At 44.3% G+C, this 288,358-nt stretch overlaps 4 protein-coding genes and 1 long non-coding RNA gene across 9 annotated transcripts in view; 2 read left to right on the top strand and 3 right to left on the bottom strand.

The window, feature by feature from the left end:
* The window catches only part of LOC149869552 (uncharacterized), a 14,744-nt gene extending 5,587 nt beyond the window's left edge, over positions 1-9,157 (bottom strand). The window contains exons 1-2 of the long non-coding RNA XR_016441490.1: positions 8,649-9,157; positions 8,445-8,550 (exon numbers count right to left, since the gene is read on the bottom strand). This is a non-coding gene — a long non-coding RNA (uncharacterized LOC149869552). The remainder of the gene's footprint in view (positions 1-8,444; positions 8,551-8,648) is intronic.
* The window catches only part of SYBU (syntabulin), a 59,874-nt gene extending 7,127 nt beyond the window's left edge, over positions 1-52,747 (top strand). The window contains exons 3-7 of one of the 2 annotated variants that reach the window (XM_090040518.1): positions 13,052-13,249; positions 42,888-42,990; positions 47,050-47,154; positions 48,014-48,163; positions 50,958-52,747. In XM_090040518.1, coding sequence (XP_089896644.1) covers positions 13,052-13,249; positions 42,888-42,990; positions 47,050-47,154; positions 48,014-48,163; positions 50,958-52,077 — 1,676 coding nt within the window. In that variant the 3' untranslated portion in view covers positions 52,078-52,747. Of the gene's footprint in view, positions 1-13,051; positions 13,250-42,887; positions 42,991-47,049; positions 47,254-48,013; positions 48,164-50,957 lie in introns of both variants that reach the window. The other variant, XM_090040517.1, reaches the window with a different exon arrangement.
* A 4,575-nt stretch (positions 52,748-57,322) lies between these two features.
* EBAG9 (estrogen receptor binding site associated antigen 9) lies at positions 57,323-112,953 on the bottom strand. 2 transcript variants are annotated; one of them, XM_090040520.1, is made up of 8 exons: positions 112,795-112,953; positions 84,770-84,867; positions 75,127-75,202; positions 74,839-74,997; positions 69,025-69,132; positions 66,953-67,044; positions 63,721-63,781; positions 57,751-57,884 (listed from the first exon to the last, which is right to left on the bottom strand). In XM_090040520.1, exons 2-7 carry the CDS (start codon positions 84,850-84,852, stop codon positions 63,754-63,756), a joined length of 546 nt encoding a protein of 181 aa, XP_089896646.1. In that variant the 5' UTR covers positions 84,853-84,867; positions 112,795-112,953; the 3' UTR covers positions 57,751-57,884; positions 63,721-63,753. The 2 variants fall into 2 exon arrangements, with proteins under 2 accessions (XP_089896645.1, XP_089896646.1); XM_090040519.1 differs by lacking the exon at positions 63,721-63,781 and having other exon boundaries at positions 57,323-57,884; positions 112,795-112,951.
* Positions 112,954-126,596: 13,643 nt separating this feature from the next.
* ENY2 (ENY2 transcription and export complex 2 subunit) lies at positions 126,597-131,638 on the bottom strand. Of its 3 annotated transcripts, none has more exons than XM_090040513.1 (5): positions 131,498-131,638; positions 130,746-130,841; positions 129,449-129,519; positions 127,775-127,849; positions 126,597-126,858 (listed from the first exon to the last, which is right to left on the bottom strand). In XM_090040513.1, the coding sequence occupies exons 2-5, from the start codon at positions 130,811-130,813 to the stop codon at positions 126,782-126,784; spliced, it is 291 nt and encodes a 96-aa protein (XP_089896639.1). In that variant the 5' UTR covers positions 130,814-130,841; positions 131,498-131,638; the 3' UTR covers positions 126,597-126,781. The 3 variants fall into 3 exon arrangements, with proteins under 3 accessions (XP_089896639.1, XP_089896640.1, XP_089896641.1); XM_090040514.1 differs by lacking the exon at positions 131,498-131,638 and adding an exon at positions 131,331-131,468; XM_090040515.1 differs by lacking the exon at positions 131,498-131,638 and adding an exon at positions 131,334-131,453.
* A 46-nt stretch (positions 131,639-131,684) lies between these two features.
* On the top strand, positions 131,685-271,666 carry NUDCD1 (NudC domain containing 1). Its single transcript, XM_090040512.1, has 10 exons — positions 131,685-131,904; positions 154,072-154,226; positions 167,056-167,241; positions 182,394-182,577; positions 193,418-193,603; positions 197,279-197,489; positions 213,430-213,574; positions 223,232-223,357; positions 248,651-248,810; positions 263,386-271,666. Exons 1-10 carry the CDS (start codon positions 131,787-131,789, stop codon positions 263,676-263,678), a joined length of 1,764 nt encoding a protein of 587 aa, XP_089896638.1. The 5' UTR covers positions 131,685-131,786; the 3' UTR covers positions 263,679-271,666.
* Positions 271,667-288,358: the final 16,692 nt, after the last annotated feature.

Genomic DNA, 288,358 nt, shown 5'->3' with positions numbered 1-288,358 from the left:
TGAGAGGGTCCAGAGGAGGGCCACCTGCATGATCTGGGGTCAACAGGGCAGACCCTACAATGAGAGACTGCGGGACCTGAACTTGTTCAGCCTTCACAAGAGAAGGCTGAGGGGGGACCTGGTGACCATCTATAAACTCACTAGGGGGGAACCAGAAGGGTTTGGGAGAGACCTTGTTTCCCCTAGCGCTCCCTGGCATAACAAGGAATAACAGCCACAAGTTGCTGGAGAGTAGGTTTAGATTAGACATCCATAAGAACTGCTTCACAGTCAGGGCGGCTAGGATCTGGAACCAACTTCCAAGGGAAGTGGTGCTGGCTCCTACCCTGGGGGTCTTTAAGGAGAGGCTTGATGCCTACCTGGCTGGAGTCATTTGAGCCCAGTTTTTCTCCTGCCCAGGCGGGAGGTCGGACTTGAAGATCGACAAGGTCCCTTCTGACCCTACTTCTATGATTCTATGAGTTTATAACTGCACAGACGTCCCAGAAATTCGGGCACATGCCTGCAATGGCTCAGGCTAGTAGTTGGGGGGTGCTAGAATTGCCCTCCTTTCACATCCACGGTGTTGAGCTCAGGGGGGCATGGCCAAGATGCTCTGATTAGGAAGGGGTCCTCCACCCCCGATCAGCCCAGCAGGGAATTGAGAACACAGTGTTTATCCCTTCATTAAGAAAACAACAGAGGGACATTACTGGCTACTTGTTGATTCTGCCTTTGTCCTGTCTGCCACAGCATGGACCGTAGCCAGCATATGGTCTGCTAGCTAATGCTGAGAGGTGTCTTTGTAAGGCAGAAGGGACCAGGAAATCCCTGCTTAGCAGGGAATGGGGAGGGGAGAGGGAGAAGCTAGGCAGATGCCTGCAGTCTCTGCAGAGCTCCAGCTGGGGAGCAGAGAGGAGGGGCCAGCCCTGCTGTGGAGTAGAGAGCCCCACCCAGCCCAGAGAGCATGCCGGGATGCTGGGGGAGTCTGGTTTAACTTAAATGAGCAAGGGGTCTGGGACAGACATTGTATAAACCAGTTTGACCCAAATTGGTTAAGTCTCATACTACATTCAATCAGATTTCTCTCCAGCTGGTTTCAGCCATTTTCAAACTGGTTTATGTGCACTGAACATCTGTTCTGTTACAGGTTGAAATCAGTTTCTGATCAGTTAAACCGGTTTATTCATAATGTTTGTCCCTAGCCAGAGAGGTTAAGTTAAGGGAGTATTAAGCTGTGAGAAAACCAAACATGCTGTGGATCTGTATTTATTAAAATATATTTGAATATGCCTTGTTTATAGCTAGTTACAGATCACTGAGTCTGGGGATCTGTCCATGTGCACAAAAGATATATTTTCAATAACCTGAAGCAGTTAATGTGCTGTACTTTCTATCATGGTACAGTACATAATTTCATGCTGGAAAAGGGAGATAAAAATAGTTGTTTATTATGCATGCTTTAAGTACATGTTTCTGAGGTGGAGGAAGGCTAGAAAAAGAAAATTGCACTAACTGTATCAGTGAGGCTGTAATGCAGAGATTAAATGTAAGCGTCCTTAATTAGTTTGATATGTTGTTGGGCAAATGGTAAAGTACCCTACTTCAAATATCACATTTTATAGGAAGAAATGTTTTGTTAGAAGGGTCTTTTATTGCTGATTCATTCATGTATTCTTTTATTGTCATTTACTGCATCAGAGAAACATGCTTGAAATTGCTGTCAAAGGCAAATTTCCCATTTTAATAATCATTCTTTATACCATTTGTTTGATCTCTAACATCTAAAGTAGAGTCCTTCTCAAGCTGTCCATATGTATTCCTGAAATATATTGCACTCTATGCCCCCATGCAGTGTAGTTAATACCATAACCTTCATTTTTTCTGTATCTAGAGCCAAATTTTGTTTTTAGCTGTGCTTGTGGCTTTTATGCCAAGACAGCACTTGGCCCAACATTTCTGTTTTTCAGTGCTGCTTTCTTGGAGATTTCCCTGCTAGAGCATTCTTGTATGCATTACTTGTAAACAACTAGCCTACTTTTTCTGTATTGTTTAAGGAAGTGGTGTTTAAACGTGATGGTTAGAAAACTCCCTAAATATTAAGTGCAGTCTCCTGTTTGCCTCTCATTTTTGATGATTTCTTTTTAATTCCACTGTTCCATCATACTAAGTGAATGTCTTTGTACCCTGTACCATACAACAGCTTGGAAGCTAAGACATTTGACCTTTTTCATGTCTGTGTCACCTGTTATATTTATCACTCAGCACTGTGAGCCTTGAGAGCTTGATCCAGAGTTTACCCAAGTCAGTGGAAAGACTCCCATTGATGTTACTGGGGTTTGGATCATATCCTAAGAGAGGAGCAGCTGGCACCTTGTCCATGAGAGAGCACTGTTTGTTACCTCTAAATACATATGATGATAACAATAATGACTTAAAATTCAAATCTAAGTGCTGTATTTGTATCTTTCCATAAAAATACCAAATCTAAGACATTTGTTTTTTGAAATCTTTAATTTGATTTTTTTATGGAGCTGAACCTTGTCAGGCCTTAGGACAAACATGGCAAGACTTAACAGAATGAGAAAAACCTCTTCCTTAATTAGAAGATCTCTGTGCTGCTGAATGAAAAGTGATGAAGAGAAGCGTGGCAATACTGTGATATTTTAAAAGCAAATTTTGCTCTCAAGCCCAGTATCATGTCTTGATACTGATAAATTGACATCCAATGCAATTTCACACTCCTGGTGGCAAAGCTGTGTTGTCCCATATGTCTTAAAGTACAACTTTGTCTTTACCATCCACTTCCACTCCCAGAAACATCTTATGAATGTATGCAGTGATTGATAGTCTTGCACAGGGATATTTAATGTGCCCCAAAGCCAGTATACAAATAGGCATAAAAACAATTTTGAAGCAGTATCATAGACAAATAGGCCCAGAAAGCATCTCATGAGATCATCTATCCCAGTGGTTTTCAAATATTGTCACTGAGATTCTGCAAAGAGATTAAGGGTAATGGTGGAGCAGGCCAGGAGGTGGTGGGCTGCCATTGCCAGTCCAGGCTGCCTGGTTCTGTGTTAGCTCGCATGGCTTGCAGAGCCATGGGTAGGGGCTCTACAGCAACAGAAGTGATATGAAAGGGTTCCATGTCTAGACAACTCCATGCTCAAGAAAGGATCAACCCTATCTGAACCAAAAGACTAGACGGGAAAGTACAGCCTTTCTGGGAGTTTTCTGCTCCACGTTAGGGGAGTGCGATGCAGGCTCTATTCAGTTCGGATTTGGATTCAGCCCAAATCAAAGACAGTGATTCAATTTGTTGATTCAGATCACTGTCCCCAATGCGATTTGGGTGAATCCAAATCTGAAGATTCAATGCTGGTTCGGAGAATTGGTGATTTGGACATAGAAAAAACAGCTAAAGCTGTGTCTATATACCTTGAGGTACCAGTGCAGCCTATGAACGCTGCGATGCTGGAGCAGATGGAGCATCCCACAGGAGCATGGTGGAGGGCTGGGGGGTGGGCCAGGTGCTTGGTGGTAAACCTGGAAGTGGACCGGATGTACTTCTGGTCCACTTCTGGGTCCACCAGGGAGTATGCTGGGGACCCCCCCTGTACCTTCCTGGCTCGGCAGTCAACTACAGGGAGAACCCAGGTGTTCCCCCCAAACCTAGGGGGCACCAGTTGGTGAGCCAGGGGGGCACGAGGGAGCCCCCCAGCATGCTCTCCAGCAGACCCAGAAGTAGATCGGAAGTGCTTCTGGTCCACTTGCGGGTCTGCTGCTGAGTGTGCTGGACAGCCCCCTGCGCTTCTGTGGGACACTCCATCTGCCCCAGCATCGCAGCACTCGTGAGCCACCTGGTACCTTGAGGTATGTAGAAAAAACATTTAAAGCTGTGACCATGTCTGAATTTTTCCGAATCTTTTCAAATCAATTCTTAGGGTTTCAATTCAGATTTGAGATTCGGCCACTGAATCAGGGACTGAAGCTTCACACAGCCCTAGTCCACATGGGTTCCTGAGCACTCTCCATGCTTAAGTGTAGTCATGCTGCCAGGGAATCCACAAATGGCTGCCTCTTTGAAATCCTGTTTATGGGAACTTCCCCAGGCAACCTTTTGTTGTATTTCTTGCAAGATTTGGAAGTAGAGAAGGTGGAATGCAACCTTCTCATTCCAAGCCTTCGAGACACATCCAGGTGCAGGCTGGATTGACTCAGTTTGGGTGGGGAGGTAGGCTCTAGGACCTAGCTGTTGTTGCCATTACTTTTCCTAGCAGTGGGACAGAAAAAATGCCCACTACCAATATTTTTCCCTGCAGCAGCAGGGGAAAGCAACTGCTGCTGAAGCCCTCCACCACTGAATGTCACTGAAGCCCTATGTCCACAGGCCAGATCAAATGGTTTCATAGCCCAGATGTGGCTCAGGTGCTGTAGGTTGTCAACTCCTGCCTTAGAGTAGTGGTCCTAAGTTTTTTTAGTATCATTGTGCTTCAAGACACATCTCAGATAATGCCAGCTCCTAACTTTCACTCATTTCTTGGCCATGGAAAAATAACAGAGCAATTGTCTGCTGCAAAGAATTCAGAAATACCACAGCAGATCAGAACTGTTGTGATACTACCAACTCCTTTTCTGAAATCTTGTGAATTGTGTGTAGGCATTTGCACACCTAATGGTGCTGCTGTTGTACAGCACCCTTAAAAGAATCTCAAGGCAGCTCAGGACATTAGTTTCATGCTCTTTTCCCCCTTTTGCAGATCATTTACATCCTGATCAAACATTATATATAATTGACCAGGATGTGTATATGTTTCATAACATTATATTGAGACCTCTGGGATGTATGTTATTTTAGATGCACCATTTTCTTATAGTATCACATTAGTATTTTTCATTGATATTTTTACTACTACTGCCTGGATCCTTTTCATGGATCCTTTTCATGTTGCAATATTAATACTGCTACTTATGTTTTAAGTATAATGACAGAGCCAGTAGACCACAATTATATAGTCTTTATCCATATGGTTTCCTAGAACTACTTTAACCAGGCTTGCAGGACAAACATTCAAATAGGGTAAAGGAAGACTTCCTGCCAAACAGCATTAAATACTGCTGCTCTAGTGGAACCAAGTGGTAGCTAGGCTTTTATAATACAAATATCAGGAGCTAAGGTCCTAAAGATATCATGCTGCATACTCATTTTGATTTATTTTGGTGCAGCACCATGAATTACACATGCTCCCGGAGGCTGGTGGGGCATGGTGACCACCCACAGGCAGTGGCAGTGAGGGCAGCAGCCGGGGCATGGCGGCAGCAAGCAGGGACCTCCCACAGGTGGCCGTGGTGGTGTCAGCAGCAAGGGGTGGGGGTGGCAAGCGGCTACCACCCACAGGCACTGCTGGCAGCGTCAATGGCACTTCTGTCAGGGGGTGCACTGCCAACTTCAACTTCAACTTTTCTATTATTTGTGATTCTGAACTAGTTATGCTGAATGTTACCGGATACTATTAATGCATCTCAATCTTGATATAATTTTTTGTTGGAGAATGCTATTTTTGGTTAGCAGATGACCTAGGCTATTCACAGTCAATCAGTAATTTGTGCTGTATTGTGGAGTGTGGGAATAGGTGTGGCTGGCTGCTTTGCTCTGGAATTCTGGAGCATTGTATAGGGGTTTTGAACCTTTTTGGGTCAGTGTACCCCTGGTGGCCAGACGAGCCTGCCAGCAGCCAGGCAAGGGGGAGATCCCCCACAGTGGCTGATTGGCAACCGGGGTGGGGGCAGTCCCCAAGCAGCCAGCTGGGGAACGGGGAGTGGGAGACTGGTGGAAGTGCCGGCAGTGGCAGCACCCACTGCCGTGTCCCCCCTGAGGCCATCTCAAGTACCTCCAGGATAACATACTCATTTAATAAAAAAATAATAATATAGTGTAAAGTATCCATCAATTGTTAGCCACTTTGTTGCCCTTCTTTCTTATGGGAATTACTATAATTGTATTGATAGCGTCTTTGTCACTATCTTATGTCGTAGAAGTAATAGTCATATATCTATATTGGCTACAACCAGCACCTGATGCTTTAGAAGGCAGCTGTCCCCTTCCTTTCCTAATAAGCCTAATCTTAGTGTACAGTTAGGTTTGCAGTGCTGTAGATAGTGCATATGTGTGAGAGAAAATTCCTTCCTGTACTCCACTGATCATTTTGTAGCCTGAAGCAAGAAGGCTCTTTGTTAAAAAGAAGATGGGAAAGCCGTGATGGAATATTTTAAAAATCCATATAAAGGGAATAGAAAAAAGTAGAAGTTAATGGCAGTGATTTTAAGTTACAAATTTAAAGATTTAGACAACTGAGTAGGGAGGCTAAATCAATCAATGAAATGCCAACAAGAAAAAATGGTTAAAGACCGTAAAAAACCTTTAAAGATATTAGCAACAAAAAAGTCAGGCACAAGTCCATTGCTAAATGCAGATGGGAAAATTATAGCAGTATTGAAAAGGAAATAATGTTCAATGGATACATCTGTTCTGTTTTGTTTTGTTTTTTTAGATGAACGAATGAATGAATGAAGCATGAGGGTATATAGATATAAAATGCTCCCATGTGATGTTATGCATAGCATCTGTTCTATAGGAGGATGTAAGGTAGCATCTGCAAAAATACAAACATTTTCAAAGCAACAGGTCTGGATAACTTGGAAGTTAGCTGAGGAGGTTTTTGAACCTCTGATATAGACTTTTAACAAATATTGGAAAACTGGGGAAGTCCAAAGGACTGGAAAACTGTCAGTGGAATTCCAAGATTTAAAACTTGCTGAGGGGAAGAACTGGAAGCTATAGACCTGTTATTCTGATGTCACTCTTAGGCAAAATAGTTAAATGGTCAGTTTGAGCTACACATAATTCAGGCAGTGAACATGATACTATGGAAAGTAAGTCTTGTCAAACAGACCTGTCACCTCTTAGTGACAGCATTACAAATCTGGTTTATAATGGCTGTATTAATACAATATACTTGGATGTTTGCAAGGTATTTGACACAGGCATCTGACTTCTTGATTAGAAAACTTAGATTATATATATGTAATTAGGAGAGCACATACTTGACAGATCTTACTAAGAGAAAAACTATCTCACCAAGAAGTCTCAAACTGTTGAAACATCAGTGAGTGGGACTGTTAACTGGGAAAATTAATCTAGGGGTTGGAAAATACATCTGATAGTGTGATGCTTAAGGAGCTCAAACTATTTAGCTTATTGAAATGCTGTGGAGTACCTCCACCTGATAAAACTTCTGATAGATGAAGGCTTTTTGAACTTTTAAAGGTATAATAAGATCATAGGGCTGGATGCTGAAGCTGGACAAATTCAGCCTTGAAATAGGACACAGTTTAGTAGTTGTGAGGGAATTTAAGCTTTGAAGTAGCTTTCTAATGTAGGAGTATTGCAGATTGAAAATCACTTGAACTTTAAGATAAAATTGGATAACCAAGACTTGCTTTGATTCAGCTTCTGGGAGAATTCTTCACCTGTGGATATGGGATAGCCCCTTCTGGCCCTACAATCTGCAGTATCTTTACCCTCCCTTCAACCTATCTTCTCTTAGAAGCCTAGAAACAAAGCGATGAGGATGCTGTTGGGGTGTCCCAGACCATGCCTTTTGAGCACACAGGCCTGGGGTATGGTGCTAGGGGGATCACTAGGGTGTCCTCAGGCCTCATTTCTGGGGTTAATGTGCAAAGCAGGCACAGGTGGATAGGGCTTATAGCCAGGGCAGAGAGACCTTTCTCTGCCCAAGGTGGGGGATACCCTGCAAATTTATTACCCATGACTTTTATCAGTTACTGTTTTCTCAACAGTTGTATGATTATTCAAACTAAGTCTCTGCTTATGCATAGATTTTTTTCAATATTTGAACTTGAGCCAAAACATCCTGAATAATTGTCTTGCCTCTCTCCCTTGTCATTGTATTGGATGTGACGCTATCCCTGTAGGTGGCTTTGGAAAGTGGAACTGGCAGGAACCCCGGTCAGAGGGGCAGTGGCTGGAGACAGGATGCCAGCAGCAGAATGCAGCTGATGTTCAAAGTGAAGATTTATTTACAAAACATTATTGGAAGAGGCCTTTGAAAACTGAGAATATAAGTCCAGCTAAGAAAGCCAGGAAAGCGATACATTATATTTTATATTATATTTGCCTATGCAAAGTAAACATCAGTGCAAGGTCAGCAGTGGTGCTCTCCAAAGTGGGGTTTTCAGGCTTTGTCTTTGCTGGAGCACATGCCTAAACAAGATTTGTGTATGAAATATGTCCTATGGTCCAAAAGCTTTTATTTTTCTTTCTGCAGGCAAAATTCTCCCTGAGTTATAAGACCAGTCCTTATCTGACTAGATAACACATACACATTTTCTCTCCAGTAATTGAAGATAAATCCTCTTTCGGATGTATATACATCAGTTACCTGATTGAAACTCCCTAGAATGGGCCTCCTGTCCTCTTCTATTTCTGTGTAGTTCAGATATTTCACTTCTCCTTGCCAACGAATGGCCAGGAAGGTTAAGAGAAACCTGTATACAAAGAAATACACGTTCTTGGTCAGAGTTACCTTTAAAAAAAAAAAAAATGTTCTTAAGAAACACTGCATTGGCAGTGAGTACTTCCGTACCTTTTGAACAGCCTGGTCATCTGAGCATATGTATGAGATGAAAGTTGGCTCTACCAGTGTGATGTGCAGCCAAGTTTCAGTCTTCCTAGTGCACCAAACATTCCACTGAGGTTTCCTAATGCTGTTTTGCAGGGAATTCAGCTTCATTTTAAAATTCAGACTTCAGTTATGCATGTGGAGGAGGCATGAAGATAGGTAGTGGGTAGGTGATTTGGAAAGTGCAGTTGAGCAACACTTTTTCCAGTGTGTGTTGCTTTGCCTTTCATTCTTCTGACGGGATGATCAGCTGCAAGCCAATTGGCAGAAAGATACCGTAACACAGCTGAGGTTATCTAGCCCCTGATGATGGACAGTGTTGTTACATGTACAGCTGTTCCTTTCAGTGTTAGTGTACATTTTGATCCTTCAAAAGACAGCAGCCAAAGGTACATTTGATACTTGCATGCATGGAAAAGGATCTCTGGCAGCACAGACTAGGTTCAGAAAATGCATAGAGGTAAATGTTTCCACACTAATGGGTAGACTGTAAATTAGCACACAAGTTTTAGGTGTATACCTGGTTAAAAATAACAAAACAGTTGCAGGAAGAAAGGGTACAATAAAACCATTCACTTCCTGCAGCTGAGCTAAAACTCTGACTTGATTATTATTGGTATATCTGAAGTTCACAAATGACGTGACTAGAGAAGACTTATTGTTCTTACTGCCAAGTTCACTTTGTTCTCTTGATAAATGTCATGTCACAATGCAAACTGTAGTGCTTAAACAAATTAATTTAATAAGGATATGAATGTAGGAGCTGTCTGGTAATCAAAGCATTCATTTTCTCCAGATTTTCCTATGCTAATCTCTATTCTTATGTCTTAGGTTTGTTGTTGGTGTTACACATATAAGGTTTGTTTAATGCTTTAATTCTTAAAGTTGAAACGTGTGTGTTTGAAACTAAAATCTTCACACATTTTCATCAACCCTGAACTATTGAACAGTAGGTTTTCTTTACTAAACTATTTTTGCATATACTTTATTCTAAAAAAAGGCAGGTTAAGGTTTACAGAACCTGTACAGTGACTGAAATTTGGCACTGTTTGGGAGGGGAGCAGTAAATAGCATCTACCTTCTTAACACACCCAGAGGGAGAGAACATTTCTGGAAAGAGCTAAAGGAATTGATGAAATAAGGATTCTTTCTGCAGAACAGAGTCAGGGTCTGGTAGATAACTTATGTATGATCATTGGGTTTTCACTAGGAAAAGAACACTGGTGAGACCTGCGGACTAATTAACAGAGTAAAACCGGTATTGATCTTGGAGGAAATCACCTTCATTCATCTTGTATTAAATTATGATGTTTATATGCATAGGAATAAAAAGCAAGATAATGTACTGTCGGGCAGAATCCTGAATTAGCAGAGGGTAGACCTATCAAACTGAATTAGGTCTTTTCCTTGTTTCTTTATCTTAGAATGGACTGACTTGAGCTGGGAAACGGCAAGATTGTCAAAGGGACAGACGCATCCAAAATAAAACTTGTTTTCTCTGTAGCAGTCCAAGATATTTGACTGGAATAGGCCATTTGCAAACACTGTAGCCCTTGAAGCTAAATCCCGAGGTAGATTTGTCTCTGTTTCTGCCTCACTGCTGTTGCTTGAAGCTGGCAAAAGTCCCACAGAACTAAGCTGAGCTGTTGGCTGTTACTTACAAGCTAGAATTAAGGCTCTTATTCAGCTGTCCAGGGAGTACTACATCTTCCTAGTTTTAGACGTCTTCTTAGTTTCCTAAGTAAGGTGTCTTCTTAGTTTCCTGTTCAGCCAAGTAAGGCTGCTGAGGCTAGTTCTGCCTACAGTGCAGAGGGGATGGTGACTCTTGCAATACTCACTTATTTATGAGGGTGAGTAAAGAGGCATTAGAAGATGCATTCATAAGGTTTATAAGGAAAAGAAGTAGCTTTGTAAAAAAGGATAAAATATCTTTCTTCTTAGGGAAGAAATTGTGACCAAAATTCTCTGATCTGCCTCTGGGGTGGTACCTGCCACCCTTTGCTCAAGTAGATTTACCATGCCTTTACTATCCCTTTTTATTTTCTTTCTGTCTTTCTTCTCTGGCCCATCCTTGCTACAGGATCAGACTAGGCTGTAGAAAGAACAATGAATTGGATGCAGGTGGACAGCAGTTACATAAATTTAATTGTCCAGTTACTCAGTTGGGTACAAGCACATCTTTGTGTGCCTTGTTATAGCATGTGATACGGAGTTTTATTCTAGAAGATAATGTAAAGGTGCAAATGAATGCTGAGCTTTTATTCACCCATGGGAAAGAACAAACAAATGACTCAGTTCCCTGGGTCAGGTGGGTATTTCAGTGAGATAGTGGTTCAGGACTTTTTATGTAATATAGTCTTCAAAAGTCACTTCTTATGGATATCACAGTACATGAGAGTATTCAAGATGGATTTAAATTACCATGTATGAAGTTTGTCTTACCTGTATCCCATTTTATTTTGTGTTCTATTGTTAGGAGGTTTATAGTGTTTGTATGGCTTGGAATATAATAAGATGTCTGAATCTCTGAGAGATTAATGTTAATGAAAAATGACAAGAGTGAGCTAATGCAAGCTAATATCTCCAGGCTGATGTGGTTTAAACACAAAGACTGTTCAAATGAGGCAAAAGTTTTAGAGCCAGGTGCTACACAGCCACTTGCTGGAAATGAGTGACCACCTGTACAATTTTGATTGCTTTAAAAGAACAATCATTTGTCTTGAAGCATGTTTATTAGTTTTCAGTAAAGAGGAAAAAAAGTTGAATTTCATAGATAAGGGAGTGTATGTAGTTTCAGAGAACCTAGTGAATCAATATTCTAGACCAGTTCTTGTCTCATGTTACAGATATTTATAGATAGAGAACAGACTGGAGGTACTCAGCAAAATAACAGGGAAAAATATAACACAAAGGATTTCAATCTTACCCTTCTCCATCACAGAGTCAAAAACACCCTGCCAAAATCCTTTGGCAACTGTAGATCCAATGTATAATATAACAAATATTTACATTTAACGATATTTGTAGTATTATTAAACATGAATAATGTTTGTCTACATTGATGCTCTCTTATCTAGATAAATGTAAACACCACGCTACAAATGACTCATCCTAACTATCTGGCATGTGCACTGAATTGCACAATATCAAAGTGTACTCAGGCCATCCTCTAATAAAGAGAGTAAGTATTAGTTTGGACAAAGAATAATGGCCGAAACAGGGACATATCAATCAAACATTCTCTTTCTGGTCAGCTGTGGCCAAAGAGTTCATGCTCTTTGTCTTGAAGGCCCATCCATTATTTTGGTATGGATAATTTGCAATAACAGGATAGGAACCTGCCTACTAATTCTTACACTTGATCAGGATTATATTTATACAGACAGTAGATGAACAGGCAAAGTTTGTATAGATTGTGACTATCTATCTATATATGATTATAGAATCATAGAATCAAATGGGTGTTTTTACACATGCTCCAGGGTGGAGGCAGGGGTGCTTTAATTCAATCAGCTCACAGAGCTCTAATTAAAGTACATGCAGCGCCTGCAGCATCACATGTATTCAGCATCCTACACTTCAAAATGGTGACAGAGGTGCTTTAGCTAAAGCTTGTTTGATGTTTAAGTCTGCTCTGATGTGCTAATTATTATACATCAGAGCAGATGTCTAGCACGTATATAGATGCCCCAAAAATGATGGTTGGAAGGGACCTCCGGAGGTCATATAGTCCAACCCCCTGCTCAAAGCAGGACCAGACCCAGCTAGATCATTCCATCCAGGTCTTTGTCAAGCTGGGCTTTAAAAATCCCCAAGGATGGAGATTCTACCACCTCTCTCGGTAACCCATTCCAGGGCTTCACCACCCTCCTAGCAAGAGAGTTTTTCCTAATATCCGACCTAAACTTTCCTTGCTGCAACTTGAGACCATTGCTCCTTGTTCTGTCAGCTGCCATCACTGAGAACAGATAATAAGTTTATAAGTTTATGGTTATATAGATAAGCCACTTCTTATTTTAATATAATTCACATTTTTTGTTACAATATTCCTTCACATTCCAAATAAAAGAGTTTTCAGCAGTTGTCTATAAACTGTCAAAGAACTACAGAAACTGCTATCTGCAATGGCATTTGATAGCCCTAGGGTATCCAGTTATCAGCTTGCATCCACAAAATGGTGCTCCTGTTGGGTGTATGGGAGACTCTGTAGAGAACAAGCACCTTATCAAGTGTCAGTGGAAAGCCTGCATATTTCTGACAACACTGTTGATTGGGTTTAGTGGAATCCAAAGGCTGGGGTTTTCTGCTATGTTCATTTTCCTTATTATCTAGCGATTCTTGTGTTTCATTTTTTGTCTTGTTTTCAGATGACACTGGATGTCCTAGTAGCCAATCAGTATCCCCAGTTAAGACTCCTTCTGATGCTGGAAACAGTCCAGTTGTTTTTTGTACTGGCAGTGATGGAGACTACAACAGAAAGAAATTTAATGCTGTGACTATGAGTGAAGGAAACCCACAATTAGCTCGATATAAGAAAGAAACGAAGGCAAGCCTTGTAAAGCCAGGTAAGTACATTTTCAACTATTTAATTTTGTTAACCTCTGTATTTAGTGTATAAAAGATCAAAAAAAAGTGTATTTACCTGGGGTCACACTTTAGTTAATGAACAAGAATAACCTCATCCTTTCCATGTGATCAGCTGTGGGATTTAAAGACTAGTGGCTTCATAATGCAGATACAATAATCTGATATCTTTATATAATTTTTTAGCCTAGATGGATTGAAATGGATTTTTTTCCTTGTAGTGGAAATCTCAACTATTTTGTCATTTTTCCCTGTTACATATTCAATAAATGAGGGATGCATGCTGTTTTTGATAGATGAAGTCATTTGGAGTAGACTTTCTATGGCATGTATGTGCCTGTTTACATCTCTGTTTTCATAACTCAGCCTTTTACTGTGTGGATCTGAGTGCATGGAACATTAGTGAGAATTTCAGGCATAAATCCAACAGGACAATTTGGCTATTTTTTTGTTTTTAGACACTGATGTTATAAAACCCAAAATGTGAGTTTCATTAAATGTGAACTGTTTGGACTACATGGTCCTTGGTGCAAAGATTATGTAAGGTACATAAGTGAAATTGGTGTTGGGAAGTGTTCCAGCCTCCTTTCTTAATTGATTTTATCCAGTTGCTTTTTTTAAAGTTGTTTTTAATTTTCTCCAGTTGTTCTAATCAGTATTGTGTGAAATAGGCAGAGTTCAGTATAATTGCTGGTATGATCAGCTGAAATGTTTTCTCAATAATGTTACACAGTAATGAGTAGTACTGCTGAGTCAGTAGAGTGGGACTGTGCTTTCTGAATGACTAGCATAGTTTTAGAGATCACACTGTTAACTAAGGGTACATCACTCATATGAGGAGTAAAACTGATGTCTCTTACCATTTGGTCATTAAAGTTTTTTTCAGAGTTCCTGACCCTGTATGCTCAGAGCCAATTAGAGCTTTGACATTAATTTCTATAAGCATAGGATCAAGCCCTAGCATTGGGGAGTTTGCTGAACATACTGCTCAAGTTCCAGTTTGGGTAGCTCTACTCTGTTTTAAATTCTACCACCAAATTCTAGTTTGAGTAGTCCAGGGGAAGTTTTCCTTCTTAAGCCATTGCACTGATGTGCTGTTAAATAGATAGAATGCTACAATCTGGAAGTGGATTTTAGTAGTAGTAGTAGTAGTGTGGGTTGAGTTAAATCACAACAGTGGGCATTACAGCCACCTGTCCATTCAGGCTAAATAAGGAGGCAGTAAATGTCCATTTGTCTAGTAACAGTTGTAATAATAGAGACCACTACCCCAAAACATGCACCTGCAGAATTTGCCATGTAGATTGAATGGTTCCTGGGGGACTGACATCAAATGGAAGGGGTAATGCAGGGGTGGTGAACATGTGTGTGTCTGTGGTTTTGAGGGGAATGGAAGTAAACATCAGAACGCTGGACAGGAAAGCTAGGGACACGAGCTGGGACCTTGGCCCTCAGAAAAGCAAGTGTGTACTGGGAAAAGGACATGGCACTGTGAGCAGTGCTACTGTCTTTTGTTGCCTTGTTTCTGTTATGGTTATAGAAATAGCATTTTGAACTTTCTTTGCCAATGAGGAAAGATGTATCAAAATCTTTGATCAGATTCTGGAACAACCTGTAAGTTCCTGATTTTTTTACTAGGTGTTTGAGTTAAAAAGGGTAATAATATAATCAATATACAGCATAAGTGATTTGGACTAGTCATCTCAAACAGGTCATTGGAGTCTAGTGTTAGGTCTTTTATTTTGTTTATGCACAATTATTAACATAAAATATTGTGGGAATGATTTTAATGAGTTTAAAGAAAAGGCTGTTTTGGGTTTTTTTATATGTCAACCAGTGACCTTAAAATCTTGAGTTAAATAGTATATGTCTATAAAAGAGAGGAAATTTAGACCTCTAAAACTGCTTTCCTGTTCTTTTAAGGTCCTCTGCCTTGTGATCTACTAGAGCTGGAGACAACTGCATATTCCTGTTTTAAAAGGGAATGTCTGCATGTGTAATGCTTTAAGGTTTCTGTTTTTAGGTCTTGGCTCAGGAAATATTGGACCTTAAACTATACATTTTTCCAAGACTAAACACTATCTCTACCGTATCTTCATGGACCAATGTACCTTTTGGAAAATAATTTAAATACAAAGCATATATTTGTTTGAGGCAGAGGCATAACAACACAACCAAGTATGTGGGGCAGTTACAACCTCCAGCTGCTGCCAGGTCATTGGCCCAAGTCACCCTGTCTTAGTTACATTATTGGTTTGAGAGGTGTTTCTATATAAAGTGACCAAATAGGATGGCTGGAGTGAAGTCTAGTGAGTACAGCATGGAAGTCAATCAGAGCCGACTGATAAATGTGCTGTATAGCATGGATATCACCACCTATTTATATGCAGGTAGGGATGAACTGTGCGGTATTTGTAAAGCACTCTGGTATTCTTTTTTTGATAAATAATCCTATGTACATGAAAGAGACTATTATCATTTTTGTCACATTAAAAGATGTCGTTGTTTTAAATTATTCCATTTAAATAATTCTGTGACAAGATGATAGTAACCTCATATTAAAGATTAGAAAGTGAATTCTTTTAGGTTGCTGGAATTATGTCAAGTCTATGTGGATTGGTTTTCTTTGGATTTTTAAAAGACCCACACTTTCTTTTTAATAGAATTATTATTTTGGATAACTGAGTGTCACAGGCCAGCTGGACATTGTGAGTGTATCAATTCTATCACAGGCCAACTGGGCTGTTAGGTTCAGTTTTGGATCGAGGAGGTAAAGTAGGGAGTGAAGTAAAGGCAAATTTATTATAGCTTACACACACACAACAGTTAACAGAAAGATAAATGCGATAAGCAGATAATGCAGTATTAAAAAGCTAATAGTAAATAATAACAACAGATAGCTCAATTCTGTTGCAGGCCAACTGGACACTGTGAGGGTATTAGCCACTGGGCTGTTCAAAACAACAGATAGATAGACATGGGTTGGCAACTTATCGATAGTTCCTCAATGCCAGGTACGCGTCAAGTGATTCCAGCGAAGTCACAAGCGTCCCCGATCCATGCTGTCAGAGGGATTACTGGGGAAGGTCCCTTGATCAGGATCTGATCCTCACTCACACCAGGAGTCTGGGGTGCGGGCATGGAACAGAAAAAACCGTTCTGTTCCCTTCTTCCTGCTGGTCACCTGATGCACGTGCTTTTTATACCTAGTCTTATGCTAATCTGTTGGCTTTAGAGCCACTCACAGTCATGCTCTATAGCTATTACCCTGTGGGACTGAAAGGTGTTAAAAATTATCATAAAAGGTTACTACCTAGACTCGGGGTTATCCAATAAGCAAATTAGAAAGCAGCACCTTTAGGTTTGAAATTAACATTGCTCCGCCTAAGCCCCAACCCCTTTTAAGTTTTTTTTTTGAGTCTGCTTTCTTGGGATGTGCTTTCTTGGAATGTGTTGGGTGTGCCAGGCAGTTGGATCCAGTTTTTTTATCATTAAAGCTGGACCCTGAGCAGAAACTGTTGGGTCAGCTAATCTCACAGCTACAGCTTTGCCTACAGCTGAGCCCAGTCAGCTCCATGAATAGTTAATTTTATCATTTTGGTTAAACTTACAACAGACAAGTTACATTTGTGGTTTACAAACTTACAAGCTTTATATTAACTAATATTACCTGTTTAGGCAAAATACCAAATGCTTCTAAGAAGCACATATTTATTGCTTATTAATCCTTCTGGTTCTGGCTATCACAACCAAAGCACAAGTTCTGTCAACATTCACATACTCACCCACTCGTTCTAGGAAACGCATGTTGCCATTGTTTATAAATGCCTCTTAACTTTTCCTGTTCTGATTGCCGATATCAGCCAGAGATCAGTCAGCAACAGATATTCTTTAATTAAAGTCAGTAAACTTTTTCTATCAAGCTCAAGCACATCAGCTGTTGTGATGTGTGAGAGGTACTTACAGACGTATTTGCTTCTTAACAAAAGTGTGTCAAAGATCCTCCTGCCAACCATCACACCCTTCCTGGTGCAATAATAAAAATCAGTTCCTGGTTGGCAAGAAAGGATAGCCTTGAAATGGAAAGAGTGATGGGGAATAGCTGGGTGTTATCCTCTTCCTTCTGGCAGTGTGGTCTTACAGGATGCTTTTTTTAAACTCCTCTCTCCTGGTGAGATCCACTTATTTTTTTAAGACCTGTATGGGCAAGAGTTTCTGGTAACTCTCACATGCTAGGTCCCTGTACTTTTGGCCTGATTTAACAAAACATATTTTAAGAAACAGTGGGAGGAAAGTGGGAGTAAGTACAAGGGTAACAGCTCTAAATCTATTCCAGTATTTAAGATATTTATAAGTACAGTTTATACAACTTAACCTGTCATTTATTTTTATTTATTTATATGAAGCAATTAATGTGCCCCAATAATAAAAACTACTGGTTTTATGTAGGATTTCATAGGATTTCTACAGAGGTAGCCCTAAAACTGACTGCTTACCAGGGGCTACAAATAAAGAGCTAAAACTATCCTGCACACTGCCTCAGTTTACAGATCACGCGTGCAGCGCTTCTCTGTAATTATATATCAATGTATCCCTTCTGAATGCTACTTTATTGGCAATTTGTCCCTTTCAGCATTGTTTGCTTGGAACATACTGTATCCCAGAAGCAACACTCACACAAATATTTAGATAATTTTGGAAATATCAGTGTAGGATAGCTTTAGACTAAGCCTTTGGGACTTTCTCAGCTTGTTCCCAGGCTGCTGTCCAATACTTTTTTGTTATACTGCTATCTGTTCATCTCATCTGTATTTTCTGCCTTTTAAAAGAATTAGCATTTCCTTCCCCTTGCAGCATAAGATGTGAGCATATTATATTAAGCCATCTCTGGCTCTTGAAGTAATAAAAAATGCAAGCTGTAAGAGTTGTTCATAATGCATGTTGTCTGCCTAGTGAACCACACTTAATTTTGCAAGACATTATTGCTGTCTCTTGATAAACCCGTGACTGGAAGTTTTATAAACTTAGAAATGTTACTCGTTCATTGTATTTTAATGTATTGATCATGCATTCAATTTGAAACACAGTTGTGTTTTTACAGATGTCTTTCAAAGCCAGTTTAAAAAGAGGCCATCAACAGCAGCTCATACACAAAAGAAAGCAGGCAACATGCAGCCCAGGGCTGGACCTAGCATGCAACATCAGATTTGGCCTTCAGGAGCTGCCCACAGGCCCCACGTGGCAGTGGGACTGGCAGCAGGCTTAGCTCCCTAGAAGCTGCTACTTGGCTTCTGCAACAAATATTTTTTTCCATCACGTCTCTTAAAAGCAAGGTGGATGTCATATATAGGATTGTGGTGTGTATGACAGAACTTGCTAATTGTTCTTAGTAGTAAAAACAGTAGAAAATGTGTTGCAGGGCACCGTTTTGGCAGAAGAATGGTGTACAAGGCACATGATAACAGTGGTGTAACTAGTGTGGGGTGACGGGGGCAGCAGTCCTGGACACTGACTGGAGGCAGTGGGGCAGGGAAAAATAGCAACTGCTACCACATCTGCGCAATCATGCTAGCAGCGTGGTGTCACTGATGCCCCCATGCATCCTGCTACCCCAGCTAACCTGTTACACCTCTTCCTAATAAGTCTCATCTCTGATTCCCTGAGTCCCATTTAGAAAAGTGGCACCTAGTCTGTTTCCTTTCAAGAACTGTTTCTTTGAGGTCCCTTCTGTGAGTTCTGTGGGAAGGGCCCTGTGAATAAGAGTTTACCAGGCTGATGTTCACAGTTCAGCCAAAGTTTGAAATGTATAAGCACATTTCTAGAGACATGAGATTGGGGGAAGAATCATGGAGATTTATTATGTAGCTGAATTGCAGATGCCTTTTAAAGGACATCTAATATTTGCCCAATAAAGTTGCCCAAGCCTGTATTCACTTTTCATTGACTACATGAAACTATGGGCTGCCTTCCTGTGCTGGAGACGCATCTCCATGTTCTTGCTTTTACATTGTCATGCCCATCTTCCCATGAGGGTGAGCTGAGGCCCTGTTTGGAATAGCTGTATTGGGATGCATGAAAAATTTTAAAGGGTTTGTGTTGAGCAACATGAGGCATAGCTCCCCATTTTCTCCCAATAGGCTTCTTCACTTCCTCCTCAGTAGTTACCTCATCATCCAGGTGAGGGCTACAGTGGGAAATTCATTCTATTAATTGGCTGTAGTTGAATCTACTTAAACTGGAGACATTTTGAGCACTGCCACTGTAACATTTAATTTCAGTAATAATGATCAGTTAGAATCAAGCTGTTAAAATGGTTTATTCTGTTTTGCTGGATACTATTGGAAATATTTGCAAAGCACTTTTACTGCATAAACCATCCAGCTTTGTAAGAGATGGGGAGGCTGGATGGGATGCTTTAAATAAGCATGGCTAGCATCACACTAGACCAATCGGTCTGTAGTTGCAGCTTGTGTTTGTCCTGCTCCTGTCCAGCTTCCAGTACCTATGTTCTGTCATTTTAGTCCTGAGGCATATGAGTGGATAAAAAAGCTTAATGATTGCTAACCATTTTAAAATACAGTTCAATTTGTAATTGCACTGAATAATGTTACACTTGTTATAATCATCTATTCTGGTTGTATTGGTATGGATATTTGTCAAGTAACAACTGGAATTAATAAGAAAGGTATAAGTCTTCCAAGATGTGACTGATAAAGTCCATGGTGGCAGATTTGTGAAATCTAAGGGATATTAATTTTCTTTTTTTACGCCAATTTTTAATGTGGTAAATTTCTCATGAGTGACTACTGTCTTGGTGTCCACTGGTCTGGGCATTCAGAAGCTGTGGGCATCTCCTTGCAGCCAGCACTGAAAGGAGCTAAGTGGCTGAGAAAGCTGAACAGTGTTTCCTGAGCTGGAAAACCAGACAGACAGTTTCCCTAGGGCATCTTCTTCTCCAGTTCCTGTTGTAACAGTCAAAAGGAAGCCAGACAGGAGACCAGGAAATGTAAGCCAGGTTATTAGTATTTAATTGCCCTGCCAATTTTGTCTGGTATCTCATCATTGGGAGCCCAGGACTGTGTTCTTGGATTTATGCTATTCAAAGCTAAGTTAGCAGTGGTAATAAGTTAACGAGAGTCCAAGATATAATCATGGGTAAGCACTCTGATTTAGCTTATATTACTGTGACATGGCTGGATAGCTCGACTGATCCAGTGTCAGCTCAGCTCCCTATGCTCAGTATGATAAGGCAGAAATATTATCTCTGTCTCCAGATAGTGGGTGCTCCATTCCAAAACCAGGTTAGTGTACATGTAAACTTTAGGCGTAGATTATGCTAGGAACAAGTGTGTTTTCCCACTTACCCTACAGAACTGAATGTTGCCCAAAATTGCCGAGGGATAAAATGACAGGTTTAGAGGTTTGCGGGGGGCATGTTTTGTTAATGTCTTTCTGTACAACATTTGTCTCTTACATTTGGGTGGCTTTGGCTTGTGCTTTGTTTGTTCCGAATTGCTGCAGACAATGGAAAAAGTAATATAACTATTTGCTGTTCAGGCAAAGATACTGAATGTACTAACTTCAGTAGTTGCTATGTCATGGGAAGGGCTTCATTGTTCTTAAATAACAAGTTGTACTTTCACCTATCATGCTGAAATTCATTGTAAAATGGTGGTAGTGTAATTTTTATGTAACTATATTCTAAAAGTGGACTCACCTGTTCTATTGTCAAAGAGCTGTACTTGGTTGTGGTCTGACAGTCCCTCCTAATACAATCCCTAAAATAAATTATGATGCTTGATGTTTTTAATTTACAGGTTCCTGAAGAGGAGGTAGGACTGAGGGGAGAGACTATGTGCCTGTAATATAAGTAGATAGATCTCTTTCTGTTGTCCTTTTTTAGTGTTTCAGTTACCCAAGAGTCATGTCACCCAAAGGAGGTACAACTGGAACAGTGGGATTGCAAAGAACGTAGTATCTGGTCATAAATGTGGGCTTTAATAGGGGAATTGTCTTCCACCAGTGCTGCAGTCCTTTCTGTATGTGCTTAAGTTTACTTGTAGAAAAGGCATAAGGATTAATTTCTAATTCTTGGAAGCATTCAAAGAAGTCAAATATTTGGATGGTGTAGAATGGGTATGTTCATTTCATGCTAATTTGTTCCCTGGAATTGCAAATAGATGCATTAAAGCTAAGTCCCAAGCTTATTTAAATATTGATGTTCTGGGCTGCAGGCCGGATGACTGGTGTTGGATTCGTCTGTGGGTCAGTTCTGGTGCATGGGATTAGTCCGTGAGCCTGGCCCAGCATGAGGTAAACCCACAGTCACCATCCAGCACCTGGCTGCAGCCCCATGCCCCAGATTGGGCCCTATGTCCACTGCTCCAGCCCTACGTGCAAACCTGGTCTGGCACACAAGGCCATATCATCCGGCCCGTAGAACTTGGAAATTTGGTGGTAGGGAAATGGTGCCAGTGTTAATTGCCACTATTTCCTGCTGCCGATTTTCAGACCTTTGGAAAGCCCCGTGGGCCAGATGACATGGTTCAGCTGGCTGGATCTGGCCTGCCAATCAGGGGTTAAGCATCACTGCATTAGACAATAGGTCGTGGTTTTCAAGAGCTTCCTACCTACTTTTTAGAATGTCCCTTTTGCATAAAAAGAAAGGGGACGGCTGCATGTGCCACACTTGTTCAACGTGAGCATGTGTTATGCTTGTTAAATATACCAACTAATGCTGGGTGCAAACAGGACATAGGAAATGGCCCTTGATTCAAATGCAGTGGTACCCACAGTGTGCACCCTACAGACTGTCCTCTTGTTGATATCCTTTCTGATTCATATGTGGACTTCAAAACCAGATCCAGAAAGCTGATGTTTGTCAGATCCTTTCTTATGTAGTATCTAACAAATTCCAGTTATTTTTGACAATACTCTTGATCTTGTTTGCTTTGCTTTACTATGTTTTTTCCTTTGCTATTGACCTTCTTCGAGTGGATGGTGCCTACAGATGAAGCCAATCAGTGTTTTCAGATAGCGTGCAGCCTGTGCAGAGTTCTGCTGCATATTTCACTGATAGGCTGCGTTTTACTTCTATGTCTGTTGCTATGGAGCTGTGTAGATTTGCTTACTTGACCCACTAACACAAGGAGTTATTAAAGGCTCTGTCTCCATGGATACACCGGTATGAAAGTATACTTCACAGAGATTAAAATACACATATCTTTCTTTAAAAGAAAAAGATGCACCATGTTGATATAAGGCTGCACTCATGACTGTTCCCAAAGCTTGCTTCCTAGAGATGATCATGGATAATATCACAGTTGAAGGGATATGGGATACATAACTTTGTATACTGCAGTCACTGCTATATATTCAGTTGTATCAAGATAAGTAGGGGACCTGAACCCCAACATATCTGAAATACTCTTGCCACCAGGGTATTAGGAATTACAGGTTGGGCTCTCTCCATTGCTCCTGCTCCGTTTTGTGTAAATACTGAAATACATACCAGAGGAAGGACTGCAGTCTACGACTCACTTAGCTGAGGTGAGTACCCTAGCCACAGAGCTGTAGAGTCAGCTCTGTCTCTTATTCTGCCCCAATGAATATTTAATTATTTATACAAAGTGGTACAGATACAGCAGGGCAGGCTGAGAGAGCCCCTCCCAGCATACCCAATTCCTGATGATTAGAGCATACCCAGAAGGAATGGGAGATATGGACTCAAGTCAGCAGAGCAGGGATGAAACCAGATCTCCTACCTCCCAGGCTCTCATTCTCCTTTTTAGAATAGAGGAAACCCTGGCTTAGACACCTGGCTCCAGGAGGGGTTCATGGCTGAGGGCCATATCGCTGAGTGAGATAGCTCCCTCTCCAGAGACAGGCACCGACATCTGTTTAGGTCAGCTGTTGAGGTGCCTGAGTTGCATTCCTTCATCTGTATTTCATTCCTGTTTGGTTTAGGTAGCACCTTCTTAGGTGGTTTCTGAGGATCCTTTCCTTAGGTGTCTAACTGCCTCATAAATTGTCTGCGGAGCCTGGGCATCTAACTTAGGGTTGAGAATACATGCTTCAAACCGAGAACTATTATAAAATTGAGCGGGTCAGAAAATGATTAGATTTATCACAGTCCTTATTGTGTGTATATATGCACACACACACACACACACACACACACACACACACACACACACACACACACACACACACACACACACACACACACACACACACACACACACAATATACTTCATTCAACTTTGATTGTAGTTTATACATCAACACCAGGCAGCGCGCCCACACACACACACACACACACACACACACACTATATATATATATACTTCATTCAACTTTGATTGTAGTTTATACATCAACACCAGGCAGTTGGTAGCAGCACACTGGGGTTGGTAGCTTATTGTTATCATCAAGAAGCATTCTCTTCAATCATGCAATTTGAAGTAATACTAAAGATCATTACGTTTTGAAGTTCTATATTTCTGGACCAAAGTCTGCAGATCTCTATTTCACTAGTTAAAGCACAGATAAACAAAAGTTTAATTCTGTACAACAGTTAGAAAACACTATACAGTACACTGTAAAACAGATGAGAATATAATTATCCTGGATCAAAAGAACTCATAACACGATTCATCTGCCATTGAGACAGTGATGTTCAAGTCATAGGTTTTAGCCTCTATTGCCCTCCAAAAAACAGGAATTTTATATATGGCTCTGTATACAGTAGCAGAATGGGCTATAATCACAAAGGAACTTACTTAGTGCTCCAGTCCACAACACGTAGGCCATATCCACATGAGCGTGGATGTCTGGTTCCCAGGGAACAATTAGCAGGGGGTCACCTTGTGCCACCCCAACATAAGAAGCAGCCCTGCAGATCCAGGGTGGGAAACCTTGTGCTGTTACTAGTTGCCCCATGGGGAATACCAGTGCCATGCACCCTCTGGCCTGCAGCAGGTTACCCCAGGTGGAGTAGGGGAGGTTGGGACCAGCACTGGGCTGGCCCCAGCAGCCTTACCTGGGTCCTGGGGGCCTCCTGAAACTCCTGGGGCCTCCAGCAGCAATCCTGGATCCTGGCCAGCAGCCAGAACATGGCTTCAGCTGGCCAGGTGCTGGTTTTGAGCAATACACATTGCCATCAGAAGAGCTACCCCCCTGCTTTTATTTGCATGGGTTTTGTTGATCCTTGGATATCCAGGGGTCAAAAAAACCCCCCCCACGCTGCTCCCTTGCAGTGCAGAGAATAGCTGAATGCAGTAAGTGGCACCACAGACATATCTATGATGCCACATACCGCACAACTGTGCTCATCTGGATAGGGCCCTATTGTCTGCATGCCTTGCTGTCCAGTGCAGTCCTTAGCTCCCTGTTAAGCTGCCAGTACTATGCATGGAGAGAATTAAGCATCAGACAAGAAGATTCTCAAAAGCCAGCAAGTAGGAAAGTAGGAAAAGCAAGTAGGAAAGCAGGAAAAACATAAGAGGGGAGAAAGGACTGAGTCCCATCACTAAAAGATAGCTAAGGCACTGCACTCTGGGCTGGAGATGAGCAAATATCTGTGCTCAAGATTTTCACCCATGAATTCCCTCTTCAAATTATGCAGAGGCAGGGCAGAATGGCTGGTTGAGAGGCATAAGTTTCATTGGCGATGTCTGATGAAGTAGGCTCTTTCCAACAGAAGCTTATGCCTTTCCAGGTAGTCTCCAAGGTGCTACCCTGCCCTGCCTTCTGCTTAACTGCAGCCTAACACAGCTAACTACCTCTCTCTCTTCAAGTTAGCTACCTAAGCCAGGCCAGCCCTTTCTTTAAAAAAAAAAAAAAAGAGAGAGGGGACCTGAACAGACAACACATTTATACTAGTGTGATCAGCCTGATCTGGGGTAAAATTACCCTTGCAAGGATCAGTGGTTGAGCCTATTCATAGAAGTGGCCCCAGTTGAGCACTTTTTTGCCTGCACCAGTGGTTCTCAACCAACATGCTGCAGTAGTCCAGGCTTCATCAGACCCTGCAGGGGTGCCGGCGTCCGGGTGCTACCACCACTGCAGCCCATGTGCCTCATGCAGAGGAAGATCAGGAAGGAACTGCAAAAGCTGTGGGTGCCCTGCCTTCATCAGGTTTTGTCACATCAGCCTTATGCAGGTAGGGGCACCCACTTCTGCTGCAGCCCTTACGGGTCTGACTCCAAATACTTCTTCTGGAAATCAAGGCATACAGGGCAGTTCCACCGAGTAGTGGCAGTGGTGCAGTATCCCAGGGAAACATGCGGGCTGCTGCACCACCATTGGCATGAGGTGGAACTTTTTCCTGCTTATCTGTGTTAGATTCATGTAAGCAGGAGCACTGGTTCTTGTAACATCCCCTTCCCAATCTGGTGCTGCAAAAGGCACATGAGGCAGTTCACCTAGCAGTAGTGGCAGCCCCGATTGAAGATCACTAAGGTAAGCTGAGGCAGTGCAACAGCTGTTCTCAATCAGGGTGCTGCTAAATTCAGACAAGTTAAGGGGGAGCGTCCTGAATCTAAACATATTGAGAACCACTGGCTTATATCCATCCTTTACCTACTATTGAGGTAGCCATTTACTCAGTGCTAATAGTGCTACTCCTTTTCTCTTAGTTGTGAGGCACAGTGACTGAATGTGGCTACGCTGGTTTAGTTACATATCTCTCTGTTTCCATTCCCAGATTAATTCACACATGTATACACAATCAGTGTAAACAACACCAGGCAGTATTATCCCATAGGCCAGTGGTGCAGGGGGTGGGAGACCTTTCTTCAGTTTCCTGTCTTGCCTGATTGAGGGACTTCAGCTTAGTTCTGCTACATCTTAAAGTGTCCCTATCACCAAGCTATTATGGTCTGGACTGGGGCTCTCTAGCTCTCTCCTAGACATTTCACATGAAGGTTTGTATCAGGGACTTAAAGCAGTTTCTGTGTAATCTAATTACCCCTTTTTTCTCTCTGACCCAAGGAATAATGATATAGTTATACAAAGTGGGACAGGGTTAAGAAGAACAGAACAACCCTGGAATGATTGGTAGTTTGGTTGTGAGGGTTCAAGTTCCTATTTAAAATCTAGTCACATGGAGATTCAGATCTGGGTCTTCTGTGGGTGCATCTACACATGCATCCAGCTGCACAGTTGTTATTAGCAAGTAGTAAATGACTGCGCAGTAACTGCCATTACAGTCCTGTATGGTGCACATCATTCCCTACCCTATTGTGCAGTAGCAATGAGCTTATTGCTCCAGCACAGTAGCATCAGCACCACAGTTCATGCACACTGATGATACGTCACCGTAGCAATGAGCTATGGCAACGTAGCATCTCATGTAGCCACGCTCTGTGTCTCAGGAAAGTACCCTGACCACACAGGGCTGCTGAATATGAGACAGCCCCTTAGGCTGGCCAGCCCTGAAAGCTTGCATCTTTAACCATTATTGGTTGGAGGCCTGATCCAGTAGTCATTGTCAAAATATGCCTATTGGATGAAATCACAGAGGTGAAATAGAGAGCAGAAAGTCGAATGTGTGAATCTCATAGAACTTAATTATGAACGGGGGGGGCATGGGGTGAGGGTGGATATAGGCTGGCTGTTGCAGGATCAGGGCTCTCTGCCCTGCTGCCCTTCCCGCAGGGCCCTCCACAGCCCAGCAGTTGGGATCTGACAGAGCAAGGCAGGAAGGCTTGTTGCCACTGCTGGAAGCCCTATGCTGCCATGGTGAGGTACTCCCTGCTTGCCTGGTAACAGCAGGGTGGTAACATGGAGCTGTGCTCCCTGCTGCTGCCGGTTAGGTAGGGAGCACCTTGTTATGGTGGTGAAGGGGTCCTGGCAGCAGCACCAAACCTCCCCATCCTGCTCTGTCCTGCTGTGCTAGGTCTCACCTACTGCACTGTGGAGACCCCTGGGGGAAGGGCAGCAGGGCAGGGAGCCCTGAGCCCACAGCCGCCAGCCCACATCTGTCCCCCCCACCCACCGGCTCTGCTTCAGCCATGCCGACCATAGGGGAGAGGGAGCTGGGCTCTGCGGTCCACTTGTACTACAGCAGTTGCTTCCTCCCATGGGCGGCAGTCAGGACTTGGATGCTGCTGGAGGGGGCAAAGGGCTGCAGACCAGGTCTCTGACTCTGTAGTCCTGGTAGTTGGGGGCCCCCTCCAGCAGGGCTGGGGGAGGAGAGAGCTGCAAGTCACTAGTGAGGGGCACTGGCAGAGGGCTGCAGGTTGGAGATATGGGGTACAAGTAGGACTGGGGAGATGGGGGGAAGGGGAGTGGGTGGGGAGTGAATGGCACCAGTAGGGCCGGGGGGTGTGAGTGGGGAGTGAGGGGCACCGGTAGGGCCAGGGGTCAGGAATGAAGGGCAATGACAGGGCCCAAAGGACTGTAGGCCTGGAGTTAGGGGCACCACCAGCAGGGCCAAGAGTGAGAGGCACCAGCAAGGATGGGGGTGTTGTGGCTTGGGAGTGAGGGGCAATGGAATGGGCAGGGCACCAGCATATCATGGCTACTCAGTGTCAACTCAAAATCAAATGCCAAAATGTATAGGAATTTAGAATTCATTTTATTATAGTTATTGAGGCAGTGTTAAGCTTCCAAATTGCTTTAAAATTGTAAATATATCAATACAACATTGTCTTCAACTGATGCCTATATATTAGGGGTGCACCAATAGAGATTTTGGTGGCCAATACTGATAGCTGATTTTTAAGGAAGCATATCAGCTAATATTGATCCGATTTCTGATACAGATGCATCCAGCTGTGACAGCAGGGGAGGGGGGAGGGAAGGGGCATGGAGTGGGGGGTAGATCAAGGCCCTCTCGCTGAGGGAAGGAGTGGGGCTGGGGCAGGGGTATGTGCTGACAGCTGGGGCAGGACAGGTGTGGGATGGAGCTGCAGTTCATGTGAGAGGGTGCAGGAGAGGGAGCAGCTCCCGCCACTGTGCACACCTCAGGAGGGCACAGGAGGTGTGTGTGCCCCCCGGATCTGTGCAGTGTGGGCTAGGCTGGGCTCTTCCCAGTGGGGGAGAGGGAGGAGGTGGGGCACGGTGCTTGGGGCAGGTGGTGACAGCACTGGGAGAGGGCTACTGGGGGGGTGTAGCCACCCCAAATTTCACTGTAGCCCCCTCCCTTAGACCTCCTCCCAGTGCGACCGCCACCCACCCTGAGCACAGTGTGGCCCAGCCCTCCCCCCCGTGCTGGGCAGAGCCCACAGCTGCAGTCTGCCACACTACACCCCACCATGCTCTGCACAGATCTGGGGGCACATGCCCCCCCCCCCATGCCCTTTTGGGGTAACATGCAGCAGTGAGAGCTGTTTCCCCTCCCTGTGCCCTCCAGACAAGCCATGGCTCCCTCTTGTGCCATGCCTCACCCCAGCTGGGCAGTGCCTACCCTAGCCCAGCCCCACTCCCTCCCTCATTGTGGGGGTTGTTGATCTACCCCCTTCCACTCTTCCCTTGCTCCCTTCCCTTGCACCACAACATACTTACCAGCTGGATGCAGCTCTCCAAGCTGCTGGGCTGTGCTCCTCGCTGCCTGCAAGATGAGCTGTAGCTGCATGCATGCAGGGGCATTTATTGGCCAAATTATCGGCCACGTCAGGCTGATTTGTGCCATGGTCAATTTTCTTTACGTCAGTGCTGATCTGGTATTGGACTGATGTATCGGTGGGCCTGTACTGTATATTGGTAGTGTTTCATATTAAGTGTGGAATTATAGAGATTTGGGGGGTTTTAATCAGACAATTTACATTTTTATCGGAGAAGCTGCGATTTTTAAACAGAGAAAACCAGGATCCTGGATCAGGAGCAAAGCCTGGAGTAGCTGGGAGGCACTGAATAGCCTTGAGGCATCCATGGTTTAGGCAGCTTTGTACATGCCCAGCAGCAGAAACTGGTGAACTTCAGGCACCTTCAGGGTTAGGGAGCAGCTGAACAGTAATTTGGAGGCATCTGAATGTTGGGCTTAGATACCTAAAATGGCAGTTAGGCATCCATGTCCTCTTGTGGATTTAGCTTAATATATACTGCTGAACACTGGAAAGATAACCATTGCATAATACAAGCTTTGAAAAACTGGGGCAGGTGGAGGATGGGTAAAAGCTGTAATTTTTTGGCCAGATATACTGCTTTAATATACAGCAAAATCTTTTTTTTTTTTTAATCCCCTGCACTAATCCAATATCATAACTAAGCCCCCCCAACAAAAAACACTGATGCCATCCTCACTGCACGCAGCCTCCATTTATTTTAAAATATGCAAAAGTTCAGCTTGGAATGTGCTTTGCAGTTTGTATATTTATTATATTGAATCTTTTTGTGATCAACTTCTGCTGGCAGGTTTCTGTGCTCTTAAGTTTACTTGGCCTTCACAGAAGAAATATTATGCATACCAAAGAGGCCATAATGAATCATCCCTTTAGGGGAATCTTTTTTTTTTTTTTTGCTAAATGTGCTGTGCTTTTCAGGTACAATCTCAGTTTTTGATGTCAATGTTTAAAGTAGCTTGCTGAATCCCTAATTATATTGCAAGCATTCTGGACCTGATCCAGCAAGTTTTTACCATTTGCAGTTCCCACTGACCTCAATTTTCCTTCTTTTTTATATTAGGTCATTACTTGTGCAATACCATCTATAACATCTTGACTCCCTCACTAATTTTCTGTTTCTTTTCAGTGTTATCCCCACCACTAATCACGTTTCTTTTTATCTTAGAATGAACAAATTACACCGTAATCTCACTTCATAAACTAATGAACTAATGCCCTCTAATCCTGTTGTAGTAATTGTTGACCTTCTTTGGATTTTTTTCCAAGTTACCAATGCCTTTTTAATGAACAATGTGGGATTTGCCCTGTATTCTGAGCAAAGCTTAAGCAAGAGTTGATTGATGACTGCCCTTTGTGTTTACATGCAATACTAATTTATATTGCCTATTACTTAGCACCTGCACATCTTAGCATTTTGCTCCTGATAATTCGGTTCCAGGCATGTGAAAGTCTCTTCCCTAAAGCATTCTTCTCAGAGCTCCATGGATGAAGATAAAACCAGCAGCATGGTGGTCTTCCTTGGAAAAAATACTTGGATCCAAAGCATTTATATTTGTGATCCATTTGAAAGTATGTGTACCATCATCTACTTCAGTAGAAACAAATTTTCATATTTTAGTTTTACTAAATAACTAATTTATTTACTGAAAAGAACTAAAAAAAGGTTAGGAGTTGAAAAAGTGAGCAAGTTTGTCATGTGCTATAAAATGTTTAGTGCAAAAGTAGGTGAAAAAGGGCCAGATTCTGAATCAAATATCGAAGAACACAGTAAAGTGTAAAGGACATTGATTTTTCCTTGTTTACTTTTCAGAGGTTAACTATTATTTAGGAATATAGTGAGCAGGCTTTCTTTTCTTTCAAGATTAAAATTTATATTTTAAAAATGTTCCTTCAGCTTTCACTTTTCATTAAATGTTGTATTTCACTTTTTAGTGCTTTGATTTGAGTGTGTGTAGACTATGATATTAATCAGTAATTAGTAAATCTGCTCATTAGTTCAATAAATACCATTTTTTAAACATAAGAAATGGGTTTTTTTAATCATGCCTAGTATCTATAAAGAATTTTATCTCCTCTCAACAGTTTTTTGTGTTCCTACATAGACCTGATTTATCCACATTTCAAAATGTCATTTATGTAGCTGGAATGTGTGGAAACATACATTTTCCTAAGTAGGCCCATGCTGGACAAAATATTTTTTTAAATAAGCCAGAAAGCCAGTGGTCAAAATTTAATTCCAATCAGAATTTCATAGATTTCATAGACATCAGGGCTGGAAGGGACCTCGAGAGATCATCGAGTCCAGCCCCCTGCCCAAAGGGCAGGAAGTCAGCTGGGGTCATAGGATCCCAGCAAGATAAGCATCCAATTTACTCTTGAAGGTGTTCAATGTAGGTGCTTGAACCACCTCCCCTGGCAGACTGTTCCAGACCTTGGGGGCTCGGACAGTAAAGAAATTCTTTCTTATGTCCAGCCTGAAGCGGTCTTGCAGGAGTTTATGACCGTTTGACCTCGTCATCCCTTGGGGCGCTCTGGTGAACAAACGTTCCCCCAGATCCTGGTGGTCACCCCTGATAAACTTATAGGTGGCCATCAGATCACCCCTGAGCCTACGCTTTTCCAGGCTAAAGAGTCCCATGGCTCTCAGCCTATCATCGTAAGATCTGTTTTCCTGACCTCTGATCATGCGCGTGGCTCTCCTCTGCACTCTCTCAAGCTTCTCCACATCCTTTTTGAATTGTGGAGCCCAAAACTGGACGCAGTACTCCAGCTGTGGCCTCACCAAGGCCGAGTACAAGGGGAGAATGACGTCCCGGGATTTGCTTGAGAAGCATCTATGGATGCAAGCCAGTGTTTTGGTTGTTTTACTAGCCGCAGAATCGCATTGCAGGCTCATGTTCATCTTGTGGTCAATGATGACCCCCAAGTCTCTTTCTTCTGTAGTGCATCCAACGTAGCACTGCTGAGCCTATAAGGATGCTGCAGGTTTTTCCTCCCAAGGTGGAGAACCTTGCATTTTTCGGTGTTAAACACCATGAGGTTCTCATCTGCCCATTTGCTGAGCTTGTCCAGGTCAGCCTGGATCACCCGCCTATCTTCTGGCGTGGATGCTTTGCCCCAAAGTTTGGTGTCATCGGTGAACTCCGCCAGTCCACTCCTGACTCCAATGTCCACATCGTTAATGAAGATGTTGAACAGGATGGGTCCCAGGACAGAGCCTTGAGGGACCCCACTGCTCACAGGGCACCACGATGAGTGACTGCCATCAATTACAACCCTCTGGGTCTGACCACGAAGCCAATTTCCCAGCCAGCGGATCGTGGTGGAGCCAAGGCCACAACTGGGCAGTTTGGCCAAGAGGTGATCGTGGGATACCAGATCAAAAGGATGGTTTAGACTAATTCTTAGATGCTCAATGGTTAAAGTTGTCCAGTCCTGCTTATGTTGGCCACTTCCACACTTGGTAGCTGTGGCATTTCAGAATCACAGGTTTGGAATTAGGTGACTAAAGTTGGGTTAGGCAGGAATTAGGTATTTAAATCCTTCTCTAGATCTAGCCCCTTGGCCTTAACTAATGGGCCATACTTTTTTCAGGTGCATGTTGTATAGTTACATGTGTCTCTTCTGTGATGTATCATAAAATCATAGGAGCTATTTTTTAAATGCATCTTATTTATAGTGTTGCAAGAATTTTTACTGGATTTTATTTTTAAAATATCAAAATTCTGAAGACTGGGAGCATGTCTACATGTTTCAGGAGAGCACTGCTGAGCCGCATAGCTCACCCAGCTGGTTTGTCTCAGAACACCAAACCCAGAGACATGACAATGAAGCCACCTTGAACGCATGCCTTGCTGCCACTTTCAAGCATGCCAGGGTGGACATCTTAAAAGCTGTACCAGGAGCAGCCTCAGGGTGCTTCATCTCGTTTCTGGGTTTGATGCCGAGGGGTATGCTTCGCTTTGGCTCTCTGGGAGGAAGTTAGATGCAGTATAACTATGACCTTGTTTCACATTTTATGAAAATTTAAACTCTCATTCTTAGGAGTGAGTCATTTCGTTATAGTTCTTATTGGCCTAATTTTTGGAACTCAGTCAATAAAAAGCTATTAACTCCCTGAATCTAGAAAAGAAATTGGCTTTCTGGAATTGACAAAAAGATATAAACCATAAAGGATTAATAGGCTGAAAAGCACAGTCTTGGTGTCTTTGTAATTAGTGCTCATTAGTGCTGTGCTACTGAGCAAAATTAAGAAGCAATGGCAGGAGCAGCCTATGTTCTATTGGCCTTTACCTAGAAATTGCCTTGATTTCATTAGACTGAAAATAAAATGTAGTTAACTGATCACTGCTTTTTGTTTTTTTTCTTTTCTATAAATGACATTTGAATGAAGAACTAAATTAGCTTCCTTAATGGTTTCAGTATGTGGACTGATAGTCAGGAAATACTTGATTATGAAAAATGTTGCTCTGTTGTCCTTGGACCTTTTGATTTGTTTAGTTTAGTTGCTTCCTAGATATCTTTCTCATTCCAGTGTTTTCTGCTCATTGGAAAAAAACATGGCAAACTGATTTAACATGTTTTATATATATTGTAATTAAAAACACATTACTCATATTAAAGGTGATTGAACACTTTTAACATAGGAAAGTTTGCATGTGTTTTTATACATTGTGTGTGTACTAGACAGATGTACTCTGCATTTAATCGACATAAATTGGACCTTAGCCTCTCTGGTCTTTTCTTATCGGAAGTAGATTGAGGGATGTGTCAGAAGAGCTCCTGGAAACACTCCAATAAAATTCTGCCCCCAAACTGAACAGAAAGTTGGAATGTTTTCCTAGTCTCTGAAAAAGAGTTCATTTCTCTGCTGTGTGTTGCTAAATCATCTTTGCCAGAGGTAATACTGCTGAGATCGTAAAAATATTTCTGACAAGCCTATCAGTTTCCTTTGAAATACTTTATAGTCACTAAATAACAGGTATACTCCCAAACGTTCTTAGGTTACACACCAACTTACAAAGGACGTAGGCATGTGTGTGCACATGTATGCTTTTACTCTCACATGCACACTCTCTAAACTACAGCTTGAGTATTCATTACATTTATATCAACACTGCCAATAAATTTTCCTAACTGAGCCTCAGTATTTCTTCTGGAGACCAGTTAAAATACTTGTTGGCCAAGAGGCTGCTTCCTATCTCCTTTATGCCAATGAGAACATTTTTATTTAAATGGGCCAACCAACAGATTTTTCGGATTCTGTCTTTCTGCTGTGTGAACATATTCATGTAGGACAAGGATGGGGTTATTATAGTGTGAGACAGAAAATTTCATGGGAGCCTCTTGTTAAACTATTGTGAGCACAGTTGAAGTTACATATAGTAGTGCAAAATATTTAGGTCGTGTAGACTTCTACAAAGGGAACCTGTTTAACCTGTATTAAAATGAAGAGAAAAAAATGACTGACTTTAAATCTTGGTCTGGTCTGACATTGCTTGTAGGAACTCTGGATTGGCAGAGTAAAACCATGCTTGAAAAAAACACAAACTCATGCTATAACTCATTGTAGAGAATATATTACACAATGAAAATACCCAAATTCAGTTCTAGCAACCAATGATTGCAGGAAAGACTATGATTGGTTAATATTACAGAATTTTATGGTGTACATAGGTAGTATTTTGTATTCAGTCTTAGATCCTCAGGGTAGCAAATCATCCAGTGCTTCCATAAAGTGCACTCATGTATTTCAAAATATAATCACAGCATCAAGAAAAAGATGCCAGCAAGATGGTCCTGTATAAGTTTGCTTAATGAGAGGGATTTTGGTTGTATTATAAGGAGATGACATACCTACTTTTTCCAAAACAAGGAAAGGAGATAAGCAGAATGAACAAAGATCAAAGCAAAAAAAAAAAGTTGAGTTTAGATCACATATCCCATAGTCAGGATTGAGGCGATCCTGTAAAATAAATGTAGATAAAACATATAAGATAAATGAAGGATCTCAATGGGAAAAGCTGTGCTGTGGCATAGTCCCAGAGCTCTGCTGCCTATTCCTAACACAGCTTGTACTCCACGTCTTACCTAAACTTAGCATTAGAACTTAAGTGGTGGCACTGAAGTCATGAAAATGGCCTCAACAAGAACAATCCATTCTCTGAAGAGAGAGGTTATGTAAAGCAGCAACAGAAACTTTGCATAAGTCTTATGTAGTCCCTAGGACAGTGTCGTTCTGCAGCCAGGCATTCAGAAGTTTTTCTGGGGTTTGCAGTTCTTCTTGGTAGGGGTTTGGAGATGGAGGGCCACAGTTCTCATTGTTGCTTGCTCTTTTATGGGTGATCTGCACCCTTTTCCCCCCCTTGGTTGCCTCATCAATGGCAAGTCTTTTGCCCCTCTCAGGATATTTATCTGTAGTGGTTCTATAGTGTCCCTGGTTTTCATAGTTTTAATTGTGTTTATGGTATGGGTGGCACTGTTTGAAAAGTGCCTACTGTTCACTTTGAAGTCTAATCTGTATTTTTCTGCTTTCTTAGATCACATAGGTTATCTACTGCCCATTTAAGCAGTCTGGTTCCCCTGCTTTGTCAGGTCACAGAGGTTATCTACTCAAGATGTTTTCCATTGGCTACAGAATTAGTGAAGGGCAAGAAACTGTAGCAAGTATGCCATGCATTTGCCAACTCACTCAAGTTTCAGAGCCACTCACCCCATAGTACTCAACAGCTTGGTGACTAGAGCAGTCTGGAAACCTGTGTTTGAGTCCCTGCTCCAAATCAGGTGGAGTGGATGTTTGGAATAGGTCTCCATCTCCCGGGAAAGTGCTTTGAAGACAGGACTATCAGCAGTACTTACCCTTCTTCCTCTGTGAGAAAGGGCTGGCCTAGGTGCTTAACTGTAGAGGACAGGCAAGGTTCTTTGGGTAAATCTGATATCTTTTATTATTAACTGTACAGGAGAGTTTCTGATTGAAAATCCTGGACAGAGGTGGCACTTGGGGCCAGATCCATAAAAAATTGAGGCAGTGTTTAGGACCCCAAATCCAAAACTGATCCAGAAAACCTCCATTCAATACCCAGCTAATCCTAGAAGTATGTGCAGTTCTGCTTCTGGATATGTCCAGTGGTACCCTGATCTGAGCAGGGATGGGACCCATGCTGACAATGGATCTGTGATGAGCCTCACCACACCTAACTCCTAGTTGCCTGGCTCTAGGATTGGATTTCATAAAACTGAAATTCACAGCCTAGAGCCTCTTGGATTTTGACACCTACACCATCATCTTGGGTACAGGCACCTGACTCAGATTTGTCGTTTAGACACAGCTGGTGGTAGTGAGGCCAATGCGGCCATCCTCCATTTATATAATAGTTTTGTGACTCGAGCGCTTGTCCAGGAAGGAGGACAGCAACATCAGTGTCCTTAGCCTGAGGAAAGTCAAACCCACATTTCTTACATTCTGAAAAGGCGTCCTGACTACGAGACTAGATGTTGGGGCACAGTCTGCATTGCCCATCTTGAACTGGGCCTTTTTGCAGCTAAGAATTCAGGATTAATGGGACCAGAAAGAGGAGAAGGCTTGTTGCCTAGCAGGCAGGGCACTGACCAGGAGGAGACAATGTAAAACGCAAAAGCAGTCTTGACAGCAGGGAGTGGAACCTCAGATGCCTCTCTCCCATGGCAAGAGAGTCCATTGTGGGGCACTATCTTACAAGCCCATATTTTGGGGCAGGCTATCTAAGATTGCACAGTGGGGGAAGGGGGGGGGGGGGCTTCACCCAGCTGTTGTTCATCACCTGTGTTAATGATGTAGCTCCTTACTTTGTGAACTGCTTGATTTCTAAATAAATTCTGTAGCATCTTCAAAAATCCTTCCAAACAGCATCCACAGTAATTATACTCTCTTCACTGCTCCAGCTGCTTCTAATGGCTTCACTGGACCTTCGTATATAATCAGGTCCTATCTCTTCCCTTGGGGGCTTTAAATAAAACTATCTACAGAGACAGAGTTTCATTTAATTACTTTTTATTTGCTGTATGGGACTGGCTGAGAACCTGTGTACATTTGGAGTAATTTTATTGATACTAGAGCTGGGCATTTTTTCAATCCAGGTAAGCTTCAAAGAATTTAAGTACTTTCAGTCTTAAAGCTAATGTGCCTCTTGTATCAGTGCTGTTATTTATAGCACGTCAGCTATACACATACACCCATTGGATATAAAATATATAAAATGAGCATAGGCCAAACCTAATATCAAAGTTGCTCTTTAGAATGGATTCACCACATAAGCAAGATCTCTGTCTTATGCACAGTCACAGCTGCATGCCAGTTTTGAAAGAGCTGTAAGAATAACATACAAAAGATGGTTACATAATAACAGGGTCACAGGATAACACTGAGTCAGAGCAATTGTATCCCATAGCTCATCTGTCTGTGTTGTTGAAAAAAATTCTGGTTTTATCTTTTCCCTTTTAGAATCATAGAAAATAAGGGTTGGAAGAGATGTCAGGAGGTTGGTCATCTAGTCCAACCCCCTGCTCAAAGCAGGACCGTCCCCAGCTAGATCATGCCAGCCAAGGCTTTGTCTAGCCCAGTCTTAAAAACCTCCAAGGATCAAGATTCCACAACCTCTGTTCCAGTGTTTTACTACCCTCCTAGTGAGAAAGCTTTTCCTAATATCTAACATACACCTCCTTTGCTGCAACTTGAGACCATTGCTCCATCAAGATTCTTAATATTGGCATATAGATAAGGAAATAAAACACCTCATGGAGCTTCAGGCTTTTCATCCAGATTTACAAAAGCAAAAAGATTAATAGCTAAAGCTTCAATTACAGTTTTAACAACATGAATGTGCTTAAGGTAATGAATACATATAAAATCATACAGTGGGTGGATACCTAGGTTGAATAAACGTCTGTACCTTCTGTGTATGCATGTATATTTTTTTCTACATAATACCTACACATTTTTATGGCTATAGGTATTATTTCCAATACATAGCTGTAATAATACACTGTATGGTAATACAGTGTTTATATATTTCTGTGCTTGGGTATGATAGTGATGAATCCTATAGAGAAACCTATTCCCGCTGTAAGAAAGTTCCAAATACTATTTGCATGTTCTGTTGATAGCATGATGTGAGCTGGATTGGGCTCACAGGATGGCACAGAACCCAATCCTGTCATGCATGGCCAGTGAGGGGGCTAGCCGAGGCTGAACGGGCCCTGTTCAGGCATGTGGGGATGAGCAGAGGCAGCGTGGGGTCCAATCCTGGTGCCTGGGACTTACTTGCTTTGGTCCATGGGACCAAAAACTTGAGCACCACTGGTGTAGATGACTTCACATGTTCTCATATGAGCATCTCATATATTCATTCAAAACATGAAAGTAGTATTGTTTGTTTGGTTTAAAAGCAAGCTGGAAGTCAGTGACCTGTTGGCCATCACTAAGCAGCGCCACTGCAGCGTTCCACCTGTCCCGAGTCCTGTGCTGCTCCTGAGCATAGCGCTGTGCTTTTTCCACATGCTGTGTGTCTGCACAGCTATGTGGGGGCCTGTTGCTAGGCAATCAGAATCCAGAGCAGTGCTCCTTCCAGCATCAAATGATGTGCATGTGGCTCAAGCCTTTATATAGCAGCACGCTCAGCAGTGGGAGCCAGTATGCCTGCAGTCGTCAGATTCCCAAGTGTCTGATGCATGCAAAAAAGTGTGCAAATGCATTTCAAAGAAACATACATGTCTGCAGCCTTGAGTTTGTTTTATACCGTAGAACAGCTGGTATGATCCTGCCAATTGAAATAAAGAAACCTCTGAACCTATGAGAGCTCATGCTCCTCTGAGCCAGTTAGTCTCCAAGGTGCCACCATGCCCTATCTTCTGCCTGACATTAGACTAACACTGCTAACCACCTCTGTGTTCTCAACTTCAGCAATTTTTTTAGTCAGGTGTATTGGAGTGATTTAGGGCAGCTTTTTAGGCTCTTCTGCCATTTAGACTTGTGAGCATTTGGATTCAGTATTTGTGGCTGCATTCAACATATCTCTTTGACACATCTAAGCTACTGGAGTCTGGAGAGCAGTCACTGGCTGAATCAGAAACCCCTGGGTTTGAAGGGTTGCTGTGTGGCAAGGGGCAAGCTGCTTCATCTCTCTGTTACCAAGTCTGTCAGACAGAGATAACACTTGCCTACGGGAGTGAGTTAATGTCTGTACTAGAACATGTAATTGCCTTGTTGCCTTAATCAGAGATATCTTATGTATGGAGGGGAGGGCTTTTTAAAGTCTCATCATAACATTATACGCAAGCTTGCTTTACACGCAGCACTAGCCTGAACGCTGAGCCTGCCTTTCTTAGTTATTTGGTGCCTTTGACATGTATGAAGCTCTTAAACATAAAGGTGCACATGCTTAATATTAAGCATGAATCACTGTATGTGCTCAAAGTTAAGCACGCATTTGTGGAATTGGGTCCAGAAAGATTAACCCTTGCTCAGTGGAAACAGCTGCCAGCTCCAGAAGCACAAGTCTTCCAGAAATCTCAGAATTGGAGATGCTTGGTTTTCAAGCCCTGCTAAATCTAATCTGCAATACCTAGTTTGGCAGCCCTTCAAGGCCCTTCACTCCAAGTAAAATGGGTTAGGCAGGGGGTATTATTAAGACATGCTTCCTTGAAACACTCTCAGTAGCAAGTTCGGATTTTGATGTGGTCCACTTAATCAGAGACTACACTTGTGAAACACTCACCATGAGTAGAAGCCAAGACTGCTCTTGAAAGCCTGTGACATCTTGTGAGCACAGCAGTGGTTTGGGGGGGTGTGAGAGGTAGGCAATGTTCCTGATTTGTTTTCCTGCCCTAGCCTGTTGGTAAAATAATTATATCCCTAATTATTTGCACACATAAGAGGTATCCTCTACAGTTACAAAATACCTATGTCGAGGACATTAGGAAATAGGAATGTGGAGGGTGTTTTGTCACTAAGGGAGCTCTGTTGTGGCTTTCACATTCTGTCCTATTTCCATTTCTGTCCCATTTCTGCTAGGAGGGGATCAGTAACTCCTGCCTTTGTGTCCAGTGCAACAAACAGTTTTGTTTCCTCTCCCTTCTACCCTACCTTTGTTTCTGGCTGGCTGGGCATGTAGCCAAGTGGATAGCCAGGAGCCTCGTTTGTTTGCAGACGTGGCAGTCAGAGAGGTAGTCCACTAACATGCAGACCACATGTGTTTACTATGGAGTCAGGTGGAGACAATAAAACTGGAGCCTGCAATTCCATTTGCAGGAGTTGCTTTTCAAGAATTAGGCTGTACACTACTCTTCCTTGAACTCAGCCAAGTGCCCTCACGACACTGTTGCACGTGGAGGGGAAGGTTCTGTGCTGTGCCTAATCAGAAGCCCAGCCCAGAGGGATGGGACTTGTAATAGTTTTAAGTTTCCTTTGCCTCTTCCAAATCCTGGGCTGGGTGTGGGCAAGGCACCTGATGGACATTTCTAAGCAGCAACACTCTGGGCTGTGGTGTTGCCTATTCTGGCATCTCTTCCTCCTAGTCAGGCTATGGCACACGCTGCAGCAAGACTTGCAGAGAACAGCCTCTGCCTCCACACTTATAATGTAGGATGTCCTCCCCAGGCTGGAACTGGGGCTTTCAGATCCCTTTTATCTCCGGCCTTTTTAGCTGGTACAGAAGAGCTGTACAGGGTGGATGCACTCATGCTGACTGTTGGTTAGAGAAATGGCATCTGTCCATTATTCCCCTGGATTCAAATTATTAGCTTTAGCAAGGGGCTAGTGGGAAAACAGAAAGGAGGCCAAGCACTAAAAGCCCATAAACAATCCCTCCCTTAATTCCCATAAAATGGGCCCCTCCCTGAATTGTCCTCTTCACAAGCAGCAATGAAAACTGCTGGGCTTGTGTGTAAGGTTTTTGTTTTTCTGTGAATTCCTTTGTGTGGCAAACTGACCCCTGTCACAGCATATAGGTCTGTAACTTAAAAAAAAAAAGGAAATGAAACACCGCCCCATTCTGCTGAACCCAGCAGCGTTAGAGGTTCCCAGGACAGGAAGCGAATGAGCCTGGTCAGTGTTCTTTGTGCCAACTGGCCTTGCGTCTGAAGGATGGAGGGAGATCCTATCCAACTCTAGGAGCCTTGTGTACACTGGAAAATTACACCACGTCAGAGCATGCATGAAAGTCCATTTTAACCATATGCAGCTGAAATGCTGTGAAACACAGCAGTCCTTGGCTAGCCTAGTGCTGCTTCATGTTTAATGTCACATCAGTTAACACATGTTCTAACAATGTAATTTTCCAGGATAGAGCACTTGGGAGCATAGGAAAATATCATGAGCTGCCACCCTGTTCTATGAAGATTTAACAACCTGAGAAACCCTGAAGTCTTTCAATCTACACTATATTGACAAGGCCCCTTGCCCCAGGACCTCCCTCTCCCCTTGTGTGGAGATGCAGTCTGTAGCAGTTAGAGTTCTTCTGGTGGTATAAAGGAAGCCTGCAAGCTGATAAGGACGTTTTGGTGGTATAATCATATCCACATTATGGATGTTACTGTGTCTGTTGGGGGTGTGATTTTTTTTCCCCCTGCTCCTAACCAGTACATGATATCTAGCAAATCTTTTGTATATCTATGAACCCTTGGACTTGTGGGGAGGCAGGGAAGTACCTCAAGTACCTTGAGAATAGACGCTTCAGCAAGCAGCGCAGTGTGCCCGTGACCCTCACACTGGGAGATGGGGCAGCAATCAACAGAACTGGATGCTGCAGCTAGAGAACAGGGACCAGAGGGTAAATCATTCAGTGGGCTTTACCATCATGTTTCCTATGGTGTTTAGGTCTCAGTGCAAAGCCTCACTTTCTGTTGGGCAAACATTGTGGAACAGTGTGCAAGGCACCTACTTGTTTTATCCTCCCCAGAGAGATGAATTCATCTACCAACAAAGAACTGGCATAGGCAGGTACAAATTCATCCTTTCTACCTCTGCCAATGCCTTGCTCCATGACACTAAATAAATCACCACTCCCAGCTTAGTCTATCAGCATATAATTTGGGTGTTCCAGGGCTCAGGGAATAGCTATAAAGTGCTTTAGGATCTGTAGAAGAAAGATGCTCCACCTGTAGGAGTCGTTCCTCTGGATGACAGGCCATTATTAAAGCAAGTTGGAAAATTATTTCCACTACCTTCCATAGAACTAGAATGTGGATGACATCTTTTTTCAGCAAATGGCTTTCCTCAGTAAGCTACATGGCTATGTCACTTGAGTGATAAACTGAAAATAATCCTCAAAACAATTTTTTTTCTATTTTTTCCCCCCAAAATTTTGAAGCAACTTTCTACAGTCAGTTTTCCTTTTGCTGAGCTAAGCAAAATGAGCACAGTTTTCTTTTAGAGAACAGGGGCTGGAAAATAAAAACTATAAGCCATGGAAAGTCAGTAATCAGATACCATGGCTTAACACCAAAACAGTAAGCTAGAGACAAGCATCGTTACTGGATTTCTTTAGAAGCAATTAGAATCGTTTTACTAGTTCTCTCTGCCAGATTAAGTCCTACACCCACACATGGTCTTATAGTTTACAAACATTTCAAAATCCAGGAATAGAAGAGCTGATTTGTGTTTCTTCCTCTCACCATAAATGTATTTTTATATTGTGTCAAGTGAGAAAAGAAAAAAACCCAAAACACCCAGCTGTTTGTTTGAGTAACTGCGCTTGAAAGCATAATGACCCATTCAGATGTCCCTGTTCGAAGCCAGATATGTTTCTGTAGTAAATATTTGCAGCCTTGTTCTCAAACATCCTTTGCAGAATGGAAGTTGTGTCCTGTATCTTCCTATTATTGAGGAAATGTTGAAATTCTTGAATATGTCACAATTTCTCTTTGTGGGTGTATGAAAAACCAGGCTAACTTAAAAACTTCATATGGGACCTGCAAAGGAAGGATGACTATGATTCACTGTGACTTTGAAAAACAGCACAACAATCTTTGAGTTATAATTTCCATCATGATTTTACTGTTTCCTTTTCATTTTTAGGGAGCGAAGCTGATTTTAGCTCTTCAAGCAGCACAGGCAGTATTTCAGCTCCTGAGGTCCATATGTCTGCTGCTGGGAGCAAAAGATCCTCATTCACTCGCAAGTAAGCAAGGCAGTTAATCCTATACATTGAGCGTTGCTTAGGATAGAGAGAGGCTTTACTTTTCTTTTCTTTGTTTTTTTTTTAAAATAAACTTACCCTTTCTTTCCTGTATCTTTAAGAACAGTTTGCAACAGAGGCAAGATTTTGGCAGCAGTGACACTGACTTAACTTGTGATTGAGAGAACAAAAGAGAACAAAAATACTGTATTTAGAGAATCCAGTAGGATCATCTGACCGACAGAAACATTTATTCATACAATCCCTTTTTGATTATGACAAATGGATAAAAACGCTTAGACGGGAAAGACAGGGAAACAGCTGGATATTCGCTTAGTTAACTGCAGCCATTCTAGCCAATTAATCTTAACTTTCTGGTCCTATCACTTGTTTTCTTGCTGTGACAAATTGTCAGCTCCACATGTACCTTGCATAATCACGATATTATTTGTTGAAACATAAAAGTTGATACTTGTGTCTTTAGGACTCATTTCTAACCATCTAGTTCCATCTCTTTGCATAAATATTTATAAAACTGGAGATTGCATTAAAGGTGTATAATGAAACCTGCCTTTCAGGAACTATTGCTGGACGTTACCTCCGCATCATGTGTAAGATGCAAACCCCAGCAGCTTGTGGGTGCTGAGTTCTTTTGAATAGCCGTGTGCACATTCTGTTCTGCCCACGCAGCACCTGATGGTTTCAGGCTTTTTAAGTGGGCAGGGAGGCCTGCACTTGACAGGGCTAGTTTCCTGCTTGTTATGGAATTACAAGGCTGGAGCTGACAAGCAGAGCAGAGGGACAGCACGATACCCATATGCTCAGGTCATGCGTGATCATCTGTGATTGGGAAAAACAGAGAGGTTCTAATCTCTCTGAGGTTACAAATAAACAGCATCTTAGGTTTGTTAATACTTTATCTAAGGAGCAATTGAAACAGAAGAGTTTTACTTTAAATCTAACAATGTAGTCCTAAAACTACTTTATTTCTTATTATTATGTAATTTTAAATATTGTTAGGAAAACAACCAGTCTGATCCTCTCTCAAGGTTCATAGATTCATACATTGTTAGGGGCTGGAAGGGACCTTGTAGATCATTGGGTCCAGTCCCCCTGCACTAGGCAGGAAAAGACAACTGGGGTCAAGTGACTCCAGCGAGGTGACTGTCCAGTCTCCTTTGGAAGATTTCCAGGGTAGGTGACTGCACCACAGCTAGAGGAAGTTTATTCCACAGTCTGGACACCCTGACTGGGAAGGAGTTTTTCTGGAATTGAGCCTGAAGTGGCTTTCCAGGAGTTTGTAACCATTGCTCCTGGTCTTCCTCAGGGGTGCCCTGGTGAACAGCTGTTCACCAAGTTCTTTATCTACTCCACTAATGCGTTTAATGGTAAGCCGCTACCAAGTCCCCTCTCCGCCTTCTCTTCTGTAGACTGAAGAGGCCCAAGTCTCCCAGCATCTCCTTGTATGGCTTGTCTTGCAAGTCCCTGATCATACAGGTGACTCTTCTTTGGACCCTCTCAAGTTCTTCCATGTTCATGTTGAAGTGCGGTGCCCAGAACTGGATGCAGTACTCCAGCTGCGGTCTCACCAGTGCCGGTATTTTGTTTGCCCTGCTGGTCACAGCATTGCACTGCCAGCTCACGTTCATATGATGGTTGATCCTAGGTCCCTTGCAGCCGTGGTGCAAGTTAAATTATCACCACCAAGTCTGTAGGTACATTGGGGATTGTTTTCCCCCAGATGGAGCACCTTACACTTCTGAGTGTTGAACTTCATCCGGTTCCGGTCCGCCCAGCTCTCCAGCCTGTCCAGGTCTGCCTGTATCTGCAGCCTATCTTCTGGCATGACCGTGTTCCCCCATAACTTGGTGTGGTCCACAAACTTGGCCAGCAAGCTTTTCACACCCACATCCAAATCATTGATATAGATGTTGAAAAGCACTGGTCCAAGCACAGACCGCCAAGGGACACCACTGGCCACTTCTCACCAGGACGACAGATCCATTCATGAGAACTCTCTGGGTCCTACCATGCAGCCGTTTTCTACCCACTGAACTGTTGAGCAGTTAAGTCCACAGTCTTCCAATTTTTCCACAACTATATCAAGGGATACTAGATCAAAAGGTGACCAGAAGTCTTGTACAGTGTTCCTACAGATACATCTTTATTTAAAATTTTAGCATTTAAAATGCTCCTACCAATTTTTAAAAAGCCATTGGATGCAATCATGTCACTTAATTCTGTAACGTTGCAGTGATATCATAACTCTCAGTCAGGCACTTCAGTGTAAGCGCTGAATAAAGCCACCCAAACCACAGCACTGGGATGCTGGCTTGCAGTGCAGCAATTCAACCATCTGTTCCTTATAAAGTGTTCCATTTTCAGCAGAGGGAGGAAACCAGTTCAGACAATTTTTAGAAGAGATGTTGGCATTAGAATTTGTGATGTTTTCATTTATACATTACATATTGCTCTACTGCTGCCTGCTTTTGTTCTTTTTTCCTTTAAAGCATAAAGTGATTTCACTTCTTATTACAGTTTAGAAAAACAACTTGCAGGAGCAAGAGTGGGAGTGCTGAGGATTTGTGAAAGTGAACAGAAAAGTATACAAATCAAAGAGTAACTTTAAAAGGTGTTTTTGGAGTGCCACACTTCCTTGGAAGTCAAGAGCAGTGACCAGAATTGCATATGTGTTCTCTCTCCCTCACATGCACACAGGCAGAAAAAATGAATTTGTTTTTAAGACTGGAGAAGGAAGGATTTGTAGGTTTGAAAGGGTCTGGGAGAAAGCAGAAGCTCTCCAAGTACTACGCCCTTTTAAAATAAACAAAAAGTAATATAAATGTAGCATTCCTCAGCCCCATTCAGACAACTTCTAAGTAGGTAACGACTGGCAGTGGCTGCATCTACATGAGACATTTACTGTGCAGTTCACTAACTAGCTCCACAGTAAATGTCTTAGCATCTACATGTGCAGGCCTATTAGGCTGCAGGAAACTAATCAACTCCACAGCAGGATAGAACTTATAAATACAAGTAACCTGTTGTGGAATGTTTTCATGCACAGCAACGCATGTGTAGATGCTGACCCGGCTGGCTGGGGCATGAGGGTGTTTCAATGCAGAAGTTGCCTGCCAGCTAGCCCCCGCACTGAAGCACCCTTTGTGCCCCAGCCAGGTCCTCTGCAGCACGTAGAGCCAGGCTGGAGCAGCCCCAATCTGGCAGGGTGACTCCCCCGGATCCATTGCCAGCTGCAGTCCTGGGCACGTGTGTAAATGCAGCACCTGGGAGCAAACACTGGTGTGGTATGTGCTGGCATTTATTGCAATACATACATACGCATGTGTAGATGCACCCACTGACAGCCAAACCATTCAGTCTGGCAGGAGACAAAGTAATTCAAGCAAAATCTCTCTTCACTGTGCATTACGATTTCTCATGACACCTGCTAAAAGCCATGACAAGTTCTGCTACACACCTTAATTGCCTGGGCTTCACAGACAGGTATCCTGCCACAAACCTGACTGAAGAAACTCAAATCTGAGTCTTTTAGACCTGGTAAATAGCAAAATGGACTGCAGCCTCTAATCACCTAGATTGAATATATACTGGGTAACTGAAAAGCGTAGTTCACTAATATAGGAGTGCAATGGGATTGTGACAGCAGGGCAGAAGCAACAGAAATCATAAGCAAAAAAGAATGAGAACGCTGTAGTTGTCCCTGTCTCAGTAGCATAAAGATACAACTGGGCACCCAGGGCACAGGGGCAGCAGCAATTTCAGTCTGTCAGACTATCGCGAAGCTGCCAGCAGCAGCCACTTTATGTCCCTGCCCCAACCAGTTGGTGCCTCTTTTGCCTAGCCCGAGTTAAGAATCATGTGAGGCAGCAATGGCTTATGTCTTCAAGGGCAATGAAAGAGGTATGGTACCTGGAAACACTTGAGACTTCTTTCTCCCAACTGCTCTTGCATACCTAATTTGGTAGAATGTGGGAAAACAAGAAATGCTTTTGAGTCGTGCAAAGCGATGTAACCCAGCAAATCATTTCTGTTCCCCTTTAGTCGTGGCCCTTATGGACGGAACAATGGAACTTCTTCCTACAAGACAGGAGGCAGCCTGCCCACTTCTCGTGAGAAGGACCTTTTGTCAATGCTGGGCAGAAATCAGTTGAGTCCTGTTAACATCCATCAGAATTGTGGGGCTTCCTCAGCCAGCAGCAGTAATTCAGGTTCATACAAAGGAAGTGACAGCAGTCCTGTTATGAGGCAAGTGCTCATTCTGTCAATGCAGTTGTAGTTCTGTTAATTTATCCTTCCTAACCTGTACTGCATGACTGTTACCCAGATTACAGAACAAAACATTTTGTGCCCATCTTGGGTGTAGACTGTGATATTGGCCAAAGGGCAATTGAAATCAATGTCCTCCATTCTATGTTTATGTTACCATAAAGCTTTGTCACTTCACCACCAGAAAAAAGATGGTTCTAGGAGCCTAGGGTTTATTTTAGTCAGACTTCATTTCCAAGCCAACAACTTTCAAGTGGCAGCATGTAGTTCATCACAGTTTGTCATTGTTTTGACTGTATAGTGATGTCACATGCAGACCATTAACTGAAGGAGAGGATGTGTGTAATTTTTAAACTCAGCATGCATGTACACACACACAACCCTGTGCGACCCAAGTAGCTTTCTCAGTCACTCATAGGCTGTAGCCATCATATGCATCTGTCAGTGACCATATGATATCCTTCTAGAAAACTCCACCCTATGAGATAGTGTCTATATTTAGAAATCAGATATGTGATCTTCTATTATTGAGCCAAAATCAAGTAAAGAACAAAATTATTAATGTACCCACAAACTGGCAGATACTCAATTTACCAGATTACATGACTAATCCTACCATGAACTACCCCCAAATTGAGTCAAGTGTAAACTCAACTTTGTCCTAGTCAGCATTTGGGCAGAATACTTCTTTTATTAAGAAGGAAGAGTTGCAAAATATTTTTTTTTCTTTTTTTTCCAGACGATCACCGAGATACACATCTTGTGGTGAGAATCATGGCGTGAAGGCACCAAATCCCGAACAGTATTTGACTCCCCTGCAACAGAAAGAAGTTACAGTGAGACACCTAAAAACAAAACTGAAGGAATCAGAGAGCAAGCTTCAAGAAAGGTACATCTCCTTTCAGGAAAACACATTTGCGCAAAGATGAGATATGTATATATCAGTACCTGCTAGATCAGGGGTGGGCAAAATGTGGCCCAGGGGCTGGATGCAGCCCACTAGGCCATTCTATCTGGCCCGTGGGGCCCCTAAAAAAATTTAGAAAATTATATATTAATCTGCCCTGGGCTGCCTGTCATGCGGCCCTTGATGACTTGCTGAAACTCAGTAAGCGGCCTTCTGCCCAAAATAATTGCCTGCTCCTGTGCTAGATGCTGGCCTCGAATAGAGTCTAACCCCTAGGGTCCCTTTTGACCCTAAAAATCTATGAAATCTATGACTCTAATGAAGTAGGTTGTAACCTATGAGAGCTTATGCTCCTCTGAACCAGTTAGTTTCCAAGGTGCCACCATGCCCTATCTTCTGCCTGACATTAGACTAACACTGCTAACCACCTCTGTGTTCTCAACTTCAGCAATTTTTTTAGTCAGGAACTCAGAGCTTGGTACAAGCTGATGTAAGTTGTTTACTACTGCTGCAGGCTCCATAAGCTATTCATTCAATGAACATACGCTATCCAGTTAAATTATGGAAAGGAGCCAGTGGTCTGCTTTCTGGTGTTGCTTTAAAAAAAAAAAATTAAAAGGACAAATGTATGAGTCATTGTGATATTGTTCCAATGTCTCTTACACGTGAAACCGTTTGTGCTAATGAATATGTAGCTGTACTTACAGAGGTTGTCAGCTTTGTGAGCGTTTCAGGCTAGTCTTTCTGCAATCATGTCCCAAGGAGAAGACTTCTAGTAGCACAAGAAGTTGCAGCAAAACAGCCCATTCTAAATTGCCTTTTAAACAAGCAAACAACATTTCATATTTTCCCATTGAACAAAGTTCTTTTATGACACAGTGGGCCTGCCTGCATTTGTGTTTTCTGTGTGGATGTTCTCACAATAGTCATTTGTCTCTAATTAAAGAAGCAGCAAGCATTGTTGTGTGATGTAGGATGTCAGTCTCCTGCATAATAAAGGGAGGCTTAAGATTTAGTACCAAAGCAGGTCCCTATAGATAATGTGTACAGAAGCAAAGGGAAGGATACCTCACCCCCAGGCAAAGGGTGAGGCACAGATTATTGTACAGCCCCGCAAGACTTCTTTGTAGTCCCCATGCACATGGAGCAGCATTAGTGAATGCATCTGCCACTGCTATCCTCCCAAAGCTACACCTGAGTGGTGTACAGGGGCCACTGCCCAGAGGGATAACAAGCTCCTTCAGTGTCTGGGGTGAAGGCACGTGCACAGTATAGCAGCACCAATTTGGATGGCAGCAGCCCCATGGTGTAGGCGCCACGGGAGGTGCCCCAGTGCCACGTTGGCTCCCTGCCTCCCCATATATGCTCTTGGACACAGGGCTGTGCCTGTTGTAGCAAAGACTCCCCAGTGGTTGTGGGTGAAGCACCATTCTGCTTGTCCCCAGATACACTTAGTGCAGGGCTGCATCTGCCTAGCTCCCATGGCTAGGCATGGAAGGCTGCCCCTGCAGTGGCAAAGACTTCCAGGGGGGTGCCTTCTGGCATTCCCTCAATAGTCGGTGCCCACGGCTGGTGCCCCACTTCCTCTCCCCTAGTTATGCTACTGTTTGTGCCCCAACCTCTTTCCTGCCTGCTACCATCTCTGTGCAATAGACTCTCCCTCTGAATACTTCCATTGATCAAATAAAATCACAGAAAATGAGGGTTGGAAGGGACCTCAGGAGGTCATCAAGTCCAACCCCCTGCTCAAAGCAGGACCATCCCCAAGCAGATCATTCCAGCTAGGGCTTTGTTGAGCCAGGCCTTAAAAATCTCCAAGGTTGATTCGACCACCGCTCTAGGTAACCCGTTCCAGTGCTTCACCACCCTCCTAGTGAGAGTTTTTCCTAGCATCCAACCTAAACATCCCTTGCTGCAACTTGAGACTGTTGCTCCTTGCTCTGTCATCTGCCATCGCTGAGAACAGTCTAGCTCCAGAATAGCAGAAGCATTATAAATACTGCCAATTTGATTATTTCCCTTTTATTTTTAATGAAGTATTTACACTGCTGCTATCTTGGAATTGGCTGAGATGTAATCATTAATTTTTTGGAAACTGAAAGACTAAATGAGCGGCGATGTTGATATTTAAAGCCTCTCAGAAAAACTTCTTAAACAATTTCTAACCCTAAATTAGGGTAGGCTCTGTGGTTTTAATGAAATCAAATGAGCAATACATTGTAAGAAGCAGTTCAGGACTTTGCGAAGCACAGCTGATCAGGCAGTTGCAGGAGTGCTAAGAGTAGAAACTTATAGAGCCTCAGGACATACTTCAAGGATGTCAGAGGATGCACTTCTATCCTTGTTACTTAAACCGTCACAAATTCATAGATGCTAGGGTCAGAAGGGACCTCAACAGATTGAGTCCAACCCCCTGCCTAGGCAGAAAAGAGTGCTGGGGTCAGATGACCCCAGCCAGATGCCTATCACAAAGTCTGTGTCAAATGTATTAAAAAGAAAAAAGAAATGGAAAAAAACTAAACACACTCCTTGTCCCTGGAGTTGAAAAAACTTTATGCTGAAGACACTTCAGCTGCAGTTTTGAGATTTATTATTTGTCAAGGACACCCCTAATTCTAAACTTTTCAGCATCTCAAAATCCTAATTCTTTTGCTTATACAATTCCAAGCTTAGCTCAGCTGTCACGTAAGCTAACTCTTGAGCTCCACTAAAAGCTAGAAATCATTTAATTCTTAAAACTTTCTTGGGCAACAAAATGATTTTGCTTTTGCTCCAGGGAAACAGAAATAGAGGAGCTCAAGTCTCAGCTGGCACGCATGCGGGAAGACTGGATTGAAGAAGAGTGCCATCGTGTGGAAGCACAGTTGGCTTTGAAGGAGGCAAGAAAAGAGATCAAGCAACTCAAGCAGGTTATTGAGACTATGAAAAATAGCTTAGCTGAGAAGGACAAAGGGATTCAAAAATATTTCATAGATATAAATATCCAAAACAAGAAACTTGAATCCTTGCTTCATAGCATGGAGATGGCTCAGAATGGTTCTTTGAGGGATGAGCAGGGTCTAGAGTACATGTGCGGGTCACCCAGTAAGTCTTTAACAGCATATTCCAAAATGGCAGACAGCCTAGTAATGGAGGACCAAGCCACAGAGGAGATGGCAGACAGTGGAGTGTTGCTCGATGACATGTCCACTGGGACTGATTTATTTGAAGAAATTATGACCACGACTGCACATGAATCTGGTGATCAGGACCGCTACAGCTATGCTGCCAGACCTTCTACCATAAGCCAAAATGCATTTGAAAGTGTTCCTGATGAAGTAGTGTTCTCCCAGGAAGAGGAAAGCGATGACACTGTGGTGATGGAACAGGCCATTCAGACTGATGTGGTACCATACAGCCCAGATATGGAGCAGCTCATTCAAAACATACTTAGATCACAAGACATCAGTCCTGTGAGTCCATCTTCTCCTCTTAAGGACTGGGATGGATTTCCTGCTGCATGTTTCAGTGACTCCAGTCTGGTAGTGGACTTAACTCCAAGCGATCCAAATTCTGCCATCCTTTTGTCTCCCACAGAGTCTTTGTTCTGTAAGGTGGATTATGGAGTTAATGAAAACCATTTCATGAAGGAACTTGATTTTAGAGCCTATCACGATGAGGCATTCAGATATGTCAGTACTGTCCCTCAGGCAGGCATTATGAAGAGGTACTGGAGCACCAGTTTCCTCATAGATCTTTTGGCTGTAGCAGCCCCTGTTGTACCAACTGTAATGTGGGTGTTCAGTACTCAGAGAGGAGGAACAGATCCCATCTACAATATTGGAGCTTTGCTTCGTGGCTGTTGCCTGATGGCACTACACACCCTTCGTCGTACGCCCTTCACTATCAAAACATAAATTTCACTGTCCATTATGGGGTGCCAATTAGTTGGGTTGGTGGATGGAAGAGAATCATAATATACCAGAAGAGATATTGTATGTAAAAGGCAAAGTCTGTCATTTTGCTCTTGCCTCTTTGATTTGCACTATACTTAGTTAAAAACATGTTCATAAAGGTTGTTTGAAAGTGAAGGATGACTAGATGGCATTGAGACTTGTTTCCACTAAGTGTATCACACATGTATTTTACAAAGCATGCTAACGCTTTCCACGTAGTCTGAAGCATCAATTCTTATAAAGAAAAAACCAATCATACTTCCAAGGCAGCTTCTGGCATGTATTGTATTGCTCGTCTTGCATAGCGCTCTCTTAAAATACGTAACTGCCCAAGCATTCCACTGGTCTTGTGTATAAGGGACTGTAACCAAAAATGTGTTGTGTAGGTTGAGAGTCTCGGATCTTGTTACGTGTGATAAACATGGGTGTGGATACACTTTATGAATATTGTTGTTTTAAAGTCTTAAGCAAATTCTTATTGGAACGTGCTAGTCATCAAGCCCTGTGAAATACTGTTTATAATGTATTGTGTATTAACTTATTTTTTTGTTTGTGTTTTATTGGAAATAACCTTTATAATCACAATTACAGTAAAGCATGTTGAAAATATGAATTAGTGTTTTCTTTTAGTGATAGATATTTAAACAAAACTAAACTCAAGGATGAGCTTTCACATGGTAACTCTGGACTCTTATTGCTTAGAAAGCCGTGAACACTTAGATACACCTCCCACAGCAACCACTAACCCAGAGGTGAAAGGCTCTGTAGTTGATGTATTGCATGAGCAGGGACCTGCTTAAATTGCAGTGCAGTGAGACAAAGGGATTTTGCAGCTTGCAGAACTTATTTAACACGCATTTTGCCACTCTCTGCCAAGGGGTGGGACTACTGCAGAGAGGCCCGGGGCGGAGGGATGAGCATGGTTGCACATGTTCCTGCAGTGAGACCAGAAGTCATTTAACATAATTGTTTTCCAGCTTTTTTTCCCCCAATGTAGAATGGGTAGAAAATATTTCCAAATGCCACTTGCTTCAAAGTGTTGTGAAGTCAGACCAATCACTGATCATAAACTGCTTAAGTATTAAATAACTGTGGGAAGAGGAATAACTGGTCAACACATAGGGAATATCCAAAGGTGTCAAATGACTGATCTAAACCAAGAGATGCTTGCATAGAAGTGTTATTGGACTATGATACCTCCCTGCAGAACCACCACTGTGGACACGCACTATGCTCCACTAGTTGGTTTGCATCTTTAATTAAACTCTTCAATAGTTCTCAAGTCATTAATTCTTATTGAGGATTACAGGCGACATTCACTAATGATTTATGTAAATCTAAAGAGTAAATTGGATGCTTATCTTGCTGGGATCCTATGACCCCAGCTGACTTCCTGCCCTTTGGGCAGGGGGCTGGACTCGATGATCTCCCGAGGTCCCTTCCAGCCCTAATGTCTATGAAATCTATGAAAGGAGGCAAGCTGATGTTTATTTAGTCAAAGTCCTGTCAGACAGAAACTAAAGTCCATTTCTTCTCTTATTACAAATCCCAGATGCTTTCTGTGGCACACCATTCCTGTAGCCCCTCCCTGTCCAAACCTGCAGCATGTCATAAGATGCACAGGCAGCTTTGGTGTGTGACAGCAGCCTGGAGAAGGGAACACAGTCACAGATAAGAGTTGAAGGAACCCAAAAGCAGAGCAATAGATCAGGCAGGGGCCACAGGGCAAGGCGCTGAAAGCAGAGCAAGAGTTTGGGCAGGGTAAGGCAATCAGAGTGGCACCCAGGAAAGCCACCTGCCAGAGTTCGGCCCTCACCATCTTATTCCCACCAACTGTCCTGGTATTTGCCTTTACTTTAGATTTAGAGCCCAGTTTGGTTTTTAGAAACAGTCTGAGATATGTAGGAACTGGGGCAAAAGTAGATCACAAAAAAAAAAAAATGTAGGCCTCATGTTCATCAAATCTCAGCTAGCAAGGAGATTCTTAACAAACTGAAACATTTCACCTCAAGGTTGAGAAGCAGCGTGGGGAACTCACGGATGATTTCTTTAAAGTGGGTGGAAGTACCTCTTCAGGAGCCAAGTCAAAGATACTTTTTATCCTTCTTTTACCATCACTAGTGCAATCTGCATGTCCTCTGGGCAGTGGTAAAGTAGAAAGCACCTTAAGAACAATATATTTCCTAGCAGAACAGTCCAACATGTAAATTTGAGATGGGTGCAATGCAAAGCTGAGAGGAAAGCAACAATACTGACTCCAAGCACAGTTACAATTTAGGTACATAAATGTATTAAGCGCAGCTTCGGTTGGTATTTGCATTAGGTTCCATTTTGAGACATGAATACACCTGCCCAGGATACACAGGTAACAGACAGACACATAACTAGACCTTTAACTGAACCCAGTGTGGGCTTACCAGACACCTACCATATAACTCATAATGCAGGAGTTTCCCTTACTGCACCCACCACCCATAACAGCTTCCTTCAGAGATTTTTAACTCTTTCCCCACCTATGAGATAGTAATACAGGGACATTGGTCTACAATTTAAGACAACAAGCCTCTTCTTCCAGACACCAAGATCCCTGCTTGTTTACCTCTGGGACCTGTCTCTTTCAGCTTTCATCTGCACTGGGCAAAACTTCCACCTGCCATTTGCTTCTAATAATGAACTTCTGAATCCTGCTTTTCCTTATTCAAATCATGTCTCCACAATGCCGATGGGAAGGCAAAAAAAACTCACTGTCAATTTGACTCAATAAGAAGAGTTCCTGTTAGTTCTTCAGAATAAAGAAATGGGTCAGAGCCCATTTACAGAACACAGCTCCATGACTACAGGGATGGAAGCCAGGATACAAAATAGTGAGAAGGAAGATTCATATTATCAGAAAGTCAGGGGAGCCAATTATCACTCTCTTGCCCACCCCACCCCCACAGCTGGCCAATGGGACACAGCAAACCCAAAAGAAAGAACATCCTCATGCAATCTTAACCCCCACCCATCATCTTTGCTAAATGCATGATGCAACATCTCTCTCCTTATTTTTGGCAGAGTCTGCAATCAGATCTGCCTCATTGCTTAATTTTTTTAGGCACAGGCTCTCCTTCCTTCCTTTCCCTGTCCCCTAGTATTGGCCCTCCTCAGTATTATTTTTTAGTCAGACAGGCTGAGGCTGTCAAACTTCATCTGATTCCTTTTGCCATGGACCATTTCCCTACGTATGTAAAAAAGCAAAATACTTCCCAATCCAGTTAGCTCATCATTTGGTCCTTCTATTCTAAGTAAGGACCGAACAGCAAAGGCTGGGGCGTAGCAATGTGAGACCAACCCCCAGCCAAGATATTGAAGTGGTGGGGTCATAACATCAAATACCACCTCAAATACCAGTGCATAAGTCAGAACAAAAACTACCACCTTGCTTCTCAGTTACATGGACTTACCCTGTATTCAACAAACTGACAAAGAGGATTGACACGTCCATGGTATTTTACACTGCTTCAGAAGAGCCTGTTGGTTTGGCTTTAAAATGTTATTAAAAAATGATCCACTAGAAGGAAGTAGAGCTCAAACTTTCCCCGCAGGATGGACTAGTACATGGCCTTGGTTGTCTTAAGTGACACTCACAAATCCTTCATGGCATGCAAGAGCCAATTATAATATCAAAAGGAAGAAAAACATGCATTATATTTGAAGCCTCAGTTCCGTGCCACGTCCTGGGTTACAAAAGGTGACTTATGGGCAATGATGCAGGTATGAAGTGATACCTTAATTCACTAAGAAGTTTCACATTAATAAGCAGTTCTAGGAATGTTAAACATAAGGAAGGACAAATACAGTGTTCTTTCTCTCTAATCTCACTCTCAAAGCCAGTCAATTAATCCCCCATTGTTCTGTCAATTAGATGATGAACATGTTTGCTCTCAACTGCTTTATTTACTAGAGTAAGTTCAGGTGCTGCACAGGTTCCAGTCATTTCTGCAGTGGGATAATCAGGTGATTATCCAATGGGATAATCCGTCTGTTCAGAACAAGCTTGGGTTAGGGTAGCCAGTTACAACCTCCCTGTTCTTGTGGCACATCTACCCTGCCTCTAGAAGCAGGCAAGAGCCACCCTCACCCTGATCTAACTGTTGGCAGATGACAAGCCCCAAGGGCAAGCCCTCACCTATCTTGATATTTGAGACCTGTCAATCTACTGTTCAAGGCACCTATCAAGTGTTGGTGCCAGATATAAAATAGATGAGCAAACACAAAGGGGAGAATTACTCAATTTTTAGGCTGAAAAACCCCTCAATTTGTTTCTTAGCCTCTGAGGAGCAGCAGCAGAGGCTGGGTTCACAAATTAGAAGCTGTTATTGTTTTCTTTTTAAAGATCCTCCCTGCCATCAGCACAGCATATTTTTGATCAGTGGGAGTTTGGGCTTTTCGGGATATCGGAAAGGTTGCAGCCAGCCAAAAAGCCCATCAACAGATTGTGCAGGACAGACAAAGAATTGGCAACTGTACATATGCCATGTTTGGTTTATCTTACATGTATCTTTTACAGAGCTCCTTTTCAGAAGAATGTCAGGGTACAATATGGAATGTAAAGTTTCTCCTCTTCCTGCTCGTGAAATTTGGCCACTGCAGGCAGGAATCCAGCAACTTTCTGTAAAGATGAATTACCAACCCCCCCCCCACCCCCAAGAGACTTACTGGGGAAATCTTGGCAAAGCCCTGTTAATATCCCAGTATACTTAACAGTGAATCTGAAACAACACACCAAAGAAAAAGGTAATTAAATTAAAACAATTAATTAAAAACAAATATATTACATAAGCCCATATACTCCTGTAATGGTGGACAGCATCTACTACGAAAACAGTTATTAGAAGCGTACAGGTTGGACTGATACTATTTTGACATCATTCTCAAGACCAGGAACATCACTGCCTACCATGGTTACATGGCATTTCAATCCTGGAACGCAAATAAGGCAAACTTTCATTCCCTTAATTTCCAGCCTTCACTTGACCCCAACCACAGAAATCCCGTTTGCAATTATTCAAAAATTGGATGTGTGGTAATGAATTCAGCAGAAGCATCAATTTTTTCTCCTGAGAGAGGACAGTGACCTGCAGAAAAGACCATATATTTAATTTTTAAAACAGTAATAAAGTGTTGGCATGAATTTTATGAAACAAAGCACAGGGGGAAAAACAGATTCTTTAAAACTGTTTAATTACACGCGTTTCAGGTAAGCATAATAGATGATACAGATTTCCCACCACTGAATTATATACACCCGTTTCTCTTTAAGCTTGAACTGAACTGTTTGTTAAAAGAGTTTGTATCTCCACCATCATACTGTTACCGCAGCAATCAGTGTTCTTGCATAAGGAGGGTGATGGCTAGGGCTATTGCAGGAAACATTGTTCCATCAAGGTATTTGTTGGGTTGATACTTTATTTTAGTTTTAAAGATCCATATACTAACATAGTTCAAGATAATTTATGGGAGAATTCTGGCTTCCAAGATGGCCCAAAGAATGCATTAAAATGAAGCAGTGTGTTGGAGTTCTAGAAATACTTAATATGAATGATGCATGTGTTGTAGGACTGGAATCCCCCTTCTGCTGACACTGTCATCCATTGAACAGCCTGTGTTAGGATAGTTTGACACCAATTTTGTTCTGTTCTTTCTTCATGAGCCTTTGTGCTTCTTTCTCCATTTTCTTCCTTTGTTGTTCTGCTGCCCTCTTTTCCCTTTCTGCAATCTTCTGCTGTCTGCAGTTGGAGAAGAGCACATGGGATTCCCACCATTAGAAAACAGTACAAGATCCTGAGAAAGAATAAAGTCTTTTGCGTTAGCCGACCCGGATTCCATGTTTATTTTAATGGTTTACAGATAGTAGCAGCCTCTTACATGAATGAAGTTTGGAACTTACAGAAAAAATAGGTTTCGACAATTATGAAAATGGTCTGAAATGCTGACTCTGTAACACAACAGTTATTCTCGTGTTCCTAAAACAGCAGAACTTGCCTCTTGTTTGTGTGCGGATTACTTGAAGCTTCAACAGGAAGAGCAGATTTCACATTTTTGCTAAGTGCATTGCTAAGGTCAAACTCATTTGTGTTCAGTATTTTTGGCCATGTCCTATGAATGTTTTTCACGCAGTGAAATCAAGTCAACTAATGGCAAGGTAAAATCCTCAGGAAAATGAAACTGTGGTTTTTGCACAGGGTAAGAGGCAGGTTATGAAACAGGCTTCCTACTGCTTGTAGCTCACCCTGCTAATGTGTGTGAAACCTGCCAGCTGTTTCATCTCCCCTAGGATTTTGCTGTGAATTAGCAAACATGACTTAAAAATATCTTCCCTCGTCCCAAGTGAGGACAAAGGGTATTTATCTTATCTGTTGGTATCACCATATAAGAATCCAGCAATTGCTGTGCTTTACATGTTAGCTGCATAATACTTTAACTTCTTAAACCTTTTAAAAACCAGTGCAATTTCTGCCAAGAAATACTAGTCATAGCCTCAACCCAAAAGGACTACTGCAGTCAGTAGTAAGGCTCTCACTGATTTTGCTGGTCTTCTAGTCCAATATGAATGTGTTATTAAATAAAGTTAGAGATTTCCATGACAGGTAGGAAGAATGATCCAGGAGATGGTTAGAGATATTTAAAAGTGCAGTGCAGAAGGCCAGATCATTTTTTTATATGTAATTTTGTGTCATTTAAAGATAAAACACACGTATGTCTCTACCATGAGCAGGGCCAAGATTTGGAATGGGGGTGAGGGAGGAAGCACATGCCACTAGCACTACCCTTCAAAACCATTTGTGTGGGGGGTGGGGGTTAAGGCACGGCTGGATCTCCTGGGCCAGTGGGGGAAGCGAGGGGGGGAGGGGTGTCAAGGCACGGCTGGATCTCCTGGGCCAGTGGGGGACACGAGGCAGAGCAGGAAGCAGGGTCTTGACCATGACCACTGCGCTGTTGCTCTCCCCAGTTGAGCCCAGCACTCACTCATATTTCCTGCAAGGCCAGGTCAGCAGGGTATAGTGGCAGATAGGTTCCTTCTTCCTCCATCTGGTCCCTGGGGGGCTTGTGTGTCCTGTGCTGGCCCAGGGGTAGGAAGTGGCTGCATGGGGTACTGGCTCAACAGGTAACAGAAGCAACAGCAGGAGGCAGGCTCTTCTTTCTGCCCCTGCCAGCCCTCTTCCACATTTCCACCCAACAGCTGAGAGGAGGGGCAGGAAAAAGAAACCTGTCTGCTCTTGCCACTGATCCAGCTGAACTCAGCACCCTGCCTAGCTGCTGCCTGTAGCTCCTGACTGGAGAGTGGCAGAAGCAGCCCTGGGGCTCCCCCCACTCCAGGTCAGCTTGCTACAGTAGCAGCAGCAAGTCAGTTCACCCTTCCTGTGCTTGTTCCCTGTCTGGTCCCATGCGTGTCCCCCTTGCCCAGGGGCTCCAGCAGTATCTTGATGGTCTGACTTCAGTAGCTGTATTGCCTGATATGGCTTGGGCTCCCTGCACTCAAGCTGCTAGTGCTGTTGTGTGGGGGTGGGCTCCAGCTGCTGTGGCTGGGGCACAGGATTCTTGTACCCTGCTTGCAGAACCCTCCTACCCCCAGCCCATACAGGAGCTCTGGGCCTCTTAGGCTGGTGCCCCCTCCAAACTTGGGTTTCCCCAAGTTCATGCCCCATTTACCACCCCCGTTTCACTAGCATTCCCCAACAGGAACCCCTGCCTATGTCCATGCCCCAGTAACTGGCATGCAGGGAGCCCAAGATGTGTTAGAGGTAATGCTGCAACCACAGCTGTCATGTGGTCTGAGCAATATTCCACTGCAACTGTCATCCCAACCTTGCTTTTTCCAGAGTGGAAATAGCTCTTTGCAAGCCTGTGCTGAGTCAGAGAGAGACAGGGAAGTTGTTCTAGTTCCCTCACAGCCACCACCCATCACTGTGCTATAAGGAGCCGAACGCCTCCTTTCTACACCAGCAGGAGGAAGCAAATGGGGGTGTGGCTGCGCCATTGCATCCCCTGCGGATCTACCCCGATACCTATTGAAATCTCCTATGGTAGTGTCTCTTGAATGCATTGTTATACTATAGCCATCACCGTCTCAAGATTTCAGGTCACCCATAATCCATGGATAGAATTACAGTTAATTAAAACAGTTATAAGAAAAGTGAAGCTACATAAGAATTTGTCCGAAACAGATTCCCCAACAAAAACCACCAGAGACTTAGAGACCAAAGAATTCATCCTGCTAAAAAGTTCCCTCTCTTTTTTTCCAGCAAGTCTTGTTGCCTTTTCTACTCCCCAGTGCAAAAGCTGGAGAGTCTTTTCTTCTGATACCATCCCCAAGCAAACTGATTCTCCTGTGCCTCCCTTCCCTACCCTTTCACTAATCAGTCAAGCTCTCACACATTGCCTAAAATACTTTCAAACTCCAGCTGGTGATGCAACAACTAGTGTTAGAATCTGTCCTGCTTCCCCAAACAAGGAACTTCTATTCCCTTCCTCCCACTCCCTCAAATGTGTATATTAAACATCTTAATCATCTAAGGACTAATCTAATCTATCTTTTGAAATTCTATCTGTGTCCTTAAATCTAAAAGGAAAAATAAGACAATACCTAATTGTTTCTGATAAATGGGGTTGTGATTTGAATATTACAAGGCTACTGCACATATGGCGCTAGCTTGACAAAAATATAAAATTGACAGAAATATTTATGGAACATCCATGGTTGTATAAAACCTTGCCATTTTAAATTTGTGTGTAGTAGTCTACAAGTTTTGTTATTAAAAAAGAAACGAGATAGAAAGTATTTATACAGGCCAGTTTGATTCTCTACCTTTTACTGAATTACATAGAATTTGTAGTCAGCCATTTGTGTACACAACAAAAGTGTAGCTTAATAGTCCAGATTTCCAGGATATTTGGGGCCCAATTCTGCTAAGTGCTACGCAGGTAGCTTCTTAGTGACGACAGTGGTCAAACCATTACTCATTTAAAACAAGGTTTAAACACTAGAAACTGATCTAAAATAATATACAAGTACTGAGAACTCAAATTTTGGTTACTTTGTACAAGAACATCACTGCTCAGTCCATCTCTAATTTCAACAGTACAGAAGTACAGCAGTTGGGGGCAAAAATTTAAGAAAAAGGAAAAAGCACAGATTCTCCAATGCAGTCTTTTCCTGCTGATGCTCTCAATACCCAGCCTGTCATTACTTAAGACACTCCAAGGACCTGCTCAGCATCACCACTCTCATTGCCATGAGAACACAAATACGTGTAGTTCATGAGAAAAAGACAAGATAGAATTTGTTCATTTTATTTTTTCCCCAAGAGTAAAAGCTGAGTGGCACAAGGGCAATGACTGCCACCAAGGAGTGACAAATCAAAGCCATCTTCTGTAGCTCTGCATTTGATAAGCAGTAAAACACAGTAAAGTAAAGAAGTGACTGCAATCCTAGATCAAAATATGCTGAACATTTGAGGCATGGATTTTTAGGGCATTATTTTTATTTCACCAACTATGTAGCTTCAAAAAGACATTAGAAGACAGAGACCCAAAGAAGAATGAATGCCTTGCATTTGAAAGCTGACCTAACTCTGCGTATATATTGCCATAAGAAATTCTTGCCTCTCGCACAGTTTCTGGATCATCACGGCTACAACCAGGGTGGATAAAAATTAACAATAAAAAAAATGACAAAGATCAGACTTTTATTTAAATCTGATGTTTTTATTTAATCGTATTTATCTTTTTGTTAAGATGCTTTTTTAAAAACAAAAAACCTATATAAAGATAGTTTTAATTTATGGTATGTTAAAGCTCAAAGATAACATCATGGAATAGGGTTTATAATGTTAAAGCATCTCTGTGATGCTTAGATTCAGTTCTCAAACTGAGAATGCGTCTCCAGAGGACAATTAGGCTTTGTCACTGCTCCACATAACTATAACTCTGGAAAAATCTTTTTTTTTCTCCTTATTCTGCCTTCCCAAAAAACAGGATGTATTTCTTATTTGGAGTTCTGTGGTATATAATAAAATAAGGTTTCAGAGCATAACAAAGAGGATAAGGATAGAAATTCTTCTTCAGAGTGCCCTACGCTTGCAAGATTGTCCAAGTCTCTGCCAACCACGTTAGTCCAATAAAAGATATCACCCCCAAAAATCCTTGCCTCTCACATCACAGCTACAACATCACTCCAGTGTAACCAATAGGATAAAATGTCAAGGAAAACCAGAGATATTCATTTGAACTTTTGCCCTAGGACCCTGGGCACAAATGCCCAAACCTTTTGTGGGTCTCAGCCCACTCAACCCAGCCATCTACCCTCAGCCCACATAAGAAAGGTTTTGTTTTGCAACCTGCAAATTTCCACAAACCTCGCAAGCTGAAAGGCAGACAGACTACCATGCATTTCACAGTAGCAGCCTAACAGTGTTTGCCAGTGACTTGGGCAGGGGAAAGGGAAAGAGCTGAGAGAGAAAATAGCACATTTATAAACAGCTTAAATGCACAAAGAATGGGGTTTCAAAAAACACAGAGCTAAATACACAGCATTACCAGAAAGTAACAGCAGCCCCGAGATTGAAGAGTTAGAACCACCAGCATCAGATCATATACATATATACATACATACATGCATACATTTTAAAACTGAAAACTGTGCAGAAAATTCTCATTTGCAGTAAAACTTCTAAGAAGCTTATTGCACCCTCTGCTGGCTATCCAAGACATTTTTATTGTAGATACACAATCAAAAAAAGCAGGCATGTCTGATAAAAAGGAGATTTCAAAGGCAGTCACAAATAACATCTCCTGTGATGTGAGAAATGCATCAACAGCAGGTCCAATGGCCAATGTTCATATGGTCTTGATATAACAGTATATCACTTCTTGCTGCCAGTTTGAACATAACTGGTCAATACCCAGACTTCTGAATATAGACAATGATATGGGGGGGGGGGGAAATCAAGGTAATATAAAATTGGAGAAGTTCAGCTTATGAAAGAACCAGTTTTTTGGGGTTTTTTTGTTTTTTACAGTTATTCTGCTCTCTTGCAAGTGACCATGTTGGGGCAGAGGGTAAAAACACCCACAATGAAGGACAGTAAAAATAACTTTAGGCCACTTGACCCTCTTCTTCCACTACCCACATCCTTAATATCACTGTAAGTAGGGTAACCATAAGTCCTAGGAAAACTGGGACAGTCCTGGCTTCTCTAGTTTGGGCCCCACTGGCTGACACTACTGCTGCTACGTGGGAGGGAGGTGGGTGAACTGTAGCAGATCACCTTTTCCTTGAGAAAAGTTCCAGTGCCACATGCTTTGGAACAAAAAGACAAACTTGAAATTTAGGCAGAGGATCTGCTTTGCAATCCCTTTGAAAATGCACCTAGATTTGGCCTGTGAAAACCTCTGCAAAACAAAACAAAATCCCACATAGCTGCTGTCCAGACATACCCACACAGTACAGACTTTGGTTTTAGTGATTAAAAACTCAGACTCCATCACTGACAAGCATGAATTTGAGTACTTGACATTGCAACCTTAATCATGCTTTTAACATGGTTCCTCTGTGCAAGATACCTGCATCTAGAGTGAGGAATCCTTCTGCAACTGTTATAGCCCATAGAGAAATATGTTAAATCTGCAAAAGATGTAGGTAGTTGCAGCTTAATATTTTTTAGTGAAAAGATACAGGAGTATGCATCATCTTCCCCCTCAGTTTTCCCTTCTGCCCTCAAATGGGCAATATATTATCTGCTATGTCATGCATCAGTCACAGATATCATCTTACAGGCACATTGATTTTCCTAAAAGGGGTCATGGACACTTCAAGAACATAGGCGGACATGTAGACTATACTGACAAAACTTGGAGTTTAGACCATATGGCTCATAGATATTTCACGAGAGCAGAGGCCATTAACAAGACACCTCAGAGAAAGGCAGGGCCTGAGAAATTACTAGTTCAATACTGAAGTCAAGAAGTCAAGAATGATATAATTTTAAGTTATTTTAATTGTACTTGAGTGGACCCTCTAAATAAAAAATGACCAACAAAACAATCTTGGTTTTATATGCTCAAATTTAGAAGCGTGCCAGTGTTTCCAGACTTGGCCTCAAGCTAAATTAAGTTCCAAAATAGGTGAATAAAACAGCTTCAACTACTTGAGTTGCCACAGAGTAAGAATATAAATAAGCTTTATCCTGACTCAATTAGGAACAAATTAAATATTTTTCACACAGGGTTACAGCAAAATGAAGCTGAGTTCATAGTAGCATTTTTTTCAGTAAGCCTAAAAAAATTTTAAAAAAAGATTAATTTTCTAAAGATTTTCATATTAGAAATAAAGCATTTTACTAAAAGCTCTATTTTCCTGTAGTGTCAAAATATGATGCCTCTTTGCTTGGTTTCTGCAGAAAGTTTAAGTAGGTAAACAGACTACTGCTGGAAGTTTGGGTGATTAATATATTCAAGGGTTCACTGGTACAAACTGAAACACAACTTTTTTATATTGTATTTAAAAAAACCAGCCTAATTCTAGTATCTCTCACTAAACAGATCCTATACTTACTGTCATATAAAAGAGTCCTTTTCTTATGAGAGAATCATTGTTAAAATGAAATAGGTGTGATGCTCCTTTTACAAAAAGCAATCTTCTGCCAGTGAAGAAGCAAAAATGAGAATGCTCCTCTTATTCAATGCAAGACAACAGTGAAAACTTAATTATTACTTTCTTCCTCCGTTACTCTTTCTTTCCTTAAAGCAAACTTATGAAACAGCAAAAGCAACCTTAAAATACTGACAAAATTCCTCAGTTTATAATTGTGGATAATCAGAAAATCTAAGAAGTTGCCTGTTAACATAAAAATGTTTTAATAGTGATAATAACTTTGATAAACTGCATATGCTCAACATTTCATAGATTTCTAGAGTTGGAAGGGACCTGGTAGATCATTGGGTCTGACCACCTGCTCCAGGCAGGAAAGAGTGCTGGGGTCAGGTAACCCTAACCAGATGCCTACTCTTGAACACCTCCAGGGTAAGGGAAAGCACCACCTCCTTTGGAAGCCCATTCCATATTTTGGCAACTCTCACCGTAAAAAATTTCTTCTTTATGTCCAATCTAAATCTGTTCTCCTTTAGTTTGTGGCCATTATTCCTGGTAACCCCAAGGGGTGCCCTGGTAAACAGAGTGTCCCCTATTCCCTGCTGTGCCCCACAATGAGTTTGCAGGCATCCACAAGGTTGCCTCTCAGCCTTCTTTTGCGAAGGCTGAAGAGATTCAGATCCCACAGTCTGTCTTCATGAGGTTTTACCTGCAGGCCCTCAACCATATGAGTAGCCCTCCTCTGAACCCTCTCAAGGTTATCCACATTCCTCTTGAAGTGCAGCACCCAAAACTGGACGCTACTCCATCCGCGGCCTCACCAATGCTGCATAGAAGGGAATTATCACTTCCCTAGAACTACCTGTGATACTCCTGCTGATGCAAGAAAGAGTGCGCGGTTAGCCTTACTATTACCTTGTCACACTGGCAACTCATGTTCATTTTTGTGTCAACCAGGACTCTGAGATCTTTTTCCACTGTTGTGGTGCTCAGAATGGTACCCCCCCCCGTCTATAGTTTAGTGTCGTCTGCGAATGTGGACAAGGTGTTTTTAACACCTTTGTCCAAATCGCCAATGAAGATATTAAACAGTACTGGTCCAAGGAGAGAGCCTTGGGGCACTGCCACTGTCCTTTCTGGCAAAGTGTTACTCAGCATTTCACATTATAAAAAACACCATAAAAAAAAAATTGGTCTAAGTTACAGATGACTGTTACTGTTCCCCAGCTTTGACTAACTGCATAGCCATAATAATGTATTAAGCCAGGGGTTGTCAACCGGGGGTACACATACTCCCAGGGATACTTGAGAAGGCCCTAGGAGTACACACAGGTGGGCAAGGATAGAGCACCGTCTGGCCGCCGGGGGTACACTAGTCCAAAAAGATTGAAAACCCCTACATTAAGCTGTATTTTTACATTTCATATGTCTTACAGTACAGCATCTTAATTGCTATGCTAAGCCAGTATGGTAAGTATTTTCCACATACTGAATTATGGGAGGGGAAAAAAATTCCAAATTCAATACTAGTATTGTACAAAAAAAGTTGGCTTAACCCTTTGTGCATGTCCTTAAACAAGAGATTATAGAACAGATAGTATGCTTGCCTCAACAGTATAAAAATCTATACAGAATAGCTTTTCTGCAGTACTATACACTGACACCCTTTCAAGAAGTTTCCATTAGTTTAGGATATTTATGTTATTCTGTAAAATTCTGATATAGGTAAAGAATAAATCTTAGGAGTAAAGTGCCTCAGCAACAGACAAACTGACAGTGTTTTAGACTGCAATTGTTGTTTCTAGACTCTAGCTGTTTTCATAATTTCCCCACTTATGTACACAACTTAAATTTAGTTGTCATACTGTCCTATACCAAGCATACTTCATTTTCATTTGATCCAAGATGTAAAGCAATTCATGTTAATGCTCCAAATTCTTGGCACACATGACTAATGTCTTAATAGTAAGAACTCATTGCATATAACACTATATTCAAGGAGCTATTGCCCTGAATTATTTACAAGACAATTTACACAAAGTATACGTTTATACAAATGGAGGAGGGAGGGGGGAATGAAAGTCCTTTTTATAACCATATGTTGCAAATCATTTTACATTGTACACTTGGCTAAAATGGTGTTGTCCCTAAAACATTGCTCAGTTACCTCCTGAGCCGGGTCAGGTACAAAATATTTCAAGTTACCTAAGAACTTCTTCTGCCTGCCAGGCAGCATCTTCCCCTTCTTCCCAGGCATTAGAGTTTTCCTGCCAGGTCTCCAAATCTCCCAATTCAGGCTGAAACAAACCATGGAAGAAAAATACTGTATTTACTACAACCTTAATAATAAGATAATCCCCCAGTAATCAGATTCTATAGATGGCAAATGTATAAATTCTTTATAATTTTCCAGGTATAGAAGCTAATTATTGGAGGTTTGCCTTGAATTTAACCCCCTTCCCACTCTACAAGCAGGGAAAACAAATCTGGGGGTTTCAGGCAGGCCTTTTCTTTCTGCTTCCCCCCAACTTTTTCCCCTGACAGTCCTTTCCCCCTCCCCTTACTGTCAGACCTGAAGTGAGGAGCAAATCTGAAAACAATAAGCTTGAAATTAAACATAGCTTTAGCAATTTTCATATAGTACTTATAGACTTAGTTTATCCAGAAGTTATGTATTTTACCTTTTTTTTTTTTTTTGGTTGCTGCAAGTTTTTAGCACAGGTGTTTCATAAACACAATTTTGAGCCTTTTTTGGGGCAATCAGTATAAACTATTTTTTTTTAATATATTTTGTTTCAAAGGCCAAATCAGTTTCAGATTCAATTGGACAAAGCCCAATACTCAAGTTCCAAAATTCAACTGAGGAGAGCTTAGGTGTCAAGTCTGTGTGGCTTTACCATCAGGCAATCATCCTCCCTCCCAGCCCCATCAGTCTGGGGCTTCAGATATTCCCCAAATCCTGGCAGGTATCCTATGTGCTAGCCCCAGGCTTGGACGCCTTGGGGTTCAGATGCCCCCAGTCTTGTTTGATCTTAGCCAAAAGTCTGAGATCAGGATATCTTGTATTTACTCAATTCTAAGATGAGTTCCCTCTCCCATATTCAACATGGGGAAAACCAAGCCTCAACTTAGAATCGAGTATCATACTGCTTCACCTGGCTCAGCTGAGACAACAGTAACAGTGCACAAATTCCTCCTTCTCTGGAAGCAGATGCTGGAAGGAGGAATCTGTATGCTGCTGATGCTACCCCCACCACCTGCTGCTTCCCCACTGCCTGCCCCCAATACCTAGATTCTAAACTTAGAAAATTATAACAAATTTATAATTTTCCATGTCTATGATTTAATGGGGGGGGGGAGATGGAAGGGGGTGGCATCATATTAAATTCAGAGTAATCTTGGATACAGATAGATACACTAATTAAGACACCTCAATCAACAAGTCTGCAAGAGAACTGAACACATGCAGAACTTGGATAGTCATGTTATATATCCCTTGAGAGAACTTTAGTAGTTGAGACTGGGATGGTACTCCTGCCTTTAGCGTTGTACAGTACAGATGATGCTGTAACTGTTTAAAATAAATTTTTACCTGGCAAGAATCTATAGACCATAGTAGTTTTTAAATTTAATTACCAGGATAAAAAGCAGCAGACTTCAAATTAGAATAAACTTTAAAGTCTTATAAATATTCTAATTTTAAGTACAGACAACTTAAAGTGCAACTAGTAGCTTTAGAGGGTTTGCAAAATCCAATTAACCCTAACTAAACATTGCAAATTAGGCAAGCATCATCATACGTTATATGTATAGCCCACAAGGTCTTGTACTGCACACATTTCCTCTGTAGTTAAGGAAAACATTTCCCTTCGTGTGTGCTGAATCATATATTTGGATGTACATGCAGCTTCATGGACTGGTCACTACAAATGCAGGTCATTCCTCTGTTCCTTCACTGAAGGCTTAACATGTAATATCCAGAAACATTAGAGCCAATTGGTTTGAGAGATAGGTGAATACCCAGGGTGTCTCTCATCCTTGCTAGCTTGCAGTGCATTCCTTTCTCATTTCTTTTTTTCATTAGCTAAAAATGAAATGTCATCTCATTTTCAAATGTCATGTTAGTGACATGAGTGATTCACCTAAGTCCTCAATTTAAATTCAGCAACACTTGCTCAAACAGCTCTAATGCTTTTTCAGCAATTCCATTCTAGAAAGAATTTGCCTTCTACCAATAAGCAGCACGTATCTGACAAATAAAGGATCACCATACTTACAGACTGATTAATAAAAGGAGTATCTTGGGTAGCTGCTAATCTACTAGAAAATCCTGTACTTCCATCTGGGACCCCAAAATTTAAGGGTTCTCGTTTTTTAATAACTATCTGAAAAACAGCAAAAAACAGGAAGGGAAAAGTCACACATTTTTATACCACTGAGAGATAAGCACAAGATTAGGACATTTACTTCAGTACTTCAAAACCCTACATCTCTAAGATATAGCAACATGACACAATGCAGTGCTGTACAAAGGAGGTAATAGAGCTAGCTCAGGCACTATTAGTTTTACTGAGAAGCTGAACATATTTGCCTGGCCAGAGTCAGGCAATGGTGATTCTGCTCCCTGATCTGGCTTAGATACCTTTGCACAGTACTACCTCTTGCCAAGCTTTAAAACACAAAAATGTCAAAATGTTTGCTTACCAGCTAGTAATACCACTACATAGGCTAGATATAGTAGCTGCTTCTCTCTTTCAAAAGCAGGATCAAGCAATGTACCATGGTGACTAAGTTCACCATGTATCCCTTTAGCAATTTGGCCACACAGAACTTAAAAGTACAAAATCTCAAGCAGTGATCAACGGGTCAGTTTTGCAATAACCACCTGTGTTTGTCAGCTGGGATTCAATCCAGGGTGGGGAAATAAGCACCAGACAACAAGTCCCCATAACAGCAAGCAATTATTTTAGCATAAATGCTGGAGGTCTATGCTTTTGCCGTGAAATTCCCAGGTTCAACTTATTTTGTTTTGCTTTGAGTTTTATTTGGGGGGGAGGAAAGGAGGAGGGAGGGGAAGAGCTATTCTTAGTTAATAACTCCTTAGGGAGAAGGGTTAAAATCTCAAATTTTACCCTCACGGTTTTCTCTCTGTCAGGGATGGGCAATTATTTAGGCTGGGAGGACACCTAGGGAGTTTTGGAGAGCTGTGTGGGCTGGGTCAACATTCCCCTCCCCTCCTCTCCTCTTCCCAGGACTGCAACAGCTCACCAATACTTCTTATGCAGTAGATTACTAGACCACTTTGGGGGCATTGGATGGAGTGAGTAGGAAGGGGTCTCCATGGAGATTGGCCCAGGACTCCCATGGGTAGGGAGTGCTCAGCTGGGTGGAGGGGACGGGGACGAGCAGGGCTAGGATTGCAGGGCAGTGACAGTGTGGTGCTGGGGCCCAAGGCTGAGCTGCACAGCTCTCTGCTGTCACCCCCACGTGATCCCACCCTGCACCCAGATACCGCTCCTTGCCCACCTGTGGCCCCATCCCATACACCCAGGCTGCCCACAGGAGTCCTGGACTGATCTCCATGGATACCCTTGCCTGATCTGTCCCGCACGCCCAGCAGTGGGTGCGGGGCAGACAGGCCAGGGTACCAGGGCAGCAGGGCCAGGTCCAGCAGTGGTGGTGACACTGTCAGCAGCAGCCAGAAGGAGCTGCCGCCACTGGGGCTGCCAGGAAGCAGAGTTCAGCTGCTGTGCTGTCCCAGCCCTGCTACGTGTCCGGGGCAACAGGAACAGCCACACACACCACAGCCTGGGCTGCACCCAGCACCTGGGATGGACGGGGCCAAAAATACGCCACAGGCCTGATAAAATCCTTTGGTTGGTTAGATCCAGCCGGCAGGCCATATTTTGTCCGCCACTGCTCTATGGGCCTGGTGACCGTCTATAAACTCACTAGGGAGGGTGCAGAAGGGTTTGGGAGAGACCTTGTTTCCCCTAGCGCCCCCTGGCATAACAAGGAATAACGGCCACAAGTTGCTGGAGAGTAGGTTTAGATTAAACATCCATAAGAACTACTTCACTGTCAGGGTGGCTAGGATCTGGAACCAACTTCCAAGGGAAGTGGTGCTGGCTCCTACCCTGGGGGTCTTTAAGAGGAGGCTTGATGCCTACCTGGCTGGAGTCATCTGAGCTCAGTTTTTCTCCTGCCCAGGCAGGGGGTCGGACGTGAAGATGTACAAGGTCCCTTCTGACCCTACTTCTATGATTCTATGTCCTTGCTGTTTCTTTATCCTGAAACTAAGTATAGTATTTAACAACTACACTCACTTGGGTCATTCCATATTTGTAAATACCACAACCACAAACTAGTTTGAGGACACAAAGATAAAGAAGAGAGATTTCTCATTAGTAATTATTTCTGAATCCCTAGTTACATATAGGATCCAGAGACCTATGAGAGAAGAGATAGACAGGCTAGTCCAGATCCAAAGATATTGATTCCATCACCAAATAAAGTATCTGACAATGGAGGCTGCTGCATACGAAGCCTTATGCCTCTGAACCAGTCATTCTCCAAGGGTATCACAAATGTACATTTAGAGTAGTTTCAAAAGAGGAACTGCTGACAAGGAGTATGAAGCAGGTGTTACAGTCCAGCAAGTATGTGGACAAGCTAGGCACAATATAGATGAAGCAGTGTCAACACTTGTATCACTCCCAGCTTGTCCACCTATAACTGTTAAAGCGTAACACCAGCTGCACAGTTTAGAGCAAGAGCTTTTTCATCCCCTTTTGGACAAATGTTCATTTGGAACTATTTCGTCCTGCCCTACTTTTTGCCTGACTTTGGTTTAATATTGCCTACCACCCTCTGATTACCAAATAAAGAGAACTAAGAGCAAAAGGAGTGCTTTTAATGGTTCTTTGAGAAGATGAAACAGAGGAAACTTACCAAGGTATGGTGAACTTCCCATATGCTACTGAAAGCAAACTGAAACAAAAGTACTTTGAGAGCCAATGTGAGCATTAAGTGCAGCTCCATGCAGTTAATCCACTGAAACATCTTCCTTAGCCAAAGAGACTGAAGAGGAACTAGTCATATGAAGAGGAACTAGTCATATGGGCTATTATGGTAACAAAGATAGACTGTACCACCTGGTTCTATCCTACGAATAAATTTAAGTGCTTTTCACCCTCAAGGAGGGTTAATAAAGGTTTTAATTTAACTCAAGCAAACTAGTTTCAAGAGCACAGCTCCTCCTTTTCTGCTTTGTAATTACACTAAGCACTGGAAAAAGGCTCTCTCCCTATTGCAGTTAGTTTTGCAAAAGGAATCAAAATTTCTACAGCCCCCTATAATTTTCATTCACACTTTACTAGCTTCCCCTGCTACGTAGGAAGAACCACCTCCTTCTGCTTTGTCTCCTTCCTGCTTTCTCTCAGAGTGGTTTAGTTTGAAACAGCAAGGAGCTGGATGGAGTCTGCCTGCTCTTCCTTGAAATACCAAGACTAGGGTCTTCCAGCCAGTCACTGAGACCCAAGGAAGCTGGGCTTTTTCCCCAAGTGAATCAGAGTAGTATAAACTGGTCTCTCTTGCACCAGGGCTTGTTTCTCCAGACGGGGGGGAAGATGCATATGAAGCTTGGTATGCTCAGCCTCCCAAACTGACCACTGATTAGCAGCAAATCTGGGAGTTAATTCCTTTTTATCTTCAAAAAATTGTCACTACCTTCTCTGTTTAAACTATGCTTTAAAAAGAGCTACTCAGGAAAGTGGCCTTTCTTTGGAAACATTCTTGAAAAACGACTATTTAGGAAAGATAGTAACTATAATAAAACAGAGTTTGATTCCTGAAGCGGAATTGTTAGAATGAGTTTTTAATAACAAAAATTTATTTTGTTTCATTTCCTTTTAATTAAAAATATTAATTTGCAGAGGTTATATTATGACTTTTTTTAAAGGAAAAGCAGACATGCATTTATAAATAAAGCTGAAACAAAGCTTGACCGTCTCTCTGTACAAAGTGGTATGTGACAGAGAAGAAAGAGATGCCATCTCTCATATACTATCAAGCTAATATTTTATATTTAAAAAGAACTCTGAAGATTTATGTGCCAGTGTTTAAATATGTAAACTAATTTATTATTCTGCAATCCTTTTCACCACAACATATGCAATTTTTCTTTAAAAACAAGAAAGTTCCTGTGTGCTTTGTTAAAATCAAAGTAGGGCTGAAAGGCACCTTAGAAGGACATTTACTTTGACACCTTCTGGCTACAGGCAGGATCACTCCTAGACAAGGGTTGCCCAACCTGTTCTTAAAAATCTGAGAAGCAACTCTCATACACAGCTACAAAGCATAATTCCCCAAAACAGCAAACATTTTTTTTTAATCAAGGTGTTGAAAAAGTTCAATAAAGCAAGATTCCCTGGATTTCTGGTGCAAGTGTAAGCAAAATGGACTGCATACAAAAGTTGGCTTTTTACAGAATTATCAGTACGCATCCATACCCACTTAAGATATTCTAACTAGCCTTTTTTAAACTTTATTCCAAAGAAACTTATACCTGGCTTTCCCTACTGTTTTCTCACCAAGCAATACCTTATCTTCTTTGCACCTATGTTTTTATAGAACACACCCTGCCTGTGCTCTCTTCCCGTGTCCACTAACACCCCAAAATAAGTCAATAAGGCTGCCTTAAAATAGCCCCAAGAGTGCTCCAAGCACTGCTCTTGGGCACTGTGTTTTAGACATGCTTACTGACACATGTTCAGGGATGCCATAGAGTGACTACATTGCCTTAAATTTCAGCAGGCGGTACATGCAGAGGAGCAGTGCATACTTCGCAGCAGCATTCCTGGCGGCTAATTTAGAAAACAGGGTCAATGTAGACATGCCGCTAGGGGTTACTATGCTGGTAGCAGCCATTCTGGTAGCAAAATAGTAGTTTAAACAAAAGAGTATTACTAAGAACCTAAACTGAGCAAACCTTTAACTCTGCCTGAAAAGGACAGAGGGAATGAATTCACATAGAAAAAATGTGATGTATTTTTCCTAGCTGGCTTTTAGCCTATGCTACCAGGTGGCAGTATATGAGCAAGTGAAGCAATCTGATTCTCATGGAAAGACCATGTCTTGCTTCCTTTAGATCACACCGACTGATGCAAAATCTGTTGCATAATGAAGGTCTGCATTGTTTTACTAGAACTAGTAAACTTGTTGTTTCTCTCCACCTTGAATAGTGGAGAAAAGCCTCTTTTACCCCTGCTATTTGTTTTGTAAGAACTTACAAAAGCTCCACTGAAGCATCGAAAGCAACATCAGCTCATCTTCCTCCCTTCTCTTGTGGCTGAAGGAGACGTGATACAATCCAAATGACCAGAACTAGATTTTCTCCTTGGTTGTGTCTTGACAGACAAGAGACCAAGGGATAGCTGCTCATTTGTCCTGTGATGATGACACCCAGAACATGGAAAGCTTTGTCCTTAATACAATAAGTTGATTTATTCTGTGGCAGTCTTCCCAGAATACCCTCCTCTCATTCAGCTTTTATTCTAGTTAAAAAACAAACGACTATACACACAGAATTTGTATAGTCCTATATTCTAAGTAATATACTCCTATTGCAACAATGTTTGCATATTTGCATACAAAAGAGTATTTATGAAATAGACTAAAGTAGACAGTGATAGTGCAGCCCTTTTCTCCTTTATATGATACACAATTAATTTCTGATACTGAGAAATAGTACTTCCCCCCATACACAAGTCTCAGGATACAGAAATAAATAAGGATGCTGAAGTAATTGCTTTAACTTAGAAAAACGGGGAAGGTACACACCTGGATTTTTTGACAAGAACAAGATTAGCACATTTTCCTAATTGTCCTCAGTGCCACATGCGGAAAGAGAACAAAACAGATAAGGGGAGGCATGACAGAAACACATTAGTTGGCTAAAAAAAAAAAATCAGACATCAGAAGCAGGGCTGGTGATTTTTGCATGAAAACCCTTACTTACTTTTAAATCACTGTTACGGGTGGTTAATATACGAGGCAAATCTCACACATACATTTGTATGCCTGAAACCTACTTTCTGCGCTTTCCTTATAGTGGGCATCATGTCTTTAAAATAGTCAGGCTCCATTTGTTCCAAAGCATTCTGTTGCATGGCTACATTTCCATTGCCACCTTCAATCTTCACACTAGTAGGTGCATCTTCATCCCATGAAGTCCAGTCTTCTACTTCTGACTAAATACAATTGAATAGGGGTTTATCATTAGATTTGCAAGTGGAAGATCATCACATTTATTGTTATTTTGTTAATGGGATTGGCAGAATGTATTTACTCAAAGTCACCCAACCCTTTAAAGCTTTTACCTTAGGAACAGATGAATAATCCACTGTAGTTGGCAACGTTATTTGGTCTCCACTTAACTTTCGTCCCCTTCCAGACCTGAAAGAGAAATGCAGGATTCCTCCAAGCTCTGAAAACATGAACACTACATTAAAAAGAAAGTTGAGGGCCAATCAAGATACTGAAAAGAAAGAATGTGATGAGAATTATAGCCAAATCACTAATGAATTGTAATAAACAACCCCAACATTTACTTATTTATCAAACGACAGACAGAACTAAAAAGGGGACCCAGGAAATGCATACTGTGCATTAAAAACTACTCTGTTTTGTTTACAAGAAAGGCTGTTAGAAAGTTTTAAAATCTTGATATGCTTTTCATCATTTCTTTTCTTTGCACATTTTGCTTTTTCTGTTTGGACAATGATAATTAGCTTCAGTTTTGTTTATTGTCAATTTCATTTTGAAATTCTTACTGCTTTAATATTTAAGTTGCAAACACCATAGTGTTCTGTTTGTTCCATCAGGTACTTCTTTAAAGTTCACTGAAAATTAGGGGTATACTGATAAAGATTTTCTTGACTGATACTGATAGGCAATTATGAACCAGGCATATCGGCTGATACCAATCTGGTAACTGATTTACAGGAATGCAGCCGGGCAGCTTGGAGAGCAGCTCCCTGCAAGTAAGTCTGTGGAGGGGAAGGAGTATGGTGGGGAGGGAGATCAAGGCCCCCATGGTGAGGGAGGGAGGAGGGCAGGGGGCACTGCCCAGCCAGGGCAGTGAATCTGACCTGAGGCTGGGGTGAGGAGCCACAGGTGCCTCATCCAGGGTATCAGTGGCCCGGCGCTTAAAAATGGCAGTGGGGGTGCTTGAATTAAAACCTCATTTGTCCAGCTTTAGTTCAAGCAGCCCTGCTGCCATTTTTAAGTGCAGGGACACTTAACTGGAGCAGAGCTGAGCTGCTCACTGCAGGCTCGGGGCTCTCCACCCTGCTACCTTTGCCCCAGGGACCCCGTGATACATGGGCATTCCCTACCTGCTTAGGGGACAACTCGCTGCCCCAATAGCAGCCAGGTGGGCATAGGATACATGGCCAGCAGAGGGCTCCCAAGGGAAAGGCACCAGGACAAAGACCCCTGAGCCTGTAGCTCACATCTGCCCTGTGCACAAATATGGGGGCACATGCTCCACCATGCCAGCCCCCACGCCCCATGGATGAGCTGCCTTTGGCTTCATCCGACTTCCTGCCCCAGGTCCCATTCACCACCTTGGCTGGGTAGTGCCCCCAACCCCCACCCCTCCCTCACCATGGAGGCCTTGATTTGCCCCCGCTGTGCCCCTTCCCTCCCCCACATCCTTTCTCCTCCACAAACTTGCCTGCAGGCTGCTGTTCTCCATGCTGCCTGGCTTCATTCCTGGTGCTCATGCATGTGGCACCCAGGGGACCTCACCAGAAGGCATATTATATTTATCAGTTAACGTTATCGGTTATGCCGGCCAAAAAAGGCAAATTGCCAGTAATGTTAATTTTCCTTTTATTGGTGCCGATCCAACATGGCACTGATATATTGGTATAACTCTACTGAAAATATTTCTGTTACTTTTAGCTTGAAAAAAAGCAAACCTTATTATGATAAGTTAGATCAAAATATACACTTGTACTGAGATTCCTTTTAATGATTCTTAAAGATTACTTGAATTTTTTGGGACTGAAGTTTGCACAATATTCACAGCTTCTCTTCACTATAGGCCACTATTTTCTTAGTAAGCGTTAACATTTCCCTGTACGTACAGATAAAATTTTGAGACAAAAGGAGCTAGTAGTTTACAGAAACATAGTAGGAAACTAAACATATTTTAATTCCAATTCTGGATTCCAGAGTACATCACCAAGTATCGAGTAATGAGACCAATCAACATTAGGCTTCCTACAATATGATGCAACCACTGCTGCAATTCTATCAATGGAAGATGTGGTTTAGACAAAACCCTAAGTTTTATTTTCATTTACTATAACTAACTCAGTGGCAAAAAGCATTCATCATAATGTATATTAAAGACTGTGGGGTAAGAAGTAGAAAATTAAAGGATTACCGAAAACTTGATTTAGTTATCTATTCAGCCATTTATCCATTAAAAATATTCAAGCTGGCAGTATCCCTTTAAGTATAACCATTAACAGAGCACGGAAAAAGTCTGAACTCTCTCAAACATTATAGCTAAAGTGAACAAGCTAATTTATGAAACATACGCAAGGATCTATATGATTTACAAATAAAGCATCTCCTTCAAAGCTTTACCCTCTTCTAGAAAAACAACATTATGGCTTTGCTAACCGATTCCCAGTTTAATACACACCAAGTATCACTGCAAACTAATTTAAACACATATAAGTCTGTGCAAGTGCATCTGCTGCAGTCCTGCCCATGTGCACTAGATTCCTGCAACTCTTCCTACAAGCCCATTTCCTGAGGTATTTCAGACTGAACTCCAAATCTTAGACTACACTACAGCACTACATTTGAACAGGCATTAATTTTGCAGGGGTGAAACATTTTGAGAAATTTCCACCACTAGAAATCTTTCCAGGAAAGAAAGCAGTACAGGTGTTCAGTCTAAAGCAGCTCCTCTTCCCCTGTTCTCTGTGTCTTTCCAGACCAAAGCAATGCCAACCTATGGAAAGTATGTGGAGTAGTGACTGCTCCAGTCCCTTCCCAGACTGGGGATTTACCCTGCTGCTCCAGTTCCCTGCATACTCCCCAGACCACGGGCACCCAGTTACCTTGAAAAGCAGACGGGTCTACAAGGAGCCTTCTCTGCTCCCATTTGTTGGGAACAAAGGGCAAACACGCTATCTGCTCCTCAAGGGGACTGGAGAGGGGAGGGATTAAGGCACAAGAGCCTCTTCCCTGTTGACTCCTCCCAAGACTGGGAGAAGGCACACAGCAATTACTCCACATGCCCTCCCCAGACTACGGTGACCCCACAGTCTGGGGAAGGCACTGGAAGGATTATCCCACTGCTCAACTCCCGCAATCCTCTGGAGTTGAGTGGGGAAGGCTACAGTTGTTCTTTACTGTGGGAGGAACTCTCCCACACAAAGGAGCTTCCACATTGAAAGAGGAAGATGTTTCTCCCACACTTTTTCTTTATTCTCCTACAGGTATTTTTCCTGCAAGAGAACCTTAATGAATTCCTGTACACTGTGGTTTAATCGGGGGAGCAGTAACTGTCCTGGTAGACAGTCTCTCTCTGCTGAGCAGATAACAAGGAACAAGAGCACTTCAAACATATGCTTTTACCAACTTCTAAACTGACAAACTCTGAACTTTATAGATGCATGCATTCTGTTTAAATTGTGTTAACATTTCTGTAGACATTAATAGTTTAAGGATGTGGAGATTTTCTTAATACCCACACTGGTCATCTCTGAAACTAATTCTAGGATGACAATATTTTGGGGAAATGGTACAAGTGGCTAATCAGACACTTCATATAATTATACTTTGCTAATACACATGCGCGCGCACATGAGAAAGTGCAGTATTTATGCAAAAAGTCCCTTAATCTCAACAATGCTATTTGAGGATCCATTCCTGCAAGGTAATGGAAGAGGTCTCTGCAGAGGTGTAGGGGTCCACCCAGATTTCTCTTTGCAGAATCAAGGCCTTTCAGTTTAAACCATTTTCACTGGAACTTGTACAAGTAGTTGCTCCCTACCATTCACAGCAGATGGGTGCCTATGACATGGGAAAATCCAGTAGCTTTCACATTCTTTGGGAAAAGAACCCAACCCAATGGTGAAGATCAGTGTGCATGAACTGACAGAGAAAGCAACAGACGTTTCACCTGTGATAGAGATTTCAAAAAAGCCTAATACAGTTAAGGCTGCAAACAGACATCTCTCAATAGCAAATAGTAGAAATGCTACTTTTTGTTAAATTAAGGCTTGGAACATTAGGAAATTAGGACCAAGGCTGGGATAAGAGTAAATAATTTCCATACGTTCTGATATTTAGGTGGTTTGAATCAGCAGTACCACTTTTAGTTCTACCATTTTTTAAAATAATTGATGGGCATCCTATGGTTTTAAAGTAGCCAGATATCTATTTACAGTCTTCAACAACTTATATAGACATTATAGACTTCGGACTCCCACCTACAAAACACATACATATATCTGACTTTCAGCTATGAAAAAGAAAATCACTGAAATGAAAAGGAAAATATTGGTAAATAACATTAAAGTATGTTGTTTCAGTATCAGGGTGTTGAAAACAAAACTTCTGTCTGAAAGTAGAGCATCCTACTGCTGTTATAATTAACATTCAATATTATAAACAGAAATAAATTAAAGATGATATTTTCCTTTATTTTTTCCAATGCAGTATCCGAAATTTATTTCAATAATTTCATTATATTTCACTTACAAAAGTCCTAGCTGTGGGATACTTTCAAACCAACTCGTAGAACTACTTACCTCCTTTTTAAAAACTGACTAGATTTTAAGTTGAATGAAAGCTTTATGCTGGAAATTTCCTTACTTCAAATTGCATATATTATTTTCTTCTAAACGTTTTTTAAATTACAGCTTATTTTCCTATACAAATTAAGCCGCATATAATCTGGATACGAAAGTTGTGACTCAATGCAACTGACCTTGATTTAAAAACTAGAAGGAAGGAAATTTTTTTATTAAAATAATCAAATTTTATTTTGATTTGCATTCATGCTATCAGTGATTTTCCATAAAATGTTGGTTTTCATTAGTTGATAATCATTAAAACTACTAAACAACTAAAAGTATCAAGTTAAGCAGAAAGGCTACTAGGAAGAAACACTACTCTCCACACATTTACTAAAGCAGTTGTATATAGTTGTATAAAGTATTTACTTTGTGTTAAAATAGAAACAACACTTCCTTTTTAACTTGTGGTTTGGAATAAGTTTAATGGAAATGCAATTAAAAGGCATAACACAGAAACATTGATTTTATATATAATAAAGACAAAGCTGCCTTAATTTGGTGGATGAGTAATGAAATAAACATTTTAACTAAAATGTTCTGCATATGAAACTAACCAGTTTAATAAATCAAAATATTATCAATAGCCAATTAACTGAACTCATTGCTTTTGGTCCCCAGGTCCTTCAGAATTTTAGAACTCATCCTCACAACTTGTGATTAATCATGGATTGGAAGAGAAAAAAAATGGGAAAGCTGGTTTAACTCCCAATGAATTTCTCTCTTTAAATCTATCCTGGATGTCATAGGCATTCTTTTACTGAATGCTATTCAATCCTGCACTCAATGAAAAGACAAAGAAATGCTAACTGTGCGTGGTGTGAAAACATTTCCCAAATCAGTTTTAAATTTGCACTAAAACAATTCATTGGAATGCTTCCCTCTTCTTGTACGATTGTGGGGGGGATGGAGGAGGGAGATAAAATAATTTCCAATTTATCTTCTCTACACCATTTCTTGTCTTCACATCTTTATCTCGTCCTCTGATAGCAATCATTGGGATAGCTATTCCAGTGCAACAGAAGAACAGGAAGCACCACAGAAGACTGGCCTGCCTAGAGAACAATCTCTTTGCTGAGTTGCAACTTAAAAAGAAATACACAAGTGGAACCTTGGTCTGGTCAAAATACTGAGGAAGAATGTAAGAATACTAAACAGGCATGCAGGAAGAAAATCAGAAAGACCAAGTCACAATTTGAGATGAAACAGCCAAGGTACCTAAAGGGCTTCTACAAGCATCCCATAAGAGAAAGACAATAGAAAGTATGGGTCCCTTACTAAATGCAGAGGGCAACCAAGTTACAAATGATGAAGAAATGGCTAGTTTCAAGAAGGCTAGCAGGTGACATGTACAGCTGGCAACAACAACAGGGAAGAAGAGAAACTGCCTAGATTAGAACAGGTTAGGAATTGGTTAGAGAAGCTAGATGTTTTCAAGTTAGCAGGGCTGGGTGGGATACACCATAGAGTACAGGTTTCCCTTGCCAACAATGGTTTTGGGTATCCATGGTTTTGCTCTCCCAACCCTGCCGGAGGGGGCCCCCAGCTGCCAGGGCTATGGACCCAGGTCCGCAGCCCCCTGCCCCCGCTCCCTGCTGCAGGCTTGGGCAACGCAGCTCCCTGCCACCGCAAGCACTCCTAGGGGGCAGGGGGGGCCTGCACCCCCCAGATCTGTATGCAGGGCACGTGCAGGCCCCCATGTTGCTTCACTCCTCTGCCACCTGGCAGGCACAACCTGGTGCAGCTAGGGACAATGGGGCCGCATGGGGATCTCGCCGCTGCCCTGGCGATGTGTCCCCTGCACCTGCCACTGCTTTGAGGGGTGCAGCCCTGTGCTGCTGCCCTCGCTGCAGCCCCACGCGCAGGAGGTGTGTTGCCAAGGCAGCGCAGGGCAAGCAGTGGTGGGCGAGGAGATCCCTGAACGGCTCTTCTGCTCCCTGATGCACCGGGGTGGGAAGCAAGCCGCCTGGGAACAGTGGAGAGAAACTACTTTATTTACCCTATTAAAGGTAAATAAAAATGATTTTTATACACTGTATATTCCTTTATTATTCATATTCAAGTCCTTAACCCCATTTTTCCCATAAGCCTTCTGTCTTACCAACCACAGTTTTCCCAATCATGGGAACTTTCAGGAACCTAACCCCCATGGTTAGCGAGGGACACCTGTAATGTATATTTGCAAGTCCTTTCGTCTCAGAGTCACTGGCTATCCTCTGAGGAATTATGGAAGTCAAGTGAGATCCCAACTCATTGGAAAAAGGCAAATATAGAAGATCCAAGGAATCACTAACCTAGAATACATGGTGCAGGTCCTCGTGGAATTTATTGTGAAGCAAGGAGGAGAAAAGAACAAGGCGAAAGGAACTGCCAGCATGGATTCACCAAGAACAAGTAATGCCTGACCAACCTGATTTCCCTCCCTTCGTTGACAAAGTGGACACGGTCATAAGTTCTATGGATGCGGCAGAGGAAGAGATGGGGAGTAAAGCAATGTATGTGATATATTTTTATCAAAGTTTTTGACTCTGGTCTGCTATGTAATTCTTGCTAGTAAGCTATGGAAGTGGAAATGAAATGAAAGTACTGTAAGCTGGATACGTAACTAGTTGGATAATGATGCTCAACAAGTTATCACTGTCTGAATGACTAGTGGGAAGGAGCTATTCAGTGGGGCTCTCCAGATGTCTATCCTACATCCAGTACTATTTTCTTATAACACCAAGTTACATGGAGTTGCATATACTGTGAAATGCAGGGCTATGATCCAGAATGACCTGGATAGACTGAAAAATGTTCCCACCCCTGCCCCAACAAAAAAATATCAGCTAAGATTTGAGAAGGACAAGTGCAAAATCATACAGCTGGAAAGCAATAATTGCAGGTACAAATACAGACTGGGTCATGACTGACTAGCCTGCAGTACTGCAGGGAAGGACATGGGGCACTGGTTCTCAACCTTTTTACACCCAAGGCACCCCACTGAAAATACCAGGTTCTATTTTTCACTCATTTTTTGACTACAGAAAAACAACAGAGTAACTTTTCTGTTCCAAAGAACTCAGAAAGAACACAACAGGTCAGAATGTTTTTAATACTATGGATTCCCATTTGAAATCTCAGGAGTTATTTTGTGAATCAAGTTTGCACGCCTAACAGTGCTGTCATTGTATGGCACCCTAAAGTACTTTGAAAGGATCTCTATATACCATAGGTTGCCCTGGCATCCTGGTTGAGAAACACCAACCTGAGAGTCACAGTGGATTGTAAACTGAATGGCCCAAAAGTGTAACCTTGTTGCAAAATGAAAAGCAAAAAGACAGCATTTTGAGTTTTATTAACAGAATAAAATTCTCTTGCAAATCAAGAGAAACGATTCTTCTGCTCTATTCAAACATAAGTAAGATCTCATCTGGAATACTGTATCTAGTTTTTGGGCCATACTTCAAAAAGGATGTGGAGAGATGGAGAAAACTCCAGCAGAGAGCAACAAAAATGCTTATTAAAGGGCTGGGAAGCAAAACCTATGAGGAAAGGCTGAAGAACAAGGATTACATAGTCTGGAGAAGAGAAGACAGAGGGGGAATTTGATAACAATCTTCTGACACCTGAAGAGTGATTATAAAGAGGATGGAGATGAATTTCTCTGTGGCTGTAGGCAGAGCCAACTCTAGGGCTGTTGGGGGCTGGCATATCAGCCTGTGCAGGGGGGGCGGGGAGTTTGGCACCGAGCAGCCAGAGCGCGAAGCAGGTGGCACGCAGTAGGCATGTGGTGTGGTGCTCTCAGCATGTGCCAATGGCACTGTGTGCAGGGCCTGTACAGCACGGTCTGTGGGGCCCCCTCAAAGTTTGGGACCCAAGGCAGTTGCCTCAATTTGCCCCCACAAGGAACGGCTCTGGCTGTAGGGGACATGACTATGAGTAATAGCCCCAAGATGCAGCGGAGGACATTTAGGCTGGAAATTAGGAAGACCTTTCTGACTATGACAGCGGTCATGTATTAGAATTAGCTTTCTAGGTAAATTGTGGAACCTCTGTCTTTGGAAATTTTCTAGAGCAAATTAGACTCTTGGCTGGGATGGTTTAATCAGGAATGATCCTACCTTGAATAGGGGGCTGGACTTCATGAGCTCTGTTCCAGCCTTACTTTCCTATAACTAGTGGGAATTCATTTCTTGTTTTAACAGGTTGAGCGTTCTCTCTCCAATTCAAATGAACTTTTTCCATTCTTCTAGTAATTTTTTTAGACTCTGAACCTACTTTTTCTCTCCTTTTCAGTGAGGTTAGTTGGATATTCCTAATGAAGGTTTACTTACTAGGTATTTTCAGTTTTATTTTTCATCCCACTGTTGGGGAGTAGCTCCAAAACTTCTTATGCTTAGAGTTATTTTATTCTAAGCAGATGTCCTTCACTAAGCTGTTTGCAATAACACACACACAAGCCTACATGGCACAAAATCACCAATATACACCAATATTTAAGTTTCTACATGAAGATTTTTGTAATTACACTGCACAAAGAAAAAGCCTATAAAGAATTTTAATTTCTAATTAAAGATGTAGAGTCATCTTCTATGAGTTGCACATTCATCCCCAGGATTTCAAGTGTTTCAGAAGTAGAAAGCCCCTTCAAGGTTAAGGCTGAATTGTGCCCTTTTTGACAACTAATAGGAGGAGGGGCACAATTAGGTCACACAATGGAAAGCTGGGGACTGACAAATGTGGAGTTGCTATTGTAATTTAAAAAACCAAGATCTGATAAGAGAAACACTTTACTTCTAGGTTTTTAAAGACTAACTTCTCAGGAGATAAATACGAGACCAGACTTTCACATGTTTTTCAGGGACTTCCTTGACAAAAGAAGTTAAAGATAGCTATAAGAGCTGCTACTCTGTTGTAAACTATACTGTGTACCACTGCAGAACCCATGAATTGTTTAAATTACACTGTTATATCATTTTGAATACCGAATGAATACAAAGATTAAAGATGAGCTTAGTAACTAAGATCTGCATAGGCTTTGGTCCATAATTATATAAAGCAAGAACTTTGCAAGAAGCAGGAAAGATAAGAATAAAAGCAACCTGAATTAAAAAAGAAGAGAATACAGTCATAATAAATGAAATATGTCATTTACCTGCATATTAGCCTCTTAATGAAGGAAAGCACTGTCGCTAGGCAGGTACAAATTTTAAAGAGACGGAACTGCGTGATGGCCATAGTGAGAAACTCTTCCTGAGGGGGGGAATAAAAACAGTTTTAAACACAGCTCAAACATACAGAACATCTTTACACAAATTTCAGATTCAGTTACGTTTTCACCTACATGTAAAGAAAGTGTAAGTAAATGAAGGTACAACAATAGTATAAAAAGTGGAAAAGGAGACCCAACGTAATGATATACACATAATATACGTTACTGATCATCCATTACTGACACAAGTCTACATAAATATTAAAAGGCAAACAAAAACAAAAGAACGCTATATCAAGTAAGAGTGAATATGTGAAGGCAAGAGGACTTTATATAGCTCATTTATTTCTGATATTCTTATCAGTAATGAAGTAACAGTGACGAAGCTGCAAACAGAGTTCTAAACAGTAAAGACTATAAATTTGCTTAGATGTACAGAGATTTGCTCAAAAAGGACTTGACTCATATTGAACAATTACCAGACAGGTAAAATAAACCACTAGTTGTTCTAAATGCCCATGGAAGTTAACAGGAATTGTTCAATTCAGATGACAATGTTACTTTAATGTATTGAAAGGATGGCCCCATTAGCTCCATTTACATTAAGACATGGATAACATTTCACCCTCATAAGCATGATCACTGAGATTTCTATTGTGCACATGATCAAATCATGTGTTAACTAAAGCTGTAGACAGACATTACATTTGTAATGCTTCAAATACCTCTGTAGCACCACAGAAGTCAAGGGAACAGATGTACATATCCATGTAGCACTGCAGAAACATTCCTGTTTGAAATGGGAACTTATCTATGGTGCTATATTTTGAGGCACCACGTTAAGTTGCATGTAGTGCTACTGTGCTCTAGTCTCCCCCAGCCCCTCGAAGGGGAGGAGGGAGGGAATGTCACTGGCTCCATGACAGCCTGGCAGAGACCAGAGCTTCAACCCAAGCTAGGACTAGGGGCTGCAGCTCTGCTCAGTGGTGAGCTGTACAAGTCTGGGGTGGGCAATTATTTCGGGCAGAGGGCCACTTACTGAGTTTTGGCAAGCCATCGAGGGCCGCCTGACAGGCAGCCAGGGGTAGATAAATATTAACTTTCTAAACTTTTGGGGGGCCTGTCAGACGGACAACGTGACCTGGCAGGCTGCATGTGGTCCACAGGAAGCATTTTGCCCACCCCTGTGTTAGATAGTGTGCAGCTAGGCTGGTCTTAGGAGACCAGCAGGTCTTCTTGCTAGGGCAGTGGTGCTGTCATGGTGGTGGCAACAGCAGACACTGGTACCTATCAATCACTATCAGCGATTCCAGTGAATCACTGAACATTGATAGGCTCTCCTGGGGAGAGGGAGGGAAGAGCAAAGGAGCAACCTGTGGCTGGAGAGCATGCCTTTGTCCCAACTTTGTAGCTCTCCAGCCAAGGGGCTGCAAATGTATGTATGCTCTTCATAAAGCTGTATTTTGCAGTATTACAAATGAACATTTGTTCAAAACTAAATTACATGGTAAGTGGGCCAAATACCAAATAAACACCAAAGACGTTTTGAGACAGAAACATACTTGCTCTAAATGTATTCCTCAAACAGAAAATAGTGCACAAATTTGTCCACAATAAAAAAAGTTTACAATTCTGTGCAACAGTAATAGAGTCTCTGATCTACTAACCACTTAGGCCAAAACTTTCTAAAAGCAGGGAGCTCACTGAATATTTACTACATAGTAGAGATGTAAATATTGTTTTAAAAATGTTTCATTTAACCTCCTCGAATTATATTGGTTAACTGATGATGCAGCAGATCAGACACAGCTGCTGCTGGGAGCTCCTCCCTGGCCCTTTGATTGGAGTGGGAGGGGGCAGTTGCAGATCCAGCACTTGAAGCCCTGTGCTGGGAGAGAGGAAGCACCTGTGAACCAGCAAGTAATGGCTTAACTGACAAGTTGTTAGGTTGTGTGCTGTTTTCCTTTTTAACCTCATACGTTATGGGTACCAGTCCCTCTTGCCCCTCCCCCCCTACCCTTGCTCCTCCCTCACTCCTGCTCCTTCTGCCTGCCTAACTTCTGATTCCTGCTAGGGCACTGAAGGGCTTCCCTTTTCCCCCTCACCTTCCCTGCTGGACTGTGCCTGCAAAGCTAAATGATAACCGGCAAACTAATTGGTTATCACTGAGCTTATCGGCTAAATGAATAATTGTTTAGCCTTTGGCATCCCTACTCTGTAGTTAAGGAGCAGAACAGCCCTGCTACACCACTCATGGATCTGTCCCTGGCCATACAGACTGGATCTTTAATCTCTAACTGATGCCCCCTATAACAGTTTCACTTCATTATTATTTTCATCTTGCTCTGCTATATTTAAAATCTCTGTACAGTCTCCCTTACTTCTGAGGGAAACTCTTATGTTTCTCCCCACACTTTGAGCCTCTTAAACATGGCTTCCTTGACCAATAAGTCCCCCCATTCCCTGAGCATCATTGTAGTTATTTGCAATAGAGTGTCAATCATCTGATTTGTAGGAAAGGGCTTCAGAAAAGTTCCAGCCTCCTTGGACACTAATGTAAGAAAGCAATAGTGCCTTTGATTTCAAGAAATCCCAAGTCTCTGAGGCTAGAAATAGATGTTGCCAAGTAAAGCAGATCAGTTGTGCCATGATGTGTCATGGTACAGCTGATCTGCTTCACTGGGCAAAATGCACATTGCCTCTTGTCCCACTTTTGAAGGTGCAGAAAAAGGAGCAGTGTGATCTTGCTGCTTTCCCCACTTGAGCAGATCTAGGATACGGGTCTGGCTGAGCAGGTAGTGCCAGTGAGGTAACAAATGTCTGTTATAAAGCAGCAGTCTTGTGCCTTTCATGTGGTGCAACAAAGGGTATTGACATCTATTTGCTCAGCATTTGTGCTGTCATAAAAAGAGACTACAAATCACATCCATTTCCACCCTGAATTTCTCCATCCAACTTATTTTGTTAGCTAGCTCCTATCAAAGCTGGTCCTTTTGAAATTGAGTAAGCTGGATTTTTTGTTTTCCCTTCCATTTACGTTTAGGTCTTTTAATATTTATGGTCTCTCTTCTGCAGCAGTCCTAACGGTTCAAATCTAAATCTGTCTGGAATTCTGAAGGTGATTTTGCATGAAGCAAAAAAAGCAACTGTTTTTGTTATGTTGAGTTCCTCTGTCCCCCCCGTAAAATTTGTAACTGATCTCTCATTTCCTACTTGTCAAAGACAGTTTGCTCCTAAATGAATGAATTTAATGAAGGCTAAAGTCAAGGCCACATTTAAATAAATGATTGTGATGCCAAGAATGTCTTATTTCCAGAATTTAATCCTATATTCCACTCATCTATTCCAATAGACAAAGTTCGACAAAAAAAGAAGCATTCAACCTTCAAATCCAAATAAATTAGTTTTCTGCAGTTTAAGATGAGCATAAATGCATGACATCACTGCCCTGCAATCCTTGGCAAAGTTTTAGTATGTTAAATTAGAAAAAGCTTTTTAAATATTGGTCTAGCCAACTGTTTGTTGCCTACTGCTCCTATCAGTTTTAAGCATACAGAATATAAAGTTAGATCTGTATCATGAATATACTTTAAATCTACCCCTCAAAGGACAGAAGATGCAATATGCCACACTCATATCCTGGAAAGATGCAAAAAAGGGAAGCTTTTGCTAGACACAAGGATGGTTCCCCTCTGCAGCATTTTTAGTTCTCCTCATGATCTGTACCTATACAGAACAACCCTCTGCTAGGGGTATTCAGGGTAAAAGCATTCAGGACTACTTAAAGCAGTGTCATAGCTTAGGTACTAATACACGTTGGAATTTTCATTTTGAAATCAGTGAAGTATGCCACTGACAATGATTGCAATACATTTTGTGTAAAAATAAACAAAAACTGGGCATAAAATGCACTATGTGGCCTCTATAGTTAGATGAAAAAAATGTTTTTGGTATATTCTTAAACTAGTCAGCCTCCCCTTACTGCTGGTGGACAGCGGGAATCTACAGAAGCCAGGAGTCATAAATTAAATTAAGGAAATAGGCATATTGCTGAGGGGATGATCTGGAAAGTATAACTTGCTAAAACACAGGCATTGCAGCATGCACAAATACACAAACAAATGCTTCCAAAATACTACAGTTTTGAGACAGAAGAGGGTGTGAAGGAAAAAGGTTCTTTAATAGTGGCCTACAAAACTTAGATTGCTGTGTGTCAATTAAATAGTTGAAAGCATCACCAACAACAGCTGTGTTCTACAAGCTCTCAAACATTTACAAATAATCCTTTGGGAAGTTTATTTTCTAAACAAGCCAAAACGAAACTTCTTTGGACAAAGAGGTTTTGCACTTTTTTCTCTCTGTCTCCCCACTTCAGTGATTCAAGATATTCATTTTGATTTTAAACCTACATATAGTCTCTGTTTCAAAACACACAAGTATAGTTATACCTCCAACAGTTTTTGCTGTAAATAAATAAAATTAACATTGTTGGTAAGAAAAAAAAAAAATCTCCAAAGGTTTAAAGAGAGTGAAGAACAGTTTAAATTCAATTATGTGTTGCAATAAGCAAGACTGTTTTGCATTAGTCCAAAGAGAAGAGTCTAAACTGAAAGTGAAAGTAAGATGTTTTATAAAATGGGAATCAAGAACTATGTATTTTGAGACTCTTTGGATTTAGCACTTGTCCTTATTGAAGCTCATCTGACTGATCGTGGACTACCGTATCTGGTTCATTTTGGATCCTAGCCCTACCATCCACAATATCTGCAACTCCACCCAACTTGATGTCACCTTTGTGTGAATTAGCTAAACGTGCACTCAATCCCACAGTCCAATTCATTAATGAAGATGCTAAACAATACCAAACCCCGACGGACCCCTGGGGAACTGCACTTGATACCTTCTTCCAATTAGACATGGAACCATTAATGACTACTCATTAAGTATGATCAGCAGCCAGTTAAGTATCCATCTGACAATACTTTCCCGTAGTCTGTATTCCCTTAGCTTGTTAATGAGAACGTCATGGGAAACAGTATTGCAAGCTTGGGAAAGTCAAGGTTTACCACATCTATTTTTCCACTCCCATCTACAGAGCCTGTTCACTTTGTCATAGAAAGGAAGGAAATCAGGTTGGTCAGGCAAGACTTGCTCTTGATGTTCCTGGTCACCTTGCTCTCCCCACTACAGATTCCTTGAGGACCTGCTCCATAATCTTTCCAGCTATGGAAGTCAGGTTGCCTGGTCTATAGTTCCCCCAATCCTCCTCCTTCCCTTTCATAAAGACAGGTGCTATATTTGCCCTTTTCCAGTCATCCAGGACCTCACCCAACCTCTATGAGTTCTCTTTATTTGTGGACAGTTACTTCCTCCTAACTTCTCCCATTTCAAAAACTCATTGTCCATGTGCAGAGGCTAAAATTGGCTTTTATGTATTATATTTGTACATCATTCTTCCCAAAAAAGACCTGGGACTTTAAAAGCTTGAAATAAAGAGAAAAAATGTAAAATAGAATAAAACATTACAATAAGACAGAATAAAAAAAACCAACCCTTGAACTCATACTACTTGGCCCTGCTACTCCCTGCCTCTATTTTACAGAGCATGTCCCCCTCTATGCCCAACCCAACCACTCTTCCCAACCCATAATCATTACCTCCATAAAAGACAAATCTCTCCCCAGCCCTATCCACTGCCACTTCTCTGCCTCATGTCAAGAGGGTACACCCCCACCTCCTACTATTCCACCCAAGTTCATACCTACCTTTCATAGAACATCCACAGCCCCCTCAAAAACCCACTGATCCTTCTCTTTCCCCCAAGGACACATTATTCAATTAGAAGAATTATAACAACAAAACTCCCCTTTCCCAGCGTCTGTCCCCTCTAAAGGGCAACTCCAAAGGCATCCTGGCATTTCACCCTTTGGCAACCCCTGCCCCAGGTCAGCCACAAACCTTACAATGCAGGGGCAGGCAATTACGTGGAAGGCTGCTTACCAAGTTTTGGCAAGGCATTGAGGGCTGCATGAGTAGCCCCACTCCTTGACAGGTGCCCCACCCCCAGGTCGCCATCTTGTGACCGAAAGTCCCACCCCCTAACCCCTGATCTCTGCTGCCAGAAGTCCCTTCGAAGTACTCCTTTCAGCAAGGGGTTTTGCCATAGTTTCATAGTTTCATAGTAGCTAGAGTCGGAAGGGACCTAGGTAGATCATCTAGTCCGACCCCCTGCCTTGGCAGGAAAGAGCACCGGGGTCAGATGACCCCGGCAAGGTGCTCATCTAACTTCCTTTTAAAAATCCCCAGGCTAGGAGCCTGCACCACTTCCCCTGGAAGCTGGTTCCAGGCCCTAGCCGCCCTGACTGTGAAGTAGCGCCTCCTAATATCTAATCTAAACTTACCCTCCGCCAGCTTGTGACCGTTATTCCTGGTCACTCCTGGCAGCGCACGGGGGAACAGGGACTCCCCCAATACCTGCTGATCCCCCCTGACCAGTTTGTAGCAGGCCACAAGGTCCCCCCTTAACCTTCTCTTGTGGAGGCTAAACAGGTTCAGGTCCCGTAGCCTCTCCTCATAAGGCCTGCCCTGCTGACCCTTGATCATACGAGTGGCCCTCCTCTGAACTCTTTCCATATCGTCCACGTCCCTCTTGAAGTGTGGCGCCCAGAACTGGACGCAGTACTCCAGCTGCGGCCTGACCAGTGCCGCATAGAGGGGGAGGATCACCTCCCTGGACCTGCTCGAGATGCATCTGTGGATGCATGACAGGGTACGGTTGGCCTTCTTGACTGCCTCCCCACACTGCCGGCCCATGTTCATCGTGGAGTCAATGACGACTCCAAGATCCTTTTCCGTCTCCGTGCTGGCAAGAGGGGAGTTCCCCAACCTGTAAGTGTGGTGCCGGTTCTTCCTCCCCATGTGCAACACCTTGCACTTATCAGTGTTAAACCCCATCCTATTCTCATCCGCCCACCCTTGCAACCTGTCAAGGTCAGCTTGTAGCCTATTGCACCCTTCTAGTGCACCCACATCCCCCCACATCTTAGTGTCATCAGCAAACTTGAACAGGGTGCTTTCTACCCCGTCATCCAAGTCACTGATGAAGATGTTGAACAGTGCGGGCCCGAGGACCGAGCCCTGCGGAACCCCACTGCCCACGTCCTTCCAGGTCGAGAAGAACCCATCCACTACCACCCTCTGGGTGCGGCCCTCCAACCAGTTGGCGATCCATTTGACCGTGTGGGCATCGACACCACAGTCTCCCAGCTTTTTGATGAGGACAGGGTGAGAGACAGTGTCGAAAGCCTTCCGGAAGTCCAGAAAGACTACATCCACAGCAACCCCTGCGTCTAATGATTTGGTGACCTGATCGTAAAAGGCCACCAGGTTGGTCTGACAAGACCTGCCACTGATGAACCCATGTTGGTTGCCCCTGAGCATGCATTCCCCCGCAAGGCCCTCCTGGATGTGTGCCAGGGTAATTTTTTCAAAGAGCTTACCTGGGATTGAGGTAAGACTAACTGGCCTGTAATTTCCCGGGTCCTCTTTTTTTCCCTTTTTGAAGATAGGGACCACATTGGCCCTCTTCCAGTCCTCCGGCACCTCGCCAGAGCACCCTTCTAATCCAAGTGGCTACGCAGCGCTGAGCAGTGTTCCAACCTCCTCCAGGCGGCACCTGCAATATTCTAATACCTTAATAGTCTTTTGTTTTATTTTTTTTACCGATCCATTCTCACTCCCATTCTTGAATAGCTGAATGATCCTAAAGCTATACAGCAGGGGTGACGCGTAGGGGGTGCACACACACCCTCAGAGCATGGCAGTACACCCCCTACAAAAAGGTGCTACTGACACTGCTGGCAGTGCATGCGGGTTGGTCACTGCTCACTACCAGCAGTATCTGCAGGCGATCCACAATCCCTGCTGGCTGCTGCTGCCAGCAGCACCTGCAGGTGGTCACCAACCCCTGGTCAGCACTTGCCACCTGTCTCCCGCCCCCTTACCCCCAACAGTGCTGGTGGTGTCTGCAGGAGCTCTGTGCTTACCACCGCCAGTGCAGCCGTGCCCCCCAGAGCCGCCAGGCAGGGCACGTCATTCATGCTATACAGAACACTCTGACAATGGAAACAACCGTCATCCAATTCTCTCCTGCAAAATGACTGTTAACTTGTTAAAAATAAAGATGTAATTTAGAGAGCAATATGTGATCTTTAAACTAACAATCAGATCACTCGTAGTCACCAGGAACTGACTTTAGAAATATACATTGTAAAGCTTTAAACAGGGAACCTTGACTTGTATTGGATTAGTAAAGGCTAGTGCCTGAGTAAGGCATCCTACTCAGCTAGTTAGTCTGCAAGAACATATGTTACTGAAATGTTTATTTTGTATTCTTAGCAGGAAAATTGCATGCCAGTAAGGTTGCGTGGATGGTAAACTCTTTCATTTTAAAGCTAAGGGTTACTTACAGCAACTCTTTTTAGAGTTAATTATTTGATACATTTCCTTGCAATATAACAATGGAAATCCTGTCCCTTTGAAAATGCTCCATGGATTTAAATGGACAAGTAACTTTAAGGTTGCCTGACTTTCGTGAAAACTTAATGGTATTCATCAGGTGCACTGGGGGAAAGAAACTGCATGCCCTTTTAACAGCTAGGGTACAGAGCCCAAGTAAATAGAGCACTTTATTTAAACAGGAGTTTTTGAAAAGCTAAAACAGGAGAAAGGAAAAAGCATCCTAACATACTGTAGGAACTATGGAGAAAAGTTATCTATCCATCCCTCCTCAGAACTTGCATACTTAAGGATGTTGGTAACTACTATAAAACAAGAAAAACAAACCAATTAGCCAAGAGGATTCTAAACTGGACTCATTTTATGGCTAAAAATTAAGGAAATGTGGATCCAGTTTCCATTTGCCAGGCTTCTTGTCTGACCGTTGTGGCCAAATCACTCATCCTTTCTGTGCCTCAACCTGTCATCTGCATAAAATGAGATATTTTCCTTTTTTCCATACTTTGTCTTGTCTGCTTAGATTACAAGTTTTCTGAGGCAGAGGCTGTCTCTTGCTATATGCATATACAGCAACTAGCACAATAAAGCCCAATCTGTTACAATGCCAATAATAGATCTCATCTGGACAACAGCTCCTACATATTTCATAATGGCTAACAGCTAGTGCAGGGATTCAAATACATTTTGAAAGGGTGGTTTAGAGAACTTGTTCTCCTGCTAAATGCAAATAACTATGATGTCACTGGGATAATGGAGACTTGGTTGGACACCACCCAAGACTGGACCACGGGAATAGACAGCTATACTGTACAGGAGGGATCGAGTGGACAAAAGGGGCGGGGGCGTAGCTCTCTATGTCAAGGAAAGCTACATGTCCTTGCAAGCTGACATTGGCACCCACGGTGAGCGACCTGAGACCCTCTGGGTTAAAATCTGTGGGGAACACGGGGCAGGGGATACTATGGTGGGGGTCTACTACAGACCCCCTACCCAGAGTCAAGACCTTGACCCGCAGTTCACCAGGGAATTGGCTGAGGCTGCACAATCCCAGTGTATGGTTGTCATGGGAGACTTTAACTACCCAGACATCTTGTGGGAGGAGCACTCAGCCAAATTTGAGTGGTCGCAAAGCTTTCTCTCATGTGCGGATGACCTCTGACGCAGGAACTCTACCGGCTGACAAGAGGTAAAGCGCTGCTCAACCTTGTACTGGCAACCGGGAATGACCTAATCAGCAACCTAATGACTGAAGGGAAGCTGGGTGACACTGATCATGAACTGATCACCTTCACCATCTGCCGCAAAGCTGGCAAGTCAGTCAGTAATACAGAGTTCCTTGACTTCAGGAAAGCTGACTTTGACAAGCTAAGGAGGCGTCAGAGAGGCCCTAAAAGGCCACAACCCAATGGAGAGGGGAGTTCAGGATGCGTGATTGCTCCTCAAGGGAGCAATCCTGGATGTGCAAGCAAAGTCCATCCTGTCTCGGAGGAAAGGCAGCACAAGGGCACAACAGCCCCCTTGGCTCTCTAGGGAACTGGCAGACCTCCTGCAACTTAAAAGGGAGACCTACAAAGGATGGAAGACTGGAACCACCACCAAGGAGGAATACTCTGCTTTAGTCCAGTCTTGCAGAGAGCAAATCAGGAAAGCCAAGGCTGTGACAGAACTCCAGCTAGCTACAAATATCAAAAAATGAAAAGTCCTTTTTTAGCTATGTGGGGAGCCAGAGGAAAAGCAAGGTAACATTGGACCCCTGCTAAACCAGATGGGGCAACTGACAACTGATGCCCAGGAAAAAGCAAGCTTGCTAAATGGGTACTTTGTGTCAGTTTTTCACCAGTCCCATGGGATGCCCCTGCTCACTGTGGGTCAGGGAGGCCCGGAGAAGGGAGATTCCTTGCCCCCCATTGAAGCTGACTTCGTGAAGAAACACCTTGAGAGGCTGGATACCTTCAAGTCAGCCAGACCTGATGGGTTACACCCAAGGGTACTCAGGGAGCTGGTGAGCATCACAGCTCAGCCTCTGGCACGGATCTTTGAGAGCTCTTGGCACTCTGGCGAAGTGCCCGATGATTGGAAGAGGGCCAATGTCGTGCCTATCTTCAAGAAAGGGAAGAAAGTAGATCCAGCAAACTACAGGCCCATCAGCCTGACCTCTATCTTGGGGAAGGTCTTGGAAAAGATTATCAAGGAGGAAATCCTTAACAGAATAGCTGAAGGCAATATCCTGAGGGATACCCAGTATGGGTTTGTTGTGGGTAGGTCTTGCTTGACAAATCTTATTTCCTTTATGACCAGGTGACTTATCACCTGGACAAGGGGAAAGAGATTGACACTGTATACCTCAACTTTAAAAAAAGCCTTCGATCTGGTATCCCACAATCACCTCTTGGCTAAACTGGCTAACTGTGGCCTTGATGTCACCACGATCCACTGGCTAGAGAATTGGCTCCACAGTAGTACCCAGAGGGTGGTTGGTGGTCGATGGCAGCCAATTGTCTTGGTGCGCTGTGACCAGTGGGGTCCCACAAGGCTCTGCCCTAGGGCCTATACTGTTTAACATCTTCAACAATGATGTGAACATTAGTGTTAAAAGCAGACTGGCCAAGTTCGCCAACAACACCAAACTCTGGGATAAAGCATCCACACCTGAGGATAGGAGGGTGATCCAGGCAGAACTGGATAGACTCGTGAAATGGGCGGATGAGAACCTGATGGTGTTCAACACAGAAAAATGCAAGGTTCTCCAACTTTGGAGGAAAAACCTGCACCATGCTTATAGGCTCAGTAGTGCTACGCTGGTTAGCACTACAGATGAAAGGGACTTGGGGGTCATGGTTGATCACAAGATGAACATGAGCCTTAAGTGTGATGCTATAGCTAGTAAAGCAAGCAAAACACTGGCTTGCATCCATAGATGTTTCACAAGCAGATCCCAGGACGTCATTCTCCCGCTGTACTTGGCCTTGGTGAGGCCACAGCTGTAGTACTGCATCCAGTTTTGCTTCTCCACAATTCAAAAGGGATGTGGAGAAGCTTGAGGGGGTACAGAGGAGAGCCATGCACATGATCAGAAGTCAGGAAAACAGACCTTATGATGAGAGGCTGAAAGCAATGGAGCTATTCAGCCTGGAAAAGGGCAGGCAGATACAAGCAGGTACAAGCCTTTTGATAAATCAACAAAGTGGTAACTCCATCAATTGTCACCCGCCTCAAAGCTAGCTAGATATATTTAGGCCTTTTTCTACAGAGAAATTAAGAAGAGTTTGGGTACATGAAAACTCAGAAGGCTTGTGAGATAAACAGATTCTCACTGGATTTGCTGATACATTTATGAATGGAAACACCCCCCGCCCCAAATGGGCCTCATATTTTATGACCCATATTGTCCAAAAAACTAGATACTAAAGATGTGACAGAAAGGAAGAAAAGAGAAAAAAAAAATGATAGTTATTTTTTTGCCATGGAAGACCACTCTCAACCAGAAAGTTATTGCTCTAAAGCAGTAGTGTTGAATGTTCTGGTGCCACAGGCAAGTGAACAGGCTGGACTGCGGTCCCGCTCCACCTCCACTCAGACCCACACTGCCAGGCCTAGATCAGGCCCCAGACCACCTCCATGAGCCGCTCTAGTGCGCCATCTGGCCCCTGGGGCTCCCCACAAATCTGGAAATTTGGCAGCAGTGGAACAGAAATTGCTGCCACTGCTCTTCTGCTGCCAAATTTTTGGATCTGTGGGGACCAGATTTCCCCATGGACCAGAAGTTGACCACCCCAGCTCTAGTCTCCTAGGCTACAGTTACAAAGTTCCTTGAATATCTCATCCCTCAGAGAACTGCATTCAGAGAGGACCAGCTGAAACCCACACACACAGCCCTGACCCATCTCCCCCAAGCCTACTCCAGACTTGCTTTCTCACGCTGAGCAGCAGCAGCGGCTGGGCAGAAGCTGTTGTCTGGCAAAGGGGAAAAGCAGCCCTTCCCCCTCACTGCTGCCAAGCCTTTCTTGCTGCAGCCACCTAGGGCCCATACCAAGGCTGCCCTGTGGCTCCTCTCCACCACCATCACTGCTGCCCCTGGGCCGCTCAGCGGGACAGCAGTGGCACTGTAGGTGAGCTGCCGGGCAGCCAGGTGCCTGCAACAAGAAGGGCCCAGCAGCAGCGAAGGGAAGGAGCTGTTTCCCCCCCACACCAAGCAGCAGCTGCCGCTGCATGGGAAAGTGAGTCTGGAGTAGTCATGGGGGAGGCTGGGGTTGGGGCTGTGTGCATGGGTTCAGAGATGCTCCCCTCCACTGGGCCATGTCCAGAGCAGGGTCGAGGGGGAGGGAGGTAGCTGGGGTCAGGACTGTGCATGCACTCCGGCTGGTCTGGAGCTTGTCCACTCCACTAAGCCAAGTCCAGAGCGGGTGGGCTGGGGTTGTATATATGGGTCCCCACTAGTACCACGGGGCTGGGGCCAGTGGAGGCAGCAACTGGAAGGTGCTGACACCTCCTGGGCTGCCTAGAGAGGCAGTCCAGATGTGGAGCCACCCAGCTGTGCCCAGAGGGTGGGCTGCGCCACAGGCTGGGATGCACCTGGGTCAGGTGGGCCCAAGGGACCTGCTGCAGGCCGTACAAGTCCCTCTGCAGGCTGGACCGACTTGTGGACCATATTTTGCCCACCCCTGTAATAGATTCATGTGTAATCAAGTGGCATCATGCATAACAGTTTGCAAAACGGTGAGAAAAATCAGGACTGTATTTACCAAATTCACAGTAACTTCCTGAACTATGCAGATAGTATCTGCTTAGTGACAAAGCATAAAAGTTTTAAACAGATCAAAGGGACACACCAATACTGTAAAAGGCTACACACCAATACTGTAAAAACTGAATACTTAAGATGAACATGATTTAAACAGTGAATCTGTGTTTCCAAATTAATCATGCTGAAGCTCTAAAGGGAATGACTTACTCTTTGCTTAAATGGAAGGAGACTAATGTTTAGCCTAAAGCCAGTCTACCACGGCACACCGGATCAGATCCTCACCTACAAAGACGGCCTCATGAAAACTGTTCAAGTTCAAAAGAAGGAACAGCTGGGTAAGTAAGCTTGCTAAAACCACTTGTGGTACAGATGCTATCACACTACCAACTTCAACATAAGCCCTACTATTCTGTTGACCATACCAGCGTGGTCAAATTCCTGCCACACTACATTAACTGATGTTCAGTTACATCAAATGACAAGTTCCATATGAAGTTGTGTGCAGCTTCCAAATATTAACTGTCTACTAGTCTCACAGAACACAATCTGATGTAGAGGAAAACCTGGAGAATATATTAAAACAGGGGTGGGAAATTATTTTGGGTGGAGGGCCGCTTACTAAGTTTTGGCAAGCCATCGAGGGCTGCATGACAGGCAGCCAGGGCAGCTAAATATTAATTTTCTAAATTTTTTAGGGGTCCTGTGGGCCAGATAGAATGGCTCGGTGGGCAGTATCCAGCCCGCAGGCTGCAATTTGCCCGCCCCGTACTAAAACATCCAAATAGGTCTGTTCAGTAGCATCTAGACTGATCCCCACAACTGTCTGACCAAAGGGAGGCCCATTCAAACCATGCTAACCACCACACCTCAAACAGATGATGTGAAGCTATGGACAGCAGATTCATAAAGCCTGCTTCTACAGTAAAGAATTCATTCACAGATTGTAAAGCTGGAAGGGACCTTGGAAGAGCAACAGGTCCAGCCCTCTGCACCACGCAGGAAAGACAGGTGGCATCAGGTGACTCCAGCAAGATGACTACCCTGTCTCCTTCAAGATTTCTAGGGTAGGCAATTGCACTACCTCTGGAGGGAGCTTATTCCACAGTCTAGAAGCTTATCTTAATTCCTCATCTCAATGCATGAGGAGGGACACCCTGCTTCTCATCTTGCAAACGTACTATGGGCCACACTGAATTGTTTATATGTAATATGAGGAAATACAAATTAAACAATACAAGCACTCCTGGGAACACTCAGTCAGTCAATGATTGTGAACCCTGTGAATAAGGACAAATTCAAGATGAATGACATAGAGGTTGTTCTTGTTATTAGGGCATCCCAATGAAGCCTTCCACCCCAGCCAGTGACCTAGATGCAGAGGGGTGGCTATATACGTGGCCAAAAAGTTTTCTTTATCCATGTAGTGGCGATGAAGTGACATCATAGCTGTGATGCTTCAGGAAATATGCCAGAGCCAAGGATTTGGGTGGATGATATCTTTTACTGGACCAGCTGCATAGCTGGGAGAAATTTTAGACAAGCTTTAAGGCACAAGATACTTTTCTTCAGGTTTGGAAAAGAAGCTGACAGCTTGAGCTAAGTAACTCCATATGAAAATAAACTCCATACGAGTGTGTAAAACTCTGTATGAAAGTAAACAGCCTGCTTAAAGGCATGGAGCAGAGAGAGATTTTCTGTGGACTTTCCTAACTTATACATTGACATTCTTCTGTACTTGGTTTTGCAACTGATTATTTATTTCTTTATATATTTGTTTTAAATTCCGCTTTGGCCAAAAAACTCAGAGGCTTACAATAAACAACGTACAGAGAGGATTCTCCAAATGACACCCCAAACCCTAAGAACTCTAACCCCCCCCACCCCCACAACCACCTTCTCTCTGCCCAAACCGCAGACAAGCAAACCTTCCTACCAATCCCAACCACACCTCCCAACTGCCACTCACCCAGGTACAAGTTCATCCCCTACTTCCTGCTGGCACACCACCACCACTACCGCTGCCCTGTCTCAGCCCCAGGGGAGATCCCTCACCCAACACTCCTCAAAGCTTACACCCACTCTCCTACACAGGTGCTGCAACTATCATGCCCTTCTCCAAAAAAAAGAAAGCCACTGCTAATCCCTCTGTCTCCTCCTCAACAAACATCTGAAAGAATCCTAGAATAAAAGAGGGAAAGACACCTGGTTCCAGGCAAAGGACACCCTTGAGAGCCCCCCCACGAGGATGGTATGGTGGCCTACAGTTCTTTAGGGGTCACAATGGTGCCTGGGCTGGGGTGGTAATGGAAGAGGGAGTAATTAGGAAAATTAAAATACTTTGAGAAAGAATGAGAGAAATGAAAACAAGGAAGATAGGATTTTAAAAAATTAGACAAAAAAAGTACAAATGTATATAAAAAAAGAGCAATTTCACTGAAAATGTATGAAATATATACAAAAGAGAAAAAGAAAGGTCAGATTCATTTCATCACTAAGTTGCAGGGTGAGTAGCAGCTTTGGCAGTGCACGTATTTTTCAACCTAGCTAACAGGTATTGAATAACATTTCTGAGCCCTGCCTAACCCAATAGCTTGCATCCAGGGCTTAGATTAATTGAAATGTAATCAGACTCTTGTCTAGCCAGCTATAACATATGAGGTAAATTAAAACAAACAAACCAATAGCTGGAGAAGTTACAGCATATTAAAAATGCTGTTACCCAGAACAAGTACCTAATTTTATACAATAACTTTTAAGTTTAGCATTATTTATGAATTATTTAAAAGATGAGACATAACAAAATTAAGTTAGTCATTTCACAATATAACTAAGATTTCTTACTGCCATTTCCAAAGTGTTTTAAAACGTTTACAAGCGTGTTTTTAAAACAAACTGATACAGCAGTTTCAGACTTTGAAAGGGTTTTCAGTAATGCCAACTGTCTTGAAAACATCACGAAACTCCAATGTCTAAGTCAAATAAGTCCCAACTTATGATCGCTGGATCAAATCTACAAATTTCCCCAGCTGGTAAGTCTGTGGAAGGGAAGGGGGGGCATAGATCAAGGCCCCCACGGTATGGGAGTGGAGCAGAGGCTGGGGTGAATGGGACCCTGGGGCCAGGGCAGGTCATCCGGAGGCTGGGGGGGCAGGTGGAGCGGAGCACGGTTTCCTGTAGCTGCACGCACCCCAGGGGGAGGCATGGGGGGCATTACTACAGACCAGACAACCAAGGGGAAGAGCTAGACCAGGAATTCTTAAGTCAGCTCACGGAGGTAGTTAGGTCAAAGGATGTCGTCATCATGGGTGACCTGAACTTTCCAGACATCTGTTGGGAAGAGCAGTCAGCCAGATCTGACCGATCACGTAGGTTCTTAGCCAGAGTGCAGGACCTCCATCTAACCCAGGAGGTGCACAACCCCACCAGGGGAGACACCTTGTTGGACCTAGTGCTGGACACCGGCAACGACCTGGTGAGTGGGCTGTGGGTGCTCGACCACCTGCACGACAGTGATCATCGCCTGCTGGAATTCACCATCCAGTGCAAGGTGGCAAAGGCATGCTGCAAGGCAGCAGCCCTGGACTTCAGGAGGGCAGACTTCAATGAGCTAAGGAGAATAGTTGGGGAAGCACTGAGGTCCTGGAGGGGAGGGGAGCCAGGTGTCCAAGAAGAGTGGTCGCTCCTTAAGGAGATGATCCTCCAAGCCCAAAGGGAGGTAATCCCAACACGGATCAAAGGGGGCAGGAGGGCGCAAAAGCCCCCAAGGCTCACCAAAAGCATCCGGGGGTGTCTCCTAGCTAAAAGGGAGGTGTACACCCAATGGAAGGGAGGGGCCGTCACCAGGGAGGACTATATTGCGGTTGCTCAGGAATGCAGGGGATAGGTAGTCAGGAAGGCCAAGGCAGAGATGGAACTGGGACTAGCTTCCCAGATCAAAGACAACAAGAAGTCCTTTTTTAAATACACAGGGGACAAAAAGAAGGTTCTGGGTAATGTGGGGCCCCTGCAGGACATACTAGGAAATTTGGTCGGCACACCAGATGACAAAGCCAACATATTTAACGGTTTCTTTGCCTCCATTTTCCTGAGCAGGGACCGGAACAGCCACCCCTCCCCCCCGAACCCTCCTCAACCCCCAGGGGAGGCACACCTAGGCCAAGGGTCAGGGTGGAACTAGTTAGGGAACTCCCGGAGGGACTGGATGTATTCAAATCAGCTGGTCTGGACGATCTCCACCCTAGAGTACTGAGGGAATTGGCTGAGGTCACTGCGGGACCCCTGGCAGGGCTTTACGAGCACTCGTGGTGCTCTGGTGTGGTGCTAGAGGACTGGAAGAGGGCCAATATGGTTCCCATCTTCAAAAAGGGGAGGAAGGAGGATCCGGGGAACTATAGGCCAGTCAGTCTTACCTCAATCCTGGGTAATCCACGAGGGGCCAGCAGGGGAGGTTATGCTTAGGGGCAACCAACACAGGTTCATTAGAGGCAGACCAACCTGGTGGCCTTCTATGACCAGTTCACCAAATCCTTAGATGCAGGGGTAGCAGTGGACATAGTCTTTCTGGCCTTCGACACTGTCTCTCACCCCATTCTCATTAAAAAACTGCGGGACTGTGGTGTCGACACCCACACAGTCAAATGGGTCGCCAACTGGCTGCAGGGCCGCACCCAGAGAGTGGTGATGGATGGGTCATTTTCGACCTGGAGGGATGTGGGCAGTGGGGTCCCCCAGGGCTTGGTCCTTGGGCCCGCACCGTTCAACATCTTCATCAGTGACTTGGACGAGGGGGTAAAAAGCACCCTGTTCAAATTTGCTGATGACACTAAGATGTGGGGGGATGTGGGCACCCTAGAAGGAAGGAATAGGCTGCAATCAGACCTATATTACAAGGTTACAAGGGTAGGAGGATAAGAACAGGATGGGATTCAACACTGACAAGTGCAAGGTGATACACCTGGAGAGGAAGAACCAGCAGCATACCTATAGGCTGGGGAACTCCCTTCTCAACAGTACAGAGGCAGAAAAGGACCTTGGAGTCATCATCGTCTCCATGATGAACATGGACTGGCAGTGTGGGGATGCAGTTAGGAAGGCCAACCGCACCTTGTCATGCACCTACAGATGCAACTCAAGAAGATCCAAGGAGGTGATCCTCCCCCTCTATGCAGCACTGGTCAGGCCGCAGCTGGAGTATTGCGTCCAATTCTGGGCACCGCACTTCAAGAGGGATGTGGACAACATGGAGAGGGTCCAGAGGAAGGCCACTCGCATGATCAGGGGGCAGCAGGGCAGGCCCTACGAGGAGAGGCTACGGGACCTGAACCTGTTCAGCCTCCAAAAGAGAAGGCTGAGGGGGGATTGAATGGCCTGTTACAAACTAGTCAGAGGGGACCAGCAGGCATTGGGGGAGTCCCTGCTCCCCCAAGCACTACCAGGAGTGACTAGGAATAACCATCACAAGCTGGCAGAGGGTAGATTTAGGCTAGATATCAGGAGGCGCTACTTCACTGTCAGGGCAGCTGAGATCTGGAACCAACTTCCAAGAGAAGTGGTGCTGGCTCCTAGCCTGGAGGTCTTTAAGAGGAGGCTAGATGAACACCCTGCTGGAGTTGTCTGATCTCAGTACTCTTTCCTGCCATGGCAGGGGGTCGGACTCGATGATCTGCTCAGGTCTCTTCCAAGCCTACAAACTATGAAACTATGTCCCCCACAGGGCAGAGATGGATTGCCTGCTGTGGGCTGGGGCTCTGTGCCTTGCTGTCTTTGCTGTGGGAGCTCAGTCACATGATGCCATGCCAGTGTGCTTCCTGGTACTGAGCGTGCAGCAATGGCATCATGTGGTTCCTAGGGCAAAGGCAGCAGGGCACAGACCCCAGCTCGCATGTGCCCCCCATGCCTTCCCTCAGGAATATGTACAGCTGCACCTGCCTCCCCCTACATCTGTGCCTCTGGATGACCATCCCCAGTTCCCAGGGCCCCATTTATCCCAGCCCTTGCTCCTGCCCCACTCCTGCCCACACCATGGGGGCTTCAATTGGCACCCCCACCCCTTCCTTTATCAGCTGGGTGCTGTTGTGTCCCTACCCCTCACTCCCAAGCCACAGCCCCCCCAGCCCTGCTGCTGGCCCTTACTCCTGACATACATTACCCTACATCCTGCCAGGATGTGCAGGGACCTGGCCTCCCCAGGCTTCAAACCCCCCACATACACCCACATATTCACAAATAACACCCCCCCACACACGCACTTCAAAAATAGCATCTCATTATTTACATTATCTACATTTTAGATTTTAAGAGTGCGTCTAATGATTTTTGACATGGTGAGGCTGGCAATACTGGGTTCTGTACTTAGGAGTTTTAATATGGGGGCAGGGAGGAAGAAGGAACAGAGGGTGAGGGAAGCACTTCCTTATTTTTCTTAAAAGGCTTCCATTATTTTCACCTAGCTTATCTGTGCTGTGTAATCATCTTCAGATAATGACAATGATGACAATGATAACAACTTGCAAAAACTGGGCTAACGACTCTCCCTTCCTTTAATGCTATAAGCCAGCAGTTCCCAATCTGTGGTATGAGTACCACCAGTGATACGCAGACAACCTGTGAGTGGTATGTGTTAATAGATTTATGATAATACTTTATATGACCAAAAATCACTGGTGGTACTTAAGGCTGTATCATTTTAAATTGGTGGTGCGCAATCTGTCAGAGGTGGGCACTCAGGTGTGAGGAAATAACAGATAAGAGCGGGCTCAGGCTCTCCCTACCTAGTTAATCCCTCACCCCCAACACAAGGAGGTGAGTACTGTAAAAAAATTGAAATGGAGTGTCATTCAATTGACAAACGTTATGAAGGGGTGCCTTGAGTCTAAAGAAGTTGAGAACCACTGTATACGACTAGGGACATACTGCAAAAACTAATGGTATCTAAGGTTGCCAGGAAATATTCCACTGGCTGCAATTTCCTGCAAAATCAACCCCCCAAAACCCCAAATAGTTTATTATATATATAGTATGCTGTTTCAGAATCTCCCAGTCCTTTCCATGATACTTAGACAATGCAGCAATCCCTGTAGCCACTCACATATGCCTGAGACTTACTGTCTGCAGTGAGGGGTGGGCACTCTCTACCAATCTGTGGCGAGGGGCAGGGCTGCCAGAAAATGCCCACAAAAATCAGCTCTTCATGCTATCAGCAAGCAGCAAAAATGGCTGAATCATGCCACAAGTTAAGTAGGTCCCTATATATAACCTCCAAAAGGACTTAGCTCAACTGGGGGCACACACCCACCCCAGCTACCTGCTTCAGGCAGTGAACCTGTTAGTCCAAAGAGAAGAGTCTAAATCAAAAGTGAAAGTAAGATGTTTTATAAAATGGGAATCAAGAACTACATATTTTGAGTTTTAACTCTACTACACTTGGCAATATAAAAAGGACTTACATTTGCACTGCCTGTGTAAAACACATTCATGCTAAAATACAAAAACATGAGAGGCAGGCCACATTCTTTGGGTAGATGTGATATCTGTTATTAGATCAACTGACTAGTTGGAAAAAAAGTTCTTTTTAAGCTTTTGGGTGCAATCATCCTTCTTCAGGCATAGTACATCTCAGTTGTTCTGGGGCTCCAAGGAATGAAAGAAGCTAAATGTGTGACAGGATGCCAGTGAGAATGTAAATAGGTGGAAATTAGGAAAATAAAAAGGTAGAGCAGGGAAGGGAGGGGAAAAAGGAGGGGGAAAAAAGCCAAAGGTGAGTAATTTACTCTACAGTAATAGATTTTCAAAGTAGAAAAGAGGCTGTCTGTTTAAAAGTAAATAGCTGGAAATTAGGAAGACAAAAGACAGAAAAGGAAGGGAGGAGAGAGGAGGAAGGGGGGAAAGAGAAATCTAAGAGGTCAGGTCTGGCAGGTACCTGGTCAATCAGATGTTAGGCAGGCTGTAATGTGTCATAAATTCAATGTCTATATTGAGTCCATGGTTTTTTGTATCCAGTAGATTTATGAAGTGAAGTTCATAGGGTCGCCTATGAAACAAGATGCCAGAAACAAAAAAAAAAGCCTTACTAAAAATAAAATGCTAGCTCCCTAGTGGGAGCCAGCGGCTGCTGCAGTCCAGCCTCGCAGCCCACTGGGGGAGAAGCGAAGCCGCCAACACGAAGGGGAGCAGAAAAAATTGTGGCCACCCCTTCCACCACTGCTTGACAGAGAAGGTTGCCTTTCATGTGATCCTGCCCCTCTCCACTAATCAACAGTGGAGGAGAGAGGTGGGGGGGGGGAGGAGTAGCCTTCTCCACCAATCAGCAGCAAAAGGTGGGGCTGCTGGGGCCCCTTGGCCAACCTGTTACAGGGTGGGCTCCTGCTACAATAAGCCCACAAAAGTGATGGCTGATGCCACAATCTGCCCATGAAATTGCCTGTCTCGGTTGGGCCCTAGTGATCAGTGCTGCATACATAATAAGAAAACTTATAGATATCAGTGAATAATTGTGAAATATTTCAAATCTCTCTCTCTTTCATAAAGCATCAGACATCAATTTCCAAATCTATGAGCCACTATCTAGTATTATTGATTACTGTGCAGATTTCATCTGCCCCATCTGGGCATTTGTAAAGATTGCAGCTTTCAGTTTCAAATGGAATTAAATTGTACTAATTATTTGAAAGGCAAAGAATTTTTAGGGTAACGCCATTTACTGGACCAACTGTATACTTGGAAAAGATCTTAGACAAACTTTGGGGCACAAGATTACCCTTCCTCAGGTCTGGGAAAGAAGCAGACACAGCTTGAACTAAGAAGCAGGCAGAATACATTCAAGTTACTCAATGTGCGTGATCTTGTATTTACAAACACTTAATTTAAATCTACCACAGTACTGCCCAGACACCTAGCTTTGCTGGTGTCATTTTCTTCTAAAGTAGAAAATAAATGACCACCTCAATTTCACAAACTGCAATTCAGTTTATCCAAGGAGGCCTTATGGTTCCTTCAGCATCTGCTGAAGGCTCAATTTTAAAATGGGGATATATCAGGGTAAAACTTACTTACCTGCTTATCAAGCACTTTATGTATTATTTATTGCTAGTTTAAAAACTACATACTCAAAATTCTATACCTCTCATTGCAGCTACTCAAAATGAAAACAGGTGAGTAAAGCATGACAAATTATTCTCAAAAAATTCACTAAACAATATCTCTTCTTACGTGAAAGGTGTTGTGTGTGTTAATGTAATACACCTGAGAAAAGTTAAACAGCTTTTGCACAGAACAATGTTGTCTTATATATACTATATCATGTTTTGGATTCTCAATACTTCACATTTGCATAGAACTTTACTAACAGCTAAGATAGATAAATAAGCAGCAAGATGATAAATACAACTCAGCGCTGACAAATGTACGACAATGTATAAGGGAAAAAATAATTTCAACATCTTTCCCTCTAGTTTCAGCTTTTAAACCCACTATAGTATCAGCTAGCTGGATCTTCCTTCTTCACTTGTTCTGATCCACCATCTCTTCTCTTTTTGCAAGTCCATTCATACCTTTTTGAAAGCATCTCTCCATCTCAGCTTTGACTTTCCTCTCTCTCATTTTAATCTTCACCATTCTCTCTCACTCTTATTTCCTTTTCTATTTTACAGCATATGCTCTAGCCATCTCTATTTAGCTACTGTGGTTTTTCCAATAACTTATTTCTACCTAATCACTTCCCAGTGTCAGTGTTTCTGTGTCTTTCACTCAGAAGCATGACCATTATCCACCTTTCTTCTCACACCCCAAATTTCTGCTACACATAGCAACACCATCCCTACAAGCAGTTGTTCTTTATCTTTAGCTTCCTTGGTATCTTTGTCACAAACAATACCCGGAAGCAGGGTAGACAACCCATGGTATGGGTGCCAGAGCATGGCACACAAAGGCAATTTGCTTGGCACACATGCCTCAGGGCAGGCAGCAAGGAAGCAGCCGGGGCTGTGCTGCCACAAGAAGGATCAGGTCCCTCACAGCTCCACCATCATCCATCCCCAGCACACTAACATCTTACAAATCAAGGCTGCAGGTGTGAGTAATTGTGAGCTATTTTGGCATTCTGCCCAAAAATGTTGATGACGACTGCCCTGGAGCCCTTTTCTCTTTCCTTCCATTCCATTTTAACCCTCTCATGTCCACTTCATAGTTGCTTTCATCATTCAGTGTATATCCCAACACTCGAATATCTATATCTCATTTAAGGTATTCCTTTTCCTGTCCTCCATTCTATGTCTTCTCATCCACCTCCACAACTCACATTACTTATTTTTCTAATGTTTATTCATAGACTACCTGCCTCTATACATTTCTACCAATCTGTACGTCTTTTCTACTTCTACCATCCCTGTTGTTGTAACAAGGTCACTGACAAATAGCAGCTCCTATAGCAAGCCTCAGTGCCTCTTCACATATCATATTTATTGTTTAAACAAACAGGACTAGGCTTATCACTGAAACTTGATGTCAAACCACTCTGTTACTAGCCATGCAGTTCTGACTATTGTTCCAACCACTCTAGAAACTTCACAATCTAATACTCCTTTCATATACAATTGTTAACATACTCTCTCTCAAGGTGGGCTGTCGCATGCCTTTTCAAAGAAAAAAAAAAAGAGCACATGATACTATTTATTCCCCCGTAGAACTTTCGTTGTATTTGTCCCATCATAAATACTCCATCTACAGTTCCCTTGACTTGTACAAGTCCAGAATACATTTTTATGCATTTTTATTCTCTCTCTCACTTGCTGATCCATGATCCTTTTAAAGACTTTCATCACTGAAAAAATAATCTGAAATACTTGGACATATTATTGCCACTTGGGATTGAAGACTCTGAACAGTTGTTTAACAATTGTACTGAGGCCCTAAATATACTATATATATACTATAGTATACTAAATATACTATATACTATAATATAAATATATCCAAAGACATACAATAATAGTACAGAAGTTAGGGCTAGAGATAGCTGGGAATTTTCTCAAAAAAAGTTCATCAAAATCAAAAATGTTTACAACTTCTGTTAGACCAACTAAATAGCTGGCAAATTTGTTCTTTGCAAGCTATTGGGCACAAACATCCCTCTTCAGGCATACTGGTTTTGAATAAGTTCTCATTAGAAAAAGTATTCACATCCAGAAAGGATGGACAAATTTGTTCCAGATACAGGCAACCCCCACTTAATGCTGCTTCACTTAGCACTATTTTGTTATAACAATCATTTTACATTCATACCTGATTCCACCTAGCACTCAGCAAGTTTTGTTGTAATGCTCTGGCACATGGTGCCAGATCAGCTGGTAGGCGGGCTGGAGAAGTGGCAGCAGCAGGCAGGAAAATGGAGAAATGGTGGCAGCAGGCGGGGAGGCAAGCGCGCGTGAGCATGGGGCCTGCATTGCTGCCCCAGGGCCGGGGCCGGCAGGGACCCAAGGCAAGGCAGCAGGAACACAGGGCCCAGGCTGGCAGGGGCTGGCTCTATGGAGCCAAGCTGAGCTGCACCAACAGGAAGAAGAGGGAGCCGGCCTGGAGTCACTATGATTGTGACCATGGCCAGCTGGCTGGCTGGCTGGCCGGCCACCCACCCCCCCGCCCCATGGAGGGGACCAAAAGCACCATCTCTGTGGCCCAGAAGGGTATCAACATCATGACTCTGGACAAGCTGGCCCTGAGCTACCAGATGCTCATGTTGCTGCTTCTCGGCACCCTGGTGATGAATTATGTTTATTTACATTAATTCCTATGGGAAAATGGGTTTTGCTTAATGCTGTTCTGCTTAATGCTTTGTTTTTCTGCAACCAATTAAAAGCGCTAAGCAGGGATATAGCAAACAACCTAAGTCAGAGCAGACTTTGACTTGGGCCTCCCACATCCCAGTAACCATCAAGCAGTAACCATCAAGCTATACAGTTCGTGTTCCTCCCTCTGGCACAAGAAGTATTTAATTATCCTGAAACACTGAGTCAGGACTGCAGACTAACTGAAGCTATTGCTTGGTAGTCAGGGCACCTGCTTTGGACTTGATTTCTCATGCTTCGAATCAGGCAAAGCACGGATGCAAGCCAGGACATCTCATGTCAGAGCTACTGAAAAATGCCAGGCTTCTGATTAGACTGAGATGAGATCATATTATATAATTAAAAAAACCAAACAAACCACATACACACAAATGAAAGATGTTATTTTTCCACCACCCCAAAACGGGACTCTTGTTATCTAGCTACCCCTTATGTGGATAGAATCCGAATACCCCACTCTAACCCACAGACAATAAAACTCTACTCTCTTCTGAAAAAAGTTGTCATGTAACTGTTATAATGCGCTATCACAACATTATTAACTTATACCTCCATACAAGCTCTGTAATCATCTAACGTAACACAGAGTCTCTCTCACTACAATATTCAGAAGGAACTCTTGAAGCACAGGAGGACTCAAGACACTGTGGATGTAAGCAAGCCTCAGTCAGACTCATCTTGGGCTACCAGTCACTTGAAACTCTTTCGATACAGAATCATAGAAAATGAAAGTTTGAAGGGACTTCAGGAGATAATTTAGTCTAGCCCCCTGGTCAAAGCAGGACCATCCTGAACTAGATCATTCTAGCCAGGGCTTTGTCAAGCCAGGCCTTAAAAACCTCCAAGGAGGGAGACGCCACTGCTGCTCCAGGCAAGCCCTTTCAGGGGCAGTGGAACTAGTCCTATCTTCTCCCCACTATCACTAAGGGCTGAACTTCGTCAACATGTTTGGTGCCGGGTCAAGCAATAAGAAAAGACAAGACAGGCAGAGCCATATCTCACGAGCAACCCGAGCCAGAGGTGTGGAAGTGTTCATGAGTGAGACCCCAGAGGAAGACAACTCCTGCTCGCAAAAGCTTTAACAGCCGCAACTATTCTGGCACATATCCACGAGGGGCCAGCAGGGGAGATTATGCTTACGGGCAACCAACATGGGTTCATTACAGGCAGGTCCTGTCAGACCAGCCTGGTGGCCTTCTACGACCAGATCACCAAATCCTTAGATGCAGGGGTAGCAGTAGACATAGTCTTTCTGGACTTTCAGAAGGCCTTTGACACTGTCTCTCACCCCGTTCTCATTAAGAAACTGGGGGACCGTGGTGTTGACACCTACACAGTCAAATGGGTCGCCAACTGGCTGCAGGGCCACACCCAGAGAGTGGTGGTGGACAGGTCATTTTCAACTTGGAGGGACTTGGGCAGCGGGGTTCCCCGCAAGGCCTCGGTCCTCGGGCCCGCACTGTTCAACATCTTCATCAGTGACTTGGACGAGGGGGTAAAAAGCACCCTGTTCAAATTTGCTGATGACACTAAGATGTGGGGGGATGTGGGCACACTAGAAGGAAGGAATAGGCTACAATCAGACCTAGACAGGTTACAGGGGTGGGCAGATGAGACTAGGATGGGATTCAACACTGACAAGTGCAAGGTGATGCACCTCGGGAGGAAGAACCAGCAGCATGCCTATAGGCTGGGGAACTCCCTTCTCATCAGTGCAGAGGCAAAAAAGGATCTTGGAGTCATGATTGATGCCCAGATGAACATGGGCCAGCAGTGTGGGGATGCAGTTAGGAAGGCCAACCGCACCTTGTCATGCATCCACAGATGCATCTCGAGCAGGTGCAAGGAGGTGATCCTCCCCCTCTATGCGGCACTGGTCAGGCCACAGCTGGAATACCGCGTTCAGTTCTGGGTGCCGCATTTAAAAAGGGATGTGGACAACATGAACAGAGTCCAGAGGAGGGTCACTTGCATGATCGGGGGCAGCACAGCAGGCCCTACGAGGAGAGGCTATGGGACCTGAACCTACTCAGCCTCCACAAGAGAAGGCTGTTACAAACTAGTCAGAGGGGACCAGCAGGCACTGGGGCAGTCCCTGTTCCCCCGAGCGCTACCAGGGGTGACTAGAAATAACAGTCACAAGCTGGCAGAGGGTAGGTTTAGGTTAGATATCAGGAGATGCTACTTCACTGTCAGGGTGGCTAGGATCTGGAACCAACTTCAAAGGGAAGTGGTGCTGGCTCCTACCCTGGGGGTCTTTAAGACAAGGCTAATCAATCACTTTACTGGGGTCGTTTGACCCCAGTACTCTTTCCTGCCATGGCAGGGGGTTGTACTCAATGATCTGCTCAGGTCCCTTCTAACCCTACCAACTATGAAACTATGGGCAGCACCATTGAGGAGAGGACCCTTGAAAGCAGTCCACTCGCCAACATTTCAGGCAGGCGAAGAAAAATGGCAGCTCTCCCATGTCCTTCCTGGTTTAGGGCTGCAGAACAACAGCACAGGCTTTACTGCTCCGAAGAGCTGGGCTGGGACAGCTGGGCACCTGGGATGCCCCCAAACCTCTGGGCTTAGTTTGTGAATCTCCCCCACACCCCAGGCAGGGCTGGCTCGTGAAAAGCCAGCCCCCAGCTACCAGGGTGCTCCGTGAGGGGCATCTGTGCCCACAGGGACCGGGCAGGACCCCTCTGCGGGCAGCTGAGGGACCCCCGCCCCCGTAGGAGAGCTCCAGCCTCAGGTCAGGCCGCATGGGGAGGCTCCGTAAGGGTTAACAGCGGCGGGAGGGGGAGGAGTTGGGGAAGGGGGAGGAAGCGACGCGGCGGCGGGGGCTGCGCGCGCAGCGGCCGCGGACTGACGGAGTGACTCACCCGCCCGGGGGTGGGGGGCGCGGGGGGGGGCCTGCCCGCTGCCGCTGCCGCCGCGCGCGAGCACCCCTCATTCAAAGCTGGGCGCCTGCTCCCGCGCCGCCGCCTTGGCCTCCTGCGCCGCCATCTCGGCCCGGTCACCTGGGAGACAACGCCACCCCTTCCGGCCCCGCCCCTTCCGGCCCCGGGAGCGCGTGGGGGAGGGGCAGGGTCAGAGCCTGCAGCCGTTGCCCAATGAGGATAGATGTTTCTTTGCTCAACGGGCGCAGCGTTCTCCGCAGGGCGGTTGGCGTTTCGGTAGCGTTGGGACCGTTTTGTCAGTAAAACGATTAGAGCCCGGAGGTTCCTGCTGCCGTGGCTGGGTTTCGTCTGTTTGGTAACGGAGTCTTTGTAGTTCCTTACCAGGGTCTTGTTGCGTGGGGAATGTAGGTGATTTCTGCAGCTCTGAAGCCTGGGTTGCCTGTACGTGAACGTTCAGCGGGTCATGTTCATGGCGCTCGTTGTTCGGCTTAAAGTTATGCCGCTCCAAGGTGGGAGTACCTTTAATCCGCCTAATGTTGCTCCTGTCCCATCACAGTAAGGCCAGCTCTTCCCCCCAGTACAGTGCTCTGGCATCCTGGGGTGCAGTGACCTCTCCGGGGTCAGGGTGAGTAGGGATGCTGGGGCATGATGACAGTGGGACAAGGCACGATGCCTTGACCCCGGAGATGTCGGGCCTCCACCCTGGAGCACCCAGTGGCTGCGCCACCACCCAGGCTGGATCACTGCTCCTGCCAGTGGTAGCACCGAGAGAGGGCCAAAGCTCTGGAGAAAAAAAGCATCTGTCCCCTCAGAGCTCATGTGGTGCCCAGCCCCACCAGCAGCTCGCCTCCCCCAGGCTGTCGTTGGCCAGGCTGCCGGCTGGTTGTGCCCCATCTGAGCTCCAAGGGGCCCAGTTCTTTTTTTCTCTGGAGCTTCCCCCACCCCCATGCCAGTGCTGGCTGGGCACCACCTGAGCTTCAAGGGACCTGACCGTAGCAGCTTGGGCAGGAGGGGCACTAAGAAAAAAGGGATTGGGCCCCTCAGTTCAAGCAGCGAGCCAATCCGGGTGGCAGCAGGAGGCCCAGCGGGAGGAGTGGATCAATCTTGCACCTAGCTCAGCCGTGGGCAAAATACGTCCTGTGGGCTGGATCTGGCCTGCGAGGTCACTCTATCCGGCCCATGGGGCCCCGAAAAAAAATGTAGAAAATTAATATTTCTCTGCCCTTGGTTCCTGTCAAAAATGACAGGAACCAAGGGCAGTAGTACTCAGGGGAAGCCTGGTGAGCTCCAACAATAGCGGGGCTGCCTGGCCCTACCCCCACAACCAGAAGCCCCAGCTGGGGCTTCTGGCCTGGGAGCGCGTGGCTGCCATGTGCACGAACCGCAGGTAAGGTGGGGGGAGAAGGGCAGGGGGACCCTTTGTGGGGAAGGAGCACAGGGGGAAGCTGCCCCTCCCCCACTCCATGGCTGGTGCCTTGTGCTGCAGCTGCTTGCATCCCGCGTGGGGCTGCCTGTGCCTGCACCTGCAGCAAGGAGCTCCTGCCATGGGCTGGGGGAGGGGGCTGCTTCCCCCCCCCGTGCTCAGCTTTTCCCTGGTCTCCTTCCCTGTGCAGAGAAAAGCGGACCCTCCCCCACCCCATAGCCGGAGCTCCCTGCTGCAGGTGATTGCAGGCCATGCAGGGCTGTCCAGAGCAGGCACAGGATGCCCCAGGCAAACTGCAAGTGGTTGCAGTGTGGGGCACCAGGCATGGGGTGGGCGAGAGGCTGCTTCCCTCCTACCCTGTCCCCCCCCCCCCGGCGTTCAGCAGCACCTTGTAACCCAGTCCCACTGCCAGGCTGGATGTGAGGCCAAGTTACAAGCTGCTGCCGAGTGTGCGGAAGAGCGGTCCCTCGCTCACCATGTGGCCGGTGCCCCGCACTGCAGCCATTCACAGCCTGCCTGGGGCTGCCTGTGCCTGCTCAGGACAGCCCCACGTGGGCTGCGAGTGCCTGCAGCAGGGAGCGCTGACCATGGAGTTGGGGCTGTGCGCTGCCCCCCACCTGTACTGTGGGGTTGGGGGGCACTGGGTGTGAGTGGGCGGGGAGCCAGTGTGAGCACAGTGCCCACACTGGTGTCCTGGGGCCAGTGCTGGCAGGGCCTAAAGCAGGGTGGCAGGAGCGCAGGGTCCCAGCTGGCAGGGGCTCTGAAGCTGGGCCAGCTCCCCCCTCTCCCTGCTGATGCACCCCAGTCCAGCTCCACGGACCTCTGCCAACCTGCATCCTGCTTTGGGCCCCACCAGTGCTGGCCCTGGGACATTGTTTCCAAGATGGTGACCAGGGAGCGGGGCACCTGTCAAGGGGTGGGGCTACCCATGCAGCCCTTGACAGCCTGCCAAAACTGGTTAAGTGGCCCTCTGCCCGAAATGATTGCCCGCCCCTGCCCTAGCTCCTAATTCTGTCCCTGCTCACCAAGCCTCTAGTGGCAAGTCACAGCTGTGCAAGTAAAGGACAGCCAGAGATGGTTTTTTGCCATAATATGTGACTGCTACACTAAGCTGATTAACATTTGTTCAGCTTCCGGTATAAGGTATAACAAGGCCCCTATAGTCTGTTAATGAATTTCCACTTGTCATAGCTTCGTTCTGTAGTTGGCAGATGCTAAATTCGGACCTTTTCTTCCATCATTTGTGAGCAATTTTTACTAGCAATCTTCACATTTGCTGGCTTGTTGGTTTTGGCAGGGAGACAAAGGCAGAAGATTAAGCAATAGATGTGATGGCAGACACGAGGGAGAGATTGGAAATGGGGTAGTTCATTGAGACAGGGTCAAGACATCAGTCAGCAAATATAAGATTGAAAAAAGATTAGGAGCATAGAAGTGAAAGCAGATGGTGCACTGGCTGAACATATTTGAATGAATTTAAAAACCTAGACATTTGAAAATCTCAAGAGCGATGGAATACATTTATAAATATGTTAAGCCAGTGGTTCCCTATCTTGGGGTTGTGACCCTGTTTAGGGGTGCAGCAATAAAAATGGGGTCACACTCCCAGGGAGGGAGGCATTGGGAGACGCATGCCCGCCAGATTTGTGGACGGGGCCAGGGGCGGTTGCAGGCTACCTGCTAACCTCCCCCCCGGGACCTCTGCAGCGGGGCGGGGAGACTTGGTGCTGCTGCTGGGAGCCCCACACTGGCTACGCTGTCATGGCAAGATGCCCCCTGCCTACCTAGTAGCATCCAGGGGCGCAACTCTGTGCCACTCTCACCACTACTACCAAGCAGGCAGGCAGGGATTGCCTTACCATGGCATTGGCATACCATGTGGGACTCCTGGCAGCAGCACCGAGTCTCCCCACCCTCCCATGCCAAGTCCCACTCACTGGCCTGGGGAGGCCCCAGGGTGAGGGCAGCAGGGTGGGGAGCCCTGAGGCTTCAGCCCACATCCTCCATCCATCCCCATGGGCTCCACTTTGGTTATGCTGCCTGCAGGGGAAGGGACAGCGGGTAGAGCCAGGCTCTGGACAGCTGGGGCTTGGGCACTGCTGTGGGAAGCAGGGATCTGCAAGCCCTAGCGCTGGCAGCTGGTGGCCCCCTTGGGTAATGGACTGCAAGTCATGAGTGAGGGGCACTAGCAAGGCTGGTGGGGTGGGGGGCTATGGTTGGGGAGTGAGGGGCACTGGTAGGGCCAGGGATTTGTGGGTGGAGAGTGAGGTCCACCTGGGGGGAGGAGGGGGCTGCAAGTTGGGAGTGAGAGGCCATGCTGACGAAATGGGGTCATGTTGAAGAACTTGGGTCATAAATGGGGTGGTGCTAGGGAAGAGTTTTAGAAGCATTGTGTTAAGCTGTTTGATAAAAGAAATTCCTTTAGTCTAACTTCCTTTCTAGGGAAAGATAGGAAAATAGATGATGACCTATGCAAGCCAGCACTTTGTATGACATACCTAATGAGAACCAAAATGCAAGTATAGCAAGCGAGACTTGGAGTGTAAATCACTATTAGCATTACTATCTGTGTATATACATGTAAAGAACAGTATACTGGGAATAACTTAACGTTTTAAACCCCCGCACTTTATATAAAAAAGAGGGAAAAAATGGCTTGTCCACACATTTTTTAAAGTATAGACTTCTCTGTGATTGCTGCATTCATAATAACAAAAAATCCAGACAGTTTTGTTAAGTCTGTAATGTACAATAATTACTTATAATATAATTATGCAGGTTCAAATTTAGAAGTACCACACCTATAACCAATTCCTTTCTGGAAGATAAGAATAGTCCATAAAATAAAACATTATAATTTTAGTATTATTTGTTCGAAGGCACTATTAACCATGCAGTTTTTAAACAGAGAAGAATCCCTTTGGATCCTTTGGTAAATTTTATATATATCTGATATGTCCAAAGCATTATTTTGTACATGACCATAATGATAGTACTAGAATTATTTATTTTATGTTCATCAGTGAACGAAGTTTCTTTAGCTTAGATTTGTAACTTCAGTATAAAAGAACATATGTTACTCTCAGTAAATGTTCTAATCTGGCCATGATTTTAACTATAGAACACTTTTAAAGGACAAAGATTCTCTAAAATGTTTCTGTGAGCTCCTATGCAGCATTCAGGGCCCAGGATCTGACCCATGGCACAGGGGTTGAGTGTCCTTGTTCTTGCCTGTAAAGTGACCCAGCTTCTTCACCAGGAGGGTTGGAAAATGCCTCCATTCCAGTTATTCTATATGATGGTGATTACAACACTCCTCTGAGAGGTAGGAAATGTGGCTTGAATTCCTTCAGACTGAGGAAGGTCTGGAACCCAGGAGACACCATTTCATGGCATTCACCCAGGAAAACAAGGGGGCGGACAGGACAGTGCTCTAGTTGTTCAGCCAAACTAAGGGCCATATCTTTCAGTGGAGTCACAACACTGATGTGCATGTTTGTGAACCCAGTGGAATTTCATTTGCAGTTTAGGGTCACAACTGGAGCACACTTGCCAACAGAAAAGTGTGAAAACTACTGCACTAAACTATTATACAAAAGATAGGTCCTACCTTCTTTAAAAGAAAAGACTGAGTCAATCACCTGTGCACAGAGGGGAAAAACAAAGAAGTCAATGTCCACACACAGGTTTGGGTTATGAATCCCAGTCTGACAAAAGCACTTAATTCAAGGTTTGTTGTGATATCTCTTATTGGACCAATGTCTGATCAGGAGAGAAGTTTTGCAAGATTTCAGTCACAAGGCACCCTTACCTGAAGAAGGTAGGATTTCAGACATTTCCTGTTAGTTGGTTTAAGTATCTCCTTTGCTTAGGCAGTTAAGTGTTGTGAATCCCAGATTTAGGCACCTAATTCCCCTTAAAACCTAGGGAAGTTAGGCACTTAACCTGGGTTTTTGCACTCCACTTCCAGGTCACTTGGTTCCCGTGCTTCTAGATGTAAAATTTTGCATTTGGCAGAATTAAAAAAACCTTTTTTTGAATGTGCCCAAATGATTGAGCAAAGCCAATTCAGTCTGCGTGTTTCTGTTTTCCTCATTTACTATTTATTTTTCTGTGTGTTATCTCCATATTTTATCATCAGTGACTAATATTTACCTCCAAATCACCAATGAAAATGTTGAACAGTAGTGGCCTTAGTACTGATTACTGGAGGATCCCACTGGACACATTCCAGTTCAGTGATAATTCTCTATTTCTAGCTTTTTTTGGAGCTCTGTAATTTCATCATTTCATAATTCATTTAAGGATGGCTCAATAGAAAATAATACTGTTTGGATAGAAAACAGTAATGTATACTTCATGTATTAAAAAGCAAGATAAAAATGATAATCTTCTTTGGAAGTAATATCAGAATTCCAAGCAAAAATTCTTATTAACCTATTTATTATACTGAATAAGTCAGACAAAAATTATTTATGAGAAAAAGAACTAAAGCAATTACTTTCCTTCACTTTGGGCTCTAGTCATTAACAATTTGGCTCTGCAACTACAGCTGCTTCTAACAGAAACAGAATAGCTGAAAATATATGCCAGGGAGGATAGACTACTAATTTCAATTGCAAATATCTGTCACTTGTTATTAATTACTTTCAGCAGTCAGCTGAACCTATTGAATGCTCTCCAATGCTTCAAAGCCATGTCAAGAATAAAAGCTGAAGCTCGTGTTACATGTGGGCACTGTTACTAAAATAGCTTCTAGTGAACCAAGTGAAAGACAAGATGAAGATGCATGGCCAGACAGCAAGATGTCACTCTAAAAGGAGCTTTGTTACAGGAGAGATGAAAATCAGTCAGCATTGTTGCTGTAATCCAATAAGAATACATTGCCAGTAAATACTTTTCATATAATACTAAAACCAAATGTGGCAAAAATCCATACTAGAGAGAAGGGAGCAAAAACAATAATGAAGAGGAAATAACAGTAGCAACAATGACAAGAAATATCTGATAACAGCACTTCATTGAAAAATCTATAGGAATAAAGTAGTTGGTTCTTTCTGAGCTATATGGCTACAGGTTTGAAATCTCAGCAATAATCTGTCAATAGCTATAAGGCAGACAAGGTTCTCTGGGAAAATCTGATACCTTCCATTAGACCAATAGTTGGAAAAATTCTTTTCAAGCTTTTGGGTACAAACACCCTTCTTCAGGAGGAGGCAGTATCTGCAGTTGTTATGCACTCTTGCTGGATGGGATACAATAGAAGCCAGAGGCTTCCAGTCAGTGAAAATGCAAATTGTAGCAGACAGTGGATGAGAAAGTTCATATCGGCCTCTGGCTTCTATTCTATTCCATCCAAGAAGAGCACGTACCAACTGCAGATGCATTCTCTGCCTGAAGAAGGGTGTTTGTATCCAAAAGCGTGCAAAGAATAATTTTCCCCTCACTTTTAGTTGGTCTAATAAAAGATATCAGATTTACCTAAAGAATGTTGTCTGCCTGTATCCATAGACCGACACAGCTATAACCAACATCACTAGCTATAATTCATTTATGATTTCCATGTTAAATGGAGCAGATAAACATTACAACAAAAATATTCCTGCAGAAATAACTAGAAAGCACATTAATGCTTAAAAAAATCCATTTGACTGTGCATCCCTCAATTTTTGGGATGCAGCTTGAGACCCTAGTGGATTGATTTACACAGAGATTGAGCAAACTGTTCTGTAAAGGTGTGAATCAGTGCAGATCCACTGACATCAGTGGGCGCGTCCAGGCGAGCCCATACATGCCTCCTACAGTGTCTCAAACCCCTTTGAGATGCTACAAGAGGCACATGCGGGAACAGGAAAAGGTCCCCCGCACTGCAAGTTTGCAGTGCAGGGGCAAAATTAGACCCCTGGATATCCAGGGGTCAAAAAAAATGGAGCAAAAAAAGCCCCATCTCCTGCCTTCCCCTCAAGGCCCCCCCCAATCCCTGCCCCACCTGGCTCCATTCTCCCCCAAGCCTCCTGATCCCTGCCTCCCCACTCCAGCATCCCTACCAACCGCAAACCCCACCCCCCCACCACCCCAGAACGATGCCCTGGTGCCTTGTCAACTGGGGGCCCAATCCTGGTGGGGCCAGGCCAGGCGGCAGTTCCAGGAGCCCAGGCAAAATTCCGGCTTCGTCCCGCTGACCTGCCCTGGAGCCGGGCAGGCCGGGGGTGGCTGCGAGGGTCCCAGTAGGCGTGTGAGGCCCCGGGGTCGGTGCCCAGCTAACCCGGGAAGGGGTGGCTGGCCCGGGCCGAGGCGGCAGGGTCCCGGGCAGCCCCCCACCCCAGCACTTGCAAGCAGTTCTAGCTGTCCGTCTAGGTCCCTGGGGCCCCACCTGCACAGGCCACCCCCAGGCCCTGCTGCCCTGTGCTGCCTGGGGAGCTCTGCCAGAAGGCCCCAGAGCCCTCACAACCCCTGCTTCTACAGTGAGGAGAGCCGGGGTGGGCAATTATTTCAGGAGGAGGGCTGCTTACCCAGTTCTGGCAAGTTGTTGAGGGCTGCATGGGTAGCCCCGCCCCTCGACACGGGCTCTGCCCCCTGGTCACCATCTTGAGACCAATGTCCCCATCTGTGCAGTCCCCATCTGGGTCTAGTAGGTGTGCAACAGGTCACAGCCAGGCAGCAGCCCCCACTGCCAGACCGCTGCAGTGGGTAGAGGGTACAGGGAACTCTCAGGGCTGCTTTAGTAGTCCAGCTGGCAGAAGGGGTAGTGTTTCCAGGTACCAATTTGCTGGGCCCCAGAAGCTCCTGAGAGCAAGTAGCCTTGAGCTACTTGCCAGGGCAGCTTTTTGTACTGCTGGGGACAGCACAGGTGCTGGCCCCAGGCTCTAGCTCCCCCTGGCTGCAGATCTGGGAGAAGCCAGGTAAGGTTATTTTGCCTCAAGTGGCACAATTTGCTCTACACCAAACTGCATGTCTGGGCACATGCGGTGAGGCAAAAAGCCCTGGCTCAGATTTGCACCGCTTCTATTTGAGCTGCTGCAAGCGCACATTCTTGCATGTGTGGATGTGCCCAGTGAGGCTGTCTGACTTACTCTGCCATATAAGTTGGTCCACTGTACACTCAAAGATATGCTTATTTATGGTACTCAAACTGACAACTAACCAATTACATCGGTACTTAAATGTTATTCTTGTTAAATTTCTGTTTCACAGGCAGGCCTATAAAATGATCAGATTGGATCTTTATTTGCAAGAGTACATGTGGCTTATTCCCCTAAGCTTTCCCACAGAGACTTCACTCCTAAATTTGTTCTGCTTATTTTAGTCCTGGGCCTTTTGTGTCAAATTATATGGTAAGGTAATAGGTTTCAATTCATAACTTTAAGAGTGTTCAGGTATTGAAGCAGAGCAAGAGATGTGTGTATTATGTATGGAGTTCATTTTAGCAGCATGAACTATTTTCTTCTTTTTCAGTATGATAATACAAATAGCTCAGGCAAATCATGCACATGAATATGTCTTCAGTGTGCAGAAATGAATGGAGATTGAGGGTGTTTAGCATCATGAAGAAGGGAATTTTCTGTTTGCTTCAGATAGAAGTTGAGATTTAGACTACATTACCTCGTTAGAAAAGCTATTTTATGAAATAGCACAAATACATCAACTATGCAGAAGTTTGGACAGTTCACAAACAGGGGCCCTGGATGTTGTTGCAGTTCTGTATCTTACTTCCACCTATGCTTCTCATTTAAAAGTCATACCTACTTCATGAGAACAGAAGCAGGAGGTCATTTCTAAAAAGCAAAAGGTGGTATCTGGCACTTGCTTCTGAGTCTTGCTAGTTTTCACTTTATCTTTTTTTTAGGAGGGGTATTGAGATGGCTGTGACAAGGTAACTAGTGTCATCTGAAACCCAGCAGTGCCCTCATACATTGAAGCTATCATCATTCTGATGGACTAGTCAGGTACTCAAAATAATTTGTTTACATCAGATAGCCCTGTTCAACTCCAGAAAAACTGTTTTTTCTCTATCCAAGAATTGTGGTATTTGGTAAACTGGTTGGAATCACATTTGAGTGGTTCCATGGTGCTTTTCAGGGAATTTGCAGAAAGCAGTTTCATACTGCTCATTTCTCAGTCTATAGGACTCTTAAATTGGGCAAGATTACAGTCTGTCATCCTAATTTGTAATCCTGACATCTGAGCAAGACCCAGGATGTCATCCTCCTTTGTAGTCGGCCTTGGTGAGGCTGTGGTTAGAGTACTGCATCCAGTTCTGGGCTCCGCATTTTAGGAAGCATGTGGAGAAGCTTGAAAGAGTCCAGAAGAGAGCACATGATCAGAGAGCAAGACAACAGGACTTATGAAGAGAGGCTGCGAGCTATGGGACTCTTCAGCTTAGAGAAGCACAGGCACTCAGCGGTGACTTGGTGGTAGTCTATAAGTGCATCAGGGGTGTGCATCAGGATTTGGGGGAACACCTGTTTACCAGAGCATGCCAAGGAATGACAAGGTCCAACAGTCACAATCTCCTTCACGACTGCTTTAGGCTGGACATAAGGAAAAACTTCTTTACTGTCTGAGCTCCCAAGGCCTGGAACAGACTCCCCCCAGAGGTGGTGCAAGCACCTACTCTGGACACTTTCAAGAAAGATTTGGATGCTTATCTTCCTGGGATCCTTTGACCCTAGCTGACTTCCTACCCCTTGGGCAGGTGGCTGGACCTGATGATCTCATGAGGTTCCTTCCAGCCCTAATGTCTATGAAATCTATTAAACTTGAATGTGTATGATTTTATTGGAGGAAAATTTGAGACTGTTTGTAAGATAACACAATGCTAGTAGATCAGAAGAACTATCTGAAGGAGACGGCAGGTATTTTTCTCGTATGAGGTGGAAACTATCTTTTCATTGTCTTGTAGTGTAATTCAAATTTAGTGTTCCTTCTGTACATTTACATACTTGATTTTTATTTTCTTAAACCTGCATGAATAATAGCTTACAAACTTTTCTCAGAGGCAGACCACATACAAATTATTTATACATTTAAATTGAGTTTTATAACGGGCTCTTAGGGGTATTACACATGAAAATTAATCAGCCTTCAACTTGCACTGAGCAGAGCAACCTGTTTACTCAGTAGCACTCTGTGTAGAGAATATATAATTGCACACAGTACACTGGTTTCCAAATGCAAATATAAACTTTATTCAAAAGGCCACTGTATCATTTAGGCTCTGTCTGCCCTAGAAGTGCCTCTCTCCTACTGCATACCTCAGGGATACTAGCTGGAATTTGGGAGTACTGTCATTGGATGATTGTCAGTCAAGAATCATTTCAATCACTGATCTAGCAAAGCTTTCATTTTTACCCTTTGGAGACTATGTTAAGAGTCTGACAAGCAAGGTCCCCTGTGAACAAAATGGTTTTGTCATATTTTTAAAGACATTCTCACCATTGTGCTTCGTGTGTGTGGAAGTAAAGAGAATATGTTCTGTAAAGTAAAGGAGGACTAAGTACTAGGATCTCTTAAGTAATGATTTAGAACGTGGACATGAAGTTTAGAAACGTGTGCAATACCACCACACAGGGCTGACTCATGCTAACTTTAAGAGAACCTCAATTATTTATTTTAAGAAACTTCTGAAGACATCAACCAGGAGAAATATTCTCCTTTGCTGTCCCTATAGCCACCTTTCTGGTATTTAATTTGCTTATCTAACAAATAAGATAATTTTCTAGTGGAAGACTAACATAAAAATCTGTTACAGGCAGGTCTGTTCTCTCTTTCACACACTTCTAGGATGAGACAACTAATCATTAAGTTACCTGTGCCTAAAGTTAATTATGCTTTTGCAAACTCCTTTATTAACAACTCTTAACTTTTAAACAATTATCTTGATTATGACTTTTGCTCAGTGTCTGCTTTATTATAAATGCTTTTTTATAGAGTTTTATAAATTCTTATTATCAATGTATCTTATTATAAATGCTTTTATTAGAAATGCTTTCTCTTATAAAACCTTGGGAAGTGAAGTCTAAACCTCGTCTTAGTTATATTACTGTATTTGTTTGATTCAAAGATGAGGCTTTTTCCCCTATTCATCATGTAGGACTTGGGGAAGGTGGGAGGACATGGAACAAGCGCAGAGCCACAGAGCAGCAAGATCCAGTACTGATTTCCTCACGGCTCTCTGGCTGTGTGCTGGGTCTTGTTGTTCTCTGACTACAGACAGATTCCCCCACTGCTCTCTGTTTAGCAGGAAGTCAGAGAGCAGCTAGGAAATCAGCATAGAGCCAGAGACCAGCAGGATCCAGCCCATAGCCAGAGAACAGTGAGAGAATTAGCACTGGGTTTCTCTGCTTTTCCTGGGTTTCTGTCTCTGGGCTGATTTTCCACACTGGCTCTGGACTAGACTGGATTCTGCACTGTGCCTTGGCTCCCTACTGAGCTGGAAGTGGGGGGGGCAAAGGATAGGCAGCAAGGGAGCGTCAAATAACTGGGGCAGGCAATGGGAGGTGGTGGGGAGGGACAATGTACAGGGGTGGGCAGGCCAGGATGAGGGAAAACAAGTGGCATGGGAGCAAAGTGCAGGAGGACAAAGATCCAGGGTCAGGTTGCCTGCCCTTCTCCTCACTGCTTCTTTCCCTGTGACAGCAGTGAGAGGAGGCACATGAGGGGAGGGGATTTAAAATGACCCTCCAATAATTACGTTCTTTGCATAATTTTTTTGTAATTTTTCATGTATAGAATCTGATTTTGAGGGGCTCATTTAAAATTCCAAGTCACTTTGGATTTTGGTAAATACATTATCTAGTAAAGTTAATTTATTTTTACTTTACATTTCATTAAGTTTTCAGTGTTTATTTCAGTTCATTCAGGTTTCAGCTGTATTATAAAGAAAATAGCCACAGTACAGCTAAGGGTTTAGGTGCCATCTCCTGGACTACTGAAGTAACAGCCTAAATTCAGTTAATGTCCGGGGGGGAGGGGAAAGGTAGCTTTTGAATACACACCCATTTACGTTGTCAGTCAAAAGTTACTCGGTCCACTGTACAAGAGACATTTGTGGTTGTACCTTTCATGAATAGGGCACTGACTCTTAAACCTACTCCATGCCTTTCCTGCAGCAGCTGCTGAATCACTGAAATCAAGGGTTGGCAGCATATGGCTTGCAGGCTGGATTCAGTCCTTGAAGAAAGGAGTTTGATCACACCAGGGTCAGATATCAGAAGTGGAGTCTGCATGTACAGCAGATGGGCAGCAGGTAGAGGCATTGTGCCACCTTGGACTCTAACCAGGTTAACCTGGTCTGTAGCCCCAAAATACCACCAACTGCTAAGATGATGGCTTTAGATTAGTCCTCTTTAGAATCCAGTCCTGTGTGTGTAAGTGGATGTTTCACTTGTCCAACAAGCACTCAGGCCCAGAAACATCCAGGACCCCAGGTGTTACAGATATGAGAACAAAGGCATACCAAATACTGCAAACTTACTTTTCAACTAAACCCAGTATCATCAGGTTAAAACACATGGAATAAATTATGTAGAAAAAACCCATAATACAGTTCTGCAATCATATTACAACAATTAACTCAGAAGCCAGATGGCACATAAACCACTTCTACTCTGCCTCTTTCTGCTACCTAGTCAGGCCGAACCAGAGGTACAATCACAAAGAAAGAGACACGTTCTCCTCTGTTTTGCAGAAATAGCCTCAATCAGGGGTAGCAAGCTAGGCAACGTATCCCTGCATTGCCAAAGCCCTGCTCACTTGTCTGAGATTGCATTGTGAGCTGGTAGCGAAACCCTCGCTCCCATCTGTCCTAAGAGCTGGCTGCTGGCTTTTATCAACTGGACTACCTGTGAGGGCTGGGGAGGTGGGAGACACTTTTACCTAAACTCTTTCCCCAGTTGTCTTAACTCCCCTCCCCAAGAGTCCTTCCTTCAACGATAGCCATAGCCTAACTTCTTTGTGATCCTCCCGCTAGACTTGCTGCAGCAACACCCAAATTAATTCTGGACATATTAGCTCTAGAAAGGAGCTGTCCTCATAATGCTGTACCTAGCATAATTAGCAAAACTTGTCAGCCAGAACTGGGCTGTACCAAATGAATGTGCTGCTAGCATGTGTAGAGCCAGCTTATCATATAGTCTTCAGCTTTTTGCATATCTATTATGGCTGAAGACGTGCGCTGAGAAAATTTGTCAGATTTGTTTGTCAAAGCAAATTTTGTTCTTACTGAGCTAATTATTGAATCATTAAAAAATTAAGTGGGGTTTAGCCAAAAGTAATAAAACAACCCAGTAGTTAGCATGCATCACAAGATTATAAAGTCTTGGTTACAGAACAAAAGTTAACAACCTTTAAAACACTAAAGTTCTGAAAAGATTTTTTATTAAAATAACAAGAAGTTTAAGAAATTAATACAATGTAATGAAATGATAACAAATCATACACAAATCATCGAACTTCAGTCCTAAAGTATGGAAAAATTCATTCAAATTGTGGCATGATTTATATAATACAGCAATGCAAATACTGTACTCAAAATTAATGTTCAAGTTAAAGACTGGCGTGCTGGGCAAGGAAGGTTCTTATTCTTTGTAAGAGTTCCTTCTTGACACTGTCTGGTACCAAGGCTGAAATTAAAAAAATAAAAATAAGAAATTCAAAAAACCCACAACATCTTACTGCATTGAGAATTTAAATCAGAATTTCCCCCCAGCAATTCTGTTAATTCCTAACAACAGAACCACCTATCTTTCCTATAGTATCATCAAACAAATGGAATTAACAGGTGACAAAGTAGACCAAAAGCTAACAAAGCTGCCACCATGAAGAAAAAACAACACTCAGTGACAGACATTACTCAGTAATAGATAGTGCACAGCAACCAAAAAATGATCTGGTTATCTGAATTATGTTTCCTCAGAGATTAAGGGCTATGGGTACTGCTTAGGATTTCTGCCATGCCAAGTAACCAGGACCAGGAAGTAAGAGTTGTTCAAGGACAGTGTTTTTATGAGTTCCTGAGTGTGCTAAATACACATACTTAAAAAAAAAAAAACAGAATTAATGAACCTGCATCTTGTATTGCTGTAGCTTTTACTATATAGCCAGCCAAGCTCTGAATGGTTTGTGTGTAAAAAAGAAATTGTAATGTCAACTCTACTTCTTGCAGCTGCTCTTTTGCTTCCCCCTACATGCCAGTCCTGTAGTAGCGCACTCTTACAGACCCCCAGCTTGAAAATAATAGGAAAGATGTAAAGCATTTCCCTTTACCACACTGAGGTTACACTAATTGTCTTGCTGCAACTAGACAGGTAAACAGATTTCTCATTTACTTAACCCTTTTAGAGTAAATTTACATACAAAACTATTTTTTTAAACACGGAAGTTGCAAAAAAAGGATCTCAGGACAGCATGTATTTACATATATATGTGGCCTGCTTTCAGTTACTAGTTATATTGTCAGCTGTTTCCCTGCTTGTGAGCTAGTACTGCTTTGAAAAATTTTCTAAAGCACATTTAAACATACAATGTTACTTTTCTTACCTCTGCCTTTAGGAGTGATTTCTGCCACCAGGTCATCAACAGTAACATGCTCTAACCCTTTTTCTTTGATTACCTCTAAAGAAAACGAAAGAAAGTTGTCTTGTTTAAAGTCTTAATTAGAACATGTTTGTCTAATGATTAAAGTATAAAAATCTGTGTGTATACATACACCCCCCCCCCCACACACAGCATATTGACCTTCTATTCATGCTATATTCAACCTAATCTCAAACTCGTGCAGTACTGCAATTTCTGAACTCTTACTCAGACCACATTACACAAAAAAGGAATAACCTTTCCAGGTGAGACGCATACTAGTAGTGAATCACCAATGACTCATTATGAAAATGCAAATTTGAATGTACCTCCTTTATGTACTTGCTAAAGATTACATACCTGACCTAACATCTAAATTGTCAGTATGTTAATGTTTTTGTGTGCATATTAGCATCTGCTTTTAAATAATAACTTAAAGTAGGTGAAATTGGAAAACAGAACCTAGTGCTGCAATAAAAATAATCCTGTGCTCTTGAAATGTGTTCTCTACCTTAATGAGTATTGTGATCAACAATATGCAAAGTTTCAATTGTGTATGAGACTAAAGAAACCTTGCATCCTGAAGTACTGATGATTATTGTGAACTGCCATCAAGTTAATCAGTTGTACAAAAATTAGGGAATTTTTCTTAGCTAAATTCCTTAATAAGGAGCAATCTACAAAATAATAACTATTAGATGTACAATTTACAAATGAAAGCTCAGTTTTCCTTTGGGCACAGGTCAGTGATTCACATTGACAGGCATTGTTTCCTCATATACAAATCTCTCTCCAAATTAGACTAACCAGGCTGCTGCTGCAGGTTGCTGCTCCCTTCCTGCTTTAACCTGCGCTCAGGCTTGCAACGCCACCCGTTATGGCAGTGGAGAGGGATGAATTTGGCGATGAGAGTGAACTACCCCTCACTCCATTGGGTGCATGTAGTGGTTGTGATTTGAAATGGATTCTGGCAGGGGAGATTGGCAGCACAGCATGAGGTGGAAATAAGGGGACATGACAGGCCAGCTGTGTGCCACCTATCCCTGTGCCACTGTGGGAAAGATCCAAGCTCTTTATGAGATAGATTCAGCCCTCAGGCCATAGGTTGCAGAGCCCTGCACTAAACAATTGCTATTTGCATATCAAGGAAACCTTTGTAGTTACTATCAGATGGTAAAACTAAACTCGGGACTGTTTACACAGAGTGGCACCTGTATCAAACTGCTTACCCTTGCCCCCCACCCCTCCCCGGGCAGATCCAGACCATAATCATACTAATTTCAGAAGCTTAAGTAGGGCATTGATCACTATAGCAAGGGGTTTGTTTGAAAATTTCAGGATCACCCAAAGAATTACAGAGGTATTTGGGGCAACTTGGGTGAAGTAGGAATCTGAGAACAGAGACAAATCCAAAACAAACCCAGTACTACGAACCACTGAGACAGGTCCACACTTGAGAAAATATTGATTAAGAAAGCTTTCAGAACCTCTCTTGTGCCCAACATCTTCCATATCTTGTCCAAAGATCTTCAGGCAGTAAAGTCCCCCTCTGGAATGCTTATTTGGCTAGAAGGGATTTACTAATCCCCCTAATTCAGGTAATAATTAAAGATACTGAAATTATTCAACTCCTGTTACCTTTACAGTGTGCCTTCAACTGATCCTTCCAGCCACATTCAATTAATTTGGCTCTCAGCAACTCTTTAAGGCTGTCAAAAGTAAAAGATTTCACATGAAAAAGAGTTGATAATATATACAATTGATTTTTTTTAATTACTCTTCTAAGAATTCTGGACCCACAAATTATTTTAGTTATATGCAACAGAGGCCTAACTGCACATTAACTCATGCTGGCAAGTAAAATAATATCATATCCAAAAAAATCCAGAATAGCCTCAGGTTAAAGTAAGCAGTTTTCACTTAAAGGGATGTGATTTTGAAAAAAATGCTTGAAAACTGTTTTCAGTGGAGGCTCGAAATAGGCAGTAAACATCCCTGTTATATTTTTACCATCAGATAGACTTTGCAAAAAGAGAGGGAAGTGCAGCATTCCACTTCAGCACAATCAGCCAGAGTGGCCCAAAACAGGCGATTCAAAACCAAACAGAGGACCTTGATTACTTTTTAAAAATCTGTTCAATAATATTTTATAATATGCTCATTTTTCCTGCCAAAGGCCCCTTTATTTTGATTTAAGAGCAATACTGTTTCCACGCAACACGCTTTCAAGGATCCCAGCAGAAAACACAAACTCTTTCAAAGCACTGACTACTCTAAAAACAGTCACAACTAGGAAGGAACTAATCAAACACGACTTGATTGTGATTCACAAAACAAGCATTAGGAAACAAGTGTCAATGACATGATAAGGATAGAGTTGGAGATCTAGTGATACATAGCATTATGAATATCACAGGAGAGAAAAGGGAAAAGATTGCAGATGTTAAGTACATGAGAAAACAACATGCTAATCCAGAGGAGTGAAAGGCCACAGTTCTTATTTCTCATCTAACTGCTAATTTGCTTTTAAGCAGTTCGCAGGAATAGTAAGAGACCATTCAGATTTCAATGTGGGAGAAGAAAGGTAAGTGCAGAACACTGCATCTGCCCTGAAAGAAGCAATATAGATCTGCAAACTCCTTGCTTAACAACATAATCAAGAGAACACTGGCAGAAGTTTTTATCTGGAGTTTAGAAACCGTATTTTCCACACACCTGATCATTTTACTTTTTTGTTCAATTAAACCTTGATAACAGGGGTTATTATAATTTTACTTTATTTCTGAATAATTTATTTTAATTAACTCTTCCAATATAACAAATAATCCTAATCAAGGGTTGAGAATCAAGAGTGATTTTTCTTTCCTCCTTTGAGGCATCATTCATGCAGTATTGATTGTACAAGCCATATGAAGAGGAAGAAAAGTCAACTTACCGCTCACGTTCTCCTGTTTCTATTAGTTTTTGGTTTATAGTTGCTCTCATCTGTGCATCTTTATTCATTTTGCAAATCTAAACTTCCACAACAAATCTGTAAAATATCAGATGAGATTTTAACAGCATTACTTACCAAGCATCTTTTGCAACAAAGAGAAAAAAACCTATCAAATTAAGTTATATTTTTTTCCTTTGGGTCTCTAGTTTTCCAAATACAATTCCACTTAGAACAAAGTAGCTCAGATGATTGAAGAGCTGTAGCAAGCAAGCACATATTTACTACAGAAAGGACAAATGCTGCTACGGTCAACAGGGTCATCATAGGAGTACATTCCCACTGACCCCAGAGAAATGCGGTGGAAATTACTGCCCACCACCAACACGCAGGGGAACCATGTTATTTGTGGGCTGGCCCTGGGATTAGGGACCCCACCCGCACCCCATACATCTCAGGGGTTTCTGAACTCCTTCCAGTAGCTTTTTCCTGATTGGAGGTATTTCGCTGTTCCTTTTCCCCTCCCTTCTTCCCTGGGCACAAGCAGGCCGTCTGCGAGGTACTGTAGGTAACTTAAAACGTGCAAACCACCAAGGCAGCTTTTGGCCTCGCACTCGGCTCCGAAGCTGCTCGTCCCCCTGCAAGACCGCGCGCAGAACCTCAGCTCTGCCCTCCCGCAATGCGCTAGCGGGGAGACCGCCTGCTGCTGCCCGAGCTCCCCTCCACCCCGGCCGGGGCGGTTGAACACCACCCACCCTCCGCGCGGCCCTGGTGCCCGAGCGCGGCGCTGCGCGCGGGGGACAACAGGAAATGGAGTCCTGGTCCCTGTCCGTTCCGTTTCGGCGGCCCCACGGGCCCTCCCAGCATGCCCTGCGCCCAGCGGCTACAACTACAACGCCCGGCAACACTTCGGCCGGAAATGGTCTCTCCCAGAATGCCTCGCGCTGAGCCGCGACTTCCGGCTTGTCGTAGCGCTGGCGGCCGTTCCGAACTTGTCCTAGTAGCTGTGTCTGCCGCCGCGGGCGGAGCTGGGCCCGGCCGGGGATGGAGGCAGCGGCGAACTGCTCCCTGCGACCCCAGCGCCTGCTGCTGGACCCCAAGTTCGAGGGCTACAAGTTGTCGCTGGAGCCGCTGCCCTGCTACCAGCTGCGGCTCGACGCGGGTGAGGGCAGAGGGGGCGGGAGGGGGTGGTGAGCACAGGGGCAGCGTCGATGTAGCCCTGCAATGCTGCAGCATTCCCGCACTGGCCTGGCTTCAGCGCCTCTCCCTGTGCTGCTTGTACTGTCCCCACAACCCTCCCCGCTCCCTTCTGCCTCTGCCTTTACCCCCATCTCGCGGCTTCAGGCCAGGTCTGGCCCTCACTTAGCTGGCGGTGGGCATGTGGTGAGGAGTAGAGGTGAGGTGGTAGGGGGACAGCTGGGGGTCAAGGCTGTGGCGGGGGACAGACATGGTCGGGACTGGCAGTGGCTCTGAGTCAGAGCCAAAGCAGTCCCCTGCCTTCCCCACTTGTACTGGATCCAGGATGAGGGATTTCCCTCCTGTGTTAAAAGGGGGAGGGAGGAGTGTAGCAGGAGAGCTGCCTTTTCTGTCCCTTGGAGGAAGGGAAGTGGAGTGGCAGAGTGGCTGCAACCTACAAGGAGCTCAGCTAAGGGGCTGCGGGGCTGAGCCTGCGGATTGCAGACAGATGAACACTTGCCAGTTAAACACAGGATGATTGGTGTGGTGGGCCAGTAGAGGGTGCTCCTGCGCTCAGCCACCCATCTCCCTGTGCTAATCAACTACCGTAGTCGCAACTTACACGAATTTGGCTTTACGCACTCAGCTGCTCGAGCTGGCCGCTGGGTACCAGCCAGGAAATGGCGCATAGTGCGGTGCTTCACAGCGCTGCTTGGTATTGTCTGCACGCGCCAGCGTGGCAGGGGGTTGGGGAGCTCACGCTCAGCTGGCTGCCTTGCCCGGGCCCGGTGGCAGTGGTTGCTGATTGGCACCAAGCTCAGCGATTTTGGCTATTAGCGATTTCAGCTACACGCGATGACCTGAGAACGTAACGCCCGTGTAAGTTGTGATTGTACTGTACCAAGCTTTGGATGCCTCCCCAGGGGCACCAACTTCTGGGCCAACCTCCTTCCTGGAGTGTCATAGGCCAGCTGGGCACTGTGAGTGTATCAGTTTTATCACAGGGTAACTGGGCTGTTTGATTCAGTTTTGGATTGAGGAGGCAAAGTTGGGAGGGAAGCAAAGGCAAATTTATTGTAGCTTACACGCACACAACAGTTAACAGAAAGATAAATGCAATAAGCAGATAATGCAGTATTAAATAGGTAATAGTAAATAATAATTACAGATAATAACGGACAGATAAATCAGTTCTGTCACAGGTCAACTGGGCACTGCGAGGGTATTGGCCACTGATAGACAGACATGGCTTGGCAACTTATCGATAGTCCCTCAATGCCAGGTGTGCATCAAGTGATTCCAGTGAAATGAGGTGTCCCTGATCAATGCTGTCAGAGGGTTACTGGGGAAGGTCCCTTGATCAGGATCCGATCCTCACTCACTTCGGGGGGATCTGGGGTCTGGGTGTGGTACAGAAAAGACCATTCTGTTCCCTCCTTCCTTCTAGTTATCTGATGCGTGTGCTTTTTATACCTAGTCTTATGTTAATCTGTTGGCCTCAGAGCCACTCACTATGTTGCTGTATAGGTGTTACCCTATGAGATTGAAAGGTGTTAAAAATTATCATAAAAGGTTACTACCCAAACTGGGGTTTATCCAATAAGCAGATTATGATGCAGCACCTTTAGGTTTGAAATTGACGTTGCCCCGCCTATGGCCCAACCCCTTTTAGGTTTCATTTGAATGTTTTCGTGGGATGTATTTTCCTGGAATGTGCTGGTTGTGCCAGGCAGTTGGATCCAGTTTTTTTTATTGCTAAAGCTGAACCCTGAGCAGAAACAGTTAGGTCAGCTAATCTCACAGCTACAGGTTTGCCTATGGGGCACAGTCAGTTCCACGAACAGTTAACTTTTATCATTTTGGTTAAACTTATGACAGACGAGTTACATTTGCAGTGTACAAGCTTTATATTAACTAATATTACCTGTTTAGGCAAAATACCAAATGCCTCCAAGAAGCACATATTTATTGCTTATTAATCCCTCTGGTTCTGGCTGTTACACTGGAGCACAGCTGCAAGCCTGGAGTAACTGTTGCCACCACCTGGGGTCTGGTCTTTGTGTGGGCTTTGCCCCCCAGGGTCTTGTAGATCTTGAGGGTGCTTGACCCACTGTGAAATCTTGGAGTCTTTCCTTTAACCCGAAGCACAGAAAATAGCCTCCCTTAGTCAGCCAAGCAAAGAGAGCATGAAGGCGTGCCCAGTCCCCCTCAAGCATGTACCACAAAACTTGCTATAGTCGATAGCTTTATTGAGTACAGAGGCTAGGCATGGGGAGGGGTACAAGTTAGAGAAGTAGCAACAGAATAACTCTGAGCAAACAGACCAAGCCTGATAGCCATTTGATCTACTTCTAGATTACTATAAACTACATTCTATTTAAGTTGCTGGTAATTCACTACTCATGGAGGGGCTGTTTTATACTGCTGTTGTGAACTCATCACTAAGTTCCCACCAGAAGCAGACCCATTGGCTGCTGACTGGTACTTCCCAATGACATCACCTTCCCAGGTGAGAGAACTAGTCACATGACCTGCAGTGGTGGGAACTCTTAAGCAAAGAAAGAGAGAGCTATGGAATTTACAAGCCTGTTACCAAGGAGACCAGGTGTATCCAACAGCCAGAGTTTGTAACCAGATGGGGAGGGTTTGGGCCGTTGCATTACAGCAGAGACACAGACTGGCGGGTGATTTCTCCACAAGTGGTCCCTGGACCCTATTAGTAACAAGCCAGGTCAGGTGACTGAAAGAGGGTGGACCAAGCATCATAGTATGGAGGGAAAAACCTCATTGTGGATTTGAGTAAAGATGGTAGATGGTTAGTGCTGTGGTATTAAGAGTCCTGAAACCAGTGGGCTGCTGTCATTTTTAAGGCTTCTACAGGCTATTTCCCTTTCACAGTGTTTGACTTGGCTGAATGGAATAAGTTACAAAGCAGAGGTGGTTGGTCGTGTCAGCTTGAAGTCAGGCGGAAGGCAGCATACAGGGCGCATCAGACCAGCTGGTGCTACAAGGAATTGGGCCTTGTAGGCATCAGCGTATTTAATCAGATGCTTATCTGTAAAATGTCTTATCCGGTTGACAGCTTTACTTATAATGAATGTTAAGTCTGTGCATCTTTCTGTAGCTCAGTATGGAAGAAGAATTGTTTTTTAACGCACAAAATTAGATTAGGTAAACATCCATGTAGTCTTAACTCTTGTTCCCCTTCTTTTTCTTCAAGGATGATAATAGCTAATGAAAAACACTCCTGCATTTATTGCATATGCTGTAGCTGTGTTGTACAGTAAATATTTCTCCCCAAAATCTTGATGGCTTCATTACTGTACCTATTATTTAAATTCAAGCATGTGAAGGAAGATTGGTCCATCCCTCTCAGCATCACTTCCAGCCCAAGCTCCCCTTCCCATCCTATTAAACTGAGACACACAAAGTTGTTCCTCATTTGCTGCTCTCATCTGCAGCATGCATGTATGAAGGGCAACAGCTTGCTGTTCGTAGGATAATAGGGCAGGAAGGTCATCTATTGTAGCCCCATCTCAAGGCAGGATCACCTCCGACTGAACCATCCCAGTCAAGTGTCTGTATAACTTGCTTTTGGAAATTTCCAGGGATGGAGATTCCACAGGTTCTCTAGGTAGCCTGTTCCAGTGCTTGTGCTCTCATAATCAAAAAGTTCTTCCTTGTTTCCAACCTTTGTTTCCCATGCTGCAGCTTGAGACCATGGCTCTTAGTCCTATATCCTACAGCTGTGATGAACCATCTATCTCCATTCTCTTTAGGTATTTGAAGACTGTTACCAAGCCCAGGTCGGTCTTCTCTATTCCAAATTCAGCTATTCCAAAAGTCTTTCATCCTTTGCTCATAAGTAGGAACCTACTGAAATTACAATTGTGTGATTTCCCCTCCCCCCCCCCGAAATCATGAATTTTGGTGGGATCTGTGATTTTTAGTAGGCTCTCTCAGGGGAAAAAAATAAAATCAAGCTGTAAGAAGACAAAAAGGTGGGAAACCCTGGAGTCCTAAGTGGCTGGGGGGAAGGAGGAAGCAAATCGGAGACTGAGCCTGTGAGGTAGGCTCAGTCCAGGGCCAGTCAGAGAAGTGGGAGTGTTTTGGTGCCAGTTCTTAAAGCACCCACAGGCATGCTGTAGCCTGAGGCGGAGCAGGGATGGTAAGAAATCTTCCAAGAAGGCCAAACACATTTCAGCACTGAGCTGTGTAAAATAGTATCATGCAGGGACCTTGCATGCAGATGGAGACAGACTTTTCTGTATCACCAGCAATGTAACTCTGGATGTGTTGAGGAAAAACCAACATAGATCAACACTCACAGTGTATGGCATATGTGAAGTAGAAGGCTGTTGCAGAAGCTGAAGGTCAGAGCAAGAAATAAGCGATAGAGTCCTCCCTGTTTTAAGGCCATAGAAAGCAGGTTGGCAAGGCGAGAGGTGGTATTTTCCCTCGTGGAGGCTTTCACAGTGGTGAACATCCTACTGGAGAAACTTGATCATCCAAAGCTTAAGGACTACCTGAACCAAAATGTGCCAAATGCTAGCAGTTTTCTGTGTCTCAACAAGCTTCACCAAGACTCTCTCTCTGCAGTGATTGCTTCATATGTACAGTCCACAAAAGCTGCCTTGGCAGAGTATGACTCTTCTTCTCTTGTGGCTGAAGCTACCAACCCTCAGGATAACTACGTGCTACACACTTTATTCGTCCTGGGGAGCTGGACAGCACAGAACCTGCCTGTGTTGTTAAATGGAGCTGGTCCACCTTGCATCTGTCTTTGTTTGTTTTCCCTACCATGTTGGAAGCTATCCTGAGAGTAACTGTCTGTTGTGGCGGGTACTTTAACAAGATAGCACTGTCAGACAGGAATACTGATATGTACATGTGCAAGGCTTTCTCTGATGTGCTGTAGGGAATGCTGCCCACAGAACCTGCACGCACAGTTTCCCTGATGTGGAAAGTTTGGTGTCTTCCTTCAAGCACTGTCCAGGCTGTAAGGTCTGGTACAGAGGGTCTGTTGCCAGTCAGAATAGGGACTCAAATGGCAGTGTGTGCTGCTGCCACTCAAGCCTATGATCACAAGGTGGAATTTGTGGTTTATGGTTTGTTACTGTGCCAAACATATGCAATATTACCAGCACTCTTGAGTGAGGAGCTGGAAATCGCACAGAGCACAAAGTGCATGAGATGCATGAGATTTGCAATCTTTTAGGGTAAGATGACGTTCAAGATCACTTTGATACCACATGGTTCATGGAGCTCCTAATGCAGGTTGAAGGCTGGCAGGTTGTCATCCACTATGTACACAAGCAAATGGATTTGATAAGCTAGGATGAAGACTGGGCATCGTAAGAACTGTCAAGCTGTTCTTGTGAAAAACGGTGGAGAAAGGACACCTGTTCTAGGCAATAGCTTTGAAGCTGAACCAGTACTACAGGTATGGCCCATCACTCTCATTGCAGTTCAGACAACTGGCTGCCTCCTTTCTTAGTGTTGTTTGCATTTTGGACACCAACGGTGCTTGTTCTGAGTTGTGACTCTCAGCTGCTGAAAGCAATCCTGGGATGGGGGGAAGGGCATGACAACAAATGTGCTGCTTGTGTGAATTTTACCAAAGAGTGCCAGATGCTTGTGCCTGTATTTTACGACTCTGTGACCAGTTTCCGCATCTTCATGCCCTGGCAAGACAGTGCCTCACCATTCCAGTGAACTCAGTAGACACTGAGCATGCTAACTCTGTATGAACAAGTGTTCCCTCACAGAGAGTGTGCAGAACTGCACCTGGATGCACTATGCTCACGTTTAATAGCTAGCATGAAGTGCCTGTCTCAAGGTTAACATTCCATTTCAGTAAACTCTTTTTATATAATGTCCTTTAATAAAGTATATATAGGTGGTGTTAGTTGCAATTCATTTTGTGTACACACCTATATTTTAATAAGATATTTCAGTTTAGAGTTTAATTACTTAGATTGCTTAATAATATGTCAGTTAATGGTTTTGTGTCCTGAATCCCATGGTTAAGCCCACAGAAGCCATTAAGGGAAACACAGTTAAGCAATTTAAGTGGTGGTTTGGGGGCATCTGGTAATCTCCAGCGAGGAGCAGAACTGCTGGATCTCCTCAGCCAGAAGCATGGGATGGGCCCACTGCACTCAGCCTGTGAAAATGGCTGGCCCTGGGATCTGCCTGTGAAATTGGCCAGCCTCTGTCTTGAGTTTGGTAGACTCCTACTCACTAGTTTTATTTTTGTCAGGCTCTTTCAAATCTGTCTACCACTTTCTTGAAGTGGGGGCCCCAAAACTGGACACAGTACTCCAGATGACAAATAGAGTGGAAGAATTGCTTCCCTTTATTTGCAAGTGGAATTGTTTTAATACAACGTAGTTTCTTATCTGAATAAAGCTGCTCTGAGCCTTTATGGGTAGGAGGGCTTAGGAATCTGAATAATAATAATATATTCTTGCCCTTTTTTGCAGCAAGAGCACACTTTTGACTCATTTAGCTCATGGTCCACTGTGACTCTCAAGTCCTTCTCTGAAGCACTGCAGTGCAGCTAATCATTCCCCATTATGTATTTGTGCTTATTATTATATTCCAAGTGTAGAACTTTGCACTTGTCCTCACTGAATTTAATCTGATTGACTTCTCACTGTTTCTTCAATTTATCCAGGTAATTGTAGATCCTAGCCTTACCCTTCAGAGTGTCTGCAACTCCACTCAACTTGGTGTCATGTACAGATTTGCTAATCATGGACTCAGTCCCATTGTCCAAATTATTAATGAAAATGTTAAGCAATACTGAACCCAGGCCAGAACCCTAGGTTCAACCCTATTTGATGCATTCTCTCAACTAGATAGTTAGCTATTCATAACTACTGATAGAACATGATGATTCAGCCAGTCTTGTATCCACCTTGCAGTACTTCTGTCTCATCCATTCTTGGTGAATTCATGTTGGCTGTTTGTGATCACCTCATACTCCTCCGAGTGCTTCACAATAGATTCATTGGTGGCCTGCCCCACAATCTGTGAAGTCAGATTGCCTGGTCTTTAATTTTCATGTTCCTTCTCCCTTATCTTGAATGTGGGCACTGAGTAGCAAACTTTTTGCAATATTTAGCCTGAGCAGTTCACTGAATTTGAATTTGACCCCACGTTCCCACCCATGCCCTAGCTCAGGGGCAGGCAGTTATTCTGGGCGGAGGGCTGTTTACTGAGGTTTTTTTAGCAAGCCATTGAGGGATGCATGACAGGCAACTGGGGACAGAGAAATACTTATTTTCTAAATTTTTAGGGGCCCCATGGGCTAGATAGAATGGCTTGGCCGGCTGCATCCGGCCCACAGGCTGCATTTTGCCCACCTCTGCAGCTGTTTCTCCCGCCTGCCTTCCCCCAACCTTTGTCAAATTTCCCTCTTCTCTGACATCACCATACACAGAAGTAGCATATACTTTAACTTCATATCTCCGTTGTTTTCTGAGACCTTCAGATATGCCTCACACGAGAGGAAGAGGAGGGACTTGTACAGGCTGGAAGGCAGAGACTGCTGTGTTTTGAGCATTACGTTCACATGTTTCCTTGTGGATCTAAATGATTTGATTCTAAAGTGGTATTTCCACATAATGGCAGTAAGTGCTGTGTGTAAGTTGGAATCAGTGTAAATTGGGGTATGATAGGAGGCACGTTCTGATTCCTAGGTCCACCCAAATAAAGCTGGTAGAATCTATCAAACTTGGAAAAGCAAGTTCTTTTTGGGGCCCTTTATTTTTAGGATCCATGCCTCAAGTGAACTTCAAATGTGGAACGCCTGTCCTAGACTGTTCCCTTACAAGGTACATCCATCTTCAAGAGTACCTAAGCAAGCACATGGTTTTTAGAGCAATTAACTAAAACTCATCTAGAATTAAAATCCATATAGTTTGTTATAATGCACTCTGTTTATGCAGTAGTGCATAACTCTAGGATAAAATATTAATCATGTTGTCATATGTAAGACATCTTATTGATAAGCTTTGTAAACAATAAATAATTGAGTCCATGCTTTGTAGATGTTTCATAAATAGGTTGTCTGAAGACCATAAAGTACTTTATAGATTACAATTTAATATTAAATACAAGGATTTCATATTCAGTCCACATAAGGAGTATATGAGGCATAATACAGATTTAACTAATGGGCTTTGAAATTGAAGTGGATACTGTTTTGAAGTCTGTGTCATGTTTTTTGTTAGATTAAGGCTGCAATTGTGTTGGGTGCTCATATAGAAAGTGCACCTCTGCTGAGAACTAAGAGTGTACATCTTGCACACTTAAAACCCAGATGACTTTTTAGTAGTATTCTCTGTGCAAGTTGAAGAGTGTATTCTCCTTCAGATTGATGTGTTTGGACTGTGGCCAAACAGCATATTAGGAAATGAGACTTCCTGGAATTGCCTAAATCCATAGTGATGTTTGCAGTTTCTAAAATTGTGGTAGTAACAAGCTTGGTATAAAAATGTGGTAATAATAAGCTTGGTAAAAGAACCGTAACATTTTATTATGAAAGCATTCATGTGAAACCTCTTTTTGTTTTGATCAATGCATATGAATAGGTTTCAGAATGTAACCACTCCTCTGATTTGGTTTTCCAAATTTTGTGGCATGAGATGCAAGTGTTATTTGCCAGTTTATTTTATAGGTCAAACCTTGGTGGAACTCACTTAGTAGATTCCATCTCTTCACCAGATGCCTGGGCTCTGATTCATTAATGTTTTTGATGGTTAATGTGCTTTGCTTTTCTGTTGCTAAAACTGCGCACACGGTTGGACTTCAGAAAGATGAGCCGGGCATCCTGGGTTTCTACACCTTGAATGGTAACAGGGTAGGGTCAACCTTGTGGCTGAGATTCCTAACAGCCGACATGCTAGGCGTGGGGGATGCCTAAACCAGCTACTAGGAAGTATAGAAAAGCCCTTTTCTTCTACTGTCAGGCAAAGTTTATGCAGGTCCCTAAAACTCAGGCTTGGGGATTACTGATAGGCTGCTATTTAGTGGTATAAACCCCTGCATAGGAGTGTATAAATCAGGGGTGGACACTTATTTTGGCTGGAGGGCTGCTTAATTAGTTTTGGTGAGCTGTTGAAGGGCCCTTGGTCTCTGACACTGGAAGACCCTCCCTTTGCCCCCAGAAGTACTTCTTTTGTGAGGGGAGGTTTCCCATCTGGAATCAGGAAAAATCCAAATAGTATACTAAAAATCAAATGCCCACTATAATTATACTATACAAAAAATATTTTTGTCATAATTTGTGTTTGCGTAGTGTATGTAGAGATGATTGCATAACAATTCAAAAATAATGTCTTACTCCTGCATATTGTGTGTGGGAAGGTGTGTTTGGGGGTGTGCATGGTGGGGTGTTGTAGCTGTGGCGGGGCATAGGGTATGCTGGGGGATGTATATGTGGTGGCAGAGTGTGGGTGTGTGGGGTTTGTGAGGTGCAAGGGAGGCTAGGGTGTGAGGACCCTCCCCCCCCCACTCCTTTCACAGCCCCTCCCCGCCAGCCTCTTGCATGGCACGCAGCCCCTGCTGCCAGTGGCAGGAGCAGGTGCTTGAGGTGGTCCTGCCCCACACGGGTGCTGCTCCTGCCAGTAGTACACATGGTGGCAAGGAGCACAACCAGACCAGCCTGCTACTATCATGTGGGGCTGTGTAGCACACATGCCAGTCCTGGCACTCGCATGCCACCAGGGGAAGCCCCATGCGAGGGAGCTGACTGCCTTCCCTACTCCCTTCCATGCACATCCCAGGACTCTGCCGGAAGTGGAGGGGGGCCTTGCCCCCTGCTTCCCAGTAGAATCCTGGGACCTGCATGGCAGGGAGTGGGGCAGGCAGCTGGCTTTATTACGTGGGGCTTTCCTTAATCATGTGTGAGTGCCAGGAGCTGCATGTGTGCCGTGGGGAACCCTGTGCAATAGAGGTGGGTTGGCCTGACTGCACTCCTTGCCACCACGTGCAGCGCTGGGTGGAGCCATGCACTGCTGGGTGGCAGCACCTGCACAGGCCACAATCAACAACCAATTAATGCAATCAATTTTCTTTATCTTTGCCAATCTGATATTGGACCGATGTATTGGTGCACCTCTACTAAAAAGATATCGCATCTACCCAAAGAACTTTGCCTGCCTGTGTCCTTAGACCAACATGGCTACAACCAAAAACCCTACATATCCAATTTACAAATTGAGCTCACTGATATTTTTTCTTGTAAATAATTTACTAACTTATTTTCTTGCTTAGTCTATTCTCTTCAATTCAGCATGCAATCAGTCTTGCATTTAACATCTGGTTTAGTAATTTAATTCAATAAAATACTTCTCTTTTCTATATGTATTTGTCTGGTGACATTTGTTTCTAGTTAACTGTTGTTTATGCTAAATGCAACTAATTCCTTTATTGGCATATTTACTGCAATAGCTTAATTAATTTTTGCTTTCGTTTCTCACTATTACAATCAGGCAGTAGTTCAGTTAATTTGAAATCCAATAAAGTTGTTTTGTACAGGAAAATACATTGCATCAGATCAATGCAGATTGACTTCAGCAGACCATGATGTGATATCTTCTGGTAGTTTGTGATGCAAATGTAAGAAATGCTAGGTTTCATCCACAGGGTGGCATTGGAAAACTAAGAATAACTTTGTATGGGAGTATAATCTTTGATGTCCAAACTAAAGGCAAATTAATAAATTAGCAGGAGGCAGGGGATTGGGGAAGGGTGTGGGGTTGTTTTGTATTTGTTTGGTGTAAATTGCCCCAGTGATTAGTCAGGTAGTTACAGGGTTGGAAGGAAGAGGTTCTTTTTAGGCCTTTCTTAACAAAAAAATTTCCACTACTTGCAAAATTTGAAATACTAGGCTAATGAAGAAAAAACAATTTGGCTACTATCTAATTGTTTACAGCTTGTCCTATGCTTTAGGTGTATTCACACTACTTACACAAGGAATAAAGGCAAAAATCCAAGATAATTCCCTGGTTCTAATTTTTCATTCTACTATTTATTGTTTCATTTGACTTATTTTTATGTATTATCCATATAATATGTTTGACTTTTGCTTTTGTTTAAATTAGTTGAATGTGTAATTTTTATTGTACGCTCTTACTGATAATTACAAATCATGTAATTTTGTGTAATATACAATTTTATTGGTTAATCCTACTGTGTGATTTTTTATTTTATTTTTTTTTTTTTAACAAAAGCTGTAAAAAGGAGCTGCTATTAATAATTAATTTTCTATATATTTAAATTAAGAAACAGCTAAGTTGGTACATTTTGGAAAATTTTGCATGACAACTTTTTTTTTTTCTTCTGCTAGTTCATTTTGTGATATTTTAAGGTTTCTCATCTGTTACTTTCTGTTTTCACTTCAGGAATTTGCTTGCAAACTTACTTTTATCTGCATTAGCTGTGCATTTATTTGCCATACCTAGAATTAAAAAAAAGATTCAAATCGGGCTAAGGAGACTTCCCATCAACTTCGATTCTGAATCACTCTTTTGTTTGTTTAAAGTAGTTATAGTCAAGAGATTTGTTTGATTGTCCTAGTAACTTGTTGCTTTTTCTTGTACGTGGGTACAAGGGACAGCTGCAGTTTTAGGAATCAAGGAGCATAAGCTTCCCCGCAGTATTCTGTGCTATAGCTCACCAAGAATTACAGGTCTGAATTTGAGTTCATTTTGATTATATTGGCTACTCAATCCTCTTCCTCTTGTGTTAACAATAGGGATCCAGCTTACCAGTCATCAGACTTTTCCAGTGTGAATTCTTGTCCACTGAAAACTAGAGTGAGACACCCTAGACAACACCATTGTGTTGAGCAGCTTGCTGATGGTAATGACTTGGGTTAGTACTTGAGGTGCGTCTCAGCTGCCCTGTGGAGGGTTCGGGATTGAGAGCATGGTCGGGGTAGAAAGGAAAGAAAGGTTTATTGACTTAACAAAACACAACTACATGTAGTCACAAGACAGACGAGAACAATTCACGTCCACAACTTATTGTCAGTCCCCTCTGATGCCTGATGTACAACAAGTTTCTCTTTCCACTAAGTTCAGCGAAGTCAGGCGACCCCGATCAGCACTGTCCAAGAGGTACTGGGAAGGACCCTGCAATTCAGTCCTTGGGGTCCTTGAGATCTACAGGCCCACTGATCCAAGCCAACAGCTAACTAATCCTTTTTACAGAGCTGTATCTTCCTTCAGAATGATTTCCGGATATTCCAGCCAATTTATAACTTCTGAATGGTACTGATAACATACAGCCACTCAGATGCTTTTTACTTCAACTGTCCTTAGACTGACCAATAGCAGTACAAGCCTTGCATTCCTTTGATAAGTTTAACTATGCCACAGGGCCTTACTACTTCAGGGCTTTGCTAAATTTACTAGGCTGTACTTTATACAAGGCCTGACTACATCTTTAAACTTTAATTAGGCTCTTGGCAACAACATATAACTTAATATCTAAACAAATAACAGAAAAAACACTTGGTCTAATCTTCACAGAGCCTTCAGCAAGCACCTTTATCACACAGACATAATTTCAGCTGTCACAGAGGTGCACCAGATACATTGGTCCAATATCAGATCGGCACAGATATAAAGAAAATTAACTGTACTGGAAATCAGCTGATTTTTGCCTGATGTGGTCAATTAATGTATCTGATTAAATGCCCCATGCACGCATACAGCTGCAGCGCAGCATGTAGGCAGTGAGGAGCCACGGCCTGGCAGCTTGGAGAGTTGTATCCAGCTGGTAAGTCTGTGGTGAAAAGTGCATGGTGGGGGGCAGATTGAGGACCCTGCAGCGAGGGAGGAAGTGGGGCTGGGGGAGGGGCTGAGGTAGGCACTGCCCGGGCGGGGCATGGGACGGAGCTGTGAGCTCCTGGGGCGGCGGGGGTTGGGGTGGCTCCTGCCACTGAGCACCCTGGGAGGGCATGGGGACATGTGCCCCCCAGATCTGCACTGGGTCAGGTGGGCTGCCACTACTGGCTGGGGCGAGGGCTGTGCCAGGCTCTTCCCAGTGCGGGCTGGACCAGGCTGCGCTTGGGGCAGGGCAGGCAGCAGTGCTGGGAGGGAGGGTTGCGGGGGGGGCTATGGCGAATTTTGGAGTGGTTGCAGTCTGCCACTGTGTGCCCTAAATGCACCCCCACCCAACTCCCACCAGGAAGAGTCTGACACAGGCGCAGCCCCAGCCCCAACCTGCAGTGGCAGCCCGTCCTTTCCCTGTGCAGTTCCAGGAGCATACCCTCCAGGGGTGCACCCATTGCTGGTAATCAGCCCTCACCCCCTGTGCACCCTCTAGCCAAGCCACAGCTTCTGCCCCACCCTGGCTGGGGAGTGCCCGCCACAGCCCTAGCCCCAGCCCCACTGCCTCCCTCACGGCAGGGGCCTCGATCTGCCCCCCTCCCCTTCCACCACAATAGACTTACCAGCTGGACACTGCTCTTCAAGCTGCCAGGCTGCGTATCAGAAATTGGCTATTGGTCTCAGCCCCACAAATCTCTAGCACTGCAGCCCTAGTTAGTACTAATCTTGATAGAGTGGAACTAGTTCAATTCAAGCACTTCCTGAAACCCTTCAGTCTTAAAGAAATGGTTCTTGTAGAAAAGTGTTGCTTGTGTGACTGGATAAGACTACCCTTTTCTTAGCTTACTTCACTTGATTTATTTGTTTTTGTTTTTATCATTTTCTTCACTTTTTTTCTCCTATTTTTTCCTGTTTTTTTTTTCCCCTCAATTCTTCTAGTACCATCAAAACACTTGAGCTTTTGAGAACTGTAAATGAAACTTGGTTCTTTCCTAGTTATAGGAAATTCTCCCTTAAAATACCTGACTACATGGTATTTGACAGCAGATGGCCCTTGTGCACGCACTTTTCTTTCTCCCCAGAATCTGCTTAGTTTAGTTTTAGAGACGAATTGGATTAAAAAAAAAAAATTGTAAGATTGACAATGCCATTTGTTTCAATGAAACCATGATCATAACTGCAATAAAATCATGTTGGGAAGATTCTGTGGAGTGCTCTTACTACTGAGACACCAAGTCCTTACATTTAATACTCCACTCTTCTGAGAGCTAGTGCAGAAAAAAGGGCATTCTTGGTGAAGTATGTTTGATGAACAAACAATTACTAAGTATTGGGCCTTTATCAGAAATGGCGACTTGATTATGGAGTTCAATGGACTGCGGTAATCCAATTATAAGCATGAACTTCTGTGATCATGTGCTTCATGTTACAACATTCTGATTTGAACTTTTTGCTGGCTTTGAAAATCATTTTGAGCAGTTATAACTATTTTGTTTGACTCTTCATATCTAGATTCAAGACTATCTTAAATGGGTTCGGTTTGAACCTGCTACTCCTCATTAAACTGTTAATGACATGCAAACTAAACCAGCACAAGATTGTGGGTGTTCTGTTCTGAATATTATACATAATTTACCTAAATTTTGACTAGGAGTAGCACAGCTGTGCTTATGTTTTTAAAGAGCCTCTAGAAAATGATTGTTTCAGTCTCTTTCTACAGTGCAAATGCCTTAAATGCTTCAGCATGTGAATCCTCAACTACAAAGCTTATAGTTTTGTTACCATCTGCTTTGCATGCCAGCATGTTATCTATTTTGTTCCACTCAGAACAATTAACTGGAATTATCTTTACTAGTGTCTTCAATTATATGTGATATATTCACTTTCTTCTCATTTTGTGGATATTATCTCAATGTTTCCTCTAGACAATTCTAGAGGACTATTGGCAACAGCTGTTTTTAATATCTTTTATAGTACTATCCATTGTAAAATATTCAGTTACATTAAACTAAGAATGGGAAAGATTTTAAGAACCCAGTTGTGAATGGTGGATTTTTTTTCCCCCTCTTCATTTTTTGGTGGTACAAGAGAATTCTCTGGAAGTCTTGTGACATGGGGACACTGGGCACTTGTTACTGAAATTTGAAATCCTCTTTGTACTTCTGTACACATGCATGATGTTTTGATCTGCCCTCTGGTTGTTGCTGTGTGGTTGCAAATATCAACCACTTTGAGAGAACCAGTTGCTTACACCATTATCTTGTGAAGGTGTCCATCCCCTCCCTTGGCCCAAGCTAGCTTTGAGTATTATCTGGCTTAGTGTTCTTAAGGGCCTACCTTATTAATGACAGATACAATCTCTATCTTAAATGGGTTCGGTTTGAACCTGCTACTCCTCATTAAACTGTTAATGACAGCATTGCAAGCTGCTTGTATTAGTATTGGCTACCTCTGGACAATGATGTTCAGGTACACACACTCTTATAGCTTTTATGGCTAGAGACAGACATTACACAAACCAATTTCAATGATCAGAAACTGGTTTAAACCTGTAACAGAACAGAAATTCAGTGTACATAAACCAGTTTCAAAATGGCCAAAACTGGTTTGAGGAAAAATCTGGTTGAATGTAGTATCAGACTTTATTGATTTGGATCAAACCAGTTTATGCGCTGTCTGTCTCAGACCCCTTGCTGGTTTTGAAAGGCACAGACTCCCCAAGCATCCCTGCATGCTCTCTGGGCTGGGCAGAGCGCTCTGCTTCAGCCTCAGGGTTGACCCCACCCCTCTGCGGGGAACAGGGGAAGCAGCAGGTTAGATGTTTATACAAAATAACAAAAAGTGACTTACCTGAGATGTTCTTAATTCAAGGAAAAGTGAAACAAATGAATTCTATAAAAAGAATAATTGCTATATTATTCAGCAATGTTAGGTTCACAATTAAATTTGAATATTGTTAAAGACTGAACATTTTTTTTATTATTTTTTTACAAAAGGAAAAAATACAGCAACTATAAGATTTTTTTTTTTAATGCAGTTATGATGTAGGCAGGAAGCCATCTCCAAGCATTTTGCTTTGCACCATCTTTTTCTTATCAGTTTCAGTTGCTTTTTTTTTCTTATGTTATTATCAGATTCAGATGAAGATACTTATGTATACTGACTCATTTCTTTGCTATTTTCTTCTTTAAACTTCAACTCCAATTTTCTGCTGTGGAGGTCTTCAGTCTGTTCCTGCTGTTTGAATGGAAGATTCCTCCATTTAAATGGAACAAAACTGCCCAGGTTTGTTCTGCACCTACAGTAATACAAACATGTATTAAAAGAATTCCTGTCACTAACTGAAGGTGCAAGGAAGATATAACCCTTTTTACCGTGATGGAGGACTAAACTTTTTTGATTCAACTGCTAGGATTACACTCCATGTTGTTTTACCATCTGTTTCTTGCTTTACAATTTATCTAAGAATTATTTCTTTTTTTGAATGTCCTTCCAAATTTGTAACAGTCAGTATATTATCAGAAGCTGAATTTGAAGTTTTTGCCATAAAAATCTGGTCCTAGAAGTATGGGTCAGGAAATTAGGAAAAGTAATGTCTGAGAGAGGTCTTTTGATTCTTTTCTCTCCCTCTCTCTCTTTTTTTATGTCTCCCTCTTCTCTCCCTCCTCCCCCCACTTGTCTTTATGGTCAACTTTCATATGCAGATTTTGTAGTATGCTCAAAAATAAATCTCTTATTTTTCAGGAATTTCTTGGCATCAGGCAGCATAGAACTATAACTTTCAATATTCTGAATGAACTGAGCTATGGATTCAAGTAGTGAAATGAATATTAAATGTGGCATTCAAAAGACTACATAATCAAAAACATCACTTTCAAATTATTTGGCAACACAAAACCACCCCTTCTTCAATGTCAGCTGATTGAAATGCCTTTTTTAATATTTGAAGTTCTTTGAGAGATTTGATGATCATTTAAGTGTATAACAAGGCTTAATCAAGTGTGGATGCTATTGAAGACTACTAAATGTTCCTGAAGTAAGGGGGCTGGTGCTCTTATTTTTGAAAAACATGATTCAACTTTTCATTTTGATACTTGACAAGAGTTTTGGAATTCTTGACGCTACCATGAAAGAACTGCATCTTGTGCATTGCCCATAGCATAGAAGATGTGGATGCTTATCAACAAAGCCCCAAATTTCTGTTTGCTATGGTAATGATCACTACTGAATTAACATTCTGTAAACCTAATTCATTCATTACTGCTGATCAGTTTCTAAAATTATGTTGGGTTGTATGATGATGCTCAATTGTGCAATGGAATATGTACATCACTTTTTTTTAATGTTACTATGATTCTGATGGCATCCTCATTAAGATTCTTCCACCCATTAGATATTGAATACATTAAGGACTCTTTGTAATAAGAACACCAATTCTTTTTCACATAATGTTTTTTTCTGCTTTTAAACTTGCTGTAAACCATTAGTGCTCAACCTTTTGATCCTGTGGGCCAGATGAGTGGTATGGGGCTTGTCAGGGGATCTGACCCTGAGGCCCTGCAGACTGGGATTAGCCACAGCTTGTGGGCCTCCCCAGGGACCAAATGACATAGTGCTGGGGTCTGGAGCTGGCTCTCGGGTCCAAGGTTGAGCACCCGTGCTGTAAGCTGAGAATTTTGGAAAGTGAATATAATTTTACAAAAAAATGCACAAGTATTCTCGGCTAAATAAAGTGGTGTATTGGTGGCACAAATACTTTTAGCAAACATGGCTAGGATCATTTCCTGACCATGAGACACTTGATCCAAAAATAACTTAATGCCAGCCTGATGAACAGATTTTCCAGCGTTTGGATTGGCAAAGTTCTTAGAAGATGAAAAAATGAAATTACTTTCACTTTTGAAGTCCTTCACGTCTTCATCAAAAGACTGCTTTGTGATGCTGCTACTAAAGATTAGAGAAAAGGAAAGAAGGTAACAAATGCTCATGCATGCTGGCTTTCCTTTTCTGGTATGACTGCATCTGGACAAGTGTTTTGCCATTCTGTCAATCTGTCATGTACATGTCAGCTACACAGAATTTGCATAGAACTTTAATTTTTTTTCAATCATCATTTCAAGTAGAATATTTTCCTACATCTTTTTTTTACATTTTGCTTTGTCCACACAATTACTACCATCTCACCTGTGGAACACAAGTCTTTTAGATTTAATAGTATTTCTTGTACTATACTAGTTCCAGTAGCTATACTGATTGTTTTGTCTGGAATCATGTAGCCAATGATGAAACATTTATTCAAGAAAACCCCTAATGACCCCCAAGTACTATCACCGTTTAGCATATTCATTGATAGATTTGTTTACCACTACAAATGCAATAACCTCGTGGGGGCAGTTGTGGACCTATGACTTCTGCTGCTATAGGACTCCCCCTGCTTTCTGCTACTATTTACAGTTGCAGCAGGTGGCCTCCAAGGTCCTTAAATATCAGGAGGTTGCAGGAGCTCAAAAAGCAAGAAGGAGATTGTCCTTCCTCTAAATGTAGAGATGAGGCTGCTCTGGGTCCTGGTGGCTGGAGGGTGGTCTAAGGTTGCAGACACCAAGCACTGCTGCCTTTTTGAAGAAATAGAGCCAAGGTATCAACAGCAAGGTTGCTGCCCACATCAGGACATGCTTGGCTCATTGAAATATTTGAAGATACTTGATTTGTGGTCAGTTAGTTAAATAATATCAATTAACTAGTTAAGTGATCGTCTTGCCAGCCTTGGTGTCCTTTGTCCATTTTCATGAAGTCATGTTTTAGTGCTAGGAAGGCTTTCTCCATGTTGTGCTTTGGTTTGAAATGTAGACATCATATAATGGAGTAGCTTGCCTGTTGCTGCTTTCTCAGTGATTTTCATAGGAAAGCAAGGCTGGAAGGGACCTCAGTGAGGCTTTCTGGTCCAGTCCCCTGCTCAAGGCAGAATTATTCCTAACTAAATTGTGTCAGCCAAGTGCCGGTCTGAACTGATCTTGAAAACTTCCAAGGACTGAGATTCCACAGGGTTTTTTTAGGTAGCCTGCTCTAGTGCTTGATTCTTGTCATAGTTAAAAAGTTGCTTCTAGTCTCCAACCTAAACTTCCTTCGCTGCAACTTGAGGCCATTGCTCCTAATCCTGTCCACTACAGTTATAGAGAAAAAAGCCCATCTCAGCTTTTGCCTTGCAGGCTCCTAATAACTTTGTTGTTGTTGTTATTCTGTGTTGAACTCTTTCCAAACTGTCCACTTCCTTCTTAAAGTATGGGGCCTAAAACTGGTTGCAGTACCCCAGTTGAGGCCTTACCAGTACTGAATTGAATGGAAGAATTTCTTCCCTTGATTTGTGATTTGCAAGTGACAGTCCCCATTAATATAAGCCAGTATATTGACTTTTTTTGCAATAGGAGTATACATTTATACTCCTATATGCAGTTTATGGTCTCTAATCCCTCACTGCAGTTTAGTCAAGCATTTCCTGGTCTGTATTTGTGCATGCAGTGATTCCGTTCCAAGTGCAGGTCTTGTACTTCAGTGCACTGAAGAAGTTGCCAAGGCAGCTGCTTTCCTGCACCAGCTGCGCTCTGCCCTGCAGCGCCAGGTTCCACCTGCCGGGCTGTGAAGGCTGTGGGGGAGGGCCACAAGACGGGAGCCTGAGCCCCTGGTGCACACCCTGCCTGCCCTGCATACAGATTTGGGGGGCATGGGTTCCCCTTGGCTCCTGGGAATGCACGCAGTGATGGGGAGCCGGCCTCATCCCCAGACAAGCTGCCTGTGGCCCCATTCCGCTCCTTCCCAGGGTCCTGCAGCCGTACGGTGCAGCCCCGGGCCCCAAGCTTGACTGTGCCTGGCAGGGCACCAGCCCCAGCCCTGCCCAACTCCCTCCCTCTCTATGGGGGCCTGAATTCCACTCTCCATTCCCCACACAACTCAAGGAGCTGCATCAGGCTGCTGGGCCATGTGCATGTATGCCCTCCTTCTGCTCCCTCCCAGCCCCTTGCAGGCTTGTACTCTGCCAGCCAGCCTGCGGGAAGCTTGTTGCAAAACTGCAAAATCCATGGGTTTCTCTGCTAAAATGAGAAATCTGTATTTTATTCCAGTAAGGGAGAAAATCCATGTTTTACTCTGTTTCCCTAGGAAATAGGAAATCCAGATCCCTGGTTATCATAAAGCACTGAAGGAATTTGCTGGTCTGCTTGTGCTTTGCTGTGTTTCTCTCCCAGCAGAGAACTTGATAATTAATGTTCTTCATGAGAGCCAAGTCCTGCAATTTGGAAGCTCCCATCATTTATTTAAAGCAGACCATGTCCATTTCCTCTTTCAGCTGTGAAAGTCTGTAGCAGACACCCACCATGACATTCTCCCCCCCACCCCTGCCCTGCTGCTTCCAGGGTTTTCAACAGGCTTACCTTCCACTTTATATTTACCTCCGAACATATACATCCCCTATATAAAAAGTATGACAACACCACCTCCTTTTTTTTCTCTGCCTGTCCTTCCTGACCATCTATAACTGTACTCCAGTCATGTGAACTATCCCATCACATCTCCATAAACCCAACTGCATCATAATTCTGTGCTTGTACTAGGACCTTCTAATTTTCCAGTTTGTTCTTCTTACTTCTTGTATGAGTATATAAACATTTAGAGAAGTATCAGGAACAAAAAGGAAGAATTTTGATTCAAAGTAGGAAGGCTGAAGCATTTCTTCCAGAGGTATAAACCTGTCAAGCCATGTTAGAAGCAGTGACTTTGTGTCTTCAAAAACCTAATTATGTCCTGATGGCCTCTACTTGGGGGTGGGGGGGGGGGGGGAGGGAGGGAGGGGGGCAGTGGTGACACAAAGGGGGTGTACAGGAGTGCATATGCATCCCCTGAGAGCATTGTTGCACCCCTTGTCAGCTAGTGTTCCCAGGTGAGGGGGATAGGCGAGAGTGGTGGCCCCTGAGAGCACTGTCTGGGGAGTGCTCCAGGAGAAGCAGTCCCCCCCACAGCCAATCCCACTGACCCCAAAGTGCCAGTGGCGTGCCGCTGCCAGTTGCAGGTCAGCAGGATTGGCTGTGGCAGAACCAGCTCCCACCCCAGCCTGTGGGATTGGCCACAGGGGACCCCCCCCCCCAGTCACGTGTCCAGTCAGGGGGAACAAGTGCCGTCCCTGACTCAGGCACCAGTAGCCCATGTGGGGTGGTCTTTGGGAAACAGCATACAGCTACTCCTTGCTTAACGTTGTAGTTATGTTCTTAAAAAATGCAACTTTAAGCGGAACGACGTTAAGCAAATCTAATTACATCACAGTAGTTACTTACTAGCAGGCGGCAGCCAAACAAAGTTATAACTGAAAATTGCATGACTTTACATGAGTATGTTCTTTAATAGATCAGCGGCATAATAACAAAACAACATTCATAACCAGGACAACATTAAGTGAGGAGTACCTGTACTTCTGTTCTACAGGGCTGTTGCCTCTTTAATTGCAGCAGCAGTGTAAAGACAAACGTTTCCCCTCTGTGTGGATATAGCGTTATTGGCAGTATTTTTTTTTGACAGAAACTGCCAACAGAAGCTGCCTTTTTGTTACATACATGCTGGGGGGAGTTGCTGAGAGAGAGTTGTCTGTGGGAATAATCCTAAATCAACTTAGAGGGAATCTTAAATTGATTTAGGATTCATCCCCTCCTCCTCCTTCCCCAGCACATACCTAAATGATATGGCAAAATTTTGTAATGCAGGCAAGGCCCAAGCTGACTTTTTAAGGGTCTAGTAGATTATTATGTTTCCTTCTCCAAAAGAAATTTTGTTAATTTCCATCATCAGTACAGTCACTTTGCTGTCAGATAGAGGGGTATAAATACATTTTAAGGTGGTAGTTTGAATATTTGACTTATCCAATTTGGATTATCAAGACTAGATTACTAGGTAGACCAGTTTTGCAGTTGTAGAGCTGCAACTCTGTTGTAGGCTGGAAAATGATTTTTTCCTTATTGTGAAAGTGTACTTGCATTTAAGTTTTGCATGCTTATGACCAGATGCACTAGAAATGGCTTTTGCATAGCTCTCCTGTGTTTCTTTTCTTCAGTTTTGCCGATTTAATCCTGCAGACCTTAAATGAGGGAAGTGGTGTTAGGGAGGAAAGTGGTGGAAAAACAGGGGAAAGTGTAGGACCAAAGCATCTTTGTAATGTTTACCACACTGGGCCTTGTATCTGGATGGTTTGTCTGAGAATATGAAGAATTACACTTAACTGCATTTCTAGTTGCTTAAAATAGTCTCTCTGACCTTTTATTTTTCAGCTGTAGCAGAAGTGAAACTTCGAGATGATCAGTATACCTTGGATCACATGCGTGCTTTTGGCATGTATAATTACCTGCACCTTGACTCTTGGTACCAGGATAATATCTACTACGTTGATCAACTTGGAAGGGTTATGAATTTATCTGTGACTCTGGTAAGAATAAAGTATCCTTTAAATAAAACTAAAATAAGCAGAGCAGGAAAAACAGCAAAAGAATACAGCCATGGAGGGAGAAGGGAAGGAAACAACAGGAAAGCCAGGGATGTTATAGAAAGAGAGGTGAAACCTATAAAGATTGGAAGGACTTGAAGTGAGGAAGACAAATTGAGGGAATAAAGGGCTTCAGCATGGATTTGTCTTGGGCCTTTTGTTCTTGTTCTTTGTTTTTTTTTTCATTCTGAGGGTGGATAAGGTAATTACATAAGCAAGGTTCACTTTTACAAACCAGAGTACAGGTAAATACATTGACACAAGGCAGGAAACGGGTCTCCAACCTAGTTTGATTGTTTATACACAAGCATAAGTGTGTGTATGGATGTCCCTTACAGTGGCACACAGATTCTTTTATCCATCTGTGGGTGGACCTATACAGAAATATAGATTTACACTGGTAGCAGGACCTTTCTGGGGCTCCCCATGTTTTCTTCTAATTTAACCTCTGATCAAGCCCATGTGCAGATATACTTAACTCTAGCAAACATCTTCTGATAGACAAATAGAAACTAGCCATTCTCGGATTCCAAGAACTACTTTTATTAAATCAGTTTTTCAGTGATCCTGGAAATTGTCAAATTTCTAAAACGTATGTCTTGGTGAAACTGAAGAGAGGATTTCTTACCCTATCGTTACTGGCCTGGAACGTCTCTATCACTTTCTTGCTATCCTTTTCCTGCTTCATAGTCACATGAATTAATCTACCGTTATACTTGCATTGAAAGCTTCCAACAATTCAGCAAAAGCACACAATTATAGTTTAGCAGTACATGCACTACAGAAAATTACCTGACTTACTAATTATCAGTGTAAGATAATACATCCATGTAATGATGTATGATATCAAAGTAACTAAGATGACAGTATGCACATATGCATTCCATATGCCATTTTAATTTTTTACCAGTCTTATTAAGGCTAAGGCCATTTAGTAAGTGTTTTCCTGTTAGTCAGAGGCAGGCAAATATTTTGGGTGGAGGGCCACTTACCGAGTTTTGGCAAGCTGTCAGGAGCCACATGGGTAGCCCTGCCCCTCGACAGGTGCCCTGCTCCCTGGGGATGTGTGTATATTTGTATGGTAAGGTATATGTGGGGTGTATGTGTGTGGCGGAGGGTGTAGCTATGGTTTTTGCAGGAAGCGTTGGAGGATATGTAGGGTGTGCATAGGAGCCCCCCTTTTGCATGGCCCCTGAGCCAGTCAGCACCTGCCTTCCCCGCCCTCCCCCCCCCCCAACAGCCCAGAGCCCAAGTGCCTTGCATTGCCTCCCCACCACTGCCAACTGCACGCAGCCCCAGTGTGCCCTGCACGCACTCTGCACTGCCCAGCCTGTGGCATGTCAGCATGCAGCAGTTGTGGCTGGGACCAACCTTTAGCACCCTGCACTGGCTCCAGGCTCTCCTGTACTGGCTGAGCAGAGCAGGTGGGTAGAAACTCTTTTACAGGGGAAAGTGGCCCCTCACCACTGCCAGGCAGTTCTTCATGCAGCCTCCCGGAGCCCGTGCCATGCTGGGCTGCCCTGCAGCTCCATCACCCCCACCTGTGAGCTGCCCGATGGCTGCTCCACCCTGTCACCGTTGCCATGCTGGGCAGCCCAGAGGTGTTGGTGATGGAGCCACAGGACAGCTGGGCGTGGCACGGGCTCTCGGCCGCACCAAAAACTGCCTGGTCGTGGTGAGGGGCTGCAGCTGCTCCTTCTCAGCCTGGATGGGTGAACCTGGAACACATGCTGGGGCCCAGGCTTGGCAGTGGTGGCATGGGAGTGAAACTACTGCTCAGCAGAGGGGTGAAAGCACCCCCCTCCCTCTCCTGCTGCCCTGCATCTGCTCTGCACTGCCACTGCTGCCTCGCAGGGCAGCCCAGAGACGGCAGTGACACGGTGGAGACTCAGGGCAGCCCCACACAGGCTTCAGGCGGCTGCACCAGGGAGGAGGAGAGACTGCTTTCTCCCACGCTGAGCAGCAGTTTATTCGGTGCTGCCACTGCTCAGCCCAGACAGGCGAGTGCGGGGTGGTCCCAACTGGCATGGCCACTTGTGGAGCCAGGCCAGATCCCCTCTCTCCCTGCTGGTGCAGCCCAGCCCAACTCCATAGATCTCTGCCACCCCTCTCTGGGCTCTGTTGGTGCTGGCCCCGGGACACTAGTGCGGGCTCCACGCATCCGCTTGCTTCCACTCTGTTCCACCTCCCTGCCACCGCTTTCCCCACTTTTCTGCCTGCCCCCCAGCTGCTCCTGCACCACGTGGTTCCCGAATGCACGGCCATGACTGCAGGAGTCGGCAAGAGCTGGCCCAGCCCCGAGGACTTGGGCAATTTGCCGGCAGTCCTCCCCTGCCCCCGCCCCTTCCCTCTCCACCCTGCATCTTACCTGAATTTCCCCCTCCAGTGCAGACAGGCACAAACAGCCTCACAGTCCCAGGCCAGATGCCTCTGCTAGTCAGGGACTTCTGGTTGGAGGGTGGGGCTGGGCGGGCATTGCTGCTGCTGCTGGGTCCTGCCTTGGCTTCCTTTGGTTCCTACTGTCTCTGGCTCCTGTCATCTTTGACAGGCAGCCAGGGCAGATAAATATTTATTTTTCTAATTTAAGGGCCCTGCAGGCTGGATAGAATGGCTTGGCAGGTTGGATCTAGCCTGCAGGCTGTATTTTGTCCACCCCTGCTGTTAGCCCTTTTTTGGATTAACCTAAATTGCAGATTTTAATTAAGCGCTCTGCTGAAAACTCCATTTGCAATGCTTTCAAAGTTTAGCTATGTTCATTTAAGATAGTTTTTACACAGAAACAACAAATTCACTTTCCAAGAGGATTGCTCAGTCTGTTGATGATGTATATAAAAGCACACTGGATAACTGAAAGAGTTTAATGCATTCTATTTCATGCAGATAGACAAGGTGATATCTACCTCTCTTGCCAGTTTGATACTTAGGAGAATTCTTTTATAGACATTAGGAAGTGACAAAATACTCCTGTGATGTATGCTTTATTGTAGCCACTTTGCAGAGGAGGTGCCCAGGTTTGTACAGAATCTTTGCTCTGAGAACAAACTCAAAATGAAAAATGCTGAGAACTGATCATAGTCATACAGTTGTGCTGAGCTGATGCATGTGTGGTCAGATCATTTGTCAACTTAGTTGAGGAGAAAAAATTCTAACTTAGGACGAAGTATAGTTTCTCAACCTGTGGTACACATACCCCTGGAGGTATGCAAGACACAGGCAGGGGGTACTCGGGTACCCCAGCACTCTCTTGCCTCCTTTTCCTCTCTTTCTTGTCCCTTCCTCCTCTCAAAACTATGGTAAAATTTTGGTTTGCAGCATGTTGTGCACTGCTTTAAATTCCCTAATAATAATTTGGTGTTCAGCCCTTCTACTTTTGGCCAGCATCACCTGGAGCTGTGCACCCCTGGTGTAAAAGGTGGCAACCCTACCCACACCAGCTCAGACATCTGTCATATTATGGGCCTTACATACACAGCCCATCTTCCAACATATGGCACACATTAATCTGTAAATATAAAATCCCCTGGAAAATTGAGTGTTGGGGTACTTAGTAACATTTTCAGAAGTTAGGGGGTTCTTGCTACTTGAAAGGTTGAGAAATGCTGGACTGAAGCACTGTGGAGGTTTAAAAATTTTTGCACAGTCACAGCTGGACTGTAGTTTTGTTGAATGAAAGGACTATAGATGCCTTACTGGAAATCTTTGAAAGACTGTGTTTTTATATTCTACAAATGTGTTCAATTTGTCATTGAAAAGACTCTTTATAAAATACATAATCTGTTTTGATCAAAAAGGCCCTAAACTTGTAGAAGTTATTAGAGGAACCTAGGAACACGCCTGAAAAAAGATTGATGCAGGGTCTGCAGAAATCTGACTTCATCTAATTAATGGCAATGACCTAGAACTCAACAAGAGGGGAAAATGTAAAGAAGCTGTAAAGTTTTTCATCACTGCCAAACGCACAAATCATAGGTGAAACCCAGAACAAGAGCAGTGCTACTTGCTCTTATGATTTACTTTTAAGTCTTATAATATTCTGTGGGATTTCTTTTTTTCCCTTCCTTAAAGCCCATCGTTCTGAAAAGCTAAGTTCCATGTTAACTTGGAAGCTTTTTTAACATTCATGATGTTGGAATAAAGCTTGAAAAAGTGGCCCAAGAGCACTCAAAAGGCTCGGTCTCAAAGGTACAAGGGGGGGTAAACAAATATTGTTTTTTAAAGTTCCTGATTGATTTAATCCTGTGAAATTTTGGGAAGTCAGGCTTTTGAATGCTTGGATTGATGGTAGTGATAGAAGCTTAAATGTGCTTAGAGAAAAATAAATCCTCACCCTATCCCTTCCTTATCCTGCTCTTCTATATTTGGAGTTGATTTCTGGACCTCCAAATTGTTTGCAAAGGAGGCATACCAGTTTGTTGCATCCACATGGTGGAATTAGAAAATGTATCTCTCACAGTGCCTAGTATTAGTTTTCCATCCAGTATTGAACATTTCATTTTAATATTTTTGAAAAAAATCCCCTGGAAAATTCTATTTTGATTATTTCCAGAGATGTTCCAGTGTGAACGCAATACTAAACATTAGAATTTGGGGCTTTAAGGGCTTTTTGTTTTGTTTTTTAAGAATAAATTGCATATAATAAATGTGTATAAAGGAATACTGTTAAGGTTATAAATGCCATACTGTTAAGGTTAGAAAGTAAATTAATATTGACCAGACAACTTTATTTGGAACCAGAGTTCCAAATAAAGTTGTCTGGTCAACATTAATTTACTTTCCTCTCCACCCCACTTTGCTTGGACATTATGATATTCTTTAATTACGTGATTATTTAATATTTCATCCATGTAATCCCTGCATAAATCAGTGAAAAAAAATGAAAGGTGCTTATTTTAATGAACAGCTATTCAAAATGTTGTTTTTCTTTATTTAAAAATAGATCACCGCTTAATTTAATGTTACCTGTTTAAGTTTGACTTTGAAGACAAACATTAGTTTCCTAGTGTTTTGTTTTTCTCCAAGTACTTCACAAATATTAAGGAATTTATTTTTGTAACAACCCCGTGAGATGTTGGGGTAGTAAAAGACCAGAAGCATAGAGAGATTATTTTTAAAATATCCGCTAATCTTATGTGTATAATTAGAGGCACATATGACTAAATACTTTAGCAGTTTGTGATGAAGCGTAGGCATGCACTTTCTTCATCCATTGCTTTATGTGCTCATCTTCTCTGCAAATCAGACCTCTTGATCTTAAGTCTGAAAGTTAGAAAATGAAGAATGTATAATTTAATAACTACCTGTAAAATGCTGGGTTTAAGAAAATGTTACAGCATTGTGTGTAAGGATAGAATCCAGGGCAGCTTTTATCTGCCTTAACTGAGAAACCATCCTTTATCTTCCTGCAGTGTCCTGCAAAATAATCTTCTTGTAAAATCCTTTTATGTTGGTAATCTTGAGTAGTCTAATGGCATCCATCACTACTAGTTGAGGGTCTGCCATCAGGTAGGGGGCTATTCTCCCCATTCTCATAGATGCAGAATTGAGGCACAGAGAGGCCAAGTGACTTGTTTGCTTACCATCAGAAGAAAGTTGATGAGGTACAGTAACCAAGTCAATAGTGTTTTAATAGTGCGTGATTTGAAATATCAGGATCTACCAAAAAAAGCTTGATCTTTTTACAGTAGTCTTACAAAACTTTTCTCCCAAGTGTGTGTTAGAAAAATGTACTTCTGCTTTGACAGCATTGCTGCTTAAATATGTACATACATAAAATGTCATAGTCTCAGATTCTGCCCCTTCAAATGTTAGTCTTCCAATACTTCTTTTCTTTCTCAGTATTGTTCATTTGTATCCCTGTTCACACTTTTTATTTTTTCATCTCAATTATTCATGGACATTTTTCTTTGCTTTTGTGTGTTACTCATTCTTGCCATTAGAACAAACACTGAAGATCCATTATGTTTCTCTTGGTTGTTAATCAATATTTTACATTACTTGCTGTGACTATTTTTTCTTTTGCTATAGGCAGTGTAAAATGTAGCCAGAATGAACTTCCAGTGCCAAGGTGTAGAGAGCACCAATAATTATCTAATCCCTCACTAATTTTTATTTTGATGACTGCCATGTCATTGCATGTATATTCTTACCCCATCTTTGCAAACCTATGTTACTTTGCATTTGCTCTGGGATAATAGCGTACATATCAGTAGTTACAGCATGCCAGCTTGGTAAGTTCACAACCTGAATTATCTTGCAGTGATTTGCTCATGTGCCAGTACAACACTAATAAGGTAACTCAACTTAAGAATGTGGTTTTTTTCATATTTTTTCTGCATGTCCTCTTGTATGCCATAATGAAACAAAGACCTGAACATAGTTATAGCATCCTTCCCTCCTCACAGGCTTGTGTTTTTTTTCAGTGCAGTGAAGCTTCCTATGTATTGTAGAAGAATCTTGCTCACATGAGGATTTTGAAAAAATGAGTTCTGTAATGTACTTAATCAATGGAGGATGCTACAAGTTCTTGATAACTATCAACAGTAAATGTGACGCCAATGAGATGCTGTTTTTTAATACATAGAATGGATTGCAAATTAAAATATTTTAAATGTAAGATTCCCTGTTTATAATTTAATTAAAATTCATGAGTCCATCATTTAAAAAGGTATGTTGTTATGATGCATATAGTATTATGGATACTCTGTAGTTTGAACTATTTTAATATTAAGAAAGTTGCAGTTGATATAATTTCAGTTCATATAATAGCAGCAGAGGTATGTGTAACTAACTTCAGTCTATAGAACTCTTTTCCTGGAGAACTCACCATTTTTTTTTGTTGTCGTTTCATGAGCATTTAATCTTCACATCAAAGTGAGATAGCCAGAGTGCTAGTTTTTCTGTCACCCCAGTACTTTAGTTCATTCACAGCTGCACTACTGTTAATCCACACTTACAGTCAGTGTATTCTTAAAACTGCAGATCTCCACATGAGGAGATCAGATGATCTTGGAGACTCTGAGAAACTTGTCTTCATTTCTCAGCCATACTCGGACTAAAATGACCCTTCTTTTACTGTATTTCTCTGGGTGCACTTTCTCTTTTACATCCATCTTGTTGCCAGATCATGTCCTTCCTTTCTTAAAAGCCTGCCTAACTCTTTTGCAAAGAGGAGAACATTTGACTTCCTTGCAAATAGGCCCTACTATTCTTCTCCCTCCTTTCCCTAAGGAGGGTGTGGAGGGGTTCCTTTCCTTAGGATCCTGAACTCGGTCATCTCTTGGTCGTGCCTGCTCAAGTTGCCATTCACTACTACATTCCCCACCAATTCTTCCCTGTTTGTGACGACAAATCAAGAAGAGCACAGTTGCTAATTGCGCTAAGTTGGCCTCTCCAACACTTGCACCAGGAAATTGTCCCAAGGACTCCCCAAAAACAACCTGGATTGCCTGAGCATGTTTCGCACTATAAGCACTCTATGGCAAGAAGTTTCTTGTTTGTGCTCTTCTTCCAAACAATGTTGGCACTTGTATGTTCAAATAAATAATGTTAAGAGTGCATTGTGCCACATTTTCATGTTTTCCTGGCCATCTATTTTGTACCAGTGTTCTCTGGCAGTTCTCTTGCAAAGACCACTGTAAAATTAGACAAGCTGAGAGAGAGAGCTAACTTTAGTAAATGTAAAAATTGTAACTGTGTTTGGCTTTAAAGGAATGTTTTCTGCAGTTTGCCCTTGGCTCTCGATACCTAGAAGCTGAATTGGACAGGGAGAATACAAAGACATGAAAACTAGGGCAAGGATGTGAACTCTGCAGGTGAAGAAGCTCTGGCACCTTTAAAGAATACTGACATTTATATTCCTGATTGCCCACAAACACTTACTTCTATGTAGGATGGCCATCATAGATAGAGGACAGTCTCTCTTGAAGAGAAAAATAGAGGACATAAAGGCATCCAGTTTCGGATCAATGGAGGACAGAGTAGCAAAAAACCGGAATGTCCTCTCTAATGGCCACCCTACTTCTACGGCTTCCTAAGAGCTAACTAGTCATCAGGAGCCATGATGTTACTTCCTTCTGAAAGAGAGTGGATGTGACTGGGGAAAATCATAAAATCCGTGTTGTTCTCTGTGGAGTTACAAGCCTGGACATGCCCAGAGACCTACTCTTGGACTGCCTTTTGAACAGTTGTTTTTCTTAGACAAGGCACTTGGACTCATTTGTTGAATGACCAGTGTTACGATACTAATGCAGTCATTTGATTGTCTAGTATTAATTTCAGCACTTCATGAAGAATGTTAAGTTGGGGTGGGTTCAGAGAAGAACCACAGGAATAATTTTATTTGACTGCAACCAAGTTGCCTCTTAACATTATTCTGTTCAGCTTGAAAAACCAACTTCTGACAATCCTTCCAAGGCATGCTTTCCGGTCCTTTAATTATCAGGCATATATATTGGATAATTTCAATATTTAATCTAGTAGATAAAAGGATGGCAAATTCCAGTAGCTGGAAGCTGAAATGGAATTTTTTTTCTTTAATATTGAGGAAAATTTAATCATTTGAAGCAGCATCAAGAGTGGTGGTGAACTATCTGCCATTAAAAACATTTAAATCCAGATTAGATTTCTTATCAAAAGAGGTGATGTGGTTCAAGTGTGTCAAACTCATTTAGCTTTGTGAGCCAGCTCCTGACAGGGGCTCCACAGGCTGGATCTGGACCTACCTCTGGTGGCGGGACATGTGGTGGCGGCAATCATTATTTTTAATCAAGGAACCACAGGGATGAATGCAGCTACTGCTTGCCCTGCCACCACTGAAATGTATCCTCAGCAGAATTCAGTGATGGGCACTGTGCCCACCCACTTCTCCCCTGAATTTTCAGTCCCTCCAGGAGGTCTATGGGTCAGATATAGCATGCAAGCTGTCTTTGACACCATTCCTTTACTCCAGATGGAAATTAATAGAAGTCCTGTGGCCCATGTCTTCCAAGAGTTTAAGCTACATATTCATGATCATGTTTTTTAGCTTTATAATCTATGACATACCCCTCATGACTGAAGAGCTATAGGGATCCTGGTAATGTTGGGGGTTTAATTAAACAGGCATAACATTTCTCCCATTAGAAAGCTTTTTGTTCTTGTTATCCTACAGACATTAGTCCATTGTCCTTCTTTAACCTGTGAAGAATGTAAGATAAAATAAGCTAATACTTTTTCCCCAGGACAAAAACTGCTTAAGCCTGTAAGTTAGTTTTTTGTGGGGGGTTTTTTTTTTTTTGATGTTAATTGCCACTTATTCCAGGCACAAGCCTGTCAGGCTGTGCGCTTGCCATGTAATGGAGGAGGAGCAGCAATGTGAGTTGGATGGGCTACATACGTAAAGAGCTGCCCTGCTCTCTTGTCCCAGTTTTGGTGGCAGGGCTTCACCCTGAGTGCTAAACCTTGTGGCTTCATATATGTGCATCATGACAGATTGCATTGTACAGTTGGGGCATATTTGGTATGCACTTGTTTTATCTCTCTTTCTCCAATAAACTGTGTCCTTGTATATCATGTTCAGCAAGTCAAATTTATGATGACTAAATAGATTAATGTATTATGTTCATTTTTCCTGTTTTGAGAACTTGAATCTCCTCTTAAGTATTTAAATTGAAGCAAGGTTGGTCAAATTTCCAACTTCGTGATCATGGGAGCTAGCCTGGGTTTTGTTTACGACTAGGTCATATGTATCTGTACCTGTGGATAGGCTGACAGGCAGCTTAAAAAATCAATTAAATACCCCCTCTCTCTACCCCCCACCCTGTATGGTAGGCCAATGACATGTTCCTACTGTTAGAGAGCTTCATAATGTGTGCAATGTGTGTGCAGGAAGCTTGGGAGATGGTGGTTATCAGTTTTTTGTTACAGAACAGATTGGCAAAGGCTGTGCCTTAACCTAGAAGTAAGATACAAATGGGAAAGAATGTTCATTTTAGTTCTTGTTTCAAGGTTTCTGTTGCCATGGATCTGCCAACAAGATGGGTCATTTGTTATATCTCAGTTGTAATGATCAGACTTCTAAGGAGAACTTGGTTTAAGCAGCTCTGGACAGGCCATAAGCAGAGCAGACCAGTTGTGGTGTCTCAGTTCTTCCCCAGTTTGTTTACCCATCTTGTTACGGAGTTGAGTGAATGTTGCTGTTTAGTTACTTTGCTAAGAAAGCAGTTCAGGTTTAAAACTTCATTATTCCAGTCACAGTATATTATTTTGAAAGGAAAATCGTTAAAGTTTAGAGTCTCATTATGCTAGTAACAGTACAGGTATTTTAACAAAAGAGTTAGTCCCTGCAACAGAGACCTTGCAACCTATTCAACCAGAAGATTATGCAGGCAGGTCAAGTGAGCTGGGTGCGGGAGACAAGGTTCTTTGCATGAATCTGATATCTTTTATTAGACCAACTTAAATAGTTGGAAAACAATTATTAAGCAAGCTTTCGGGTTCAAAAACCCTTCGTCAGGCTAAGGAAGCTTCAGCAGTTGGTATGTGCTCTTCCTGGATAGAAGGAAAAGTAAAGAAGCCAGAGGCTGGGCTGGTCTGCATATGAGATGGGTAGTCAGTGGAAATGTAGACTGAGGAGTCAATGGGTGAGAGACAGGCATGGGGGAGGGAGGGAAGAGAGAGAAGGGGATGGATAGTGGAGAGATACCTAGGGAGTCAGATGTCAGGCAGGTTATAATGTTTCATAAATTCATTGTCTATATTTAGTCCATGATTTTTAGTGTCCAGGAGGCTGATGAAGTGCAGTTCACAGGCTCGTCTCTGGGAAGTGTTTTGTAAGTTTCCTTTGAGGATCAGGACTGAGAGGTTGGGGAGAGAGTGGTTTTCTTGTGAGAAATGTGCCCCCACAGGTAATTGGGTATTCCTGTCTTTGATAGATTTCCAGTGTGCGTTCATTCTGGTGCACAGTTGTTGTTTGGTCTCTCCTATGTATTTTCCACCGGGGCATTTGGTACATTGGATGAGATACCGGGTGAGCGAGATTTTTATCTGTATAACTGTTAACTAATCGTCAAGTATGTATCTGCTGCCTCTTCTGTTGACTCTGTTCTCATAGCACTTGTTTTTTCCTGAAAGCATCCACCCCCTGTATGTTTAGAACAATTGCTCCAGTCCAGAGCTATTAGGTCTGAGAGGCTACTAATGGAGTCGAACAGCTACAACCCTATGATCCCTGCTGACTTCCTGCCCCTAGAGCAGGGGGCTGGACTCAATGATCCTCCCGTGTCCCTTCCAACCCAAATGTCTGTGAAATCTATGAAACCAGATTAGCTCAAATCTTCATTTCCTTAAATTGTGACTATTTTAATTTTTTTTCATTTTTGCCAAAGGAGGTATCTGTTTCTGGGAGGTTTCTGGGATTTTAATTAATCCTTGTAATCTTTCAGTGTTTACACTCCCATAACATTTTTCTTTATTAAAATCCAGTGTTTGGATGGATAAGAGCACACCCAATTTACTGTTCAACCAGTTGACATCCTTGTACTCCTGTCATATTTGGAAACAAGGGTATTTTAGCATCTCACTTAAATTCTGATCCCATCTCCTTTATTATGTATAGCTACAGTCTCCTTGTGTCTATAATTAGATATGTTGTTGTTTTTTTCCTGTTCTAAAATATAGCGACCATTTTAGTACTTTGTAACACAGGAGATCCAAAAATAGATAAAGTTCTCCTATTTTTTATATAGCTCTTCAAATACAGTGCTTTTTAGGATTTTACACCTTAAGAGTGTGCACAGATGCAACATTTGAAACATTTCTAAGTATAACAAGCTTGGAAATGTTTAAAAAATGTAGCATTTTAGCCACTGGACACATGTATAGCCCCTGTTGCACCCCCTTCCTCTTCCAACTGGGGCACTTCAAAACCACTGTCATTGTATGTGGTGGCATGCTTTCCAGTCGGGGGGGTGCTACAGGGAGCCGTGGTGACCTGTGGCCCTGCTCTCCCCTCCCTTCACAGGGTACAGGATCAGAGGAGACATTGCCACTTTGAAGCCCCTGTCTTCCTGGGCTGCAGCTCTGCTCACTCTCATCCTCTCCTGCCCTCCACAGGGAAGAGGTGTGGGGAGTGGCACTGATGTCCGTGGGAGCTATTCCACCATTCTGCTTCTGCTCTTCCTAAGCTTTGTGCTGTTGGAACCGGAGGTGCAAGGGGTTTGGAGCCTGGAGAACTGGAATCCTGACTCCAGAAGCACAGCAGGGAAAGGGGTGCAGGTGTCTGGGAGTTGGAGTGCACAAAGGAGCAACAGTGGCCCAGGTTCAGGGACCTGGCAGCTAGATGGTCCACCCCACCCTTCTTTCCTCCATGGCCTTTGGAATCAGGGAGGAGAGCAGATGTCTGGTTTTCTGAAGGACCATGTGGGTCCTCCATCCCTGTGCAAACATAACAGAAAGTGAAACACTTAAAAACAGTACCGCGTTTCAAGGGCATTATTTTGGAGCGTTTCAGCTGTTTTTGCAACTTTTCAAAAAGGATGTTTGTCAGTCCATACAAGTATCATCTTTGTCTTTGACCAATAAATTGTTGGAAGTTAGCTGCCTGGAGTTCCGGGTATTTTCAGTATTAAATCCACATCACATTTAACACAATTTGGCCATATGTCAGCACTTCATTAAATATCAAAAGGTGATACACTGATGCCCAGGTTTCTTACTAAAAATTAGCTACAATAAAATAATTATTTATGAAGTGTTTATTTGTATCAAATTCCAACTTATAACTTCTTACTTACAGGACACTACGCTACAGAAGCCAAGAGAACTATTCAGACTACCTACAGACTTGACAGCTTATGATAATCGACTTTGTGCATCGATACACTTTTCATCTTCCACCTGGGCTGCCCTTTCAGACGGAACAGGAAGACTGTATCTTATTAAAACAGGCAAGCGTGGAGACAGTGCCTCTGAAAAGTGGGAGGTAAGTCTTGAGACTTATTTCTCAAAGCTATTTCTGATTTTTCAGGTAATGTTTGCAAAGTGCTTCTGATTTAAGTTGAGTACATTTTAATACTTGACAGAATTGAGCTTTTAGTATTCACTGTTTTTTAAAACTGTATACCACTGAAATTAATTAGTGTTTGAAACGAGTGCACTGATAAAGATTTTTTTGGGCCAATGCCAATGGCTGATAATTAGCCATATTGGCCAGTATTGATCTGATTGCCAATATGCAGCCTGGAAGCTTGGAGAACAGCGTCTGGCTGGTAAGTCTGTTGTGGGGGAGGGGCTGAGGCAGGGTAGGCTCTGCCCAGCTGAGGTGGGTGTGGGGTGAAGCCGCAAGCAGCTTGTGCGGGGGGGGGGGATGTACACCCCCGCCCCCCCCCAGACCTGTATGGGGCAAAGGCAGATTGCTGCTATGGGCTGGCACTAGGAGCAGCCCTGGGCTCTTCCCAGCAGGGAGGTAGGCTGGGGCTGCACTCAGGGTGGGGAGGCTTATGGGGTTACAGCCATACCAAAATTTGCCATAGTCTTCACTCCCAGTACCACCGCTGCCCAGCCTGGGTGCAGCCTCAGTCCAGCACTGTCCCTTGCCCCAGCCCACAGTGGCAGTACGCCCTCACCCTTCACACAGATCCAAGGGGCACATGCCCCCCATACCTCCCCTGGGGGTGTGCATGGTGTCAGGAGCTGTCCCTTTCTCCACAACCCTGGATGAGCTGCTTGTGGCTCCATTCTGTCCCCTGCCATGGATGGGACAGCCCGTGCCTCAGCCTCACTTCCTGTCTCACTGTTGGGGCCTCAGTCTGCCCCCCACGTCACTTCTGGCCCCAGCAGACTTTCCGGTGAGACGCTGCTCTCCAACTTGCTGGGCTACGCTCCTGGCCATGTGCGTGCTGCAGCTGTGTACATGCATGCAGTAGTTATTGACGACATTATCGGACACATCTACCAAAAAAAGCCAATTGTCAGTAACATCAGTTTTCCTTTAATTGGTGCCAATATGATATGGATCAATGTATTTGTGTACCTCTAGTGTTTGAGTATAATTAGCAACAACTTCATTAATGATTTTTTTCTATTTTGCAGTATGTTGTAAATATTGGCAAAACTGCATTTCAGCAACCTTGTTACATTTTTTTTTACTGAGACTTAAGTTAGGGGGCCATCCTGATTTCTAAAATTTGAGGACTTGTATGACTTGTGTCTATAGCTACAGACACTTTTTGGACTCATGTAATACTTCCTCTATCTTACGCTGAGTTATTGTCTAGCTATTTTTGTAAAACATGGAAATGGATTAAGGTGTTTAAGTAAATGTTTGGGGTCATAAAAGACTTGAGATATTACTTGCTCTGAAGACTAAAAGCCTTTTCTCGCAAAGCAAGTCCTTGTAATAGCGAAAGAGTACATCTTCCTACGTGTAACATTGGGTTTCTCATTGAAGCTAATGAGTTTGATAGACTCTCATAATACTTAATCGCTAATCATTACCAAAATGTTCATTTGGGACTTGTTAAAAGTCCTTCTTTCATACTACCAGTATGTCTTAAGGTAACTTTTATAACAATGTATTTTTTATTTTTATGCTGTTTTTACAAAGGCTATTTGTAAAAAATATATATTTTGTAGTGTAAAGAATATTTCTTGTGCAAGAAATAGATTTTTATGAACATTTGGTGGGACAAAACACTTAATTTAAAAAGGCTTTCTTATTCAAAAGTTAGTTTGTGGGCCTTACATTGCACTTTGACAACGTGGAGAGAGGTTTCTGCAGCATGCTTAGAAATGTCTAATATCTTGGATTTCCCTCGCTCCAGGCTTTCTCCTTGTCTGGTTCACACCAGTTGAAACATGCCTCCCAATACTGCTCCATGATTCATTGTTTCCTGACATGAAGAGTTTGATTTTATGTATGGTTCACCATTTGTTCCATCTGATTCTGAATTTATATAGCTACATTATAATTCATGTATAAACCTTCTTATAAGGTATTGAATATAATTAAATGATAGTAATTATGCTTTTTGAACAATTTTTTGTTCAGCATTGAAAGCAAACAATCCAACGATAATATGTTTGTTAAAATTACTACCCTGACTTTATTCTCCAATCCATCACATTCATAGTTTCTCAGGAAATACTTGACACACAGGTTTTTTTTGGAATATGAAAGTTTAGTAGCATATAAACTGAACCTTATGGTCCTTGCAGTATGGTCAATATAGCAAATTTCAGTCACTTTGTCTAACCACAGGACCTTGTTAAAGGTCATAACCAGTAGCCTTCTGTCTCAGTACTTTCTGTGAAGCATGGGATCCTTTAAACATGTGATGTAGATAATCTTTGAGTTGTGTTTGCAACTGGAGCAATTAGTAGATATTGAAATAATAAGGTTAAAATATGTGGCAGCAATAGCTGTATGACAGCATTTTAGGAGCAGGTAAAGGTGACGACATTTCAGCAGTTGCAGCCTGGTTAAATTGGTAAGTTTCGTCACCTGTGCAACTAGACTAAAAGGCCTAAATGCCCCTCAAAACTTTATATTAAGCTATATATCTACTGTCTGACCAGTTCCTTTAGTATCGTCTTTTCAGGTTCACCAGGTTAGTAAGTCTTGTGCTGTCTCGCACTCTTTATGCTTTCTTTTTTGTTTTGGTACAGAGGGCTAGTGCTGCTAATACTGTTTTAGCACTGATGTGAAATTTTGACTTTCAAAATCTGTCAACATGGTACATTGTTTACTATTCATAACTAGGAAAACCAAATGTTATATGTTTTCTGGTACATAATGTTCCAAATTGTATTGCCAAACAAAAATATGATGGGGGCTAGTTGAATAGTAAACCTGTAAACTAGGTCGCTTCTAATCAGTTTTTATCCTTCAGAAGGCTTGAGTTCTATGTCTTGGCATAGATTTGCCCAATTCTGGTTTATATAAATAGTGGGCATATTATACCATATTTATTTGATTCTAAGACGATATATTTTCCTCCATTTAACTTTGGAGGGAGGGGGAAAAAAGCCCCTTGTCATAGAATTGAGTTAGAGGGCCGTTGGGGGGGGAAGGGGGGTCAAACGGCTGCTGTGGCTCAGGCTCCAGCCCCTACCTGAGGTTGGAGCCATAGCTGTAGCTGCTGCCTGCCTGCCTTCCCTCCCCTGCCCCACAGCCCCCTACCTTCCCATGCAGCTTCTGCTTCCCTACCTGCCCATCTCCCTCCCACACAACCTGTACTCTTAGAATCATAAAAAATGAGGGTTGGAAGGAACCTCTGAAGATCACATCTAGTCCAACCTCCTGTTTAAAGCAGAACCACCGCCAACTTGATCATCTCAGCCAAGGCTTTGTCTATCAGCGTCTTGAAAACCTCCAAGGATGGAGATTCTACCTCCTCTCTGAGTAACACGTTTCAGTGTTTTTCTGCCTTCCTAATGAGAGAGCTTTTCCTAATATCTAACCTAAATTTCCCTTGCTGCAACTTGAGACCATTCTTCCTTGTTTTGTCATCTGTCACCACTGAGAATAGTCTAGCTCAGTGGAATTGGAACCACCCTCCAGGTGGTTGAAGGCTGCTATTAAATCCCCTCTTGTCTTCTTTTTTTGCTACACTAAACAAGCACAGTTCCCTCAACATCTCCTTACAAGTCATGTGTTCCAGCTCCCCTCTTGCTCTGCGCCAGCAGGCTCTGTGCACGCTGCAGCCTGGAGCACTGAGCACAGCCCCAGCCTGGCCTATAACCACAGCACGCAGCCGGCATGGCTGCTACAGGGCTGGGGCTGGAGCCGTGCTCAGTGCTTCAGGATAAAACAGGGATGGAGTCTGCCAGTGTGGAGCAGGAGTAAGAGGAGATAGGAGGGAGCAGCAGAGACAGAAGAGAAAACAGGGGGCCTGAGGCTGTGGGCAGAGGTTAGGCAGAGAGTAAAAGTGGCAGGGAGGCAGGCACAAGCATGGGGTAAGCTGATTGACCTCCCCATATCGCCTGCCCCCCTACAGCAGTGGGAGGAATTAATAAGATTCCATACATGGAAAATTACAACAAATTTCTAATTTTTCCATGTAATGAATCTAATTATTGGGGAGGTGGGATGGGGTTATCTTAAATTCAGGGTCATCATAGATTTGAGTAAATATGATACTCAGCATTTAAATTTATTCGTATCTGTGTTTCAGTACAAAGGAAACCATAGAGAATGTCTGAATGTCCCTAGTCTTTTAGGTTTCTTGTAACCTCTGAATTTCTGATATAAAACCGAACCTGTGACTTGTGTGAGGTAATTTTTATATGCATTGGAGCAGTTTTTAGAAAATCTGAACCTCTAATCTTAATTTCATAAATTTCATAGACATTCGGGCTGGAAGGGACCCCAGAGGATCATCGCATCTAGCCCCCTGCCCCAGGGACAGGAAGTCAGCAGGGATCATAGGATCCCAGCAAGTTAAGCATCCAAATATGCCTTGAAGGCATTCAAAGTGGGTGCTTGAACAAGGCCGTTATTCCTTGTTATGCCAAAGGGCGCTAGGAGAAACCAAAGTCTCTCCCAAACCCTTCTTGTTCCCCATAGTAAGTTTATAGACGGTCACCAGATCCACCCTCAGCCTTCTCTTGTGAAGGCTGAACAGGTTCAAGTCCTGCAGTCTCTCATTGTAGGGTCTGCCCTGTTGTCCCCATATCATAGTTTCATAGTTTCTAGGGTCGGAAGGGACCTGAGCAGATCATCTAGTCCGACCCCCTGCCATGGCAGGAAAGAGTACTGGGGTCAAACGACCTCAGCAAGGTGTTCATCTAACTTCCTCTTAAAAACCCCCAGGGTAGGAGCCTGCACCACTTCTCTTGGAAGTTGGTTCCAGACCCTAGCCGCCCTCACCATGAAGTAGTGCCTCCTGATATCTAACATAGTTTCATAATATCTAACATAGTTTCATATGGGTGGCCCTTCTCTGGACCCTCTCAATGTTGTCCACATCCCTCCTGAAGTTTCATAGTTTCATAGTAGCTAGAGTTGGAAGGGACCTAGGTAGATCATCTAGTCCGACCCCCTGCCTTAGCAGGAAAGAGCACCGGGGTCAGATGACCCCGGCAAGGTGCTCATCTAACTTCCTTTTAAAAATCCCCAGGCTAGGAGCCTGCACCACTTCCCCTGGAAGCTGGTTCCAGGCCCTAGCCGCCCTGACTGTGAAGTAGCGCCTCCTAATATCTAATCTAAACTTACCCTCCGCCAGTTTGTGACCGTTATTCCTGGTCACTCCTGGCAGCGCACGGGGGAACAGGGACTCCCCCAATACCTGCTGATCCCCCCTGACCAGTTTGTAGCAGGCCACAAGGTCCCCCCTTAACCTTCTTTTGTGGAGGCTAAACAGGTTCAGGTCCCGTAGCCTCTCCTCATAAGGCCTGCCCTGCTGACCCCTGATCATATGAGTGGCCCTCCTCTGAACTCTTTCCATATTGTCCACGTCCCTCTTGAAGTGTGGCGCCCAGAACTGGACGCAGTACTCCAGCTGCGGCCTGACCAGTGCCGCATAGAGGGGGAGGATCACCTCCCTGGACCTGCTCGAGATGCATCTGTGGATGCATGACAGGGTACGGTTGGCCTTCTTGACTGCCTCCCCACACTGCCGGCCCATGTTCATCGTGGAGTCAATGACGACTCCAAGATCCTTTTCCGTCTCCGTGCTGGCAAGAGGGGAGTTCCCCAACCTGTAAGTGTGGTGCCGGTTCTTCCTCCCCATGTGCAACACCTTGCACTTATCAGTGTTAAACCCCATCCTATTCTCCTCCGCCCACCCTTGCAACCTGTCAAGGTCAGCTTGTAGCCTATTGCACCCTTCTAGTGCACCCACATCCCCCCACATCTTAGTGTCATCAGCAGACTTGAACAGGGTGCTTTCTACCCCGTCATCCAAGTCACTGATGAAGATGTTGAACAGTGCGGGCCCGAGGACCGAGCCCTGCGGAACCCCACTGCCCACATCCTTCCAGGTCGAGAAGAACCCATCCACTACCACCCTCTGGGTGCGGCCCTCCAACCAGTTGGCGACCCATTTGACCGTGTGGGCATCGACACCACAGTCTCCCAGCTTTTTGATGAGGACAGGGTGAGAGACAGTGTCGAAAGCCTTCCGGAAGTCCAGAAAGACTACATCCACAGCAACCCCTGCGTCTAATGATTTGGTGACCTGATCGTAAAAGGCCACCAGGTTGGTCTGACAAGACCTGCCACTGATGAACCCATGTTGGTTGCCCCTAAGCATGCGTTCCCCCGCAAGGCCCTCCTGGATGTGTGCCAGGATAATTTTTTCAAAGAGCTTACCCGGGATTGAGGTAAGACTAACTGGCCTGTAATTTCCCGGGTCCTCTTTTTTTCCCTTTTTGAAGATAGGGACCACATTGGCCCTCTTCCAGTCCTCCGGCACCTCGCCAGAGCACCACGAGTGCTCATAGAGCCGCGCCAGGGGTCCCGCAATGACCTCGGCCAGTTCCTGTAGAACCCTAGGGTGAAGATCGTCCGGACCAGCAGACTTGAACATGTCCAGCCTCTCCAGAAGTACCCTAACTAACTCCTCGCTAACCCCTGGCCCAGGCGTGTCTCTCTTGGGGCCCGAGGGGGGCCCAGCAGGGAGGTGGCTGAACTGGTCCCTACTTAGGAAGACAGAGGCAAAGAAATCGTTAAATATGTTAGCTTTGTCATCTGGCGTGATGACTAAGTTGCCCATCGTGTCCTGCAGGGGCCCCACATTACCCGGGACCCTCTTTTTACCCCCTATGTATTTGAAGAAGGACTTCTTATTGTCCTTAATCCGGGAAGCTAGTCCTATCTCCAACTCTGCCTTGGCCCTCCTGACTGCCCCCCTACATCCTCGGGCGACTGTAACATAGTCCTTCTTGGTGATGACCCCATCTCTCCATTGGGTATATGCCTCCCTTTTAGCAAGGAGACATTCCCGGATGCTCTTAGTGAGCCATGGGGGTTTATGTGCCCTCCTGCTCCCTTTGACCCTTGTTGGGATTACCTCCCTTTGGGCATGGAGGATCGTCTCCTTAAGGAGCAACCACTCACCTTCGACATCTGATTCCCTTCCCCACTGGGTCCTCAGCGCTTCCCCAACGATCCTCCTTAGCTTGTTGAAGTCAGCCCCCCTAAAGTCTAGGGCTGTTGCCTTGCTGCAGCCCTTTGCCACCTTACGCTGGATGGTGAATTCCAGCAAGCGATGATCACTGTCTCCCAGGTGGCCCATCACCCGCAGCCCTCTCACCAGGTCATCACCCGTGGCCAGCACCAGGTCCAACAAGGCGTCTCCCCTGGTGGGACTGTGCACCTCCTGGGTTAGATGGAGGTCCTGCACTCTGGCTAAGAACCGACGTGAGCGATCAGACTTGGCTGACTGCTCCTCCCAGCAGATGTCTGGGAAGTTCAGGTCCCCCATGATGACCACATCCTTAGCCCTCACTGCCTCTGTAAGCTGACCTAAGAATTCCTGGTCGAGCTCTTCTCCCTGGTTGGGAGGTCTATAGTAGACTCCCACCGTTAAGTCTCTCTCCCCTGGACTGCCTTTTACTCTAACCCAGAGCACCTCAGAGTGCCCCCCCTCTACCCCCTTGCTAATTAACGAGGAAGTATATTCCTCCTTGATGTAGAGTGCTACTCCTCCACCTTTCCTTCCTATCCTGTCCTTCCTGTATAGCCTATAGCCCTTGACACTCACCGCCCAGTCATGCGATGAGTCCCACCACGTTTCTGTGATCCCTACTATGTCAGGGCTGGTGACAGCTAGGAGGAGGGCGAGTTCCTCCTGCTTCTTCCCCATACTTCGAGCATTCGTGTAGAGGCATTTGAGGCCTCCAACGGTTGTGCCCACTGACCCCCTAGTCTCAGCAATGCCCCGTCCCCCATCGCTTACCTGTTTCTCCCTTTTGACCATTGGTCTGGGCTCGCTGGCTGTTGCTGGGCCTGGTAGTTCATCGTCTCCTCCGCCCTCATCTTCCCCCTCCCCCGACGAGCCTAGTTTAAAGCCTGCCGAAGGAGGTTCACCAACCTGGAAGAGAACACACGCTTACCTTTAGGGGAAAGGTGGAGCCCATCCCATCCCAGCATGTCTCTCATCACGATGTGCCGGTCATGGCTGAGGAAGCCAAAGCCCGCCTCGAAGCACCATTCCTGTAGCCTCCAGTTGGTCTCCGCTATGCACATCTCGTGACGTCTGCCTCGACCGCTCACTGGCAGGATGGAAGAGAAGACCGCCTGTGCGCCCATCTCCCTCACCCAAGTGGGGCACACAGAACTGGATGCAGTACTCCAGCTGTGGCCTGACCAGTGTCGCGTAGAGGGGGAGGATCACCTCCTTGGCCCTACTTGAGATGCACCTGTGGATGCAAGACAAGGTCCAGTTAACCCTGCCAACCGTGACCTCGCATTGTCAGCCCATGTTCATCTTGGAGTCAGTAATGACTCCAAGATCCCTTCCTGCCTCCGTACTCTCAAGAAGGGGGTTTCCTATCTTATAAGTGTGCTGCTGGGTACTACTGCCCAAATGCAGGACCCTGCACTTGTCAGTATTGAAATGCATCCTGTTTTTGTTAGCCCACCCCTGTAACCTATCCAGGTCTTGCTGCAGTCTTTCCCTCCATTCTAGCGTGCTCACATCAACCCAAATGTTGGTACCATCAGCAAATTTAAACAGGTTGCTTTTCACCCCGTCGTCTAAATTGCTGATAAAGAAACTGAACAGCACGGGCCCAAGGACCAAGCCCTGGGGGACTCCACTGCCCACTTCTCCCCAGGTCGAATATGACCCGTCCACCACCACCCTCTGAGTACGACCCTTCAGCCAATCTGCAATCCATCTGACTGTGTAGGCATCAGTGCCACAGTCACCCAATCTTTCAAAGGCCTTGCTGAAGTCCAGAAAGACTACATCCACAGCGACACCTGCATCCAATGCTTTTGTGACCTGATCATAAAAGGCAGTCAGGTTTGTCTGACAGGACCTGCCCCTAATGAAACCATGCTAGCTGCCCTTGATCATCATCCCTGAAGCCGGCCCATCATAGATGTGCTCCATGTTGATCTTCTCAAAAAGTTTCCCTAGGATTGAGGTAAGACTGACGGGCCTGTAGTTGTCTGGGTTCTCCCTCCTCCCTTTTTTTAAAGATGGGGACCATGACCAATCATGTGGGAGCTGGCCCGAGCACCACGAGCGTTCACAAGGCTGTGCCAAGGGCTCTGCAATAACCCCTGCTAGTTCCCTCAACACCCTGAGGTGGAGAGCACCTGGACCCACTGATTTGAACACGTCCAGCCCCTCCAGAAGCTCTCTAACCCGGTTCTCCCCAGCCTGAGGTCTGGAGGCGTTCCCCTTGAGTCCGTCCGTCAGGTGGGGAAGTCCTGGTCCATGCACAAGAAAACAGAGGTGAAGAATTGTTTAAATATCCATGCCAGGGGCTGAGCTATGATGCTTGCCAGCTCCTTGAGTACCCTTGGGTATAAACTGTCGGGGCTGGCTGACTTGAAAGTATCCAGCCTGTCAAGGTGTTCCTTCATGAGGTCAGCTTTGATGGAAGGCAAGGAATCTCCCTTACCCGGGCCTCCCTGACCCACAGTGAGCGGGGTGTCCCATGGGACTGGTGGAAAAACTGACACAAAGTACCCATTTAGCAAGGTCACTTTTTCATGGGCATCAGTTGTCAGTTGTCCGATCTGGTTTAGCAGGGGTCCAATGATGCCATTGCTTTTCCTCCGGCTCCCCACATATCTAAAAAAGGACTTTTTATTGTCCTCGATACTTGTAGCTAGCTGGAGTTCCATCACAGCCTTGGCTTTCCTGGTTTGCTCTCTGCAGGTCTGGACCAGAGCAATGTATTCCTCCTCGGTGGTGGTTCCAGTCCTCCATCCTTTGTAGGTCTTCCTTTTAAGATGCAGGAGGTCCGCCAGTTCCCTAGAGAGCCAAGGGGGCTGTTGTGCCCTTTTGCTGCCTTTGCTCCTGAAACGGGATGGACTTTGCTTGTGCATCCAGGATTGCTCTGTTGAGGAGCAACCACTCATCCTGAACTTCTTCCCCTTTGGGTTGTGGCCCTTTAGGGCCTTATTGACCAGCCTCCTGAGCTTGTCAAAGTCAGCTTTCCTGAAATGGAAGACTTCTGTATCACTGACCGACTTGTCAGCTTTATGACAGATGGTGAAGGTGATCAGCTCGTGGTCACTGTCACCCAGCTTCCCTTCAATCATTAGGTCACTGATTATGTCATCCCTGATGGCCAGTACGAGGTCAAGCAGCGTTTTACCTCTTGTCAGCCTGTAGACTTCCTGCATCAGATAGAGGTCATTCACACATGAGAGAGCTTTGCAACTCCTTGGATTTGGCTGAGTGCTCTTCCCACGAGATGTCTGGGTAGTTGAAGTCTCCCATTACAACCATACACCAGGAGCGCGCTGCCTCGGCCAATTTCCTAGCAAGTTCCTGGTCAAGGTCTTGACCCTGGGTAGAGGGTCTGTAGTAGGCTCCCGCCATAGTATCCCCTGTGCCATGTTCCCCGTGGATTTTAACCCAGAGGGTCACAAGTTGTCCACCATGGGTGCCAATGTTGGCTTGCAGGGACGCGTAGCTTTCCTTGACAGGGAGAGCTACACCTCTGCCCCTTTTGTCCACTCGATCCCTCCTATACCTGTGGCCCAGTCATGGCTGGAATCCCACCAGGTCTCCGTTATCCCTATGGCATCATAGTTATTTGCATTTAGCAGGACGACAAGTTCCCCTGTTTATTCCCCAAGCTCCTGGCATTTGTGTATAGGCACGCAAGTGTCCCCTTGGAGGCCCTTGCCTTGCCTACAGTTTGTTCCAGGGCTGGGGCATGGGTGGGATCCCTTAAATGCCTTGGCCCGCTGGGTTTGTAAGGGCCACTCAGTGGGTCAGCAGTGGCAGTAGTCCCCCCATCCCCCAGCGGGCTTAATTTAAAGCCTGATGCAGCAGGTCAGCCAGTCTGGCTGCGAAGAGCCTCTTCCCCAGCGGAGAGAGGTGGAGGCCGTCCCTTCCCAGTAGCTCGCTGCGTCTCTCACCAAACAGCAGGCTGTGGTCATGGAAGCCAAAGCCTTCCTGATGACACCAGCTCCACAATCTTTGGTTGACTACCTGGATCCTCCTCTCCTTCCTCAGTCCGTAGCCCGAGACTGGGAGGATGGAAGAAAACATCACCTGCACCCCCAGTACCTTAAGTCCTGCTCCCATATTCCTGTAGCGCCTCATGACCCAGCTGGAGTGCTCCGAGCCATGTCATTGGTGCCCACATTGATGAGGAGTATAGGGTAGTGATCAGTGGGCTGGAGGAGCTTAGGGATCTTCTCTGCAATGTTTTGGATTCTGGCTCCTGGGACACAGCAATCTTCCCAGGTTAAGGGGTCGGGGTAGCAGATTACCCCATTCAGTCCCCCTCAGGGTGGAGTCTCCCATGACAAACACTTCGCGTTTTGTCTTGGGGAGAGCAGGGTCGGTAGCTACAGTAGCGCCTGTGTTGCCTGCGGGAGCTGGCAGCTCAGCAGGCTCTGCTGGGGCTGCAAGAGGTTCGTACTTGTTTCAAAGCTCCAGCGGTGGGGGGGCCTTGGTGTGGCGGGCCTTAGGGCCCTTGACCACCTTGGGCCAACCCCTGGGCTGGGCAGTAAAGGAGGTCCCTGAGTCCTCCTTTGTCCTGGAAGGAGACTGATCTGCTCTCCGCCTCCTGGGGTAGAAGGACCTGGCAGTAGGAGTCTGTGTCTTGCTCACAGTCCCTGATGACAGTCTCTGGACTGCAGTGTGGAGCTCCTCCAGCTGGTGCGCCAGAGACCCCAGTAGGGAGCAGACCTCACAAGGGGAGGTGGCCATGCTCCTGGGCCCCAGAGCCTGAAAAAATGAAAGGCAGCCCCCACAGCCGAGAGCCAGAGGCTCCATCTGCATGGAGCCCAGAACCATGGGCTCCATCTGGGTGGCAGTCTCTGAGGTGCCAGAGGGGAAGACCACAGGCCCTGAGGGGACCCAAGGGGTGCAGCACATCCCCATCCGTGTCATGCTGCTGTTTGGCTGGCTACGGCTGGGACTGGCTTCCCTAGGGGTTTCACTGGCAGGGCCTCGGACCCTCCTGCGCAAACTCCCATGCTAACTCACGTGCCGGGCCCAGGAGCACACCTGTTTTGCAGCCTGTTTGCAAGGCTCCAGTCGTGTGGCTCCCTGTGGGGCTGGGCAAAGTAGGAGCCAGGGTGGGGTGTGACCCTCCTTGGCCCACTTAGCCTGCTCCCAGGTGGCTAGGTCCCTTCCTCCCACCGTTTTACAGTTTGCATCAATTCAGGCTTCATTCCAGTCTTACTGATTTGAACGCTAGTTTGTTGGATCCTTCTGTGTCCAAGAAACATTCAGTATCTTACCGTAGCACATCAACCCAGATGCTTGTCACTGTCCCTCCAATTGCTTCATGAACATCCATGTAAATGTTTCCAGCTTCCATATTAATGTTTTTACCAGCAAAACAAAAGTAAGGCTATTAATCAGCTGACTTGTCTATGTTGTTGATCCTCAGAAATATTCTGAGAACCAAGAAAAAAAGGCTTGAAGAACCAGTTCCACCAAAATTAAATCCAAATATAAGAATATCTAAATTTTGAACAGCAAATTTAATAATGAAATACAGAGAAGATATAAATGACTAAACAGTACATATCCTGGGAAGTTGAGATCTGGCTTTCAGGTATATTTCTAGGTTGGTTAGTAGGACAGGGCTGGAGATGGGTCTACAGCTTGACTTCTGATTACCCACAAAGCACAAGATAGGCCTATATCCCAATGCCTGTATGCACTCTCACAGTAGAGCACAGATTCTTTTATCTTTCTGCTTACTAGGGGAGAAATGATGCTGTGGAGGGCCAGTAGGGGGTGCTCCTACACTGAGCCATCCACCTTCCTGCACCTGACCATCTTCCAGGTTTGAAGTGCCTCCCTGGGAGTGCCTCACATTTGGCTGACCCCCTTCCTGGAGCACACCTGCTAACCTGGGGTAATGCTGCTGGCACCCAGGGTCTGGACTGATCCTGGCCCTGTGCCCCCTGGGAAACACAGACCTAGTAGTCCTTGAGGGTACTTGACCCACTCCAACAACTTGGGGTGCTTCAGACTGAGGAAGCACCCCAAATAGTGGTCTCCCTTAGCGGAACCAAGGGGACCCCAGGGCATAATCTAGACCCACTCCCAAAAAGTCTCCCATACTGGGTACAAAAAAGAACTTAATTGGTTACAAGGAGTAGGTTTGGAATAGGGTACAGGGTAGAGCAGGGGTGGGCACAGCCCAGGGGCTGAATGCAGCCCTCCAGGCCATTCTCTCCAGCCTGTGGGCCCCCCCCCCCTCCAAAATTAAAACAAACAATATTTATCTGTCCCTGTCATGCAGCCCTCAATGGCTTGCCAAAACTCTGTAAGTGGCCCTCCACCCAAAATAATTGCCCACCCAAAGAAATCCCATAGAGCAAACAGGGTGGCTGTGTAGCTCTTGATCATGCATCTGAGTTACTGCAAGCTATATATCTAGTTAGATCTCAAGTAGCTTACTCATGAGTATCATCCAGAGGCAGGTGGAGAGTCCCTCTGGAGGCAGGCAGTTCCTTGATCGTGAGTTTCAAGAGAGAGCAAGGTGCAGATGGTCCCACTTCTCTCTAAGTTTTCTTCATGGCTAACTCCCTTCCTCCTGGACAGTCCTTAACTTATATAGACCTTATGACCTCATTTACCTGGTCCAATGGAGGCTAGCACCTGTTAGCTACCAGCCAACCAATTTGAAATTCATCACTGGCTGCCGGGTAGACTGGCATTTCTTAGAGCAATAGGGAGCCTAAGCCCCCCACCCAGGTATGTGATACCAGTCAGGTAGGCAGAGGGAGCAGGTTTCCCATTTCCCTCAGGAAAATATCTAACTCAGGGTTACCTAAAAGAGATGGGGCATGTGCCCTCTGCAGGGACCATGTTAACCAACTTACTACATAGCAGAGTTTTTGGGGAGAGACCAAGGTGCCATTCTGCCACAGATGCATAAAATAGTCACATGGGCAAAAGGACCTTTCTAGGGCTACCCCTGTTCTCTCCTAACCTCTCTGATTGGTTCATATATATGGGCACTTAACACTAACAGACAACTTGTGATTGGTTAATTTCTGTTCTTTGTCTGTCTAGGAGCTCAGAAACCACCCTAAACCAGTCCTTCAGTAATCCTGGAAGTTGTCAGTCAGATAAAATATATTCTGGTAGAAATGAACAGAGCACTACTTAACCCTTTTCCTCATTGGCCTGAGATGTTTCCTTATTACTTACTTGTCCTTTCCTTACCTCATGGTCACAAGTTTCCTAACAGTTTCGTTAAAAATGTTTAGCATAAGAATCCAATTAGTCTCTAGAAGTATATGAACTGCAGAAGGTTATATGATTCACTAATTATCATCAGTATAATTTAGGTTACAGCATGACACCAATGTACGTACTTCATATGCAGTTCTGGTTGTTCACCAATAGTCTGACATTTAAAACTAAGACTTCTAACAAGTGATTTCCTGTTGGTCTAAGTTGTATGTATATTTTTTTTTATCCATTTGCCTGGCTGGATAAGTTAATTATTTCAGACACTCTGCTGACATGTCATCTGTAATGCTTGCAGAATTAATGCTCTGCTCATTATGGACAATCTTGTAGCCCTGCCTAGGCACTTTGGAGGCTGAGGGTTTAATCAACAACACGCAGCCAGATGTTAGGATCTGAAACAGGAGCTTAAAAGGCAGAGACCAGGTCATTTTGGGATGCCTGGAACTAAGAAGATTGTTTCATGCTGAAAGGGAAGGCTTGGAAGTAGATGGTCCAGTGTATCTTCCGGTGACCAACCCTCAGTTTGCCTAAGCCCCAGAAAAACTAAAATGTATACTTGAGACTTTGCAGAGGTGAGACTATTTTGCTGCTGTCATAATACAGATAATTATCAAAACAGAAGTCAGAATGGTAAGTAGCAGGAGCCAGCCAAAGAGTGAAAGGCACCAATTGATTCAAACTGAAGTCTCCTCCAATCAATTCTTACATTCCTTTTTATGGTGGGCTGCAAAATTGCTAACGTAAAATCCTTTTCCCCCCTTCTCTTTTATAGATCATGTTCAATGAAGAGCTCGGATGTCCTTTCATAATAGTCCATAGTGTTTCCTTTGTAAAAAATGATGTACATTCAGTAGATGTGCTTCTGCTTAGAGTAGAAAAAGATGAACTGGATACAGAAGGAAGTGGCTTCCATGTTTCCTTGGAGTGGGTTACAGTCACAGAGAAAAATAAAGTTGGTAAGTATTTTATCTTGGTACTGTATTATATAGGCAGATGATGTAAAAAGCTTGAACAAATCCTTCTTATCACAACTTATTTCACAACACTAGTTATTTTAATAGTTTTGAAAAACTTCAATTCAAATGTTTGTCCTCTTTGATATGAAGATTTTGATATGAATCCCTTTGTGGCTCCTGCACATGCCATCTAGCCAGCTTGTTTTTAAGGTCTTGTTTGCCTGAATAGTCAGTTTTACTGAAAAATAATTAACCTTTTTTTATTTTTCGTAGATTATAACTTCCATACCTATATAGGTGCCCATTAAAGTTTGTGCAACAGTGAAGTTAAAATTACATAAGTGACATGTAGACTTCTTTGCTGTACAAATTTCTTAGTTTTCTTTACCTCCACCGTGAGCACATTCTTCAGTGTTTTAGGAATTTGATTGTTCTCAGCTCATCACTAGAATCTATAACTGCTAACTTTTACCTTTTGTGTTTTTTTTCTTTGTCTTGCTCTGTTTTCTTTTGTCTCCGTCTTTCTTCTCTGCCTTTGTTGTCTTCAACCTGAAATAGGCCAGAAACCACTGAGAGGCCCTCTGAGCTCCTTTGGCCTCTGGGGTGTCAAAAATACTGATTTTTTTTTTTTTTTCCTTTCTTTTTTTTATCAGCTGCTCCATTTCTGTTTAAGATCAGTTGCCACAATATTCTAATGTTCTGAAAGCCTTAATCTTTCTATCTGTCTATAACGCTTTATTCGTGCTCTGATTGGCTGACTGAAACGGCCAATCAGAGTGCGAATAAGCGTTTGGACACAAGGTGGTGGCACGGCGCCATGATGATGGGAACACAGGGGATGGAGCGGGGAGGCCTGCCCCTCCCCCCTTCCATTGTCACCTCCTACAGGGCTGCCGCGGGCTGATGCGACGGTGGTGGGAGGAGGAGCGGGCATGCTGTGGCGATGGGAGGAGGGAAGGAGTGGGCCTGGGCCTGACTGTAAAAGTTGGGGGGGAAAAATGAGCCTGGGGCCAGCCCACCGCGGTGGGGGTGGGGCGGGGCGGAGCAACGGACCCAGCCTGATCCGGCAGCAGCAGAAGGAGGGGAGGAGCAGGCCTCCTCCACCCGCTTGGACCTGGGCCCACTCCTGCGCCCCCCCGCCACCACCAGGTTGACCTGGACCTGCTGCTCCCCCTTTCCCCGCTGTGGCAGAGCAGCTTCTACCCACCCTTGGGCCCAGTCCTCCCCTGCATCAGGCCTGGGGCCCGCTCCTCCCCTCCCCCCCGCCGCAGTGGCTGGGAGCAAGGGGGCAGGCCAGGACCCCAAGGAGCAGGAAGGGAAAGGGGAGTGGGTCTGCATGGGAGGGGGCATGGAGCGCCATTCCCATCTGCCTTCCCCACCCCCCCCATCATTTGTTCACGGGCAGTTAGCTAGTACTGTATATAATACTTCTAGGGCAGTTAGGATGCTTGTACATGTGACAAAAATGTAATTTGCATGACTTAATGGCATCACACATGAGCCAGTTTTGGGGTTTTTTAATGAGTTTGCATTGTTGCTAACTATAAACTACATCCAGATATGTTGCAGCTGTCAGCTTGCCCCTGGCCATGGGAAAGGTAGGCAGGCCCCGCAGAAAATGATTGGGCCCCTCGCTGCTTTTACTTTCACAAGTGGTGAGAGGTCTGATCCTTCTCTTTTTCTGCAGAGCTGGCCCTCCTCTCCTGCGGCTGGGAGGAGAGCTGCTGGCAGGCCAAGCAGCCCCTGAGTGGCCTCCTTTCCTCCAGCAGCAGCACCTCCCGGGGCCACCCAGGCGGGCTGCTAGCAGGCCAGGTGCTACCTCTGAGCTATGGCAGCACCTGACCCACTAGCAGCCCACCTGGGCAGCCCTAGGGAGGGAAGGACCAGGGGCCACTCAGGCTCTGGCTCTGACCAAAAAAAAAAAAAAAAAGGTTTGGGCCTCTTGCCATAACAACAGAAAATTTGAAATGGTAAAAACCCACTGTTTCAATTTAGGGACCATAGAATAAAACCCTGAGAACTAAACCCCCATCACATATACAAGTGCTGCTAGATTACTGAACATACCTTTGATGTCTATAAATGTTCTTATTTTGGAGGCTTTTGCCTTCATGACTTCTGTTTTAGAACACAGTAAATGGCGTGCAGATCAGTTAAAGAAAGAGTGTTCAGATATTGTGGCGTTCTTTGTGATTCAGCTTTTATGAAGCAAACTTCCTTTTGGAGCTAAATTGATTGTTTTTACATTTTAAGAGTGAGATGAGTAACCCCATTAATATTAGTTGGGCACGTCAGGAAAAATGTACTAACCTGTAGCTAAACCCCCTTTCAACAGCATAATTGTGGGCCGTGGGAAGGTCTGAAAGGATTTGACAGTTTGCAGATTGAAGTAGAGGGCTAGGCAAACTTCCCTTTCTCACCTGACCTTCTTCTGGATGAGGCTGTAACATGACTGCATGAAAATGACTTTTTGTAGTTCCTTTTTATGCTGAAATTATTTTAGCTTGGTTGACCTATTTTAAAGCTAGGATGTAAAGCTTGTTAAGTCTACTGATATTTTTTCATTGAAAATTGGCCCTCACGTGCATTGTTCTAGTAGATTATACTTCAGGGTTTTTGCTTCCCCCTTACTGCACTTTCTGTAACACCCTTTGAAAGTCTGGGTGCTGGGAAACTGGCATGAGGGAGTATAGGTCCCTCATCCCAGGCCTGTACCATCAGTTATGCTGATGGAGACTGAGAAACTTGATCTCTGTTCTCAAAAATTGCACATCCTGCTACGTGTGTGGCATTGACAGACGCACACATTTTTTAGGGACCAGGCATAAAATTTCTCAGATCCCAGTTGTGCAATTATATTAATGTCTGCTAGGGGCCTTTATATTGGTAACTATTTTTCTTGATAGCTTTCCAGATAATGGCTTCTTTTGTTTATGTTTCTCTCCTGTTTTATAAGTTTTCCAGAGAACAACATTTTAAAAATGCAGTTTTAGATTCTGTTCTCCATCTTGTGTAATTATAACTGAAATACTCCTTTTGGTTGATGGATTTTTGCACATAAAAAATCATCCACTCGTAAAGAGCAATTTCAGCATGATGCTAAAAACTCCACTAGTGTTAACGCTGCACTTCCTTGCTGTCACACCAGTATTGGCAAGTAGTGCTGACCTTTAAGGTAATGACCTTTAAGGTAATATGTTTGTGTTTTAAACAACCTGTTTATGCAGTTTTACCATATTGTGCTTTGGAACATTCTATGTTTTATTCCTTACTAATTATTGAGAGTCCCTCAGCTATCTCCATTAGTCATTTTAAAAAACATGTTTATACTTGTAGAGGATGCAACAAGACATCCTAGCAACCATCTTTGAAAATGAGGTCAAGGACTAAGCTGAAATAGAGGCTTCCTCCAGTAAACTTAACTTTATTCGGAATAACCAGGCTTTGTGCAAGGATTTCTGTTGGTAATCTCCCCATTAGCAGGCTATCGGGTACCTATGAAATAAGGGAATTAAGTGCAGATTTGGAGGGTTGCCTCCCTTCAACTTCTGTGCTGCTTTCCATATCATGCTGGTTGGTCTCCCATGGAGCTCAGATTCACTGAGTTAAATACAATTTGGGAACCTGTACACCCACCCAAGTTACTCTGCAGCACACAGTCATGTTAGCTTTTCCTTGAAGCACGATCCATGGGCATGTGTGACATGGCAGTATGATTAACAATCCATTGCTAAACAAGCATTAAAATAAATGAGTGCCAGTTGTTAATGCTGTTTCAGTTTTACCTTCATCTTTTTATGTTCCTCTCTACTGATTGATATTGATACAATTGTTATATCTGTCTCTAAGGATACTAGTCCAAGCTGTTGTGATGCCCTTGTTAAAGTCTGCTGATTCTGTAGCGATACAAAGATAGCAAAACCACTCTGGCTTTAACCCCACTTTATTCAGGAACAGAGATGGGGGATGTTTAGCTAACTTTATCGCTAGAGTCATGCAAAGGTAATCACTTAAGCTGTGCACACATTTTAAAGAAATCTCCCAGATCCTCTCTTCTGGTAGAGAAACTGAGCCAGAGCGGTGTGTACAAACATTCAAATACTGAGGCCCAGAAGGAGTGGAGAGCATGCAATGATGTCATTGCAGCTGGGGAGGGAGCAGGGGCCCTGGGTACACATAAGTCAGCATGCTCTGCAGGTGCTCTTATTTGCTGGGTGCCAGATGGTAGTAGTGCTTAGGGCAGCCCTGATTGGCTGACCCAGGCTGCCTGCGGTCAGTCTGTGTTTCTCTGAAGCACAATGTAGACATGGTTAAGGGGGGGTTGTCTTACTCCCTACTGGAGCAACAGAGTCCAGCAAGCATCATACTGTCTCCCTGGGTGGGAGGCAGTGGGGGTGGTTGGAGTTGAGAGATGCTGGCGGACTCTCCTGGCAGTGTTAACCGTGGTTATTCCCAGGTTATTTTTCTCCTGAAGCAGCCACTTTTACTCTGGATTAGCCTGAGCATTTATGGTTCCGTACAATTGTGATTTCTCCTGTGACAGTTAGTGCTGTCCCAGGATAAACTGAGTGTCTGTATGCGGCCTTAGATTATAACAGCTGTGGCATGCTCCCAAACAGCAGCATTTCCCCCTCCCTTTTTAAAGCAGATAAAATGTACATTTGTCCATGCCTTGCACCAATTTTTTCTCTCTTGTCCTCTTCATTCATACCTCCAGTAATCTACAAATTGAGCATATAAGAAAGAAACATCTTTGAACATTTTAAATTCTAGCCCCTACCCCTGCCCACTAGGAGAAAGAGTAGGTCTTCTGAATTGGCTAGTGTATGTGGACACAAAAACAGAAAATAGCCTCACTATATTACTCCGTACTTATGAAACTTAGCATGGTGGTGCTACAGGTAAGGTTCTGGCTGTCTTCTAAATCAGCGACTGGCAGCATTTACAGGCTGCAGTCTGGAACAACCTGGCTGTAGTCCAGCATAGGCCAGGGGCCTTTGCCTATGTCCATACCAGGGCCAGGCATCTGGGAACTGCACTCATACTACTGCCGCATCTTTCCAGTGCCTGCTCTCTGGCTCTGGGGCAGGTACACCTTCCAGCCAGGGAACTGACCCAGGGCATGCAGCTGAAAGCTGCTTGGCTCTGGTACTACTCTTGGCTGCCCAACTGCTCTGTGGGCTGGATCCAGCCTGTGGGTCACATGTTGCCAAACTGTTCAAAATTGCCTCAGTGCTCTGGGTGTGTCTATATAGTGCAGGCAGTATGCAGTAATGATGCAAGCTAGCTTCAGAACTAGAAACTTTCATCCACAAAAAGATGAGCTACTTGTAGCTCTGAGGGCTGAAGTTGGGCACTGTGAAGTTTTTGGACAACTTTAGTATTTGTTTTCTTGCCTTATGCCTTTAACTTAGTTTACAGTAGTTAATAATACACTAATAGAAGATGATTTTAATGTATGGCATAAAATTAAGATAAATGCTCTGTATTAATAGCTGTACAAAAATTATAGAATATTTTCAGATATATGGATGAAGTTTTCATTCAGCTGTTTTGCCAGTTAATAGGAACTCATCCTGTAAGTTGCAGCCTTTAGTATTTGTGCTAGGTATGTCCATGTGACTCCAGTATCTGTCAAAATGCTCAGTCTGATTTGTTTGCTTCAGAGCTGTGGACTTTCACAGCCCAGTTGTTGTTTTTCTTTTGTTTCATTCTTTTTTTCCCCTTGTCTTGAAAGAAAAGAATAAGAAAGTAAGCATGGGCTCTGAACTCTTGGGATTTTAAATGGATGTTTCATTGATTTGGCAAATGTTTCTTCATGCCTCTGTGAATTTGAAGCTTACAGGATTGATAGACAACCCTGGTACCTTTTAATGCACAGGGAGATTGTGCTTACATAGAATCCTGTTGTTTTGCTAAGGGAAATCTTGACACATTTCCTTCAGTGAATATGTTTAGGAGTGATAAAAAACACAGTTGACATGGAGTTTGATATGGATAGCATCTCCACAGTAAATTGTAAATTGTCTTGGGATGTGTGCTGCAATCCTGAATAACAGTTTGCTGATGATGATAGAAAATTCTTGTTGTAAACCTTTCCTTTTCTTGAACTGTATTGATGAACAGCCAGAATTGAAACTACAGTCTATACAGTAATGTCCATAAAATGTCAACAAATAAATGATTCAATTATAAAAAAATTAACTTTCTTTTTTAAAAAAAGAATGATGGACGCGCATGTTTTGAAGAAGAAAAAAGTTCCATGTGAGGTTGAATTAAAGAAATCCGTAGTCTTAAGTATTTTTTTCCTATCAACAAGCATTTATGATGCTTAGTGTGTATTACCAGTGACAAAGAAAATTCTGTAGCACAGGGAGATTGTTGATGGAAATAAACACTTTCCAAGGATAAGCCAGACACACCATCTCCAGAGATGGTTTATGTTTAACAAAGTTATGATCACTTAAACTATACGTTGAACATTTTGCAGTAGAAAATGTAATTTAATTGTGAGGTGTGCCCTTTGGGACACGTCAGGCTGTCTATGTGCTGTTCAGCACATTCATGTTTCTTGCCCAAGCCTTGTCTTTTTTTTTTCATGTAGACATGCATACCCTTTGTTTGTCACTCTTCCTTCCTCTTATTTTTATTCCTTATGAATGCCAATAATGTTGATTTGTCACTTTTGTTTCATTCTTATACATACGCTTTATTGGATCAGGCTGCAGAATAGAAAAGGGTGTTTCAGGTTACTGACTATTAAATAATTTTACATTATTACTTATTACTAACATATCTTGAGGAGAAAAATGATGATGTTGCTCTTGAAGCCAGTATATGAATTTGCCTTCCGCTATTTAATCATGTGCCATGACTTAGGGGAAACTATGATTACAAAGAAGGAAAATGATCACAACGAACTATTTTGAATTTCATTTTTTTCCATTAATAATGAAGCAGACAAAATTCTATGACCAGTGGTCTGTTCAGTTGGGGTATGAACAGACATTTATGGAGGGTTCAACATGGGGAGCTGCTGTTACCTCGCCATGCTCTTGTAATAAACCCAGCATAGCAAAATCTCCCCAACTTCATGCTGCATGCAGGGTCTGTGTTGGAGTAATTCAGTGTTTTTGTACTGCTACAGTATCATGCTTGTATAACAGTTACTGCTTATTCCTGGGTACAGCTCCCCTTGCCTCTTGAAGCTGCTATAAATGTATGTTTTTCTGTACTGTTACCATCCCTTTTACAAAGCTCTTTGGAGAAAGCTATTGCGTGTTAACCATTTTACTGTTTACATAATAACTTCCTGACACCCCTATAATGGGAAAGATTTATAATATTTGCAACTATGCATCTCAAGAGGCTTGACACTTCAAGCATGTAAGAAATGAAAGCTTCCGCTGTTGAGAGGCAATATGTTAAAAATCAACCTCTTTTATATACAGAGTTTTTTATACAGTAATATGTTTAAAGCCTTTAAAACTTTAAGAAATTTAGATGAAATTACAAAAAGAGAAGATCCTATAGTATTTTTCAGTAGGCTTAAATTTTAGCAAAAGGTGTGGAAGGTTAAAAAGACCCACATTGTTATAGATATATGTTGTGGCCCTGATTCTAAAATCTGGATTACTTAAAAGTGTAAATAACTGTTTTGTTTTCTTGGGCGGAAAAAAATGATCATGTCTGTACTAGACTGAGTAGTTTGTATTTTATATTTCCTTTTGCTCCTTGAGGAGATGCTGTTGGGCGTGGTTTAACAAAACATGTCATAGTTTTACAAACTGATGTGTCTGCTAAATTTACACCCTGCATAAACCCAAAGAACCAACATGCACAAAAAGTGTAGAAAATTAGAGCAAGATGGAAGATATAAAACCTACATTTCAGAGTCTGTATTAACTTGTCTTGAGAATCATGGTCAAGATTTTCTGCTCTGATTTAAGATTTCTCCTTAGATGGCAGAAAGCAGTTATCCCATGCCATTTCTGTAATCAGCTGATATGTATCATTTATAAACACCACAGATTCTAGGAAGTTTGAAATCTCTGTCCTCTGAGCTGTATTCTCAAGCTACTCCCTGACTGGTTTGTGAACCACGAGTATCTCTATCCTTTACATATGGACCAGAGTATTGCTTTAATTGTGTTTTGTTGTGACTTTTAACTGTGCCCTTCTTTCAGAGTATTTAGAATATAAGAACTGCAATTTACTGGGTCAGACCATAGATCCATCCAACTTGGTATCCTTTCTTACATGGTGACAGAGAATGGATGCTGAGGAGAGAAAACACAAAGCATATCCAAAATTTTCCACCCCTTGCTCCTTTCCCAGTTCTTAAAATCAATTGCAGTCGCAGCAGAGCATGCTTTAGAGAGAGCTCAGGAAACAAAGAAGCTCCAGCAGCAAGGCTGATTTGGTCTTATTATACGCACTTTCTTTTGGGCATCATGGCCAAACTGATGGTGCTGTTGGTACCTTTTTTTTCTGTTACTTTTTTTTCACTCAGAGGATTATATCAGTTGTTCTACTTTTAAAGTTGAGTCATCTGTTCTTGTAATGTCATGCAGATTGCAGTGATGCAATGCAGAAGGAATTGGGGAGGATTAAAAAAAGTAAATGATACTCTTATTGAAGTACAGCAGCATTTAATCAAAGAAATCATAATCCACTAACCAGTATTTTCATAGGAGAATAATTATTTCTTTCTAGATTTAGAGAATTTGTTATGCTGCCCCTTTATATTGAGAAGTTATAAAATTCAGTGGCTGCTGAAGTATGATACTGTACTGTGTATTAGGGGTGGCCATCCTGCAGCATGGCTGCCACAAGTGGCACAAGTAGCCTCTGTGTGTGACATGCAGCAGATCAAGGACAGGATAGGCAGCCCAACAGCAGGAAAGGCAGGAAGCAGAAAGCAAAGCAGCTAATTGGGCTGGGAACAGAAAGCCATACCCTGCCCCCAATAATTACAGCCTATACATTAGAAAACTTAAAACATTTGATACAATTGTCCATGTATAGTATGTAATTATTTGAGGCTGGTCTTGAGTTTGTCTTCTTCCCACTGCTACAACAGGGAAAATAAATCTGGGATTCAGGTTGCCCCTTTCCCTCATCTCCCCTTCTTCCTGTCAGACACTGCTCTCCCTAGAACAGAAGGGAACTCTGCACTACTGCCACCTCCACCTCCATCTCCATCCCCACCCCCACTGCTGCTAGGCCATGGCTGCAGCCCTGTGCCCTGTTCTTGGTGCAGAAATATGGGGGGGGGGGGATATGCTCCCTGTGCCTCCTCTTTCCCACCCACAGATTACTTATGCTTTTATACCTACTTAGAAAAAGTAAAATGATTTTAATCCAAAGCCAAAAGGCTCATGATTTACCATATAGTTCATTGGGCTGGGCCCCAGCAGAGTCAACAGTATTTCAGATCATGGTGACTTTACAACTCAGCATGCGTGTATATTCCAGATACCTCCATAAAGGATCCACGTGCTAATTGGCTGACCAGAACTGAGTTTTATTGACATGACTCTTGGGATCCTCCAAAAATTTATATGCAGATGAGGCATAGGGCAGCCTGGTCATCTTCACCTCATGCAAGATGGGGCCACACTAATCATATGTGACAAGCAGAGAGAGGGGGCAACAGAGGAATTCTGGGTGAACTGTTTGGGGCCCCATTTGATGATGTTTCCAAGACATTTAAGGCTGGTGAACACAAATCATTTGAAATGGGAAAGAAAGGAACTGCTCAGCTGTGGGAGTGAACAGAAAGTTGAAATGTATGCAGTGCAGTGGTTCACTATGACTTGAAAAAGAGTTGGTGCTGTGGGGGACTGGACTCAATGTGCCTTACTACATGTCTTACTCAGATGTTGTACTAACATGTTTGCTCAATATGGGTCATGTACTTTATAGTCATGCTTAGTGTTGGCCACATTTAATCAACTTCATTTTTCACCTGTGGTGTTTGGGGGAAGAACTTTGTCTTCCAGTGAAGTAAATACAGCAGTTAATGTTAGCCAGAGGTAACTATAAATTTTGAACCTATGAAAGGTAATATTTTAATTTTGTTACAGAAAATTGTTTCACTGTATATTTCTTGGAAAGGACAACTGACTGACTTAATATCGATTACAATTTACTGAAATTTGGCAAAAGCAGGAAAACATCAATTTCTAAAAAAAAAAAAAATCAAACAGTTTTCCAGTAATGGTAAAGCCAGTTTCCAAGTGGTAATGGGGAAAAAAACAACATATATTTTATAGTGCATTACTAAAAACGTTAAGGTAAAGGAATAGCTGCTTAGTATAGCAAATGTGATATACTGTTACTGTTGCATTGTTCTTTCATTCCATTAGTACCTCTGCAGATCTTGTCTCCGTTTTATATTAAGGCCAAGAACTATCTTCATTTGTTCTGATCTTGTAGTATTACAGTCTAGCACTAATTCCTGTTTGGGGCCTTGAGACACTGTTAAAACACAAACAATAAATAATTGCAATGCTACATGAAATCAATGGTTCATCTAGTAGAGTATTAGTCCATTTCCAACAATGATCAATGCCAGCAGCCAATATGAGGTAGGATTTAATTGAATCCTAGCAAGAGCAGTAGATCAAAACTGAGTATGATGAATATACAGGATATTTGATATGGAGGACTAAGACAAATTTTGTTTTTCCAGGCTGGAATATGGTGAATTGGGTGACGTGATTGCATGTGCTTTTTGCACAAATGTACGTGCGCGCACACATGCACACACTCCAATTTTAAAAAACCCTAGTTTTCTTGGGGTTTTTTCCTTATTTCTTTTTTTTTTTGTACACAGGTGATCAGAGATATGAAGCCTTCAAATGTAGGGTTCTCCAGGGAAAGTCGGTTCCTCATTATGCAGCAATAGAGCCAGATGGAGATGGTCTGATGATTGTTTCCTACAAACCCTTCAAATTTCTGCAGGATGAGGAGAGCCAACCTGAAGAAAACGAAGATGGGAAAATAGGAGATAAAAAGAAAGGTAACATTTGTTCTAGTGACATTTTTTCAGAACTCCTGTAACTAAAAAAAACTAACTTTCTTTGCATGGACACCGCATGCCCCCAGAGGCTGGGGGACAGAGGGAACTCCCTCAGGCAGTGGCGGCGCTGTTGGTGGTGGCAAATGGGGAGCTCCCGCAGGCAGCCACTGTGCTGTCGGCAGCATGGGGTGGCGGGGTGGCCTGCATATGCTACTGGCAGTGTCGGCAGCTACCAGAAGCAATCATGGATGACCTGTGGACGCCGTTGGGGTGGGGGGGTGGCCTGCATATGCTACTGGCAGTGTCGGCAGCGACCAGAAGCAATCATGGATGACCTGTGGACGCCGTTGGGGTGCGGGGGGCAAGTGGTGACCGCCCACAGGTGCCACCGGCAGTGTCAGCAGTGCCTTCTCGCAGAGGGTGCACCGCCACATTCTGGGGTGCATCTGCACCCCTCTACGCGTTGCCAATGCTTTTATGTTAAAATATTAGGTAAAAGGCTTGTGAATTTAATAAACTTGCATGTATATATTAAAACAATTATTTGCTGACTTAAATGCCTACTACCCAGAAAAACTAGCATGAAGATTCATGATGGTGAGATGAGCATGATGGTCAAAGTAAATGAGAGAAGATTTAGTGAGAAATTCCCTTGAGCCAACAGAAACTTAATAAATGAGCCCTGAAAGCTCATATCCTTTGTCTCCCAACTACGTAAGCTGATGCAATACAACTAACAAATCCCTCTTTTTTTTCCCCAAACAAGTCTAAATATTTTAGTTTATCTTAAGCATGTGCTGTCTCATTCTGAGTTGTATTGCCCTAGCTGTTTCAATCCAACCAGTTGACTTCTGGACCTTCCTGAAGCATCTCCTTTTTTCATATAAAAAATACTTTGGAAATAGCAAGAGAACTCCTTGGCCTGTGATAGATAGGTGTCAACAGTTTTGCCTTACTGGAAGCATCTCTTTGCAGATCATAGCTTTGGTTGTCTCCATGGTAAAGAAGGTAGATGCATGCTACCAAAACCCCTTCCCGGGGTGCTGAAGATCTATACAGTTATCCAAGATAAGGTTTTTATCATTGCTGCCATCCATCCACCAAAAACCCAACCAGGAGACATCTCTCTGGGTGAAAGCTCTGTTCCTTTGCTAGCTTGCTGATGCACATGAGTGTGACTTTCTGACTTGAAACTGAATTTCACAGTTTGTCTTACAGGGGGGATATTTTGCTAAATACAGCAAAAGCTGTGTTAACTGGCACTTCATTAGCTGGAAAATTCTATTAACTGGCATCCAAAGGATGCCGCCAAAGCAAAAACAGAAGTACCACTTCTGGGTTTTGACACTGTGAGCAGAGTTTTTCTGTGCCACTTCTTTGGCCCACAGTTCAGGGCAAAGCAGCCCCCTTCCCTGTCCCCCAGCACACTGATGCTGGGGACTGCACCAGATGGTGCACATTTGATTAACCAGAATATTTGATTAACTGGCATCCCCCATTCCTGGGGGATGCCGGATAACAGAGCTTTTACTGTATATTCCTTCCTTAAAAATCAGCCTGTGTGCCTGTTGTTGTATCAGTTATTCAAGTTATGTTGTCCTACACATGATGTCCTAGTTGCAGGCTTTGAGAGTACAAAAGGAAGTCCAGTCATTGAGGGTGGTACAGAAAGTACGCTGACGCCCCCGTACAACGAAGGAGCTGAGTCTCTTTATGCTACATACGTCCAGTAACTGCTTCCCTTCTCTACCTCCCAATATCAGGGCTCCTGGGGATATGGCAAGAGTTACTTTCCCGTGTTTCTCCACTTCACCTGAACTCATGCCTGCCATAACGTAATGGTGAGTTCTTGAGTTCAGAAAAACATGCAGACGTGAGTTTACTCTTTCCTCTGTTTTTGGTGCCTTGTTTGAAGGAACGGGCTATTAGTCCTCTTTCCAAGTCCAGACTCCACCCCTTTGGGCCCAGCCCTCTTGTCTCCACTCTTATGAGATAACTTGAACACCAAAGGCCTCTGCCTCTTGCACCTGGCTTCCCACCTGTTTTTCTGCTCCAGAAACAAGTAGCCAGCTGAAACAAAACTGCAGTCCAGCAATGCTGTCATTTTAATAGCTTCTCCCTCACTGCCCCACAGTTGGTTCCCTGGCAGTGCTGTGTCAGTGCTCTTAGCAGTCCCCCCCAGGTTCATGGCGCCTCTGGTGTTGCAGCTTTCACTGCTGCCCTTAACTGCCATTTTTGCCATGGAAGATGCAGCTGTCTCAAGAAGCACCTGATCATTGGCTGGGGAGCCTCTTTGGGGTCTGTAGCACTGGAGCTTGCCAGCCTTTCCACTGCCTGAAACGCAAGAAGCTTCCCCAAATTTCTTGCAGCTCTTGAGGCTTTCACAGTTCCTATTCCCTGGTTCCTATCTGGCCTCTATTTAAATGTCTGGAGACTCTTTCAGCCAGCTGATTGTTTGCCTGTCAGATGTAACTAATTTCCAAATTAACAAACTTTACCTCTGCTGGCCTCTGCATTCTCTTTAAAGGGTCAGTATCCCTAATCCATTGATGATGCCTTAGTCTCTCTATACCTCTGTCCTGGTCCCCATTTCTCCTTGTCACTCCCCCTGTCTCAGCAGGGTTACGGTTCCCTGTTACACCTCCAAATGCTCCGTGGAGAAAGCAGTAAAAGACAGAATCTTCCAAGCCTGCCAGGTATTCTGCCTCACAGAAGGAATCAGCCTAGGGTATCCTTTTAAAAGACCTTCCCCATCCTCTGAACATCAGCAGTTGTTTAAACATCCACTCATTCCTGCGAAAGTCTAGATGGGATATAGCCTGCGTAATTCTGAGACCTCTAACTTGCCTGAGAACAGGGATTCTCAAACAGGGTGCTGCAGCACCCTAGGGTACCTTGAGGTAATTTCAGTGGCGTCACAGGATGGCACGCAGTGTTATCGCTGTTGGGTGTGCGTGATTCACAAAATAAACTCGGAGATTTAAAATGTGGATCTGTAGTGCCAAAAACATTCTGACCTGCTGTGGTTCTGTCCTGTTCTTTGCAACAGGAAAATTGCTCTGTTATTTTTCTGTCGTCAAAAAAGCAAGGGAAAACTAAGAGCTGGCATTGTCCCAGGGGTTCTTTGAGTTTCATGAGGGATGCTTCAAGTCTAAAAAGGTTGAGAACCCCTGCCCTAGAGAGTGCTGGTATGTGGCCCTGCTGACTCTGTCATCACAGTACCTGTTAATGCTCATGGCACAACATGACTCAGCTGTGAAGAGGAAATTGGCCCAAAGATCATGGCTTCATCTCATAATTTAGGTACGGGCTAACTGATGGTCATGGACAGAGATTGTACCATAAATGTCCAGAATGTTTTGGTTTGTGGCATAAATCCAGTAAACTTGATAGAAGAACAACATTGAAAAGATTTTCTGTTTGAACAATGCTAATGCAGGTGCAGGTGGAGATGGCAGCCATCTGCTGCCAGGTAGCTAGTGAACTGTGTTTCTTCATTCTCTAATAAGTTATCAGAATATCTCTTCTATGTATTTTTCAGAATACAATTGAGTTGTGCTTTTTCTCGCAGAAAGAGCACAACTCTTTCATTTCTCCAGTTTTATTCCAGGTTAGTGTACACTACTATTTAATTTTTTAACTGATTCTCTGTTTCTACTTGTTTCCATTTGTCAGACCCTCTTTATTACTGGCAACAGACTGAAGGTGATTTAACGGTAACAGTTCAACTTCCAGAAGACATCACTAAGGATGACGTAACAGTACAGTTTTCTCCTGTTCATATCAGCATAGTATTGAAAAGTCAGCAGCTGCCTCTGTTAGAAGGAATGCTCCATTCATCTATTGACCATGAAAGCTGTACGTGGATAATTAGAGAGAACAAGAGGTATTATATTAAATTGTTCTTATTTTTCCTATTTAATAAACAAATTTTGGATCTCTTCTATGGTCCCTGAGGGAGTACCCCCTTACCAGTAGGCTTCCATTTTTGCAATGGGGATTCCTGAGGCTCCACTACCCTGACACTGAGTCACTAGTTTCAGCAGCTTTGTCATTCATACCACGACTCCTTTAACTGGTTCAAAAAGAACATGAAAACCAAGTTGAAGACTTATTCACCCTCAGAGCTATGTAGCCAGCAAATGCTTTGCAGCAACAGGAGTTTTTCAAAATAAGAGTTAAAAATAAAAAGCCAAAAATTAGAGCTAAGGACAGCCTCCTGCCCTGCAGAAGTGGCTGAGGGTGAGAAGCACTGCTCTCCTTGCCCCCAGTGAGTGTTCAAGCCTGGCGGTAGCAGGATCCCAACCAGGCTTCCTCATAGCTTGCCACTCTAGAAACCATCCGTGAGCTAGCACTCACCCTCCTTCCCTCCAACTTTCCAATGGGGAGGGAGAGTAGAGGACTGGGTGATGCTAGGGATCCTAGGAACCAAGAGGGGCATAGAGGCATTACAGGTGGTGCTAGAAAATTTTTTCCTGAGAAATTGCTGGTTAAAAGCTAAGATTTTTTTTTTCATAGAACAGATGGCTTTTTTTTCCATGAAAACACCTTGAACACCTGTATGGTAGTGCTTTTGTTTCAAGAAAAGGACACAGTTAGGCCATGGACAAGTGTTACATTTATGTCAAAGAATTTGCAGAAGCAATCTTAAATTCACTCTTAATTTTTTTTCACTAAGTAATAAAAAGCAGATAAGTGGAATACTAAGCAACTAGTACCATTCACTTACATTTTATTCAACTGGCAAAATAGCTAGCTTGAGAACTGAATGGGTTCAGATCTGCAGTGTCTTCTAAAAGCAATTAGTGACTTAATTTTTGTTTCAGTTAAGATGGGGTAAATAATGCAACTCCACAGAAGTATCAAATCAGTCTAAGTGAAATCAGAATAGAGTTCTCTGGGGCTTCATTTTTCATCAGTAAGCGACCACTATTGTTGAATAGCTAAGTCTTTGTATTAAAATACATTTTGCTGTCTTAAAAGATGATACTAATTTCAGTCAGTTAATTGACTAAATAATTGAATAAATGGTGTCCAATATGAATGTGTTTGTGTGAAGGTGTAGATTCCAGCTATAGATGAAATAATTTTCTGTGTAGACCAAAAAAATGGTCCATTTTCTTTCAAGACCAGTTTTGAAAAATGTGAGAATTGTATTTTAAACTATACTTTTAAAAACCTAATTTTGAGTTTCTCTTGTGCAAGGCTGCATATATTAAAAAAGCAAAGAGCTTTGCTTTAGGCCAAAAGAAAATGCAGAGATGGGGAAAATATTTTCAAGTGATCCTTTGCTCATGGTTTGTGAACAGGACTTGCTTCTGTTAATTTATCTTGCTTAGACTTGTGGAGGATAAGGGCATGAAGCGTTTTCTTCTCCTTGTTGTCAGGTGGAACCATATTAGGACTCTTTGTCTGAATTGCATGTTAAGACTCATTGTTTTATTAATGAGGTTAGTATTGTGAAATTGCCTCTGTATCTTAAAATTACCCACTGGAATAAAGTGGATAATTTTAGTTCATGTTAAGAGAGAATATTCTTTACATAATATCCATAGATCTGACCAACCCAGTCTTCCTTCATACTAGCCAGGCACAATAGGTAGAGAATCTTAACAAGGTTAGTCAAACAAAAAGGTAGCATTTCTTGTAGTGTTACGGTCTCTGTGATTATGTGTTAATGCACAGCAGTAGTGTAGGGTGGCAGCTGGATTCTAATACAAATAGCTCCGATTTTAATAGGAATGAGGCACAACTAATGTTTTTCATTACGCCTGTAATAGGATTACATTTCTGTTTTGTTATTTTAATCTAAAGGCAATGTTTGTAATAGTGAACCACAGAATGAAAAATTAACATTTTAATAAGGCATGTTCAGCACTTCTTTTAAAAATAAACAGCAGGTGGCTGTTTGGTTTGCATCTCTGATGAAAAGGGAGTGGAGGGAAATAGTCTATTTAGAAAAACAAAACAGGGCATCATCCCCCAGTACTCTCTCCCAGCTCTCAATCTTCAACTTCTCCTATAGCTTACTCTGGATTTCCTGGACCAAACTGAGAAGCTGTACAACTAGCGGTGTTAGTTTGATGCTTGTAGTAAGATGTAAAGCAGGGGTAGTCAACATCTTTTGGCCTGAGTGCCGAAAAAACCCACAATGCTTACCTTGGAAGGTGCCAGAGTGCCAGCATGCCAGAAAAACACAATGAGAGCAGGGGGTACATGGCAGGATGCCCTGCTTGTGCCCCTTGCCCCTGCCCCACAGCCCAGGCTCTGTGGCTATCAGCAGCTACCCAGAATCTGGGCTGGCTGCAGCTGGGAAGCTGCAAACAGCTGCTGCTGCCCCAGCCCTGGGCTCCAGGGAGGCAGCAGATACCGGTGATGCTCCCTGCCGTGCTGCTCTCACTGCTGCTTCTGTAGAGCAGCATGTGAGACCTGGTGGGGCAGGGCAGAGCGAGGAAGTGTAGAAAGCTGCCTGCAGCTCTGAGTTCCCCACTGCCCTGGTCACACTTACCCTGCAGCTGGGGGCAGCACCAAGGCAGACAACCCTGCACTGCTACCCATGCTGCTCCCACGCACACAGGGGAAATGTGACCAGGGCATCATGGAGCGTGCAGCTGCAGGCAGCTTCCCTGTGCAGCCCCTCTGTTAGCTGCCACTCTGGGTCACACACGCTGTGCTCCTGGCCCTGTTTCCCTCTCCTGGGCCCTCCATCCTCCCAGCCAGCTATTGGGAGCAGCTCGGGCTCTGGCTATCAGCAGGTACTCAGAACCTGGGCCGGCTACAGCCAGGAGCCTGGAAACAGCTGCTGCCTCCTGGCTCTGGGCTCCAGGAAGGCAGCAGGTACCATCACTGCACCCATTGGGGCCGAGAGGCAGCAGCTGTTTGTAGCCTCCTGGCTGCAGCCAGCACAGATTCTGGGGTAGCTGCTGCCAGCTATGGTGCCTGAGCAGCTTGTAGCCTCCCAGCCACCTTCCAGGAACAGCCTGGGCTTCTGGCTGGCAGCAACTACCCAGAGCCAGGGCCGGCTGCAGCCAGGAGGCTGCAGACAGCTGCTAGCTCCTGGCCTTGGCCCTGGCCCCAATGCGGGCTGAAGAAAATGGGCTTGACTGCCAGTGTTTGCTGACCCCTAATGTAAAGTATACGTTGTAGGTTAGGCTTGTGGGTGGGGGGGGGGAACAGAAGAGCGAAAAGCAGCCTGAGCAGACCTAAACTTTCTACTGTATTTGACATTCTTCTGTTGGTTGCTTTTCCTATTAGAACTCCTCCCATGCCCCACCTTCCCATCTGCTTCTTCTAATAAATTAATTCGGTATAGTTTGGAAATATATAGTTTATCACCAGTTACATTCTGTCTGAATCCAGGTCGTGGAATCATAATGAAAGATTTTTATAAATGGTGCCTTTTTTCCATCCCATTGGTAATACATGCAGTCTCAAGTCTCTTTGGTCTACAGATATCAATATTAACTACCCATATTGATATTAAAAGCCATGACTGATTGGCGAACAACTGGGTCTTAAGTTTTGAGAATGAACTGTAGTCTAATATTTCAGCCATCTGCATTTTTAAGGAAAACCAGATGAATTAAAACTATACAAAAGGTGAATGCATTGTAAAGTTGCAGTGTGTCATTAAAATAATGTGAGCTGTCCTTTATCTGAATATGTAATTCTGTGTTCCAACTGGGGAAAATCTAAGGTATAAGCAGGAATACCCATGAGATGAAAATATTTGATAAATGTAATATCCTAAAATACCTTATGGGGAACTGACCATTCTCTAGAAGGGACTTAGTCCTTTTTCCACTGAAAGCGGGGAAAGTAAGAGGGTGACCGACCAAATGAAATATAACAGGAAGAATAATAGAACCCAATCAGTGTGGCTACAAAGACCTTTTTTTTAAAGAAATGAAATGGAAGATTTCTCTTTAAATAAACATGTGGTAAGAGAAAAATAGCTTCTGGTATTTCACTATATTGTACTTTTGTAACATGTCGTAATACTTCCATTAAGATTGAAAATATTCTTGTAAAGCAGATGCCCATAACTGTCCACATTTTGCAAATGGGAAAAGGAAGAATCATAAAAATCATCTTATCATATGTAAGAAACAGTATTGCCAACCCTGCCCTGTCAAAAATCATAAGACAAACACTGTCAAAAATCATAAGACAAACACTTAAATCAAGAGAATTGCAATGTAAATCATGAGAATATTTTTGAAGTGTGTGTGTGTGTGGCAGGGGGTTGTTTGTAAAGGTGTGGGGAGAGGTGTTGGAGCCCAGAGTAAGGGGGTTCCTGCACACCCTGGCAATATGTGGGGTACTGTGGGTCAAGAGTGAGGGGTAGCAGTAGGGCTGGGATGGTAGTGGCTTGGGAATGAGGGACAGACAAACTGACAGGTTGGTTTGTGGGTTGTGCTGCAGCTGCAAGCAGCTTGTTCAGATGTGCAGTGGGGCTGCGGAACTCCCCACCCCTGCATGCACCCCTGGATTTGTGCTCAGGGTGGAAGCAGGCTGCTTGCTATAGCCTGCAGCTCTGCACCCTGCTGCCTTTGTCCCGGGAGCCACGCAACTCCATCAGGTGGCCATGAGATGCACAGTGTGGCCATCATGCAGCTCCCAGGTCAAAGCCAGCAGGACACAGAACCCCAAGCCCACAACAGGCAACACACCTCCACCCTGCACATAAATCTGGGGGGGCACGTGCCCCCCCATGCCTTTCCCAGGGGTCCATGCAGTGGCAGGGAGTCATGCCCCCCCCAGTGCTCCTGGATAACCACCTGCAGCTTTGTCACACAACCCACCCTGGCCCCCAGGCCCAATTCAGCCCAGTCCCTGTGCCACTTCCTCCCTTGCCATGGGGGCCTTGATTTGCCCCCCTCCATTCCCCCCCCCCCACACACACCTTTCCACTTCACAGACTTACCAGCACAGCGCTGTTCAACATGCATTAAAAGAAAAAAATCCAGTATTTGATCTCTCTATCCGGAAATCATGAGTCGGAGTTAATTTGACTTGGAAATCGGGAGTCTTGTGATTGTTTCCCAAGAGTTATCATTACTGAAGAAAGTGATAGCACCATGAACGGACTTTAATTTCCAATGTCCAATTTAGAGCTACAAATACAAGAGGACGAGTCTGTCTAGAAAGAGTGGTTTGGTACTGTAGCACCTAAGACAGAGGTCCCTAAATCCCAATTATGGATTGAATTTCCTTGTAGCAGGCACGCTATAAACATCGAACCAAAAGACTGTCCCTGTTCAAAAGTATCCACCCATGTCTAATGCAAGGCATGCCAACAGTGCAAGCAAATAAGTGAAATGTTGTGTTTTAATTCTGCAAATCTTGTTACTCAAGTGTGTTTTACAGAGGTGTAGGTTGTAGCCATGTTGGTCTAAGGACATAGGCAGACAAGGTTCTTTGGGTGAATCTTTTTATTTTATTTTATTAGCTTTTATTAGACCAGCTTTACTGTCCAAACCCCCAAGGTCTGGTACACCCTGCCATCGCAGGTGGTTCATGCACCTATGTTGAACACCTTCAAGAGTAAATTGGATGCTTATCTTGCTGGGATCCTATGACCCCAGCTGACTTCCTGCCCTTCGGGTGGGGGGCTGGACTCAATGATCTTTCGAGGTCCCTTCTAGCCCTAATGTCTATGAAATCTGTAAATAGTTGGAAAACAATTTTTAAACAAGCTTTCGGGTTCAAAAACCCTTCATCAGGCTAAGGAGTTGTTTCACAGATGAGTTGTTTTCTGTGTTATCTTTGATATGCCATGTGAGAGCAACAGTCCCTAACTAAGAGAAGAGAGCAGTCAAGCTGCCAGAATACCAACTGCTTTTAATTTTTGTGAGAGTAAAATAATTGGCTACTAATTACTGACACAGACTGCTCACTTGAGTATCAGAGTAATTGCTGCATGGAATTTCAAAATATAGTATAATTAAGAAGAAAGAATTGTCCTAGATCATATTTCACTTCCACGATATTGTTGTTTGCCATCAATAGCTCACAATGTATGATCTCACCTCAAAAATGGTCCTGTTATACCCAGGGAACTATAAAGTGTTTCTACTTTGACAATGGACAGCCCGCTACAGGGGCTGATTCTGTTCCATCCTACAGAGAACCTTCTACCATTCTGGCAATGGGCAGATCTGTATGACTCAAGATTGTAATTCTGTTGCACCCAGGATGTCTGACAGCATTGACCTCAGGATGTGAAAACCCCTCTCCCCGACAAAAAAAAAAAAAGAAAAGAAAAGAAAAACCAGGGAGGGAGCAGAGGAGAGCCATGGGATAGAAGTGGTACCCATATGTTTCCCAAGAGCCTAGAGCTTAAGGACTTGTCCAGGAAGCCAGGAAGTTGAAGACCTGAGTTTTATGCCTACTTCATTTAGTATATTAGCAGGGGGCAGGCAGGATTCAATTCCACATGACTTTTCTGCAATTTTCCAATGTCTATTTAATACAAAGCTGCCCGTAACTCTACGTAGTCCATAACCTGAGTGGTTAGAGCACTTTTCCTCTGACAATGAAGATAGCAGTGCAAATGCCCTCAAAAGTGAGGTGTACTTAAAACCCAGCTCCATTTCCTCAGCAAATGCTTTTACCGCTAAGCACTCCTTTAAGATATAGATAAATGTTACAATGTAACTAACTATTCTCTCCCATGCTCCTGTAGCAATATAAATATAGTAAAACTGTCCTTCTCTTGGAGCCTGAATGAAGCAGAATTCAAATTTACAATGGTTTTGCTACACTTGTATCTGAATAGGAGCATGCAGAGGTTACAGTTGCATCTTAACAGCCTTTATCAATATAATTTCATATGCATAATAATTATATTGTTGTCTAGACAAGGGGTATCAACTACGTCCCACAGAACTGTTCCATCTTTCCTCCCAGTAAGCCAATGGGCTGCTGCAAGCTGTGGGCATGGATTGCTATTTGACAACATTGGCTTCAGACTGTAAAAAAACTAAAATTAAAATAATAATGGGGCAGCAGAGGAGGGCGATGGGATAGAAGACAGAATTTGAGGTCCCTGGACCCTGATGGGCATTCAGTGGCAGGTCCCCAGACTCGTACTGCCACCCAAACTTGGCCCCATGCTGCTGGTAGGTTCCAGCCCCAGGCTGCTGCCCAAGTGCAGACCCCGTGGACCTAGGGTTACCATATGTCTGGGTTTTCCTAGACATGTCCTCTTTTTTTTTTTGGCCTCCAGCCCTCCATCTGGGCAGGTTTTTAAAATGCAAGTAAATGTCCAGGTTTTTGTTCTCCCTCTGCTTTCCCCTGGGACTTGCGTCTTGGCTGCTTGGGGCTGGGAGCAGCAGGGGATGGTGGTTGGTTGTTGGGGGATCACGTGTTCTCCATGCAAGCCACAGCAGCTGCTTGCAGGTGAGACAGGGGTGTGTGTGTGTGTGTGTGTGTGTGTGGCAGGGGGGCAGCAGGGCTGGGGGGACGGGGACTGTGGATCAGGAGTGAGGGGCATTGGTAGGGCTGGGGTGGGCAGAGGGGCTTCAGGCTGGGAGTGAGGGGCACCGGCAGGGCTAGGAGGCAGGGGCTGTGGGTTGGGAGTGAAGGACACTGGCAAGGCTTGGGGGGAGCAGGAGACTGCACGGCACTAGCACAGCTGGGAAGGGTCAGGGGGCTCTGGGTTGGGAGTAAGGGGCACCAGCAGGACTGGGAGTGGGGTACAGTGGGTCAGGAGTGAGAGGCAGCAGCGGTGGTGGGGGGGAGGTTATGACTTGGGAATGAGAGGCAGAAGTATGGCACAGTCATATCACTGCCTCACTCCCTCCACAATCATATGTACCTTCCTCCCTCTCCTCCCCCTCCCCCTGCGCTCCCTCCTTCCCACAGGTGTCCTTTTTTTTTGATACTGAAAATATGGTAACCCTATCCATGGTGCTGTTGAATGCAGACCCACTTTAGCTGCTGTTGGCCTTGAGGGTCTGGCCTGGGAAGAGTCCATGGAGGAGTCTGGTTCCAGCTCTGGGTTCTGTCTGAGTTTCACTTGGTCTACACCCTGAATGTCAGAGTTACTTCATGTGGCTTCTCTATCTAAGGAGTAGGATTTTTTGTGTGTGTGTGAGTTTAAACACGTTCAAGAATGAATTTCATAGATTTCATAGACATTAGGGCTGGAAGGGACCTCGGGAGATCATCGAGTCCAGCTCCCTGCCCAAAGAGCAGGAAGTCAGCTGGGGTCATAGGATCCCAGCAAGATAAGCATCCAATTTACTCATGAAGGTGTTCAGTGTAGGTGCTTGAACCACCTCCACTGGCAGACTGTTCCAGACCTTGGGGGCTCAGGCAGTAAAGAAATTCTTCCTAAAGTCCAGCCTGAAACGGTCTTGCAGGAGTTCGTGACTGTTCGACCTCATCATCCCTTGGGGCACTCTGGTGAACAAACGTTCCCCCAGATCCTGGTGGTCACCCCTGATAAACTTATAGGTGGCCATCAGATCACCTCTGAGCCTGTGCTTTTCCAGGCTAAAGAGTCCCATGTCTCTCAGCCTGTCATCGTAAGATCTGTTTTCCTGACCTCTGATCATGCGCGTGGCTCTCCTCTGGACTCTCTCAAGCTTCTCCACATCCTTTTTGAAAACTGGACGCAGTACTCCAGCTGCGGCCTCACCAAGGCCGAGTACAAGGGGAGAATGACGTCCCGGGATTTACTCGAGAAGCATCTATGGATGCAAGCCAGCGTTTTGGTCGCTTTACTAGCCGCAGAATCGCATTGCAGGCTCATGTTCATCTTGTGGTCAATGATGACCCCCAAGTCTCTTTCTTCTGTAGTGCTATCCAACGTAGCACTGCTGAGCCTATAAGGATGCTGCAGGTTTTTCCTCCCAAGGTGGAGAACCTTGCATTTTTTGGTGTTATGAACCATCAGGTTCTCGTCTGCCCATTTGCTGAGCTTGTCCAGGTCAGCCTGGATCACCCGCCTATCTTCTGGCGTGGATTCTTTGCCCCAAAGTTTGGTGTCATCGGCGAACTTGGCCAGTCCACTCCTGACTCCAGTGTCCACATCATTAATGAAGATGTTGAACAGGATGGGTCCCAGGACAGAGCCTTGAGGGACCCCACTGGTGACAGGGCACCACGATGAGTGACTGCCATCAATTACAACCCTCTGGTTCTGACCACGGAGCCAGTTTCCCAGTTAGCAGATCGTGGTGGAGACAAGGCCACAACTGGGCAGTTTGGCCAAGAGGTGATCGTGGGATACCAGATCAAAGGCTTTTTTGAAGTCAAGATATATGACATCAATCTCTTCTCCCTTGTCCAGGTGATAGGTCACCTGGTCATAGAAGGAAATGAGATTGGTCAAACAAGACCTACCCGCAGCAAACCCGTGCTGGCTATCCCTTAGAATGTTAGCCTGGGCCAGTCCCTCAAGGATGGCCTCAATAAATTTTTCTAAGATCTTCCCCAGGATAGAAGTCAGGCTAATGGGTCTGTAGTTAGCCGGATCCACTCTTCTCCCTTTCTTGAAGATCGGCACCACATTGCCCGAAGACTGGAAGAAGGCCACTACACCAGAGCGCCAGGAGTTTTCAAAGATCCGTGCCAGGGGCTGGGCTATGACGCTCACCAGCTCCTTGAGTACCCTGGGGTGCAGGTTGTCAGGGCTGGCTGACTTGAAGGTGTCCAGCTTCTCAAGGTGTTCCTTCACGAGGTCAGCATTTATGGAGGCTAGGGGATCCCCATCACTCGGCTCTCCCTGTCCCATAGCAGGCATGGGCGTCCCATGGGACTGATGAAAGACTGACGCAAAGTACCTATTTAATAGGTTGGCTTTTTCCTGGGCGTCAGTTGTCGGTTGCCCCATCTGGTTTAGCAGGGGTCCAACATTGCCCTTGCTTTTCCTCCGGCTCCCCACATATCTGAAAAAGGACTTTTTGTTGTCCTTGATGCTTGAAGCTAGTTGGAGTTCAGTTGCAGCCTTGGCTTTCCTGGTTTGCTCCCTGCAGGACCAGACCAGTGCAGAATAATCCTCCTTGGAGGTGAATCCCATCCTCCATCCTTTGTAGGCTTTCCTTTTTAGCCGCAGGAGGTCCGCTAGGTCCCTAGAGAGCCAGGAGGGCTGCTGTGCCTTCTTGCTGCCTTTCCACCCCACAAAGGGCCAGGAAGTTGCCCACAGTCTACATGGGGTCTGCAAGCAGTTAATATAATGGGCATGGGCAGCCACCTCTCCCACTGCTGTACAAGGGGGAAAGGCCTGTGGGGGTGGGGAGGAAATAAGGTTGCAGCAGAGCTTTAGTGGAAGTAGATATCTAAGCAATCTAGACTTATTTGTTTTGTGGTTGTACAGGGGCAATAAGGTCATGTTTAATGATTTAGCTACTTAAAAGCCACATGTCATGTTCTAGGCTATAGATTTTCAGCTAGAAAGTGACTGCCATCTCACTTATCTGTCAATAGCAACAATCCTTTCTCTGTAACTGGAAAGTAGGGAATGGATTAGATATATTTAGTTGTCAAGGCCATACTAAAGATACGTAGTTCTCCAAGGCAATTAAAATAATGACTTTTGTTATCAACAGCTTAGTTTCCTTTTTCCTCTAAAAATGTAGGACTATTTCACTTTTATAGTCCTTAAGTTTGTTTTAAAATAATGTAGACCGGGGTGTCCAACCTTTTTGAATGTGGGGCTGGTTCATGAACTTTTTATCACCCAGTGGGCTGGCGAGCCATATTCAAAGACCTCACAGGAAGTGGTATCACATCAGGAAGTGATGTCACGTGACCTTTGACACTAATGAAGTTTCAGTAAGTGACAATGAAATGGGTCTGGAAATGTGCCTAGGGAAGTTGTGGTTTTCAGAAACTATGTATGTTTGGTATGGCCTAGGAACAGGACATCATTTTTCTGTGCAGGGGGTTGGACTAGATTAGGGCTGCCCAGCTGACTACCTGCAGGCCACATGTGGCCCACAAAGGGCCAGGATGTTGCTTACAGTCTACGTGGGGTCTGCAAGCAGTTAATATATAGGGCATGGGCATGGGCAGCCACCTCTCCCACTGCTGTGCAAGGGGGAAAGGCCTGTGGGGGTGGGGAGGAGCGGTCCATGTCCTGCAAATGTCTCCTACATGGCTGAGGATGGGGGTCTGCATGCTGCTGGAGCAGCCCATGCAGTGAGGGGGTCCTAGGGGCCCACCCCCATAGTGTGCAGCCTGTGCAACACATGCTGGTGTTATCTGGGGCTCACAGCCTCACCAGATCTGAACAGCCCTGGCCCAGCCCCGAGGCGCCCCCCATCTCTACGCGGGAACTTCTTATGCCTCCATCCACCACGCGTGCGGGCAGGGCGTGGGCCATGCTTGCAGCTTCCCCAGCCAAGTGAGAAGCTGCACCTGCTATCCCTAGCTCATTTAATCAGGCGTGGCTGGGGCAGCCCTGTGCCGCGCCGCCCTTGGGGCAGCAGGGGCAGGACCCGGCTCACTGATGAGCCCGGCCCTGCAGGGGTAAGCAGCTCCCCTCCCCTCGCTGCCGGCTGGGGCCCGCGGGCCAGATAAAATGACTAGGAAGGCCACATGTTGGACAAGCCTGATGTAGACATTAATGATTGGCTCTAAAGAGAGAAACTTTTCAATGAAAATTAACAAATTAAAATATAAAATTAGCCGGAAAAGCCCTTAATTATTGACTATTGCCTAAAGAAAGCTTGAGACATAAGTCACTGTTGAGAAAATAGCCAGTGGACAGGCTGTATATAAAAGTTTTATTCAAAATTTGCTGAGTACTGCTTTTCTGGAGGGGTATTATGCGTTATGCCAAAAGACGTGGGGAAGATTGAACAGAAACTTTAATGAATGCTCAAACTGGAGAACTGAGAAATTCTTGGCTAAGTAGGGAAATCCAGGAAAGCCTAAGGGCCAGAAAAAGGGGCATACAGGCTGTGGAGGCAGGGAGTAGCTACCAAGGAGGATTATACCTCCTTGGCTCACACTTGCTGGGAATTGGTTAGGAAGGCCAAAGCAGGATTAGAACTCAGGCTAGTGACAAAAATGAAGGACAAGAAGAAGTCCTGCTTCAGGTATATAGGAAGCAAAAAGAAGGTGCTGGGCAGCATAGGACCCCTACAAGATAGGGAAGGGCAGCTGGTGACAGATAGCTGGGACAAAGCACAGTGAGTTTTTTGCCTCTGTATTCTTGAACTAGGATCTAGACAGATCTCTCAAATGCATTACTGACAGAGGCAGGAGAAACACCAGCCCACCAACTACCAGCGCCAACTTAGTAAAGAGACACTTAAAGGGGCTGGATGCGTTTAAATCAGCAGGACCAAATGAGCTCCACCCAAGGGTGCTGTGTCATAGCAGAGCCATTGGCATGACTCTTTGAGTACTCATGTTGCTCAGATGAAGTCCCTGAGGACTGGAATTAGTTGTCCCTAATTTCAAGAAGGGGAGGAAGGAGGATCTGGGTAACTATAGACTGGTTAGTCTCACCTCTGTCCTTGGGAAAACCTTGAAAAAATTTTCATGGATCACATTTGTAGGAGTCCAGCAAGTAATATAATGCTAAAGGGGAACCAGCATGGGATCACAGCAGATGGATCCTGCCTGACTAACTTTGTTTCTTTTTATGATCAGATCACTAAGCTTAAATGCAGGAGTTGAGGTAGATGTCATCTACTTGAACTTTAAGAAGGCCTTTGACACTGTATCCTATCCTATTCTTATAAAGAAATTGAACAGCTGTGCCATAGACAATTACACAGTCATGTGGGTGGCAAATTGGCTTAAGGGTCATATTCAGAGAGTGGTGGTGGATGGGTTAGTATGGACCTTGAAAGATGTGGGCAGTGGGGTCCCCCAAGGCTTGGTTCTTGGGCTGGTGCTGTTCAATATCTTCATCAGCAACCTGGATGAGGGCATGGAAAGCACTTCTGTTCATATTTGCAGATGACACCAAACTATGGGGAAAGCAAACGCACTGATAGAAAGAAACTAAATCCAGGTGGACCTGGACAGGGTAGAGAAATGGGCAGAGAACAATAGCATGCAGTTCAACAAGGACAAGTGCGAAGTGCTGCACCTAGGGAGAGGGAATCACCAGCACACCTATAGGCTGGGGGATGACCTTCTCAGCAGCACAGCAACAGAAAGAGATCTCGGAGTCATTGTCAACTGACTCCAGGATAACAATATGATGAAATAATTAGCAGAGCTAACCGCACTTTGTCATGTGTTAGTAGGTACATCACAAACAGGTCCAGGGAGGTGATGCTCCCCTTCTATGCAGTACTGGTCAGGCCGCTGCTAAGAGTACTGCTTCCTATTCTGGGTGCCATAATTCAAGAAGGATGTGGATAACTGTGAGAGGGTCCTAGAGGAGGGCCACTTGTATGGTTAGAGGCCTGCAGGAAAGGCCTTATTATGAGGAAAGGCTGAGGGACCTGTACAAGAAAAGGTTGAGGGGGGATCTTGTGTCGATATACAAATTCACTCGGGGGGCATCAGGAAATAGGAGATGCTCTGTTTACGAGACCAGAGCACTCCTTGGAATAACCAAAAATAATGGTCACAAGCTGATGGAGAGAGAGAGTAGGTTTAGGTTGGACATCCGAATGAACTTCTTAACTGGTAAGGATTGCCAGAATCTGGAATGAGCTTCCATGAGAGGTGATGCTCTCCTGTACCTCTGGGGTCTTCAAGAGAAGACTGGACAAGCACCTGGCTGGGGTCACATGACCCCAACACTTTCCTGCCACTGGTAGGGCGCCAGACTTGATGTTCCTTTGATGTCCCTTCCAACCCTAGCATCTATGATTCTTTCAGTTGTATTTTGTGATATGGATGCATGCACAGATATATTTACTTGTGGGGAGATGAATAGGTGAATAGTTCTCCAGATCATACTGAGTGGACATAGTTCTTGCAAACCTTGATTTATGTCTCCTGCAGTGAGGGGTTTGAGTTCAGCAAGCTAACTTGGTGAATACACTCTTCAAGCTAACTTACTAATTAAACTTGTTTTTAAAGAGCAGGTGTGCCAACCTGCAGTAGGGGAGCCATAAGTACTAGGAACAGCTGCTTTTTGTGACGTGGCAGATGGAGGAGGGGACAGGTAGCACAGAGGCAGGGAGCAGAAAGCAAAGCATCAGATCAGTCAGGGAGCACAGGTGTGGGAGCAGAATACTGAGCTACAGCTTGTTCACAGAGCAAAAAGAGCAGCAGATCAGGGAAAGGGATTAGGGTGGCACTTGATTTGTAGCATGCCTGCCAAAAAGGTTAGCCTCTACTGCTACAAAGAATTCTCTGTTTTTTCTGAAGCTTGAATGTTGTTTTTAAATTTTTAGAAATCCTGGATAGAAAATAACAATGATGTGAAGCCATGTATTAAGTTACTTGCTTTGTTTCATGTGTCAGACAAGCATCTTAATGAAGAGTAGGTAATCTTAATGCCAGAATACTCATACAGGTTTTATTAAAGAAAACCTTAAAACACATGCTCTTTTAGTCTTGCCTTTGACCCCAGTGCAGCAACGTATTTGTGCACAATGCTGATTTACTGATGTCAATAGAGAACTACTTGCATGCTTAATATATAGCCAGTTAATGCTTTAATGAAGCAAAAGTATAAAAGGTTTAATGGAATCACAGAACACATGGGCCTAAAGGCAGAAGCGCAGTGATGCAGCTAAACACATGGCTAATGGTTGTCGCCGTACCTCTGGTGCCAGTGGCGACATGTAGAGTGTGCATGGGCACCCCCTCAGAGCACTAGTGTACCCCCTGACAGGCAATGCTCCCTGCTTAGGTGATGGGCAGGGCAGGCAAGCAGGCAGGAGCTCCCCCTCCACCTCTCTCCTCCAGTTGGCGTGAGCAGCTGACTGGGGGAGCATGTGCCCTCACCCCAAGTCAGGTGGCATCAGTCACCCATGCCTGGTGCAGTTAGTGGCAGCCTTTTTTTCCACTGCCCCTTTTCTTGCCCCGCCACCCCATCAGCATCCATGGCAGCTCCCCTAATCACCCTACTCTAGTTATACCACTGCTGTGAAAGGGACCATGGGACATCATCTAATCCAAGTGCCTGATTAAAGGCAGGATCATTGCTCTGTAAATCATTCTAGACAAGTGTTTGTCTAACATTTTCTTAAACATCCAAGAGGTTCCACAACCTCCTTAAGTACTCTTTTCCAAGCAGCTTCAAAACTGCTTAGCACTGTTCCAACTTCTCTTATTGAAGTCTGAAGTAAAACTGTTAACTTCATCAGAAATAGACTTAACCCAAGGCAGCGCTGTAGGAAATGCTACTTTACAATGCTACTCGTTTTACATTTGTTACCCATTTTGTTTATGCATGAAGAAGTCGGAACATCTGCCAGTGTTACTGGGTTTTTTAACTATGTAGAGAAAAAATGTAATAAAATGGAGGGAAAAATGTTCCCTTTATGAATAGAAAAACCTTAACTTTAGTTGGACTACTGACTCCTTCCTGTAGTAGGAACGCACGCACGCACACACACTGTATACACACAAAATTTAAATACATCAGTTTCTTATCAAGGCGCAGGTTAATAGATTTGAATGTGACTTAATATGTAAGTTTGCTATCGAGTATTTCATTAAAAGTTTTATTTTAAGATTTTTTTGCAATGATCATAGGCATGTAGCTAAAGAGACTTACTAAGCTTCCCTAGAAAAGCTAGTTGGCATTTTTTTCCAAATTACCAGTCTCACGTTATACTTTTAATCAGCAGAATTCTTGTATTTTTGTTTTTGTGCATTTGTTTGTTTTGTAACAGTTTTGTAACAAATATCTCAGTGCTACAAATCATTTCTTACCACATTTCTCCTTTTAGTTTGGAGATTTCACTAAATAAGAAGGAAGAAGGACCAATGTGGCCAGAACTGATAGTGGGTGATTCACGAGGGGAGTTCATCACAGACTCTTCACAATGTTCAGCAGTAGCTGAACGTCTGATGCATCTGACCTCTGAAGAAACGGTAAGAAATTAAAATCCTCATGTTATTCATCAAGTTGTACCTTGTCAGGAGCCTGACTCCTCCTTTAACTAGTATGATATGATGAGATCATGTAAAATATGGATACCGCATTTTTCAATTAATTGTTTTTAAACCCTAGTAGTACTAGGTATCTGAATTCTAACACTGTCCACATGACAGACTGCATTCAATTAACATGTCATGGTTTAACTCAGTACAAAGAATGGAGACCAAATTTAATTTCTACTAGTTGTGAAATAACAGCTCCAAACTTACTGTAATCACTTGGTTTGGATGATTTTTCGCCACCCAGGATGCTTACTAGTAAAATAACATTAGGAACTCTGCTGCTGCTTATGCCAACCAACTGCCACAGCCACCTAGGGGGTCTGATTTTCAACCACTAACCAAAACACAGAAATCTATTATATTGAATATGTTTAAAGAGTTCTCTTTAAATGTTACTGATAATTAATGTGCTAAAAAGGGACATTTTTTGTCATTTAGTCATATTTCTTGCATAATGCAGTCATAGGAGTTCTCTGAGTTAATCCCCATTTACTAGAGTATATCTGTTAGAACAACCTGCTAATCTTTTATTTTTTTAAATTGTCAATGGTGGAGACTTCATTCTAGCCTTTCATAAGGTGTTCCAGTGGTTAATTATCTTCTGTCAAAATTATCATTTTCTGAATGGTCTCTTCAGAGTCCAGCCATTGGATCTTGTTAGACTTATGCCTTCTAGTCTGAAGAACTCTTATAATTTTTCTTTTCCCTGTGTACAGACTTATGCCATGGAGAGGCATTCATTTCTAGCACTGCAAATTCCTTGAAATTTGCAGCCCTAGAAATTCTAGCAAAAAGGGAGAGTACAAGCAATCTGGCCAGCAAGGTCCTCTCCTCCTGCTCCACAAGTGTTCCCAGACCAGAGTGACTCCAAACTGGTAAAGAGGGAAAGCAGCTGCTCCTCAGCTCCTTACAGTTTTTGGAAGGAGTTGAGCAGCCTATGTTTTCCATGTGTTTTCAAACTGGGATTACCTTTCCCTACTCAACCCTTTCTGATTGCCAAGAGGAGCTGAACACTAGTTTCTCCCTTTCCAGGCTGGGTTCGGTCTGGTATGGGAGGGATACAGAGGGAGCATTTCCCAGCCAACCAAAGGCTCTCAGTCCCAAGAGGACTTCAGCAGCACCTGCTTCCTGTACCCTCTCCAGATTGGGGAGCCCCAGTCTGGGGAAGGCGTGGGGAGCATTTCCCTATGCTGGACTCCTCCTGATTCCTGGGAAAAGTAAACAGGGAAACATACAGGCATTAAGTCTTGTGGGGAAGAGTCTTCCACAGGAGGGATCTTTCCCACTGAAAGGAAGACCATCTTTCTTGGGAGCAGCATGTTTCCTGCAGGAGAAGTGCACCAATGCCTCCACACTCAGTTTGTAGAAAAAGAATAACATTTCTTTTGCTAGAAATGAAAGGGCCATCCTTACCTTTTGACCCCCAATATGTCAGCTTTAATTTTGTTTAAGCAGAAGCAGGCTAGACTTGCACCTTACAAAATAACTAAATTGGAGATGCATAAGCTTTTGTAAGTAAAAATTTACTTCATCAGATCCTATGAAGGGGCTACAGAAAGCAGAGGTTCTAAATAGAAAGCCATGATGTAAATACAAAGAACAGGGAAAAGGGAAGAAAAAGGAGATGGAACTATGGAAGAGGTGAGGTGGATAGAAGGGGGGGGGGAAGCAGTTAACCCAGGGGTAGGCAAAATACGGCCCATGAGGTCATTCTATCCGGTGGCCCTAAACATTTTTTTTTTAATTAAAATTTATCTGTCCTTGGTTCCTCTTTTTTTTTTTTTTAAGACAAAAACCAGGGGCAGTAGGACCCAGGGAAAGCCCCAGCAGGCTCCTGCAACAGCAGGGCCTGCCTGGTCCCCCCCCCCCTTCTCCCCCCCAGCTGGAAGCCCCAGCAGGGGCTTCTGGCCTGGGATTATGTGGCTGCCCTAGCTCCGGAACCTCAGGTAAGGGGGGGTGGGGGGGAAGGAGCTGGTGTGGAGCGCGGGGAAAAGCGGCCCCTACCTCACTCCCATGGCCCACACTTCCTGCTGCAGCTGCTCGCAGCCCACACAGGCCTGTCCTGAGCAGGCACAGGCAGCCCCAGGCAGGCTGTGAGCAGCTGCAGCGCAGGGCACTGGCCATGGGGCAGTGGGGGGGGTGGCACTTTTTCCCTGCGCTCAGCACCAGCTTGTAACCTGGCCCTGTGCAGTTCCAGGCTCATCCATTGTGGCTGCACTGCAGTGACAGCAGCTGCAGCCCCTCCACTTGCTGTGCCAATCAGCATTTGCTGCTGCTTCCCTCCCAGACCTCACCATGGTAGGCTGTGGTCAGACTGCCACTGCTGACTCTGTGCTGCCCAGCGCATAAGCTCCAGGTGAGCAGCAGCAGCGAACACTGCCTGGCACGGCAAGCGGGAGGGCCACAGATGCTGCCATTGCAAGCAAGCCTGGAGCTGGTGCGGGGCCCCGGCTGGCAGCAGGGGCAGGTTACAAGCTGGTACTTAGTATGGGGAAGAATGGCCCCTCCCCACCCTTTGACTGGTGCCCCACACTGCAGCTGCTCGTGGCCCATGTGGGGCTGCCTGTGCCTGTGAGCCTGCTCAGGACAGCCCTGCCTGGGCTGCGAGTAACTACAGCAGGGAGCACAGGCCACGGGATGGGGGAGGGGCCACTTTTCCCCATGCTCAGCACCAGCTCCTTCCCTGCCGGCAAGCAGGGGGTCAGGGCTATGCGCTGCCCCCCTCCTGTACTGCGAGGCACTGGAAGTAAGCAGGTTCGGGAGCACAGGGCCCCCACAGTGTCCCAGGCCAGCGTCAGCAGGGCAGCAGGAGTACAGGGTCCCTGTTGGCTCAGGCTCTGTGAAGTCGGGCCAGCTCCCTGCTCTCCCTGCTGGTGAAGCCCAGCCCGGCTCCACAGACCCCTGCCAGCTTGTGCCCTGCTGTGGGCCCCACCAGTGCTACCCCTGGGACGTTGGTTCCAAGATGGTAACCAGATGGCGGGGCACCTGTCAAGGGTTGGGGCAACCCATGCAGCCCTCAACAGCATGTCAAAACTGGATAGGCAGGCCTCTCTCTGCCTGAAATAATTGCCTGCCCCTGAGTTAACCCATTATAACTCATGGGTTATAAAAGCTCATCCAAGTAATGGGATACAATTACTCAGTTTAAACAGTACTTAATGTAGTGCTCTGTGCTGGTTTATAATCCAGTTCTCAGCTGTTTATAATCTTGCAAATTATCCAGCCTTTTGTCCTTCACTGTACTGCATTACTATTGTAGAGTCAAGCACTCGGTTTTAAGACAATGCCAAAATTCAGGCTACTTATACAAACTTTATTCAAATTCTTGGGTGGAGGCCATACAAAACAGTCTTTAATTATCTGAGATATCATGCTGTTTTTTTCTGCACAACCCTTGTTCCACTCCAGTACTAGAAGTGACAAGCATGAGTGTATTCAGAGAAGATAGGATTTGTAGATTTTTAACTGGTAACCTCTAGCAAGTTTTTACTGAGCAAGTGTGAACTTTTTTTGTCAACAGCTTAGAGCTTGATCCAATCTGTAGATTTTTCTTGGAGGAGGCAAAAAGCACAGCCCTGAAATAAAGGCTCCCCACCCCCCCCATGAAATTTAAAGCACTTGTTCCATATCATTGGGTTGCCAGCACCAGTTAAAAACAGGTCAGCAGAACCTGACATAAGTGAAACCACACATTTCTCCTATCCTTATTCTCTGAAATAGGTAAACCATTTTCATGATTTTTTCCGAAAGAAGCACAAGCCAATACAAGAATATGTAGCATGGAAAATAGTTAGGTTTTTGGTTTTTTTTTAAGCAATTGAAAAGAGGATCTTATGATTAAAAAGTGAAATAAACAATCTTGTCATCACCATCTATAACAGGCTTGTCCAAGATACAGCCCATGGGCCACTATGCAGCCCACCAAGCCATTTTCTGAGGCCTGAGGTCCCTCGCTCAGGACAGGTGGGTGGGGGAGGGGAGGGGAGCTACTGACCCCCACAGGGCTGGGCTTGCATGACCTCCCATGTCACGTGAGCTGGGTGCCCCCGCCACCCCGAGGGCTGTGCAGCGTAGGGTTGCCCCAGCTGTGCCTGACAGGATGAGCTGGAGCCAGTGCTCGCTTGTACTTGTCTCCAGTTCGGCCCCTTGCCCCTGGCATCCCGTCCGCCTCCTGGGACCCGCTGGGCTCGGCGGCCACGGGGCGGGAATGGGGCATGGCAGGCAGGGTCCTGGCATAACCTCTGCGGGGCAAGGTGGCAGGAGCTGGTGTCTGCTGGGCCCCATGCTCCGGGCTTGCAGCACTAAGGCCACTGGGGCTGCATACACGGGCAGCCAGGCACCATGGTGAGCCGGGCCATGCGGGTAGGCAGGCGAGGGCCTTCGGTGCAGCGGCTGCCTTGCTCAATCTCCCCTTGGACGGCGCTGGCTCATGGGGCTGTGCTGCTTGGGGACGGCCTGGAGAGGGAGGGAGATTGTCACTCGCTGCGGCTGGACTGGGCACTGCTCGTGCCACAGCGGCTGCCTGCGCCCTCCCAGGGGCTGTTTGCCTTCACTGCAGGGAAGCACAGAGGAGCAGAATGGCCTGTATTCCCTGAAGGCCTTCCCCAGCCAGGAGCCTCCCTGGGCAGACCAGGTCTGAGACCCTGCCAGGCAGGGAACCGGCTTCGCTCCCGCAGTTCCGCCACCCCCGTCTTGTGCATTGGCTGGGCCCCAGCCGCATCTGCCCGAGCACTGCCAAGACTGTGTTGCTGATGTGGGCAAGGCCTAGGGAAGCAGTGGCAAAAAAAGGCCCCTTGTTCTGCGTGAGAGCACCAGCTACATTGGTTTGGTCACATATTTTAACACAGCTGTCAAATATCTTCTGGGGCTGCCTTCAAATGGTGGTTGTAGTAGGCAGAAGTGGGGACCCAGCTGTTGGGATGGGTGGTCCAGGACATGGTTTTCTGTAGTTTGTCACTAGCTGAGCACAGGTAGGGGTTTATGCCGGCTTTGCCTTATTTCAGGCTTGTCTAACATACGGCTCGCGGGGTCATAAAATATGAATATGGCTCGCCAGCTCACTGGGTGATTTAAAAAAAAAAAAAAGTTCATGATCCAGCCCCACATTCAAAAAGGTTGGACACCTCTGATCTATAATAATAGTTTATACACTATAACCTCATTGATCCAGATCTCAAATCCAGAATTCTCAAAAATTCAGCGCTTAAGCTTCCCTCTTCACTCCCCCGGATGTGTAGGGGGAAGCTTGCACGTGGCGGCTGCTGCCACCATCCACCACCCTGCTCCGCGTGCGGTCACTGCTCCAGGGCCAACTGCCACTCCGCTCCCTGCCCCCAACCCGCTCTGCGACCGGCTGCCACTTCAGTTTCAAAAAAAGGGAATGTTCAAATTTCCAGTACGTGCTTGGTCACAAGCATGCTGGATTTATGAGGTTATATTGTAATATATAGCAATGCTCTGGCTATGTGTAGGTTGGGAATAATATTATTTCTGGTGCAACTCCTTGACCTTATGACTTAAACCGAGGATAAATTTGATCAATTTAAAATCTTGATGCTTGAACTTTAGATTTCTTGTTTCCAATAAATTAGAAAGGTTCTTACATATATCTCCGAGGGAAATGATGCATGGCTTAATATTGATTGTATGTGTAGATGAGATTTAAAAAGAAAACTTGGGAAAGGATGAACATGACTCATTTATATGAACTTTTCTGTATTTTGTAGTATCTGGAGAATCTTTAGGTTAAATCAACAGGTTTATTTTAACATCTGCGTATTAGATACTGTCCCTTTGATTTAATTAGAAAGTAGAATCTGATATAAAACTCGGGAAATGTGACTCCCTATACATCCCGGTTTATTAATTTTGGATTATTAATTACATTTTTAAAATGTTAAAGGAAAATACTGGTTTTGTATTCATTAGTCATTTAGGGACGGTCATTTTTACAGTTGTAATGTTTTTAGACTGCATCTTATTGTGGTGTGTTTAGTGCATTTTTTTGTCTAGTGTCAACTAAAACTTTAAACTTCCAGTCCTTTGAAAATCTAAATCTAACTTTAATGTGTTTTTTATCTCAAAATATTTTAAGCATGTGAAATAACTGTGAACATATAAGTAATCCCACACCTAGTCACTACATCACATAAGCACATGTGCTTAAGTATTTGGTTGTACTGAGGCACCTGTAACTTTAAATGTACTCTAAGCATCCTCTTTAGCGCCCTCAATTTCAACAAATTTTGGTGCTGATAATCTAGTGTAAAAAATCTGTCGAGACAAACAATGAAAGCTCGGTTCCTTGAGCTGTTTAACTGGGCAGATTGTAGAAGAATATGCAGTGAGAACTATGCTATACCTGTACATTCATAAGCATAAGTACATCCACCCCAGTAAGTCTTTTTCTGTCTCAGTTTTTTTAAAATGTTTCACAAATATTACCGTACACAGAGGAGACTGGCAAAGAGGAATAGATTTCACCGCAGTTAAATTTTAGATATTCTTGGAATGAGAACAGAATTAAAAATTATTCAATCAGTGAATTATTTATTATGAAAATTGACACAAGTCAATTTACAATAAATTGCTTTCAAATTTTTATTTTCAGATCAACAGTGTACCAGTGAATTTAGAATTCATATAAATAATCTTTTATTATTTTACTCTAGGATACAAATAGGAATCTCTCTAATTTTTAACTCTAGAATATTTTCCATTTTATGGTTTGAATCATGTTGTACGTTTTTTGGAATTTCTATTCCCTATCTAGAAATACACATGGGTTGAATGTCTTAAAATATCCAAGTCAGTCTTTCATTTGCTCTATTAAACAAGCTAAAGGAAGTTTGAAGTATCACTGACTATAAATGACACTTGCTGTCTTGGTCCAGTGATGGATCTGCAGCCCAACTGCATACTTCTGACCTACTCGTGACTACATTTCTCTCTCTTTCTCTATCTCTCCCTCTCTCTCGTCACAGTTCTGTATGTCTCTTTTGGTTTCTTTCGTACGTGAATTCAAATATACTCACTCCTGGAAAGACTAAAAATGAGTGCTGTAGCAGATATTTGACAACTAGAAAACTATTGTAGAATTGAATAATATCATTTACTCTAACTCACTGTATCACATCTTGGCTACTAATACCTTGGTATCCTAAGCAAATCGGGTACTAAATATAAAAAGAAAGGTATTGCTGGCTTATAATTCTTTCTTTACCAATTTAACTGAAAATAAAGAGTTTTAATTAATGCATCCTTACTTAAATCATTCAGAAATACTAGTGGAGTAGGGCTCCACATGTATGCTTGAAATTGCAGAATACCAGGGCCTATTAACTGGTTCTTTGGCCTATATTGCCTCCCTTGCTGAGGGCTGCTAACTGAGGAAAAATTTCAGTACTCAATTTAAGCCTTTTTTTTGTTTGTTTGTTTTGCAATTCCAAAATGTATAGGCAAACTGCAGCAAGGAAGAAGTGAAAATACAGGGTGCCTGTAGACATGCTGGGAGGCTGCTCCGACATGATATAATCACAGTGTGATTAATCAACTCGGTTGAAGCATGGTAATTACTATGCTCCAGCAGCCTCCTGGGTCTCGTGTATCAGCATCCCCATACTTCAAAATGGCAGTGGGGGCACTTAAACTAAAGCTCATTGAATGGGCTTTAGTTCAAGTGCCCCCAACACCATTTGGAAGCGTGGGGACACTGATACATGAGACATCATGGCACTTTTAATTAGCACAGCTCTTGGATCCGCTCTAATTTAAGTGCCTCCTTTCCCCCCTCCCCTCCCCCCCCCCTACCCCCGGAGCATATGTAAAAGTACCCATACAGTTAAAACTCATTTGATCAATGTTTTGTGTGGACAAAAGCATGGAATTTCATGCTTTGGCTGAGATAGCTCTAAGCCACTGACAAGAGAAGTCAGAATGACAGTTAACTATTACTGCTTCTTCCCCTCTCTTCTGCTCTCCTCAAACTACATTTCACCCACACTGGAAATTAAAAATTTATTATTTTAAATTCTTTGACTCCTCTTCACTTTAAGTCGGTTACTTTTACTGTTAGAACCTGTAATCACTGACTCATTCCATTTGATCATGCCCTGTTATAATTTTGAAGGTGTCTTTTATAAATAATGTAGTCTCTTCTCCACCAAGACGGTCAGTTTTCCTCACAAGAATCTTTTCGTCTTAAATAACACTAAAAAAAATGAATTAAACTGAACAGGAGAATTTATTTTAACTTTCATCCTGGCATTTAAAAAAAAACTGCAGGTACATGGAATTTTGACTAATATTATTGACCTAAAGTCTTATTCTGTCCAACATTTGAATCCTAGACATTTAAATACTAACCACAATAATCAAGTATGTTTAGCATATGATTGTTACTTACATTCCCAAATGAGTGCTTTATACATGCCTAGAAAAAGAAATTTTCCTGACTTGTTTAGTCTTCCTAGTTTATTACACAATAGAAAATACTTTGCTATTTATTTCTTTGAGTTTACTCCCTCAGTGCAGCTATCGCTCCATAATCTGCTCTTAATGTTTTACGCTTTTTTATGGCCTGAGAAATGCCAGCTAAAGGTCAGATATGTATTCTTTTCCATTGGATCACAGGGTAAGAGAGCCATACGTTGTGTCAATTTTAAGTGATAACTAGAAGTGCAGGGGACGTTTGCGTTTGGATGATAAATAGGAGCTTCTACACAGTGAATAACCCATTTCTTCTTGGCATTTCTGCCAGGATTTGAAAATACCTGCCTTGCTTACCTGATATTTTAATATGCAGTCAATCTAATGACTGTAGGGAAACATGAAAACTGGTAAAAGGCATAAACAGCCCCAAAGTGGCAACGATTGAGTATTCATTACCTCTACAAACCAGCAAGACTAACATAAAATGAGTGATGTTATAAATTTCATTTTGTCTGTTTCCTGGTCAGACAAGAATTCTTGTATGTATAAAATCTCTCCCCTGATTTAGTGAACAATTAATATAACTAAATCCTAGAATCTATTGGAGTATGCTAACCCAAGTAACAAAATCATTAAAGGGGATGAATTTGTCCTTAGGTATTTGAAAGTTACTAAGTCATCCCTGCTATAAAGCTTCTGATTGGCCTAGTTTCACTGAAACTGGACAAATCTACATGCTATGGAGGGCCCATAGACCACTCCCCCTTCCCCCCCAGTGCTGCCACCTGCCACCTGCCCTGAGCACAGCCCCAGCCTAGGCCCTCCAATGCCAGGGAGAGCCCAGCACCCAAACCTGAGTGCGCAGAGACAGCATGCCCTCAGTCTGCCCTCACCCTGCCCCTTCACCTCCCCCACCCGTTCCCAACAGACTTACTGGCCAGACACTGCTCTCCAAGCTGCTGGGCTGCATATCGGCAATTGGATCGGTATTGGCCAATATGGCTCATTAATAATCAGCCATCCATATTGACGAAAAAATCTTTATCAGTTCACTCCTAGTATGAATTTTGTTTATTGTGAAAATAATGTTTAGTATAGTAAATACTGTGCATCAAAAACTCCGGATTTTTACTGCATTTCAATATTTTCTTGTTTCAGAATCCAAACCCTGACAAAGAAAATCCCCCTTGCAATGCACAGGAACTGGAGGAATGTGATATTTTTCTTGAAGACAGCACAAGTTTGTGCAGATTTGATGGTAATACTTTGAAAGTTTCTCATGTGGTAAGTGCCACAAAATATTAAGTCTAATTAGCCTTGCTCAAGTGAGGGTGTATGTTATGTTGATCATCTGGTCTGATTCATTTGTTAGGAGTATTCTCTGCTTTTGTTCTGCAAGCTACTAGGTGTGTCTACACATGCCCAGAAAACCTACTGCACAGTAAAATACTTTTAAGAAGAAAAGAGTAGCAGTAGTTGAGAATAAATTTAGTCAAAGTAAGCATAAACTGGACATTCTGGTGAAAACATATGAAGTTCAGAAATTTGACAAAGAAAGAGAGAGAATGCTTGCTTTGTTTCTAAATGGTACAGTCAGTACTCAAGAAAATTACCTCTTGTCATGCTGAGGTAAACAGTTTAAAATCTATAGCTGTCCCATCAAAACAGGACTTCTTAAAGTGTTTATCACAGTGCATAATATATATAACTGCAGTAGCTTGCTCAAATACACATTCTTCTTGTGTAAACTGCATCGACCAGGTATATATATTAAATCAGTGTCATGCACTAAATTCTCAAGGAACTCTTCTAACCAAATTTGAAACAGATGAGATATTTGAATGATCCAAGAAACCATTAACAATGTAGCTGTCCATGTAATCAATATAATAATATATTTAAGAAAATTAGATGTATTTTTGTGAAGAGGGAACTTATTAGTAAAGATGTCAATTTAAAATAAAAGTAAAACATTTTAGCAGTGATTATTTGGGAATGGGGATAATCAGGGTGAATTTGATTTGAATTGAACTGATTTAAATCACTGGTCAAGAAACCTTGGTTTAACCATTATTTTCTAAAGAAAGTGCTTTCCTGTTGTTTGTTATAACCTTAATACATATTATTCACAACTCAAAGATGGATGTAGATTTCATTTTTAGAAGGTACACATCATATACTTATAGCAGTGACTTATTTTGATATTTTTTGTAGCTGCATGAAAAAATGGAATTATGATTTAGTTATTTTTTTTACCGAAGCTAACTGAAGCAGATACTTGTGAAGTCTTTGGGTGGTAAACTATCTCCAATTCACTGGATTAATCATGGATATTTGGGGGATATTTTTTGCCATGCTGTATTAGGAGGACAACAGCTATCACCAAAACCAACAGACGTTTAAAATGTTTTATTCAATTAAAAGAACAACCTTATATAGTTTGGATACTTTCCTTCAACAACAAATATTTGCAGTTATTTTTAACAAAACAAACATATCTGTTTTTGAATATTTTACTATTTTAGTTATAAATGTGAAACATGTATTTAACAAAAATTAAATAGATTATTTCAGCCACGTCGACATGCAAAATTTCAAATAATGGGTTATGTAGAAAACTCAGACTTTACCTTGCTTTTCTTCTTTGTTCATAGATTGGAAAAGAAAGACTAGCTTTCTTGTTTTTTTTCAGTTGCCAAGCAGTTTCTCAAATTCAAAGGAAGAAAAATTTCTTTCTACACCTGCAAAAGAAGCTACTGCTGTTAAAAGGTGCTCAATAGTCTCTGATGGATTCCGGTGGTTAAGTGACTTCCACCAGCTGACTGGTGTGATTTTCTTTAAAACCTCATCAGCAAACATGTATTTCTTGAATGGTTCACCCTTTGCCTTGAAATTTTATTATAGTTGGTATGATGGAGGAATGATTTCTGCATGCCTGTGCCATAGCCAGCTCCACTTCTTCAGTAGTAAAGGACTGATGTTGGTACCAGGTATTGAGAATATTGGCAAGCCAAGTCCCCCCCACTGTACCCTGCCAAGCCTTTCCCTTTCCCTTCCTGGAAGGTGGTAAATACCACAGCAAGATAATATCACACTTGGCTAGGCTGCCAAAATTATGAGGAGCAAGTTTCAAGGCAGATCACAACTGTAGGATTATAAGTCAAGTGACATATCTTCCAAGAAAACAGGGAGGTTTAACAATGGCGATGCAACTAATTGATACACGTACCAAAGTTGTGAAATACGGTATACCTGCATGGATGTGTGTATGTTTGGGCATGTAACCCTTGTGTGCTTCCCTCCACCAGTCAGTCTGATGAGCCTGCATACTGTGATTAAATGTTCTCTAGTTATACTTACTGTACTGTTTCTTTAAGCTTAATAGTACTTTTACTATTCACTACATCAACAGTGCATGGCAGACTAGGGATGAAGCCAAACCATGGAGGAGTGTGGCATGATTGGCTCAGCCTCTTCCAACAGCTTGGTTCTCTAGAAGCCCTCTAAATTTGTTCAGGCAACCTGCTTTCAGGAAGTGGCATGGTGGGAAAGCTAATCCCTCCTGATACAGCATGCCAGGGCTGTCCAGTTTCTGTGAGACCAGGAGCTGCATGCCCCAGGGACTGCTCCAATAGGGAACACTTCTTCCCTTCAGCACCCAGCTGGTTCTCCCGGAGCACTACAGTGCACTGGCACTGCGACTGTGGTACCTCACCCTCCCTGCCTCCCTGGCTTGGATCAGGCAGTGGAGGGAGGGGGAGCCCCAAGTCCCCAGCTGCTGCTGCAGTCGATAAAGGCAGTGGTAGGAGTCTGGGAAGCCAAATGTTAACCTTCTCCTCAAATGCCTGCACCAAAAAATGTACAGCTTATCTAAGTTTCATTTGCAGTCTAGTAACTACAGAAAAATCAAGGTGAACTCAGTCCTGTTTATAGTTCGGAAAGATTCCAGAACATTCTTTTATACTGTATAGTAATTCTTGATAGCGTACAGTAATTCTTGATAGTGTAAAGTAACAGTTTGGTGTCTAACTCTGCCTGCCCTTCTCAGAAGAGGCTTATTGGTGGTTAAATCTAACAAACTTTTATTAGAATTTATGGAATAAGCAGTAATACAAATTATTTTAATCTATAGATTGTAAGATGATGTCTGACATGGAACTGGGTGTTGAATAGGAAAACTAAGCATTACACACATCTTTTCATTCTCAGTCACTCCTTTCTCTAACTTCCTAGATAATTTTTATCCATTATAGCTGTTGTATCACAATTTCAAGATACAAATGTTTTCCAAGCAAGAGCTGGTGTTCTGAGAATTATGTCTAGGCCTGGAAGACTTAATCATTGATTAAGCAGGCCAATCTTTATAAAAGAAAATGACTGCAATTAAAGTATATTGTGGTCTTTTGTGTAGACTCTCCTTACAGGACCCCAGTCATTGTTGTTCAGGCACTATTGAGATTGTTCTTCCTTTCTCTTTGAGAGAAATTTGTGCAACCGTGGATACAGGAAGCTAATAGCTGTTATTGACATGTTATTTTGTTCTGCCCGCATCCATTTTATCAGACAACCAAAAGGAAACCTGATCTTTTATCTCCTACAGGTAGGCACTGCATGTAAATCAAAAAGGACAACATGATTTTCTCATTAATAGTTCATGGCCAGAACTCTCATAGTTATTTTCATAACAGATGTGGCTTTATTTAACCAGTTGTAGGATGTGATTTTTCCCATTTAAGATTTTTTACCTTTTTTTTTTTTCCTGCTTCTTAGTTTTGGGGAGAGCTGTGGCCATAGCAGGGTCATGAGTTTGACTAAAGTGTTGATTTTCACATCTGAGATTTGTCTAAGCATGGTTGACATCAGCGACACAATTTTCAGTTGGATGCTGGGATACTTCTCTTTATCAGATGGCATTACTCGTATTCTAGTACTGATCAAAGCTGTGAATTAAAACTCACCTTACTTTAAGATTAACGATAACTGAACTTAAGATCTTTCTGGAAACATCTTTAAATTTTAAGAGCCGGCCTTCAGAAAAAATGTTACAACCTGGATATAAAAGCTAAATTCTCTCAAAACTGTTAATTAAATTTTCATTGATTAGTGGTGGGTGAAGCCAATATATAATTTGATGTGTAGCATATTTTCTATACAAAATATTCAACTCACTTCATGAACTGAATCTTTTTGCCTGATACTTGGAATATTAGGTTGTCTGTCCATCTATCAGTGGTTTCCCAAATAAAGTTTGAGGAGTTCCTGAACTTTGAAATCCTTTCTTGATCTAAAGGAGTAGTGAAATATAGAGGAGACTTAGGACTATCAGACAAAATACAATGCATCTCTTTTTTGTACTGTATTCTAAAGGTTTGCTTGCTCTCCCAGCCTTATATATCTTTCATAGATTTCATAGACATTAGGGCTGGAAGGGACCTCGGGAGATCGAGTCCAGCCCCATGCCCAAAGGGCAGGAAGTCAGCTGGGGTCATAGGATCCCAGCAAGATAAGCATCCAATTTACTCTTGAAGGTGTTCAATGTAGGTGCTTGAACCACCTCCGCTGGCAGACTGTTCCAGACCTTGGGGGCTTGGACAGTAAAGAAATTCTTCCTTATGTCCAGTCTGAAACAGTCTTGCAGGAGTTTGTGACCGTTCGACCTCATCATCCCTTGGGGCGCTCTGGTGAACAAACGTTCCCCAAGATCCTGGTGGTCACCCCTGATAAACTTATAGGTGGCCATCAGATCACCCCTGAGCCTGCGCTTTTCCAAGCTAAAGAGTCCCATGTTTCTCAGCTTGTCATCGTAAGATCTGTTTTCCTGACCTCTGATCATGCGCGTGGCTCTCCTCTGGACTCTCTCAAGATTCTCCCCATCCTTTTTGAATTGTGGAGCCCAAAACTGGACGCAGTACTCCAGCTGCGGCCTCACCAAGGCCGAGTACAAGGGGAGAATGACGTCCCGGGATTTACTCGAGAAGCATCTATGGGTGCAAGCCAGCATTTTGGTCGCTTTATTAGCTGCAGCATCGCATTGCAGGCTCATGTTCATCTTGTGGTCAATGATGACCCCCAAGTCTCTTTCTTCTGTAGTGCTAACCAACATAGGACTGCCGAGCCTCTAAGGATGCTGCGGGTTTTTCCTCCCAAGGTGGAGAACCTTGCATTTTTCGGTGTTAAACACCATGAGGTTCTCGTCTGCCCATTTGCTGAGCTTGTCCAGGTCAGCCTGGATCACCCGCCTATCTTCTGGCGTGGATGCTTTGCCCCAAAGTTTGGTGTCATCGGTGAACTCCGCCAGTCCACTCCTGACTCCAATGTCCACATCGTTAATGAAGATGTTGAACAGGATGGGTCCCAGGACAGAGCCTTGAGGGACCCCACTGCTCACAGGGCACCACGATGAGTGACTGCCATCAATCACAACCCTCTGGGTCCGACCACGGAGCCAATTTCCCAGCCAGCGGATCGTGGTGGAGCCAAGGCCACAACTGGGCAGTTTGGCCAAGAGGTGATCATGGGATACCAGATCAAAAGCTTTTTTGAAGTCAAGATATATGACATCAATCTCTTCTCCCTCGTCCAGATGATAGGTCACCTGGTCATAGAAGGAAATGAGATTGGTCAAACAAGACTTACCCGCAACAGACCCGTGCTGGCTATCCCTTCAATGTTAGCCTGGGCCAGTCCCTCAAGGATGGGCTCCTTAACAAACTTTTCCGGCGCAAGACAGACCAAAGCAAAAGCATTTGCCAAGAATGTTTTCATTAATCAAGAACGAAAGTCGGAGGTTCGAAGACGATCAGATACCGTCGTAGTTCCGACCATAAACCATGCTGACTAGCTATCTGGCGGCGTTACCTTATGTTACTTTGGATGTGGAAGGCCATTAGCTTCCTTCACAGATCCATTAGGTGGTAACATGGAGTTAGTGGAGTAACTTATAGCTGTAATGAAAGGAGTATCTAGGATATGGCTAGAGAAGAAAATAAGCAGCTTCTGATTTAATGAATATTCAAATGTTGGTGTTTATTAGTTAAATGTAGTGTTAAAAAACCAGGACCCGGAACTAGAAATAAGACCTGCTGAGCTGTTCACCTTTCATTAATGCTGCTTATAGAATCTGTCAGACATTAATATTTACTAAGGACTTCAATTAAATCTATGAAAATTTAAGCTGGAACAGTATGCAACAGACCAGCTTTTTAGAAGTGTCTCTTGATTGATCTGTGTTTGGGGGGGGGGCGTGTAGGACCTTCATAACCTATGCTGTCTGCCCACTGGTTTCCATGTGGAGTTAAAGGTGTTGACTATGACCAATAATTTCCAAAATTATTCGGATCCTGCCTCCAAGACTGATAAGCTTTCCATGCCAAAATTCTCTGGCAGAAATTGTAAGACATGAGTGTGTTTCATCTCCCACACTATAAAATGAGTGAGTTTCTAAGAGCACTATCAATCAGGGTATCTCTCTTTTTGAGATGCTCTACTCACTGGCAGATCCAGGATTTTCAAAAGGATATGCAAAGCACAGGTGGGACACTGATATAAGAATGTCACCACTGGGAGCCAGCATTAACCTTTCTCTGCCTCTGCAACCTCACAGTTTGTTTTATATGGTGAGCAAAGATCAAAAGCTGAAGGGCAGATGCAATGGGAGCAGCAGAGCCAGGGACAGTTTAACCTAGTTCTTCATCGCAACCCTTCCTCTCGCAGTAGCATCCTTCTGCTCTACTTAGCTACCAGGAATTGAAGGAGAGTGCAACCACCTGGGGAGGGGACCAGTCCATAATCTGGGAAGAGAGTGCAGGAAAATGCAAACTCTGCGTTCATGGTTGTTACAGTCAGAAGGGACCTGAGCAGATCATCAAGTCTGACCCCCTGCCATGGGCAGGAATGAATGCTGGGATCATATGACCCTGGCTAGGTGATTATCTAGCCTCCTTTTGAAGATCCCTAAAGTAGGAGCGAGCACCACTTCCCTTGGAAGTTGGTTCCAGATCCTAGCCACCCTGACTGAAGTAGTGCCTCCTGATCTCTTGCCTGAACCTACTTTCAATCAACTTGTGGCCATTATTCCTAGTTACTCTGGGTAGTGCTCAGGGGAACAGGGCCTCTCCCATTCCCTGCTGGTTCCCCCTGGTAAGTTTATAGACAGCCACCAGATCCCCTCTCAGCTTTCTCTTGTGGAGGCTGAACAGGTTCAGGTTCTGTAGCCTCTCCTCATAGGGTCTGCCCTACTGCCCTCAATCAGGTGAGTAGCGGTCCTCCTCTGGCCCCTCTCAGTGCTGGTCACATCCCTCCTCAAGTGCGGTGCCTAGACCTGGCCACAGTGCTCCAACTGCGGCCTGATCAGTCTCACATAGAGGGGGAGGATCACCTCCTTGGACTTGCTCGTGATGCATGTGTGGATGCATGACAAGGTGCAATTAGCTTTTACTGACCGCATCCTGACATTGGCGGCCCATGTTCATCTTGGAATCAGTAATGAATCAGATCCCTTTCTGCCTCTATGCTGACAGGAAGGGAGCCCCCAGCCTGTAGGTATGCTGCTGGTTCTTTCTCCCTAGGTGCAGTACCCTGCACTTGTCAGTATTGAATCCCATCCTGTTCTCATCCGCCCACCCCTGTAATCTGTCCAGATCTGGTTATAGCCTGTCCCTCCCTTCTAGCATCCCCGCCTCTGCCCACATTTTAGTGTCACCCGTGAATTTGAACAAGGTACTTTTTTACCCCCTTGTCCAAGTCGCTGATAAAGATGTTGAACAGTGTGGGTCCCAGGGCCAATCCCTGGTGGACTCCACTGCCCACATTCCTCTAGGTCAAAAATGACCCATCCACCACGACTCTCTGGGTGTGGCCCTCTAGCCAATTTGTGACCAATCTGACTGTGTAGGCATCAGTGCTGCAGTTACCTAGTTTTTTAATGAGAATGGTGTGAGAGACGGTGTCAAAGGCCTTCCAGAAGTCCAGAAAGACTATGTCCACCACAACACCTGCATCCAAGGGTTTTCTGACCTGATCATAAAAGACAACCAGGTTGGTCTGACAGGACCTGTCCCTAGTGAACCCATGTTGGTTGCCCCTAAGCATACTCTCCCCTGCTGGTCCCTCACAGATATGTTCCTGGATAACTTTTTTAAAACGGTTCCCCCAAACTAAGGTAAGACTAACGGGCCTATAGTTACCTGGGTTCTCCTTCCTCCCTTTTTTAAAAATTGGACCACATTGACCTTTTTCCAGTCAACTGGCACCTGGTCAGAGGACCACGAGTGCTCATAAAGCCATGCCAGGGGCTCTGCAATGACCTCTGCCAATTCCCTCAGCACCCTGGGGTAGAGAGCATCTGGACCTGCTGATTTTAAACACGTCCCTCCCTACCAGAAGTTCCCTAACTAGGTCATCCCTGACCCTAGGCCTGGCAGTGCCTCTCCTGAGTCCATCTGGAATCCCAGTGGGGTAGATGTCCTGGTCCTTGCTCAGAAAAATGGAGGCAAAGAATTTGTTAAAGAGGTCAGATTTTTCATCGGTGCAACCACCAGATTGCCAAGCATGTCCTGCAGGGGCCCCAGGTTACCTGGTGCCTTCTTTTCACTCCCTATGTATTTTAAAAAGGACTTCTTGTTATCTTTGATCTTGGTCGCTAGTCCTAGTTCTGTCTCTGCCTTAGCCTTCCTAACAGACCTCCTACAGTCTTGACCAATGGAGGTATAATCCTCCTTTTTAGTTTTCAGACATTCCCGAATGCCTTTGGTGAGCCATGGGGGCTTTTGAGCACTCTTGTCCCCTTGGTTTGCATTGGGACTGTTACCCTTTGGTCTCGGAGGATCGTCTCCTTAAGGAATGACCACTCATCTTGGACTCCCAACTCCCCTGCCTTCCGGGATCTCAGTGCCTCTCCTACTAATCTCCTTAACCCATTGAAATCAGCCATCCTGAAGTCTTCATAGACTTTATAGACAGGGCTGGAAGGGACCTCGGAAGATCATTGAGTCCAGCCCCCTGCCCAAGGGGCAGGAAGTCAGCTGCGGTCATAGGATCCCAGCTAGATAAGCATCCAAATTTCACTTGAAGGTGTTCAATGTAGGTGCTTGAACCACCTCCGGTGGCAGGCTAGTCCAGACCTTGGGGGCTCAGACAGTAAAGAAATTCTTCCTTATGTCCAGCCTGAAACGGTCCAAGTCGAGGGCTGCTGCCTTACTGCAGGCCTTTGACACCCTGCACTGGATAATGAATTCCAGCAGGCGATGACCACTATCACCAAGTGGTCGAGAACCTGCAGTCACCTTACCAGGTTATGACCTGTGGCCAGGACCGGGTCCAGCAAAGCACTTCCCCTGGTGGGACTGTGCACCTCCTGGGTTAGGTAGAGGTCCTGCATCTCGGCTAGGAAACCTACGTGAGTGGTCAGACCTGGCTGATTGTTCTTCCCAGCAGATGTCCGGGTAGTTTTAGGTCACCCATGATGACCACATGCCTTGACTTAACTGCCTCTGCGAGGTGACCTGAGAATTCCCAGTCCAGCTTTTCCCCCTGGTTGGGTGGTCTGTAGACACCCACTTGTTAAGTCTCTTTCCCCACAACCCCCTTGTATTCTTACCCAAAGCACTTCAGTCTGCCCCTTCTCTGACCCCATGGCGTTTGTTGAGGACATATATTGCTCTTTGACGTACGGCGCCACACTCCCGTCTTTCCTCCCCATTCTATCCAGCCTGTACAGTCTGTAGCCGCTAATGTTTACCGCCCAATCATGGGTTGAATCCCACCATGTTTCAGTGAGCCCCACTATATCCAGGTGTGTGTTAGCTAGCAGGAGGGCAAGTTCCTCCTGCCTGTTCCTCATACTATGAGCATTAGTGTAGAGGCATCTAAGGCCTCCTATGGGTGCTTGCACCACCCCATGGATCCTAGAACTATTCAGACCCCTGTCACTTACCTGGGTAATTCTTGTGCTCATCACCTGTCTTGGCTGGGAAGTGTCCTTGTGTCCTCCTGTGGCCCCATTCCCCCAGCGAAACTAGTTTTAAAGCATGCCGTACGAGATCCGCCAACCTGGAAGAAAAGATGGGTTTGCCAGTAGGGGAGAGATGAAGCCCATAACCCACATTTTTGCACAGGGGGCATGCTTGGGTGGTGTCAAGGAACCCAAGGCCTGCCTGGTAGCACCAACTCCGAAGCCACTGGTTGACCACTCCGATGCCAGCCTCATGGCATGGTTTGCATCTACTTACCAGTAGAATAGAGGAGAATACCACCTGCACCCCCATCTCCTTGAGCATGGCCCCCAGGGCCTTGCAGTCCTTCATGATGCATTCTAGACTGCTCCCGGCCACGTAGTTTCATAGTTGGTAGAGTCGGATGTGACCTGAGCAGATCATCAAGTCCGACCCCCTGCCATGGGTAGGAAAGAATGCTGGGGTCAGATGACCCTGGCTAGGTGTCTGTCTAGCCTCCTTTTGAAGACTCCCAGGGTAGAAGCAAGGACCACTTCCCTTGCAAGTTGGTTCCAGATCCTAGCTGCCTGACTGCGTCATTCATTCCCAGGTGGATTAGGACCATGGTGTCCTGGTCCGAGGGTCAAACGAGGACCGGGATCATCTGTGTAACATCCTGAATCCGAGCCCCAGGCAGGCAGCAGACCTCGCATACCATGGGGTCAGGTCAGTAGATGGGACCCTCCATTCCCCTCAGGATGGAACTTCCGATGGCAAGGACTCGGCATTTCATCTTTTTGGTGTTGCGTCCTTGTTCAGACTGTGCCATGCATAGAGTGGCACCGCCACACACCCCAGAGGCATCTGCTTTGACCTTCTCATCTCAGGCTGCCAAGGCCTCATATCTGTTTCCCAGTTGTACCTGGGGAGCCACCACCATGTTAGCCTGAGCAGCCCTGGCTCTGGTGGGCACCTTCTGCCATTCCTCTGCTGTGCGTCTCTCCTGGGAGGTCTGTCCACTAGAAAACTGATCCTGCAAAGAACAGAAATAAGTGTCAGTTTCATCCTCTGTAGCCCTGATCCACCACAGCCTGCTCACCTCAGGCCTGGAGTTCCCTCACCTGCTTCTCCAGGGTCTACACCTTAACAAGGATGTGGGAAAGCTGAGAGAATCCAGAGAAGGGCTACCCATATGATCAGACTTGCATGGCAAGCCATATGAGGAAAGGCTGAGGGACCTGGGACTCTTCAGCCTGAAAAAGAGAAGGCTGAGAGAGGACTTGGTAGCTGCTTACCTCTACATCAGAAATGTACATCTAGGGCTTGGTGAAGAACTGTTCACCAGGGCACCCCTGGGAAAACTAGGAATAATGGTTGCAGTCTGGACACTCTAGTTGTGAAGTAGTTTTTCCTAATCTTCAGCCTGAAATAAGTCTGAAATGATCTTCCAGGAGTATGTGACCATTACTCCTGAGTAGAGCAAGAGAATCACTTCTTTGGAATTGTTTTGCTAGAGATGCATCAGTTGATGCCTGCCAGCGTATTGTTGGCTGTGCTGGCTACAGTATTGCAGTACTGGCTCACATTCATACTGTGGTCAGTTATTACCCCCAGGTCTGTGGTGGCAAGTGATAGGGGATCTTCAGTCCTGCTGCCTGATGAGAGGCAGTAGTTGTACAAGCACCCATGTCACAAGTTTTGCCTGTCAGCAGCTAGGGGTGCAGGGCCCCAGAACCACCCTGCACCTATTTCCTTGACAGCTGGCAGGCTTCGTGGCCACAGCAGGGCATAGCAGCCAGGCCTGCAGTGGTTCCCTGCTCCCCACAAGACAGACAGTTGCACAAGCACCCATGACATGAGTTTTACCTACCTGCAGCCAGAGGTACAGGGCCCCAGAACCCCTGTACCTATCTCCTTGAGAGCTGGCAGGCTTTGTGGCCTCAGCAGGGGCTAGCAGGCCTGCAGCTTTCACCCTGCTGTGCCTTAACACACACAGTGTCACCCATGTCACGAGTTTTGCTTGTCCACAGTTTGAGGTGCAGTTCCCTGAACCCCCTGCACCTATTTCCTTGAAACATGGCAGGCTTTGTTGCCTCAGCAGGAGCTAGCATGCCTGCAGTTTTGATCCTGCTGTGGCTTAATACATATATGACACAAGTTTGGCTCTTAAGACTTTGGGGTGTAGTTTCTTCGAACCCCCTGCACCCATCTTCTTAAAACTTGTTACATGTCATGCCCTCAGAAGGAGCTACCATTCCTGCAAGTTTCATCCAAATCCGGCCAGACATGACAAACCTATAGACTGTTTCAACCTTCCCCGTTATAGCTTATGGGTGAAACTTCGAAACAGCATTGAAATGGCAAAATGTTTCGACTTGCCTCGTTTTGTTTCAAGGCTTTTTCAACCATATCTGTTCCATTTCGATTTTGCTGTTTCGAACTTCAAACGAGTTGAAACAAAACTGGTGGTGACATTTCGTGCAGCCCTAATACAAACCTCCTCCATAGCATTTAAAACACATTACCTTAAACTTTAAGGCTTAAATAAGCATTACTATTATTTTGAAAGTTTCATGATGTTATACTGCTGTCTTGAAAAGAGAAGGTGATACTGCAAGATTTCAGGGTGCTTAGTTTGTACAATTATATAAAAACAGAGGGGATAGAAGTGACTGTGACAACTGTAGAGGTATTTCCCTGTTGAACATCACAGCAAAAATTGTAATTTGCATCATGCTTCCTCAGTTGCAGTCTCTATGAAAGTCGATGCAGTATTTGTTCAGGATGCTGCACCACTGATATATTTTTGCTGAAGCAACTGCAAGAGAAGTACAGAAAAATTAATACCAATCTGATGAAGGCCTTTAATACAGTCAACAAAAAGGACCTTTTTAAACTGTGCTCTCCCCCCAGGCTGTTGAAAATAATTCTTTCCTTACATCAAGATATAAAAGCAGCTGTATTGTATAAAAACAAAAAATCAAATGCCTTTGATATCAATAACAGGGTGAAACAGGTATGTTAGCCACCATGCTTTTTAACATCTGCTTTTCATTCCTGCTTCTTCAAATATTCAAGGACAGCAATAGTGGCATTTACTTTCGAACCAGACTATATGGAGGCTTGTTCAACATCACAAGGTTTAGAACTTGTGAAAGACCTGGTACTGAGAGACTTCTTGTTTGTGGAAGACAGCCTTGGTTGCCCCCAATGAATCTTTCCTGCAAAATCTGTTGGGCAGATTTTCCAAGTCATGCAAGAGCTTCAGGATGGCAGTTATTTCAAGAAGACTGTGATTAATCATGTACCAAGGAGTGGAATAACCAGTATAGCACTCTAAAGGATAAAACTATTGGTGTCATTGACAGTTTTTGCTACTTAGATTCTACAGTCAGCAGGAATCTTGACCTTCAGACTGAACTGACAGAATCAGAAAAGCAGCTGAAATTGTTGGACTATTACAAAAACATACATGGAATTGCAACAAACTATCAGCTAAGGTGAAGATATGAGGGTATGAGACTTGTGTGCTGTCGTCCCTCTTTATGGTTCAGAAACGTGGACTACGTATGTTAGGCACATCAAGAGACTGAACAACTTCCACATGCGATGGACTAAACACAGGTATTGGAGCATGCAGGACTGACATAGAAACTGCTGTCAAGAAGAGGAGGTTACGATGAGTCAGCCATATCAGGAGAACGGGAGGAGACCATATCCCCAAGAATATTTTGTATAGGGAGATTCAAGATATCTCTAGAAAGTGAGTTGCACTCTGTGGTGGTACCACAATGTATGCAAAAATTATATAAAATCATTCAAAGTAAATGTAGAAAGGTGGGAGGAATGCACAGAATCCTGTTGAATCTGGAAAAAACATCTGGCACTGAGTGCTGCTCAATATATAGCAGCTTTGATCCGGAGGATGGAAGCAAAGCGAAAGAGAAGAAATCAGCATGCTGTAAACTTGGACTCCAACCCAGACAACACATGCATCTGTGAAACTTGTAACAAGCTGTGTCGCTCTTGAATTGGGCTCGTCCATGACCAGTGAATTCATCAGGTATTTGACTAGATCTCTTATGTGTATATTATGAACAGGAGGATTGGTGGTTGCCTACTAAACGTTGTTATTCTGTTCTTATTAACGGGGAATCTGAGGCACAGCAATGAAGTCATTTGCCCATTGTTAACCAGATGAGAAACAGCAGAGCTGGGAATGGAATCCAAATCTCACAGGTCCTAATCAAGTACACTTTCACTAGCCTATTAGAGGCAGTTGATTATAGAGTAATTGCCATGCTACTTAAAGTGTGTTGAATGACAACTCTGCAACTAAATTTGAAGAACTGTAAAGTAAGGCAAAGTGAAAAATGAATCTATGCCTCTAAAACTTGAAAAATCAGTTGTTACTTAGCATGACTGATGGAACCAAAAATAATTCTGACACCCATGTTACTCAAATGAATATTGGTATAATATCATTTTAATACCTATTTTTTCAGGTTAAATTGAATGCCTTTCAGTGAAAGCACATTCAGCAATTACAATATAACAGTGGTTGGGAGCACATTATTTTTTATGCATGTTGGGACTGTTGTGTAACTGAAATAAAACAGATGCATGTTTTGTCTTGTTGAAAGCTTGAAAAAATATTTGTGTTAAGCATCCATTTAGTAGCAGGATGAAGTAATAGTGAACTCTTACATACTTAGAAATGCAATTATAATTTTGTATTCAGGGTTTAGCTTTAAAAAGTTTTGTTAGCATTCATGTTCAATGCACGGAAAATTCTTGAATGCTTCTCGTGTTTATTTCCAACGCTACCCTTCTCCACCCTCGGCTGAGCACATCAGTTAAGTGGAAAATTGCTGAAAAGCAAGCCTATTTGGTAAGAGTCCTTATCAACAGTGGTTCTGCTTTGCAAAGTGGCTTTATATAGGGTTCAATATTCAATTTTTGTAAGATTCAATCTGTAAATCAGAGCTGAGCAGATGAGGGCATCTGCTAACTCAACTACACTAGCTCAGTTCCTGAGATGTGTATCGTTGAATGTAGCTGCACATCAAATTTGGTTTATGATGCTACAGAGTATGAGATGGCAAGAGCTGACATCCTTAAGGCTGAGGCTCTTGTGCCCCGCAGTGACCCAGCCAGGTTATGAAGGGGATTTCATAGATTTCATAGACATTTGGGCTGGAAGGGACCCCGGAGGAGCATAGAGTCCAGCCCCCTGCCCCAGGGGCAGGAGGTCAGCAGGGATCATAGGATCCCAGCAAGATCAGCATCCAAATGTGTCTTGAAGGCGTTCAAAGTGGGTGCTTGAACTGCCTCTGGTGGCAGTCTATTCCAAACCTTGGGGGCTTGGACAGTGAAAAAGTTCTTTCTTATGTCCAGCCTGAATGTCCATGCAGTGGAGTTTGTGACCGTTTGATCTTATCATCCCTTGGGGGGCTCTGGTGAACAGACGTTCCCCCAGATCCTGATGAGCACCCCTGATAAACTTATAGGTGGCCACCAGATCACCCCTGAACCTGCCGCTTTTCCAGGCTGAAGAGCCCCATTGCTCTCAGCCTCTCATAAGGTCTGTTTTCCTGACCTCTGATCATGTGCATGGTTCTCTTCTGCACCCTCTCAAGCTCCTCAACAACCCTTTTGATTTGTGGAGCCCAAAACTGGATGCAGTACTCCAGTATTTGGCAGCATAGGCAGAGGAAGAAAAATAAATGGGGGGGAGGTGGGCGGAGGTTGAGTGTGCATGCGCACACATATACCCCTATAGGAAAGTCGGAGGGGGGAGGGGGAAGGGCCAGGGTGGGGAGCAGCATTGCCTAATGCAGTGCCACATTGCTCTGACTACACCAGCCCTGGATGCCACACCAGCCACGACTGCCTTCTGGCTCTGGCCATGCCATTCCCAGCCCCAGCTGCCTCCCAGCCACACTGGCTCTGGCCATGACCCCAGCTGCCTCCCCACCCTGGCCCCAGCTGCAGACCAGCCAGGGGGGCCTAGAGCCAGGGGCTGTATCAAGTCCAGCCTCAACTGCACCACTGGGCTGGAGGGGATGGAGCCCCTAGGACCCACACTTCCACCCTGCCCTGCCCCACTTCATCCCCAGGAAGAGTCTGGTGACTCCTCCGCAGGCGCAGTGTCGGGCAGTCAAGTGGGGGAGGGTATATGGCTCCCCCAATCTTTGCACAGGCGAAGATGGACTGCAGCTGTGAGCTGGGCTCAGCCTCTGCTCTATGCCTCTGCGTCTTACTGGACAGGCTGGGTAGTGAGGCACATGGCAGCACCCGCCAGTTTCAAAGCGGCAACAGAGGCATGGAGATACAGAGTAGAGGCTAAGCCTAGGTTGCAGCTGTGGCCCACCCTTGCCCATGCAATAACTAACTAGTGCCATGTGCCCTCCCCCCTCCTACCTCTGGCTACCCAGCATCATGCCTCTGATTGTCCTATGACCTCAGTGGGACCCTGGCCAGGCTAGGTTGTGGGACAGTCCCCACTATCCAGGAGGGAGCGGGCCAGTGGCAGGGGTGAATGATTTCCCCTTCTCTTGCCCCACTCTCTCTTGCACTGTGGGGGTCTCAATCTACCCTCCCTGCAAGCCCACGGAGGAAAAAAAAAATTAAAAGAAACTTACCTGCCTGTGGCTGGGCTGGTTGTAATTCTGGCTGCGCATGTGCAGGGTAGTTCAGCATGCCCACCTCTCCACCTCCCGCTGCAGGACCGTGCAGCTGGACTGCCCTAAGGCAGTGCCTGCTGCTGCCCTGTATTTGGGGCAGGCTGAGCCCCATTAGCACCCCCCACCACCACCGCCACCTTCTGCTGCCTATGCTCACTAGTGCCAAATAGAAAGGAATAATCACTTCCGTTGATCTGCTGACAACACTCCTGCTAACGCAGTCCAATATGCTGTTAGTCTTCTTGGCAACAAGGGCACACTGCTGTTCGTATTCACCTTTTTGTCCACTCTAACCCCCGGGTCCTTTTCTGCAGAGCTGCTGCTTAGCCAGTCGGTCCCATTTGTAGTGGTACATGGAATTGCTTCATCCTAAGTGCAGGATTTGGCATTTCTCCGTATTAAAACTCGTGAGATTTCTTTCAGTCCAATCCTCCAATTTGTCTAGGTCACTCTGAATCCTAGCTTTACACTCCTGTATATCTACTACTCCCTCCAGTTTGGTGTCATCTGCAAACTTGCCGAGTGTACACACCATCCCATCTTTCAGGTCATTGATGAAGATATTGAACAGAACCAGCACCACGACTGACCCCTGGGGTACTCCACTTGTTAACATCTGCCAATTAGACATTCACCCACTCATTACTGTCTTTGATCACAATGATCCAGCCTCTATCTATCCTCTATCCACTTTACAGTCCCTTCATCCAAACTGTATTTCATTAGCTTGCTCTGCAAGAATGTTGTATAAGTATATCATGTCCAGTGCTCTCCCTTCATCCACAGAACTAGTCATCTTGTCATAGAAGGCTATCAGGTTGGTCAGGCAAGGCTTGCTCTTGATGAGTCTGCGTGGGCTGTTCCCAATTGCCTTTTCCAAGTGCTTAAAAATTGGTTCCTTGATTTTTCCAGGGACTGAAATGAGGCTGACCTTACTTGTGAAGACTGAAGTGAAAAAAGCATTGAGAACTTCAGCCTTGTCTACATTATCTGTCCCTAGGTTGTCTCCCCCATTCCGTAAGAGACCCACACTGACTCTGGTCTTCCTCTTGTTGCTGGAAAACAGAAATAGTTCTGTCCTTTGAAGTGACATTCTCAATCAGCTTTCCAATTACACCAATTCATAGTATCATATTTTTTCTCATTTCTAGCATTCTACATTGAATATTGTACCTGACAAATTAGTTGTTTGAGAGCAGTGTGCCAAAGCTGAACATTACAAAGTACAACTTACCATAAACTTTCTTTATCTGCATCTAGATGTTTCATAGAATAATAACCTTTGTTGTAGATTTTACTATTTAAATATAGAAAAAAGTGTACTACAAAAAGAATTTTTGTCTTGTTAATTATATTCTGTTAGACTACAGTTATAGGTAACATTTAAGTGGCAATAAGAAATATGAAAATCTACAGGAGACCCTCACCATTTGTGGAAGAGCCGTTCTGGAGATCCCCGTGAATGGCAAAATCTGCAAATACTAATGGGGCTCCCTGTCAGACCCCACAGCTGCCCCCTGCTCCCCCCCACGAGAAGCTGGAAGCGGGGACTCCCCTGCAACACCTGGGGACCAACCGCAGCTGCCTCCGGGGGAGGAGATGCTGCTGCCTCCCTCCCCCGTCCCCGGTGCTCACTCTCTGCCTGCCTGCCTCTGCCGTCCCCCTCCACCTGCCCAACTTTTGCTCTCCGCTCCATTTTCCCTGGCTTTGCCCTGCGAACATTCGAATCCTGTATACTTACTTGAACAAAAGTTACTTAAAATTCGTACTTTGTTGTGGAAGTTTAATTTGGGGCACTGATAACTTCTTTAACATTTGCTTTCTTTTGACACTATATAAATTGTATTGTCTTTAAAGGAAAACGAGCAGAGCTTAATTAACCTAGAAGATCACCTGGATCAGTCAGTTAACATGATAAAGCAATTCTAGATAAACTGTTTCCAATAGCTGTAACTGAGGCTTACCTCACAGAATTTTCTATCTCAAAAGAAGTTGTTTCTGAAAATCACAGAACATGCACCAAGACTTTTGCTTGCATGTTCTATCTCTTTCCAAATTGTTTTTCTTTTTCAAAGACTGATTAAAGCAGTGATGACAAACTCCAATTCTAAAACCAAACACACTCTCTCTTTTCTAATTTTTTTTAGGTCAGCAAATCTCAGGACTTCTAAATATTTTGAAATATTTTGTACAATATTATTGGTGTAGGCAGTCTTTAATTACACTGAACACAAGCAGCTGTGGTTTTTGCAGCAAAGTATTGGCATCTTGTCAAGTGAATGTTAATGCTTTTAGAGATGCCAGATTCAAAACTGAGGAAAAGGTAAGCTGTTCATCCTCTGAACTTGACGTATGTTCACAGTGAAGGGTTACTTTACAGTGCCTCTTAAGCTTGAGAGATGAATAAAAGTACTTCTTGTACTGGGATGCAATGTTTTGACTTCCTTCCAAGTTGATGCTTTTACTGAGCCTGTAACAAAGAGTGTTATTTGTTGTTGTGATGGATTTTTTTTATATAAACTCAACTAAAATATTTAAGGATTGTCCCTGCTTGAACACACAGAGTAGCTGATGGGTAGATAAATTCTTGTTACTAGCCTGAATTTTTCACCTGAAATACAGGTGATCTTGCAATCTACCACATATCCAAAAGGGTAGGTGGGTTTTTCGTTGTAGCCGTGTTGCTCTAAGGACATAGGCAGGCAAGGTTATTTGAGTAGATGTAGCATCTTTTATTAGACCAGCTGAGTATTTGGAAAAAAGTACTTAGCAAGTTCTCGGGCACAATCACCCTTCTCCAGGCATAGTCTCTGCTATTCTGAGACTCCAAGAAATGAGAGAAGCTAAAAGTGTGGCAGAATGTCAGTATGAATGTAAATAGGTATAAATTTATACAAAAAGTAAAGTAGAGAGGGGAGGGGGAAGAAAGCAGGGGGAAAAGACTAAAGAGAGACATTTCAGTGATAGCCACTTTTCTAACTTGTAATTCTATCAGTGAAAAAGGAAATAGGTGGAGATCAGGAAAACAGGAATGAGAGAAGCTCAAAGTGTGAGAGGATGTAGTGAAAATATAAATGGGTAAAAAAGCAAAAAACAAAAAGTAAAGCAGGGAGAAAAAGTGGGGGAAAAGGAAGAATGTAAGACAAATACTGAGAGATGATCATTTTTTGAACCAGTGGTGACCAAGCCACAGCATGTGTGTTATAAGTGGCACAAGTGACTGGTATGGTTGGCATATGAGCCCCAGGTGCCAACTTAGTGGGCATTAGTGATGGGAGTCAGGGCTGCATTTTGGGGCAGGGGATGTGGGGTCAAGAATCGGGAGTGAACTGGAACATATACTGTATTGACTCAAATCCAAGATGACTTTGAATTTAAGATACCCCTAATTATTAGATTCTAGACATGGAAAAGTATACATTTGTTATTTTTCATGTCTAGAATCTAATTATTGGGAGGTTATCTTAAATTTGTGCCCCACCACCATTGTAACAAAGCAAGTAGCACCAAGGGAGCAAGTGGCAGAGAAAGAAGTGACTGGGTAAGGCAGCCTGCTGTTGCCCCTTGTCCCCCCTGCCCTCCCCAGTGCCTGCTCCCTGATGCCTGTTCTTTGTGCCACTTGCTCCATCTGGTACCTGCCACCTCTCTCCATTTCCCATTGCCTGTTCCCCACCAGCAGTCACCTTCCTTTGTGCCAGCCCTTGGTGCTGGCTCCCCTGTCATCTGTCTCTTCTTTCAAACCTCTCCCTCCCCACCTCTCAGTGCTTGCCTCCTGGCCACATGTCCCCCTCTGGTGCCTGCACCCTGCCACATGCCCCTCACTTCATCTGTACTCCCCCGCTCCATACTGTGTCTCCTACCCTGCCACATGAGCCCAACCTTACCAGAGGTAAGCAGCAGCTCCAGCCCTGGCTTCACCACTTGCCCTGGGCCTGTGCTTGAATCCTCATGTTGTTTGGAGGGAAAACTTTACCTTGAATTTGAGCAAATATGGTGACTTTCATTTGGATCATTTTTTTAATTTTAATTATTTCTTCAGCTTAAAAACTTAAGCTGAAGACCCTGAATTTTTGTCATTTCAGAATGTCAGCATGAGATACTTCAACAATTTCTAAACTTTTTTTTTAAAAATCTCACTCACTGAATTTGTCTTAACAGTCCCTTTCCTCAAGAAGATTTGGTTTTGACCCATGTTTTCTGTGGAAGATTTTTGATTAACATTATTTCTGACTTCCAGGCCTGTGCTGTGTCCATTGGGTTGTGCTGCCTCCCACTTCTAACAGAAAAGATCAGTGAACTGATCTTCAATGTAGACAAATGAAGGGTGCTGCACCTTAGGAGAAGGAATCCACAGTGTGCACACAGGCTGGGGAGTTCCATACTTGAAAGCACAGAGGCAGAAAGGGATCTTGGAGTTGTTATTGACGCCAAGATGAACATAAGCCGCCAATGCCAGACTGCAGCCAGCAAGGCCAGCCATACCTTGTCATGCATCCAAAGGTGCATCTCAGGCTGGTCCAGAGAGGTGATACTCCCCCTGGATACTCCCTCTCTATGCTGCAATTGGAGTACTGCGTCCATTACTGGGCGCCGCACTTCAAAAGGGATGTGGCCAGCCTGGAGAGGGTTCAGAGGAGGGGCACTGGCTTGGTGAGAGGGCAGCAGGATGGGCCCTACAAGGAGAGACGGAGGGACGTGAACCTGTTCAGCCTCAGCAAGGGGAGGCTGAGAGGGGACCTGGTGGCTGCCTACAAACTCATCAGGGGAGATCAGCAACAAAGAGGTAGAGCCCTTTTTTCCCCAACACCACCTGGGGTGACGAGGAACAATGGTAATAAGCTGATGGAGAATAGATTTAGGTTAGAGATGAGAAGGCAATTTTTTACAGTTAGGCTGGCAAGAATCTGGAACCAACTTCCCAGTGAAGTGGTCCTTGCCCCTGCCTTGGGCAAATTCAAGAGGAGGTTGGACGATCACCTGTCTGGGGCCTTGTGAACTCAGCATTCATTCCTGCCTGTGGCAGGGGGTCAGGCTAGATGATCTGTTCAGGTCCCTCCTGACCCTAGCTACTAGGAAACTGGAACATTAGGATCAACACTACTCCTAAATCCTTTTGTAGGAAAAATGGAAAGCTTTCTTTTTTTTAAAAAATCATTTTCATTTTTTGTCAATTACAAGAAGCAATAATTTTTCTAGTCGCAGCATGTGGCATTTTTGAAGATAGATGGAACTGCTTTGCTTTTGGCATTTAATCAATTCTAGTCAAGTTCAATTGCTTTATATAACAGAATTGTTACAAATCACTTGTAGTCTCTTTTTCCAGGCAGTGTTTGTTTTTCTAAATATTTTCTTTCTACCAGTTTAGATAGTATTTCTTTATTGTGTTAGAACATTCTAGCACTCTGTCTCAGAAACTAATGTTTTTATGTTATACAATGCAAGTCAATCATAAGACAGAACTTTAAATTAAGGCTATTACAGGTCAGGGAAGAAATGGATATAATTTCTCACCTCAAGTACAGTAACATCTCTGTTATCTGGCATCCCCGGGATAAGGGGATTGCCGGTTATGTAAAAACTCCGGTTATCTGAAATAACCCAGCGGGTTTTCAGATAACACAGAGCAGGAGGTAGGGGGGATGGTGGCAGCTACAAGTGGAGCAGCAGTAGCACGGTGATGGGTGGCAGCGGCAGCCACCGTGTGCGAGCTTCTCTCCCCCATCACCCCTTTGTCGCAGCCAGCCGGCCAGCTGGAAACTCTAGTTAATAAAGTAGTCCAGTTGGTGAAGTACCAGATAAGAGACATTTTACTGCGTATGATTTTTCGTTGTTGGAGAAAACAGTAAATTGAGTATTTCCACTATACAGGAAACCATTTTCACTTTGTGCTGTTAATTTATCTCCCTACTCTTTTCATGATTGTGGTTGATGTCACTTGATGCGTCTAATTCTCAGGTTAGCTGAAAATCATTTTTTCCATCAATGATTCAAAGAAGTATCAGCATTATTTTAGAAGTCTGAATCATGTGGTCATTATTCACCTTTTAAAGTAGTGGATGAGTTGAAGTATTAATATTCTACTCATGTGTTTTTGAATTTTTAAGTTGGAGCATTTGCCTGACAAACAGGCTCAGAATGTAACTTAATTTATTACTGTTGAATAAAATTAAGAAAATAATATATTGTAGGGCTGTCAAATTATTAAAATTTTTGTATTGCGATTAGTTGCGTAATTAAAAAAAATTAGTCACAATTAATCACAATTTTAATCGCACAGCTAAAAGCTCAAAATTTGCACAGAAATACTCAAAATTATACAAAATTATGCAGGTACTTTATATGGCTGGGGTGGTGTGGAATATTTGTGTGTGGGAGACCCATTTGTGAAGGTGTGGGGGCTGTTGGGGGGGGGGTGAGATTTGGAGCCTGGGGGGATGGGTCTAGCTCACCCTGGCAGGATGCAGAGGTAATGTAGGTCAGGAATGAGGGGCAGCAGCAGGGCTGGGGGTGTGTGGTTTGAGAGTGAGGGGCAGACACAAACAGAACACTGTGCTGATAAGTCTGTAGAGGTTAGGGGCAGATCAAGGCCCCTATGGTGAGGGAGGGAATGGGGCAGGGGCAGGCACTGGGGTGAATGAGACCCAAGGCCAGCATGGGTCATGGGATGGGACCGTAGGTGGCTCATCTGGAGGTGCACCCTCGGAGGAGGTACTGGGGGCACGTGTTCCTCCCTACCCCCCCCACCCCACCCCACCCCCCCCCACCCCTGATTTCTGCATTGGGCAGGGATGGGCTAGCTGCTGTGGACTGGGTCTCTGCACCTTAGTGCCTTTGCCCCAAGAGCTATGTGATGCCATGTTGTGCCTCTTGCCACCATGAGGGCAGGAGATGTGTAGCACAGCTAGTGTACAGTTCCTGAGGCAAAAGCAGCAGGGCGCAGAGCCACAACCTACAGCAGGCAACCTGCCTCCACCCCACTCATAAATCCGGGGGGGTGGGCACATGCCCCCTTAAGCCTCCTTCAGGGGTGTGTGCAGCAGCAGGGAGCTGCGTACCCCCTCCGCACCTCTGGATTAGCCTCCAGCAGCTCCATCCCATGACCCACAACCCCTTCCTTCTCCCCCCATCCCTTCCCTCCACAGACTTACCAGTGCGCCCCTGCTCTACATGCAGCACGCAGGCTGCAGCTGCTTATGTATGTCTATGTACGTCTCTCTTCCCCACCCCTGGCTGCAGCCACTTGGAACCTGTGCCCAGGCTGCCTTAGTGTCCTCTGCATTGCCACTGCTGTCCCACTGAGGTGGCAGAGCAGAGCCTGGGCACAGGCTCCAAAACCATGTGCTTGATTAACTCATTAAAACAACAAACTCAAGAACCGCTAATGTGTTAATCGCATGCATTAACTGCAGTTAATTGAGATTTACTGTCTTAAGTTATAATTAGGGCCTGGTTTAAATAGTGGGCCCAGCTCATTGTGTGGCAGCTCCTTTAATCTTGGCGTTCCCCCCACTATTGACCTCACCACTTGCGTCTCTTGGCAGGGAGACAAATATTATGGTTTTAAATATGCTGCAGTTTTTGCATCCCACCACTTGCTGACCGGATGGGACACAAAAACTGTGGCATATTTAAAACCATGGATTTTGCTTCTCAGCCATCAGGAGCAAGCAGCGGGACTAACAGGCTCCAATCAGCAGCGGGGGTGGGGGCGGGCACAGGAGGTGAGGTTAGTACCACTGGACTCCCCATTTAAGACACTAAAGCAATTCTGTGACATCAGGATGTGGCAGGCAAGTGTAGAGGAGGGAGAAGATCATAAGGGGACTGGAGAGTGCAGGATTAGCCCACAGGTAAGGACCTCAAGGTCGTCCTTCAAATATGTCCTGTCACAGAGCAACAAGCTTTAAAAATTGAAGTGCGCAGAGCTGTTTCTTCATTCATTTTCCTATTGCATAATAAAGCCTAAACAAAAGTAATGGCATATGATTTGCAAGTATTGCAATTCTCTTTTTATTTATCAAGTTATCTTCCCAATCCTGTGCACTTATCCACTTCCCCAAATTAGAACCCCATATTCCACGTTGCTTCTGATCTCTCTCCAGAAACTCACCAACATCCTATTGTGCTTAACTCCAATTGCTAGCTGGTTATGGCCTATAAATAGTAAGGCAGATGGCCAGTGAAGATGCCTGTTTTTCTGTCCGTCTTTGTTTCTGATGAAAGCAAACATTGAGAACCTCATGCTGTGTATCAGGCTAATCTAAAATCCCTGGGACTCTTATCCCAATCGTTATTTCTTTTTATCACCCATTTCTTTCTTGCACCTATCCGAATGACTGTGAGTGTGCCTATCTTTCAAGATGATGCTCAATAACAGAGGTGTCCAGGAAATAACCCATACCCATGGAAACATTGACTTTAAAATTTTGTTTTGCTTAGTGAAAAGTCTGTTTAATTTTAACTTTCTGTTGAAAAAATTCACCAAATAGCAGCGTGTGGCCAGCTGATCAGGTAGGGTTTAGGAACTGTTTTAAATTATCTGTTTACCAACAGAAGGATAACAATACTTATTGAAGTAACAAGTAAACTGTGTTCTAAATTTTTACTGTGGTGTTTTGTTTTGTTTTTTTCTCCCCTTTCTGAAAGTGCCCTGTATATTTACTGTGGTTAGTTCCTTTCTTTGGACTGGATGGAGGGAGTTGCTAATGTAATGCTGGAAATGATAGCAGCTTTTGCTTCAGATGAGAGCACACAAATTAGGAATGTAGCATAAAACCAAGCAACAGTAAGACCACAGAATAGAACCTAGTGCATAATACGGTATTGCAAAAAAAATGGTCTTAAAATTATACTGTCTCTTAATCTGTATGTGACAAAATCTGCTATTCATTTCCATTTTATATGTACTTCGCACATTTCTATGTACTGTTTTTAAGATTTATTCCATTTATCTTTTATAGATTAATCTTGGAAGCAACCAGTATCTCTTCTCAGCTGTAGTAGATCCTAAAGAAATGCCTTGCTTTTGTCTCCGGCATGATGTTGATGCTCTCCTCTGGCAGCCCCACTCTGACCGACCAGACAATATGTGGGAGCACATTGCAACTTTCAACGCTTTAGGTATGGATTGGTTGTTGCATAGCATTCCCCTCGTAAGTACTCCTTGAACCTTGGTAGAACTTTAGCTTTGAGGTCAAAATCTTTATCTAATTACATGATTAATCCATCAATTCTGATCTGTCCACTGGTCTTTGTAATAAGGCTGTCCTAAAGTGTGTGAGCAAGAAGGTTAAGAATATCTTTCCACCACGCCCATGCCTTACAGATGTTATCAATGTTATCAGTTATGTCCATCATCAGCCCCCTTGGGCCATGGCCTCAGTCACTATCACTGGGCTTCCCTGCCCAGGCACTTCTCCTAGCTCAGCTACCCCCAAGTGTATCTTCCAGGCTTGCCTTCTCCACCTTAGCACTTCATCTCTTACAGATACTCTCAAGCGCAGCATACCAGCCTGCACTTCACCCCTGGGCTATTCCTAGGCACCGTAGCCTGCCCTCTCAGTTTTGTCTCCCCATCCCTGCTGGGCTTCAGGTCCAATGTCCTCAACTTCTGGGCTTCCTTGCCCCATCTATACCCCTCTGAGCTATGGGTCCTCTGACCCCCTTGGTCTCCAGCAGTGACCTTAAGTCTCCATAGACCCTGACCCCACTCCTAGGCCAGTTAAGACCACAGGCACCCTGGCCCTCCTTGCTTCCCAGCTCTCCAGTTCTCTTCTCTCTCCTCCCCCTTCCCAGGCTATGGGCTCTCTAGCATTATCTCCCAGGCCTGTGTGTTCCTAGGTCTCTCCATCCTTCCTCTGTCCAGTTCACAGGATTTCCTTCTCCCCTTGGTCCCCTCCTCAAACTTCCAGAGTTGCTTGCGCCAACTCAAATATTAACCAGGAACATTTGTATATGTTCTCCAGAGGTGGGGGGGGGGGGATGGTGTGTGTGTGCGCATGCGTGCGTAGGGGGATGGGGAGGGGATGGCGCTTTAATTAGAACAGCTCCAAGAGCTCGGCAAACAAGCCTTAATTCAAGCACCCCCACTGCCACTTTGAAGTACGGGGATGCTGATGCATGAGACATGGGAGGCTGCTGAAACACGGTAATTACTTTCCAGCAGACTCAATCAGGTCTGCTTCAACACGCTGTAATTAGAGCGCATTGGAGCAGCCTCTGTGCTCATGTACGGGCATCCCAGGAGCTTGGCTGCAGCCCTGCTGCCCAAGAGCTCTTGTGGCTCTCAGGACTAGATTTCCTGACCAGGTTATGCCCTGGGTTTAGATACTTCAAGCCCAGCCCAGCCCCCTTCTGGTCAGGTGACTGATTGGCCCCTGCCACACCTGCAGGCTGCTTCTCACTCTGCCTCTTTTCCTTTTAAAGTGACAGGTGTACTAAGTGCCCTGTCACAGTACTTTACCAAGCCATTCTCACAATTTATTCATTGCCTTTTTCCCAGCCAACAGGCCAAGTAGCAATGTTAATTTTTTTATATCATTTTTCAGAATGTCACATTTAAGATGAAGTCTTTTAATAAACTTCCTGTACTGCTTCCAACTCATTATTTTTTAGCAAGAGGTAACTTTATCTTCATATACCTTGGGAATATGTATTATCTATCTGCTGGTCTATAGGCTTTGATTTATTAATAAAAACAGTTCTTGCATTGAGATTTTTTTTCAATCTAGTTTCTGTTTCTCAGTCTAAAAATTGTAACTATGAGATCTAATATTTTCATCCACAGTTATGAATTGTAGGATTTCACAGCTTCATTACATTATACAGTTTTCCATAGGTAGTCCTATCAGCTCCAAGTAATGTTTCATTTTGGAGATAGACTTCTGTTGCATGTTTGGAGACATCTATGGCCTCATAGATTTCTTGGGAAGGAATGTACAACCCCCAGACCTCATGTATTGAGAAGCTGTCTGCCTGTGGCCTTCTGCTTTGTATTGTACTTACCATATTTACTAAGACAATCCTGAATTTAAGATGACCCCCCAATAATTAGATTTTTATATGTAAAAAAATGTATAAGTTTGTTATAATTTTCCAGGAATAGAGTCTAAGTATCAAATTATTATCTTGGATTCATCCCCTGCCACCCCACCACTGCTACTACAGGGAAAGCAGTGACTGGGGGAAGGGGAGGGTCAGGCAGCCCCCTTGCCCTCTGCCTCCCCCCAGCCCCCAGTTCCCCCTGCAACCTTGTTCCCCTCCTGCCATGTGTACCCACCCACCTCTAGTTTCCCATAGCCTCTCCCCTCCTCTCCCACTCTCCAGTCTCTGCTTCTTTCTCTCCCCCTGCCCTTACTGTCAGACGCTGCTGGGATTCTGTTCCCTTCCCAGAGTACAGCAGGTAGAAGCAATAGTTCCTGCTGGCTATGCAGCAGTATTGACACTGCAGATTGGCTAGGGATGGACAGAGTTTCCATGTGCTCCGTGCCTGGGAGGGAATCCACCTGGAGCTGAGCTGAACCTGACAGTAAGCGGGGGGGCAGTGGGGTGGGAGCAGGAGCAGAAACTGCAGAGAGTAGAGGCCAGGTGGCTGTTGTGGGTCTGATTCTGACCCTGACCTGAGTTCAGGACCAGAGTCAGCTGCAGCAGCCCCCTGCACCACTGACCGCCCTTCCCCCCCCCCCACACACACACTCCACTTTGTATGTGAATCTAAAACAAGGGGCTTTTCCTCCTATGCTGATTGGAGGGGGAAAACTTGTCTTAAATTTGGGTAATTACAGTGCTTGACCATCAATATTTAGGAATGACTTCAACAGAGGAAATAGCAGAAGGCAAGGTCTTCTGCATTAGTGTAATATCACAGTAGGGGAAATGGAGAAAACCTTCATTTTTATTACAGATTCTGAAACATCTCGTACTTTATACCCTCTCTGGGTAATAGCCTGCCTAATTCGAACTGTCAGGTTTTTTTTGACTTGGGGCTTGAACTGTTAATTTTTTTCCTTTTATGTTTACTTTTTTATTTTCTGCTATAACTCTCTTTTCTAATCAGCCTCTTATTTAGACTCCATGTCAAATCAAGCTGTAAGTCTCTTTAAAATCTGACATAATGACTGTAATAGTCATGACATAGGCATTACTCACTCTTTGTATATGCACTGCTATTTTTATAACACTTAAGAGTGAAAGACAATGTCAGTCTTTTTCCAAATCATAACTAATAAGCTTCAAATTCTTATAACAATTCGTTACTGCTGTTTTAAGAGGTAAGGTCACCAGTGGTTGTGTCATTTCAGAAATGAACAGGAAGAAAATTAAAATGCTACTCTAGGCTTTCTGTGCTTATTACATAAGCATAACCTTTTCTTTTTACTGTACTATCATTTTACAGTCTTGTGTTGAAGTTTACACCTGTGTGTTAATCTAAGCCCCCTTTTATTTGCTAGCGGACATCAACGTCATCACCTTGTTTATTTGCAGTCAAACATTAGAAATATCATGTCAGCACCAGTAGTAGTACATGAGCATCTTATAGACTAACCACAGTAGTTTTAAAAAATCATAGTGCTTATTGTACCAGTTAACATAATATTACTTATCTTATTTGCTTTTTTTTCTGTTTTCATTGCTGGTCTAACGTCCGTTTCACAATACAAAGATGGGGGCTAGAAAACTTGGATCATTGGGAGCCAGATCTTTCACTCTTTTGCCCTGCAAGAGTCATCACTGAATGCTTGAGAAGTGGGGTAAAGCTTGTCCCTAATTCCACATCCTTTTGAGAAGCTGTTTTTTGAGTTGTCCCTGACTAGTGATGTTTTTGCTGCTGATTGAAAGAGGAGGGGAGTCCTTCACAATGCCTCTTCTAAACCACAGCTTGCTGAATGGGCCTGTAGTTTGGCTGAATGCTACTCCTAAATGACTGCTTTCCCAGCCTTATCCAGTCTCCTGATTTAAACCCCTAATGAAAAAGATTCCACAGCTGCTCTAGCCACCTTTTTTCACTGTCTTCCTGTTCTAACAGATCTTAGGGAAAATTTCCTTACTAATCTAATTAGACTTTGCTGAAATCTAAATTCATGGTTTTGTGTTCTGTCCGTTGCTTTATGGCAGCCTTTTAAATAGTTGAAAACTGCTAGCCTGTCCCCCCACCCACCCCTTAATCACCTTTTCTGCAAGCTGAATACACACACCTAGTTCTTTTAATCTTTCTTTGTACAGCTTGCCTTCAAACCCCTTTATCATTTTTTATTGTCTGTGGACCCTCTCCAACTTCTTCACATCCTTCTTCAGATATGGAGTCCAGATCTGTACACAATAGTAACTAAGCAGTGCCAAGTAGAGTGTCACATTCATGTTTTAGGTCTAATACTGTTGTTGATGAAGCCCCAAATTGCATTTGGTTTTTTTGTTTTGTTTTATTTTTTTAACAACTGCATCACATTGATTCACAGTACGAGTCTAAACCTCTGGAAACATCTCAGCAGTTTTACTACCTAGCCAGTGCTCTCCCATTCTGTAGTTATGTTTGATCATTCTTCCTTAGATGAATAAAAATCCTACATTTAGTCTGAACTGAATTTCAGCCTGTTATCTCTAGCCCAATTTTCCAATCCATAAAGATATTGTTTTAATTCTGTCCTATACTCCAGAGTGTTTTCAATCCTGCCTGTTAATACAGAGGCATAACAACCTCCTTCAGCATCCTTGGCAGAGCAGGTGGGTGGCATATTATGCCAACCACTGCTGAGTGGTGAATGGAATCTTACCTGCCACAATCCAGGCTCTCTGCATTCTGGCATCAGCTATGGCAACACAGGTGTAGGTTACTGCTCCTAGGGGATGTTCTTGCTGCCCGCTGGCAGTAGCAACTCTGTATCACAGGTTCTCTAGGGGCCATTCCTGGATACACTATGGCGTTAATAAATGTGTTGAATACCCCTGGGACAGGACAGACTCCTGTGGAATCTCCTGCACTTCTGTCCCCCTGGTAGTAATTTTATCTAGCCTATATATCTCCTTTTTATGTATAAAAATTAGAGGTGCACTGATATCAGTCCATTTTGTATCAGCACTGATAAAAGGAAAATAGACATTATTAGCAATCAGCCTTTTTTGGCTGATGTCACTGATAATGTCGCAGTTAAATGCCTCGTGCATGTGCGCAGGCACAGCATGCACATGGCCAGCCCAGCAACTTGGAGAGCAGTACCTGGCTGGTTAAATCTGTTGGGGCCGGGGAAGGTGGGGGAAGAGGGAAGTGGTGTGAGTGGGGCAGATTGAGGCCCCTGCAGTGAGGGAAGGAGTGGGGCAAAAGCAGGCGGTACCCAGCAGGGGCAGGGCATGGGACAGTTTTGCAACACATCCAGAAATGCGGGGGTGGGGGGTAAGGGCAACCCTTGCTACTGCTGGCAGCCCTGGGGGAGTCATAGGGGGTGTGCAGCCCCTGGATCTATGCACAGGGCAAGGGTGGGCTGTTGCTGTCATCTGAGGTTGGGGTGGTGCCAGTTTCTTCCTGGCGGTGGGCCTGAGCCAGAGCTATGTTCAGGGCAGGCAGTAGTGGTGATAGGAGGCCAAGCTAAAAGGTGGTGGAGGCTATGGTGAATTCTGGGATGGCCACAGCCCACCCTATATTCATATTTACTTGAATATAAGATAAGGCTCTTTTTCCTAATCAGTATAGGGGGGAAAAAGCCCCTCATCTTTATATTCAAATACTAGCAAGCCCTCCCCCCACCATTAAATACATTGTCTGTATATCATTAAACTGCTGCTAGAAGCAACATGTGCTCAGTCATGAAAACCAACTGTGATATTGACTGAATGCAGCCCATGCTGAGTGTACCAATAAAATACATGGCTTATATTAGGCAAACACACTAATGGGAACTTAGCTTAAGGCTAGGTTAGTGCAGCCCATCTGAATAAGATATAGTGCCCATTGTGCTCAGTCCCTCTCGGTGCCAATTCTTTTTCAAGTCATGGTGAACCACCACATTACACAGGTTGTTATGGTGGTGTGTGGTGTTTGATTATTTCATTGTTGATTCTTTCCCTGAAGCAGTCAATATAGCACTCAAGATTATAATTTCATCCACTGTGAGATGTCAAATCTGCTGGGTTTTTTTACTTTCTTGGAGGGGTTGATCTTTTCCTCAATGCCATCGAAGGATGAAGTGTTGTTTGAAATGGATTAATTTTGGTTGTGGAAATATTCCTTAAGGTGGAGGCATTGGAAGAATTTTCCTAGTTCTCCACATTGTAGTATTAAATTAGGGTATTTTTTTGCAGACAGAATTTGAGAGAAGACATATTTTTCAGCTTTAAGTGTGTGTGTGTGGAGAGAATATTTCAGGGTTGATTTCTGCTTTCAGTTTCATTGGGTTTGAGGTTGGAATATTGTATGGTATTGGTGTTCATATGTTTCGTGGACATTAGGGCTGGAAGGGGCCTCGGAAGATCATCAAGTCCAAACCCCTGCCCTAGGGGCAGGAAGCCAGCTAGGGTCAAAGGATCCCAGCAAGATAAGCATCCAAATGTTTCTTAAGAGTCCAGAGTAGGTACCTGCACCACTTCTGGAGGGAGCCTATTCCAGGTCTTGGGGGCTCGGACAGTAAAGAAATTTTTCCTTACGTCTAGCCTGAAACGGTCTTGGAGGAGTTTGTGACCATTGGACCTTGTCATCCCTTGGGGTGCTCTGGTAAACAGGCATTCCCCCAGATCCTGATGCACACCCCTTATGTACTTATAGGCTGCCAGCAGGTTACCCCTGAGTCTGCACTTTTCCAGGCTGAAGTGTCCCAAGACTCTCAGACTCTCCTCATAAGGCCTGTTATCTTGCCCTCTGATCATGCATGTGGCTCTCCTCTAGACTTTCTCAAGCTTCTCCAAATCCTTATTGAATTGTGGAGCCCAGAATTGGATGCAGTCTCACCAAGGCCAAGTACAGCGGGAAGATGACATCCTGAGATTTATTTGAGAAGCATCTATGGATGCAAGCCAGAGTTTTGCTTGCTTTACCAGTTGCAACACTGCATTGGTGGCTCATGTTCATTTTATGGTCAGTCATGACCCCCAAGTCTTTTTTCAGTCGTGGTGCTAGTGAGTGTAGCACTGCTGACCCTATAAGCATGCTGCAGGGATTTTTTTCCCCAAGGTGGAGCACCTTGCATTTGTCGGTATTGGCTGTCATCAGGTTTATATCCACCCACTGTCTCAGCCTGTTCAGGTCAGCCTGGATCTCCACCCTGTCCTCAGGCGTGAATGCTCTACGCCAAAGTTTAATGTCATTGGTGAACTTTGCCAGTCCACTTCTGACACCAGTGTCCCCATTGTTAATAACGGTGTTAAAGAGTACAGGTCCAAGGATGGAGCCTTGTGAGACACCACTGGTCATGGAGTACCATGATGATTCACTTCCATCAGCTACTACTCTGGTTTCGGCCTTGGAGCCAATTTCCCAGCCATTGGACTGTGATGTAGCCAAGGCCACAGCTGGCCAGTTTTTCTGTGAAAAGATCATGGGACACCAGATCAAAGGTTTTTTTAAAGTCCAGATATATGATGTCAATCTCTTCTCTGTTGTCCAGGTGATATGTCACCTGGTCATAGAAGGAGATGAGATTGGTCAGGCAAGACCTACCCTCAACAACCTGTGCTGGCTGTCCCTCAGGATGTTGCCATCAGCCAGCTTGTCAAGAATGGCTTCTTTGGTTTTTTGTTTTGTTTTGGGGTTGTTGTTTTTTTTGGGGGGGGGTTCAGAATCTTTCCAGGGATCGAGGTCAAACTGATTGGCCTGTAGTTCCCTGGATCTACTTCCCTTCCTTTCTTGAAGATGGGCACTAAATTGGCCTTCTTCCAGTCTTCATGTACTTCTCTGGAGTTTTCAAATATCTTTGTCAGTGACTGGACTACAACGCCTGCCAGCTCCTTAAGTACTCTGGGGTGCAGTCTGTCAGGACCAGCTGACTTGAAGGTGTCCAGCCTCTCAAGATGTTCCTTTACAAGATTTGAACCAATGCTGGGTATAAATTCACTCTCACCGTGGCCATCCCAGATCACACTGGGCAGGGCGGTCCCTTTGGGCTGATGAAAAACCAATGCAAAGTGCCCATTAAGCAGGTTGGCTTTTTCCTGGGTGTCAGTTTTCAGTTCTCCCATTTGGTTTAGCAGGGGTCTAATGTTACCCTTACTTTTCTTCTGACTCCCCACATATCTGAAAAAGGACTTTTTATTGCCTTTGATATGTGTAGCCAGTTGGAATTCGGTTGCAGCCTTGGCTTTCCTGGTTCACTCCCTACAGCTATGGACCAGTGCAGAATGCTCCTTCTTTGTGAAGACAGATTCCTGTCTTCCATCCTTTATAAGCCTTTCTTTTTAGGCATAGGAGGCCCACAAGTTCCCTGCTGAGCCAACAGGGTTGTTGTGCCCTTTTGCTACCTTTCCTCCAAGATTTAATGGACATCCCTTCTGCTTCCAAGATCGCTCCCAACCACTCCTCTTGGACTCCCCTCCCTGTCAAGTCATGGCCCCTTAGGGCCTCAATAACAAGCCTCCTGAGCTTATCAGAGTCCTAAAGTCAAAGATTTCTGCATTGCTGACTGACTTGCCAGCTTCGCAATGGATGGTAAAAGTGATCAGCTCGTGGTCACAGTCTCCCAGCTTTCCTTCATTTCTTAGGTTGCTGACTAAATCATCACCTTTAGCCACTAGCAGGTCCAGCAGTGCTTTACTTCTTGTCGGCCATAGACTCCTTGAGTCGGGTAGAACTCATCCACACATGTGAGGAAGCTTTATGGTGGTTTGGATTTAGCCGAGTGCTCTTCCCATGAGATGTCCGGGTAGTTGAAGTCTCCCATGACAACAGTGACCCTGGGAGTGTGCAGCCTCAGCCAGTTCTTTGGCAAATTCCTGGTTGATCTGTTGTTCCTGGTTAGGAGGTTTGTGGAGACTCCTACCATCATGTCCCCTGTGCCACATTCCCCACGTATTTTAAACCAGAGGATCTCCAGTCATCCTCCCTGAGTGCCAATATCAGCTTGCAAGGACATATAGCTTTCTTTGACAGAAAGAGCTACACCCCCACCCCTTTTTTCCACACCATCTCTCCTGTACAGGGTATAGCTGTGGCGGAATGCTAGGCTTGCGATTCCAGCACTGCTTGGGGAGCCACAGGCTTTGCGGAGCGGGCAAGCGCGCGGCTTGTGGGGCGGGATTGGAGGTAGCTTTATAACCGCCCTTGAGGTTCGCCGAGCTGGCACAAGTAGACGACTTAGAGTAAGTTGTTAGTTTCTTTGTAATAAGTCTATAGGATGTCCATTGGTTCACGAGGTTCCAGAGCTAGCCCTTGCGTTTCAACGCTGGAACCAGTCCAATGCTAGGTGCGGCTGCCGGCTCCTTAAGTCTCAGAACTGGTCAACGGCTCATTGAGATGGGATGTTAGTAGTAGAAGTTATTACAGAGCAGATATAAGGTAAAACAAAAAGTTTTATTCACTCACCTGGCCTCACCCTCTTACGAATAAGAGGGGAGGCCGGCTGGAACGAAGTTGCAGTAAATATAGGTATAGAGAGCGTAGATATGCTGTCTAAACTACGAAGAGAGGCAGTCGAGAAGTGGAGTCTCCGATGTTTCTTCAGTTACAGTATGCCGGATACAAAGGGGGTCTGTTGGTTCATGGGGTTCCAGAGCAAGCCCTTGCGTTCCAACACTGGAACCAGTCCAATGCTAGGTGCGGCTGCCTGCTCCTTAAGTCCCAGAACTGGTCAACAGCTCATAAATGGGATGATGAATACAAAACTGTAACACGGTAAGTCGTTGTCGATTGTCGGGTTTTCAAGGCCTTGGTTTTCGCTGGGATACGCCCAGGCGGGGAGGTTGAGAACTGGCTGTAGGGTGATCAGGCCTACAGGATTGTCCAGGTGTTGTCTCTGCTACTTCCTGCCTCTTTGCCTCTTTTATAGATGTTGGTTGGACTGCCTCTGTGACACTAACTATGATATAAGCTAAGCATACAGGGATAGGATAGTTTCTTTTACACAGTAATTGCTAGGCAGACTTTCTACATAAGTTTTGTTTCTGCAGAACTGACACTTCTAGATAAGAAATGAAATTTACAGAATGTGCATGTGTAGCTTAATGCCAGCAGAGAAAAGTACAAAGCGCTCATTTTGATTAACAGTTAAGACTTCAAGGTTACATAAATGTGAGAGTGCTGCGCGGCAGTTATACAGGAAAAAAATAAAATAAAACAGTTACAAGGTGGAGTCCCACCAGGTCTCTATTATTCCTATGAGATCATAATCATTCTTGTTTAGTAGGAGGACCGGTTCCTCCTGTTTGTTTCTCAAGCTCCTGGCATTGGCGTACAGATGCGTAAGCATCCCATTGGAAGCCCTAGGCTACATTGCACTCCCAGAAGGACACCATACCAGGGCTGGGGTAGGAGTGGATTCCCTTGGGTGCTCTAACCTGTTGGTTTTGTAGTAGTTGCTTAGTGGGCTTGCTTTGGTGCTTGTCCACCCATTCCCTGGCAGGCTTAGTTTAAAGCCCGGTTGAGCAGGTCAGCCATTCTGGCTAAGAAGGGCTTTTCCCCCAGTGAATCAGACCACTGCCTCTCTCACCAAAGAGCAGGCTGTGATATGTAAGCCAGAGGCTCAGTCTGTGTGGAGGGCGCTAGGCAGAGTAGGAGCTGGGGGGGGAGGGTTCGGAGCGTGACCATCCTCGGTTCCTCTCAGCTGCCTCCCCACAGCTGAGCTAAGTCCTGAATACCATGGACCCCTGCTCACCTCTGGACAGGGGTTCCACGGGCACAATGGGCTTCTACCTGTGCATCTCTCGCCAGAGCTAGCGGCCAAGTGTGGCTTCTGCCATTGGCGGGCCTATTTTAAACTGCACGCATGCATAGAAGGGCCCACCAGTGCCGTGCTGCTCTCTGTGGGCTAGGGGGTCCCTCCCCCCACTGAACGAGGGGACAGGTGAGTGCCTCCCACTTTCCCTGACTCCCACTGGGCAGCTCCCGTCACATGGCTCCCTGTGGGGCTGGGCCAAATAGGAGCCAGGGGAGGGACGTGACCCTCCTCAGCTCCTTTCAGCTGCCTCCCCACAGCTGGACTAAGTCCCTCCCACTACAGGCCCCTGCTTATCTTTGGGCAGGCTGGGGGTCCTGAGGGTCATCTTGGGGGTCTGGGGCTCATGGGAACAGGCTTCTGCCCGTGCATCTCTCGCCAGGGTTGGGGGCCAAGATGGTTGGTTTTGTTATTTCTCTGATGGTTGTTTTGTGGTTCATAGATTCAGAGATGCTAGGATCGGAAGGCACCTCAACAGATCATCAAGTCTGACCCACTGCCCTAGGCAGGAAAGGTTGATGGGGTCAAATGACCCCAGCCAGGTGCCTATCGAGCCTTCTCTTAAAGACCCCCAGTACAGGGGAAAGCACCACCTCCCTTAGAAGCCCATTCCAAATTCTGGCCACCCTTACTGTGAAGAAGATTTTCGTGATATCTAGCCTAAATCTGCTCTCTGTCAATTTGTGACCATTGTTCCTTGTTACCCCAAGAGGTGCCCTGGTGAACCAGTGCATCTCCGGTTCCTTGCACTTCCCCCCTAACGAATTTGTAGGCAGCCACAAGATCACCTCTCAGCCTTCTCTTGTGGAGACTGAAGAGGTCCAGGTCCCTCAGTCTCTCCTCATAGGGCTTAGCCTACAAACCCTTAACCATACAAGTGGCCCTCCTCTGAACCCTCTCGAGTCTATCAACATCCTTAGTCTATCAACATCTTTCTTCAAGAATGGCGCCCAAAACTGGACACAGTACTCCATCTGTGGTCTGACCAATGCCTCATGGAGGGGAAGTATCAAGTCCTTGGTTCTTTGTTGTGTATCTGCTGATGCATGATAAATTGCAGTTAACTTTGCTGATGATTTTGTCACACTGACGACTCATCTTCATCTTGCAGTCTGCTATGACTCTGAGATCCCTTTTCTGTGCTGCTGAGAGTCACTTCCAGCCAGTAGGTGTGCCTGGATATTTTTAAGCCCTAGGTGCATCACTCTGCATTTGTCCTTGTTGAACTACATCCTATTGTGTTCTGCCCATTTTTCCAACATGTCTGGATCTGCTTGCAATCGTTCCCTACCCTCCAGTGTGTTCGCTTCATTCCACAATTTAGCATCATCCACAAACTTGGACAGAGTACACTTCATGCCCACATCCAAGTCATTGATGAAGACATTGAAGAGTACAGGTCCAAGGACCGAGCCCTGCGGGACCTCACTGCCCACATCCTTATAGGTTGATACCAACCCATCTACTACCACTGTCTGGGTGCGACCCCCCAAGCCAATTTGCCACCCACCGGGCTGTGTAATCACCTAAGTCACAGCCTCTTAATTTATTTATGAGAATGGGATGAGATATCTTATCAAAGGCCTTCCTAAAATCCAAGTAAACAACATCCGCCTCTACTCCTGTGTCTAAGTGTTTTGTGACCTGGTCATAAAAGGAAACCAGATTAGTCAGGCATGATCTACATGCTACAAGTTCATGCTGGTTGCCCCACTGCATTATTTTTCCTGCTGGACTCACACAAATATGATCCTTAATAATCTTTTCAAAGACTTTTCCAAGGATAGAAGTGAGGCCAACTGGCCTATAATTACTTGGATCCTCCTTCCTCCCTTCTTGAAAATAGGGACCACATTGACCCTGTCCCAGCCCTCTGGGATCTGACCCAAGCACCATGAGCACTTAAACAGCTGTGCCAGTGGTTCTGCTATGACACCAGCCAATTCCTTCAGTACTCTTGGATGCAGCTCAGCCGGGCCTGCTGACTTAAACACATCCAGTCCATCCAAGTGACTGCACCAAGTCAGCATCAGCAGTTTGTAGACCGGTGTCTCTCTGTTCATCTGAGAACCCATTAGGAGACTTGTCCTGACTCTTGTTTAGGAACAAAGGCAAAAAACTCATTGAAGAGGTCAGCCTTGGCCCCCCTGTCTCTCACTTACTGCTCGTTTGTTCAGTAGGGGTCCTATGCTGCCCTGTGCCTTCCTTTTACTCCCTACATACCTAAAAAAGACTTTTTGTTGTCTTTAATTTGTGTTGCCAGCCTCAGCTCTGTAGTTGCTTTGGCATTTCTAACTGCCTCCCTGCAAGTGCAGGCCAAGTAAGTATACTTCCCCTTGGCAGCGGCCCTCTACCTCCACTGGGAATGTGGCTCTTTTTTTTGCCCTTAGGCTTCCCTGGATTCCTCTGTTTAGCCAACAAGGTTTTTTGGTCCATTTGCCCCCTTTCTCTCCCAATGGGATAGTCTCCTTCTGCACCTGAAGGATCACTTCCTTTAGGAACAACCACCCTTCCTGAATTCTCATCTCACCAATGACTCCTATCCTGCAGTGCATCATTGACTAAACTCCTGAGCACACTGAAGTCAGCTTTCCTAAAGTCAGGCACTTCCACCCTACTAGTTACCTTTCCCAACCTATGCAATATGGTGACTTCGATTGATTGGTGGTCACTGTTCCCAAGGTGACCATGAATCTGCAGCTCCCCTACCAGGGCCTCTGCTGTAGCCAACACCAAGTCCAGTAAGGCATTCCCCCTAGTAGGACTGTATCCTTCCTGCATTAGGTGAAGGTCCTGTATGCAGGTTAAGAACTTATGTGAATGGTTGGATTTGGCTGACTGTTCCTCCCAGCAAATGTCAGGGTAGTTTAGGTCCCCCATGACAACCATGTCCCTAGACCATATGGCCTCTGAGAGCTGCCTCAAGAGTTCCAAGTCTAGCTCTTCCTCTTAAAGTGGAGATCAGTAGCAGACTTCTACCACCAAGTCCCTTTCCCTTAGACCTCCATGTATCCTAACCCACAATACCTCAACTTTCTCCTCCTCTGATCCCATTTTGATTAGGGTAGATTTGTAATGCTCCTTAAGACAGAGAGGAAGCCTGCCCTTCCTCTCCCCTTTCCTCCCTACTCTGTCCTGTCTGTGCAACCTATAGCCCTCAGTGCATACTGCCCAGTCATGGGTTGGGGATGTTGTTCCTGGAGTAATTGGTTTCATTTCCTCTTATGTTGGATGGATGTTGTAAAAAACAAAAAACAAAAAAATCTTTGGTACCCTCTTTGTACATGTTGTATAATATTTGGGAAGATATCTGGTTGTTGCAGCAGATGTTGATTTCCTTCTTGAGTTGATCTCTTTTGGAGTTGATTAGGTGAAGGAGGTGACTTCTACGTTTTTTCTGAAGTTGTCCTGCATAATTGTGAAGCATATTTGGAGTTGTTTGTAGTAGTCAGAGGATTGTAGATGTTTAGTCCTCTGGGAATGATGCTGTGTGTTTTGTATAGGATTAGAAAATATATATCATTGTTGAGTTTGGCTGCTTTCTTATTCATGTTGTGAAGTTTCCATTTCCATTTCAAACTAGCCATTTCTTGCATACTGGCCTCTGTCTTCTAATCTATCACATCCAGAAAGAGCACAAAAGAACTGCAGACACTTCCTCTGCCTGACAAAGGGTGTTTGTACCTGAAAGCTTGCAGAGAAGAATTTTTACAGCTATTTTAGTTGGTCTAATAAAAAATAACAGATTTACCCAAAGAACCTTGAATGTCTAGAATTCTAAGAGACATGAATGCAATTGAAAACAAATGTATTGATTCTCCTTGCTTGTCTTTATTTCTGTTTTGCAGGATATGTCCAAGCCTCAAAGCAAGACAAGAAATTCATGGCTTGTGCCCCAAATTACTCTTATGCGGCTCTTTGCGAGTGCCTGCGTCGGGTGTTCATCTATCGACAGCCCACTCCTTTGTCCACGGTCCTCTACAACAGAAAAGAGGGCAGACAAGTAGGGCAGGTTGCTAAGCAGCTGGTAGCAACTCTGGAAGCCACTGATCCTATCTTGGGCTTTCAGGCTACAAATGAGAGATTATTTGTTCTCACAACAAAAACCTTGTTTTTAATAAAGGTAAACACTGAAAATTAATTACCTATTATGTCCTGTTAGCTTCTCTGCATTCATATGTAGCCTCAGAAACTATTAGATTAACAGAGAAGTTTAATGCATACTGTTGAAGCTGATATAAAATATCATGTACACCATTATTTTTAAAATGCCAACCAAAACTAAAAACTCGTGGTGCAAGTGGAATAAAGCTTCCCAGCTCCGTTGTTACTGAACATTAAAATGTTTTGAGGACTTCCAGTTCTGGGGAGAAATGCCAGAAACTGCAATATTCTTAACCATTACCAGAGACTGATATTGCGTGAGTGAAACGATCCATGCGTTGGTTTTTCAAATTGCCTTTTCCTATCGCACTTCTGCCATTCAAAATGTTGAGCATTCATTTCTATTTTGCATAATAGCTGTAGTGTCTCTCTTAGGAATTTATTCATACAAGTAAAACAAATCCTTGGTTCATAAACATAAAATCACAAGGGAAAGAACATACCATATACAAATAATTGATAAATTGTAAAACCATTCCTTTTTTTCTTTAATTTTCCATTCAGTTTCTTTAGAAATGGCCTTACTTAGCATTGCCAAGTCATGGGGCATTGGCTAAAAATGGACTTTAAGGTCACCTGCTTTTTCAGGCATATTTTTAATCCAAGTAAAGTAACTTCATTTAATATGTGAAATTAATTATCTTGTTGATTCCTTGAGCAAAATCTCCACATATTCTAAAAATACCTAAAATAAGGTAACATGACTTTTGTAGCATCCTTTCTCTCATGGGTCAGCAGAAGAGGGGAAAAAGTCATCTCAAATTGCCTAAATTGTACTTTCCTAAGTTTAAAGTTCAACTATACTGCAAAGGGTATTGTGAAATTAAAGTTTTGTCTCAGTTGCATCTAAATTAAATCTGCTTGGTTTACAATCAAAATTGGATATTCTGCTTATCAGCCAACCATAACCTGACGTGAATGTGCCTCGACTTCAAAGGTGGTTGTACTTTCTCAATAACAAGAAGGAGTGAACTGAAAGAAATTTTCCTTCTTGTTCAAACTACTTTGCTCAGTTAATGACACCAAGGAAATTTAGCATGGAATGTGTTCTACTGGGAAAGGGTGCATAGGATATATGGTAACCATTGGTCCTGTTTATACCAGACCATCCTGTTTCTCTAAGCCCTTTGTCCCCTGTCCAGTTCTGAATGAGGAACAGATTGCAAAAAGTCCATTTTTTTAATAGATAAATAGTTTGTTGGGGGCTGAAAAGGACCTTGCAGATCATCAAATCCAGCCCCTCCGCTCTAGGCAGAAAGACAACTGGGGTCAAGTGACCCAAGTGAGGTGACTGTCAGTCTCCTCTTGAAAACCTCCAGGGTAGGTGATTACACCACCTCTGGAGGGAGTTTATTCCACAGTCTGGTTACCCTGACTGTGAAGGAATTTTTCCTGATACTAAGCTTGAATCAGCCTTCTAGGAGTCTATATCCATTGGTCCTGCTCTTCCCCAGGGGCGCCCTGATGAGCAGTTGTTCACCAAGCTCCTGATGCATTCACTTCTCTGGTATAGCAGTAAGCCACTATCAAGTCCCCTCTCAACCTTCTGTTTAGGCAAAATAGGCCCAGGCCCCTCAGCCTTCCCTCGTATGGCTTGCCTTGGAAGTCCCTGATCATATGGGTGGCTCTTCTCTGGACCCGCTCAAGTTTTTCCATGCCTTTAAGTTAATTTCAATTTATTAAAGCAAGAACAAAACCGTATAAAGGGGGAGAAGGCAAAATGCTGAGTTTATTGATTACATGAATTAGACACAGAGGTTTGGACACACCAGTCACACAGACATGCACAAACACAAAACAGTCATTCCATTCTCTCAGGAATTATAGTTACCAGCAGCAGGTGTTCAATAATAGCACTGGGTGGCCAACCCAGGCTTATTGAGAGAAGATGCAGAAAGCAGGCAGGGTGGTTATTATGAGAGAGATTCTGGAGATAGCAGTTTGGAGCAGGCTTAACAGACACCTCCTGTGCTCTGAAGAAACAGCAGTTGAAAGACTCACCCAACTTGGCTTTTTAAAGTCCTTTTTATAGGGATTGGCATCCTTTGTTTCAGTGCTTTGGGGTTTTTTCATACCCAGCTTCTGTTTTTGCAGTTGTTCTTCATCTATCTTTAGCTTATCTCAGCATGAGGTCAGTTTGGTCATAGAAGTTGGTATCTCAGCTTTGGAGTGTCCTTGCTGCCCATCTGGCAGGATGTGTGCATTTCTTCTCATTTATTCCTTTGTGCCCTAGGCCTCAAAGGGATTCTTCAGCCATCCATTAGCTTACTGACTGGTAACGTACACATTTGGCACCTTGTTGCTTACATAAACAGTTAAATCTTCTTTTTCCTGTCTCTATGCCACTTTCACCATTCACCCTTTCACACACACTTGTACATAAAGGCCATGCAGAGTTCATTCACTTATGTCAAGCAGAAGAATACAAAATGGAGTTTTCAGGTTGCTTACAGGACAAAACTAACATGGTTACATTTCACTATTATTACACTCTATGTTAACATCAGCTACATTAGTTCAGTTCATGCTGCACTTACTGAAGTGTGGTGCCCAGAACTGGACACAGTACTCCAACTGTGGTTTCACCAGTGCTGAGTACAGTGAGAGTATTACTTCCTTAGTTTTACACGAGATGCATCGGTTGCTGCATGCTAGTGTGTTGTTTGCCTGTCTGGTGACCGCATCGCAGTGACAGCTCCTTCGTGCAGTGGTTAATCATTACCCCTAAGTCCCTTTCAGCCATGGTGCAGATCAGGCCATCACCTCTGAGTCTGTATGTACATTGAGGGTTTTTGCCTCCAGATGGAGCACCTTACACTTGGAAGTGTTAAACTTTATCTGGTTCCGGTCTGCCCAACTCTAGCCTGTCCAGGTCCACCTGTATCGGTAACCTATCTTCTAGCATGGCCACGCTGCCCTATAACTTGGTGTCATCCGCAGACTTGGTCAGTGAGCTTTTCACTCCCACGTCCAATTCATTGATAAGGATACTGAAAAGCAGCAGTCCAAACACGGACCCCTGAGGCACACCACTAGCCACTTTTCGCCAATATGGATCCATTCATGAGAACTCTCTGGATCCTACCCTGTATTCACTGAACCATCAAGCAGCTGAGCCCTTTCACAAGCCTCCAGTTTTGCCACAAAGATATTGTGGGATACTAGATCAAAAGCCTTTTGGAAGTCTAGTTATATAAAATCTACCTTGTCTCCCATGTCCAGGTGGCAAGAGACACAGTCATAGAAGGAGATGAGATTGGTAAAACAAGTTAATTTCAGTTAATTGGTGGAAATACATGTCAGTCATTTGTCCTCGCAGTTCTGTTGGCTGTGCCTAGAGGTAGGGGTGTACACAGCCAGGATGAGCAGGGTTCCAAGCCAGCCAGAGAGGGAGGGAGGGGGGCTTGTTTGCAGCAGCCCAGTGGCCCCCCACTCCTCACCGCTGATTGGCCAAGGAGATGGCAGCCCTGCCCCTCGCTGATTGGCCAAAGGGGTAAGTGGTCTTGCCTCTCACTAGGGGGATGTCCTGTATTTTGGGGATGCATCAGTAGCCACCCTAACAGAATGCCTTACTTCTTTTTACCTTCTGTAAGACTTAAGGATGTTGCTTTTACTTAAAAGCCCAGTACTATTATAAATGAGGTTTTCTCATAGTTATCTGGTGTCAAGTTGCACAGATGTATTTGTTGCACTAGAATTTCCATTTATATTTATTTTCAAAACTTATGGGACACGTTAGGTAAACTCAGTGTAGCCTTTCAAAAGTTAAGATGACCTTGTATTGGGTCCCGGCTCTGTGCAAATTAGAGCTGAACTTTGCTGGGAAGCTACACCAATTATGGAGTAGCCTTGGTTTTTCAGAGACCGCTTTTGTGAACAGTTTCTGCCTGCAAACAGAAATGCTAAGTGCTATTTATAGTTTCAGGCAACCAATTTCATTGTTACAGATTTAAATGATCCATGTCATTACCCTTTTGGAGTGTTCTCTCTGAGTGGCCATGTGTTAGGATTATATTGTCTATTCGACAAATTGAAAGTAATTCAGATAGTAACTATATTAATAGATTTTTCTAAATTGTTAATGATCACATTCTTCAGTTCTTTAAGTTAGCACCCTTCCCTTTGCTATTTAAAAAGAGAAAGAAATATACTTTCTTTCCCCTGCTAAGTTGCAAAATACCAAAGAATGTTTTGACCAAACTCTGGTTGGTGTTTGGCAGTACTTAAAAGATGTGATGCTTTACTCCCAGATCATTGATTTGAGAGCTCCTATATAAAACTTTCCTTGAATACCCTCTTTCTAGTAATAGTAGGACTGATTTGTAAGGTGTGCAGTTATACAGAGGTCATTGTCAGCAGGGGATGGTCAAGTATGCACATGCATATAAGCAGATATGTTTCATCCACTAATCCTTAGACTGTGTCTTCTTGCATCACTGTGCAACACAAATCCCAAAGGTCCTGCAGAACTGTTTCTCAGGCTTCTCTGGAATGGGAGGAAGAAATCCTTATTGTTCCCTTCACCAGAAGGGTGGCTGTGCAGTTATGGGGTGTTTTTCTTACTGCATGCAAATGCATTCTGGTATAACAAGCAGTTTACACCCTGGGTGGTAGCATCATCTGGGTTGGTGGCAGTGGCTAGGTCTGTAGCAACAGTAGTTGCCAGTCTTGCACACTGTACAAGTCAGGACCCAAGGCTGGTGCCCCACTTGCCCAACCCTAGTTATGCTACCGAATGCACTCTGCCTGCTAGATATTAGATCTTCATTTGTGAAATGACAAATGACAGGAGATTAACAGTTAAGGCTGAAACTCAGTTTTTACTTCCCTTCCTGTGCCTTGTTTAAATAATGGACGTTTTTACAGTTATAACTTTGAATTTTCTTGCCTTTTGTCAATCTATGTCTCCCCTTCACATTATGCAGACTGAATCTTTGCATTAGATAGGAATGAGTGCTGTAGTCAATCATGAATTAATTTGTAATAGAATTTATACACAAATTACTGTCTTCTGGTTCTGTCATAGAAGTAAAGCTTATGAATATCTTTTTTAATTAACCTATGATTCTTTTATTATCCTAAATTCTAAAATTTCAAGAGGAAGCTATCACTTTGAGTCCAAATTAATATACTTACAAAGACAATATTTAAACTCCAGCTGCTTAGTTCAAGACTCAGTTCATAGATTTCATAGACATTAGGGCTGGAAGGGACCTCAGTTGACAGTCATCTTGCTTGTTCAGGATAATAAAATGCAAAGATGAATACAAATGTAACATTCATATGTAGACTGAACTGGTATTTCCAGATTTCTATGTGTATTGTGGCCCAGCAACAATTCGGTATTTAACTAACGCTTCCCCACCCTGGTAAAAAGAATAGGAATGATGTGCAGTTAAAGTCAGTTGAGGGAGATTAGGAACAGACTTTTCAGTGCAGACCAGTGTTACAAAATGTTATGAAACAGTAAACAGGTGAGGACAAACACCTACATGTTATACTTTTCAAAAACTAGCAGCAGCACTTTGGCAAGCTGTATCTGTAAACTGTCCAGCTGCTGCAGATGTTGGTGTCTTAAAACTGTGGTAAGGTGTTTGTGCAGCTAAAAGCAGCTTTCTGAAATTGAGGTGCACATACATGCGCGTGTTACATAGAACATACAATACCTAAATTAGATTATTAAACTGTATATTTACTAGGGGTGTGCGAAGTGGGCCCTATTAGATTCGGATTCAGCCCAAATCGGAGACAGTGATTTGATTAATTGATTCGGATCGCTGTCCCTGATTTGATTCAGCCAAATCTGAATCTGAAGATTTGATGCTGATTTGGGCATAGACACAACTTCAAATGTTTTTTCTACATACCTCAAGGTACTAGCATGGCTTGTGAATGCTGCAATGTTAGGGTGAATGGAGCATTCCACAGGAGTGCAGGGGGATGGAGGTGCCCCCGCAGGCTCAGTGGCAAACCTGGAAGTAGACCACAAGTACTTCTGGTTTGCTTTTGGGTCCGCTGGAGTGTGCGCAGGGGGGCACCCCCACAGCTTGGCAGTCAGCCGTGAGGGGACCCCAGGAGGCACCAGTTGCCAGGCTGGGGGGGGGGATGCGTGGGGGATCCCCCCACACACACTCTTCGGCAGACCCAGAAGTAGACCAGAAGTGCTTCTGGTCCACTTCTGGATCTGCTGGGGAGCCCCCCATGTTCCTGTGGGACACTCCATGTGGCCCAGCATCGCAGCATTCACAAGACGCCTGGTACCTTGAGGTATGTAGAAAAAACATTGGAAGCTGTGTCTAAGTCCAAATCACCGAATCTTTCCAAATCTCTCTGAATTGATTCGCAGGGTTCTGACTTGATTCAGAGAGAATAAAGGGTCTTCTGATTCAATTTGGATTCGGAGATTTGGCTACCAACTTGGGCTAAATCTCTGCCAAAATGAATCAGGGACTAAAGCTTAGCACAGCCCTAATATTTACTAGGAAACTCTTTGTGAAGAACTGAGTATTGCCAACAAATATGGCCCAATTAAGCCTAGCTTTAATATTTCAAGCTTGAAATTGGATAGTGATGTTTATTAAGAGAGTTCTTTTAGGAATTTTATAACTGATTAAACTATGTCAAATAATTTTACCTTAAAGTTATTTATTCAGTATCGCTGGTATTTGTGGAAACTTTCATAATGGGGTGATGTGATCAAAGAGAGTCATTATCTGGACTTGGAAGAGACATTTCCAAATAGTCATAGCTTGTCAGCAACCTATTCAGGCTCTGGGCTGGGTTGACCCATTTCAGCTCAGAGACAAGAAAGCACATGATAGGCAAGAGATAGGACCCAGCTACTGCCACTGTTTTTCCCAATGGCTGCAGAGGGAAAGTGTGCCCAGCACCACCGCTTTTCCCTAGACAGCACAGCACAGGAAGAGTGTGACCAGTGCACGTCCCCAGGGAGGCAGGGTAAAGCAACTGGTGCCAAAGCCCCCTTCTGCTGGCGTGAAAAGTGCCAGCTGTTGACATTCCCTACATGCTGCCATGCAGGAAAGCGGCAGTGCTGGGTGTTTTCCCTATGCAGCCACTGAGAAACATGGTGATAGTAGTAGTAGTGGTGGCTGAGTCCTAGCACCTGCCCAACGGATGCTGCCTGCTTCTAAGCCGAACTGGATCAGTCCTTATGTCAGTTCTGTAGCCTCAACCCACAGGCCAGATCTGGCTTCTGGGTTGTAGGCTGCTGACCCCTGCTCTAGGTAAAATACCCAGTATAAGTTATTTAAGTAGATTCTAAAGGAATGTTGAATGCAGTGCTTCTGGGGAATAATCAAGAACAATTTGAATATACTTTTAATGTATGGAAATAGGTCATTGTACAGTGCAAAGTACAATGCATTATATTGGTATAGAAGTAATGCTTCATGCTCTCATTAGACCAGCCATTCCCTTTAGCGTTCTCGTATACATTGCATAAGTACATATACGAGACGTATATAAATATATCATATAGTTTCCATTGATGACATAAGATCATCCTGCCAATTTTTCACAATATGCATTGTGAAGCATGTCTTAAAGGATTTATATAAAAAGGCCTCTTCATTTAATATTGCTAATGGTGAAGCAGAAATTCCCATTAACTGGAAGCATCTCCAAGCATTTGTAGACTGTAAATGAATCTAAAAGACAAAACCACTGGATAAGATATATTATAGAGCAAACCGCCTGTCTGATGTTGAGTGGAAATTTTTGTTACATGCAAAAAAACTGGACTTGGACCTAAAAATGAGTATTTACCTGTGAAAAAGACTTGGACTGTTAGCACACTGGCCTCTCTGAATGTACATTATATACAGCTTTGGTGTTCAGTTGCCTTTTTACGTGTTTTCTATCCAATTTTCCTGTTCTCATGGTCATCATTTTTAGTCTTGTATCAAAATATGAACATTGTTTATAAACTTTAGTAAATTTTTTTGCAAAATTCTCCATGTACATGTGTGATTTGTGTGTGTGTGTGAGAGAGAGAGAGAGAGAGAGAGAGACTTAGGAAGAGGTGCATTTAAGGTGCATTTAATATGATACTCCCCCTCTGTGCGGCACTGGTGAGGCCACAGTTGGAGTATTGCATCCAGTTTTGGGCGCTGTACTTCAAGAGGGACGTAAATAATCTTGAGAGGGTCCAGTGGAGTTCTGCTCATATGGTTAGGGGCCTGCAGGTAAGGCCCTACAAGGAGAGATTGAGGGCCCTGAATCTCTTCAGTCTCCGCAAGAGAAGGCTGAGAGGTGATCTTGTGGCTGTCTACAAATTCATCGGGGGGACAGCAAGGGATAAGAGATGCTCTGTTTACCAGGGCACCCCTTGGAATAACTAGAAATAATGGCCACAAACTGACAGAGAACAGATTCAGGTAAAACATCAGGAAGAACTTCTTTATGGTAAGGGATGCCAGAATCTGGAATGGGCTTCCAAGGCTCTCCCCTACCTTGGGGGTCTTTAAGAGGAGACTGGACAAGCATCTGGTTGGGGTGATCTGACCCCAGTGTTCTTTCCTGCCTGGGACAGGGGGTCAGACTCGATGATCTGGTGAGACTCATACAGACTCCCCGTCATGATGCACACAAGTACCAATGCATGCACGCACACACACACACCCTCATGCACACACCAAGATGGTGCCTGTCATTAGCTTTTGTAGTGGCCACATCACATCATCTGCCAATCATACCCTGGACCAATCACTGCTTGCACATCTCAATCAATGTCACTCAACAGTATCACTTTCATGGACCACTCATATTCATTATCACTTCATGACTTTATGTTAATAAGTTCCCACTCTTCAGTTATGTAACTAGGTCCAAACTGCGCATGCTCAAATTTCCTAAGTAGGTCATAGCATCATCAGGGTCAGAAGTTTAGATGTTCCAGAGACTTCCAACCTCTAGCCATCCTACGCATGTGTGACCAGGCCAGGACTCATACTGTTTACAAGGAGAGAGGGGGACGCTTTAATTAGAACAGTTCCAAGAGCTGCTCTGATTGAAGTGCATGGAGCATCTTGTGTATCAGCATCCCTGCTCTGCAAAATGGCAGCAGGGGCGCTTTAGCTAAAGCTCATCAAACAAGTTTAAGTTAAAGTGCCCCTGCTGCCATTTCTCAGCACAGGGACATTGATACACAAGATGCTGGAGTCTGCTGGAGCACAGTAATTATCATGGTCCAGCCAGCAGACTTGATTATTTAAGTGTAATTACACTGTAATTACAGCATGTCACAGCAGCCTCATTGCTTGTGTATGGGCACCCAAAGAGGCTTAAAACCTCCAGGAGCAGAGGACAAAGGACAAAGAGGGAAGGTTATGGTGCTGAGAGAGAAGCGCAGAGTATGGGTTGGCCCCTTGAGGTCTGTGAAGCCCAGAGGTTTGGTTTATCTATTTGTTGTTTTGCATATTTGCTCATTTTAGTGTTTGTTTTGGTTCTGTGGGGACAAGATTTCCCCATGACCAATAAACTGGCTAGAATACAGAGCTGACTAGCCTTGTGAGGAAGCTGGCTGAGTGACCCGCTTACAAGGGGATTATTTAATTTTACTGTGATATCCCCTCACACAAAGATAATTGTGAGATGATATTTATCAACCAGAAAAGGGACAGAAGTGCAATCACCCCAGTAACTCAAATTACCTGTTCTCATAGTTTCATTCTTTCTTTCAAGCTTCAGATGTTTTTTATCCTTTCAAATTTAATCACGTTTTATTAACTGAGTAGTCCTGTTGATTGCAGTATGACTGACTGCAGAATAAAGGCATAACTTGGAGTTAGGGTATGTCTAAACGGCAGAGTGTATTGTGAGCCTAGATTTCCACATTGCAACTTGCCAAGCCTCCTTGAGAGTCAGTAAATTAGAACTACACATGACCCCTACATGTATACCTGTTTGCACTTCCCTGCTAATACAGTGCTTTACTGCTAAGATCTCAGGGAGTGCATTCTATGACTACTTGGTTTGTACAAGCACTCCAGGAACTGGCTCAAAATGTGGTGAATTTGTATATGCTATTCAGGCACCTAAGCAGAAGTGTTCTTGCCTGCAAACACATTTAAGTGATACACTGGCCACAGGGTCCTAAATTAAAGAACTGTAGGTGACGAAACCAAGGTGGACATGTACAGTAATAAGCAGCTGTACCTACATCCTAATCAAAGAATTCAAATTATAAAATTTCTCTACAAGAGAGGGTAGGATACAAGAGTTCTCCATACGCCTTACTTTCGCTGAGTTCCAGTGGTGCTACCCCATGAATCTAGGACAGGCAAACAAGGTGTTCATATTGGTGGTTGCACTATTGTTGGCACAGGATGCATCCAGAGCAGTGTTTTTCAAACTGTTCCACAGAACCCTGGGGTTCCACAGTAGGTCATCAGGGGATCTTCAAAGAGATTGGGGGTAATGGTGGAACAGGACGGGAAGTGGTCCACCACCACTGTCAGGCCAGGTTGCTGGGCACAGTGTGGGAAGTACTTCCTATGTGAATGTTTCCAGGGGTGGAGGATACCTGGAGTTAACCTGTTTGGACCAGCAGGCATCTTATTCCTGCCAAGTAATGTGATTCTCAGTGATACTTCTGTAGCCACTGTCTTAGACAAATGCTCCCTTGACCACCATTGTTTACCAAACTATTCTTGACCACAGAGTGCCTGGTAGAAGTTTAATTAAACACTTAGCAGTTGGAGCGTGTTGTGGAATCATGATATCAGGACTCAAACAAAGCTCCTACTATAAGGCTGTAGTAATCCCAACTCTTTTTTTATGGCTGTAAAGCTTGGGTGATCTACAGGGACCACCTGAAATGCCATCACCAGTGCTACTTCTGGAAGGACTTTGGCATGAAGTGGGAGGATCATTACACAAATGCCAGTGTCCCCACCAATGCTGCAGTGGGCAGGACACTGTGTGCACATGCCTAATGTATGGTTACCAAAACATCTGATATATTCCCAACTCAGCCAAGGACAAAGGACATGCAAGAGCCAAACAAAATGCTTCAAGGATACCCTCAAGGTGATCATTAAAAAGTCTGGCATTGACATCACAAATTGGGAAAAAATAGCCCAGGACAGGGCTACATTACAGAGGAACGAGCATGGGGCTGGAGACAGCTCCAAAGGCATTCCCCTGCTTTCCCCTGCTCTCCTGAGGCTGGAGGCAGCAGGGGAATGTCTCCGGAGCTGTCTCCAGCCTTGGGAGAGCAGGGGAATGCCTCTGGGGCTGTCTCCATCCCCCAGCTTGTTCTCTTGCTGTCTCCAGCCTCCTGAGGCTGAAGACAATCAGGGGAAGGAGCAGGGCACTAGAGACAAGCAGGAAGCTGGAGACCAGCCCCTGGAGATAAGCTGGAGATTTCCTCTGAGCAGGGGGCTGGAGAGAGCATTCTCTGCTACTGCTGGTGAGTGTTGGGGGGGGCTGGGAGATCAAGCGGGGAACTGGAAGAATGAACGGAGGGTAGGGGGAATAAACAGGAGGGGGAAATGAGTGGGGAGCAAGGGACTAGATGGGGAGCAGAGGGAATGAACAGGGACCGGGGGAATAAACAGTGGCTGGGAGGAATGAATGGGGAGCTGGGGGAACCAATGGGGGTGGGGGGAATGAGCCTCCTGTTCATTCTCCTATTCTTTCCAGACTCCTGCCTGTTCTCCTGCTCATCTCCAGCCTCCAGAGGCTGGAGAAGAGCAGGGGAACAAATAGGAAGCTAGAGACCAGTGGGGGTGGGGAGGAGTTGTCATCTCTGGGGGGGCCTGTGACCCTGCAGGCAGAGTAGTCTATGTGCTGTGGGGAGTGGACGTGCATTCCCTGAGCATGGCAGTGCACCCCCTCAAAAAAGGTGCCACTGACAATGTTGGTGGTGGCTGTAGGCGACTGCTCCTTGCCACCCCCTGCCACCAGTGTTGTCTGCAGGCAGTCAGCGATTGCCGCTGGCCACCACTGTCGCTGCTGGTGGTGTCTGTGGGTGCTTGCCGCTCACCACCCCTCGCCCCCTGCTACCGACAGTGCTGGCAGCATCTGCAGGAACTTCCTACTTACCACTGCCACCATGATCCCACCACCACCAGCGCTGTTGTGTCCTGCCAACCACTGGGAGCATGCAGTGTTCATGCAGGGGACCCACCCCTCCTAAACAGCCCCCACACCCACATTCCCCCACATTCCCCCCTTCTCTCCCTCCCCCGCAAACCCCACATCCCCTCATCACACACCCACCACATGATAAGGAAACCCAAAGCAAACATTAAAACATATAGATAACATATAGATATTTAGGATTTATTTTATTATGATGCTAGAGACACTGATAGGCTTCCAAATGTCTTTAACATTGTAAATCTAACTATGAAACATTGCCCATCGAATTAATCCCCCTTTCTCTCTCTCTTTTGCTCTGATTGTGAAAGAATGTGGATTTTGATGCATTTTAAAAAGTGAATTTGGGATGCTGTCTCAGCACTCTAGCTGACACAAGGGGCTAGTGTCCCCAGATATCAATTGCCTGGGGCCCAAAAGCTCCTGAGGTCAAGTAACCCTGAGCTGCTGACCAGGGCAGGTTTCTGTACAGCTGGGACCAGGACAGAGCAGCTTTTTATACTCCTGGGGACATCACAGGTGCTGGCCCCAGGCTCTAGCTCCCCCTGGCTGCAGATCCAGGAGGAGCCAGGCAGGGTCATTTTGCCCCAAGTGGCACAATTTGCAAACAAAGTGCATGTCCAAGTATGTGCACTGAGGCAAAAAGCCCCAGCTCAAATTTGTACCGCTTCTTTTTGAGCTGCTGCAAGCGCATATGCTTGCATGTGTGGACGTGCCCAAAGAGTACATCTGAGGTTCATTTACCTACAACTCCTACCAACATTACTCCATCACCTGGTCACAATGCCCTTCTGCACAAGTTCTAATGCTAACCTATAATTTCAGATGTTGGTGTGGGGAGGATGAAGGAGGGGAAGGGTATGAAATATCTCCTTCTCTTCTTTTTGGTGTGGACAGAGATTTCAATACATTTTGTGGCAGCTGCACCAGTAGCATAAGCTGTGGAAACACGGAAGGACTACTTCCAGATGATGTTTTTCCACAGAGAGAGGGAATAAGATTGTTTGCTAAGAAATAGAAAACAAACTCTCAAAACAAACAGCAGCTAGAAAATTTGAAATCAAAGCCATAAGTTAATTATCCCCACATGTGCACAAAAGTTCAGACAAACTGTAAGCAGCAATTAAAAGTAAGTATAGTTTCATCCATAATAGCATCTCTTCCGTCATTTTGCGCATGAAATAAGTCTCTGTTGTTAATATTTAATTTAGGTTGTAGTGGGCAGATGCCATAGAACAATATGCTGGAATCATGTTGTCAAGGAAACTTTCAAGGAGAGAATCTAGACAGTTCCTTAGGGAGAATGAAAAGGTTAATGGCAATGAACCTAGTGCTGAAGAAATTGATACTGAGAATGGAAGAAGAGTCCTAATCACCTTGGGTGACTGAACTGGAAGGTCTTCAAAGCTGTGAGTGTACCTCCCTCAAAGTATGAAAAATTAAGTGGCATTCCTAACTGTTGGGGCTACTTACAAGTGTAACGTGACATTTCCAGACCTAGCATGGGGTCAAGAAAAACCATAACCATAGATAAAGAATTGGAGTTTATATCTAAGCCTCTAATTATGTTGCCATTCGTGTGTCTGTACCTTTGCCCTTGGTTCTTTTACTATTAATATTGTGGTTATTTGCTCTTTTTAAGTCAGCTGCAAGCTGCATTTTCCTATTACTGTGGAGCCCAGTAACACACTTATTTTTGTTGTTGTTGTCCCCACTCTTCCACCATCACATGGGGACTACTTCATTTGGGCTGAATGCATGGAGCCATCTATGGATTCAACACCTTGCAGTTGTCATAGAGCATATTGGGAAGGAAGAAAAACATTGGCAAACTGGTAAAATCTGTTTTAAGATTTACTCACTTGCAAAACCTGCTGTCCTGCCGTTGTCTGTCATACCTCTTTGTGCCCACCAGTGAATCCAGGGAGATCAGCAAACAGGTTAAGCCACTTGCCCTACTCAGAGGTTTAATGCTGTGCGCAAAAGTGTGGGTTGCAAGTTGGACAGCCTTCTACTGGGCTGCAATGTTTCTCTCACAGGAATTTTCATCATCGCTGTAGTAATTACATTCTAGGAACAAGATTGCTTAGTTTAAAAGAGAAATGCACCCCTCTAAGTTTATCCTTGTGACAGGCTCACAACCACTGCACTAGCTGATGAGTGTGCCCTGCCTCTTGAACTGCATCACATCTGGGTCTATTCGTCCCCTATGACTTGCTGTTTATACTAGGTTTTACCTTTGGAGGTGGTGATCGGTGGTCCCTGCATGGCCCAGGGTGACTCTATTGGTGTGTCTTCTGTAGGGCTCCTCCCCTATAGCTTACCCCTTTCCACTCAAGTGTTTATAATCAGCTAGGATGACACTCAGCCACAGAGATGGGGTGTTCTCCTCCTGCACGGGGGGTCAGTTAGGATGACAGCTACAGAGGTCTTGCTGCTGTCCTGTCTACTCTGAAAATTGCAACATAACTGGAAATCCAACTTAAATAGCTCAGATGCTGTGGTGTGCAACAATGCCCCCACACTGAGTACTTCCTTTAGGCATATGGGTGCCTCAGTGCTCGGTGCACCCTCCACTCACCCACCTTTAGGTTTGTGATGCCTCCTGCTGAGCCACCTTTCTAGTCCGGGTTCTGTCTGTCCTGCCTCCTGGCCAGGTATGGTAATACTGTGAAGCGTGCCCCACCATGCCTACCCGAAGGTCACAGTACTGCCAATCCCCCACCAGTGCACTCTGGATCTGTGGACACTCTGCTGGGATGTGTGATGCCACGGGGATCTGTGCTGCATTTTCCCTTCAGTGGATACCTACTGTGCTCACTGGGCTGCTCTTTCCCAGCCCCACCTGACCTGCATATTCCGGCGTGGGTCCCCATGAGTGCCAGAGAGCAATGTAGGGTTTGAGCTGCACGGCCCACCAACTGTAACAATTAAGCTGGCGCTCAGTTGGGTCCCCAGTGCCCTACTGGTGGCTGGGGCTTTCCTGGCTTTCCCAGGGAACTTAGCACCAGAGAGAGCAACCAGCTTCCAGACAGTAACAATGAGTGCATCCAGGTCTTTAGATGCTTCAGTAGCAGGCCATGCATGCACTGCTTCTCCAGGCATATGTACCCTAGAGGGAAGTGCCAGGTCCTGTCCAGCCATGGGAAGAGTGTCCAGCTCTTCTGCCAGTGCCCCCATATGCTGTCTCCTGGCCCCAGATCAACCAGTGGAGTCCCTTCTGGCCACATGGTGCTGGCCAGTTACCCGCAGACTAGCTACGTGGATGCCAGCACCACGGTGAGCAGGGCGGGAGCCTGTCACAGTCCTCATAAAGAAAAAGGTTATTTTTAAGTTGTGTAAACGAATGTCTTACAATTCCAAGGAAGATGAGGCAGCTGTATTTTTCACATATTCTCCCTTCAGGGCAATCCCTCACACATCTTAAACTACAGTTAAGTATTTCTGAAGCAGATGGGAGGTACAGTGAGAACTCAGTGCCTGTTTAGTTATCTCGCTGTAGAATCTTAATGGAGACAGTTTTCAGTTTTTTTGCCATACAGTTAGGAGATGTCAGCTGGCAGGTAAAGGGGGTGTTCTCATGTTGACTTCATCTAGTGGTAAAAACTACCTGTCCTTTGTCTTCATTATGATTATTTAGCCTAATGAGTCAGTGGAGCAGGAAATAGAATACATGTTTCTTCTCCCATATAAGACCCCTAAGCTATAAGCTAGAAAATCATACTCTCGCTTTCCTCCTTCTCTTTGTGTAATGAATATTCGTTATCCTATGCAAAGTAGAACAGCTTCAACAGGAGAAGCTGAGTGTCCTACACAAATATATATACCTTACAGCATAGATCTTAGAACAGGGAAGTGAGATACAAACTTTGAAATCATGTCAGGCAGAAGAAACTAAAACCTGACTCTCCCACATTCCTTGCAAGTGCTTTAAACAGAGCACTGCTGTTCAGTCCCTCATTTTTCATGAAAAAGGACTGCTAAAAGCATCTAGTTCTAGGTCGAGGTTATAAATCCAGTTTGGAGAGTGGTGCTCCTGCAACCCAGGGTAAGGCACCGAGGAGTAAGTCCTTGAGAAGGGTATATTTAGGACAAAATCCTCTTGTCAGCATTTCCGTTTGGATAACTTGGAGAACTTGCCATCTAGTGTGCTGGGTCTTCTCAGTCCATTCTCTGACTCCTTTCTTTCTCCATATGTTCATATACCTTAGGGCTATGGATTCTATTAGGTAGCACAGCACCCAAAGAGGGAGTATTCCTCTCTTGTTTTCCCCCCACTAGTATGGAGCAGTGGTTTTCAACCTGTTTAGACTCCTACCGCCACCCCATAACTTTTGTAAATTGAGTAGCATCCCATTTTAAAAAATTCTAATTGTCTTGCAGAAAGGCCAGGTAGTAGGTAGGGGTGGAGGGACATCCTGAGCTTGTATTTATCTTCTCACACCTCAGGGCACCCTTCAACATTGAGACACACTGCATACATTCATCAAGTATGTGGGAGACTTCTATTTAGCTTCTTAGGTTCCTAGAGTAGGGCTCCCATAACATGGGCCATCTAAGAAGTATTTTTGAGGGTTTGGCCAGAACCTATAACTTGTCCTCTCTCTGTCAGTAATGACATGATCAAGCTGCAGTGATCACGTTTGATCTGTCCACGCTCAGGATGCTACTACTACCAGCAATGGTAACCCTTGTGAGATATGATATGGGTGCATATTTCACTATGTCATCTAGCCTGGGTGGGAACAGAACTAGACAACCAGACAGGAAAATCACTAGTGTAGCATGTGGTGGGCAAGCAGGGCAGGGCGCTTGCTAAAGGGAGGGGCTCATCATCACAGGGCTACTGCTTGCCTCACCGCTGGCTACCTTCCTCCTTGCCTCTATGAAGCACATTGCCAGCCCAGGCAAAGGTGTCATATAAACCAAAGCATTCTGGGAATCATAGTTTTGTAGAGAAGTAGCAGAGTTCACTGCTTCTGGGGGGAGACCTGACTTACAGATTCATAGAAGTAGGGTCAGAAGGGACCTTGTAGTTCATCAGGTCTGACCCTCTGCCCAGGGCAGGAGAGAAAAACCGGGCTCAAATGACCCCAGCCAGGTAGATGTCAAGCCTCCTCTTAAAGACCCCCCAGGTAGGGAGCCAACACCACTTAGAGATTGGTTCCAGATCTTAGCCGCCCTGACAGTGAAGTAGTGCCTTTCGATGTCTAATCTAAAACTACTCTCTAACAACTTGTGGCCGTTATTCCTTGTTACCCCGGGGGCCGCTAGAGGGAACAAGGTCTCTCCCAAACTCTGTTGGTCCCCCCCCAGTGAGTTTATAGACGGCCACCAGGTCCCCCCTCAGCCTTCTCTTGTGAAGGCTGAACAGGTTAAGGTCCCATAGCCTCTCTTCGTAGGGTCTGCCCCAGATCATGCGGTGGCCCTCCTCTGGGTTCTCTCAATGTTGTCCACATCTCTCCTGAAGTGCGGCATCCAGAACTGGACACAGTACTCCTGCTGCGGCCTGACCAGTGTCACATAGAGGGGGAGGATCACCTCCTTGGCCCTGCTTGAGATGCATCTGTGGATGCACAACAAGGTACGGTTAGCCCTGCCAACCGTGACCTTGCATTGTCGGCCCATGTTCATGTTCATCTTGGAGTCAGTAATGACTCTAAGGTCTCTTTCTGCCACTGTGCTCTCAAGAAGGGAGTTTCCCAACTTACAAGTGTGCTGCTGGTTCCTACTGCCCAAGTGCAGCACCCTGCACTTGTCAGTATTGAAACCCATCCTGTTTTCATTAGCCCACCCCTGTAACCTGTCCAGGTCCTGCTGTATTCTGTCCTTCCCTACTAACCGTGCCCACCTCACCCCAAATCTTGGTATCATCAGCAAATTTAAACAGGCTGCTTTTCACCCTGTTGTACAAGTCACTAATAAAGAAATAGAACAGCGCGGGCCTGAGGACTGAGCCCTGGGGGGCCCACTTCCCACTTCCCTCCAGGTCAAAAAAGACCCATCCACCACTACCCTTCAGCCAATTTGCAATCCATCTGACTGTGTAGGCATCAATGCCACAGTCGCCTAGTTTTTTAATGAGAATGGGGTGGGAGACGGTGTCAAAGGCCTTGCTGAAGTCCAGAAAGACTACATCCATGGCAACACCTGCATCCAATGCTTTTGTGTCCTGATTATAGAAGGCAATCAGGTTGGTCTAACAGGACCTGCCCCTAATGAAACCATGCTGGTTGCCCTTGAGCATCATCCCTGAAGCTGGCCCATCACAGATGTTCTCCTTGATAATCTTCTCAAAGACTTTCCCCAGGATTGAAGTAAGACTAATGGGCCTATAGTTGCCTGGGTCCTCCCTCTTCCCTTTTTTAAAGATGGGGACCATGTTGGCTTTCTTCCAGTCATCTGGCACCTGGCCAGAGCACCACAAGCGCTCGTAAGACTGTGCCAGGGGCCTCGCAATAACCCCTACCAATTTTCTCAACACCCTGGGGTGGAGAGCATCTGGATCTGCTGATTTGAACATGTCCAGCCCCTCCAGAAGCAATCTAACCCAGTCCTCCCTGACTTTAGGCCTGGCGGCATTTCTCCTGAGTCCATCTGGGATCTTGGTCAGGGATCTTGGTCCCTGCACAAGAAAATGGAAGTGAAGAATTTGTTAAAGAGGTCTGCTTTCTCCTCTGGTGCAATAAGCAGATTGCCAAGTATATCCTGCAGGGGGCCCACATTACCTGGTGCCTTCTTCATTCTCTCTATATATTTAAAAAAGGACTTATTATCTCTGATCCTTGATGCTAGCCCTAGCTTGGTATCTGACTTAGCTTTTCTAACAGCCCCCCTACAGACCCAAGACTCCTCTTTGGTGATAGTCCCTCCCTTCCACTGGGTGTATGCCTCTTTTTTGGCAATCAGGCATTCATTAATGCCCTTGGTGAGCCAGGGGGGCTTTTGGGCACTCTTGCCCCCCTTGCTTCTTGTTGGGATTGTCACCCCTTGGGCTCTGAGTATCGTCTCCTTAAGGAACGACCACTCTTCTTGGGCACTGAGTTTGCCTACTCTCGAGGACCCCAGCGCCTCTCCCACTAATCTCAACTCATTGAAGTTGGCCCTCATAGACTAGGGCTACTGCCTTGCTGCAGGCTCTTGACACCCTGTGCTGAATGGTGAATTCCAACAAGCAATGATTGCTATCACCCCGAGGACCTGGAGCCCTCTTACCAGGTCATCGCCTGTGCCTAGGACCAGGTCCAGCAGGGCATTCCCCCTGGTAGAACTGTGCACCTCCTGGGTAAGTGGAGGCCCTGTATCTTGGCCAGGAACCTCCGTGAATGGTCTGACCTGGCTGACTGCTTCTCCCAGCAGATGTCTGGGTAATTTAGATGACCCATGACAACTACATCCCTTGCCTTAAGTGCCTCTGCAGGCTGACCCAAGAATTCATGGTCCAGCTCTTCCCCTTGGTTGGGAGGTCTATAGTAGACCCCCACCGTTAAGTCCCTTTCCCCATGACCCCCCCTATATCCTGACCAAGAGCACTTCAACCTGCCCCTCCTCTGACCCCATCCTGCTGGTAGAGGTTGTGCATTGCTCTTTGACATAGAGCACCACACCTCTGCCTTTCCTTCCTGTTCTATCTCACCTGTAAAGCCGATAGCCCCTAATGTTAACAGCCCAGTTTCTGTGAGCCCTATGTCTGGGTTTGAACAGGCTATTCAGAGGGTGAGTTCCTCCTGCTTATTCCCCATACTATGAGCATTTGTATAGAGGCATTTAAGGCCTTGGATTGTTGTATGTGCCACCCCCTGATTTTCAAGATTATCTGGACCCGTTACTTACCTGGGTACTCCTTGAGTATGTCACCTGTCTTGGTCGGGAGGTGTCCTTAAGTCTTCCTGTGGCCCCATCCCCCAGCGAAGCTAGTTTAAAGCTCGCTGCATGAGATCAGCCAGCCTGAAAGAGAAAACACGCTTGCCTTTAGGAGAGAGGTGTAGCCCATCCCGCCCAAGCAAGTCCCCTGCACGAAAGCGTAGGTCATTATCCAGGAACCCGAGGCCTGCCTGGTGGCACCAACTCCGTAACTGCCGGTTGACCTTGCAAATGCAGGCCTCATGTTGCCGTCCACGCCTACTCACCAGGAGAATACAGGAGAATACCACCTGTGCCCCCATATCAAGCTTGGCCCCCAGAGCCTCAAAGTCCTTCATGATGCAGTCTGGGTTGCCCCTGGCCACACCATTTGTTCCCACATGGATGAAAACCATGGGGTACTAGTCTGCATGTCGGATGTAGGCCGGGATCCTCTCCATGATGTCCCAAACCCGAGCCCCAGGCATGAAGCAGACCTCATGTGCCATGGGGTCGGGATGGCAGATGGGACCCTCCAGTCCCCGTAGGATGGAGTCCCCAGTGACGAGGACCTGGTGTTTCTTCCTGCTGGTGTTTGTTCTCTGTGCTGTCTGTGTTGTGTGGGGAGTGGCATCGTCCCTGCTGGAGGCATCCCCTTCCTTGTTCTCTGTCATGGCTGCCAGGGCCTCAAACCTGTTCCCCAGTTGTACCTGAGGAGCCTCCACCACTCTGGCCCAAGCAGCTCTGGATCTGCTGGACACCTTCTGCCACTCCTGTGTTGGATGCGTCTCCTGGGGGGGGATGTACAGTGGACGATTGGGCCTGCAGTGAACTTGATTTCATCCTCTGCAGCCCTGATCCCCCTCAGCCTGCTCACCTCAGCCTGGAGCTCCCTCACCTGCCCTTCCAGAGCCCTAAATCGGGCACAGGAGGGACAAGCAGGGGAACCACCAGGCCCCACCATCTGCCAGGACCCCACTGAGCCTCCCCCACAGACAGGGGGTCAAAGGGCCGCCAACCCTACCATGAGCTCCATCTGGGTGGAGGCCTCAGAAGAGCCCAGGGCAGGCAGCGGCGCCGGGGCAGGGCCCCTAGCAGTTGTACTTCACATCTGCACCATGTCCGCGGAGTTGAGTCTACTGCTTTTGCTTGTTGGAAGTGCCCTTCTGGGCTGCTACCGCCTTACACAAACGCTGGTGTCCCCTTACAGAGAACACCTGTTTGCATGCACTGTTCACGCATTGCTCCCTGTCAGGCAGATTAAGAGGGGTCCGCCTCAGCTGTGCCGCACCCTCTGCCCCACTTATTACCTTAGGGGGACCAGTTGCTGCTGCCCCCTCCACTGCCTCTGCTGCTGCTGCTGCCACTGCCCAGGTAAGGGGGTACATGTGTGCCCTGCTCCCTCCTCTCCTAACCCCCAACTTGCCATTTTTGCTGCCAAATTTAGCATTTTTACCCTCTGGACATGGGCTTCAGTGACAAAAAAGTGGGGTGAAAGTTTCTCCCACAGCAACAACAAAAGTTTAGAGGACTATAATTCCTAGAATGCCTTGCACTCCAAGGTACTGCCTGACTCTGCTCGCTGCTGTTCCTGCAGCAAGGTAGGAAAAGAGGACGGAGGGCGAAGGGTGAGTGACACCTGTCCCAACCTCATTTTTTCCATGCTACACCTCTGAGTAAAAAGTTTTCTCTATACTTTCCTTCCCAACGCAAATAAGGCTTATGAAGCTGCATCAATGGTCCTGTAAGGGCAGGAGATTTCCCAATAAGTGCTCATGCAGCAAAGTCTTCTTAGTGGAGTTCAGTGAAATGTAACCAGCCTTCCACATGAATATAAGTAAAATTTCACTTCAACAAAGTTAACTATAAAGGTGCTTTCAATCAACTGCACAATTTACTCTCTGCACATAAATGTGGTGACAGAGTACATCTATACATACATATATCTAGTATATCATAAATCTGAGGTATTTTCTATTTTTTTCAGAAAATGCATCAGATACATGGGAAGTGGCAGGAAATAGTGGTGCCTTTTAAAGCCATAGCATGAAGTTTTGATGCAGCAGAGTTTGCTGGGGTTCAGTCATTCATTTGTTGGTGCCTCACATTAGTTGTATCAAGATGCATAAGCAAACATTTGATAAACAGAACTACATCCACAGTCTAGCACTTAAATAAGGCTTTAATAAGCAAGTTCAAAAGGAACTTACTTAAAAAGGCCTCTGCATAAAAATTCCTGTTGAGAGATGCAAATGAAAACCAAGGACACTTTGTTACGTGTATATTTCTATTGTTTTTCTCTGGACAGTATCCACTGTCCAGAATTTACAGATATTTTCAAATGCTCTCTAAATTTAACTAAGCAATACATATTTATTTATTTACGTTTAAAAATTGTTGCTCAATAAATGATTCTGTAATTACAGAGGCAGTTCCATCCAGAGGTTCCCATCTCAGTCGCATGCATTTCAAAAGGTATGTCTCTGCCTGCACAAAGGAAGGCAACAGCTTAATGCGCGATTCCTTCCATTCCCATTTCTTTTCATCATGAGAGAGAACAGCACAGCAGACATCTTTCTTTCATCAGAGACGAGCACAGTGACAGCTATTTAAAAGTAAGGTCTGAGTAAAGTTTATTGGTCTCCTGGTTTTGTACACATATCCTCAGCTATGGAGGGATTTAACAAAAAATTTTGATTGTTTTTTCTGGTCTTGTAATTAACATTGTTTTATTATTAACTTGCAGAACCAGAGACGCCATTTGACAATTTGTGTTCTCACTACTACCCGGTCTTTGATGTCCCTGTGGATTTCATGGATTTCATAGACATTAGGGCTGGAAGGGACCTCCCAAGGTCATCGTGTCCAGCCCCCCACCCAAGGGCCAGGAAGCTAGCTAGGGTCAAATGATCCCAGCAAGATAAGCATCCAAATGTTTCTTAAAAGTGGCCAGAGTAGGTTCTTGCACCACTTCTTGGGGGAGTCTATTCCAGACTCTGGGGACTTGGACAGTAAAGAAGTTTTTTCTTACGTACAGCCTAAAATGGCCTTCCCGGAGTTTGTGACCATTAGACCTCATCTTCCCTTGGAGTGTCCTGGTGAACAGACATTCTCCCAGTTCAGCTGCACATCCCTTATATACTTAGAGGCTGCCACCAAGTCGCCCCTGAGCCTTCACTTCTCGAGGCTGAAGAGTCCCACCTTCATGTGTATACCTTTGTGGTACATGTTGTCTGTAGAAACTAAAAGGCCAGTTGACAGAAGTACAGACACTTGCAATAGTCAGTTTTATAATTTAACAGAATATGAATCTCAATCCAGAGCTGCAAAATATGACTTGTTTTGCATCCCTTCAAATCAAACCTTGCAGGTTAGTCGAACCTACAAGAACTGTATATTTCTTGTACAAGAACCCAGAAGCTGCTTGCAAACAGGAGTGTGGGAATAGAGGGCCTGGACAGATGACATTTATAGGTAGTTGACAGCAATCATGAACACAAATTTCTAAACTGAGTTAATTTTGTCTAATGTGTAAGAGAATTACCTCTGAAAGAATCTGGATTAAAACCCTCCCAGTGTAAATTAGATGAATTTAGATTTCTTCTGTCTCCCTCCCAAACTAGCTTTGCTACCTGCTCCCCTCCCACATGGTGATGAAGCTCAGCCTATCTGCAAGGCATCGTAGGTTCCCTGTATGTTTTGTCCATTCCTGATTCTGCTGCAACACATCAGTATATAAAACTGGTATAAATTACACTGGGGCATACGTTTGTCCAGGACCATAACATGTCTTTGGCCAAACTGGACAGTATTTTTCTGGAAGAAGTCTAAATGTACAGAATGTTCCTCTGAGTATCGTGCTGCTAAAGCTATAAAGAACTGAAACTAGTAATTTCAGTAAGGATAAATAAAAGGGAAGAAGCAGGGCTCAGCATCAGCAGCAATGCCCAGTTAGGTATCATTAGTGGGTTTGCTGGTGAGTTCTATGTAAAATTCTCATGTCTTCCATGTGGAAGAGAATGAATGTGTGCCTAGTCGGATGAATAGTCTTTGCTATTGAGTTGATTTCAGCTGGCTCTGAGCCACGTTGCTAGATGACAGCCTCAGCAGTGACTCTTTAATGTGTGGCACTGCAGAGTTAAAAGGCAAACGCACAGCATAGCAATCTATGTAGAAGAAACAAAAGGTGAGGAAGTGCTGCTGGGTGGCTGGAAGAGTTCAAACAGCGCAGTTTGTGCTGAACCTCTGAGAATGGAGCCACCCCTGGGAAGAGTCAATTCCCCCAGAAGCTTTGCCTGGAAAGAAACCCAAGTCAATGGCAGTCTGTGTCAGTGTCCACTCATGTCCCCTCTAACGATTAACCCCACTTGGGGTTTGTCCTGCCCTGACCCCTCGCAGTCCACACCAATCAATGTCTTTCATTCCTGTGCAGACCAGTCTGCAGCACTCCAGAACCAAGTATTACAATGATACTGGATGACACCAGAGGCTCACTTGTCTGATTACCCATTTAGAAGTTTTCTTTCTTTTTGCAATTACATTTTTTGTGAAGAGGCCATTGTTTTGGCCACCTTTGGTGTTCTTTGCTTATTACTTTTATTTTTCTATATCTCACTACTTGTCTGACCCTGCTCATTGAAATCAGTGGGAGGCTTTCCACTGACTTGAGGAGAAATGGATTGTTTTCTGATG

The sequence above is a fragment of the Crocodylus siamensis genome, chromosome 3 (genome assembly GCF_052110815.1).
Source record: "Crocodylus siamensis isolate JL-2025a chromosome 3, ASM5211081v1, whole genome shotgun sequence".
Classification (NCBI taxonomy): Eukaryota; Metazoa; Chordata; order Crocodylia; family Crocodylidae; genus Crocodylus; species Crocodylus siamensis.
This window is presented reverse-complemented; position numbering and strand designations above follow the sequence as displayed.

What these genes read in the sequence shown, in the direction of transcription:
- EBAG9 (XM_090040519.1), bottom strand. Translation starts at nt 84,852, where the DNA reads ATGGCCATCACGCAGTTCCGTCTCTTTAAAATTTGTACCTGCCTAGCG. An exon ending in ATTAAGAGGCTAATATGCAG is followed by an intron (nt 75,203 to 84,769) that starts GTAAATGACATA and finishes TTTCTCTTTCAG; the next exon opens with GTCTGGAAGGGGACGAAAGT. An exon ending in CTATAAGGAAAGCGCAGAAA is followed by an intron (nt 69,133 to 74,838) that starts GTAGGTTTCAGG and finishes GCTGTTTTTCAG; the next exon opens with ATAGTTATTAAAAAACGAGA.
- ENY2 (XM_090040513.1), bottom strand. Translation starts at nt 130,813, where the DNA reads ATGAATAAAGATGCACAGATGAGAGCAACTATAAACCAAAAACTAATA. An exon ending in GAAACAGGAGAACGTGAGCG is followed by an intron (nt 129,520 to 130,745) that starts GTAAGTTGACTT and finishes TACTTTTGACAG; the next exon opens with CCTTAAAGAGTTGCTGAGAG. An exon ending in GTTGAAGGCACACTGTAAAG is followed by an intron (nt 127,850 to 129,448) that starts GTAACAGGAGTT and finishes CGTTTTCTTTAG; the next exon opens with AGGTAATCAAAGAAAAAGGG.
- NUDCD1 (XM_090040512.1), top strand. Translation starts at nt 131,787, where the DNA reads ATGGAGGCAGCGGCGAACTGCTCCCTGCGACCCCAGCGCCTGCTGCTG. An exon ending in GTGCCTCTGAAAAGTGGGAG is followed by an intron (nt 167,242 to 182,393) that starts GTAAGTCTTGAG and finishes TCTCTTTTATAG; the next exon opens with ATCATGTTCAATGAAGAGCT. An exon ending in ATCTGACCTCTGAAGAAACG is followed by an intron (nt 213,575 to 223,231) that starts GTAAGAAATTAA and finishes TTCTTGTTTCAG; the next exon opens with AATCCAAACCCTGACAAAGA.